This window comes from Esox lucius, chromosome 10, assembly GCF_011004845.1.
Source record: "Esox lucius isolate fEsoLuc1 chromosome 10, fEsoLuc1.pri, whole genome shotgun sequence".
Taxonomy (NCBI): Eukaryota; Metazoa; Chordata; class Actinopteri; order Esociformes; family Esocidae; genus Esox; species Esox lucius.
In genome coordinates, this window is record NC_047578.1 from 16,450,263 (window position 1) to 16,715,300 (window position 265,038).

The 265,038-nt window shown below is 40.8% G+C and overlaps 7 protein-coding genes across 45 annotated transcripts; 2 read left to right on the forward strand and 5 right to left on the reverse strand.

Annotated features, from left to right (window-relative positions):
- Positions 1–3,775: 3,775 nt before the first annotated feature.
- On the reverse strand, positions 3,776–86,878 carry syngap1a (synaptic Ras GTPase activating protein 1a). 16 transcript variants are annotated; one of them, XM_020050397.3, is made up of 26 exons: positions 86,421–86,878; positions 74,628–74,749; positions 68,546–68,664; positions 67,541–67,600; positions 62,917–62,968; positions 54,488–54,618; positions 45,080–45,188; positions 21,659–21,753; positions 20,066–20,187; positions 18,930–19,083; positions 18,230–18,328; positions 17,849–18,088; positions 17,427–17,762; positions 17,169–17,313; positions 16,773–16,917; positions 16,402–16,638; positions 15,414–15,615; positions 13,605–13,795; positions 11,443–11,647; positions 10,682–11,293; positions 9,793–10,284; positions 9,167–9,340; positions 8,670–8,881; positions 8,380–8,452; positions 5,487–5,807; positions 3,776–4,277 (listed from the first exon to the last, which is right to left on the reverse strand). In XM_020050397.3, the coding sequence occupies exons 6-25, from the start codon at positions 54,527–54,529 to the stop codon at positions 5,496–5,498; spliced, it is 4,197 nt and encodes a 1,398-aa protein (XP_019905956.1). In that variant the 5' UTR covers positions 54,530–54,618; positions 62,917–62,968; positions 67,541–67,600; positions 68,546–68,664; positions 74,628–74,749; positions 86,421–86,878; the 3' UTR covers positions 3,776–4,277; positions 5,487–5,495. The 16 variants fall into 16 exon arrangements, with proteins under 16 accessions (XP_019905956.1, XP_019905953.1, XP_019905954.1 ...); XM_020050394.3 differs by having other exon boundaries at positions 68,546–68,716; XM_020050395.3 differs by lacking the exon at positions 86,421–86,878 and adding an exon at positions 86,300–86,326 and having other exon boundaries at positions 68,546–68,716.
- Positions 86,879–93,143: 6,265 nt separating this feature from the next.
- On the reverse strand, positions 93,144–115,336 carry tpm3 (tropomyosin 3). 9 transcript variants are annotated; one of them, XM_010873777.5, is made up of 10 exons: positions 115,109–115,336; positions 113,262–113,387; positions 106,225–106,358; positions 105,502–105,619; positions 104,618–104,688; positions 101,695–101,770; positions 99,634–99,696; positions 99,321–99,390; positions 99,034–99,112; positions 97,641–98,097 (listed from the first exon to the last, which is right to left on the reverse strand). In XM_010873777.5, the coding sequence occupies exons 1-10, from the start codon at positions 115,220–115,222 to the stop codon at positions 98,094–98,096; spliced, it is 855 nt and encodes a 284-aa protein (XP_010872079.2). In that variant the 5' UTR covers positions 115,223–115,336; the 3' UTR covers positions 97,641–98,093. The 9 variants fall into 9 exon arrangements, with proteins under 9 accessions (XP_010872076.1, XP_010872075.1, XP_010872081.1 ...); XM_010873775.5 differs by lacking the exon at positions 101,695–101,770 and adding an exon at positions 103,187–103,262; XM_010873774.5 differs by lacking the exons at positions 97,641–98,097; positions 99,034–99,112 and adding an exon at positions 93,144–95,157 and having other exon boundaries at positions 115,109–115,335.
- Positions 115,337–120,283: 4,947 nt separating this feature from the next.
- Positions 120,284–172,606, reverse strand: arhgef1a (Rho guanine nucleotide exchange factor (GEF) 1a). 10 transcript variants are annotated; one of them, XM_010873763.4, is made up of 29 exons: positions 172,396–172,599; positions 162,134–162,230; positions 161,760–162,025; positions 160,547–160,721; positions 159,894–160,002; positions 158,475–158,514; positions 157,899–158,031; positions 140,574–140,736; positions 137,119–137,186; positions 136,761–136,824; positions 135,874–136,006; positions 135,151–135,260; positions 134,444–134,587; positions 133,941–134,191; positions 133,545–133,670; positions 131,354–131,471; positions 131,031–131,107; positions 130,690–130,861; positions 130,428–130,504; positions 129,974–130,146; positions 129,833–129,900; positions 128,572–128,766; positions 126,581–126,679; positions 126,430–126,479; positions 125,490–125,531; positions 125,209–125,259; positions 124,467–124,802; positions 123,669–123,855; positions 120,284–122,824 (listed from the first exon to the last, which is right to left on the reverse strand). In XM_010873763.4, the coding sequence occupies exons 2-29, from the start codon at positions 162,167–162,169 to the stop codon at positions 122,751–122,753; spliced, it is 3,537 nt and encodes a 1,178-aa protein (XP_010872065.1). In that variant the 5' UTR covers positions 162,170–162,230; positions 172,396–172,599; the 3' UTR covers positions 120,284–122,750. The 10 variants fall into 10 exon arrangements, with proteins under 10 accessions (XP_010872065.1, XP_019905831.1, XP_010872066.1 ...); XM_020050272.3 differs by having other exon boundaries at positions 135,151–135,224; positions 172,379–172,599; XM_010873764.4 differs by having other exon boundaries at positions 172,379–172,599.
- An 839-nt stretch (positions 172,607–173,445) lies between these two features.
- On the reverse strand, positions 173,446–198,297 carry LOC105012728 (death-associated protein kinase 2-like). Of its 5 annotated transcripts, none has more exons than XM_010873761.4 (13): positions 198,188–198,297; positions 197,909–198,018; positions 181,654–181,793; positions 181,273–181,494; positions 180,925–181,063; positions 180,293–180,422; positions 179,414–179,462; positions 178,801–178,827; positions 178,532–178,684; positions 178,082–178,127; positions 177,886–177,975; positions 176,467–176,553; positions 173,446–174,831 (listed from the first exon to the last, which is right to left on the reverse strand). In XM_010873761.4, the coding sequence occupies exons 3-13, from the start codon at positions 181,716–181,718 to the stop codon at positions 174,745–174,747; spliced, it is 1,095 nt and encodes a 364-aa protein (XP_010872063.2). In that variant the 5' UTR covers positions 181,719–181,793; positions 197,909–198,018; positions 198,188–198,297; the 3' UTR covers positions 173,446–174,744. The 5 variants fall into 5 exon arrangements, with proteins under 5 accessions (XP_010872063.2, XP_010872062.2, XP_034150726.1 ...); XM_010873760.3 differs by lacking the exons at positions 197,909–198,018; positions 198,188–198,297 and adding exons at positions 181,894–181,946; positions 194,903–195,278; XM_034294835.1 differs by lacking the exon at positions 198,188–198,297 and having other exon boundaries at positions 197,909–198,121.
- A 5,082-nt stretch (positions 198,298–203,379) lies between these two features.
- Positions 203,380–212,492, forward strand: si:ch73-109i22.2. Of its 3 annotated transcripts, none has more exons than XM_010873755.5 (9): positions 203,380–203,503; positions 205,944–206,113; positions 207,616–207,800; positions 210,335–210,424; positions 210,509–210,683; positions 210,853–211,098; positions 211,186–211,564; positions 211,769–211,923; positions 212,232–212,492. In XM_010873755.5, exons 1-9 carry the CDS (start codon positions 203,470–203,472, stop codon positions 212,409–212,411), a joined length of 1,614 nt encoding a protein of 537 aa, XP_010872057.4. In that variant the 5' UTR covers positions 203,380–203,469; the 3' UTR covers positions 212,412–212,492. The 3 variants fall into 3 exon arrangements, with proteins under 3 accessions (XP_010872057.4, XP_010872060.4, XP_010872058.4); XM_010873758.5 differs by having other exon boundaries at positions 211,186–211,546; XM_010873756.5 differs by having other exon boundaries at positions 203,381–203,503; positions 205,944–206,104.
- A 2,459-nt stretch (positions 212,493–214,951) lies between these two features.
- Positions 214,952–219,682, reverse strand: ssr2 (signal sequence receptor, beta). The gene is given in 6 exon segments (NM_001304224.1): positions 214,952–215,634; positions 216,341–216,418; positions 216,752–216,860; positions 217,564–217,662; positions 218,026–218,183; positions 219,634–219,682. Coding segments are annotated over 5 exon segments (555 nt in total). The 5' UTR covers positions 219,634–219,682; the 3' UTR covers positions 214,952–215,523.
- Positions 219,683–222,217: 2,535 nt separating this feature from the next.
- Positions 222,218–252,822, forward strand: LOC105012757 (immunoglobulin superfamily DCC subclass member 3-like). The gene is made up of 14 exons (XM_010873821.3): positions 222,218–222,517; positions 233,007–233,318; positions 235,259–235,403; positions 236,248–236,378; positions 236,623–236,760; positions 237,014–237,172; positions 243,178–243,343; positions 243,906–244,156; positions 244,614–244,778; positions 245,477–245,665; positions 247,507–247,620; positions 247,711–247,840; positions 248,028–248,163; positions 248,781–252,822. The coding sequence occupies exons 1-14, from the start codon at positions 222,466–222,468 to the stop codon at positions 248,883–248,885; spliced, it is 2,193 nt and encodes a 730-aa protein (XP_010872123.2). The 5' UTR covers positions 222,218–222,465; the 3' UTR covers positions 248,886–252,822.
- The last annotated feature ends 12,216 nt before the right edge of the window (positions 252,823–265,038 follow it).

Consider the following 265,038-nt stretch of genomic DNA (forward strand, 5'->3'; position numbering starts at 1 on the left):
CTCTGTCACCCCCCTGTGTGATGATAAGGGGAAGTGAAACAGTACGACCCAAAGGGTTTGAGTCCAGGCACCTGCACGAGTCCAAGGTGAGGGAGTGGAGTCAATAAAACTGGGACAGGTCAAGCATGCCAATTGTTGGGTTCCTGATCCCCAGCCAAACAGTAGCTCTGTAGCTGAGCACCACTTGAGGAAGTGTCATTCCTCTACCTAGTGCAGATTGACATTATGGCCACAAGAGGGCAGTGTGTCCCAGACTTTGATAAGAGGCAGAGCAGGCAAAAAAAACGCGTCCTTCCATCTCGAAGAGAACCCCATAGGTAGAAAAGCACAACGGTCCAGAGGAATCGTCCACAAGGTAAAGAAACCAAACCGGGGGAATCATTTTGAATGAACAAACACCACAGACGTCCAGGGGACTACTCCATATCAATTTAAAAATGTACATAGGAAAAGTAAAACAACGTCCACGTGTCTCAGCTCCTTCATTTGGAAACGTATCCGGACGACAATAAAATCGAGACCTGTGGTACTCCTGTCGTGAATCACAGGGCTGTGCATATTAGATGTTTTTTCTCTCAGGGAGACAGCAGATCAGAAAAAGGAGGAAACAATTCGGCCAGAGGGATAGGGATGTCCAAGGCAGTACAGATACAGTATATCTAGCCTGAGAACAAGGGCAGTATTGGCATTAAGCTTTCATTTAATTCAACATCTGTAATGGGAGTGGGGCATCAGCTTAACACTAACAACAAGTGATGGTAAGGAGAGCACTTGACAGGATTACAGGCCTGCTACACTGTATACATGACAGGCTCGTGGGCGCTGTTGGAATTTCTGAGAATACTACGCATGAGGCCTGGTTTACCCTTCCAGCAAAAATGTGGATAATCGTGCGAGATTCACTTTCATGTGTGGACCTGTGGTTATACTCTATATAAACACGTTAGTATTTGTATTCATGTTACTGTAGGCTATGTAAAAATACAAAAAGAATAATGGCACCATCATAAATAAGTTAATTATTATTTCTGTTGTGGCAACATTGCAAAACAAATAAACTGAATAGCATATTTTAAATTTTAAGTTACTACACGTTAAATAGCTTAATGGTTATTTTATCTCAAAAAAGCTCATGCTTTCATTTTTTGTTTTAGTCAATTAAAGTAAAAATTCCTATGAACTCAAAACGATCTCATCACTTCTAGTGAAAAAAGACAAACAGTGAATTTTTAGCTTTTAGTTATTCATGATTAATCTCTACAAAAAATATGGAAAAACATTCACACATATATATTTATATATGTGGGCCTTGGTTAGCCTACCCCTGTCCCAAGGCAATGTATAATACGTTTCCAACGCTCGGGTATGGAACGTGGCCGGTCTGGTTTAGGCGTTACGTGTTCAGTTTGGGAATTAGGAATTGTGATTAGGAATAGTTTGGGAATTAGGAATTGGAATTAGGAATATCAGACTCCAGTGTAGCAGAGGTCACAGGAAATGTAGTAAGTTCAGGTAGGGGCAGGAAAAACTGTGAGATCTCCCAAAGTTTCTTTCTCTCTCATTCTCAGTGAGGATGATTACATGCACACATAATACAATTATTGATGATTTTCAGATTTTCGAACATTTACATGCTTTCCAATAATATATATATTTTTCTGTAAATCATTTTCTATCGTTTCCACTTACATATTCAGTTTACCAGTGGGACTTTGGTAAATGCACAAAATCCCCAGTCAACATAAATTTTTTGCTAAAGAAGCAATTCTATTTTTGAGAAGCATACTTGATTCTGAGGTCGGAACATATGTTTTTATGTGACAATTATTTCTAAGACTAACATTTTCAGCATTTGCAAACTTTCAGAATTTCACGCATTATGCTGCGTTCGTTGGGTGTGGGAACTGGTAAATACATCCACTAGAATGACCATCCAAATAGGTCATTACTTGGCTCACGTACTGACTTCTGCCATTGCCTACTAAAGAAATGACACGTATGGCTTGTAAGCACTTGCACTTCCTGGATACAGGTTGAAGATGGTATATCTGGACACTTATAGATGCAGTCTGAGACTTTTGCTTTTAACAAAATATTTTATAAACCTCCCATTTCATAAAATGTTGTTTATTTGTGCATGATCTATAAATGCCATCACACCTCAGTTAGCGATGGAATTCCAAGTTTGAAAGTGAGTGGTTTTGATGACACGGCACACAAATAGGCCCACATACAGTATGACATAATACACCATTTTTGGAGATGATTTTTGGCTCAAAAGAGCCATCTTCACAACCAGAAATCACAGACTGCATCTTTAATTGGAACACATTATATGTACAGTAACATGCTGTACATGACGTCAGAGATCAGGCTGTGGACCTCAGCGTGCTGCAACAGTTTTGACTGACAGTTGTTTGGCCACCAACTGGATACATTTGTCGTTATCTGAATATGGAAAAAGCTGTACATTCTTGGTACTGTATTTTGGAAGACGATTTAATAAATACACTGTTAGTGTCACAAAGCAAAGCCTTTGAATTTAAGTGACCATTTCCATATTATAAAACTCAAGATGTCATACCATGGGTTGTTCTGAACACAGTGAACACATGTTTGTGTCTGCTGTGAAGAAAGCTAACGGAGGAACGTGCATCTGAATGCACTCATGAATTCCTACGCATGAAAATTGCAATAAATGTTTTTCTTTTGAAAACCTTATTTTATAATTTAGCTAGACATGTCTGCCAAAGAACACAATTTAACATGAGTCCCACTTGACCCAGATTATAATTTATATCGGGATGGATTTGGATGACATCAACAATAACAGGAATTTGATGGCGGGGTTGTGTTCTAAACTAATCAACTACAAGTGTACTTGCTCTTACTTCTCTATGGCAAAACTATGAGAATAAACCAAATCACCTTGTAGTCAACTCTCCTTTGACTAATAAAGCCCATTCCAACACCAGTAACTATGTTGCTCCTACCCCATATTCTCCAAGAAAATTATCACGGTTATGGTTTTCTGAATCTCCAGAGTATTTTCTAATTTCCGTAATTAACAAATGCAGTGCACAGTAAATGTAAAATTAACAAAAAACAACAGTGCAATGTTTGGATTCAGCCAAGTGAACTGTGGTGTCCTCACCTTGACTCTATTAATGTTTCCCTGATCTCCAATCTGTACCCTTTCTTGCTGCCATGTCATGTATTTCATATGTCTTATGTAAGAACCAGTTCGATTCATTTTGGCTAATTTAAGTTCAATAAAAAAGTATTTATAAAAAAAGATCCATAATTTGTTAATAGCTGGACCTTCAGCTTGTTAGCTGTTAGTCAGTAGGGTTTTCTCAATTATTTCAGAGATTATGAACGCATCCAACTAGTATTTACAACCTCAAATGACAAAATTCCCAATTCCCACTTTTTAATGAACGCAGCATACAAGCAAACATTACGGTGTTGACACCCATGGAACTCGGAAGAACCTGTTTACATGTTCTAATAATTTGAAAGATTTCTCAAGAAAAGCAGCAGTTGTTACAGCATATACTTACTTTAAGATCTCAGTATTTGAGACAAGGTATTTGTTTTGTTGATTTTACTGTTATTTAACCAGGCATGTACATTTAGAACCAGTTCTTAGGAACTGGAGCAATTTGGGTTAACTGTCCTTCTCAGGGACAGAACAACATAGCTTTCACCTTGATGCTAGATAACCTTCGAACACTAGTCAGATGCCCTAACCACTAGGCCACCTTGCCCCCCCCCCCCCCCCAAAATAAATTAATTAATTAATTAAAATAAACATGAAAAATGCTATACTTGGCCAATGGCCATATTCAGTTTCATATCAAATTATTAGTGTTCATGTAAACACACTCAGGATTGTGCTTTGTCCTACCCATTACAATGGAAACCACAGGTTCAATATTGCCATGTTCCATCACTCGCGTATGAGTCACTGCAACACGCAGACAATGTAAACATCACTGCTCATACTGAGCTGATTGTCACCAGGGTTGAGTCATGGTATTGCAGAGAGAGAGAGAGAGAGAGAGAGAGAAAATGCATGCAATTTTCTTCTATATTTCCAAAAGCTCAGCTTGTTGTGGGGCATTGAACAGATCTAAAGTAGCCATGTACTGCAGAGCTCCTCTATGATCTGCCTTGGTCAACCAGTAGGATTTGGCCTGGACCCATATCCGCTCTGACTACATGTGATCTGCCAGTCAGGTTCCAGGGTGTCCTCCGTAACACGGTTGAATTGGCTGCAGAAAGAGAAACAGAGGGAGAATGGGAAATTAGTTTCTCTACATTGCACTTTGTGGGTTAAAATATACATCCAAATATAGCTGTGAATATCAGCGCTGAAACTCCAGCTTTGGAGCGACATCATTAGGAAGCATATTATACATTGCCTTGGGACAGGGGTAGGCTAACCAAGGCCCACAGGCTAACCAAGGCCCACAGGCTAACCAAAGCCCATAGGCTAACCAAGGCCCACAGGTTAACCAAAGCCCATAAGGCTAACCAAGGCCCACACGCTAACCAAGGCCCACAGGCTAACCAAAGCCCACAGGCTAACCAAGGCCCACAGGTCAACGCTAGGTGCTGGATTTGAGGTCTGTGGTAAATTATTTTATTTTACACTCAAGGTGAGTGCTTAACGTTTGAAAGAATTTTACAGAAATCTATACATATAAACTGTTTTGTACAGCTCCGGAAAAAATTAAGAGACCACTGCACCTTTTTCTTTCTTTTCCAAATAAGTTTAAAAGGAAAGTTTTGAGTGAGGAACAGAAGGGTTCAATTTGCAGTGGTCTCTTAATTTTAACCCGTCTGTTCTTCAGTGAAAACCTTCCTTTTCAACTTTTTGAAAGGAGAGAAAAATGTGCAGTGGTGTCTTAATTGTTTCCGGCACTGTATATATCTTTCCCAAAAAATACATTTTGATGAACAAATGGAATGGGGGAAAACATTTATATATATATCTACATGGACCAAATACTCTCTCTAAGACCTGTGTGAGGATTTCAATGAGAAACAAATAAAGAGTTACAAAAAAACTTTGCCAAGCCAAATATTACCAACTATCAACCTAACAACTGACAGAAGACCATTTTACCATTGGTTTAGAAACAAAATAACCAAAATCATTAGAGCGACCTTCAAATAACCGAGTGTGGTTATTTAAGTCTTAAAAACAAATACTAGACGTGACTTTATTCTACAAGATCAATTAAATGAGAAGGATTTATCAGCGTTTCAAAGCCCATCTGTAATGACTGAAGCTGGCAATGACTGCAAGCTAAAGGACCATGGTGCAATGTATCTGCCATCTGGTAAATGTGTCAATGTTGTCATTAAAACTGTCCCTATCAAATGAATGAATGTCATTTGAAACAACTGCTTGGCCAAAACGAAAAGACATTGCCACGAGAATGTTCTTCTCTTAACTGAATTGTTTCAGTAATCACATTTCGTTATTAGACTGCCCTCCTCCCGGTTAAGCTCGGATCTGACGTTGCTGTTGCCGAGGTCCACGTTGCCGTGCTCCTGGCTGGCGTAACCATGGTGGTAGTTGAGGGGTAGGCTCGGTTGCCACTTGTCAACTCGCCGTTGTGGCTGGCATGGAGACGGGGAGGGGGGAGGGGAGGGAGGGCTCCGTTCCAAGGGGAGCTGGCACAGGTGAGGCCTGAAGTGGAGACCCCAGGCCTGGCAGTGACGGCGGCCGTCCCACCCCCCCCTCCGGGAAGACCCTGAGGGTCCGCAGAACCCAGAGAGGAAGAGTCCTCTTCCTATCGATAGCAGAATAGAGGGAGGGAGGGAGGGTAGGGTAGGGAAGGGTTTCAGGAGAAAACACGAGGGTAGAGAACGTCGCACAAGAAGAGGGAAGGGGTGCGGGCCGCGGTGGGGTAGAGGAGGCGGTCAGGTTGTAGAGAGGGAGAGAAGAAAAGGGGTTAGAAAGTAGAAGGATGACACGTTTGAACAGAGATGAAAGAGAACAAAACAAAAGACCTCACCAGAAAGAACAGGACGGAGACAAAAGGTCAGGGGGGGGGCGGGGTGGGGGTAGGGTTGAGAAACAGGCTCCTGTTCATTCGGCACCAGACGGAAAGAAGACAGACTGGTATACTTGGACTTATCGAATAATAAAAGCTAATTCTTATTTTCAGTCATTTTTTTGTCGCCCTAATGAACACAACACAGATGGAGTCCAAGAATGTATTTCTCTAAGTGCTCTATTTCTCTGTTGATTTAAATAAATGAGATTAAATAAGAAAATAGAATTGTCAATGGTCTTCGTATCAGTAACTCTCTAACAGTTGGCTGCCTTAATGCACTGCAGACACTGGTCTCATTCACATACTGTATCGGACAACTAAAGGAAGACTGGCCTAGTTACAAGAGTCTGGGCCCACAGCCACACTAACCTCTTTTGGGATCACGCTCTTGACTCTCGATCATTCAAAGACACGATTTTAAACTCTATACCATGCATGGCAAATGAGAATTAGTGATGCATACCAATACTCTTAGCCTTACAAAGTGTTTCTTAAAATATTTATCAGTACACTCTTAGAAAGATGCTAATTGCTTGCTGGAACAATGATTTATGTGTTATTCACATGTCCATCCGACAATCACAAAAAAAGAATGAATGAACATAAACACTGAGGCAACACAGTTAGAAATCACAGGTACAGTGGTCTGTGAAAGTAATGAAACATAACCACAGGAACCAACAGCAGGCAATTCAATCCCTTCAATGACGTCAACTTTCTCTAGTCCACAGACAAACCGACCACTCTCCTTTTTGGTCTTGCAATACATCTCTCCATTCCACCACAATGTCTCACAATAGACTTGAATCCCCCCTCAGGATCCATTCTGCTGTCGATCATTGCTACAAAGAGAAACACTGTACACAAAATAACTATTATATTCCTTATCGACTGACTGTGGCTCAAACTGCCAAACAAAAAAGGTGAAATTGTCCCCCGATGATGTGATATAACAACCAATGCTGGACTTGCAGCAACTCGAAGCTAATGGACAATGCCAGCAGAAATGACTGTGTTTCTTCGCGGCAGTTTGCTCAGGCCAGACCATGTATATTTTGTGTAGTGAATATTCAGTATAATAGCATACATGGAAAGGAACAGATGGATGTGCCAACTGTTACCCAATGACAATGTATTGGGACATAAAATATTTTATTCCATATGGGTATCTAAAATATACATTCTACGATTCACACTGGTCCTTTTGGCATATTTTTCACAGTATGGAGGCAATACCATGTGGCTGGACGAAAGCAATCTAGACTGAATTCTAACAGAAATATCTCTCTGTTTCACTTCACTTGTTTAATCAGGCCATGTTTTCATTTATACTTTGTTCATACACGCAATTAGCAAGCAAAACATATTGGTCAGGGATTGAATCTCCTGTAACCAATCAAAGGTTGTCCATGCTCTAGGACTCAAAAGATGCTGCAATGCATTGCAATGCTACATCTCAATAATCCGTTATTAAAAAAGATTGATTTAATGATGGTGAAAAAAATAGGGAAATGTAAAGATGGTGTCCAGTAAGACATTAAACAGCGTACATAGGACGGAAACAATTTTGGTATGTGTACACATATTCTCCAGTTAACACATGCTGTGAAGCTAACATGTCAAGTCTTGAAAGCCGATTGGGTGGTATCTGTGGTATTTGAGGCATTCACCACAAGTATGAAATCAGATATATTTTTACTGCTCTTGTGATGGAAACCAGTTTATAATAACAATAAGTATTGCAGATATGTTGTGTCTATAACCAGCTCTTAGCTCGGCCCGAAATTGGTGGTTTTAAAAGAAATAGCTTGTTATCTGAAAAAGTCCTGGTCTGCATTTTCATGCTGTCAAGTTATCATGTTTTCAAGCTAGCATGTTGTCAAGTTCACACATGTTGACAACATAACTGATGTTGTCAAGTTCACATGTGAAGACAACAAATGTTGCCAAGCTGATTTTAAAACGTTGTCAAATTAAAAACTCATAATCATAAATTTAAAGTGTCTACTGGTTGAACGTTTTTTGGAAAGTTTATTTTGAGTTTGATTGGGTCTATTAGCTGTCAAACCCCTTCAAAGGGGGCTTATATTGGGTTCCTATGCATCAGGTACATAATATTTGGGTAAGCATGTAATATTAGGGAAACATTTTGCAGAGTGAGCGGACGCTTTTCAAATGCATTGCACTAGCTACATCCCACAAAAACTACTGTAAAAATTGTACTTCTGACAGTAACCAGTGAATCCATTTTAAAGCCTGTGACCTGTGACAAGACACTCTCCGTCATCCAGACAAACAGACAGACCTGCTCTCTGAACATTCTGGGCTTGATTTCAGGAATGGCACTCACTCTCAACTCATCCTCCACTGCCATCAGCCTGGAAAAGAAGGAGGCAATGTTTGTTTTAGACAGTCACTGCGCCTCAATTCACTGCCGTTTGGCTATTTGTCCTCCCAGCGCTAGTCTTTCCCTTAACTGAAACGATTTTGATCAATTGACATTCCCACAAAAGTAAAAATGCATTCAAAGTAAACGCTATCTCGGCCAGGGAGCAAGCAGACGTGAACCTTCCTTGCTGTCTTGGTCAAGCTCACCTATTGATAATGCCTTTGATTTGGCTGTCCTTCTCCACCTGCTGCTGCCTCAGTCTGCGTTCGCTGTCATCCAACCGGCTCTGGTACTGAGACAGGATCTTGCTGGTCTGCTGCTCCTGTGAAAGCATCCTGCGTTCATACTCCTCTAGCTTCCGATGGGACATTATCAGGCGCTCCTTAAGTGAATGGATCTCCTCTTCGTATTCCTTTACCTGGCGAATGAATGTCAGGGAGCGGGTAAATGCTACTGAAGTTGGGAAGCATTCGCATGCACATACAGGGCAATATGACGCACACTGGCACATTTCTTTAATAATTTGCAGTTCGTTTAGTTGAAATTATAATAATTGCAAAAAACATTTGGTTTCCAACTTTTGGACACCGCGTTTTTCAATCTTGCTGAAAGAAAGAGTGTGAAGGTCAAATGTTACTGTCCCACCAAATGGAGCACAGATAAAGACTCCCTTGTAAGCTAGGAAGCTTCTAGATGAACTTACCCTATCCATCCGTGACTCATCCATGCTCTTGGAGTACTCCTTCAGCTTGAGGTCCTCAAGGTTTGAAGAGCTACGCAGGATTTCGATGTCAGCTGAGAGGTGTGGCATGTTGGACACCCAGGCCACAGTGCGCTCGTTGGGGGTCGGGGTCAAGGTCGCGGGGGACTGAGAACCCTGGAAGCAAAGATGCCAGATGATACAAGATAAGGCTCAGTTCGCTTATAAGATTACACTAAACAACACTCCTATCCCGGGAACTATTTAGGAAACAGAATCTGTTCAAACCTGTTAACTGATGGCAGATGGCTAAAACAAACAATTTCATAGCTATTAGGTTGGATATCCATTTATATCTCTTCGTACTAACCTTTGAACAACAACTTAAAGCGAACTGCAACGACATTGGGAGGGAACTGGGACAAAACATTGCACTAGCTGAGCTTCTGACTAGCTGTTATCAAGGGGCTGAATGCACATGTAGCCAAAATCTTGCCCCAAGACCTCTAAACCTGTTAGCCTCCAGGGCTATTGCCAACGCTTGAGCTCAGTGGGCCAGCGTGGTCTGAATCTTTTCCTGGCTCGCTCCATTTGGACACCCGGAGGCCCTGGCCGTTCCGACAAGACACCTGTTTATTGACAGTAGGCTTGAGCAGGTGCTGCTGCGGAGGAGGCTGCTGCTGGGACTGCTGCTGGGGCTGCTTTGTGCTCTTCGTCGGTGTGTCCGTGGTCTCTCCATTACCCCCTTGCGGCGCCCCTTGGCTGTCCCTGGCGGAGCTGGACTGGTGCGGGAGCCCGGGGGCCGGGCTGTCCGACTGTTTGACGGACAACTGATGCTGCTGCTGCTGCTGCTGTTGTGGCGAATTCTGGCGTCCGCCAAAGCTGGACTCCGGCGACTGGAGAAGGAGGTTCCTGCTCTGGGGGCGGGCCTTGGGAGGGGTGGAGGTGGCCCCGGGGCTGATGGACAGCTGGGATTTGAGGCGCTGCGGGGGAGGCGGTGCTACGGAGCCGTGACGGACAGGGTGCACGGTGGAGGGGGGAGTGGCCACAGAGGTGGGGGTGCCCGTGCCCGTGGCTGTCTGAGGGGTCAGGCCCATCAGGATCTGCTGCTGGAGGTTCTCCTGAGGAAGAGGTGTGGGAGGGTGAAGGGAGAGAGGGGGACGGAAGCGTGCAGAAGAAGACACTCTATTTCAGATCAAATACATTCGGACGCAGGAGGGAGATGAGGAACGGTGATGAAGTCAAATTTTATTGAACCATCCCTCTTTTATTGATACATGTCGTGCTTGTTTGTACAAAACGATAAGCTGGTGGAAGTCCTTCTTTTCAATTTGTTATTAAATTATGTGAAATATTTATTTAAATTGTCGACGGGGCTCATCAACGCATCCGACAGCAACAACAGCCCTGTTATTGTCCTATTTTTAGGCTCGGAAAAACATCCTCTGAAGTGCTTTAACGCTGATGAATAATTTTTGATTGAAAATGCAATTAGTGTTATTTTCTAGGAACACAGACCTGCACCTGCAGCGACAGCTGGCGACGGGCGTATTCCGCGTTCTGGTTCTGCCGCGTGTAGTCGTCGCTGTAGCTGTGCGAGTGGACGATACTGGGCTGAACCAGGCTGCTCTGCGGCCTCAGGGCCGACAGGTCCTCGCTGCGCGAGAAGCCGCCGTGGCCAAATGCCCGCGCGTAGCCCTGTTGGTGGTGGGCGTTCTCGGGCTCCGGGGCCAGAAGGAGTGGAGGCGGCTGGCCCTGGGAATGACCGTGGGGTTGACCACGAGGGCCGTCTGCAGCCAGATGGAAGAGGGGGTTCTGGAAGGAGAGAGGGAAGTGCATCGCGGCGGCCACCTGCTGCTGTTGCTGCGAGAGAGAGTCGGTGGGACCCCCCATGTGATAAATGGGTCCCCCCATCTGGCTGAGCCTCAAGCCGGAGCCCCCAGAGCTGCCGGCGGACAAGTGGCCTCCCACGCGGGCCGGGCCACCCAGGTTCCCGAAGCTGTGACCCAGGCCGGCGATGGAGGCCTGAGAGGAGTTGAGCATGTCGCCCACTGAATGGAGGTTGGAGATGCTGTTCACGCGCGAATCCTGTAGGTCCATCATGGACACGCTCTTGTTAACGCTGAGGACCTACGTGGACAAACCAGCATTACCGGGTTACTTCACCAGAATCACTCACCAAAACGCACGCCGCTTAGAAAGGCGAGACGCGTCGCATGCTTTTGGTAGCCGATTCATTTCGGGGGCCACTACGGGCGGTTTACGGACGTAGAATTTACCTTTGGATCTGGTTCAGTGATGTCGGAGCTGCTCGTGCAGTATGCAGGGCTGGAACGGGCCAGGGGAGGACGGGTCACGTAGAAAATGTCCTTGGACCCGCGGGGGTCTCGGTCAGGAAAGCTTCCCATGTTGACATGAGATGAATGGACCCCGCCCCCAGACACTCCCGATGTCGGGGAGGGAAGACGGGAGATGTCGATTGAGCTGGGGGAGGACGGTCAGCGTTACCTACAGTTGTTTCATTCTTATGCCACACTACAGTTTGTATAGTTTATATATATATATATACACACAGTATCTCACAAAAGTGAGTACACCACTCACATTTTTGCTAATATTTGAGTATATCATCTTTTCCTGTGACAACACTGAAGAAATTACACTTTTCTACAATGTAAAGTAGTGAGTGTACAGCTCGTATAACAGTGTAAATATGCTGTCCCCTCAAAATAACTTAACACACAGCTTTTAATGTCTTAACCGCTGGCAACAAAAGTAAGTACACCCCTAAGTGAAAATGTCCAAATTGGGCCCATTTAGCCATATTCTGTCCCGGGTGTCATGTGACTCATTAGTGTTACATGGTCTCAGGTGGGAATGGGGAGTGGGTGCGTTAAATTTGGTGTTAACGCTCTCACTCTCCCTCATACTGGTCACTGGAAGTTCAACATGGCACCTCATGGCAAAAAACTCTCTGAGGATCTGAAAAAAAGAATTGTTGCTCTACATAAAGATGGGCTAGGCTATAAGAAGATTGCCAAGACCCTAAAACTGAGCTGCAGCATGGTGGCCAAGACCATACAGCGGTTTAACAGGACACGTTCCACTCAGAACAAGTCTTGCCATGGTCAACCAAAGAACTTGAGTGCACGTGCTCAGCGTCATATTCAGAGGTTGTCTTTGGGAAATAGACTTATGAGTGCTGCCAGCATTGCTGCAGAGGTTGAAGGGGTGGGGGGTCAGCCTGTCAGTGCTCAGACCTTTCCGCCCCACACTGAATCAAATTGGTCTGCATGGCTGTCGTCCCAAAAGGATGCCTCTTTTAAAGATGATGCACTAGAAAGCCCACAAACAGTTTGCTGAAGACGAGCAGACTAAAGACATGGTTTACTGGAACCATGTCCTGTGGTCTGTTGAGAGCAAGATAAACTTATTTGGTTCAGATGGTGTCAATCATGTGTGAGGAGTACAAAGACAAGTGTGTCTTGCCTACAGTCAAGCATGTTGGTGGGAGTGTCATGGTCTGGGGCTGCATGAGTGCTGCTGGCACTGGGGAGCTACAGTTCATTGAGGGAACAATGAATGCCAACATGTACTGTGACATACTGAAGCAGAGCATGATCCCCTCCCTTCTGAGACTGGGCCGCAGGGCAGTATTCCAACATAAAACGACCTAAACCCTATTGAGCTTCTGTAGGGCATCCTCAAACGGAAGGTGGAGGAGCGCAAAGTCTCTAACATCCACCAGCTTTGTGATGTCGTCATGGAGGAGTGGCAGAAGACTCCAGTGGCAACCTGTGAAGCACTGGTGTACTCCATGCCCAAGAGGGTTAAGGCAGTGCTGGAAAATGATGGTGGCCACACAAAATATTGACACTTTGGGCCCAATTTGGACATTTTCTCTTAGGCGTGTACTCACTTTTGATACCAGGGGTTTAGATATTAATGGCTGTGTGTTGTGTTATTTTGAGGGGACAGCAAATTTACACTGATATACAAGCTGTACACTCACTACTTTACATTCTAGCAAAGTCTCATTTCTTGAGTGTTGTCACATGAAAATATATAATCAGATATTTACAAAAATGTGATGTGTATACTAACTTCTGTGAGATACGGTATACATATAAGTCTTCCTTGACAAACTATGATACATTTTAATCAAGAGTTAATTACAGTATATTACAAAATATTACAAAAACATTCTGTACCTGAGCGTAAAATGCAATATATATATATGTCTTTTATTCATCATCTTATCGATGTCCTCAAAGAGAGGTGTGGAGGGCCAGTAAAAAAAACAGATCAATAAAAAAGACAACTAATAGCGTACGGGTGAAACAGTTGCACTAAGGGCATTATCATATTCAGCAGTTTCAGTTAAAACCATCAAGCATCAGGAGATCATGGACAAGTTGTGCTTCAAGCCAGGACCAGATACCTGTTTAGGTCCCGCATCATGAGGCTCTGGAAATCAGATGAAACTAGACGATTGAAGGCGGGCCGTGTGAGGAGCCTATCCTGCTGTCTGTCTGGCTGGTGGCTGGCCTGCCGATGGAGCTGGGGGTTCCGCAAAGCTACGCTTATGTCATTCAACAGGCGAGGTAAGGGGCCAAGCTTCAGGATAGCATCCTGGAAGAGAAGGGAAATAAAAAGACAATACATTTTCTCCCCCTAATTTACACTTTCTTTCAAAAGTGGCACTCACTACCATTCGAAAGATATAAAAGACAGATATAAAAAGGGAGGCGAAACCTCCAGCCCATGCCTTTTATAAATGAGTAATCCATGTTTGTACGTGATGACCTCTGAAGAAAGGACAGTAAATTGATACGGAGGAACCATGGAAAGAATGGCATCTCAATAGTCAAGTGTGGCTTACTTACCTTTTCCTTTCCTTCCTGAATACTTAAGTAAAGGAACTAAGCAAAACAAATGCCAAGCATATTGCTGTGACCTGTTTTGTGTTTTCAGAACAATGCAGGTGAAGGAAGAAGGGAGGAAGCTAGACTAGATTATTGAGATCTGTATTCATTGGGTAATCCTGGTAGAAATCATTGGTAGAAAACGAATTCACCTTTGCTCTTACTTTATTAAACTTGACAGGGTAGGCTGTTCTCTAAGATTAGAAAAACAACAATGAAAAACGCCTAGCACAGCAGCATAAGGAAACACTGTATGTTTTGTCTAAAAATCTACAAAAAATGATCCTGAAAATGCCTCTGCCTTAAAATGTATTTACTTAAATCAGTCACTCAACTTACTGAGTCATTTGGGAAGGTGTCTTCACAATGTCAGGAGGGTTGATACAATATTTCAGTTGATTTCAGAGCTTTGAAATTTGCAGATGTCCAGTTATTATGAATTACCCAATAATCACTCTGCCTATTTTGATGACAGACAAATAAAGGTCAAATCACCCCCTTTTTACTTCACCTTTCAATGTCCCCTAAGCTATATTTACCAGTTCTACAAAACATTTGCATGCTCCCTCTAAAATGGTTTCTGAGAGGAGGAAGCCACTATACAAACGGCACTGAGCCAAATGAACAGCGGGAGAGCAGGGAGTGAAAATTAAAATGGATTTCAGCACAGAAGTGGTGAGAGGAGAGGTGTAAAGAGGTGGGGGAGAGGAGGCAGTATCAGGATGTACAGCGAGCGTCGGCAGAAGAAAAACACTGCATCTGTATTACAGCCGCTTACCATTTCACTTAACGCATCTAACAGTAAATTGAAATAAACGTTGGTTTTTGTTCGTCAATAAAAGGCATGGCTCATTCATCACGCTGATTCATTTACATGCTCCTCCTGGTGCAGCCAGTGTGACGGGCAGCACTGACAACAGCAGGAGTGTAACCAGTCGCAGCTGAAGCCGTGAAAACAGAACGTGGCAGGTGTGGCACGGCCGTTACTGCGCTCAGCCGGAGACGGGAAAATGTCCAGCAACTCTTGCAGGACAATGGATTTTGTCCTTAGCACGACAGTTTTTTGCAAAAACAAATTCACGTTGGATTAAGTGTCCTGACAAAAGCTGTTCGAGGTTGTTTTTGTAGAATAATTAAAACGTTTGAACTGTCTTGGTCCTTCGAGATTTGCTGTCATCTTCCTTCAATTTATTTGAGGGTGTGACAATATTGTTGTCCTGTAAGACATTTGTAACCTTGTCTGAGACTTGGTGACTCGAGTAAGATAAGTGGACTAACATTTATATGGGAATAACCACAATTTAAACGGTACCATTAAATGTTACCTTGCTCAACTGGGCCATGACTTCCCACAGCAGGCTGTGGAGCATTGACAGCTCCCTGCCCAGATCAATGTAGCCCTCAAAGCCGCCAACGTTGCTGCCCGTGTCCATGTTGGAGATCTCGTACAAGAACTGCTGCATGGACCCCCACTCCATCTCCAGAAACTCGTTCATGAAACACATGTGGTCCTCTTTGCCACTAAACCTGAGGAGAGAAACCAGAAAAGTGTGTATGGACATATACATAGAGTGAGTGCTGGAGGATATAGAGAAAGACATTCTCACAGACAATGGGAAAATGAGAGTGAACTTGACAACAAAGTATGGCGTATTAGAGTAACAATGAGAGTAAGTAAATATGTAGGCACAGACAAATAGCCAGAGTGGGAGACAGAATGCAAAGAATGACAGGGCAGGTAGGAAGATGGAAGGATATAATGCATAAAACAGCTAATGGTTGGTGATTGGATTATTCCCACTATAACTTGTGAAATGTGACCATAAGCATTTATGTGCAGACAGTCTTCTCCCTCTGACTATTTGTGACATTGGAATCTGTTACGGTCCCATTTGGCCAAAGTCATTTCGTTTGTGGACAATAATGACTTCTTCATTCACTGTCTCCAAGGGAAAACATTCACACTGACCGCATTATTTAGTCAGGAGCAACAGTGTTGGGAGGTAACACACAGTGTAACTTAACTGGAGAAAAATGATTACCATTACTCCTTCAAGAAACACCTTTACTTTCAGAAAACATTTCCCCCGACCTGTCATGGATTTCCGTGATCAATTTGTTTTTGGGGCATTCTGAGTCAGCGTGGCTGTTTGGATGCCCGGTGTGACGGCTGCCCATGGATTCAGGGTGAACCTCTGATTGGTGGAGGGGAAGGCTAAATGTGATGAATGGAAGGACCGGATGCCTAGCAGACAAAGGAAGTTCACGGCGTGAGATGAGGAAGGCCACATGGGACAGAAGGTAGTGACTGACTTGGAGAAGCTGGCCAGGTTCTGCACCACCTTGGCGATGAGGGTTAGAGTGCGCGATGTTCGCTCGCCAGGGTATTCCTGGGTGAGGTTGAAGAGAGAGGGCGACATGATGGCGGGACACAGAAAGCGGAGAAAGAGGGAGGAGCTAATAAGGCGGTCGGCGATATCCTCCCTTCCCCTCTCGGCACAACGGACCCTCCAAGAGGCAAAGACATCCTTTAGCTCCCGCGGGAACACGCTAGAACGAAAAAAAAAAGAAGGTTAACAGTCAAGAACTGTACATTGTTTTCCATTTTAAATGGACAAATAAGTTTTTTTTCTTCTTCTCCCAAATACACCACCGTACTGGCATAGTCATTTGAAAGTTCTGACCAATGAGAGTTGACAATCTTGCAGAGTGCCAGTTCGCAGCACATGCGGAGATTGGCTTGGTGGTCGGCGAGGACAGACGGTGGAGTGCGCATGGGATCCACTTCACAATTCTCCTCTGACTCGTATAATGCTCGAATGAACTCCCCTGGGAGTGAGACAACCATCTGTTAATTCGTATGCGAACCTTCTTTCTCATCTCCATCATCATCATCACCACCGTCCTAGTTACTCGTTATTTCATATACTCTGCTCGATTACGCTTGCCAATTCAAAAGTCTCAAAATAACAAATGTCAGTCGACGTGTTAAATGACAAAAAGCCTTAGGTTTGAAAATTTATTATATGATACAATTTCACTCTGGCACTGGTACACAGTAACATCATTCAGGGTTTTACCTATGGCATCCTTAAGGTACCGGTGCCCTATCAGTTTGAGGTACTCCTCTATGGCTTTAGTAGCAAGGGTGTTCTCCCGAAAGATCAGATGCTCTCTGTCCATGAACCTATCCACCTCGCACATCGCCATGTCGGACAGGAAGTCCTGAAAAAAGAAACATCAGAACACATTGTGCACTTGACACAAGAGCCAGGAACCCCTTTATTTCCCCTGTTCAGAAAGGGGGTCTAACCCTGGTCCAGTGCCCAACGTCCTACCTTGGCCTTGCCTGTACTCTGGAGAATGTGCACCAGCGCATACGCCACCTCCTCTTTGCTCTTGACACTAAGTAAGGGTTCCAGCACGGCACACAGCGTGCGGTAGTTATTGGTGATGTACTCTGCAAACTCCTTGTACAGCTCCATGGGCAGGATGCTCATGGTCTGGTAGCGGGACTTGAGGCGGATGGAGGCGTTAATGACCTTGCCACTGCCCACGCTACCGCCCTTAGCCAGAGCGCTCGGCTGGATCACGGGGTACCACTGCTCCACGAACTGCCGGCCCGTGATGCTGGAGATGGGGATGGAGACCAGGCCGAGGTATGTGCTCTTCTCCTGGATTAGATCACAGAACGGAGAGTGAAACGCGAGGTAATATCAAAGTACTGTGAGAAGCGCCGAGAAATGAAAACCCCACAGACCTTGCGCCTCTTCTTGTCCGTCTCCTTGTAAAGGTGCAGGCGTAGGCTACGAATGGCAGGCAAGTTGTTGAACTCAAAGTGCTCGCCCCAAAAGACGGTGTCCGTGCGGGGCTTGCTGGTGGTGCGTGCATACAGCATGTCGTCCAGACAAAGCTCACAATAGTACCGCTTCTTAGCCGGAAGGTCCCTGGCCTCAATGATCCACAGCTTCAGCACGTTGTCCACCCTGCGACTGTTGTCCTGAAATCGGGGCATTGGAGAACGTTAGAGACATGAAGACCACTGAAAAGAGAGCAGACCATCTTGTTTTTGTTTAATGACATGAAACGCATTGAGTGTGGACTGCAAAGCAGGTTCCCTTGTTTGTCTATATTTGTTAACCTTGTTGGGTTTGACAGCTCTCTGTAGATTCTCAATCCATTTGTCTCTTTCAGCAGCGGATCGGCAGGCAAAGCATTTTGTCCCTGAAAGGGTGGTCACCTGCAGGCAAATGTACACATACATGTGAATCTCTATTATTTAATTTTGGGAACAATGTTTATCGGCAGAACACGGTAACCGAGAATGCGACCTTGGTTTAATACATAGACTTGCAGATAAAGGAATTTTTTGATAAATTGTGGTTTCATATTTTTATATGCATAGTTGGGAAATTTGTGTATTCTTTAAAGCTGGAAACCATAATTTAAACCTTAACAAAGCAGTCACTACCAGTTTTTTGGTCAATTCTGAGGGATCGGACTAGAGAAACGTAATCAGTAATAAGGGATAGGTTTAGGGTTATAACCTGAACCATGTTTTTATATAGTGTAAATCCATGGGTATGGTATGAATTACTATATCACTTATTGTCTTCCAGAATCAGGTATTTATCTTTTCTAATCCAGTCCAAAATGTATACAGCAACTAGCAATTTCAGCTTGAAATGTCAGGATGCTGTTTTCCAGTTTTAATCTCAAACAAATTTGTTGGCAAGGAGGCTGTGCATTCGATCCAGCGGTTTTGTATTACTTCTAACTCTTTCAGATTTAATATTGGGAAAGGCGTTATCCTCAAATTCATCTGGCGGCAGTGTACTCACCTCAAAGCAATACTCCTGGCCTAATATGCTGGAGTGAACGGGTTTAATGACAGCGTCTTCGTCCAGCGTAAGGTCCAGAGCCTCTGCTGCGCTGCTAGGTGACAGCAGGGACTCATGGGAGTGGGACTCCTTGAAGCTCTGCATTAGGCGTGTCCTGGGGATAGCATAAACCTCAGACATCTCAAACAGGCAGGGGTTCAGTAGAATGACGGTGTATTTTTGTCAACTTCCATATTTGTTTATACCCCACATGGTAATGGTTGAAGCTTAAGCTAATAAGAAAGGTGGTAAATCCACATCATGTTTGCCTTTGAAGTCTGCAGCTTCTATGCTCATTTAAAATGGTTACAGTTCAAAAACTACAAATAGCATCAACAATCTCATGACATGAAATCTTAGTGGAGTCAAAGTTGGTTTGGTGTAACTTAAATTAAGGAGCAGTGGCAAATCAAACTACATACATTCCAATGAATCACGGAGTGTCATTCACTTTAGTATAGTTCAAACAGATGTCTCTAAACCTATTGACCCTTAATAAGGTAGTGCAAAGGTCTGTAAAGAAGAAACATGGCAATTAGCTATATTGTAATTTTACAACATGTAGAATATGTTGTACCTCATTAATGATTCAAGAAAATCAACAGAAATTACACATTTATTGGTATTCAGCTATTTTGTTTATGGCCATGGCCTGATTTATGAAGGTCTACACCATTAACCTCGTTTCATTTGAGAATTATGAGCCTATGTCTATCTCATTCTTTCATCAGTACCAATGTCATTCTGAATGTTAAAATTTTTGTTGGTTTGCTTTTTTGTTTTAAGAGTAGTGGCAAATCCAAAAATACCCTATTAAAGGAGAATAACTTTTTTATCTTGATGTTAGATGGTTCCTCATGCAACATTATGTTTTTGTTTTAAAGCCTAGTATTTATTGCGCAGTAGAGACTCCAGGTGGCCTGGGCATGCTGCTGTACAGTACATTAAGGATGAAGAACTAGAACATTGTAAAATAGTTCTGTTCTCTTTGACATAAGTAGGCCTAACAAAAAGTATTTACTTTGCATACAGAAAACAGGTAAATACTGACTGATATAAGTAAGTCACACGTACATTTTTGGTAAGGTGTTACCTACCTCTCCTGATCAGCACTACGGAAACGGGGTAGAATCATGTGGCGGAAGCTGCTGGTTCGATCCAGTTTTGGCTGGCTCTTTGCCCTTTTGATGGAGCCCTTCAACCTTCGACTGAGGAAGCTCTGTTGAGGACATGATAAGAAACAATTACACAGGTACATTCAATTTAAAATGCAGTCATTTCGCAGATGCTTTTTGTTCATTCTTGGATTACGGTGGCATTAGGACATGGCGTTTTAGACAAGCCTATGTATTATTGAATTGCATTTTGGTAAAACATTTATATCTGATTAAAGTAATATGGTATAATAATTACTTTTCATTGTAACATGCCACCAGTAAGATTAGTAACACGAATGACTAAAAACACCAAAGTGAAGACATTGTTGGTAAAGGAAGATTTTCAAAATGGAGGCTACACATTTTTCTTAAAGATTCACTTAAGTGACATGTTAGCTCATATCCAAATGCTCAAAATGTTATTTCACTTCCGTTAATTTGAAAAACACCATGTGAAGTGACACAATAAATGATCAATAGCATTCCCACATTTAAAGCATTCAAAGTGTTCAATAAGGTAATTATATATTTGTAATACAGCCCCGTCTACTCATAACAGTTGACAACTGGAATGAACAATCAATGTTCATGCATGCTAATGTCCTTGGTCACCTAATTACACTATATAAGATTATAAAAAGTGTCTTTGGAGAAGTTAAGTTAATTGATCTAAGCAATATATGAAATACTTCACTGAAATACTACTGTTCACTGCAAACAAATTCAAAATGTTCAACCGATACCTCAAAATCCCAAGTATATTCTACAATTTATACATCTACAAGCAATACAAAAAGAAAAATACATATTTTTTTTGTTATTCAATAACAGTTTAATTAATTAGTAATTTTTTCGTGGTTCAGTCAAAATGCAGCAGCAATACCATTTATAAAGGACTTTAAAACAAACATCATTTTCAACATCTGCAATGCTCCCAATTCAAATAGGCACCTTTTTTAAAACTGTGTTTTCCTGTTATTGGTGATAACTGTTCCGGTACTGATAATTGTACCGGTATGTAACGCCATGAGAAGAACCCTGTTTCAAAATGATCGTTTTGTGCCTCCTTCAGATGACCACTGGAGGAGGCTATTGGTCTAAAGATGAATGAACATTCTCCATTCAATAATGCCAATTCAGTCTGGAAGATGGATGGTGTCCTCTTTGAAGACTTGACAGGGCCAACATTGTGTGATTGAACTGGTTTAAATGTGAAAGCCAGAAGAGGGCTGGCCATCAACCAGAAGAGGACTGACCATCCCTATGAGTCCTCTTCCTCTTTAGGTGTCTTCTTAATACCATGAGCAATGCTATGCTGGACTTCTAGTTTGAAGAAACCAAATGGGTAGCATTAATTTTAGCCTACAATATATTATTATCTGCTATCTTCTACAGTGAACAGTAAATAACATGAAAGATGAATAACAGTAACGAAGTTACAAAGTAAAGTTGAAGGTGGGTAGCAGTTTATGGGCTGAAGCGAATGGAAACGACACGGTAAAAACAGAAACGTAATATATCATTGTTCAATACTTGTTGTCTGAAGGTTTGTGGGGGGGCAATGGGAGGGGTTTCCATGCTTGGCTGTCTCGCAGTGGCAATGCTCTTCCTGCGAGCGCGAGCGTGCTCTGTGAAAGAGAGAGAGGGAGGAAGGGAGAGAGGGTGAGCGAGGGACGGAAAGAGAGAAGGAACATCTACATTTAAATAAAAAGTAGCAAGAATAGTCTAGGTTTAAATAAAAAGTAGAAATACAACGTTTTATCGGAAGATGTACCAAACAAAAAATCTGTAGCATGATTTTGACCAGCATGTTATTTCCAGATAGGCCAGGGGCATGCTAGTTATTTTTTATTTCTTCATCAGCTGGATACTGGCTTCTTCTGAGCCAGGTTCAGCAGGCAAACGTTATGGAACACTGCAGATAGCATGATATAAAAAAAAGGCTGATGTGTGTATTAAAAGCAAAGCACAAACATTCATACTTTTTATAATTCTCATCCTGTTGTCTCCGGTCGGAAACAAAACCCTAAAAGATACCAAGACCAAAACAACTTTAAAACATGCAGGCTAACTGTCCAAACGTCATTTCAATGGCCACAGACGTGACTGGACTCACCACCTGTTAACTCTAACAACACACAAACAACAATAATGTAATCGGTATAGAAGCTTGAAAAATATTTATTGATACTGCTTACAATGCATTTCAGATATACAGGGCAACTATAGTTCTTCAACCATTTAAAATAGACATGTGTTTCAAACTTTAAAATGTGCAGACCTGACTAGAAAACGTTTTTTAAAATATATAACTTTCTTAAAGCTGCATAAAAGCTTCATATTTGTTGTGTAACTAATTCTCGCACTGTATAGTCACCTCCAAAATATCTGTCCCTGATAACAGAAATACTGAGCAATTCTGTATGATAAAAAATGGGAAGTTTTTTTTATTTTTTATTAACTGCTCAGACTGTTTTCTTGGTAGCTCAGTAAGGTGGATAGCTATCAGACCTATAGACCACAACACTTTAATAATTCTAGATAGCAAGCTAAAGGAACTGCCCAGGTTTTCCAAATTGAAATGATGGGTTTTTGAAGTGTTTTATGCTTTGTCCACAAAATGAATGTAGTTAATTAACCTTTTTGATTCTATATGACAGTTTATGACCGTTTATGACTATTTATGACAGTTTATGATAGTTCATCTTGACTAGGTACTAATTGCTTTCATTTTCTGCACCCTTTAATCGGAGTAAACTGCCTTGCTCAGGGACAGAACAACAGACTTTTCACCTTTGCTGGGATTCAATCTAGCAACCCTACAGGTCCCCAAAATTGACAACTCTCTCCTGCCGAACAGCCCGAACCCATGGGCTTTTCTCGCAGGCTGTATTTCCTCAAGTTGCAGAGTTGCAAACCATATCCAGGATTTCTCTCACCTGGTTATATGTACACTGAACAAATCTGCACCTTCTGCATGGTTCGTTTTTCTCAGGCACTACAATTATCATGGCTGGCTCTCCACCTGTCCCACACAGGCGTTTCCACCTCGCCAGCTTTCTAGCTGTCATCAACCAAACGCACACTTCCAATCACCAGCACCTGTTCCTCATTGCAATCCTGCACATCCGGACTCTCAACAGCTCCTCACCTGCCCCATATATGTCCCCCGCATAGTTCAGTCCCTTGTCAGATCGTATCAACCGTTGTGTAGCGCTGCCACACAATTATTCAGGCTGGAACCCTTTACCCATGTCTAGTCTGTTTCACCCATAGCGTGGTGGTGCGCTGTCAAGTCTGTTCGTCCGTCGTGTTCTGCCCACTGTGTCGTGTCATTAAAACCCACCCGCCCGCATCTGCAGCCGCCTCCCTCGCCTCTGTACGTTACAACAATCGAACACAGTGAAACACAAAGCAGTCCCAAAAATCTGCAGAACATGATGTCCAGACTACAGTATATCTAGAAAACATCAGTCAGAAACAGCATCAACAAAGAGCCACCTTGATTTGCACATGTATGTAGAAATACTGGTCTCTTAAAATATCTGTCAACTCCTGAAGTGTTAAAAATGTTACTTCTCCCTACAGTATTTCTACAGTATTCTTCATAACCCACTGTTGCGTCAGAGAGGTCATGGCCAGAATATCCCATATTTCATAACACAGTATATGTCCCTTTACATTATTGCTACGCAACCTGTAACACAAGGTCATTGGCTTTGCTGCTCAAAGCAATGGTAAATTGAATGTCTAAAACCTCACCACCAACACGGTCTGTAAACATGAGCTGCACTTGTTCGGCTATTTTCTACCAATTCTATTTCTATGTTTACACCCACATACCCTCAATTCTCCCCTTTATTATCTTAGACTCAAGGCTACATTTTCCTCAGTCTTCCAATAGAGCAATGGTAACCTTTTTAATACTTAGGGAACTATAAATACTCCATCTCCCTCTTTCTATCTATCTGTTCTTCCCACGCACTCTTTTACATAATTCCAGTGGTTTACTCCCCTTCCTCTCATCTCTTTCTTTCAGTCATCCTCCGATCTCCTCTGTACCCTCTCTTTTCTCTCCTTTTTTCTTTCCACCCCGCTGTCTAACAAATATACCATTCTAGTATAATCTCTCTAAGAATGGAAACATTGATTCGTCCTTATTGCCCACCCCCAGCTGATTGTCCCTGTTCTTGTCCACCTGGTTATGCAGCTGACATGGATTCTGTTTAAAGACTCTACACACACCCTACATTCACTTATTGACCTGCTTGTCATCTGAACATGCAGAAACTATGACGTGGCCCAAAGGGTCATGTACAGTTATAATCTTCATCTGGCTCAGACTGAAGGGGACTGGCAATCCCTAGGTCTTGTTCCTCTCTAGGTTTGACCTTGCTAGGGAGATTTTCCTAGCCACTGTGCATCAACTCTGTTGTTGTTTGCTCTTACGGTTATTGTTCTGGATATCTGTAAAATAACTTTGTGACAACTGCTTTATAAAATACAATTTGACTGCTTGAATGAAAAGACCAGTGCTTTCAAACTTCTCTAAAAAACGACAACTTTGGTGACATTTCCACAGTCAGAGTTCATAGGAACACTAAACAATATAATAAATGCCCTTTTAGCGTGAAACCAATTTGGGAAAATTATCCTAGAATTGTCACAGCTGAATACTCTGTGATGGATATCAATATCTGTTTATCTAGATAAGGAGATGAGCTCTAAGCGATCCGACTGTACACAGCCAATCAGGGCTGTGTATATAAATATTTCCGAAACAGGTTTTTAATGATGAGCATTTTGAAGGACAAATGCTCAGTGTTATAAATTATAGAACTATATTGAAGTTTTATGACATTTTTATTTATTAAGTGATTTATTAAGAAATATCTGAAGTAGATTCTCACCAAATATAACTGTCCACTTTGTACATTCATTTAGCTGTATCCTGGCCAAGTTTTACTGATCGGGCTCATGCAATGCAATTATTTAATCAACCAATCACATCCAGTTTGCGGCAGTGCTGTGGGCGAAAATGCCTTGTTGATGCTAGAGGTCAGAGGAGAATGGGCCGACTGATTCAAGCTGATAGAAGAGCAACTGTGACTGAAATAACCACTTGTTACAACCGAGGTATGCAGCAAAGCATTTTTGAAGCCACAACACGCACAACCTTGAGGCGGATGGGCTACAAGAGCAGAAGACCCCACCGGGTACCACTCATCTCCACTACAAATAGGAAAAAGAGGCTACAATTTGCACGAGCTCACCAAAATTGGACAGTTGAAGACTGGAAGAATGTTGCCTGGTCTGATGAGTCTCGATTTCTGTTGAGTCATTCAGATGGTAGAGTCAGAATTTGGCGTAAACAGAATGAGAACATGGATCCATCATGCCTTGTTACCACTGTGCAGGCTGGTGGTGGTGGTGGTGTAATGGTGTGGGGGATGTTTTCTTGGCACACTTTAGGCCCCTTAGTGCCAATTAGGCATCGTTTAAATGCCACGGCCTACCTGAGCATTGTTTCTGACCATGTTCATCCCTTTATGACCACCATGTACCCATCCTCTGATGGCTACTTCCAGCAGGATAATGCACCATGTCACAAAGTTAGAATCATTTCAAATAGGTTTCTTGAACATGACAATGAGTTCACTGTACTGAAATGGCCCCCACAGTCACCAGATCTCAACCCAATAGAGCATCTTTGGGATGTGGTGGAACGGGAGCTTCGTGCCCTGGATGTGCATCCCACAAATCTCCATCAACTGCAAGATGCTATCCTATCAATATGGGCCAACATTTCTAAAGAATGCTTTCAGCACCTTGTTGAATCAATGCCACGTAGAATTAAGGCAGTTCTGAAGGCGAAAGGGGGTCAAACACAGTATTAGTATGGTGTTCCTAATAATCCTTTAGGTGAGTGTTTGGCTGTGTGCAAAACTATAAATAAAAAAAGCCATAGGGTTTACTTTAATCTAAGGTTGTGTAACTTAGCAGACTGATGAGAATGCATAAATATACACATGCCCCATTTAGCACTACCTTGAATGTCCCTGCACAGTAAAACACAAGGCAGTTCCAAAAGACCACAGAACATGCTGTCCATATTATATCTGGAAAACATCCGCTAAAATCAGCCTCAATAAAGACACACCTTCTAATATCAGTCAGCTCCTGAAGTGTTGAAAAGGATACTTTTTTCCCCATGGATTTATGTTAACAGATTTCTACAGGAATTTTCTTAACCTAGAGTCAGAGGTGTTCAGGTCTGAATTTCCCGTATTTCATAACACTGTCTATATGTCTGTGTGCGAATGACTCACATAGGTCAAAATATTCCAGGAATCTAGGGACTGAGTCACATACAGTGTATTCACATACACATACATTCACATGCATATTTATAGTGGACAATATTAGTCATTCCATAGAAAATGTTTTTTTTTCAAATATAGTGTCACTTGGCTCTCTTAAGCGCTAGATAACAGCTCAGACTATACTATGACGAAAATAGCATGTACCCAAAATTAGAACAAAAGTGCCATTCAGTTCAAACTGGCAGACAGTTATATAATTATTATGCCTTCTGTTAAAATATCATTATTGTGCTTACTGTTAGCATGAAGATATTAGCAAGTTGATTACAGAAAACCTAGGGGCCTCATTTACAATCATGCATAAGCACAAACGTGTGCATAAAACATGTGTAATATCAATGTGCAGATTTGTAAAAAACTAAACAAAATGAACGTTTGCCTGAGCGTGTGCATCCGGTTACACCCAGCATTGACCATGTAGCCGCACAGACCCAAGTGGGGGAATCCATTGTGAATTCAAGCAGCATCTTTTGAAAGGGTATATAATATCACTAGAACTGTGCATTTGTGGTAAGATAATAACCAAAATAAAGTATAGTAATTTGTTAAAATGTTTATAATTATTATTATAATTTCACATCGTAAATCACATGAAAGACGCCTGATAATAATCCTCAATGAGCCTAGTTATACATGCTTTTGATTACAATCATCTGTAAAAATAGCGGTACCATTTCTATATACCATTGCACAACAGGCTGAAGTCAGGAGGGGACTCTTTGCCATCAATGGGTTCCTAAATATGATTAAAGCATTAAACAGCATCCACATAAAAAAAACAACACCTCCTCAAAATGATTTTAACTGTGTCAACAAATGTGCAGGTGATATGTGAAGCACAAAAGACACTCCTGAATGTGGTAGAAATGTGGCCTGGTGGAAGGCACAACGGGTACATTCTACAGAACAGCACTGTTGGCTTCTACGCCCACAGGAGGAAGCTTTTGACGACGAATGGCTTATTAGTGTGTTGCCCACTGAATTGCAGTATATTGCTAAAACAATTCATATTGTACTAGTGTTTCTTTCCTTGGAGCTTTGTTTTCATTTTACTTGTAAATCTGCATCCAAGTGAGCCAAATTCCACTTTTGGTTGACTCAACCTCTGACCCTACAAACTTATGTTTGTGCATACGGCCAAGTTCATCTCTGGAACCAAGCTTAATGTCATCCAAGACCTCGGTCAGGATCTCTGTCTGTCAAGAGCGTGCAAAGCTATCATCAAAGCAAAGGGTGGCTACTTTGAAGAATTGAAAATATAAATGTTTTTCTTGGGGATACTACATGATTCCATATGTGTTAATTCATAGATTTGACATCACTATTAAAAATACAGTCCCTTCAGAATGTATTCCTGCCCCTTTTGCTTTCTCCACATTTTGTTGTGTTATATTAGATAAATACAGACCTGTTGCCAAGACGATCAAAAAGGAGTTCAGGTGCATCTTGTGTCCTTTGATCTTTGAGATACTTGGAATCCACATGATCTAGAAAGGCACCTGAACTCACAGTGCATGTCAGAGCAAAAAGCAAGTCATTAACTCCAAGGAAATCTCAGTAGACCCCCAAGACAAAATTGTGTCGAGGCGTAGATCTGGGGATGGTTATGAAAAAATTGCAAAAGCACTGAAAGTTCTCAGGAGCACAGTGGGCTTCATCATTGTGAAATGAAAAAAGTTTGGTACCACCAAGGCCCTTCCTTGAGCTGGTCATCCGGCCAAACTTAGTATGACTGGCCATCTGAAGGACTCTGTGAGCACAAGGGAAAATATGATCTGATCAGACCAAAATCTAACTATGTGGCCTGAATGCCAAGCTGCATCTAGTGAAAACAAGGTACATGGCCCGGCGAATACCAATGCTTGTGATGAATGGTGATGGCAGCATCATGCTATTGGGATGTTTCTTAGAGGCAGGGGCTATAAGACTGGTCAAGATTGAGGGAAAAATGACCTACAGAGGTCCTTGAAGAAAACCTAGTCCGGAATACAAAAGACCTCAGACTTGGAGTGAAGATTAATCTTCCTGCATGACAATGTCACGAAGGACACAGCCAACACAACTCTGCGAATGTCCTCGAGTGGCCCAGCCAAAGCCTGGACATGAACCTGATCCCAGTTCATCGGTTAACATTGCGTAACTTTTTCCAGGTAAACACCCAAGAATAGCTACCATGATAGACTACACCAAAACAATGCTCTTGTTTACACAGTAAATGGTTAAAATAATTTAATGTTTGAAAACTTAAAAGCCAAAAGTAGAAAAACACACCCATTTTATTGTCTTGCTTTTACATTTACAGTACAAAAACCAAAAGCACTTGTTTTTGCATTGAAGTCATCCCCTGGATTAGAAAAACTATGAGTTCTCTTTGCTATTCCAGCTTTTGGATTGAATCTGAGAAAATGGCTGTCTTACTTTCACTCAGCGAAACTTTAATCCCAGCTCTCCCCTAATGGATCTCAGCTGCATATTTGAGAATGGAGCTGTGTATCAGGTTACTGGAAGCTAAAATGTAGAAGTGTACCACATTCAATGACAGCCAATTTATTTTGGCAAATTTAAGATAGATATGCCATAGAAGCAACTGACATTTGCACAAAAACAATATAATGGAAAACATGATCATAATGCTACTTATATAGCCTACTTGTCGCATTATTGTTGATGAGGGAACAAAAACCTGTAACTGTACCATTAAAAGACAAAATGTGTACAAGGCGCGAGGCTTACATCAAAGAAAGAGAAAATATAGGTTGAATTCTGTATACTGTACATGGCATTCAATTCAATCTTTTGCAACATCCAACTCTCTCTTGCTAAATTCTATTCTGGATTCCAGCTCATTGTTTTGTATCCATGGTAACAGCTCTAACAGCTTCTACTTACTTAAACTACAAGACATTGGTAGAATTTGTAGTAAGAGATGTGAGGGTTATGAGCATTTAAAAAGACCCCACCAGTATACAGTACTTACGAAGACACACACACACCATCCCCTAACTTAACCCTTATACTAATTCTAACGTCAATTCAACATCAACATTTTACGTCAAGACCTTTTTGCCTAAGCTTAAACTAACACTAACACTGACTTAACTCCTAAAGCTTAAACCTAAAACGAACTCCAATTCTAACACGAAAACTGTAAGATAGGATATCGAAAACTCAATATGAAAATAGGGGTTGTCTTTGTGGGGAATACATTTTCAGGTTTTACTACATTTTAAGGACTTCCAGCCACATGTATAGTAAAACCAGGATCACACACAAATGTGCAAAAGGTACAGCATTTTTAACTATAATGTGTGAGGTACATATCAAATAATTTATATTGGGCCTGCTAGCTGAGGTATGAACACATTAATACAACACAACTGCTATCCTAGTACAAACATGGCTCTCGCTGAGGCGTTATTACATATCACACAACAAAATATTTAAACACTAAAATAATAACTGTATATTGTCTATGACTGATGACACTTGTGAACATCCGTGTGTGTGCGTGTGTGTGTGTGTGTATGTGTGTTTATACTCTGAATGTAAATTTGATGCCAGGCTGGAGTGTGTGTGGGTGGTAACAGCTTCCAGCTAACTGATAGAGAGAGAAAGAGAAAGACAGAGAAAAGAGAGAGAAAGAGAAGGGGAGAACAAGAAAGACTGAGAGTGGGTGTTTGAGAAGTACACAATAGCCCTAAGCATTCCACATGTTTCTCTCTGCGGAAGATACTCTACATTTTTAAGTAATGATAAAATGATGTATTCAAATATTGCAAAATAGTTTGGCTTTTGAGGACAATTGATACAACAGTATTTGGTTCTCATGTCACAAGCATACTTTTCAGTAACAATGATCATTGAAATGGATGAAGATACTCCAAACGTTTTCAATTTGGAAAATGATATACTGACTGAACTGCAAAGCATAATACTGTTACAGATGCGAAGTTTAAGGAGTTCCCATTTTTGTGGGAATTTAATGAATTCAATGTATTGTACTCAAGAAGAGCATAATCTACCACAAACCCAAAGTTAACTGGTGAATATCCTGGATGCCAAAATCAAAACTAGAAAGATAGGATGTATTCAGTTCATTGAAGAAATTCACCTTTTTATAATGAATAATACGTGCCTGCACTGTATACTATATATACCCTCAGCCTTTTTGCATGCAAGAACAAAATACATACTATACATACATAACTACAGGGGGTTAAAATATGGCTGTAACCACCAAAAACATGGTCAGTCTAGCTTACTAGCACTCAACTGCACTGTTTTGACTGTCGCAATTGCTCTGCTACGAGTGTATCAAGACGAGGATAGCAACCCGATTTAAAATAAATTCCTATGCAAAAATCGATTCCTATGCCTGTTCATAAACTATTTTCAATAGTTTGGAAGAACAGATCATATCAATCATATCCCAGAGTTGTTTTTCTTCATTTGATTTAATTGCCTTGCATCAAACTGTTTTAAATGATTACCATTATGAATTGCAAAAAACATCAGTCATTGAATGTAAGTTGTCTTTCTTCCCTTTTTGTAATCCAAGTGTCAAGGTGCCATAAAACCCATTCTGTTTCCCAGGGTGAAAACACATTTCAGATCCCAGGGTGAAAACATGTTTTACTTAGCTTTTCTTAGCGGAAAAGCTAAGTAATGTAGATAAGTACAGCCTGACAACATACTGCATCTATAAATACAGTACAAATGATAACATTCACAGAGGAGGTCCTGATAAAAGTAACTGACTGTCACCCATGAATGACGCACTGCCACCTTTGGAATAATACATCTAAGAAATAAAATTTCATCAGTCAGCCAAGCTTGTGATGTCTGCGATACTGAGTGTGACTAATGTACGAAGGGAACTATGAATGTAAGGAGACATAAATACAGATCCTGGTCCTCAGTTCATTGTGGGAAACAATAGCTGTGATTATTAGAACTTGGCCAACATTTGTATAAACTATATTGACCTATATGGGAAAATTGTTAATCATGATGAGATATAGATATCTATATATGAATACTGAACTCCAAAAATATTTGTCAAAGTCATGATATTCTGTAGATATAAAGTGAACTCCATCAGCATTTGGACAGTGACATATTGTTTGTTCTTTTCTCTCTTCCAGCAGTTTGACTTTGAAATTATACATTGACTTTGAAATTAAAGCACAGACTATCTCTGGATGAATCTTTTAGAAATTACTGCACATTTGTACATAGTTCCCCCATTTTAAAGTAACAAACGTATTTGCACCAATACTTGTTTCTAATTAGGCAGGTATGTTTGTTAGCATCGCTAGCATATAGACAAGAGGGCTGTCAATGTCTAGTCTTAATTCTAGGCTTTGCATTTGGTCTGTTTCTGGTGATCACAAAGCTTCAATGCAAGTCGAGCTGGCCAGCACAAGGCAGATAAATCTGAATAGAAATATGCCAAACACAAGTAGCCAAAACATTAGGTATGCCAAATCAATTGTTTGGTAGATTAAAAATGAGAAAGAACTGGTAAGCTTAGCATTGGTAAACAACCTTGTACTTGTATGACCAAAACATTTTAAATATTACAACAGTCCACCAAACCAGGAACATTTTCCATTGCTAGGCATAGTAAACCAGTAACCTAGTTTAACCAGTAAACTAGCAATTCCCCAAAATTCAACTAAAGAATGGCCTGCTAAATAGTACCCAAAAATGTCAGTTTTACATGCCTCCTTGCACCTTCAATTTGCCTGCACTGCACATTTAGAATTGCCATTGTACTTTTCTTTTTTTCGGATGTTACATGCACGTCTACCTCGGGAACCTCATTGCTGCTATCCCCCCATTTCAGTTGTACAGACTACCTTACACCTCCAACTTGCTCGATTGCACAATCAAAATTGTCATTTGTACTTGTATTTGCCTCATCGCACAACTATTAATTCCCACTTGCATATGCATATACTTAATACTTGTGCATTTGTACGTTTTCTGCCCTCCCCTATTTGCCTTCATTGCTCATTTAGAATTGCTATTTAGCACTGTATTTGCCTTAATTGCACATCTACACATTCCACTTGTAACATACACTTTACGTAATACTTGTACATTTCCTGCTATTTGCACTTCTGGTTAGATGCTAGCTGCATGTTGTTGTACTGCACTCATACAATTCAATGACAATAAAGTTGAATCTAATCTAATCTGATCTTATCTAAAAAACAACATGTAGAGACAGATAAGATATTCACCAGACCTGAATACCATTATGCGTGCCTTTACCATGCTGAAGACATGACTGAAGGTAATATAGACAGAAACAAACAGGAACTAAAGATGGCTGCAGTACAAACCTGGTAGAGCAACGCAAGGGAAGACAATCAGTGTCTGGTAATGTATATTGGTTGATGACCTCAGGCCATTAATGAATGCAAAGAATATGAGATGAAGCACTAACTATTACTAATTGATTGTACATATTGTTAAACTGTCTAAATACTTTGGGTACCCCAAAATGGGGACTAAATACAAAACTTGGTAACATTTCAAAATACAATATGTATGTTCAATACACTCAATTTGTCTGCACTTTGTTCTTATAGACTATAAGTTATAGTCATTGTATAATTTCATATCAAAAGTGGTGAAATATAAAGCCAAAAAACATTTCTGTAAAATTAAAACAGCCTGAAACATTTGGTCAAGATTGTGCAGAAAAGCTCATCCGTGATTTTGTTACATCAAGATTAGACTATTAGACTAATGTTCCTCCCTCCAGCTATCCAGGTAAGAAGGGACCTTTCTGTGGAATAATCTACCATTAGTACCAACTGTCCAACTCCGGTATTCCACAACCCCAAACAGAGCACATTTTGGTTTTAGCCCTAGACAAACAAAGCCAATTCACAAACCAGGGCTTAATGACTAGTTTGAAGGTTTGATCAGCTGTGTAAAGGGTGAACGTTTGGGGGTACTAAAAGCTGGAGTTGGTAAACAATGCTTTAAAACTTCTCTCTCACTCAATAGACACAATAGACCTGAGCCCTAGAATCCACTCTCAGAACCACTCCGTCCAAAGTCCATGAGGTCAGCTTGCTGATCTAGATTCTAGATGATTTCTCCTGTATTTGCCTACACCCCAATTGGTCCCTTTTATTATTTTGTTTTAATTTTATTATCATGAAAAGCCAACTGACATTTACGTTTCTTCTGAGGTTAGGTGTTTTTGACCAGTCAGAAGTGGATTGGCTACCCCCATTCCCAGGCTACTTTCTAGGTTTCTTACTACAGTAGGTTCTTCTCTTTCTATTTAGTTGTCCGTCTGTAGGCTAACACTTTGGTGTTTATGTGGATGCAATCTTCAACTGCAAGCCAGTGGAGTGTGTGGAGTAGTGGGGTGACATGGGGTAACTTGGGAAGGTTGAACCCCTGGGTAAGTAGCAGGGGTCTGATATTACAAGCAGTATTTAATGATCGCTAACTACATTCAAACATTTTTGATTAGCCTTGGCGGAACAATTGAACATGTTTGAAAAACAAGAATGATAGCTACTGCAGGAATTTGACACATATTGTAGGTTTTTATCAGCTTCAATTCTCTTCCCAATGTGCCTCATTTTCTATTGTTACCATGACAACTGTCCATTTTAAGTTTTTCACTGCACACTAACTTCTTTGGTTTCCAATCAATGAGGTACATAGCTAATGGTATATAAGGGAATAAACTGAGTCAGGTGTTTACATTTGGAAGCATGACATCAAGGCATACTTTATTGGCAAAATGCCATTTTTAGAAGAGCAGCATCCAAAAGATGTGGAACTCATGTACTTGCCAGGTATATAATCTTTGTGAGCCTTTGATTTGAACATCAGTAGATCCCCTCATCTAATGACTTTAGAAATTGTATGTGCCTGGGTGTGAATCACTCCTGGTGAATGGCAAACCTGGCTGGAAAACCGTCTGACAGACACATTTTTGCTAAATCAAGAACTAACTTCCCCCAATCCAGGATTATGTGCAACTGTAACACCCCTTAAACGGATTCACAGAAAATAATGAATTAAAAAAAATACTGAATATTGAAAATATATAAAAGCACAATTAGAACATAGCAGTACAGTTACAACTGATTAATCAGTTCCATTTCATGTTTATAATTGCCTAGTGAACCAGACCCATCCCTTCTGGCGTTTGGGCTTGTTTATCCAGATCTCTATCCACTTTTCACAACAGCCCACAGCTCGGCCAGAATCAACTTAATTTAGATCTGAAGGAATTCGAACGGTAAAAAGTCATTACTGTATGTATAGCTCGGCACATGCACAGACGTGAGTATACTTGTGCCCAAACACCTACCCCTTTTTCAAGAACTCTTTTGAGGGGTGGTATAATATTTTGTTGTGTTTCTGAAGCCAGTTTGCCAGCAAGCCATTGGGGGTTCACCCTCACCCCCACCCATCCAGTTGCATAAACACAACATACTGAGATAACAAGCAAAAGCCCTCGACCCAACTCCATCGCTTCTTCTGTCAGGAGACTGATGTTGGATGTGTCAGAGCAACATCAACACACCAGCATACCAATACCAATACCAACATATCCAAACTAGACACAACCCAGTCAACCATATCCATAAAAGAGTATGCATATTATACTACATAATATTAATAATAAAAATTACAATGAATGCAGTAAAGTTACTCCATCAAAGAAAAGCTCCGTCATGGCAGAGTTTGATTCCTGGTTGTGGCATGCCAACAATGCCCAGGACTCTAGCATGTGGCAGTAGAAATTGGCTTAGCACCATCCTGGTTGGTGTGGTTAGGTTTTGACAAGGTTTGTCTAGCCTCATGGCGTGTCTCCCTGTGAACGGTTGGTGAATTCAAGCTCAAAAACGTAGTTATTGGCTAAAGAATCCTTTCTTCTCCAAGATCTGATTTGCTGGTAAGTGCTTTATGGTTAACTGACTAGTGTGCTAAGGACCTGAACAGCTTGGCAAATTGTGCTTGGAGGAACATGTCTTGATCTTCAACTCTCCTGAGCCAACAAGGGTTGCCTAGCCTCATCACGCTCTAGTGTCTTCTTGTGGACAGTCGGCACATGCAAGCTTAAGCGGAGTTAGTGGCTAAAGAATGCTTTCTTCTCTAAGCGCTGAGGTACTGGCAGGTTCTTGCGGGTTAATTGACCAGTGTGCTAAGGACCTGAACGGCTTGGCAAATTGTGCTGTAGTAGTTGCAGTGAAGTAGTTGCAGTGATGACACGAGGCCATGAGCGCAAATTGGAAGGGAAGACAAACAGGGTAAAGTCAAACAGGGTGAATTCAATTGAGTTATAAGCAGATGTATCTAAATAATCTGCTGATAGCTCCCCCTCCCCCTACGACGTCAGACATGTTTTCAAGGGGCACTGTAACTAGCTGTAACTAGATTAGGCTGCCAGTTGATGAATGTGTTGTCACAGAAAAAAAATCAAACAATGCTTTTAAAGAGATATTTATGATAATTATAAGATATTATTTGTTTTATGTTTTTGAGCACCTGCCCTCTAAAAGGCCTGTGTATGGCCCTTTGTGGAGTACAGGAGCTCCATCTAGCATAGCAGAGTGCAAAGGCACCAATTAATGTCTTTAGGAAGGAGCAAGGATTGTTTCTGGACAGGATCTGCCTTGTCGAGCAGGCTGTAGTAATGTGTATTTGTAGTTTAAAGTTATAACTCAGAAAGGGACATTTCTGACATTCAACACAGGAGCGAATTACATCAAGAAATAATCAAAGACTCAGATTGTCACGCCTTACCCAAAATACAGGCTGCGATTCGTTGACTTCCAAGCAGAGCAGCTCAATAACCAAGTTAAGGTGAGTACGGGTCAGCAGAATCAAGGCTGGTTTCCAAGTTACTTAGGAATGGGGGTTCATTTTCCAGGTGGCTTTCAGCTATGGTTGACTATAGCACACCACGGTAGTAGTAGGTTCCACGTTTGGTTGGTCCACAGGTTGAAGGTGTGGGCTGAGATGTGTCCAGCAATAGTATATAGGGTCCTCTTCTTTTAAGATCGCTTGCGCTTAACAACTATCTCTGTGACCACATGAGACACTTAAAAGTTGTTGTTGAGATCCATACTATTCACAACACATTGTACAGGAAGTATGAGTTCCTAATAATATGTGTATTATTGATTTAAGCTAAATTAGTATGCATTTTAAAATGTTTGCTTCTGCTGTAGATGTGCTTTTTGTCTGTGCATTTGTCTTTATTATAATATACTTTAAATATATTCAGAGAGCTCTCTGTGAAGTAAGCACATGTCTTTTGCCAAAAGGTTGTGAATTTAAGTGAACACATGGATTTTTGAGGACTTGGAGTGTTAAGGCTGTGCATGTTTTTGGCAGTTCTTATCACTGTGCAAAATCTGGATATGAAGATTAGCAAGGTACAGTTTTAAGTGAGTTTGAGTTGCTTGTGACATGGATTTAGCTTGTGTCTGGGATAATGACTTTGATAAGTTACAATGGTATACTCAGTGCAACTAAGAATACAAATAGGTTATTACAGAGACTGGAAAATTCCAGTATACAGTTCTAAATAATAAATATTGATAAATACATCATAAATATCCCTATATATTCACTTATTATATTTTTAGGAAATGGTGGATATCAGCAACTCCCTACAAAATGTACAATATAGTAGACTATTTGCTCACTCAAAATATATTGTGATGCGTATGTTTTGTTATAATGATTGTTATGATGTCTCACGCATGTTCGATTCTTTCTTCCACCAACGCCAAGCCACGCTTTCCAGTGCTGGCATCCGCAGCTCCTTGTCAGGCAGTCCCACAGAAGGCTCTTTGACCACGGCCTCTCTTTGGTCTCTTCCGTCGGCTCCTTTTATTCCGACTGTTTTCCAATCCCAAACCTGAAATGCGATCCCTTTTCCGTTTCCTCGGTAACCTACAGAATCACTTCTGAGGGTGATTTTTTTCATCTTTTGGTTGGGTTTATCTTTGCAGCCTATTACTCTTGTAATGCATCAACTTGCGTTCTATACGAATCGATGTACTCTGATAATGATCAATGTAAGATCAATGATCAATTAGGCTAATCTGTTAATGTTTTGACAAATGCATTCAATCGCCGTGAACGAACCAAATTGTTGCAAGCCATCTGAAATATGATAAAAATTCCCAGAACGTCGTATCAATACCAACATATACTAAATATTTTGGTTAAAGCCAGTCATAAATCACCCTATACTTTTATCGATGTGACAAATGTCGGGGATATGGACCAACCTGTCACTACATTTAGGGTGTAGCGTATGCCAACAAATCGACTACGGGCGCATCCTCGTGGTTATGCTTTACACACCACGTCTATCCATCAACACAGAAATTATATAGAGACGTATCTCTTTCCAGCGCTCGCATATGCCCAACATCCATGCCAGAAGAAGCGTATATGGCTATTTTCCGATTCGTAGGATAGGCCTACATTCTGTTTGCTGATAACAGCGGGGAGACTTGAGGACGGGTCCGTAGGCTGTCATCCCTCATCGAAATAAAATAAACCGATATGTAAATGCATCAGATTCCAAAGAGAGTTGTTAATAACCAGAAGTTGCCGCTTTGACACTGCCTCCGTTCTACCGTCAAAATGAATTTCTCTATGGTGTTGCGTCAGACTTTATCGGTTGCTTGGAGAGACGTATTGAACGATGTTGTTGCACAGGTGAGTGATCTTGTATTTTCGTTCATCGCTATGTCGCGCTTCTTCTGCCGCGGTCACTTGCAACAAGATGATTGAGAAGCGAATTGTCAGAAAGAGGCGGAGGAGGTGTTGAAAGGTGATTGGTGAAATCTCTCTCTATCGTTCTCTCTCTGGCGCGCGCGCTCTTACACACTCACGCACACATGCACACTCACACACATATTGTAACAAGCTGATGTGGGAGAGGGGAAAGGGTTTATGAAGACTGAGTGCAATAACGGTAAACTGTCAGTATGCGCACTAAATGGTACAACCTAACGGTCACAAACGTACTAGACAAAAGCCTACCAGCACATTAATAAGGAACAGAAAAATACAATGGTGCTTGAAAGGTGCCCACACCTAAGAGGAAAAGTATCATATAACAATACTACAATTTGTATTGGGTTATAACATAGCATGATTTAATACTAGAAACATTCTTGTTGCCTGGATAGACTGAGTTTTGCAAGCAAGATTGACTGTGGGAGGCTGTCAAGAATCTACATTAATTTACAAGTATTTTATCATAATGTTATCCTCTCCAGTTTACAATTTTGGCATTTCCTCTTTTGCAACTACATGGAACATATGAAGACTGAGATTTTTCCCCCCTTTAAGTGCCTCTTGCTAAGCTATTTAGATTCTAACCAAGCTGCTCCTTCACACAGGAAGTTTTCTCTGGTGCACATCTGGTGCTTAGAGAACGCATTTCCCAGCCAGTAACCATGGCTAGTACTCTGTAATTCCTGTGTCTCTCTCTCTAGATCTCTCTCTTGGAGGACATGACAAATTCTGTCTAGGGGAGGAGAGGGTGTGTGGAGGAGAGGGTGTGTGTGTGTGTGGGGGGGGGGGGGGGGGGTCGGGGGCAATCACATGTGTGTGTGTGAGTGTTAGATGACATACTCTGTAAACATTTTGAATTTTAAGTTTAAGTTTTCTGGAAATGGGCAGTCCATCCGGTTGTATTGCTGATCCAGGACACACACACACACACACAAGGTTCCAGTCTTTCTTGGCAGTTTTTCCTCACCATTGTGCTATTCCATATGTTTTACTAGCTGTTTAAGGTTTTTAGCTGTTGACACTTGTACTTACTCTTCAGCCTTTAATATTTATTTGTTATCCATAGAAAACTGACACCAATAAATTGACATTCAGGCACCAATCAAAAACTTGGATAAAATCATATCTACATTTGTTAAAAAGATCCCCCTTAAACAGCAGACATTAGATACTATCCACAAACTATTCAATCTGTAAACCTGAGATCCATAGAATAATGCAGCTCTTTGTTGCAGATATCTAATAAAAAAAATCCAAAAAATCCAATAATATTCAACTAATCAAAAGATTGATCAGCTTAATTCTTGCTTCAGTACTGATCTAGAATAACCATCTAAAAACCCTCAAGGAATAGGATTGAAGTCTATGTCCACACAAACATGATCTCCCTGAACCTAGTAGCTGTAAGGCAGCAGCAATTCAAAGTACATGCTGCTACACCATAAAAATAAATACAGAGGCTGGTCTACATGGCTCAAGGAAAGACGTCACCTGCACACACACACAGAAACGTATGCACACATGCCCACTCACACAGCGACACACACACAGAAACATCAGCCATACCTGAATGCTCCGGAAATAACATTTTGAGAGATATAATCTTCCTCTGGTTAATGAAGTGAAGGCAAACTGAATACCCTCCATGTCAATGAACAATGGGTAGAATAGGCAAAGTCTAAAGTAACATCACTTCATTCAAACACTGACGCTGGTGGCTGTTTGCTAAACAAAATGTCCTTACTACATTCAATAATTCTTATTCCACGCTTTGAATGAACACATTAAGACTACTACACAATTGTGATCCGGACAAACTGTTCCATGATGTACAGTGGTTCAGTCCAGATAGGACTGTGCTAGCCAATCATGGTGCTTGGATCCAACCAAGTCAGACATGGGGTTGATAAATCAGTATTCCCAGTTTCCATGACAACTGTATGACCATGATTATTTCCCTTTTAACTGCTGGCAGTACCAAAAGAGATTTTTACTTGAAGAGGAGGAACAGATCGAGGGAAATGGAGAGAGTGAGGAGAGAGAGGCCAAAGTAATAGTGGTGTATAAAAAAGGTTACTATTTACCAAACTGCAGGCCTATAATTATTACCATGGTTACCATCAGGAAAGAGATGGGATGTGACCTCCGTAATGTTGCAGTATCATTTTCATTTCTTTGATGAAACTTTACCCCCATTATATAATTCGAATGTATTTTTCTATGTATTGTACCTTGCTTTCTTACTTTCTCTTTTTCTCTCTCTTTCTCTCTCTCTCTCTCTCTCTCTCACACACACACACACACACACACACACACACACACACACACACAAACACAGTAACGCATTTATACATTACAAGAGAGAGCATGTTCAGACAGATCTACCGTTCAGTTTTGATTTGTATGCATTTTGTACAATTTACTTTAATTTAGTTTGCAATGTAGGATCTCATTTGGCACATGTGATGCTCCGTAACAAAGGCGAGATAGGGACTAATGCATTGCATGATACTGTTAAGGGTAAATTCAAACCAACGAGTGTACAGCGGTGATGTGTAACATATGACGGTGTTCCTCGCTCTCACCACGATTACCGATTGTACCACCCACGTTTTGCCGCTCTGCGTGGTGACGCAGGCCCAGACATCAAAACCAATAGTGAATGCTGCTTGTGCGTTCTGTGTAAATAAGTACAAAACGAAAAAGATTGCATGTCTGTGTTCGAGTGGTCCCACATTCACAGACTTTGCTTTTTAGAACAACAAAAAAACGAATATTGTCTAAATGAAGTGGTATGAATCGGAAGAGAGGAACCCTTAAACAAAACGCTAATACAGATACAAGAATGTGACCTGCCTATAAGCCTACAGTACCACGGCTAGATTCCTTATCACATACAAACATTTAGTTTCCATTTTTCTAGAAGAATCAGGGGATCAAATGTTCAAATGCCTGAATGAATATACTGGGATATTTTAAACTTAAGATATGTTGCTAGGAGAGACAACAATGTATTACAATAATAGGAAAAACATCTTCCTCTTTTCCCATGAACGGACATTACCAATAAGGTACCAGTGTAACTTAGACAATAGAGCATGGCGCTTGCAACGCCACAGTTGTGGGTTCAATTCCCCCTGGGGAGCCAGGATGAAGCTACTACTGTAAGAAACTAAGGGTAAGAGTGTCTGCTAAATTACTTAAGTGGAAATATTAGTTGATATTTTTCCCTGAGTATTATGTGTCTGGATAAATATACTTTTTTTTTTTAAAGCTGTGTATTCAACAGAAACATGTGGTAGCTGGTGCCAAAATGTAAATCAACATTATAGATTGTCAAATAAAAATATTGGTGAATACATTTGTGAATGGAGTAGCCAGCATTACTTGTTGATGTGGAAAATAAGTTATTCCCTCCAACAGTAATTATGTGATTACATATTGCGACCCCCTATGAAACCCACTCAAAAATGCAGTTGAATTAGAAAATGTGTTAATGACCATAATTGCACATTACAACCATTAGCCGATTCTATGGGGTACTACAGACACATCTGAAAATCTTTCTATATATAAAAGGGTCTAATTCAGAGTATACAAATGTACCAACTAATGTTCAGGGTGCAGCATATAAAAAAAAAGTGTCAGCCAATCCAACAGATGTATTCTTCAATCACATTTGCAGTATTGAATTCTGTTTTTGAAAATCATAAAAATGTTACCCACGTCTTCATAACTATGTACATTAATCTCAACAACGACCAATGTTTCTCCACCGGCCATCAGGGAACAATGCACCCTTAGATTATTGAGGCCACTAAAATGCTAATCGGTTTTAATTGTTCAATTACTCTATTCTTCCAGCACAGTTGTATACCGTTAAAATAATACTCCGAACCTGCGAAATACCAATACATTTAAAGTGCCAGTATACAGTGGGGTACAATGAGATGCTTAATTGCCTGTTCTCTAAACAATGCCTTCAAAATAAGAAAGAAAAAATATGAATGAATTTGTCACTTCAATGTAATAGAAACAGAGTGGTGAACTGGGTTGTTTTCACCACCCGCTGAAGGGCCTTGTGGTCGAGATTGAAATAGTTCCCATGTCTGGCTGTGCTGAAACTTGTCTGGACATTCTCTGTGGTGTAAAAGTTGCAGAGTGCTCAGGGGGAAATGACAAATGCATTCAGCCGTCTGTGGTTGTAGCAACGTTGATTCGCCTTCTTGACTAAAAGGGTGACTCTGTGGGCACATACCCTTGAGGGGCCCTCGTGTTGAGAGTAATTGTGGAGGAGGTGGTGTTGCCAACCCTAACAGCCTGTGGTCTGCCAGTCAGGAAGTCTAGGACCCAGTTGCAGATGGTGGTGTCCAGAAAATGGGCCCTGAGCTCGGTGACTAGCTTGTGGATTACGTCACAGCATCACTTCGACAACAAAAGACTACAGTACAGGCCTTGAAAAGCAGGCACTCAAGGAGTCACTGTGAAAGTGTGCTATTTAGGGTTGATAATATTCACTGCCGTTCAAAAATTTGGGGTCACTTACAAATGTCCTTGTTTTTGATAGAAAAGCAACATTTTTGTCCATTAAAATAACATAAAATTGATCAGAAATACAGTGTAGACATTATTAATGTTGTAAATGACTATTGTAGCCGGAAGCGGCTGATTTTTTAAGGAATATCCAGAGCCCCATTATGAGCAACCATCAGTCCTGTGTTCCAATGGCTCTTTTTGCCGGACCGCGTAAGTGGAGCGGCCCAAGAAGAGCGAATGTCTCTGACTGACTGACTGACTGACTATCACGTGTTAAATAGCATAGACAAAAAAGTAAGTTATCTTCACCTAAATTTCTCAGTTCTTATGACTATTCCAAGTAGTACGTTAGTAGATACTAGTGTTAGATTCTGCCCACTTTTATCACTAGTAAGCCTATTACTTGCTAATAAGATGCTAAAACGGCCAGTGGCAAAACCATATAGTTCATAGATGCTACTTGTGGTGGAAGTAAACTTAATAAGAAACGTTAGTCAGTTTAATACAATGGTGTCAAAATATTCAAACTTGGCGTGATGCTAATGCGTGACAAAATAATCTAGTCAAGACGATATACTGACACTTGGCAAGACACAGCCTCTCACACAGAAGACCTGGGTTCCAATCCAGTGAGGGAACAATATATATCACTTCTAATTGCGGGCTGGCCGAAATAGGCTTGCTGGGTTCCTTTTCTGGTTATTTGCTAATCCAAGTTTATCATTTTAAGTGGTTAACTGATCATTAGAAAAGCCTTTTGCAATTATATTAGCACAGCTGATGCACAAATGCTGTGCTGATTAAAGAAGAAATAAAACTGGCCTTATTTAGATTAGCTGAGTATCTGGAGCATCAGCAATTTTGGGTTCTATTGCAGGCTCAAAATGATCAGGAACAAAAAAACATTCTTCTGAAAATCATCAATACATTTTTTTTCTGAGAAATGAATGCTATTCCAATGCGACAAATTGCCAAGAAACTGAAGATCTCATACAACAATGTGTAGTACTCCCTTCATAGGACAGCGCAAACTGTCTCTAACCAGAATAGAAAGGAGAGTGGGCAATACATTACTAAGCAATACATCACAGTGTCTAGTTTGAGAAACAGATGCCTCACAGGTCCTCAACTGGCAGCTTTATTAAACAGTAACTGCAAAAAAACAGTCTCAACATCAACAGTGAAGAGGCGACTCAGGGATGCTGGCCTTTAAGGCAGAGTTGTAAAGAAAAAGCCATATCTCAGACTGGCCAATAAAAAGAAAAAATTAAGGTGGGCAAAAGAACAAAGACACGGGACAGAAGAAGACTGGCAAAAAGTGTTATGGACAGACAATTTTAAGTTTGAGGTGTTCGGATCACAAAGAAGAACATTTGTGAGACGCAGACCAAATGAAAAGATGCTGGAGGAGTGCTTGACGTCATCTGTTAAGCATGGTGGAGGCAATGTGATGGTCTTGGGGTGCTTTGGTGATGGTAAAGTAGGAGATTTGTACAGGGTAAAAGGGATCTTGAAGAAGGAAGGCTATTACTCAATTTTGCAACGCCACGCCATACTATGTGGATGGCACTTGATATCCTCAGATTACCTTAATAAATTGGCAACTAGAATGCCAAAGGTCTGCAAGGCTGCAATTGCTGCAAATTGAGGATTATTTGACAAAAGCAAAGTGTGAAGGAAAATTATTTCAATAAAAAATCATTATTTCTAACCTTGTCAGTGACTATATTTCCTATACATTTTTCTATATTTCCTATTCAAACTCATTGGTGGTATATGTGTTATATGACCAACATACACAGAACTGTACTTATACACGGCTTGCTGTTCTCATGCGTAAATTGCTTGAACTAGGATCTTGCTAATTATTTACCAGTTTATTTAAGGACCAAGTCATGGCGGAAAATGGAATGATAAATAATTTACTCAGAAGGCCACTCCTGTTGAACTCTTTGGCCAGTCCCACAAAAACCAATTTAGACTCCAGTGGCCTGGAGATGAGGTTAACTAACTGTATACTGTCATAATCAACTTCAATGGAGTGTGACATGCAAGGATGTAGGCATCAAATTAGAGCCAGCAGATATCCAGAAAATTTTACAACAAAATGTAGAACTTGTGCTGATGTACTGCAATGAACTTACTATAGTGTATTTTGTGATCCAATGTTGTATTCGTCTACAGTGTACACAGTACACTGTTTTGGCATATGGGTTTAACGTACCGATCTCAGGGTGTTGATGTCTCCCCTCAACCGGCACACTGACGGTCCTTCGGAGCAGCTTGGTCCGCTGAGAACCTGAGCGACGCTCCCGCATCAGTAAAGGGTGAACCTAGTAAGAACCAAGGGTAAATTAGTTCTATCAGGCTGAATACCTCTTCTGATTATAACTCCACATTGGGTTAGCCATCTAGCCTTAATCTGGCAAACATTTACTTCATTTCTTGATAGTTTGTTGATAGTATGAATATTTGTAGAGCATCTGATGGTTATCTTGAATATTCAAATAAAATGTTACCAATTATTCGACCAGCCACTCAGATTTTACCAGTCCAAAGCATTGTTTAAACAAAATAGTCAATAAAACCAGCAACACATGAGCATGTTTAATAATGTTACCACTTGTTATGTGAGCACTTGGAAGGAATATGACCAGCAACCCTATTGGTCCAGGAAATTCTCATTATGTTATGTTTTATGTTTTGTTTATGTCTCGATTTATCCTAATGTTATTTATTCTTATGCTTTATGATGGCTATCTTAACTTGCATTGGCACGTTTTTGGTCCTCATATTGTCAGACAACAGCACCAGATTGAAAATGCAAAGCCCGGAATCAGGACTAGACCGCTTTCCTGTGCATAAACCTACAATGCAAAATGACACATCTGCCCTATAAGAAACAGCTGTGAAACCAATTGTTGAATGATTTGTGGGCCATTAAAATTAAATGACTATATACCAAACGTGCTATAATTTCAAAATGGCTCATACTCAGACATGTCAGGTCCTGGCTCGGGTCCTCTAGGCATCTCTATGCGCCTGGGGACCACAGCCTGGGCCTGACCACAGAGGTGCCTCGTGACATCCTTTATTTTACCAGGGGATGTCCCATTGAGATAATCAAATCTCTTATCCGATGTGCCTCGTGACATCTCTGTGCTCCCTTTTTGAGTGTCCTCAATTGGAGGCAGCTGTCTCTTGTCGCCTCTGATTGGGGACCCTATTTCAGTTGCCTGTATTTTGCTCAGTTTGTGGTTTGTTGTTTGTGTTCAGTTTGGCACCTCAGCTCATAGATGTTACTCACACGAAGTTTCCGTTTGTTAATTTATGTTTAAGAAATAGGGAATTAAAGGATGTTTACTAAGCCTCACTCTGCTCCATGTCTCCTATCTACAAGCAGCTGTGACAAGACATGGATAAGTATCTTCAAATGAAAGATAAGTGTGCACCCATAGCCATTGTATCATTTTAAAATGTAGGAATACGGAGCCAAACAAATATATTAATAATGATGATGTTGAATGATTTAGCCAGTCCAGGAAAATGATCCACTCTTAATACTCTGTGGTATGGAAAAGATTGAATCAATAAACTGATACACAAGAAGAATTGACACATCCATCTGTGCATTTGAATTAAAGATATTACATAGAACACCCACCACAAAGAAAGGTGTAAGGATTTGACCATTGAACAGATGGAAATGTGCAGACTGCCATGAAGAGACAGAAACATTAGATCCTCTCTTCAGGAACTGTCTATAAATAGCTCATTTTGGGAGTCAAGTCCAGCTTAAATTTAAAGGGATTTTTTAAATCCAGACTGGCACATAGTTGCACCATTTCAGGGTACCATGGGAATTTTGATTAGCATCATGTCCAATGGAGTAATCTGGTTTAGTACATGTTTGCATATCATTTGCATGCAATGATTGCCTGAAGTCAGCAACCCATAGAAATCACCAGATGCGGGGTACCTTCCCTGGTGAGGCACAACAAGGCCAGTACTGCAGCCATCTTCAGTTGGCTGAAGACTCTTCTGGTAATGTTTCATAGATCAAATTTCTGGTGTTCAGAATATTATGAAAAATCATAATATGAAAATCTATCAAATCATAATGTCAGGATATATGAATGAACCTGCACATTAATATTGGGGGGATGGAGATTCACAGGCATTCAATGAGAAACATCTTTGTGCTCTTATAAGAAGATTTTGGACATGTAGGGAGCTTCAAGATCATGTAGGATAAATATTGCAAAATAAATTATATGATAAAATACAGCTCCGGAAAAAATTTATTAAGAGACCACTACACCTTTTTCTTTCCTTTCGAAAAGTTGAAAAGGAAAGTTTTGGGTGAGGAACAGAAGCATTCAATTTGCAGTGGCCTCTTCTGTTCCACAATCAAAACCTTACTTTTAACTTCAGTGGTCGTGCAGTGGTCTCTTCATTTTTTCCAGGGAGCTGTATTATGAAAGATCGGGTGATCAGTGTTAAGTAAAGAGTTGTACTTGAAATCAATCAATATGCTTAACTACTGACAAAGTACCAGTGAACAATGGATGTCCACTCTTGAAGAACATCGATCCCACTATCATATTTTTGATCGTATTTGATTGGTTATACTTCTTCGCCATCATGGTTCTTTAACCATTAGTCTAGGATTTTTTTCTGCTGTGAGCAAGCTGCGAGGCAGCTCAAGTCAACTCGTCAGAAATACACAAGAAATGTGTCAGAGATACACATATGAAAGACGTCAGAGATAGACATAAGAAACACATTAGATATACACATGAGTTTAATATTAGCCATGTTAATATTTTTTCTGAGAATAATAATTTACTATGTATTAGGGTTGTGTACATTGACCTCCAACAACATTTTTGGTTGTAACATTATTTTCTTGTGACAATTTTTTCCCCAATCCTCAGCTTTCTTGATCTTTGTGTTTATTGCAATTATAAATCAGTTAACACATCATTTACAATAACAACAGTAACAATGATTTTTTTCTTTTGTCATAACTGTGTTATAAAGTCTTATATACAGTACCACGGATTTCAGCCAATCACCATTCTGGGTTTGAACCACCTAGAGTATAATACAGTATCTTTGACATCAAACAATATCAGAGAGGGAAAAGTGGATGGCAGTGCAATATCTCAATCAGTACATTATATTTATTGGGTTCTGTTTTTATGGAGCATAAAGCCCTTGGTTAATAAGGGACAGAGTAAGGACAAGCATTTGTAGTCCAAAATAGCTTTTCCCCCTGGTATTTCCTGTGACGGGTGACAAGAGCCAGCACTGGAAATTGCATCACAGGAACTGCTGAAGTTTAAAGAGAAAGGAATGATATTGCTATTGTGTTACCGTAAGTTGTGCTATCGTAAGTTTTGAAAGACACATTGGGGATGTATTGTAGATGTTTTCAATCGTCTATATTATTATTCACTTTGTACTTATGTCTGGAGATTCTACCTCTTATTCAGATACACACTATACAAATGGTGTATATTAAAGGAGCATTTCAGCCTATGGGACCCTTAGGTGGTTTGTATCATGTTTGAGAGATTTCTAGGTCAGTGAGATTTGTTTCAAATATAATTGGCCAGATGGGACTTGCTTGCTAAACAACACATTCTATTACATCAGAACTTGTATTGAAGAACTAGTGAGATCTGAAATCTACACTTCCATTCAAAAGTTTGGGGTCACTTGTTTTTCATGAAAACATACATGAAATTAGTTTAAATATAAAATACAGCTAAATGAATAGGAAATATAGTAATTGAAAAGTTTAGATTTATTAAAAAAAATTCAAATAGTAATTGTGTCCTTAACTTTTGCTTTTGTCAAATAATCCTCCACTTGCAGCAATTACAGCATTGTAGACCAATGGCATTCTAGTGAGTGGTCAATTTAAGATTATCTGAATAGATTTCACCCAATGCACCTCCCACAAGTTGGATTGGCTTGATGGGCACTTCTTACGGTCAAGCTGCTCCCACAACAGCTCGATATTGTTGAGATATGGTGACTGTGCTGACCCCTCCAATATAGACAGAATACCAGCTGACTGCTTCTTCCCTAAATAGTTCTTGCATAGTTTGGACCTTTGCTTCGGGTCACTGTCCTGTTGTAGGAGGAAATTGGGTCTAAACAAGCGCCGTCCATAGAGTATGGCATGGCATTGCAAAATGGAGTGATAGCCTTCCTTCTTCCTTCCCTTAAACCCTGTACAAATCTCCCAATTTACTACCACCAAAGCACCCCCAGACCATCACATTGCTACATCACACCATGCTTGACATTGTCTGCACTGTACAAACAAAAGATTTCGCCTGTTTTGTAGAGTGCTTCAACCACACCTTACCTTGATACAGGCCTTTTTGATAGTTCTTCGTGGCAAGTAACTTTGTTGATTTATGTCACTGTTGTTGAGCACCCCTCTTATTTTTTGTTTACTGAGGCAAGTAGCCCATCTGAACTCAATGTCTACACCATATTTCTGATAAATTCAATATTATTTTAAAGGACAAAATATAAATATTTGGTTTTCATTCAAAACCAAGGACATTTTCTAACTGACCCCTAACTTTGGAACGGAAGTGTTATTAGTCATGTTTTCTTTGTGCAAAGCCTCCATGTCACAACGATCATGCTACAAGTCCATTTGTGTGTAGTCACATGTTCTTTATTGCTAGAGCCATTGGAGTTCTTTCTGAGATGTTATCAGCAAATATCATAATCGCATTTGATCCACGACAGTTTTATCAGAACCAAGATGACAAATAAGTAACTTCAGCATCATGGGCATGATCAACATTGGTGTGTAAAAAATAACTATTGTTTGAAAAAGTGTATCTTTCATCTTCAAGAAATTATTACTATCTTATTTTCAGGCCGCCATTTTGTTTTGGAGGCGGTATTTGCATTCACCATGAAGACGAACTGGTATTTTAAAAACAAAGAAATACAGAGAGAGTAGATTTTGCAGCATGATTACACTTTGCTTGTTCTAGATTGTGTTGAGAAATTTTTAACACACTTTAACATTAACATTAAGATGCTGAGATATGGTGAAATTCCCCTTTAAGTAAACTGTAATTGCAGCTGGTAACTCCCACCTTTATAACATTGACAGAATCTTGCGACCAATTACCTACCACTGTCCTGTCCACCCTACAACATTCTGTAGCTTTAACTACATGCAACATGCCTTTTTTGACCTCCATTTATTCCTTAATACCAAAAATAACAAGATGTATGCTCTTCAATCAGAGCCTACCTCCACCCAAGCATTATTGTGCTGAATGTGACTGAGTTAGAATAAGTTAACACTGAAATGATGACTTGCTGAAACAAAGAAGTTCTGCTGAGTTGTTCTGCAGGAGTTAGTTGAGGAAGGATAGAGAGAATTTAACCTTACAACACCTGTCTTTGATACATTTCTGTCAACATCTCTTTTTCCTCCTTTGACCTCACCCTCTCCCAGTCCCAAGGTAGGCAATGCATGTGATCTTATCCTCACGAGATGCTGTAACCCAGCAGATCTTACTGCACCACTCCAGGTCTCTGATCACTACTTTGTCTCATTCTCTCTCCCACTGTCTTCTAACCCTGCTAACTCAACTCCTTTCCAGATAGTAACGCGTTGTCACAACCATCGTTCCCTCTCTCCCTCAACTCTCTCCTGTTTTATCTCGAAAATTTAAAATAACTCTATGTTGGGACTGTTCCCTTTCATTCAATACCCATTTCACCCACCTTCAATTTAAAGTTTACATAAAGAATTTGTTTCATGGTTATCCATCAACTATACCCCTGTGACAATTAACATCCTGCAAATCCTTGATTGTGTGTATGTATTCCATAGGCTTACCACTAAAAAGCTCCTCAATAAAAAATATGTAATTTATGACACTGCCATCACCTTTTTCAACATCATTCAACTGTTATCATTGTGACCCTTACACTCTGGTTAACTGACTCTTGCAACAAACTAGTCATTCACTGTCTTTTTCTTTCTATATATAGTGTTTTTAGTTTGTGTATTATTTATTTTGTTTACAATTTGTGAATGTATGTTATGTCATCTTGCAATTGAATGCCTTTGGCCACATTGTCACTGAAAATGGGAATAGGTTCTTAATTGACTTCAATCAATCACATTTATTTATAAAGCCCTTTTTAAAACAGTAGTTGTCACAAAGTGCTTTTACAGAAACACCGGGCCTTAAACCCCAAGGAGCAAACAAAAGTAGTGTTGAATTTCAGTGGAAAAACTCCCTAAGAAGGCTGAATTTTAGGAAGAAACCTAGAGAGGACCCAGGCTCAGAGGGGTGACCAGTCCTCTTCTGGCTGTGCCGGGTGAGATATTAAGAGTCTTGGAATAATTAAAAAATGCATGTGGGCTAAATCCAGAGTCTATTTAAATTTAGACTAGGTCAGAAGTATGACCAGGTTGACAAGGACAGGGACAGCAACGGGCCCCCCTAACCAAGTATTCTGCAGGTGTGGACCAGGACCTCCATGTCCTCCTAAAGTTTAAAACTGGAGGAGACTGGGAAAATTCAGAAAATGCATTCTAACACCTCATAACAACAATTTATAGTGGGGAAGGAGAACTGACCCAATTCCCCAGCACAATAGTATAGCAGCGTTAGACCTTGGAACTGAGACGGGGGGTCCGGCGGCACTGTGGCCCTACCCGGGGGAGGCCCCGGACAGGGCCCAACACCTTGAATGAGGGCTGAGTATTGCCAGCAGATTACAGCCCAATTGCACAAGTGCGCAACAGAGAGACAACAAGCCAGTGATACTTCCCCCAAAAGGCATTGGAGGGAGGGCATCCCAGTGGCGACGAGAGCCCACCTGGCATGACAGCAAGAGTGGACAGTATCGAGCCTTCTGGTCACCTTCACGCCCCCCCGGGCCAGGCTATACCTAATCATAAACCGTGCTGTAGAGATTAGTTTTTAGTAGACACTTGAAAGTTTGCACTGACTTCGTATTTCTTAACTGGCAGATCATTCCACAGTAGTGGAGCTCTATGAGAAAAGGCCCTGCCTCCGACTGTTTGTTTAGAAATTCTAGGTACAATTAAAAGGCCTGAATCTTGTGATCGTTACGTGTAGGTATGTATGGCTGGATCATTTCAGCAAGGTAAGTAGGGGCAAGTCCATGTACTGATTTATAGGTTAACAGTAAAACCTTAAAATCAGCCGTAACCCTAACAGGCAGCCAGTGTAAGGATCCTAGGGTAAAAAACCTAAGGGTAACGCTTAGGTTTTTTACAGTTTTTTGGGATACGACCATGCAGCCGTCGAGGTTCACAGTGAGATTTGCTAACAACGTTCTTTGTTTCTTGGGTCCTAAAACGAGCATTTCTGTTTTTCTTGAGTTTAAGAGCAAGAAGTTCTCTGTCATCCACTTCCTAATATCTGAAACGCATGCTTCCAACGTAGCTAATTTTGGGGCTTCTCCATGCTTCATTGAAATATATAACTGTGTGTCATCAGCATAACAGTGAAAATGTACATTGTGATTTCAGATAACATCAACCAGAGGCAGCAAATATAGTGAGAACAATAATGGGCCCAGAACCAAGCCTTGAGGAACACCAAAGCATACCTTTGACTTGTCAGAGGATATGCCATACACACTAACAAACTGATATCTTTCAGATAAATTAGATTTAAACCAGGCTAGAACATGTCCACGTAGCCCAATATGGGTTTCCAGTCTCTCTAAGAGAAGGGAGTGATCAGTAGTGTCAAAAGCAACACTAAGATCAAGAAGCAACAGGACGGATGCGGCCATTAGAAGGTCATTTGTTACCTTCACGAGTGCAGTCTCAGTACTATGATGAAACCGGACTGGAGCATTTCATAAATGTTATTTGTCTTCAGGAAGGCATTCAGTTGTTGGGATTTTTGAGAGGAACGGAAGGTTCAATATTGGCCTATAATTGTTTAATATATTGGGATCCATTGCAGGGGTGTCAAACCGGTTCCACGGAGGGCCGAGTGTCTGCAGGTCTTTGGGTTTTCCTTTAAATTGGTTCCCAGGTCAGACCTGAACAACCAGGTGGGGGTAGAAATTAACCAATTAGTGAACTAATTAATCAATCAGGTACAAGGTGAGAGCGAAAACCTGCAGACACTCGGCCCTCCATGGAACCGGTTTGACACCTGTGATTTAGAGGCTTCATTTTGGTACACATCCGGAGGAAAGGGAGCAATTTATAATGTTCAACATTGGCTGACCTAGCACAGGAAATAGCTCCTTAAATAATTTTGTTGGAATCGGGTCTAGCTTACAGTTTCTGGGTTTAGAACTCATTACAAATTTAGTGAATGTGTCGAGCGATACAGTAGCAAAAAATTCAAGTGTCCCCATTGATTCCTGGTCAGGGAGGTTCAGGACATTTTTAGGACAACTGAGATTTTGAGGACCATAACTATTTAAGGAGGAGTCAGTTATTTGTTTTCTAATGGTGATGATCTTTTCATCAAAGTAGTTCATGTATTCATTACAACCAAAGTGAAGACCCACTTCACTTGTTGAGCTTTTGGATTGTTTTTGTTCACCTCAATCAGGTTGGAGAAATAAGCTGATCGAGCAGACGTGAGTGATTTTCTGTATTGTAGTGAACTGTCTATCCAGGCTGGTGGAGCTCCACTTTTCTGGAGGCTTGCTTAAATGCTCTAGTATTGTCTGTGCACCAGGGAGCAAGTTTCTTGTTGCGTATTTCTTTTGTTTTTAGTGGTGCAACCGTGACTAATGTATTTCGCCATGTTGAGTTTAGATCCTCGATTTGATCGTTTACAGATTTATTTACTCTGTCGTTAATGAGCGAACTTGTAAGAATATCAAGGAATCTAGACTTATCTGCTTTAATAATGGTTGCAAACAAAACTGTAATACTTGAACAATTTATATGAACCTATTGTTTATAGTTATGATCAGCTTAAATAAAAAACATTTTTAAAGTGTCTCTCCCAAGGACATTTTGGAAGACTCAGTGTTATATGTAATACTGTCAATGCCATACCGTTTCAATTCAGAAGAGGTGAAATTATTTTGGAAATCCTCATAGTATTGTTGAATAATGTCTCCCTCCAGTGACTAGTTCTGGGACATCAGCTTTTACATGGACTGTATTGATTTGAACTGCCCATGTTGAATCAAGCTGCACCTACCCAGAGTGAAAGAGTCTTCATTCCACAAATCTTTCCACACATCCACTTTCCTACGCTGAATTAATAACATCTCAACATGTATTATTTAAAACAACAAATAACTATTCTACAACCATTCTAAAAAACATTCCATCTCCAACTCCGGTCTCTGGGCTGTCCCTGAATCTAATGAAAAACTTAAACGTCTACGAGAACACATTACATTGGTCAGGGAAAATACTCAGGTCCAAACAGATGTGTGTTTGTTAACCTTGTGCAGCACCATAACCCACGGATATTGGTCAGTATGGACACTCGACACGTCAGTTTGTATATAAATGTATATTGACTAATTAAATAAATGTATTGACTAATTAAAACCTAGGGAAAAATAATATCAACCAGACTTGGGTTGACGCTGATGAACAATGTATTCCTACCTCCTCCTGGTCAAACATGTAGCGCTGACTAGAGGTACTCATCGAGCGACGTAAGTTCCATCCTGGGGGGTCATGAAGTCCATTGGAAGGGGTCTGGGGCCGCGAGGACAAGGGGGTGTCACACCTTCCATCTGGGAATGATAAAAAGAAACACAATAACCAAAATGGAAATATAAAAGCAAAGCAATGGGTATTGCTTTAACTCTTAAATGTTTTTGTTTGTTTATTTGCATTAGTGCGTATTCTGGCGTTACAGTGGAATAAGCAAAATAAAATGTCACAGTAACTTTTTTGTCTAAGTTGTTGTGAAAGTGGCCACAACTAGAGTTGTTCCCAAAAGTTAGGGGAAAAAAAATAGTTCATGCGGCATCTTGAACAAACCTGCTATTAGACCGCAAGAATATATTTTCCTTTCAGTCAGTCATGTTGGTACGATACATCATGGGTGTACAATCCCACTGCATGCACACCTGAATCCATTATACGATGACAGCTTTCAACACCAATGAGGAACTGAATACCACTGGAAGCCCTGCCTTCCAGGTCATGTAATCACAGCACAGCACTCTACTGCTCAAGGCACTGAAAGGAAGGTCTCAGACTTTTCTAAAGAACAAAGAATTTACGGTGGAAAATTTTTGCTGCCTGCTTTTAGCATCCGCTTGACTGTCCATTTAGGGTAGGTGTACTTACCCAGCTGGGTCTTGTTGCCAGAAGCTGTTATGGTAAAATGTCTCATCTTGGGTCATGCTCCTAATGCACTTGCCCATCCCAGTTTGTGCATTACAACTGCACTAAATTACACTTACTGTAAGCAGTGGGTTGTGCCCCAGCAAACAGAAAATTCCTTTGTTAAATGTCCCCTCAAACCTTCTGTCAGACTCAGGTATAACATGTGGTAATTGATACCACAACCCGCAACATCCCCTGGCAATGTGGTTGGGACTTTTATGATTCTGGCCACACACTGTGGTGGCTCTGTTAGAACAATTGGAGCCTGTGCTCTTCAACAAAACTACCTTGCCCATGGCTCTAGTTTCAGTTTGGTGCACTGCTGATCTCCATCCATTATCGACACACGTTTGTGAGGTTTCACTGTCTTCATGTAACAGTTCCCAGCCTAACTCAGTGTGCTGTCGGCTGAAGCAGCAGTGGGTGGATAGGTAGCATGTGGTCTACATAGCACTTGGGGACCACCTAGATCTAAACATAATTAGGATACGGCCTCCTAGATCATTCTTTTGCCAGAATGGAATAGGGTGTGACTGCTTGTGCTCATACCAAAATGATCCGCTAAATAGGATATTTAGCTGAATGGGATTATGTCTATATCTACCTAGTTCCCTGAAGAAGGGAATGAGGTAAGACACAACAGTGGCCCTGCAAGGTGTGATGAAGAACATACCTAGAACAGAGGCTAAACTGTGATGGCCTTGAAAAGGAGCGATTGCATAATGAGTTCAGGTTTCCACAAGGTAGGAGCTTGTACTCCCATTACGTTCCATACTGCCTTCCCTTTTTCATCTGTGTTTGAGGACATCAAGTTTTATTATAATATGATTTCATTTGCGGGCCAGGTTTCAGGCAACACGATTTTTGACTAAGTTGTCCTGATGTCCTGATTTCTGACTATGATGTCCAGGGTTATAATGCTTTTGACCTAGTGTAAGTGGGAGTAAAATAGCCCTATACCATAATACCTGCACCGTGTATAAACTGCACCAATAATTGTATAGCTTTGTGTCTATACAAACCTGAGTATTAACCGCACCTATATATAAACCCCACAGAGAATTATGGCTCGTACACTGTACATTAATATTAAACATGTGTCATAGAGCGCTACCAACATTTATTTGTTGAAGAATATTCTTTTTTGAAAACCCTGTGACGCCAATTGTATCATATTTGCTACATGAGTTTCTGAGACCTCTACGTCGTCAAGGAATCATCTGTGAAAACGTCTTCCGCACCCACATATTAACCTGGTGGAAAATGTTTTCAAAATCTGTGTATAAGCCGCGGTTTATAAACGATAAATTACGGTAACAGCAGGTAGACTAAGCAGGCTAAGCAGAAGAGAGACCAGGCTGAGTACCAACAACAGTCGCTTGACTGTTTGTAATCCACATGCATTGACCAAGAAATAATTCGTTTTCTAAACGGTACATATAAACTTTAGTAACAGTCACTGCTGCAGGGCCCTCAAGTGTTTACAGCATTATACCAAGACATTCAGGCAAATAGTCATATCTATAGAGGGAAGAGAGCTCATTTAAACTATTGTGAAAACTAAATTTTTGTGTTGTCCACAAAATGGTGGGAAATTCACAATGGATAACCTTATGGGTCCCTGAGGAAAATGTGTTTCTGATGAGAAGGGCTGTAGTTGCTTGTCATAGTGCAACCATCTCGTCAATCTGTATACTTTCATACAGATCTCCAGGAAAGAGGTATTGTTAATTTAATTATTGACCCCTCTTATGGAACAATGTAATCAATAGTATCTGGTCAGAAAATGACTTAATTAGTTAGAAATATTACATTTTTGGGACATTATTACAACGTTTGGTTAAACTTGTTTCCAGGCTGTTGTGAACAGTGCATATGAGTTTGGCAAAAGAAACCATTCGAAGTTGGCTTTTAGAGAGTAACCATAGTATTCTCTTCGAGTTACATGACTGAGTGAAATATTTGCCATTTCTGATTTTACCACATAAAATACTGTGAGGTGTGCCATCAAATTGACACCATAACACAAAAGAGAAGCAAACCACTAATAGCCTATATATATATTTTTTTATCACAATGAACAAGATTTAATGAAGAATGAACTGCCATGTAATGCACCAAGTCAGTGCAGTATGTATTGAGACAGCTAAGCTGTGCTGTACACTCAGCTGTTCCTCATCAACATTGCAACACAGCATTTGGTGCTTGGCTGCACAAAACACATAGGGGAAGGGGTTTTGATGAGGACAATTAAACCAATCCCTATTGTGGCAGGTATTTCTCACAATGTCGTATTGGCTACTGAAAGCAAAGTTTGACAGAGTGTTCAGACCATTATTTAAGTACATGACAGTAGTAACATACCTGAATGTAAAAATAACTGATACATGTCCATTATTCAGATCTATTACATGGTATTTAAACTATGCAATACCATTGTTATTTTTAGGTAAAATGGCAGAACCATGGTAGCACCCAGTAACACCATGATATGTAAAACCATGATATGTCCATGACTCAGACTATAACATAGTATAAGTGGAAGTATCATAGCATTACCACTGTATAATGTAAATGCCTTTATGAACAAAGATTAAAAAATGACAGTGCTTGAAGTTAGTCATGACATTTTGTTACACTGATATTATTGTGGTTCTAATAGGGCGTGCAACATAGCTACCCAGTAACTAAACAAAAATAATCAGTAAATCTAAAAGCCTGTCCGCATGGTTGCCCCATACATATCATAGAGAAATATGGAAATTAATTTAATAGCTAGTATACACTAGGGTTAATATTAGCTAGTTAATACATACTACCTGCTGTTTGGTTTGATAATGCATCACAACCGGTCTCTTGCTTCACAACATTTGTGTGCTAAGGTATCTGCTGTGTGGTGCATAACATAATATTTGTATATCCAAGTGGATCCAGTCCACGCTCTCCAAAGAAAGTACATTATGGTTTATTAATGTTAAGTTTTACATTTATCAAAAAAAAATCATTTTAGTTATCAGGGAGCAGAATGTCTCTTTCTGAAACAATACGAATACTTCTGACCCATTACTTTTTAAATTGTCTAAAACGATTAATTTTGCCTGTCTGAAAAAGGTATATTAGCCTTGTTTGTATCTGAGTATCCATAGCAACCATCATAGCAACACATATAACAAAGTGAGATTGCTGTGATACCCATTAGCAATTAATTTTGCATCTCTCTAAACTCAGACAAACATAAGTATGTCCAAAATCAAGAATTGGGACTCTTGCCTTGCAAGCCACATTAACAATAACAAAAAGTAAGCTGAGGTTTTAATGCTGCCTCTTGCTTCGCAAGTACAAGTTATAATAAGTATGTCAAATATTTAAATGAGAGCTTTTGCTTTCACAAGCCCTACTAATTAACAATCAAGCACAGCAGGGGTCAATAGCAATCTAGTAGCAGACTGACAGTGGCAGAAAAGTATTCTCTACCATGAAGCAGCAGCAAAGCCTCCATTGTTATTAACTTGTTGTAGAGTTGCTAATCAGGTCTACTGATTGTTCTAAAAAATTAAATAGACCGGGCAGCAGTTCAGAAATGTCCATGTGATAGAAAAAGCAGGGCAGTCTTTTGACAAGATAAGAGACATCTATTCTATATTATGTCTTGCCTCTTGATAGAGAAACAGGCTGCAGACCCTATGGGCTGTTCTGATTAGGACACAGTTAACACATCATTTCATATACATTAAATGCTATACATTTTTTTTACATTATTGGAAGTTATACATTTGCTTATTTACTGACAAGCTGGCAGTTCAAACAGCTAATTCACTTTCATGATCAATCAATCAAATGGTATTTATAAAGCCCTTTTTACATCAGCAGTAGTCACAAAGTGATTTTACAAAACACCCAGCCTGAAACCCCAAAGAGCAAGCGACCTCAATGTTGAAGCACAGTGGCTAGGAAAAAACCCCTATCCATAGAGAGATCATATGATTAGTGGTCTTTCTAAGTAAATGAAAACAAACTATTTACCACCACCTGACATCCTTGCACAATTTTATTATGATACGGTATGATACGATTATGATATGGTAAGAAACTATACACTAAGGAGTATTTCATAATTAAAACAAACAACTTTTTTGCCGGATAGGGCAACATAATTTTTCCCTATAGGCCTGTATAATGTCTGTACATACAGGCAAGAGTGTGATTATTGCAACACATCACATTGGCATATGTCCAAATATGAGATAGACATGGACAAAGTAAACTGCAACACTGGTATGAATAAAACGGGCATTCTATTGTGTATTTTATTTGGCAATTCAGCAAACCTTACAACGTTAAGCGAGAGGGACTGTATGTAAGAGGTATTTTAATTTTGTACTAAATATCCATCGGTGCCACAACACTGTTAAAAAAAAACAAAAAACATCTGTAAATCTAAATGTATTCATTTTGGCAATTAGGGGCATAAGGCAACACAACCATTTGCCTCCATACTTGGGAGGAATAGAGAGTTGAATTCCCAGAAAATGCAATTCTGTATTTTTTACTGTTAAGCACATCCAGAAATAGAGAGAGTGCCCAGGAAGCAAAAATTCAGCTCTGGCGATGTCACTTCCGCAACGCCTACTCACTCTCACTCACACGCCCCCAGCTCATCGCCATGGCAACTGAGAAAAGAATAGCCCGTAAGGGACTGCTGGAGGGACAGATGAGCTGCAAAGGACAGTGCAAGAGATCCCCAGCAGGATGAAGAGAGGAAATGTAAAAGAGGAAGAAGGGGCTAAAGACAGGGACGGACTAGCGGTCCGCAGGAGAACAGAGAAGGTGACAGAACTAGCTAACTAAATGGGTGTTTGTGAACCACCAACAACTCTGTGGAAAAGACGGAGTAGAGAAATCGTATAAGGGGGAGGAAAGGAGGGCACTATTTTTGAAGAGGAGCCCACACTTTGTCTCCATAGCAACCCTGACACGCGTGAACAAGTGACTAGTCTCCTCCCTCTCTTGTGCTCTATAGTCTTTTACACTGCATGTACAATATCACATGCGGTACGTAGGAGGCCCTGCACATCCCAAAAGTAGGAAGTAGATATTCCACCACTGTAGTTTTCTGTTGGCTTTTGATAACCTTGATCACTACACCCAGGAAACATTTGGTCTGCTCCAGGAAATATTTGGTCTGCTCCTTAGTCACGATCATATTCCCTCCTTATGGCTCACCCCTCCCCCTCTCTCTTTACCCATCTGTCCCTCTTTCCTGCCCTTCGCTCCAACTACCTCTTTCCCTTTTTCAAAATGTTCTGTCAGAAATACTTGCATAGCGTGAAGTTACCACATGAATGGAAAGGATGGGGTCTCAATATTATTCAAACCAGAACATAGACAGTTTTAGTTAATTGAGAATATTCTAAATTACTTATACAAAACACTCATATAGGTGTACGTAGTTTCATAAATAAGCTCACATTCTTTCTGACATAACAGATTGATTTTGGTACAGAGAAATGAAGCATGAAATGTGCATTTTGTGGGTTACACTGTATTGGATGCTTTTTGGCCCACACAATTCCCCCCAAAAATCCAGTAACACATAGTATTGAGTTGCTATTGTATGTGTAGTTACTGTGTAAAAGATCTGACAAAAAGTTTGTATTATCATGTTGTTACTTAATATGTAGTAATTATAATAAATAATAGGCACAGTTCCATTTTGTGACAACCATAACTGCTCAACTCCATTACTGGCAAATTAAAAAGCAATTAGTCTATGTTCTACAATGTTTTTACTGTGGTAGTTTCAGCATTGTATATAGTGTAAGCTAATGTAGGCTGTTACAGGAAATTCAGATTCCACTTTACATATTTGAATCCCTATTTCTGTATGCCTTCATGCATTGATCCATTTCAGCACTATGCTGCTGACCTCAAGTTTAACACATTCCCTAAGGTAGGTGTATCAAACAATGTTGTTCTAGGTGTCACTATTGTCAAAGAGTTCTGGGGGGCAGCACTGCAAAGTGGTTATAATTCCTTTATAACCTTTATAAGTTTATAAAAAATAGAAAATAGTGCCCTTGTCATAGTTTTAAGATTGGTCTATGGTCCCTAATGGTCAAAAGGTATGAATCTAGGTACATTATTCTTTTAGAATATATTATAATTTCTATGTGTAACAAAATTTAAATTATGTATATTATTTAGATTTTTTTATGCACAGCCCTACTCTATTCAAAACAAACCTTAGTTCACAATAGTAAAAAAACATTCTCAAATGCTCTCACAGACTCACCTACATCTGACAACAACTTATCTAATCACGACCATGGTCAAATCCATGCTAGCGCTAATGGGGTATTGAGTAGAGCTGCTTCACTGAAATATGCATAAAAGTGCTCCGTACCCTTTTGTTAATTGTGCCAACATTTTGAATCTCAAAATAAATCAACCAACCAAGGCTGGACTTCATTCATGTTTGCCTTTGTTTGCAATATTGACCACTTCACCTCAATAGAAATACACATTTTCTTCTGAACAATGATAACATAGAAGTGAGGTGAGTCTACTTGGGAATAGATGCAGGCTCTGATACAGTACACAAAATGGAAGAAATGATACTGGTGCCAAAATTAATGACATACAGTGAGGTGCAAAAGTATTCAGACACTGATACGTTTTTTTCTGTTGTTTTGGCTCTGTACTCCAGGATTTGGATTTTAAAAGAACCAATGATTATGTTGTTAAAGTGCACAGAATCCAATTTGATTTGAGGCTATTTTAATAAAAAAACAATTACAGTACTTTTTGTACATTGGTTTTAGGGAATGGAAGTATTTGGATAAATTACCTTATGTATACATTTGTTGAAGTTTATTAAGTATTTTGTCCAATATTCCTAGCACAGAATGACTACATCATGGCCATTCAGGCCAGTAGATAAAGCATTCCTCGAACGCGACAGACAACCTCAGTCTGTCTGCCAGTCTCATGACACTGCAACCAGAGCCAGCTGCAGCAATTATCAGGTATGACGGAACATTTTCAGAATATCTATATATATTTTTTTATATAATTCTAGTTAGTGAATGTAAATGTAATTTAACTTAGCGAAGTTTTTTAACAATTGTCTCTTTCCAATCTGTCAAGAGTACACCACAACTGATTCAAATGTAATGAAAGATTCCAACATCGAGGCTAATGAGCCATTATTGAAATCTGATTTGCACAGAGTAGAACAATAAATTGCAGTAATTGTTCATTGCACTGTGGTGTAGGCTGGTCTATAGGTGAGATCATTTCATTGTCCATTCAGTGTCTTATACCCTTCCATCTATGTACAGTATAGTATTACTGGCTATGGACATGTGCTGTCAGGTGGCAGTAGGGGTAGAGGACATCACAGCCTGGAAAATAATATTTCGGGTGTATCAGGCAGAGTTCAATAATTATAGGCAACTCTGGGATGCAGAGGGATTTCAGTCTTCACATACCAATAAGGTACACTGGCCAGTTTGAAGCTTACTCCCAATATGCAAATAGTACATCTGTCTTTTATTCAACCAATACAAACATTAACAGTACTTCACTAATAGTACAATTTTATTCACTAATAAAAAAAACGATACAAAGTAAGAGACATGTCTTGTATCATTTTAATGCTGAGTGCAATGTTTCCCAATTCAGGCATCATTATCAACCTGTCTTTCAGTCAAATGACTCCATGACCATGTCCTCACTCCTGTCCTCCATCTGTAGAAAAATGATGAGTTAGAGTTGAATGAGTGTATTGAAATGGTGGTCCTAGCTAACAATAATAGAGGGAGGAAAATATTTTGCTCCCCCTAAAATTCAGCTGATCGAACATTACACAGAACATGGTTTTATGTTTATACAATACAAGAAATAATACAAGGTAATCTAATAATGTTGTAGAAATTCCTTTATTTAAGAATGTTTAAAACATTCTAGGACATTCAGTCATTATACCCTGGAGGTATTTGTCTAGTTCCCTGAAAACCTACAGAAGTCAAAACCTTTCTTTACACATTCCTTCTTACTACCTCTGATCTATTCATTGTATGTTGGCAAGGTTATGGAAAACTATAAAAAACACTGCGTTTTTATATTATATTATATATGATTATTATTATATTATATATATATATGATTACATTGTGAATTATCATTTACTGCAGTTATTATTGTCCCCATCTGGGATTTGAACTCACAATGTCTTGGCACAGCTCTTGGTCACAGCATTAGGACTGTACTCCAACATATGTGTAACAACTATTGGTTTCCCCTGAATTTATTCACTTTATATCTGAACTAAATCTCAACTCTGTTGTAATTTTTTGGGTTTTGCAATATGTCTAATAATTATTATGTATGTCAAAATAATCTGTTTTTTCTTTCCCTGTGCCTTCTGATTGGCTGATAGTATGATCTAGAGCCCACCCATAATGTTACACTGGTTTTCAACAACCAAAACATAAGACAAGTCATCTCTAAGTCAAAAACTAGGAATTCATGAATGTTGACAATAATGGATACATGGCAGAGGCCATTACTATGTCATTTTGTTGTCACAAATATTTACTACATAAAAATAAAATCACTAAATTAAATGCATCATTACTACAAACAAATATTGGTGTAAAGTGGGCAAGTAGCCTGCAACTGAAGTCACATAGGAAATAGTTGTGTTCTGAATAACTTCCAATGTGTGGCAAAAAATTTAGCACTGAGAAATGTTCAGATTTTTTCCAATTAATTTATTTTTTAACATTGTAAACAAGGAAAATTAAGCCTAGGAGGATGTACAAAATAACTTTAATAACATTTAATAGCCTTCTTTGACCTTTATCTACTCCTTAATACCAAAATAAAAGCTCAACATGTCTGCCTCCCAAACCTGATCACCCTGAATGTCCTTCACAACTCTTTGCCCTATTTTTTCTCTTCCCCCTCCCCCTTTACATCAATTCTTGCTTGGCTCAAGCAAACAAAACCTAGCGAACATTAGTAACCCATTACTGAACCATTGTGCCTTTTCCAATATCTTGGTATTTGTCTTGACTGTTTACTCTCATGCAATATAAAATAAAAAATCTAATCTGAAACATACAGCCAAATTTAAACCAGTGGCTTTCAAAACAAAAAGGTCAGTGTCCTGGAGTGAACCAGTAAAAGCCCAAATAGAACACACAAAGCAAATCTAGAATAAGGTTCTTCAAAAGCACTAATCAGAGGTAGGTTATAAGAACATTTTCAAGGAACTGAATCTCCTCTAAAGCACAGTAAAGTCCATTATTAAGAAATATGGCACAACTCTGAATTTGACTAGAACATGGGATGCCACTAAGTCTTATGGCAACTCTAAAGGTGTTACAGTATTCCACATCTGAGCAGGTAGACACTGTGCATTCTGCAACAACAACCTGAGTGCCTTCATGCGAAAGTGGCAGAAAGAAAGCCATTGTAGAAAAATAAATCAAATGTCAAACATACAGACACTGACACAGTAAAGTGGCTTAAAAACTAAAAGCTCAATATCTTGGAGTGACCCAGTCAAAACCCAGACCTCAATCCAGTTGACCGTATTTGGAATTAGTTGAAAATTGCTCTTCACCGAAAATCCCCATTCCAATTGACAGAGCTTGAGCTATTTTGCAAAGAAGAATTTCTGTGTTCGTATGAAAAAGGCTGATCCAAATACACTTACTGCTGTAATTGCTGCCAAATGTGCATTTGTATTTAATTTAGAACAATTTGAATGAATTATTTTAGCCTTTGGCTTTATGGAATGTTGTGGTTTTTGTTTTGTGTTGACCACTGGCAAAAACTTAATTTTAATTTCATGTTGTAACATAATAGATTTAACATAATAAAAGTGTAATCTGGAAAAGTCGAAAAGGAGGGTGAATATAAAAACAGTGATTCTAATTCTGATCCAGAGGTTGTGAGTTCAAATCCCAGGTACAGTCATAATGCAGTTTGTATTATTATTATAAAAATTGAGACCTCTGCACAATTTTCTTTCCTTTCCAAAAAAGTCGAAAAGGAAGGTTTTGAGTGAGGAAAAGAAGGGTTAAAATTAAACTGAACGCTTCTGTTCCTCACTCAAAACTATCCTTTACATTTTTTGGGGAAAGGAAAGAAAAAGGTGGTCTCATAATTTTTTCCGGAGCTGTATGTAAATATATTATACAGTGGATATAAAAAGTCTACACACCCCTGTTAAAATGCCAGGTTTTTGTGATGTAAAAGAATGAGACAAATATAAATCATGTCATAATTTTTCCACTTTTAATGTGACCTATAATGTGAACAATTCAATTGAAAAACAAACTGAATTCTTCGAGGGGGAAAATGAAAAATAAAAACCTTACAATAACCTGGTTGCGTAGGTGTGTACACCCGCTTATAACTGGAGAAGTGGCCGTGTTCAGAATTAACCAATCACATTCAAACTCATATTAAATAGAAGTCATTACACACCTGCCATCATTTAAAGTGTCTCTGATTAATCACAAATAAAGTTCAGCGGTTCTAGTAGGATTTTCCTGACATTTTCTTAGTTGCATCTCAGAGCAAATATCAATGGTCCGCAGAGAGCTTTCAAAGCATCAGAGGGATCTCATTGTTGAAAGATATCAGTCAGGAGAAGGGTACAAAATAATTACCAAAGCATTAGATATACCATGGAACCCAGTGAAGACAGTCATCATCAAGTGGAGAAAATATGGCACAACAGAGACATTACCAAGAACTGGACTCCCTCCAAAATTTATGAGGGAGGCTTTCAAGAGGTCTACAGCAGCATTAAAGGAACTGCATGAATTTCTGGCAAGTACTGACTATGTGCTACATGTGACAACAATCTCCCATATTCTTCATATGAATGGGCTATGGGGTAGGGTAGCAAGACGGAAGCCTTTTCTTACAACGAAAAACATCCAAGCACGGCTGAAGTTTGCAAAAACAAACATCAAGTCCCCCAAAAGCACGTGGGAAAATGTGTTATGGTCTGATGAAACCAAGGTTGAACTTTTTGCCCTAATTCTAAAAGGTATGTTTGGCACAAAAACAACACTGCACATCACCAAAAGAACACCATACTTTGGGGCTGTTTTTCAGGGGCTTAGTCAGGGTGGAGGGAATTATGAACAGTTCCAAATACCTGGCAATTTTGGCACAAAACTTTCAGGTGTCCGTTAAAAAGCTGAAGATGAAGAGGAAGTTCACTTTTCAGCACAACGACGACCCAAAGCATACATCCAAATCCACAAAAGCATGGCTTCCCCAGAAGATTAACATTTTGGAATGGCCCAGCCAGAGCCAAAACCTGAATCCAATTGAACATCTGTAGGGTGATCTGAAGAGGGATGTGCACAGGAGATGTCCTCACAATCTGACAGATTTGGAGCGCTTTTGCAAAGAAGAGTGGGCAAATATTGCCAAGTCAAGATGTGCCATGCTAATAGACTCCTACCCAAAAATACTGAGTGCTGTAATAAAATCAAAAGTTGCTTCAACAAAGTATTTGTTTAAGGGTGTGCACACTTATGCAACCAGGTTATTGTGAGTTTTTTATTTTTTATTTTTCCCCCTCAAAGATTTCAGTTTGTTTTTCAATTGAATTGTTCATGTTATAGGTCACATTAAAGGTGGAAAAAGTTCTGACATGATTTATCTTTGTCTCACTCTTTTACATCACAAGAACCTGGCATTTAAACAGGGGTGTGTAGACTTTCTATATCCACTGTGTGTATATGTGAATATATATATGTATATGTGTGTGTAGAGAGAGAGAGAGAGAGAGAGAGATATTGTTTATTTTATCAATACAGTAAGTCAGTAATATGTGATCTTGTCAAATGTATAATGTGTCATACTTTAATGTCACTGATTAAAAAAGTACATTATTTTAACTTAACAGTCAAATGAAAACCCAGAGAACATGCTAAAAAGGTCCTGACATAGTTCTCAATGACAACTACAGAAAATGTAAATCAATCATGTGCCATCTATTTAACCATCATAGGGCTTTCCCTAGACAAACTTGCTGAAACCCTATAATGGGAACATGGCTGAATATCTTTATGATGTCACGTTTGTTTATAATGCTTTGGTTTTCCCTCTAACATTTAAAAAAACATATCTGATAGTGCATGTCCCCAATAATATGATGATGTTTACATATATGTCAATAACCAACTATACCATGAAGACATAGTTGCCATTTTTACCATAAAGCCAGAGCATTCATACTCATATTATCCATTATTACATGGGTTAGATAATTCAAAGACAAAATACCTGATGTCCCGCTTGTTCACCCTCATTCATTCAGTGCTGAAGGAGAGGATTCTTTTCATGCTGAAAGAAAAGAAAAATCCAGAAAAACTGATTAGAGTAAAAACAAGAATCTATTCACTTTTATTGTCTGTTGACTGCCAATAGCTATACTACAAACCACTAAATGACTAAACCTACACCAAAGCAGTCAAACCAAGAAAATGTAGCAAACAGCCTTTTTATACTATTAACTCATGTGCTTGAATAAGCATTTAAAGGCACAATATGTAAGATTTTTTTGTGTAATACTAGCATAAATACAAGCCAAAATGATTAATAGAAATCAGGAGTTAATGTTTTAAGCAAATGTTTCAAATAAACTTTTCTACAAAATTGAACATAGTGCATGAGGTATTCCCCATTTAAACTTTCTCACCCATGCGTCTAAAAGTTTGCATTGACTTTTAAACTCTTTATTTTAGCTTCAGACACATACAGTAGGTCTATCCTTCCCACACTAAACCACCCTGAACTAGGTATTACTATTTCCGTCTCGTTCGTTGAGGGAAGAAGAGAAGACAACTCATGTTATTGTTTAGAGGCAGGAATCTACACAGTGCCCCTTTAAATCACAGCTGATATTTGGAAATGAAAAACTGACAATAATAAAAAACTAAATTGACAATAATGAAAATGATCAACTTTGCATCCCAGAAGTCTACCATCAAATGCTTTGAAATTACTAATTTTAAAACATCACACAATATTTTGCAAGGTTGTGGATTGTTATATTGTTTTTCACAATGGTCCCACGTTCTGAAACAGTAATGGATGCATGAGAATGTTGACATCTGATGGATTTCAAGTTGACTAAAAAACGAAACAAAAATCCTAGACAAAACCTCAGCCCTACCAAAACAGTTTTAACTTACCAAAATATGGAAATTACTGGTGAGCTCAGTAAAGGAAAAATCGGCCAGCTAGGCTAAGGAAGACCTCCGCATTTGATGCCAAGATGATGCTTACCATAATGAAGGAGAACAAAAACTGTCAGACAGATCAGGAACACTCTCCAGGGGGTAGGCGTGGATGTGTCAGCCACGACCATCCGTAGAAGACTTCACAGCGGAACTACTGAGGCTACACTGCAAGGTACAAATCGCAAGTTGTCCTCAAAAAACAGGACCCTGCAAAGTTCTGGAAAAAGGTGTTGTGGACAGATGACACAAGGATTAACATGTACCAGAGTAATGGCAAGAGGAAAGTGGAGAGGGAAAAAAAAGGATCGGCCTATGATCCACAGCATAGCACCTCCACTGTGAAATAGGGTGTGTTATGGCTTGGCATGTATGGCTCCCACTGAAACTGGCTCACATGTTGATGTATCTGGTAGCAGCAGAATTAATTCTGAAGTGTACTGAAACATCTTGTATGCTAAACTACAAGCAAATGTCTACAAACTAATTGCACGCCATTTTACAACACAATGACCCTAAACATACTGGCATAGCAACTAAAATAGTTTTTCACAGGCAAAAACATTTACATTTCTTGACTGGCCAACTCAATCAGATTAAACATGCTTTCTATTTGCAGAAGAAGAGTTTAAAAAGGCAGAAATACCGCAAAGCAACTAAAGATGGCTGCTCTACGGGCCTGGCAAAGCATAACCAGAGAAGATGGCGGGGTAATTGTTTTCAGTTATTACATGCAAAGGATATATGTTGTTTTGCCCAGGTAAATTGACGAATAACGACCAGAGTAATTTGCGCCAATTTGTTTTCAATGGGTTGCAGGTTCTAGCCTAGGAGGAAGCAAGTTCCAAAATGATGGCAACCAAAACAAATAAATTTCTACTTGGTGTAAAGGATGCCTATCTGGGTGATAGCGCTAGATTATTTGAATCCACTCACTTTAGAGACAGAAATGTTATGAAGCCTAGGCTGTGGTTTGCTGAGACGTTTGAGCTCGTTTGTAGATCACATTATTGAGACACAAAAGAAAGTAACCAAAAATTGTTATGAAATGGAAATTGAGAACATGTATGGCCTATTCAAGCATTCTAACTAGCTGTTTCCAGTGGGTATGTATGGCTGCAGCATTGGTTTGTGGCCCAAAGCTTTTTCGACAAAGGTTCTATCTTATCCCACTGTTCTTTCAGCAAAACATGCCAATGTTCCCCACTGTCTTTGTCAAAAATAAAGAATACAAAAGCTCCCCAGAAATATATATAAAATAAATGGAAAAGGGAAATTGTTGTACAACATATTATTCATTTGGGCCTCAGGGGTGCTACCAGGGGTGCTAGGATTATTTTAATCAGCCATTCCACCGCTGTTAAACTCATCGCCTGACCGCCTTTTGTTTTCCTACTTTCATTGACATGTCAAGTCCAAGCCAAGTGATCTCCTTGTGGCACCCCAGACGTTACACATTTTAGTTTTAACCCAAAACCAAGACCTGATTCAATTACACAAAGGACTGAGGATTAGTTGGCAAATTAAATGAGTTGTGCCATATTTGTGTTGAAACTGAAAGGTGTAACGTCTCAGGGGCCACCTGGAGAAGGTTGTGAACCATTGATCTAGATAATTTCATTGACACCACTCAAAAACCAGACACATCTAGAAAAAGGACTGTTCTACAAAGCATGTATGAACCTGACGTATTGTCATGATGTATCACACAAAGGCATGGTTAAAGACCAATTTTTAATTGTATAACTACTCAATTCACCACCATACCACGTTATTTTAATGATTTAAAGAAAAATGCATCAATAACATATTTGTCTTTTTTTTTTACAAAGCTCTGCAGCATGTTCATTTCCCAGTGAAAATAATGTATACAAATGCTGAAGAATTAAGTGAGAAGCTCAGTCAGAATACACTTACTCCTAAACCAGTATAGTGCAAGGGGGTGTCAGATTGAGATAGAGAGTTTGAACACGCCCCAAAGCAGCCTTTAAAGGCATAAAACAGTTCTGAGGCTACAACAGATATGAGCAATGCAATCAGAAGAGTCTGGCTTGGTAATGTTACATATCAAGAGATAGATAACATAGATAATTTATCTCCTGGTGTCCAAAGTATTGACTGGTACTGCATGCAATTAAAGAGCTGCCTTTGGAAAACATCACTACTATAACATCACTAACAAAATGAAGGCATTCCCTGCCCACTACCTACGTTTATCAAGCTTGTCTAGGGATCACCGATGTACTGCTTCATTATTGGAGTCATTGCAAGGAAGAGACCAAAATGTTGAAAGGTGACATTGCAAGTGTTATTGGCCGCCTACTTGAATTGTGACCATCTGTGCCCAAAATCTTTGCTGGAAAGACCATTAGTCTTAATGAAATATGGAACAGATAGAAAGCAACCGAATGTCTTTCAGTCGTGCTGTCATAAGAGAGATGTCTGAGAGGTATCATGTAACCTAAGCTGTGTGAAATGGTTAAACCTTTTGTAGCCATGTGTATATACAGTACTGGTTAGTCCTGAGTTTGTTCACCAGCACTGATGGGTTTTTGACAGAAGTACTCTCTCTCTCTTTCTATTGTAAGAGGATACTTACGCATACAAAAGATGTATGTATAAATAGAATCAGCCTACCATAATCACATTGCTGTGTGATGTTGTACGGCAGACCATAATGACATCCCAACCTAAGAGGAATTCCAGACTATTTTTATTTTTTCGACCAAACATTTTCATATGTTCTCATTTCATATAGAAGAAGCGTGAGAAGGAGAGAGGACTACCATAACTGTTTGCATGAATTCGCCAACATGGACCATCGTTAGTGCTCTTGTAAAACAAGACAACAGCTAGCTACCTAATAGATACTTATTAACAAGGATTTAATCTGCATGTGATGGCTAGAATAGAGTAAAATAAAAAAAGATATTGGATTATCCAAATGTAAAAAGGCATAACAGGGAGCATCGGATTTTCGCTTACGTTTACCTAGCTAGCTCATGGACTATATTGTTTGCTATCTTTCATACTATTATCTGTATCTTTCTACAGGATAGTGTAGTGTTAAGAAATTCAATCTATATGTGTGCCTTGGGTGAACGGATTATAAAGGACGCAGTGTGATGGTGTGGGGGAGCTTTGCTGGTGACACTGTGATTTATTTAGAATTCAAGGCCCACTCAACCAGCATGGCTACCACAGTATTCTGCAGTGATACGCCATCCCATCTGGTTTGAGCTTAGTGGGAATATCATTTATTTTTCAACAGACAGAGCTGACCTCAAGCCAAAGAGTGGCTACATTAAATAATGTAAAATATAACAGAATTTTTATTTGCTTAACACTGTTTCGGTTCCTATATGACTCCATGTGTTATATAATATTTAATGTGAAAATAGTTATAATAAAGAAATAACATTAAATAGGTAGGTGGTTCCAAACATTATACTGTTATGTACATATTTACAGGGGGTGGACAAAATAACAAAAACACCACATGAAAAAGGGCTCTAAAAAAAAAAAGTAATTAATTTGCATTTTATTGCATGACATAAGTATCTGATACATCAGAAAAGCAGAACATAATATTTGATACAGAAACCTTTGTTTGCAATTACAGAGATCATATGTTTCCTGTAGTTCTTGACCAGGTTTGCACACACTGCAGCAGGGATTTTGGCCCACTCCTCCATACAGACCTTCTCCAGATCCTTCAGGTTTCGGGGCTGTCACTGAGCAGTACAGACTTTCAGCTCCCTCCAAAGATTTTCTATTGGTTTCAGGTCTGGAGACTGGCTAGGCCACTCCAGAACCTTTTCAATGCTCTTACGGAGGGAAGGAGGTTGTTGGCCAAGATCTCGCAATACATAGCCCCATCCATCCTCCCCTCAATACGGTGCAGTCATCCTGTCCCCTTTACAGAAAAGCATCCCCAAAGAATGATGTTTCCACCTCCATGTTTCACGGTTGGGATGGTGTTCTTGGGGTTGTACTCATCCTTCTTCTTCCTCCAAACATGGCGAGTGGAGTTTAGACCAAAAAGCTCTATTTTTGACTCATCAGACCACATGACCTTCTCCCATTCCTCCTCTGGATCATCCAGATGGTCATTGGCAAACTTCAGATGGGCCTGGACATGCGCTGGCTTGAGCAGTGGGACCTTGCGTGCGCAGCAGGATTTTAATCCATGACGGCGTAGTGTGTTACTAATGGTTTTCTTTGAGACTGTGGTCCCCGCTCTCTTCAGGTCATTGACCAGGTCCTGCCGTGTAGTTCTGGGCTGATCCCTCACCTTCCTCATGATCATTGATGCCCCACGAGGTGAGATCTTGCATGGAGCCCAAGACCGAGGGAGATTGACCGTCATCTTGAACAATATTTTTGTTCAACCCCTTGAGTTAAAGCTGAAAGTCTGCACTGCAAGTGCATATCTATCCATTGTGGTGGCATACAGAGCCAAAATGTAGAAACATTTCAGTGTCCCAATATTTCCGGACATAACTGCTAACATGTATAGAATAACAAGAAACCAGGCAAGCCTAGTTCAGCCGGCCCACAATAGAAACATTGCCACCTCAAGATTCAAACCCGGGTCACACAAGTGAAAGGCTGTGTCGTTAACTACTACACCACAGAGCTGTATTTTTGCTGGGTGTCAGTATAGCCTCTTGTCTCTATCCTGAACAGTTAATAGGCCATTTGTGAATAACACTGATACAGTTAAACTGACTAATGTTTCTTGCTAAGTTTACCTCCACCACAGATAGCGTCTATATGGCGTTTGCCACCGGCTGTTTTAACAGCGTATTAGCCAGTAATAAGCTTTATCGGTATCTACTAACTTACTGGAATAGTCATTAGAATTTTGCAATTGCTAGCAAGTCTTCCAAAGCTATTTTGTTTCGTGGCATAAGAACCTGTTTTTGTCTTTCATGGCAAAACAACATTTTTTCTTTCATTCGTTAATGACATTTATAAAATAGCTATCAATAAAGGCGACGATAACTAATTTTTTCATCAAGTGAAAAGACGAGAGAATCGTGGAATCTACCAGAAATAATTAATAAATGACGTTGCTCTCAATAGCTTTGAACTTAGGTCTTCTACAGGAGAGGAACTGTCTTTTACCACTACGCCACAGCATTACACGTTCCAGCAGTTGCTATTGAGGACTCCATTGAGGATTGTGTTAAACTGTCTAATGTGTCTTTTTAAGTTTACATCCTTCATAGCGTCTTTGAACTGAATTGTTTTGCCACTGGCCGTTTTAACAGCTTAACAGCCAGTAATAGGCTAAGTAGTATCTACTAACTTCCTAGGAACAATCATAAGAATTGAGCAATTTCTAGTGAGACTGAAGATGAACATTTCCATGCCAGAAAAAGTCACAATATAACCGTATACAGTTAAGGTTCAGGCTTACTATAACGTAACTAATGTATGTTGTAGCCAGCAAATGTGTTGGTCTATCCTGACCCAAAACACATGCACGAATGCGTACTTCGAAAACCCACCAGAAAGAGTCACAATATAACCTTAAACTGTTTTGTTTCAGACTTACGATAATGTAGATACTGAAGGTTTTAGCCAGAAAAGTTTTCATCTATACAGAATATTTCATAATGTTTACTTCACTATACCTGCAAGGAGATATGAACTCGGGACCTATAATCCACAAGTCCGCTTCTCTAACCACAGCACTATTTAACAAGGGGTACCTTCGCTAACCACTACGCTATTTAACAAGGTGTACTCAGTCAGTCACTCAGTAAGAGACTCTTCACTCTTCTTGGCCGGCTCCGCTTATGCGGTCCAGCAAAAATGATAAGATTCAGAGTAGAGGCTGGGGTCATACATATTTATTAAATACTCTGGCCAATGGACTCAGTTCTTTGTTGGTCAGTCTAGTCCAAAAGGACCAGACTGGCTTCATACCTAACTTTAACCTAACCGTTACTTTTCATTCTTAGTTGTCTCTTAATTATAATTTACTCTCCAAATTAACCTAGTTATAACACTATATTTGCAACATGGACCTACCTGTTTGCTGTTCTACAGAAATCTAACATGGATAGATTCATGAAATGCATCCAACTTCTAAATAGGAAATCCTGTGTTAGAATACTCACCTGTCTATTTCTGTCATTTAGAACTCATTTCCACAGATGGACGAGACAGTGCCGTTAGCTTTTGGCACTGCTTTTCTGGACAGACTCAAAACAAGCATATTGTTTTGGAGATCTCCTCCCTGCTGGAAAGAACCCAATGCCATTAAAACGGTTTTCCTCCCAAAATAACCATTTTCAAAAAGATCTCTATATTCATACATAAATCTGCTTTTGTTTACAGTTGGAATAAATCCTCAGTTCGTTCACTTAGGAAAGGTAAAAGACATCCCTGCAAATCCAAGATGGAGGGAGGATTAGTACATGGAAATATTATGATATAACTGGACTGCTAACAACTGCGCTGTAATTTTTTGGCTAGAAAATAACCCAGATTCCAGCAGGTTTAAGATGGAACGTTACACTGGCATCCCATTTCTATTAGTGCAGAGATTTTTATAAATCAGAATTATTTCATGTTTGTATGATGCATTTTAATCTGTAAATCCATCCTGAGCAGATCCCATTACAACTTGGTTCCCAGAAGAACTCAGTTGCCAGAGGAATAATTAAGTCCAGACCATAGATATGAAGCATAGATAGGACATACAGTTCTGTCTGATGTCTCAATAGCTCCGCCATCTTACCTGGGACCAGTTTGGGAAAAGTCAAGCCACCTAACATGAGTCATGGTGGTATTTGGTGCAGCAAGAATTTGGTCCAGAAAAAGGATAAACGATAAAAAGTAGGTGAGAAACACTGTTCACGTATCAGTAATGTATGATAACATGCTTAACTTTACAGCCCATGTTTTTAATCAATGAACAAGAAAGCTAATGCAGCCTAACCATAGCAGTTTAACTACATAACTTTACAGTATTATAATTCTGTTTTTTCTTTTAAACTAACGGTCTCAGCTACAGTAAAGTATGAATTAATATTGTATGTTGTAAAAAAAATGCATCAAAAAACATAATTATATAATCAGCGGATGGCGATGTTGGGTACCATTGTCCACAAAAAGGTAGCCTTGTTTCTCCCATTTCTGTCCTCCGACTACTATGCTACTGTTACCCTACCAAATTCATTGAGCTAGCTTGCTCCGTTTAGCGTAGTAAAATTGTGATTTCTACAATAAAATGAAATTATAATATTTATATGTAAATACAAAAACATACATATTATAATTTAAAATCACAGTTAATTATCTTTGGAAATAAATAAATTAATTTGCACTATATTTAAAGCACTATCCTGTATCTTCCTACATCAGACCATAGCCATTTTGTACTCTTAAATTAATAAATTATTGAAAACAATTTCAAATGAATTTGTTTGTAAATAATCTGAAAAGTACAGTCATTTAATGCATTATGCTATGCAAGACAGTGGTTATTTATATATCATTTAGGAAATGTAACTATTTTAAGAACTGAAATGCCACTTCTACCATGTGTTTGTATTGTAGATTGTTTAGAACTGGTCCCATGTAAGATGGCTGTCAAATTGCTCCATTCTGATTTATAAGGGGGTCTATGACATCATCCCATCTACTGTTCTATTATCTATGTTCCAGACATTGCTTACTAAAATTCCAGGATTCCACACTGGTTCCAGAACTCCAGAACCAAATTCTAAAGGAAATTCTGCATCCCGTTCCTTTCTGTAAAGATTTTTAAAATACAGAGTTCACTTCTTCATAACTTTGCCCTGTGCTGTAAACTATACAACTACAAATTGGAAATGTTTTATCCTCTCAAATGTCTTTGAGACAGTGCTTCACCCATATCAGCTATAAAATATATTTGATTTTAATTTCAAAGGCCCCAAACAAATAACCAAGCTCTACCAACAAATTATTTCTTAGTCTCATTTTATTTGGTTGAAGTGGATGGAGCGAGGAGACAAGTCATGTTTTTATTTTGCTTATGTTTTCTGTGCTTCTTTGGTTTTTGCTTTGGCTAAAAACTGTGACAAACAATTTTTTTGTAATGAAACATAATATTAAAAAAAATATTTTGGGGATATACTGCAAGCACAGAACAAGTGAATATATGGCCACAGGTAAAGGTTGGTGTAATTCCCCTTTAAATATCACTTGTCCAATGTGTAAATGTGCTTAGCACTGACACTGTTAATTTAGGAGGGTGGCTCAAGTTAACCACCGTAAATAAATAAAAATATAACATTTCGTACATAAACCCACCTCCCTCATAAGAACTGTCCCTGCCCCCTCAACTCCAACCAATGTCAACAGATCAGCCCATCTTTCCTAGTATTCTGACGTTTTTGTTTCCTTATGCAATACATCCCTCCATTCTTACATGGTGTCTTATGAGGGTCTCGAACCCCGCTCTGTGTATCAAATGCTGAACAAACTCATAAGCTCCCAGAGTTTCCTATTAATTTCCTATTGTTCACCTGTTCTCCCAAAAGTGCAGACTACAGGGACAATCGCACGCTGATCTTGTGATATTACATCCACTGATCAAATGTATCTGCTACTTTGTTGCAGAGTCTGTACATTCCTGACTGTTCAATGTCCCAAATGCAGAGCAATATTTGTATTGACACATCATGGTTAATAATGAGTCATTTCGCACCAAGCATCTTTTTTGTATTTACTGCATCTTCTTGTGTTGCAGTACAGCAGCTTTGAGTTGATTTGACAGTTCTTTGGTGAATATTTTTTAATGCACATTTGTTATTCAATAAAGCTGTAACATGCATACATATAATGCTTGTGTCAATGGGTTTATGGCCATTTTACATCTGGCAAATACCAAGCACTGCATTCCACAGTACTGACCCAATACTATGGGTCAGGCATGGTGGTGGTACTGTGATGTTTTTGGGATTGCTTGCTAAATAAGGACCTGAGAGACATACTGTCAACACTGATTTAATGTAAAAGGATGCTGAACATCTGACAGTGAACAAATACTTTTTCAAGGCACATTTGCTACTTAGATTTTTAGAATAAACAATATTTAATATGTTTTAGAACATTTCTACATGTGCTCCTTTGTTTGAAACAACCTCAAAATATCATATTTCAACAACAAGACGATGCATTTACTTGCATCAAAATAAAGCTGCACTCCATTCACATAAATATCCACTTGAAATACCTTTCCAGTCCCACATTGCAATCAAATCATTTCTTTGAACAGACAATAAGAGTGCCACCTGATTCTAGCCAATTACAAAAGAGTGTCTCGCCAAACCTGCTGCACACCTGAATCTTCTTTGGATAAGGATTGTGATTGGTGTTTGGTGACACCACGTTTTTTTTTTTTAAGTTTTTGGAGGACATTGGCAATTTAATGTGCACCTTAATGGATTTTAAATACACTATAGCTCAAATCTCATTTATACACTCACCTAAAGGATTATTAGGAACACCTGTTCAATTTCTCATTAATGCAATTATCTAATCAACCAATCACATGGCAGTTGCTTCAATGCATTTAGGGGTGTGGTCCTGGTCAAGAAAATCTCCTGAATTCCAAACTGAATGTCAGAATGGGAAAGAAAGGTGATTTAAGCAATTTTGAGTGTGGCATGGTTGTTGGTGCCAGGCGGGCCGGTCTGAGTATTTCACAATCTGCTCAGTTACTGGGATTTTCACGCCCAACCATTTCTAGGGTTCACAAAGAATGGTGTGAAAAGGGAAAAACATCCAGTATGCGGCAGTCCTGTGTTGGCGAAAATGCCTTGTTGATGCCAGAGGTCAGAGGAGAATGGGCTGACTGATTCAAGCTGATAGAAGAGCAACTGTGACTGAAATAACCACTCGTTACAACCGAGGTATGCAGCAAAGCATTTGTGAAGCCACAACACGCACAACCTTGAGGCAGATGGGCTACAACAGCAGAAGACCCCACCGGGTACCACTCATCTCCACTACAAATAGGAAAAAGAGGCTACAATATGCATGAGCTCACCAAAATTGGACAGTTGAAGACTGGAAGAATGTTGCCTGGTCTGATGAGTCTCGATTTCTGTTGAGACATTCAGATGGTAGAGTCAGAATTTGGCATAAACAGAATGAGAACATGGATCCATCATGCCTTGTTACCACTGTGCAGGCTGGTGGTGGTGGTGTAATGGTGTGGGGGATATTTTCTTGGCACACTTTAGGCCCCTTAATGCCAATTGGGCATTGTTTAAATGCCACGGCCTACCTGAGCATTGTTTCTGACCATGTCCATCCCTTTATGACCACCATGTACCCATCCTCTGATGGCTACTTCCAGCAGGATAATGCACCATGTCACAAAGCTCGAATCATTTCAAATTGGTTTCTTGAACATGACAATGAGTTCACTGTACTGAAATGGCCCCCACAGTCACCAGATCTCAACCCAACAGAGCATCTTTGGGATGTGGTGGAACGGGAGCTTCGTGCCCTGGATGTGCATCCCACAAATCTCCATCAACTGCAAGATGCTATCCTATCAATATGGGCCAACATTTCTAAAGAATGCTTTCAGCACCTTGTTGAATCAATGCCACGTAGAATTAAGGCAGTTCTGAAGGTGAAAGGGGGTCAAACACAGTATTAGTATGGTGTTCCTAATAATCCTTTAGGTGAGTGTATATTTGTAGTCATATTAAGTGAACTAAACTACAAGATAAAGTTCAGTATTCATTTTAGTTGCCTACAGTTTGCTAGCACGTCATGTACCAGCCAAACACATATTAAGGAAGTGGTTGCATGCCTTAGATCTGTACAGACAGGATAATATGTAGATGATGAATTTAAGAGTGGATACATTTCTCCGCCTGCAGCCCATAACTGTGGAACAGAAAAAGGGTTGGTTTGTTGTTGTTTGAATTTGTTTGAGTTCCCCTTTAATCCCTTGTCATTCAATCAGTCCAAATTGCCTAAAATGTCTAATAATAATAATCAGATATTGTGTTATAATCTGCGACATGTCTCCAGTAAGATTAATGTGGTGTTTACTGTGTTTAAATGTACTACTGTGCGTGTATATGTGTGTGAGTGTATATATGTTTATAGTTACATATATAATGTATATATCATTTGAAATAGTAAGTACGCTCTCTGGAAAGTTGAAATGTTATTTTACATATTTGGACACATCTAGGCTATTCAGACCACATTCACTGATAAAAGTTAATTCACTTCAACAAATTAAACAAATATTTTGAAACCATTTATGCAGTTAAAATGCAGAAATGCGAAAAGGTTATTACACTCCTACCTTTACCATCACATAAAATGGCTAAAATTAGAATCAGGCACAATAAAACACCAGAAAAATCATTAGTGTAACCTGGGAGGGTCCAGCCTTCCATAAAAACCTTTTCTGTTCTTTTTTGTTCTTAACCATATGGAAGAGAACACACCATGCTAAGATACAAAGACCTACTCTAGGCCCACAGAAGAAAGGATACATGTAATCTATATAACAGTTTGAGGCAACCTGATACCAATTGTACATACCTTTGTTTGTCTCCTTGTCAAGATATTTACTACCTGCAAAAATATGATCTGATCTGTGTCCTATGCAATCTGATCTGAGCCCTATGCAATCTGATCTGTGCCCTATGCAATCTGATCTGTGCCCTATGCAATCTGATCTGTGCCCAATGCAGATAGCCTTCAAAATATTCTGACCTTTTTGGTTGATATTGATTACATTTAAATTTTATGGTTTTAAAATGGTTGAAAACATGTCAAACAACAGTTATTTGCCCAAAAACTAAAATACAATATAATCATAAAACATAAAACAATTTAAATGAGATCAAGAGGAGAAACCTTACCTTCAGTCTGAGATCATTCCTGTTTATGTTAAGTTCCTATGCTTGTCCTTGCAGGAAACCCGAAAAAGTAATAGGGTTTCTCATATTGGATTCTTAAAATACTTTTTATGTACCTTTTAGTATGTATCAGTGCTAAGAACTTGTTTTTTTTCTTCACAAACTGCCTTCCTCAAACTAGATGTAATTTAATACAACGAGAAAGTCATCCTTGAGTATATACTACTAAGTGATGAATAAGTATTATCAGCTGCAGAGTAGTTTTTGGATTATCTCACATAATGGAATAATATATGCATGAAAATGTATAAAGACAGAGGCGGACACATGGAATTGCTTTGAATGGATGTGTGACATCAAGAAATGGTAGGCGGTAAAATGTATAGGCTGTGTGTAAGTTTACCAAGACAAAGGCAGACATTTCGGATGGATGAATGGATGGAAGATGGGTGGAATGACAGAAAACCATGTAAGAAACAATGGTTGTAAACACAGCGTTTTTGATCAGAACAATTATCTTCTGATGTATTAGTCTGTCTACAATGCTATCTGTAGCGCACTGCATTTTCTGCTTGTTTCAGGAAACGAACTGAAAGGGAGATATGAAATACTACCAAGGTCTGATAATGCTTCTGACAACACAGTCCTGTGTTTTTTTTTTTAACTGCTGGAGACAGAGTACTGCAAAGATCTTCAGCTCCAGTCCTGAAAGGTAAAAATATTTCTGTTTCCACATGGTAAAAGTTTGCACTCACTTGAAGCTCCCTTTTTAAATTAATCCCTGACTATGAGCAGACGATAAAGAACAGAAGTGTTTCAGCCCTCCAGGATCGGAGTTGAATAGCCTAGGTGTAGTTAATTGTACTTACAAGTATCTCTTTCAGGTGTGTTGCTTCATGGGGGACCTACTGGCTCCTCTTTGCTCAACAAGTGATCTCAAGTGCAATTTTGATCACCAACCCAAATACATCATATAAAATGTATATGCCATATCTCACAATCAGTTACAATTCCAGAAGCAAAGAGAAGGGGCTCATAACCTAGCGACATTGATCAAGATTTACCTCTCTATCTCTGAGTGACAAAGGGTGCCCACAGTGATAGACAGTTGTACATGGAGATAGAGAAGATTTGATTAGACAAAGTCACGAAATGTCTAGTTATTTCTCGTTAAATTAAAATCACCCTAATTCGCTAAGCACATTTACACACACTCAGCATTTGACTTCAGGTAATGGTGTTGCTAGTGTTAAACAACACATACCGAATACACCACCTTTAGTGTTTTCTGTCAACAGCAGGTATTTTGTTTCCAAACAGTACGCTTTTCCTGGGATTTCACTTTGAAATTGGTGAAAGACAAACATACAGCGAAGAAATATAATCTCTATACGGAAATACCCACTCAAGTAAGCAGGAAAGTGCACAGGTAAGGCTTAACCTGTGCAGAATCCCTTTGCTCTATAGTGTCCTTTCCTAAAAGGTTTATTAGGAACACCTGTTCAATTTCTCATTCATGCAATTATCTAATCAACCAATCACATGGCAGTTGCTTCAATGCATTTAGGGGTGTGGTCCTGGTCAAGACAATCTCCTGAACTCCAAACTGAATGTCAGAATGGGAAAGAAAGGTGATTTAAGCAATTTTGGGTGTGGCATGGTTGTTGGTGCCAGACGGGCCGGTCTGAGTATTTCACAATCTGCTCAGTTACTGGGATTTTCACGCACAACCATTTCTAGGGTTTACAAAGAATGGTGTGAAAAGGGAAAAACATCCAGTATGCGGCAGTCCTGTGGGCAAAAATGCCTTGTTGATGCTAGAGGTCAGAGGAGAATGGGCCGACTGATTCAAGCTGATAGAAGACCAACTGTGACTGAAATAACCACTTGTTACAACCGAGGTATGCAGAAAAGCATTTGTGAAGCCACAACACGCACAACCTTGAGGCAGATGGGCTACAAGAGCAGAAGACCCCACCGGGTACCACTCATCTCCACTACAAATAGGAAAAAGAGGCTACATTTTGCATGAGCTCACCAAAATTGGACAGTTGAAGACTGGAAGAATGTTGCCTGGTCTGATGAGTCTCGATTTCTGTTGAGACATTCAGATGGTAGAGTCAGAATTTGGCATAAACAGAATGAGAACATGGATCCATCATGCCTTGTTACCACTGTGCAGGCTGGTGGTGGTGGTGTAATGGTGTGGGGGATGTTTTCTTGGCACACTTTAGGCCCCTTAATGCAAATTGGGCATCGTTTAAATGCCACGGCCTACCTGAGCATTGTTTCTGACCATGTCCATCCCTTTATGACCACCATGTACCCATCCTCTGATGGCTACTTCCAGCAGGATAATGCACCATGTCACAAAGCTCGAATCATTTCAAATTGGTTTCTTGAACATGACAATGAGTTCACTGTACTGAAATGGCCCCCACAGTCACCAGATCTCAACCCAATAGAGCATCTTTGGGATGTGGTGGAACGGGAGCTTCGTGCCCTGGATGTGCATCCCACAAATCTGTCCATCTCCTGACTTGCATCATGCACAGGGTTGGGTAGGTTACTTTTCAAATGAAATCCGTTACAGCTACAAGTTACCTGTCCACATTTGTAATCAGTAACGTAACTTTTTGATTACTCAAACTCAGTAACGTAATCAGATTACTTTGAATTACTTTTAGATTAACTACATATGAAGAGGCACTGGAAAACAAATAGGAATAGCCTATTACCAACTGAACACCTTTTGCGGGATCCAGCAATTTTAGAGTTTACATAGCTGGCCAAAAACGGAATTTGCATACTGCAGTAGTCTGATGATTTGCTCCACCACCAACATTGTCAAGATGTTGCAGAAACCCCTGGCACGCGAATGGACGTTTGCAATTGTAAACCCGCATAGAAATAAGATTTACCCCGCGCAAACTTAACCTGCGATTATTATGGCCACCAGTGATGAATTTTCAAAACAAAAATGAAAGAAATAAACTGAGATTATAAACCTGCACTCATAGCTTAAAGTAAATGATGCCTGCAGCCCATGATAACCAATGAACACAATTTTCAGACATGCAAAGCAAGCACAATCACATGGTCTACCTGTATGGACAGAGTTGATGTGGCCACGTTAAATGCAAATAATCATCCTTTGGCAGAGTGCTTCCCAACACACCTTTTCTCCTCAAATGTCTGGTAAATTCCATATAATGTTTTATCTTGAAGGCAGCGCCATGTTACAGCTATCTAACAAATAGTTGCCTAATCTATTAAACAATTGCTGTAAAAGTTATTCGGTGCAACTCGTCCTGGCTGTGTTGTTCGATGCATTTGACAAATAAACCTTGAAACTTTATGCGTTGAGTAGATAACTAAATAACATTTTATATGAAGGGGATAATATTATCGAAGATATAATCTGTTTTTACCAGCCATCCTACCAACCAAAATTGGAGAAATGTAAAGTAGCGCTTCCTCTGTCACTAAACTGGTTATGCACGTCCACCTTCGCAATTCATATTTTGGTTTTTATAACATAAAATAATCAACTCAAAAATACGTGTCATAATTATTTCACGCACTTATTCTTTTCCAATTTGAGTAATCCAAGTGTAATCATACATTTTTTCAAAAGTATCTGTAATCCGATTACAATATTTTTGTTGGTAACGTAACGGATTACAGTTACTGTTTTTTTTTAACGGATTACTTGTAATCCGTTACACCCCAACTCTGGTCATGCATACAGACAAGTAAGCATTGTTCGTCTGTACACGCGCCACGCACATGTACATGCAACGCAATTTTTTTTGCACACATCATGCACTCGGACACATCGTCCGTTCTCGTGAGCCGGCCTACTCCGGAAATGTTTTCAGTTTCAGCACATGCCTCTCAAAAGGTCTGTGCACGGTACTGAAAGTAAGAACTAACAGCCATTGACAGTGTAATCATAAGTTTCTTTGCTTGTTTCAGTATCCTAAAGACTTGTGCCTAGTGGATTCAGACCTTTAGGCTCTTTATTAATCTGGCCCTTTTAATCTAATCATAAACCCTTTATGAAGTCTTAAGAAATGGAATCTTGTAAGTGTTGCAACTATATGTATGATCGGGTGATAAACCAGTCTGTCCAATGACGATTTGACAGTCTAATTCCATTTCTTTCAAACTATGTCAGTTGTTTCATGATTTGTTTCTGTCATAATGTTGTTTTTTGTTAGATAACTATGACCTCAAATCGTATTGTTAAAAAGCTTTTGTAGCAGTCTCTCTTACTGTTTGGTCTGAATGTACTACATGGACACACAAAATGCCTTTGCTAGTGTTGTTAGACAAAAGAGGGAAAGTGAAGTATTTTCATTGGAATGCGCAACTCATTTTTGGTAAGTAATGAATACGCTTATGCTATCCTATACTGCACCTTTAATGTCATGGAAACACCAACAAAGTGTCTTAACAGGGTGTTAGGCCAACACACGCTACCAGAACCACTTCAGTGAGCACTTGATGCAGCAAAATGATTTCAGAAGAAATTACGTAATTTGTTTTATTGATAACGAGTGATGGGAATAGATGTATAGTGTATATTACACCACAAGTGTAAAATTGTTTTGGAATCCAGTGACTGAGATGGCCATGGCATATTGTGAAACATCAGCAAGTTGGAAAGTCATCACTGAAGCTCCTACCAAATTGACCTCAACAATTACTCCTCTTTCTAAGTCACTAACATCTCTTCTAGCTGGAAACCAAAATAATGAGCAACTGGGTCTTTCTATCCATTTAATACATTACTCAAAGCAGGATATCTTAGTGGGGAGAAATAAAAAAGCGAATCCACAGCCAATCACAACATTTGTGGCAAAGTTATACCAACGGTAAACCAAGATACTCCATGAGCTGTCATTTCCAAAAGGAGGTTGGGGAGGTCCAGTGAACAAAACAAAGTGAAGGAGAAGAGCAGGGCCGAGCACTAGCTAGCAAGATCCAATCAGGCTCACACTTCACACCTCTTTCAAAAATTCGAGCTTTGAAAGTTAAACCTATTACCTATTCAACATTTGGAAGGAAGATAACCAGAAATGTTGTTGAAATGTATATGGGAAAGAAAAGTGGCTGTTGCTATGCATGAGGCATTGAGGAGTGCCTCAACAGTGCTTAGCCCTGATATATTAGCAAAATATTACAAACCTTTTAGATGCCCTGTTGCTCTTATAAACTGGTTTACAACCCAATTAAAGCAGTAATATCATACCCTTGGTATACATTCTCATATACCATGGCTATCAGCCAATCAGCATTCAAACCACCCAGTTCCTAAATATTTTTTATTTTATTTATGGGGATATGCAAAATATAACTCCCACCTTGATGTCCTGAGCTCATCTGTGCAAAATCTGACTCCCATGACCCTTGCTCCAAATGTTCTCACCTCATTTCCACAACTATTCACCATTGGGCTATATTGAAATCTAAAAATACCCCATGTGCTGTGCAGTGGTTGGCGTAGGCTTTAGTACAAGACCCTGAGGCTACCATCTACCCCCTACAAATGAGAAGTTCACTATAGAAAGGGTCAGATTGTGCAATGAGAGAAAGATTGATTACATTTTGTATCAGTTCACAATGTATTGACTTACACACACTATTAACACGAGCTACTTTTTAGTGCTGTATACTTATGTTGGAGTACCATTTTACAATATTTCAGGACCAATAGACACGCACAGTGTATCCATTAGGCTAACTGGAGTAGCCTCGTAAAAATAAATTGAAAAAGAAAATACATTTACAACTCAAAAATGCCGACACCGACAATATTTCACAAATGTAGACAAAACAGCTAGTGAAAACAGTTCCGTAGACAAAATCAACACGATGATTTAACTTGCTATTCATACCTTACGAAATGATACTGCCCGATAATCTCACAACTGCACTGTGCAATTCCTCACACACTGTGATGAGGTAACGAGAGGGAGGGATATTGTAAAAGAGCTGTTAAATATCTGGGTATCTTACCTTGCGAGGAAACATAGGACATCGTCCAATGACACTAGTCACCGAGAGCAAGCTCTCAGCACTTTCAATCTCGTCAGAATAGAAATTCCATTGATAAGACCGAGCTACATAATGATCGCGCATAGCCTAGGAACCGTTAACTGACATAACAGCGATAAATAAAAATGACTCAGTCCATTTCCGTTGGGGGCCATTTCCAACGATAGTCTAAAGGACATGAACATAAATGCATGGTAATTGTAGTCTACATAGAAATAAAGTATAACACGAGCCGAAGTGAGTAGGAGAGGTAGTCAAGAAGAGGTGGAGCGTTTGAGCGCTTGCGTATGCAATGCATTACCAAGTTCAAGGTATAGGCTTAAGCGTTGCATGGCCGCCCAATTATCATAAGAACAAAGTCTATGACCAATGAATGTACATGCCGAATGAAACTCTTTCCCACGTTAACTGACTACTGGGCACTCGCACACACACTCTTGGCACACACGCATTTTCAAAATAGTGCGCTGGAGGGGGCGGGCTACTGTCATTGCAGGGCAGGCTGTAGGCCAATTATTTTTTTCGCGTCTTTTTTCCCCCTGTGTTTGGCATGTATGTAAATTAGAATACCAGAATACTTTATATGAACTTTCAAAGTCAACCAACCACTAATAGAACAATGCATTATTTGCCAGAGCTTCAGTTGCTGGTACATAACTTCTAAATTACATGACAGTTAAAAAAGTGGTCAATGCTGGCATTGATTCAAATGCAACCCCCTCCGCTACATAAACTATTTTTCATGAATGCATATGGCATTAACAGCATGTTCAATTGGTGCATACTTATATTCAATGTCTAACAAGCACAGGCACAATCCTAGTAATTAGCAACCTATTTGTTTCTTAGATCACACCGAAAATTCTAAATGATAATGGCATCTCTGTCAGTGAAACGGCTTGTATGCGTATATAGGCCCTGTGGTAATACTTTTAAAATTATGTTTTCCTTCCAGTTGCATTTTGGGACATTTAAATGCAACCTACTTCCGTCTGTGCATTATCTATAAAATATATATATATATATTTATTGTTTTAAAATAAATTAGTGAAAATACACTTAGTAGCTTAAACAATTTGTTAGTTATGCCACCGCGTTATATTGGATGGTTCTACAGGGAGTGTTTTAGCTGGTCGCGGCTAGCTATAGGCTATAAACCACGCAGACGTCAAGGCATTCCGTTACTGTGTGAATGATAGAAATGGCCAAACAAGTGAACTAAGTGCACCGTTTGCAGTATCTCAGAAATTGCAGCCCAGTTGGGCTTTTCACGTATGACAGTGTCTATGGTTTACAGATAATGATGCAAAAAAGTAAAAAACACTATTAAGCAACAGTCCAGTGGGTGAAAACAGCTTGTTGATGAAAGAGGTCAAAAGAAAATGGCAAGAATCGTGCAAGCTAAGAGGGGGGCTCCTAGGCGACCATTGGAAAATATTGGTGCACTACAACAGAGGTATAAAAAAACTGCAACATGGAAGCCACACTTAGGGATGCTGACTAGGTCAATGGCACACCTGGGCACACAATTTGCTGTATGCAAATAAGAACTTATAAGACAAGAGCTTCCCAGGATCTGAAATTGCTCACACCATACTGGGTGTGTGAAGTTTGATTCAGATTGTATCAACATAAATAATGTTATTATGTTTTACAGCTGTGTTTGGTCTTGTACAATATCCCAAAAAGTAATGAAACACATACACCGATCAGCCATAACATTATAACCACTTACAGGTGAAGTGAATAACACCGATAATCTTGTTATCATGGCACCTGTCAGTGGGTGTGATATATTAGGTAGCAAGTGAACATTTTGTACTCAAAGTTGATGTATTAGAAGCAGGAAAAGTGGGCAAGCGTAAGGATCTGAGTGAAATTGTGATGGCTAGACGACTGGGTCAGAGCATCTCCAAAACTGCAGCCCTTGTGGGGTGTTCCTGCTCTGCAGTGTTCAGTAACGATCAAAAGTGGTCCAAGGAAGGAAAAGTGGTGAACCAGCGACATGGTCATGGGCGGCCAAGGCTCACTGATGAACGTGAGGATTGGTCCGATCCAACTGACAAGCTACTGTAGCTCAAATTGCTAAAAAAGGTAATGCTGGTACTGTACTGATAGAAAGGTGTCAGAACACACAGTGCATCGCAGTTTGTTGCGTATGGGGCTGCGTAGCCGGAGACCAGTCATGGTGCCCATGCTGACCCCTGTCCACTGACGAAAGCGCCTACAATGGACATGCGAGCATCAGAACTGGAACACGGAGCAATGGAAGGTGGCCTGGTCTAATGAATCACATTTTCTTTTACATCACGTGGATGGCCGGGTGCATTTGCGTCACTTACCTGGAGCACGCATGGCACCAGGATGCACTATGGGAAGGAGGCAAGCCGGCGGAGGCATTGTGATGCTTTGGGCAATGTTCTGCTTGGAAACCTTGGGTCATTGCATTGGTGTGCATTGTTGCAGACCATGTGCATCCATGTGGACCTATGCAATATTTGGCCGGTGGTCATAATGTTATGGCTGATCGGTGTAATTTCATTTTTTCTTTTGGATTGTATGTGTAACAAATTTATGTTACAGGGATATCAAAATATTCACCAAGTGGTTATGAGATTAAATACAATTTACAGTAGTTTATGACAATTGGTTCTGTGCCGTTTAGTCAAAGTGAAGTGATACTCATTGTGTTTTGGGTAGTTTTAGGTATTTTGTAAGAGGGGTTAAAATCTGGGTTCATTCTATTGTATCTTGTTAGGCTCCTTGCGTGTCCTAGTCTTTTAGGCTTAGAATATTTCAATCTTTTTTAATTATATATTGTTGGGAGGTACATTATTGCTTAACTAATAATTTGGATCAATTGAAATGGAGACAAAGTATTTCCTCTAAATTATGATTTATCTTTGAATTACTTTTTTCAATACAATGCAAGCTAAATGCACACCTAAAGCACATGTAAAGTTAGACAATACACCACTGATACATTTTGATAGACAAATGTTGTCATTGATGGTAATGTAGGCTCATGTTCTAATCTTCTTTACAAACCAGGTGGTTTGAATCCTAATTGCTCATTGGCTGATATCTGCTGTATATGTAAGCAATAAGGCACGATGTGGTGTGGTATATGACCAGTATACCACGGTGAAGAGCTGTTCTTAGGCACAATGCATTGCAGAGTTCCTGGTCACAGCACTTAGCCGTGGTATATCGGCAACATATCACAAAGTCCAGGGAGACTTTATTGCTCATATAACCTGGTTACCAATGCAATTAGAGCAGTAGAAAGTGTTCATCCCTGTGGTTTACGGCCTCATATAAACCGGGCAGTTTAAATCCTGAATGTTGTTTGGCTGATAGCCGTTGTATGTAAGACCGTATATTGGTTTGTAATATTGCCAATATACCACAGCTAAGTTTTGGGTCCAGGCAATTTATATATTTGTCATACACATTTTTAACTGACAGGTCTCAAAACGTGAGTTTTGTCAGTGAGGTTTTATCTGAAGCCCTTGTATCTTTCACCTCTTGATCCCAGGAATGTTGGCAGATGATTTCATCACTGTGTCCATGCTCAGGCATGATGAAGCAGACCAGGGTCCCGTGGTTGATGAACTTAGTGACTGGTGTAAACACACCTTCTGGAACATGAGTCTGTTTTAACCTTCTCTTTTACTGGTCCTTGAAAAACAGTAATAGGGTGGAGGGAATTGTTAGATTGTCCAGTAAAATTGCAGGCAAAAATCAAAATGACCTCTCCTAACTGTACAAAGTCAGAGTCACAAAGGCCCAGGCAGTCCTTGCTGACCCTGGTCACCCCCTGTTCAGTGAGTTCAGGTTGCTTCCATCTGGTTGCAGATACAACCTACCAAGATGCAAGACCAGCAGATTTAAGAATTATTTTGTCCCTGCTGCTATTGGCCTTCTGAATAACAAAGTCATTCTATGTTTTTTGTGTGTGAATTGTTGTGTGCTGTTTGGGGGGCTAATTGTGTTGACGTTTTAATGTACTGCTGGCTCTGCAACAAATTGCCCCTCAGGGATAATAAAGATTACCAACTAACAAACCAACATACTGCAGAGTTTAGCGGTGAAGCAGGAGTCATGTTTGAATGCCACAGTGTATCTGGATATTTTTGGAGACTCGGCCGCATCCTTTCATGTCTACAGTTTACCCTTCACCATACCACAAAGCATGTGTTGTCTCAGAATGATACCAGGAAACTGAGTTCAGTTCACTTGAGTCGCCCGCCCAGTCCAACAGAGCATCTTTGGAATGAGACGTAATGGGCTGTTTCCAGCACTAGTGTACCGCCGTTCAATCTGCAGGAACTGTGCGGTGCTAATGCATGAATCAACACCTCTGTGGCATGTTTCTGACACCCCTTGTAGAACCCATATTACAAAATAACTCAGGTAGTTCTGGAGATAAAGGTTGTCCAACCCAGAAGTAGATGGGGGTACTTCATCAACTGGCCAATGATGGTATATATTAGAACCTTCTAAATTGGGAACAGAAAGTAAAAAATCCCCCTGGTGACCAATAATAAGAAAAAATAATCCCTGTTAGCCCCCTGCCCCAGTGCAATTTGAATTGATTATGCTCCTTTCAATGTAAAGTTCCCGCTCTTGATAAGGCTTATTGCTCCTTCTAATCACGTCCTGAGTGTAACTGATAGGCTCTGGTAAGCACATATAGAGCTAGGACAGTGGGGTTGAAAGTGAGAAAACAGAGCCCATTTCAAAAATGTGAGGAAAGGAGAGGAATGCGACCACTCATAAATATAGCTATGGATGCAAATAAACTTTTAATGATATAAAAATGAAATTTTTGACTATGCAATGAAGCTAGTGTATTTTGCAAACTTTGGGAGTAAATCAAGCTTATAGGCCTGTTGTTTGCTCATTATTTTACAGCCTGACATTTCAAATGTTATGTTAGTACCACCTAGTGGAAACAAGACGTATTTCCTAGTTTATTTTCTTTACCACTATTTCGTTTGCCAAGTCCTTGATTTACTTACTTTTGCTAAAGAACAGTTTGGCAATTCAGAGTTGATTACCTCTACCCCATGTAATATTAACAAATAAACAAATTTGTTTTCTTCATACCCAAAACAGTTTATTTTTGGTGGTAAGGTTGTGTCACATTGGAGGCCCCCATTGAAGCACACTTACCAAAACATCTTTAAACATGGCCCCTGAATCAACTGAGTTAATAAAACATTCTAAAAACAAAGTCAGTCAAATAGCAGTGTTAATAATAATAATAATAATACATTAAACTTATATAGCGCTTTTCTGGGACCCAAAGATGCTTTACAACAAGTACAAAACCAACAACAACCAAGTCATGTAGCACTGACACTTCAGGGTGGCACAGTGTGATACTGGATGACATAAATAGTGCACTTTAACCATGGGTTCTAACCCCTTTTCATCAAGCTTTTTTGTTACAGTAAAACGGCTCACTGCTGGTCCTTGTGCATGAGTCAGAATGAATATGGTGAAGTGGATAATTAGAAGTGGATATTTATAAAAATGCCTACATAGGAATGCAAATGATAGTCTGCTTGTCTCATACCCTTTGTAGCCTCGACAAGTATTACATCTGCAATACCGCCATCTGGAGGACTATTTGTGCAATCGTCCTGCACTTTACTGTACTGGTCTTCTGGTGAAATAAATATGCAAACGACTCATACCATGCCTATTGTATAGAAGAACGCTGATTATTAAAATGCTTAGACTGGGAAAAAAGATCATGCAATGTTCTCCATGGGGCAGAGCTTCTGACTAATGTTGTGACATAACATTTAGAGATGAGTTTTGACAGGCCGGTTTCTATTAAGATACAAAAATATGCTGCTATTAAGCCCCATTCCAGACAGCTCCTAAGCAGCACAGGGGTGTTGATGACGCATTTCTGCCCCCACTGCACCATGAATACACCCACCTGGAGAAGCCCAAGACATACGTCAGGGAGGTACTGGTGGATTTCTCTAGTTCCTTTAAAGATACTGCCCAGGAATAATTTAAGTTTTATTCGCATTTGTAGTCTGGATGTGTGATATGTTGTTTGCGTGCACATGATCTATAAGCAGATCAATCGATCATTGAGCAATATGAGAACTACGGCTACCTGGGATCGCCATTGAAAAACTTTTCTTCAAAAGAAAACTGAACTAACAGTTAAAATGTAACCATGTTCGTTCTACGCAAATTTAGTTTGAAGGTACACCAACCAACCAACCAACACATTACTATATTCATAGAATCCATCTTTAAAATGGCGAACAGATTAACGGGAAACAGTGCTAAGGCGATTGGTCAAAGCAACATTTACATATAAACTATTGAGCGAACGGAAAAAAATAGCCCTCAACAAAGACTTGCATTTAGTCTGAACGTTTCTATTCCTTTGAAATTTGTATTTTCAGTATTACTTAAGCCCCGTGTTACATAGCTGCCTTTTTGCATACTTCTTCTCACTCTGTAGTTCAGTATTGAGTAGGTCATTATTGTAATCACTACGGCATGAGTGGTCCATCCTGTTTTCTCTAAATTATATCTCAATGGAACAGCTTCCATCAACAGATCAGGTAGAGAAGACTGGTCAATACAGAAATCAATTGCACTCCAGGCAAGGAATTAAACTTCAAATAAAAAAAAAGACAATTCAAGTTCAAGGCAGTTAAAATGATGGTCTTTATTCTTTTTATTAGTCATTACAATGGAACAAGACGTCAACAAAGTGGTTATACGTGTTTCTTTTGTTAAAATATTGAGTTTGTTTTTGTAAATGTTCTAGATCAAACCCCCTGCTACACTAATATGCTTTGCATCACTGATCAGCCACACCCATTGGCACCTTAAGGCTGAAAAAGTCAGTGCTACTCCATTTTCCTCCCCACCCATTCGCTGTAATTGGCATGGTACATATTACAGTATATTTACATTTTACTCATTTCACAGACACTTACTCATAGCCACATATAGGTAGTGCGAGTATAGATTTTCATACTTTCTCATACCGGTCCTCAGTGTGAACTGTGAACACACAACCCTGGCATCTCAAGTCCCACGCTGTTCCAACTGACCTACACAGGACAATGGTACTGGTGAAGTGATAACATCATAAACCTAGGACTAAAAAGTTGCCAAGGAATTAGTGGATCACACAAGTGCAGCCATTCTTCGATAGTGGACTGTGTGATATTTCAGTAGGAGAAAACACATAAAACAAAATATCATGCAACAATTCTGATAGATGCCCAGGTTATAGGGAAATCAAATTAAAAAAACAATATTGATCAAAAGAAATTGTGGATATTATCAGGACAACCCAATGTATTTTGGTCCCCAAACACAGAACAGGGAGGGATTGAATTATGTAAGGACAGACAGGCAGACTAGGGCCCATCTGACCACATCTAGTAGTTTTTGGTGTTCACTAATCAGAAAATGACTGGATTGGCTTAAGCTATGTGGTGATGGTACAGCATTGCCCTTCTTCCATACTGTGCATCCCTTTGGCAGATCTGTGAACATTTGAGGATTAGGATTTGGATAAACGTGCAAGGAAACTAAAAACAAGGCCCGGTTATACAGGCAAACCGAAGTCAACTGAATATTCCCATTCAGTAGTAAAGAGCTGGTAAGAATCATGAAGCAAGGGGATTAAAGCAAAAAAATCCAATGACTGAAACAGACATCAACCTCAGAAGGATTGCCTGCAGTCCCAAGCTAACCACCCCTATCATGTAAACAGTAATGACCATCAGGTTTGTAGAGAAAGAGGATACTTTAGCACACATTAGTTTCACCAGTTCCAGTTATAGTCAATAAAAATAAAACAATTACATGAAAAAAAAGAATCCCAAGGGTAGAAATCAATGTGTGACCCATTGCCCCAATTTTCTATTATTGAACCTGAATGGATCGAAACTAAATGGGCTTTATTATGGCAAGGAATCCTTAAAAGGCAGTTGCACTAGCCCCATTTACCAATGAAAAGCAATGACAGTTCTCTATTTAAAACCACCCTAGTCAAGAAAGTAGTATACATAAGAATATTATACTGGAACCACCTAAGCTGTACTTTAATACACTAAACAGTATTCATGCATGACTTGAAAGAGGTATATATATTATACGTGTATTAACATACTATTTCCAATAATGAATTAAAAGTGTAGTAAAGCATGAAATAAGTGGGTCCATTTTAACCCACTTAAGTATACACATCACTTACATTGGATTTGAATGCCATTTTAATAATGTCTACTGCACTAAACTACAACTTTAGTGGTTCCAAAACAATACACTGAAGTATTATTTTTTTATTAGGGCATTCCAATAGATAAAGGCAATATCTCGCAAGATATTTAAGAACACCGAAAGTGGGGCAAGAACAATCAAAGCTGTTGAGCTTCATTCCAACTAGAGAATAAAGACGTAGCACAAGGTTAAACCCCCAAATGGGAATATTTCCTTCTCGGACATGCCAAGACTGGAGAGAGGGGAGAAAAGAGACCAAAGATAAATGGACAGGAAACCAGAGGGCTGAGATGGAGGGGGGTTTGAACAGTGGGGGTCCACCTGTGGGGGAGTCCTCAGAAGCTGTTGAGGTCCTGCAGGGTCTGGTCCAGGGTGGCATGGATCTTGACGTTCTCCTCTTTGGCTTTGGCCAGTCTCTCTGGAAAGGGAACAAGACCGTTTCACATTTAGGCTTTTCCATATAGAAGGAAACAAGCCAGGGCCCCAAGAGATTCCCACTTTACTGGAGCCCTGTCATTAGGGCAACAGAACACTCAGACCAATGAATATACTCTGGTACGCAGTGATGTAATCAAATTTCTAATCTGTGAGTCCATGAGTCAAGCGGAGTTCAAAAAGCCTTTTCATGAATTTTTGGTTTTACTGGAGAGGAAAGTGGTGATAGAGGAGAGTTGGTGGTAAAAGAAAAAATACAATAAAAAATAATGTCACTTATGCCAAATGGGTCCCTGCTTATTTGTGTACTCGTTTGTGTATTGTGTACTAATATGAGCCCCATGTCATCAAAAGTTGTCACTATTAAAAGTTGGAACGTCACATGGCTACCTGACATATGGATAATACTACCTGTAGATTATGACCATAAACAAATCACATATCCAGCACAAAATAGGTAGAACATTAAATACACTTTCCTGGGGGTTTAGTTAAAGTTAACGTGCATGCCAAGATCTGCCGGTGCACATCTACAATAAGAACATTTAGCCTGTGGCTAAAGCTAGTGGGCCATCTCTGCCAGAGACAAAACACCATTGGGACATGAAATCAACAATACATGTATTGACCAGTCAGCAGTCGAATTTGACGTCATGACATAATTCTTTACCGTGTTTATGTACTGGGTACACGATCACTTTTAAAGCATGTCCCAGTGATTCATGGGTAAAGGTGCTATGGTGCAGGTACAGTTGTGTTGCACACCTGTCTCTGCTGTAGGAAGGAGAGTACTACAGTATAACTCAGTCGTGGTGACACCACTGTAGCAGTGATGAGAGGAGCGGTGCCAGAAATGTGCACACAAGATGAAGCATTCAAGTTAACGCTTCACATGGCTGCTAACAGGTGTAGAATTCTGGATTTACTGGCAGAGGGATACAGTGAGCATCAGGTTGCTTCCATCCTCAAAAAATTACAAAGACGGCGATTCCTAAGAACAAGGTCAAGCAATAGACTTTGGGGACAACAAAGCTACAGACTGGCAGAGGGCGAAAGACTGTCCACTCACCGAGGTGACCGTCAAATCATTCGAATGTCACTCGACAACCGTAGGATGACATCAAGTAACCAACAAAAATAATGGCAAACAGCAGCTGGGGTGAAGTGTACGGCGAGGACGGTTTGAAACAGGCTCCTAGGGGCAGGGCTGAAGTTGTGCAAAGCTAGAAAAAAGCTCATCAGTGAGAAGCAAAGAAGAACCAGGCTGAAGTTTGCAAAAGACCATAAGGATTGGACCGTATAGGAATGGAGTACGGTCATCTTCTCTGAAGAGTCAAATTTTCAGCTTTGCCCAACACCTGGTCGTCTAATGGTTAGACAGAAAGTGTCTCGCACCCACTGTGAAATTTGGTGGAGGATCGGTGATGATCTGGGGATGCTTCAGCAAGGCTGGAATCGGGCAGATTTGTCTTTGTGAAGGATGCATGAATCAAGCCAAGTACAAGGTTATCCTGGAAGAACACCTGCTTCCTTCTGCTCTGACAATGCTCCCAAACTGACACAGGACCATCAGATCAAGACCCTGTCGTGGCATTAAAATTATATTTAGTTTTTTTTGGACAAAACATTAACACCTAACAATGTATGAATATTAATGATTTAATTTGGATTCAGAAGAGCTCCAATCTTTTTGTGTTTGGCCAAAACCAAAATCCACCCAGATGTAGGAAATATGGTGAAAGATTAGTCATCATATTTTTCCATTGCTCAGAGGTCCAGATTGTGCTCCTTACACAAAGTCATGCATTTTTGTACATTAGCCATAGATAAGAGGTTTATGAATGGCAGCCCTGACAGAAATTCCAGCTTTGTGAAGCTCAGTTTTTGTTGGGTCACAGAGATGCAGATTCAATTCTGTGGTAATACCCAAGGCTGCCGGTCAGCTTCGACTTGCAACCAAGGTTCCGCTTTGCTGATGCAATTTGCCCATGTTCGCTGACCAAATGGAGTAGGCATGTCTACTCAGCCTCAAAGGCTATATATTTTGAAATACAGTTTAAATTATATTGCATGAGAAAGTGGCAACACTATTAGCCGTGGCAACAGGACTGTCTCCAATTTTGGAGATGTGACCACACAAAACGAAGTGTGAAGATATAAGAAATCAGTTCTGACAAGGGCGAAGCAGGGGTAAACAGTTTGTGTGATAGACATTTAAGATTACCATCCAAACCTACACTTAGAATATGGCATTATTAATAAATGTTGACTTTTGGTTTGGGCATATCAAAAAAGGTGGTTAAAAGTATACCAGTTACACTTAAATGGTCAGTTTCTAATGCTAAAGGAGAACATTAAAGCGAAATAAACCATTTACTGTTTTCGATGTCACCTTGAAGCTATTCTCGCAGTCACATGCCAATGATGAATAGGAAAAAGCAGACAGTAGACACAGAAGATCAGACACTTGTTTCCCCTCTCTCTTTGTTCCAAATTTTATAGAGAATCACATGTACACAGTGTAGACAATGCAGAGAACATAGTGAAACAAGACAAAATAGAAAAAAAAAAATACAAAACAGTAACACAGACTACAGGGCTTTAACAGAGTCCATACACTGACCCAAAGAAAGAACCGCTGCCCAGAAGTATAGGAGAGAGAGGTTAAAGTGGGGAATAGACGAGATGGATACAGAGAGGAAGGGAGAAAGTAAAAGAGGCAGGAGAAATAACAAGCACAAGGGAACATTTCAACTACCACGAAAGGAATGACTGAAGACCGACAGGCGAACACAAGAAGAGTCGGAGGGATGAGAAGATAGCAAGAGAGAGGACCGCGCAACCAAGATGAGGACAGCAGGACTGAGGGGAAATTCTTGGAACCACAACAGGGGAGAGGGCAAATTAGTTTCCCGACACCTATCTGAAAACACAGGGGTTGAGAAACCATGACAACAGACTCTTGGAAACCCAACCATTACATTGCAACAATTAGTAGCCATTGGATATCACATTCTTCTTTTGCACATTCAGTATTTCGTTAACAGATAAATCGCAAGCACTCTGTTATTCAGCTGTTAGATTTCCTGAACTACATTAATGTCACAACACACTTGTTAGGTGTTATGTATTTTTCAGGCACAAATAATGTTTTTGGGTATAAATCCCAGGCCTGATAATTTTCACAGAATGACACCTCATTGCAATATGTTTAACACAATTCTATCCTTGGGCAGGGAATTGCGAGGGACCCTGCCACATTCGACTTAACTGAGATTTTAGATTTGAAATCGATATTCAAGAAAAGAGATGTGAAATGTGGTGAATGGAGAAACATCACTCTGCTGCAAAGCAGACAGCTGACCAATCCTATTTAGGTTGTCGAGCAGCATCACACGGTTGCTAAGCAAAAGGAATGCAATGCATTCAACGGCTCATTGACACCGTATGGGTAATGAAACCGTGTGCATTAATACAATTCCAGTGAGGTTAACCATTGCACCAAAAGCATCTGTCTGAAATTAAAAAGACTGAAAACACGCCAACTGCTGATCAGTATATTATTCTGACTACATGGGGAAAACTTGAGAATCCATTTTAATGTTGTAAAAAAATTGAATGTTGCAATACATCACAATCGATTTTTCCTAAGATCTCGGAGTGATTAGGCAAACTAGCACAAAATTTTTTGGCCCAAGCTTTGCTTTTGCATAACATAGTACCACAGCTCTTTCAAAGTTCATGCAAAGAGAAATAACACGTAGCCTTTCAGTGCAGAGTTAGGGAAATATTAGATTGCGTAGGTTAATACACAGCACACACACTGCGCACACACACCCACACCCACAACTGTATTTACATGGACGTCATGTCATTGAGGGCGTGATCCAACTCCTCACTAATGGCTTTGTATTTGAGTTTCTGTGCATAAAGCTCATCTGTTCACCAAGGCCAAAGAGTGATGGGAAAGAGATCGAGAATAGAAGATAGAAAGATAAATGAAAAAAGATTTAGAAAGAAACAGCTATCAAGAGTAAATAGGTACAGTAGTATGTTGAAATAATGAAATTAAGGCAGAACAGGTTGTTTGCTGAAGACTGAGCATTGGGATATGCAAGAGGTTTAAAGAAAAAGACAAGATCCTACCTTCCAGATCATCAATGGTCTTTTCCAGCTTGGCCACAGACCTTTCAGCAAACTCAGCACGAGTCTCAGCCTAGAAAAACACAAATCAATTAATACAGGAACACATGAAAGCCAGTTGACCTATTCTAAATACACGAAGGGCTGTTTGTCACCTGTCGCGTTTGCTAGTATGCAATATTCGCGTATTTTGAAGTGATGACATTCTTTTGGTTAGTCAACCCCTATTCATTTGTATTTAGAAATGACAGACCTTAGCAATCCCTGTGAAATTAGTCAAACAGCAATTATATGATTTATAATTATTAAATTATACCTCTTTGAGCTTGTCAGTCAGGATTTTGATCTCTTCCTCATACTTGTCCTCCTTCTGGGAGTACTGGAGTAGAACAGACAGGGTTGTCAGTCAAGCAGAGAAAGCGCCCACACAAAAAGCATAAAAGAACACCTGAAACACCTCAGTCCAATGTGAATTCAGATGTGGCAATAGAAAGCAGAGATTCCAGCAAACACGATATGAAAAAACAAAATGCCATTAACAGAAAACCATGAGATTAAACAAAATGTTATATGATGGGAGACAATTCATACAACTAAAAAGATTTGAGCATACAACAAAACAATACAGGGAAAGTATGTAGCAAATTTTTCTCAATAATGCCTTCCTCGAATAAGTTCAACCATTCTTTTACACCAGAGCATCAAAGAGCAAAAAGCTCTGTGGATCATCCCATACACGGGGCTCATCCCATACACGGGGCTCATCCCATACACGGGGCTCATCCCATACACGGGATGTCCAACCGATTTACTAAATTGACCTCTATAGGTAGCCATTGCTGTGGTCTGGTAACTCTTTTGTTCGAGACAGTATGCCAGATGTTTGTACGAGATAACAGTATATATACAGAAGGCATTTAGGTATGTGTATTTAAAAACACAGTCAAAGATAAAAATGCAGTCATTCCAGGAATTTTGGCCACTAGTTAAAAAACAAACACTGTTTAGCCAAAACCTGTCTCATGCATGTCATTAAAACCATTATAACTTGAGTGAGAGGTGCCTCAGGTAAAAGAAATTTGTCACTTTTGAGTCATGGTTGAATTCCAGAACACCAGTAAGACAGGTAGATCACCACTGATTCTACCATTATTCCACAAACATTAATCCAGGATGTTTACTGAGGATCTCCTTCGAGCACATCTGGACTTGTGCAGAAATGGAGCGGGGAACAATCATGAACATTGTGGGTTGTGTTCATTAGGACATGCATTCAAAAGAAATGCGCAACAGAAAACAAGTCCCTGTTTAGTCTCCTCCCTTTTCTTTTTACAGCCAAATGAACACAGCCCAGGAAACTTAACTTGTTTTTCACTGATGGCTCATTAGAGGACATTAAGAGAAACATTGCTCTTTCCTGCCACTAGCAAAGGCCATTAAAATGTGTAAAAGATAGAAATTACAGATTTGATCATTAACAGCTGCATAAATTATGCATTTCAATAAAAATAAACCTATCATATTGACTTGAATCATTGCGTATTGATTCAATGGAATCCAGACATTTTGGCGGGACTAAAAGTTTTCAATAGAAAACGAGATATCAAAATGATTCTGCCCTGAAAGGACACATACAAAAGTTAGTCAAAACCAAAGCCATTGACATGTTATCAAAAAGGTTTGAAAACAAATTTCTCTGCACATATTTAATACATTAATTTTATATTACCCCATACAAGCAGTTTTAAGGTACCGCCTCAAAGAATTTAAGTGGCCCATTGCCATGGATAGTTTCCAAAGATATGCAACAAGTGGTTTCTTTTCAGGTGGGCATGGCCTGTGCCAACACATTACAGTGCAAACCTAAACATATTTAAGGGGGCATTGGACCATGCAGGGGTGTTTGGGCCAATTAAATATATGGGCTTAACTCAATGACTTCTGCAGTAGTGACCTTTCTAGAAATTATAAACAAAGGCCACTGATGACAAGAATGGATGTCCGGGAGAGATAAAGGGTACTAAAGATTGAATGGGGTTAAATGCCAAAGGACAATTAACTACAGACCATTGAACTTGAGGGTTGCTGCTTAGATAAAGGATTACACAAAGCCAATGCTGTCCAAAGCAGATTGGATACATAACCTTTAGCAGAGCCTGAATTCAGCAGACCCACTGACACATACACAGCAAACACTACATACCAACAGAACCACGTGCAAAGACATCAATGTAACCTCTTCAACGTCAGCAGACAATACTTACTACATAACATCCTCATGGATGTATAGTTCTAAACAAACCACACACAGTGGGCATGCTGGTTCAATCTGAAGCGCACGCGCACACACACGCACACGCACATACACACACACTACCTTTTCTGCCTGGGCCTCCAAGGACTTAAGGTTATTGGTGACGTTTTTCAGTTCCTCCTCCAGTTCAGCACATTTACTGGATTGGAGCGAGGAGAAGTCGCCATTTTGAGTTTTCATTTCAAGAGAACGAAAAGAGAGACGGCACAGATGGCGACAAGGGCAGAGCAGAGAAAAGGAGGAGGAAAGAGGAACAGTGAACAAAGAGCAGCAATACAGTTTAAGATAACTGATGGTAATGGAGTCAGTAGGGGTTTGGCATAGATAGTTATGGGACACAGAATGAAACAGCCTGATGACACATATAACAAGCAGGAAAGGGACATGTGGTTAAATACAGAGAACAGTGGTTAAGACCCGTTATACTACCATATCTCCATATTGAAGTGAGCCCACATGTCGAAACAGGAAATAAAATGTAAGCAACCTTAAAAGGAAGACGAGCTAGACAAGTTCACAGCAGTTAGCAAGGCACACTGGGTGTCATGCAAAAAAAAAGGTTGAGGAAAGAATAGGTCAGGGAAAGGGAGGCACGTGTCGGCTGAGGACAGATACCAAGTGGAAACTGAAAAGACTGACAGAAGAGGTTGAATTGGCAGGTTGCAGAGTCATTCAAAGGGACCACCCGTTTGACCAGATGCCACAATTTTGATGACCACGTTCTCCTCACACACACACATACTCACACACAACAAATATGCTCCCTGTCTTTAACTATAACGCTGATGCTATCAACAAATATGTAGCTCGACGTCCTACTAAATGTAGATTACACTAAAGCACATCTTGTCTTTAGATTAGGGGAGGGCACATGTTTTGGCACATTAGGATTTTGAAATGAACTGTTATTGTAATTTGTTAATCAAATGATTTGCAGGCAGAGGAAGTAATTTATACATGAGGTCCATTATGATGTCTACATAATTTGAATTAAGATTCAGATGTATAACATTGGGCTGGTGGGTTATGTTTTACCTACTCTAAAACTATTTTTGACCAACCCCGGCCCAGATTTGGCCAGTGGGCTTTAGGTTGCCCAGCTCTGCAAACACTTAAACCTAATCCTTTAAGATTGAAGGATCTTGGCACATTTCCCTCAATTCCCATCTTTTCATGGTTTCTCAGGTATTCTTTTTTTCTTACCACATTCATACACAGTAAAGACCTGGAGAACAGTTGGGGTTTACTGCATTTCTCAGAGACAGAACAGATTGCTTACCTTGCCAGCTCCAGTATATGATCAAGCAACATCTTGGTTACTGGTCAGATGCTCTAACCACTACACTGCTTTCCTCCCCAAAATGTAACACTTGCCGAACAATTTCCGAAAAACCCGGGTGTTTTGGAACGTTACCCTATATACACGCATATTCACGATACCCACATACAGTGCGCACCCTCCTTTTCAGTGTACACACAACAAAATCGTCATTTTCAAAACAAACAGACACACACACACACACTCACTCACTCCCCAGACACACACAAACACTACCTGGTCTTCAGAGGCTTGCAGGGACTTCAGTGATTGGTCAAAACCCCTCAGCTCCTCCTCCAGGGCCCTGACTTTGCTGTTATGCATGCAGAGGAGGGGGGTGGAGTGTATGGAGGGTTCAGGGGTCATGCGTGGAATTTAGGTCGGACCCCAAGAAACATGCAGAGACGGACAGAGGGGGGGGGGGGGGGGTAGTTGTTCATTAGGATACAGAACCATTGTTATGCAAACACTTGTTTATTCTCATGGCCGTGGGAACAGCAGGGATGCTTTGGGGTGACGCCATTGGCTAGCACAGAACTGGGGCACATAAATACAGATGTATGGTGAAATATATTGGCACCCATGAATGATTCACCACTTTCAGAACACGAAGAAATATTTGGTATGTCCACGTGTATGATGGATTTAAACAGGAAAATGAAGTAAACTGAAATTCAGATTTGTTTAAGATTATAATACATCCTCACCCGCAGGTGCCTAGAGAGGAAACACTAATCTGTGAAGTGCACAGGTGGCAATATATTTCACTACATCTGTGTCCAATACTTGAGTTACACTTGATTAGGGTTGGCCCTGTACTGCGGAATGGACAGAAGAGCCAAATCCTATATAAGTATATGCATTTAACAATATATCCGAATCTGGTCTGGCGTTTCATGGACTTAGACAGGGATTTGTTCAAGTGTAATCTAGTACTGTAGTTCAGTCAACAGTATATTTATAGCAGGGCTACAGTGCTGGACATCTAAAATGATGCATATTTGCAATACAGGTGTACACTAGAGGTTGACACAGGAACCGGAGTCCTCCAGGACAAGGAAATGACTGTCTAGTGTCAGGACAGGACCGAAGCAACGCCATTAACAAAAATTTTTCATTACTATTTTACATTAACATTTTATTTCAACTTTTTAAACTTTCTTTTTACAGACGACATGACTTGCAGACACAAATAGCTGAATTGCGCACTTTATATGCATATAGGGGATGGGACAACTGAAGGGCCAGTTTTGTCTATCGGCTTGTTGTTATTTTCCAATCACAACGTCATAGCAGCCCAAAACTAAAGTCACAATACAACCCCGGGGCGGCAATTACTGGGAGATATCCGGCTAATCAATTAAAGACGGAATTAAAGGACCAAACTACAAGCTAAACCTTTTACATTCACACCCTTCGTTTCCTTGCTAAAGGAAAGGAGCACAGGACGGGAGTGTTTTGGTTTTAATCGGGACATGAGAGGAACGTTTGGCGGTAATAGAACTTTGACGGTATCGAGACAGTACGGGGAAAAAATTACATACAGGACAAGAAAGGACGGCAGGAAAAGTGTACTCCTGTGTCAACCTCTATTTAAAAACTAAATAATGACAAAAACTGAATGAGAGCTTTGTCATTGGCCATGTGGCCCATAACGAGGACACTCACGCCTCAGCAAGCTCCGCCCTCTCCTCCGTGCGCTCATGATCTCCCTCGATGATCAGCAGCTTACGAGCCACCTGTAGACACACAACAACTGGAAGTTAGAGGGGACAGATGGAAACAATTGCCCAGAGGTTTGGCACAGATGGTATAGTGGCACATGGGGGAAGATCGAGTGGAGAAGAACACCGTAGACAGAAATGAAGTATATGTAGGTCAGAAATTCACCAGTACTCTTACAGCCTTGTGTGACAGGGAAGGTATTTGAAAATGACCTCATCCAGTTCTCCATGTCGAGGCTGATTATAGTAACCTCATTTTGTCCATCTGCGTTTGCGTATGAGGCAATGCCAAAGCGATGTTTGCAACACACCATGACATTGTTGCACAGTGAGGTCCTAAAGCGTTCGGACAATAATCTGGTTTCCACCAAACTATTTAAAGCAGACAAATTACTTCAGACAACAGAGGTCACAAATAGGCAGCGGATGGAAAAACGATATGTTGGTGAAAGGAAACTTGAAGTCACACGATATGTGGTATAATCCTTCCACCACAACTTGGGACAGCATACAGACACTAAAGCATGTGGAAAAACAACTAAGTAAACTGTAAAAAAAGATAGTGAAGTAGCCATTGAGCCATCAAACTATATATTTTTACAAATGTTAATAATTTACTGTAAATTGGTTCATGCTGGTGTACAGAGCCAACAGAAATTGCTGTCTAACACTAAATGAACCATGCCTCATGCATGCATTCCAATAACTAACAGTAGCATGATTCAGGAATGTTGCTCAAGTATGAGGACGGCTAAGAATGAACTCCCTTTCTAAGGAGAACTCACAGCGCGAGTCTGAGGCCGACACGCGTGCATTTGTTTTCCTCACCTCCTCATACTTGCGGTCGGCCTCCTCGGCAATGTGCTTGGCCTCTTTCAGTTGGATCTCCTGCAGCTCCATCTTCTCCTCATCCTTCAGGGCCCTGTTCTCAATCACCTTCATGCCCCTGGAACAAAAGACACGTGCGTTAAAAGGATGGTGACACTGGCACCGCGACACGCGTGACGTCCGACCCATCGGAGACACCTACCTCATTGGTGCTGACGGACGAAATACTTAAGTCAGACTGTGGCTACCCATCAGACTAAATACTTGATGCTGCGCCATTACAGCTGGGTGTTACATTTAACGCACTAGAGGGACAGCGGTCGACGAAACACACAGCGGACGAAAAAGCACGGGCGCAAGGCCAATTGTAACTCATGCGGCGAGAGATAGCAAATGTGCACACACAAGCTACTCCCATGTGTTCTGTCTTCCAGGCCAATAACAAGGACAACATTTAGGACATTTCAACCATGACTACGGAGTCCAGGCCCACACTTCTCAGTGTTCAGCCTTAGTTCAAAGTCCATATGTAAGTAGTATGGCCAGTTCACGTTTAGAAGTCAAGCTTGCTATCCCTGAATAGTAAAAAATGTTTTTAAATAAATCCCCCAAAAATCATACGACCACAGGAAATATATCAAATGGAGTTAAGGAGGTTTTGTGGAGAATTACAGTGAGGCGACCCCTTTTTGCGCATGTGCACTGTGGGTGTGTCCCACTGACCTCTCGCTTTCGTCCGCAGCCTTCTCAGCCTCTTCCAGCTTCTGCAAAGCTGTGGCCAGTCTCTCCTGGGCCCTGTCCAACTCCTCCTCAACCAGCTGGATACGCCTGTTCAGAGAAGCTACCTCAGCCTCTGCCTGTGTCAGGGACGGGAGCGAGAAAGAGTTAGGCTCTGTCAACATATGCATGCATCCATCCACTCATTCATTCCCAAGTTTGTGTTCTGTGTGGAACAATATTGCAGATATTCATTATCTGTTTGTGCTTCAACAACAAAAACAAAAAATAAAAACTGCATTAATTTCAATATACCACTTATTTGAAAGTATTGTTCTCTGGTTAAGAGGTCTCTAAACTGGTTACAACAACGTGCCGATGTCTCGCCGCGGCTTAAGAGTGTAACACTTGTTCCACTGTCAAGGTGCCACACATGGGGCTGGAAACAGTTACTCGTTGCTTAGCACATGACTTGTGACAGTCCTGCTTAACAAAGTTACAATCGTTTGTGGTTACAAAGAATACCTATTGAATAGTTCCATTGGAAACATTAAGCTAACACATTCTTAAACTGACAAATTGCCAGTGAGCACCCGCATACAGACAGGGTAGAAAGAGCAGATGACAGGAGTGGGATTGCCATAGATGGAGAGACTATAGGGAAGAGACGGAAACACTGACTAATAAGCAAGGAGTGAGGTAGCCTACGGTGGCTGAATCACAGAATGTGGCAGTCAAGTCTTGTCAAGATCAAGGCATCCTTCGGGTTTAACTGTAAGCCGAACAAGGTTTTTAGGTAATATGGATAAATAACAATTCACAATTGCACAGAATAATGTTCTTTACAATTAATTTCAATCAGTTGAATAAACATTTTAGGACAGTTTGGATACTTACTGATTGAACAGCTACGTTCGAAAGTAAATGTAGAGGGAAGCCCTAAATTCAGTAGGCTACTTAACTGGGTGGGCCTAAACTATTGATCTGGTTATCCGACAGCTTTGTTCCAAGGTAAAAACATTATTGTAGGTGCAATATAAAATCTAGAAGGCTTTTGGTAGTCTGTTCATACAGACTCGAATAACAAGAAACTTTCATCAAATTTAATGCAATGTATGACAAAACATTTAAGGGGGGAAAAAACATTCAAATTTCAAGTGCGTGTGGATCGGTTTGGATGCATCATACCAGCTGTGACTCGTATCCGGAACACAGCTTCTTGAATGGGGGTACGTAATTCAATTAGGGGCCGGGGACTTTGCCTACTTTGAAATATCTTAATTTCGTTTGGTTGAAAAGGCTCCACCCATCTTGCGCAACACCTTACTTTATATCTACAATTAATTTGAAACTATCAAATAACCATCGTAATACAAACCGAAACGAAACATTGTATTCAACCCCTGTCGAAATATGTAACAGGAAAGAATTGAAGTATATTAACGATTTTAAAATATCCTTTTTACCTGTTCTCTTGACGTTTTCTCCACCTCGACCTCTCTCTGAAGTATTTCTGCTCTTTCTTCAGCTTCATCTGCCTGTTGCTGTAAAACTTTTATCTTTCGCTTCACCGCATCGATGCTGTTGTTTCCAGACATGTTCTTGTGTTTTGGGCCTTGTGCGTTTGTTTTATATAAACTGTTTGTTAGTAAACTCGAGTTGTCCTGAACATAAATAAAAAGCAGCTACACCCCGCGAAGATAGTCAAACGTAATAGGATAAACTGGAATGTGCGCTCTTGCCAACAGCGGACTCTAAAATGTATTTTCAAAGTAATCCGGCGTTGGATGGTTAAGACAGTTTTCCTGCTGCAATCATTACCCAGGAAACACAGAATTTTTTTCTACAGACGTGGCAAGCAAGCCTTCCTAATTTGTTAGCTTCCGCTGTGAAAAAATTGCGCCTTCTGTCGCACGCAGTTAACATTCAAGGTAATTCTAACAAAAACATAAAAAGTTGCATTGGCAAGAAATTTGCAGTCCTGCCTCTCCCGTCGACTGTCTCAAATCACTTTGCCCGCTTACTGTTGATTCCCCTAGAGTTCCCTTCAAGACATTTCCGGCTTGCTCCACCCAATCTGGTTTGCACAATGAACTGGAATGCCGATCCAGAGTCTGCCCATAGAAAACTATTTGTCCTCAACGGGATTGTGAAACTGATCCTATATCTGCGCTTTGGGCACGATTTTTCACTTGGACAGGAAGGCACTCCTTCATTACACGTGTCCTGGCCAGGTAAAGTGACGTAAAGTGAATAAATCGCATTCCAAGCCAATCCCAAAATATAAGAATGTCCATATAAGGGATTATCTTTGAAACGTCAGCTTCTATTAACGAGAGACAACCATTTTAGGCTACAGAAAGACCGACAGGTATGATTGCCTCTGTTTGTGTCTGCTCATTTGTGAACAATTTGATGTCTCTGTGAATTGTAGGTTTTGGTCTCATTCCCCTGTCTAGACGCATATCGTGTGTGAAACTCACTTCTATGCCCCATAGACGCATTTTGGTTGTTGTTTTTTAACACACACACTGTAAAAGTGGCGCTGTTGAGCCATTGTTCTTGCTGACAGTCTGATGACGTCCTGTAGTGACATTCTCAGTCACCTGGAAATAGTTAATCTTCTGTTTTTCATCACACATCGCAATAATGCACGAGCATCACGGTCATCGAATGTGCGCGTTCGACCACAATTTCCAACCCTATTTACTGATAGCTGTCCCACAGAACTAAATGCAAATCTAACTTTGGTCGAGGTTCCTATTGAAACACTAGCCGGCTGGGCAGTCCTGGTCACTGAAGCTCCTGCCATCCAACCCCTTTCCTCTTGACAACTGGGCCTGCAAAAAGCATTTTTATAGGACTTTAGATGCCTAATTGTATAATGCAGTTCATATTAGCCTCTGCTTTCGTTATGTTCTTCTACTCATTTATACCAGTTTTATACATTTATAAAATTATTTTGTCACTTTTATTAATTTGTCACTGGTCAGTATGTGACGATGTAATTGCCCCATCTAATCAAAACAACTTGTTTTAAAACGTGCAAACTTATAGCTAAATAATGGTGATTCTACTTATAGTTTATGCATGTATAAACAACATAATACACAGACATCCTAAAATGGGAGGTTTCAAAAAATAGTTTATTATAATATATTAAAATAAAATACTTCTAACACCAATTTAAAAAGTAAACATTGGTTGTTGAAAAAATTACCTACAAGTGCCTCTAGTTAAATGTGACTTCATCCCATTCTGTTATCAACAGCTCCATGTGTGTTTGTGGTTCATTTAACTCATATGAATCTTCCTACAAGACATTTATTTGTTGCATTGCAAAAAATTGTGGTTTGCTGTGTTTTATCAAAGTAAAAATTCCGGAAAAAGACAGAACTCACAAACACATTTGTAATTCCTTGACTGTTTGAGCTACTAACAAGCAATTTACATCTTCTGAAAGGAAAATGCCAGGGAATACATCCTTTTGGGCTGTGACTTTTAATGCCAAAGCTATTTAACATTTTGTTTCAAAGTCTTTGAAATTAAATGCTTGGATCCAACGGTTGGGACTGGTTAACTCATAATACACTCAGTATTGTCTCTATTAAAATATATATATATATATTTATGCACAAAGGCATTAACTGCCATTTCAAATATTTTGTCAGTAATATTTTTGGGATACCTAAAAAGTCCTAAAACTCCATATCAAACTACTGAATTATCCACAAGTTAAATTAGTACAAATCCCAAAATTATGGAATAAAGAAAAAATCGTTTTGGATATCTCAAAGTAATCCCTCAATGTTTTCTTCCATTTGGTGACTAATGATCACAGCTCTGTTGCACCTCCATGTAAAGGATTTCTGTACGTGAATAGTGCACTTCCAAATGTGACCACCACATGTCAGCCCAGACCACATGTGTCCTTATAGTTTGGCTCTGTGATCCAACTAGAAATTGAATTTTCTCTCTCTGCACATTGATTCTGCAAAATGTGTTGGGGTAACTGCCCTGTTTTGGAAGAGATTTCTTACTGACTCTCCTCTATTGACAAATTCTAATGCTAATTTCTTGCCACTCTACACATATTATCTGGGTGAAAGTAAATAAGAAAATCAATAGAAGGCTCCTGGAAGTAATTACTGCAATTATTAGATAGCTGGAAAAAATATGTACCAATAAGTCAAATAAATATTATCTGATATAGTCTTATTAAGAGACTTTCAGTGAGTCATAAGAGCCAAATAGCTCGTGGGTTAACAAACTTTAATTTGTGAAATTCCATCTTGTGTATTCTATAATTCTAACCCTCAACATTAACTGTAGCTCCCTACTGTGGAACATTTGGTCGAGGGCCCTCTAGTGGTAAATGCTGCTCATTATTCCAGCTGCAATCTTTTTTTACTTTTATTTGTCAAAAGAACGAACTACTTTTGTTAATTTCATTCAGTAACAGCAGTTAGGAACCAGTGAGTTAAGAACTAACAAAACAATGAGGTGACTAATGGCGAAATGCAATTGCTAGACTGGGGTGAGGGATATTAGCATAGTGCATCATTGTTTATGAGGTGCACCAGCCTCAAACAATTCCTTATCGAGGCATGCTTTATTAGCATTAATAGCATCTTACCTTATTCATTATCAATAAACTTTCCTTGCAATGCTTCTTGCAGCATGATCTAGTTTCTCACTCGCACACCATAGAGAGTTGGTGATCAGAAGAGGAGGATGAGCACAGCATATATTAATACTGATATATTTGGTACCAGCAAATAACTAGAATATGAACAATTAAAATAAACAAGTCCTTATTAACTGTTAGCAAAAGTTATGCTAATGCTCAGCGTGTAGTGGTATACCTAGCCTACATGCTCTGTGTGAGATGGCACTGCGTGCTCAACTATCCCTTCAGGGGGCATTTATGTCACATTTGCTTTAGCTGGCTAAGTAGCGCTGCTGTAGGTGCAGACCTTTGACAGCACCTTAATGTGTGAAGGAGTTGCTCTTTGCCCTCCTGCTGAAAGCTGGATGCTTGTGACTATTAGAAAGGCCTGAGACACACAGGCAGTCATAAAACTGTCCTTTGCAGTGGCTAATTATGAAGCTATCCCCAAGCCTGTGGAAACAGCCAGACAGTGTATATATGTCAAGGAGAGGCTTTGGCAGCTTTGAACTCTGACACTGATAGTGAGCGAAGCCACATACAGAAAAACAAACACACGTCCGCGGACTACTTAAATGTAAAAATGAAGAAGATCACATACACGAGCAGGCACAGGATTTGACGGCATCACCGTACAGTCAGAGTAGAGCAGATCGACGAGACATGGGGAAAAACACTGTAATGACCTTGGCCTTGGCATAAATTTACGAGCTGTTGTAATCATCACTTCAAGGCACCACAGTACCTATTTACTGCTTAACACACACACAGTCCGCTGTGGAATTTGGCCATGGTCGTTCCATGCATTCTCCCTGTTGAGACAAATTACTATGATGACAGCTGTTTTGTTCTATATCTAGAGTCCAGAGAAAAAGCACTCAATCGCAGTCAACTAGGGGAGGGGGAGAGTGCGAGAGAGAGGCAGAGGGAGAGAAAGAGAGCATAGGGAAGGGAATTGTATATACAGAAAAATCCTCCTAAACCACCAGAAGAATAGTAAAGAAACAGAAAGGATGGAGGGTACTGGGATGCCAGTGTAGTCATGGCTACGGTGTAGTGTCAAGGTTAGAGAGGCGGGTCTTTAACTTACGCATTGCCAGTTTTAAATCCAAGTGCTGACTGGAAAAAAGTGAACTGGCACCTGGAGTATTATTGAAATCAATATCTCAGATGCCATCCACAGCTGCTGTGCCCTTGAGAAAAGCCCTTAACTCCCGAGCTACTCCAGGGACGCCACTCTGAGGTGGTCCCAGCTGGTGGTATTTGCATGTGGTGTGTTGACACAGTGGATAATATTTTTATTATTATAATAATCTTCATATGAATATTTTATTATAATAATCATTATTATTATTATAGTATTTAGGGGGAGCTGAGATCCAAAAGAGCATGGAAAAACAATCCTTTGATTCTTAACTTCCTAGCACAAGAAAAAACCAACTATCATGTTGTTTGTGAAAGGTTGAATGGTTATATTATCTATTGCTCATTAAGTCTGATAACTTCGGAAATGGTTAGTGTGGTGCGGTTCTATCTTTAATAATGTAACACCAGTTATTGGGCTAGAACAAAAGGCCACGTGCCCTGTGTCTCAAGGACCATAACCGAATGAACGCTACTGCAGTGAGATCAGTTGTTATTGTCCCTAAAATGGTGCCATTGTTAGTGTGATAGTCATACAGTAGCTTGACTCCATGACATCGTGGCCAGAAGTCGGGGATGAAATGGCAACAGCTGGGGATGGGTGAGTGGAGGGAATGACAAGAAGGAAAGGGAGGGAGGGAAGGCACCAGGCACCACGATTAACCTCCTGTGCACTAAACCTGTCCAACCTCGTAACAACAGATAGTGTGTTCATAACAACTTGGTTTCCTTTGTCATACTGTACGAAATACCAGCGGGCGAGAGGCTTCTGGGGCCTTCGAGCTCGCTTAATGGGTCTGCGGAGAACCTGCATTGCTCTGGGTTCAAAGCTCTTATTTTTAGCCTATTATAACTTTGGGACTTACTAAGGCATCCGCCTAGACTTATTCCACACCGTCCGCTGTGGAAATGGATCACTGGACACTCCGTTCTAGCTCTTTGATCTTCTCATCATTTCTAAAGCATCCCTAGAATCCTGATCGTGGCACCAATGTCCGGCCTGGTATCAAACCACGATCGTCTCTGCTACTCAACACCTAGATAGACTAGGCATCAGTTCAGGAAGATAAAACGAGTCCTTGAGGAAATGCTATCTATCTGTAGCGGAGATGGTAGAAGTTGCGCCAAACCACTGGTCTAGGGTCAGCTGTTTGGTTTGATATTCTAGAATTTTAGGTCAGGCAATCCGATTTGAGACCTGTAAGACCTAGTAAGAACACGACACACTTACATCTGCGGCCTTCTTGTCTGCAACCTCCAGCTTCTCCTGGGCATCCTTCAAGGCTTCTGAGTATTTGTCCAACTCATCCTCAGTCCCTTTCAGCTTCTTCTGCATCTGCAGCAATTCATCCTCGTGCTGAAAGAGAGGGAGAGAGTGGAGTGGAGTGGAGGTAGAGGCAGGGGGTGAGAAAGACGGGGAGTGAGAAGGAGAGGGAGAACTGCTGGGTGAGGTTTGCTTTCTGTTCACACGATGGTGTTGATCTCAATCGTACTCTGCTGACTGATATTTTCTTTTCACCTTGACCTTTCCAGCACGATTCCAGCAACTGGGGCGGCTACACAGCCAGTCCAGCACAGTAAAGCTTGGCCCATTAGTGTGAAAGTACCGTTTGTTAACTGATAGCCTTACAGCCAAGCTCCATTCAGGCATCTTGACTGTAACTCAGGCCTGCGCAATAGTGTGTCTCCTTTCAAATATGCAGAGAATTTTTCTTTTTCTTCTTTTTTTTAGGACTATTCTATTGCTCTATTGCTACATTTTATTAAAAATAAAATGTTAATCCAAGTTTGCGTCCACTTCACCTGTTCCCCTATCACAAGTAGTTTAAAGCCTGATAGACAAGGCTGACGGAATTCCTTTTCAACACCATCCAGATATAAATACTCCTATTGGGTGGTTACATCCCTTAACAATCACTCAGCAAAATGATTCTCTGTCGTATTCCATATTAGTGTCTAGCTGTTTGCAATTTCCCAGTGGAGAGATTGCTAGCTTAACCACTCCAGTCGTGATGGACAGGCGTTTGGCTTTGCTAATGAGAGAAATATGGTGTAACGTTTCCCTCAAGTTGTCTTGGCATGGTTTGGAACTTTCCAGTTGTTGTTTTATTCTGGATAGGGGTCACTTTGGACTTGGATGTTAAGTCTAATGAAATCAATACTATACTTAACCATATCATAACCTCTAGTATTTATAGTAAAGTTGTGAACTTACCTCATTGTTTTTAAGAAAAAGGCAATTAACTGAAGGTAAAGGAAAACCATAATATGTCACACATGAATGGAAGAAAATAAAATTGCTTACAAACACTATTTCGTGGCTCAAAGTATTTGTGGCTGAAACACCATCCAATTCCTGGTGCTGATGTTAGCATCGTAATCTAATTTTCCAAACTTGAACATAATGCCTAGAAAACATTTGCATGGAAGGGATTTGTCAAAAAATCATGGTAAGCTGCCACCATTTGCATTTTATTTATTGCTGTGTGACTGTTAAATTTCAATGTGACTGTTAAATGTATATTTAATATCAGTAGCATTATATTATCTGATAGTTTCAGATGATTTGTACATACCTCTGAACAAAAAATCTTAATAATTGTTACCAGGACTTGGGACTTCTGCTAATTAAATAGAAATGTTGTACAGTACAAAGCAAATACAACTAAAAATGCACACAAAGTGTCTGTCACACCAAGTCAATGCAAAGAGAGTAAGGAAACAAATGTATAATTTTGGAATTTTGGGCCGAACTATTCCTTCAATTAATTACTAGTTGTACAAACCATACAGAGGGGCTCTGGTCACATACTGCAGAGTCCAGCTTCAGGGACGAACATAGCACAAGGAGGCCATTTGTTACACTGTAGATGTAGTTGTTGGTCATCAAACATAAATCTGAAATATGTTCCTTGGATATTAGGTATACAACCTAACCCTGAAGTAAAAATGCAAGGCAATGAAGTCCTTTCAAAACATGTCTCCTAGGTGTAGAAGTACCTTAAAAGATGCCCATTCCCCCACCCAGGATAGAGGACCCTCCCCACACAAAGACACACACTGACGCGGTTGACCCACCTGCTTGCTCCTCTCCTCCGCTGCCTTTCTATCTGTATCAGCCTGTTCTGCTGCGTCCAGAGCGTTCTCCTTGTCCAGCTTCAACATGAGCATCTTCTTCTTGACCGCTTCCATTTTGACAGAGGTTTGTTGGGTTCTTTGACCAAGAAATAGAGAGGAAGGGCTGGAACAATAGAGACAGAAGGAGAGAAGGAAGGAGGACCAGAGGACCAGAGGAGAGACCAAACTCTGGAATAGAAAGAGAACATATATATATCCCAAAGAGTAGATGGCCATACCCACAAACATGCCCCTCCCATTCTAGCCTTTTAGCCCCACCTAACTCAATCCTTTAAAGTTCAGCACTTTTTAAAGAGATCTACTCTTTCTTCCTCTCCTAAATGAGAAGTGGAATAAACTTACCTTGAGACGCAGATCGAACATTAGTGCAACATTGTTCACCCTATATATATTGTTTTATTTTCCATTCTAGTCACTCAGCCAAAAACGTACAGTTGGTTGTGGTCAGGTTTGGGGAATGCCTTATCTTTGCATAACAGGCAACGTCTAGTAATTTAGTAATAAAAAGGGAGCTGGTAGGAGAGAACAGGACAATGAGAGTGGGGGCATTTAGGAATAGGCAGAGGCTGTCATAAAACAAAGAGACTGTCCTATTTTAGTCCTCCATAATCATACACACACTGGGTTTGGATTACAGAGTTGTCTGGGGATGCAGGCAGTGAGCAACAAATCAGGAAACCTCTACAACATGGGTCTGACCACCATCTAAATGTTGGATGTATTAGCCACTGGCTCTAAAAAACAGCAACATTTTTGGATTTATTGTCATATAAAGAATCTAAATACACAGTAACTGGTAATCCATCTTTAGGTTGTATGTATGGTTACACTTATTATTCTTTTTATATAGTGTTTTATTTGTATTTACATGTTTTTTGCAACTGTATGCCATTGGCCAGGTCATTACTGTTAAAATCAGATCACATGCAAGCAAGGAGAGAATATTTAATTTCAACAGCTATTGCTAAAGACTCATGACGACAACAAAATTAGACAGACAAGCCTGTGCACAGTGAATATTATTTCACAACTATTTCATTCAAGTTCAGCAACACCTGTTTATGTGCCTGACACCAATACCACAAACACCAGTGTTCTTAAACTTCAACATCGCAGCCAAAGATTTACGGAGTTCAGGGGTTTACAAAGATGCAGAAGTCAGCAACACTGTCTGGTTGGCTGCTGCTGAGGACAAATCCAAGGTTTCATTTACACTTTTGTTACCCCAGATTTTAAAAAAAAGTATACAAAATAACACATGCCTGAACATTTCAGAATAATGTGCCCCTCTTATTAAAGTACCAATGAAAGAGAGACACATTTAACGTAGCGAGGCAGTTATTGCGAGTTAAAGGGAAAACGAAGAATGGGCCTCCTGTCATGGGTACACAGTGCCATGGCATCCCCAACGTAGTTGGAACATGCCAAAAATGGATGTGTTGCAGGCGGGGCATACAAGGGGGTCTGTGGGGAGACCACTATGTCATCTATGTCCCCCAATGGGGATATTAATACATGATACTTGGCTGACATTGTCCCAAGGATTAGGAGGAGGAGGGACTAATATATAAATAGTCAGAGGTAAAACAAAGGGTGGTGAAAAGAAGATGGAGAGAGTTAGAAATGGGAGTTCTAACATATCATTTGGTCCACATTGTGTCCAGGTTTAGACCGTGGACTAGAGACGGAGAGATGGCCCTGTCAGAAACAGCCCTTTGCCGAAATGTGTGAGCATTGGGTAAGCGGGGAAGGGCGAGTGGTTGTTTGCGAGAAAGACGGGGAGTGAAAGAGGACATAAGGGAAGGAGACCGATGGGAAGGGAAATACGTTGCGGTTAAAGGAATTACAGGACAAGTGAGATGGAGCAGAGCTTGAGAGAGTTAATGAAGTGTGTTGGGATTTGATCGATTTGACCGGATGTTTCATTGGAGCCATCAAGTCATCATGAGGGGTTTAGTGCAAGGCATTTGGGAAAGTGGTGTCAGTCTACATTAGATAGATATAGATTGTGAGACAGTGTGATACTTGAGCTAAGTCCCTCCTAAAAGACAGCTGCGTTCTCTGATGACACCATCCTAGTCTGACATGTTATTTGAAAAGAGTTGACATATCATTAAAATAAAATGTTCAGGGAAAACGTTAAATCAACGTTGCTAATGCAGTGATTTAAATTGTCTGCACCAGTTCATAATAGGGGCTTGATAGAATGTAGATCCGTCCGTGATCTTTGGATTTTGTGCAAGTTGTTGAAGATGCGCCAGTGAGGACCTGAACAGTGAACAGAGGCCGCAAAGAAACTCTTAAATTCTTGAGTAGAGAACTTAGTTCACGATTGCATTCATTCTGTAATTCTGCGACGCCATAACGTTTTTTCTTTTTAAGCGTTTTATCCACGATCTGGATACAGCAAGCACAAAGAGGGAGTGATCGAACAGAGACAAAAGAAAGGTGATATAGAAATAAGGTATGTTCCACCAGTACGGAAATTCAAAACACTTGACCGGCTAAGGAAAAGTAATCAGTTTATAAAATTAAATGACCCTCCCTTGGACTTAAACTGTAAACCCTCCCCAAGACTGAAATGGAAAAAGCCCCTGTTTGGCTCTGTATTCCATGTTCAATTCTGATCTCTCCCTTAGATCAACTCTCTCGTACACATTATTCTCTTATCTCTTGGGGGTTCAAACTTGAAATCTAAAGATCAAGGACGGTTCTACATTCTGCCAGGCCCCTGGGCACAAGTGTCTTTGGAGGCCCTCCCACCCCCAAATTCACGCAATGTTCACACACGCCAAGTCCCCACCCCGTTCATTTAAAACGTCTTCTCCTCTCAGATTTTCAGCTTGATTACGGAAACATTTTGAAACTGCTGGGACTTTTCTTCCGTAATATCAACTCTCTTGCTTCCTTTTATTTTTAATTTCAAATATAATACCATATTTTACCATATACTTCCAGCATAGTTTCTACACAATATTCCGATTAGGAAATGTACTAATTATTTCAAATCATAAAAATCTGAAGCTTTGTTATAGCCTAAATGTTGTGATATGTACATAACGTGCTTTTGCATCAAGTTAATATCAACTAAAATATTAAGAATTACATTTACATGAAATAATTTAGTAAATGCTTAGTTTTATCCAAAGCGTTTGAGAAGATTGATGACCTTCTAAGAAATAACTTTTTCATGAAAAGCAGGGATGTGACATACTGTAAAAAGGAATACCGTAATTAAAACAAAATACCAAGGAAACTATAGGCATTATAAATGGGTAATCCATCCCCAGAAACACAAAGCCCATGTTCTTAATAGTTGAATTTACTTTTTTAGTCCATTACTTAACTTCAAAGTTGTCTGTCAGTGAAATCTTATACTTGTTTAGTAACACATCATAACCAAATATAATTGGGACTGGAGATGGAGGAACACAATTACTTTTTACGACACTTAGTTTTTCTCAATCGAGAACGTCTTAACATTCTCTAAACTGTAAGTCCTATTGTCACAACTGTTTTATGGGACATCACAACACTATTGCTTGTCTGCACAATGTAGTACATCACCCAAAACATTTAATTCATGCTTCAAAACCTATTTATTGTGTCGGTAAAATTGGCCAATGCAACCACATAAAAAAATAAATGTAATCGTGTGAGCCGTACTGGTCAAAATGTTTAGATGTTTTGTCACCATGGCAGTCAACCTGGGATATGTTTGTCATATACACATTTCAGTTTTGTTCTACTTCTCTGGTGACAATGACTGCATACAACACTAGAATGTCAGTTTGGTCCAGCTGAATACTATTTTGTATCACCCTGAGCTTTTTAGATACCGATTTCAATAGTAGGTACAAGTTTACTGGGAAAAGTCAATACTGTACAATACTGTAGTACACAGAAAAGGGATATGCACATTTGTATGTGTACAGTAAATTTATTTTTGTAGCAATGTGTTACATGTAAACAGAAAGTTCACATTTTTACATATTTCTTACATGTAAAATCATAAATAATGAAAGAAATGTGCCCCAAAATGACATCCATGCAAGAAAAAATACAACTACAATGAAAAAATCTGCGGTAGTTCTGCAAAAACCTAATTGTATCTCCTTACAATATGTTACACTACAAGTTCCCATCTTCTTGGTGGACATCCTGTCACTCTTCTAGGTCTGGCCAGAGGTTTTCATCAAGATCACATCTGATGTTTTCCCTTGTGATGCCCCGGGGGGGAAACTCTTCCAATTCCTATTTTCTTACTAAGTCACCCGGCAGGTAATTTGCCAATTCAGCACACATCACAGCTACATATATTTATGGAATATAAATGTATTTCCGAATGATTATTTATAATTGAATGGATCATTTTGCATGTGATGGCTCACACGATGAAAGAATGTTTAGAAGTTGTGAAGAGTATAACAATTTCACTGAGAATCAACTCATCAGGTTTGATCAGCAAGCCCTATGCATGTAGGTATTGTGCAAATTGTAGACAATTGTACTTACTCTTGCGCATGTAAAAAAACACGTGCAGTTTGCTTATATTCAAATCTGGTGTGAACAAAACCAATTGTTCAGACATTTGAATTAGTTTAGAAAAAACTCTCATTTGAGAATTTAGCCAAAGGGATTGAGAAATACTGTAAAACAAACCTGCACTCCTGAACAGAGTCACCCGGAAGGAATGGGCATACAAACAAAACACGTCCATTCATCATGAGAGTATACATATTTCATTTAAATTTCACACTGTGCTTTTAGATTATTATACCTTTTGTTCAGCTAATTACACCTTCATAACAATGCAATTTACATGTATTTTTCCATTGAACCTATTGCAGGTGTAGTGTGCATTGTTCCAGAGGTGGAATCACTCAAAGTAGGATGAGTACCCTTAAGTTCCACCCTTTTTTTTTTAACTATCCCTAAGAACTTGTCAAAATGTGCATGTACTGTTTTTAATAATACAAATGACTCTTTACAGTTATATTAAAACCACAGAAGGAAACCTTTGGATTCGACATTTATATAATTAGTATGGTTTCCTGCAAACAGAAATTGTATACAGCACAATTCCCTTATTCAAATGAAGACAAACACAGTCAGTCATTTTATTCCAGATTTATGTACACTATGCAAGCCAGCAAAATATGCTAAACGTGTAAATTAACAGACAATAATAAAAACAATATTACAACAATTAAATCAGTTTCAAAATAATGTAAAGACAAATAATAGTTGACTGGCTGTCCGTTACTCCAAAACAGAACCCAAAGTCCTTAGGAAAGTGGACCGCTATGTTGGGCACAACATGTTTGATTCCACCAATCTTTCAAGGCATCTCAGAATGGGTGACATGGCACATTCCCAAAGTTCAATCTTCACATTTGTCATTAAAATACAGAACATAAGTGATATTGATTGCCTATGTTTTCTAACTACATGATCTACTTGAAATTGTAAACTACACATCATACAGTATATGTAGAGACACCATAGTGATTGGGTTATTTTGTCCATCGGGATTCAACTTTGCTTCCTTACTACCATGTATTTACTTAACCATGCAGTAACAGTGTTTCTGGCAATCACGTGAAATTAAGAATTAACTGTCCCAAGTAATATCTGCATATACTGCATACAGCGCTTGCATGTGCCACTAAGGAAATGATCCTACAGTTCATGCAGCATGTAAGAAAGTCAATGATACCATGTGGTTTCACAAGTCATTAAGGGACAGTTAAATTTCTATTTTTGTATCCAGTCACTCTTAACTTACCTGCTTAAATACGAAAGGAAGAATAAATAAACACAAACTATTCGCATAAACAGTGTTAAGAATTACATAGTTCTACTTATTAAAACGTAAAGGACCCAAGTGTCTGTGTGTGTCCGGGATGTGTGTTTTGCAGATGTCTCTGTCTCAGGAAAAACCGCTATACTGTATATACATGTCCTATCTGACATCCTAATGAAAGGAGCAGCCACACAGCACCATTAACACAGCGTCCATCACTTGAGTTGATGAAGCCCATCTGGTCGGTTATCCAGTCCCTGCTTTTTTTTTTATTTGCTGTCCATTTCCTGTATTTTATAGGTCCTCATTGGTCCAGCTTCGATTCTAGATTGGAGCAGTTATAATTCAAAAATAATCCCAGGCAAGAAACACAAAAGAATATGAATAACGAATGGTCAGATAAGTCTCATGTATTGCAAAGCAAACGCCACGGAACGAATAACGCATACACCAGTTCTAGGTGGAGCACCTCGTCCATGACATGTCACCGTGGCTTGCTATATACTGCACTCAAACGAGCATTGAGGCATTTGGTACTGTAACTTTGAGCATGGTATGATTGTCGGTGATCGGCACGCTGATTCCCGTATCTGAGGAACGGCCGCCCTCCTGGGTTTCTCGAGTACAACAATATCTAAGAACTGTCCTGGGGGCAGAAACAGAATCATGCAGGCAAACGACAAACAGGTGCAGTACTGACAGTAAAACAGTGTTGCGCAGAACGGCATGTCCAGGAAGCACAACAGTGATTTCCTGGCACACGTTAGGTCCCTTACTACCAGTTGAGCAACACTTGAACGCCACAGCGTATCTGAACATTGTTCCTTACCAGGCCCGACCCTTCACAGGCACGGTTCCCCCATCATGGGGGTCCTTCCAACGGGATAATGGGCCATGTCACAAAACGCACAGTCTAAGAACGGTTCCAGGAAGATGACCGTGAGTTCAGTTTACTTGAATGGCCTACCCAGACCTCAATAGCCTCTTTGGGGTGACACGGAACACTGTTCCACAGCACGAAGGTTCCGACGTCCAATCTGCAGCAAATGTGCGATGCCGTCCCATCAACATTGACCAGCATCACTGGGAACATTTTACAGTGCAAAACCTTGCAGAATACCTGCCAGAGGAATTCAGCCTTTTCTGGTGCAAGTGGGTGATGTACCTAATAAACTGGCTACTGTGGGTGTGTGTGAGTTCAGTACCAGTCAAAAGTTTGGACACAGTTACTCATTCACAGGTATTTCTTTATTTTACTTGGCTCCACAATTTAGAATAACAGTGAAGACATCAAAACTATGAAATAACACATGGAATCATGTGTGGAATTTATATATTTTAGATTCTGCAATGTGAAATGTATCTTGATCTGTTTAACACTTTTTTTTTGATTGCTACATTATTCCAAATGTGTCACTTCATATCTTTGATGTCTTCACTATCAAAACTATGAAACATTATTCTACAATATGGAAAATTGTTGAACTAAATAAATACCCTTGAATAACTAGGTGTGTCCAAACTTTTTACTGGTACTATATGTATGCATGTCACAGCTAAGGGCAATTTATAAGCACAATGAGGTGCATGTAGTTCTTAGACATGATATACCCACCACATACAATAACCCCTCATGCCCTGTGTGTATCTATGTATGTTACCTCCTTTTTAGTGTGAAAATAGGAAGACTATTTCACAAGTTCATGTTATTTTCTTCGGCTTATTCTTAAGACTAGGGGTAGTTGGCTCTAGTTTTTGAGTCTTTTCTGAGGGCCATTAGCAGTGTGACATTTCAGTTTCTCTGGGAGGTTCTCCTGGGGCTTCACCCTCTTCTGGAATGTCCTGAAGATCTAAGCAAAGAGACAAAATTAGCCAATTAAAATTTCTGTCGAAGTGGCAAAAACATCATGCTTGTTTTTGTTTGTAAAGCCATACTTAGTGGTTTATAGCAGAGTTTTGAGGATAGTGGCAAACGGGTTAGTTCGAATCAAACTTGTACTCTTGTGATGTCTGATTGCAACTCTTTGGTGTAGCACTCTCTATTACGGGCACATACACACATCTTTTTTCTGCACGTCATCTTGTATTCTACCATCTGTCTTCATATCAGTTGTGTACTAACTAACTTATGCAGGTCGGCAGTATTGATTAAGCATTTGAATGGTGGAGAGTGGAGACAATAACACTGTAATATTTCATCAGGGAACAGTGTGAGGGAGCTGAGCAGTAGCCCTTGAACAACATCTCCGCCCACACAGCAAACAGAGAGAAACACAGGAAAGTGAGGCGTTTGCATGCACACATACACAGGCACAAACAAACACTTTAGCGTGCGCGCGTGCGCGCGTGCACACAGAACATGAGGTGAGGATGGCAGCAGAAAGAAAACAGCAGCAGAAAGACAATTTGTGGCTAACTCTCAAAATAATATCTATATAAAACTGTATATGGGTTCGCATTAGCATTACAGAGAGGTCAGAGGTGAGACCATCCGCTGAAGCACATCTCTGTAATTATTCTGCAGCAGGAAATCCTCTCCAGGTAACTGGATTTTTATGTTGCTTTATGCGGTTAGAACATTAAGCGATGCTGAATGCCCTGACTTGAACAACGCTAAAGAAGATCTATCTAACAAGATGCCAGTGATGAACCTGCTCATTCTGTACAGTTAGCAGTTGCTTATTAAGAACACACCCCGGGGACTTTCCGAGCGCGGCGATGTTTTAGCTGCCTCGTCATCGTCCTCCTCCTCCTCCTCATCTGACGTCACCTCCACCTCCACGTCACTGCAATCGTGACACCCTTCTGACTGGTCGACTGACTCCTGGCCGGCCAATTGGCTGTCTGCATTGCTATCACTTGCTCTGCGAATGAGTGGAGCCTAGGCGAGATGGTAAGTGGGGCAACACACCAAATCAATTGGGACACCTACTGACACTTTATAGTGTAATCTACGTGTAGTTAAACTGATCATTAAAAACAGTTTTGCAGAAGGTTGGCGGTAACTAAATCCGTTAGGGTTTTCAGTTGCTCACCTCAAAGGAATATTTCTTGGGATTTGTCATCCTTGTAATTTCTGGTTTACATATGATAGGTTTTCACAAAGTACTTAGAATATACTGAAAGAACCACTCGGGTCACATGATCATCCACCTGAAATCTCCATCTTGTGGTTGATAGGCATATGTATGAGTCAGGTCACTTTGAGACCTTTAAGTTGTGATAATTGTTTGCTAAAGCAGGCTAATGTTTAGTTTCAACGTTGCAATCGTCATCATTAAATTCCATCAAGCATAGCTTGTGATGCTAACATTAGCAAGCTAAAATTCGCTGGACTCTCCTAAATATAGCTAGCTAGTTAACGCTATGTACTGGATCTCAAATCTATTTGATAACATCAAAATGATAAAAGGTTTAGCAATTAAATATTAGCCTTTAGAGGTATCGTAGGCCATTTTCAAGCTTTATTAATGCAATCTAATAAAGTGTTACCTGCTCAGAGCCTGCGGTTCCAACGCTGTCCACCAGGGCTGCACTGCGGGTTTTCATGTCTCGGACCTGCCTCTCCAGCTGGATGCGGGACTTCTCGCTGTCTCTCAGGCGGGCATCAGCTCCTCGCAGCCTTACAAGCTCTTCCTGCAGGAGGGTGTGCTGCCTCTGGAGCAAGGCCAGCTCTCCTACTGGCGACCCCGAACTTGCCTCAGCCGCGCCCATGTCACGGGACAGAGAGTGCCAGGCCCGGCCAGTGGGTGTGGTTGGGGCAGCAACAGGCAGAGCCTCAGAGCACAGGTAGAGCTCCAGGATGGAGTCCTGCTTTATCACAGTGCCCTGGGAGAGAAGGCAGAATGCAGATATAGAAAAGAATGGAGAGGGATACAAGAAGTGTCAAGGGTTAGCGTAGTGACATTTATTCTAAATGCATTTATAGATGACACTATGACACAGCAGAAAATACATTGGTCAACTGAGTTTATAGAATGAAAACCAAACTATTCAAGTAGATTATAACAAGCATATGTCTTAATTTTTCTACATTACAACTTAAACATAATGCTACATTTTAAGTGGCATGTCCTGCTGTAACTTCCCCAGTATGTAAAAAGTTTAGTCAGTCAGATACGCAAGCTACTCCCAACACCAAAACAAATGAAACCGTCCCAGAAGTGCAGAGATAGGGAAATCAAGAGCACGTCAAAACAGTTATATGCACGTATAAAGAAACGCATCCACTGACCTGGAGAGCATGAAGATGGGCGCTAAGGTTTACCAGCCTCTGGGACACTTCCTGAAACACACACACACCATCAGTACATATGGGAGATATTATACCTGCGCAATATGCTAACACCTTACTCTATCAAATAGGCCATGAAGATATGTTTGCACTAACGCAGACATGCACGAATGCTAAACGAGCAAAGCCTCTCCCTATATCAACTCAAATATTTCATTGGGTTTTCTGTTAGCTTGTTAGCCATGTAGGGAAAGTGACAGATCACTATGAGGCCACTGTACCTCAGTTCGGGGCCTATCACCTGGCTGATTGCCATTCTGGTCCTGAAAAAATGATATTACACACTTAAACATGTTACAACAATCATATAGTCACATGTCAGGAAGACACTGATAAGCGCACGAAATGAGACGCAGTTAACGCAGAGGTAAATGGAGCAGTGTTTCATGCAAACACAACAATGCTTAAACAAAATATGCTAATTGGAGAAATGGACGTTGCCATGGATACTCCAAGGTACTCTGAATCAGAGCTGTCAAGCGAAAATAACTCAGAGCTGACAACTCATAGATAATGGAAGCCTTCGCATAAAACCTTGGTCATGTTCATTAGGCATCGAACAGAAAACAGTCTAAAACATGGTCTTGTTCTATAAGAATGTTCATTTGAGCTGACCAATATGTTGGCATGGACATTTTCTTAAATGCTACTGTCTTATGTCAGACCAGGATAGGAGCTGTTACCACACAGACATGAATCATATCAGATTTAAAGAAACTGGATGAAGACAACCCATTTGCCTTGTAGGTGGATTGATTTCTCAGAGGCTGACAAACCAAACCCATAAAGTCATAAGCACTGAAATATCTCCACATGCATCCTCTGGAGCAATGATACAAATGCCAATTCCTATTTTGGCCTGCCACAACGATATGAAAGCCTAGTCGATAAAATCTCAAACCTTGAATAACAATCGCTGATTGTTGGGAATCAATTATTATGACTAATTTCTGCTGAATCAATTGGTTGGAGCATGGTGCACTGGGGTCAGTTTGATTCCAATATGCTCAGGCAGTGCAGAGTCTTGACTGGGAACAATAAAAACAAGCTTCCCTGACTTTAGCTTAGCAGTCAAATATGTTCTTGTATCACATAACTGGGGTTGGCCACACTAAATACTAATGTTACTCCACATTAATATAAGATTTGTTAAGACATCACCTTTGCTGCTGGCGACACGTGTGTTCCATTGAAAACCACTTCCTGGCCATCTACAAACAAACACACAACAGTCACTCAACAGGCATTGCCTACAGTGCTATGGAGACTACTGTAACGACATATCAATCAACAGCAGAGAGAAGTCACTCACTGATCGACAGCGCCCCCGTGTGGTTCGGGAGACCGTTGGAACTGCATGGCAGAGGCACTTCTAAGGTGGAGCCAAGTAGCAGCTCACTTAGCCTATCCACTAAGAGAAACAAAGACATAAAGAAGAGTGAGTTAGCCCCACCTCAACAGAAAAAAGGCAAAACAGGTGCGACAGAGAGCCAGTTGGTAATCCCAAAAACATTCCCAGAAAGTCACTAGCTGAAGTGTCCTGGGACAAGAAACGTTTTCAGTTTTTTTAATAGACAATAATTACAACATCCTTGCCTTCAGATGAATGGTGCATTTTTTTCCCCCCACTCATCTGTGTCACAGGTGGCCCTAAACTGAAATCTCCACCCACCCAGGCCACCGGGTTAGCTAAAACAAATGTATGTGTTTAACACCGTCCTCTAAATAGACATAAGACATCCAGTTGTATTCCAAACCAGCAATACACATTAGGGGTTGACAGCCTCTTGAGATGGATCATTGAATATCCCTAAACATGTGCGCTACCAGCACTGATGACACTTGTCTTCACTTCATGGAAGAAGAAAACCGAACAACTGTACATGTCAATCAATGTCTGGGTTACGACGAGTAGATAGTTAGGTGTTTCTGTAAATGTACTAACACGGCTTTGCGAATGAAGTCTAATATATAATTGTGCAGACATTAAAACAATTTAAATAGTTGTTTGACGGTTCCAAGTAATAGAAAACCGTAATTTAAGCTAACCATTGGCCTTTCCTTGGAGGAAACATGGAAGTCAGTCCTCTCAAATGTGTGGTAACTGAGCTGCCAACTGAGGGACATTTTGTGCCAGCATTCTGCCTGCACATTGGCTGAATAGTGAGGAAAGCAATAGTTGATGCTTAGACTAAGTGCATTGCCAAGTACAACTAAGAACATGCCAAGGTATTTCATAGCTGCTCTACCTCAGCTTTTAAGTATTGATGAAGTCATTTAAAAGGAAGCTTAACGACACCATTTTTGCTTCTCCATCTCCCCCATATGTTTAATTTCCTTTCTCCCAAGTCATTCTCTCTCTCTCCTGTTAATCTCCCTGTTCCACCTTATTTCCAATCTAACCCTTTAAAACAACCCAACTCCGTCCGTCCTTCTCTCCACTATGACGCTAAATGGCAGATTCTGAGTTTTAATATAAACATATTTGCGTACGTTACCATTTATCTATTTTAGCATTTGGAGAGATCGATACAAATGTATCAGTGTTTAGTACTTGGTCACGTAGACCTTGCATGCAATAAGTGCCTGAAGTCTGTTGCCCATTGACCCCACCAGACGCTAGGTATCATCCCTGGAGACGCTCTGCCAGGTCTGTAGTGCAGGTTGACATGGCCAGTCTAGAATGTTCCATGTTTTGGTTCTGAAAAAATCTCTAATTGTCATGGCAGAATGCTTTGGTTTGTTAACTTCTTGTATGATGTGTCCAGTAATGTCCCCTTGCAGTCAATCGTGGTGGTTAAACCTGTGTTGAAGTGCCAGTGAGTTTAGATGCATTTACTTGTATCCTTCAGAAAACATTATGCTACTGCCAGGAGTTACACAATCAATAAAGACCAGTGAGCCAGTTCTAGTGGCAGCAATAAAGTCATAATGCTCCCCCCACCACATTTCACACATTTGTTTCTTCATACTTGCCCTCACTCTGGTATGTTCATTTAGTCGGATGCGTCTACAAAAATGTTTTCCAAAACTCAACAGGCTCTTAATGTCTTGCAGTGAAGTTTTTGAAGCTAAACACTGGTTTGTACCTTACAGTATAACATCTGTAGTCCAGGTGTTTAATTTATTCTTTTTCATTTTGATAAGCATTCTCCCTGTAGAGGCCTTTCTGGGCCTACTAGGCCATTTGCAATTGCTGAGCTCACCAGTGCTTTCCTCCATTTTAATGACGCTGTTGTTTTTGTTTATCCTATGTCTCTGACGTGTTTCTGATTGGTTGGACTCCCACATCCAAATCCTCACCCTCTGAGATGGCATCAGTGAGCAGCCTCTCGCCGCGTAGCGCCTGGGGCGTGTTGGCCCGGAACAGGTTTCGGGAGTTGACGCCTCCCGGCAGCGTTACCTCCAGACCCCCCGTGACCTCGGCCAAGTCGGAGAACAGGGTGACGCGCTCCTGAAGAAGCTCCAGCACCTCCCTGTCCTTCTGCTGGATGTCGGCTGGACGAAGACGAAGAGAGGGGAGGTGACGGGAGACAGCGAGCGAGTGATGAAGCGAGAGAGAGAGAGAGAGAGAGAGAGAGAGACGAAGCGGGACGTTTAGTGACTTCACTCTGCTACCCTATCCCAACCCCCCTGGCTGCTCTATAAAGAATGGTCGACTTAAGTGGGGGGAAAAGCACAGTCACACATTATCCCTGTTCATGAGACATTTAGAGGGAGACAAAGGTGCAGGAGAGGGAGCTACTAGCGAGGAATATCGAAGGAGAGAGAGCACAGAGAGAGAAAGTGAAAATGTGTTGGTGATAGAATGAGCTCCTCCACTGGGCCTGAGTAGGAGGCAGGCAACACACTTGTCCTCCTACACACAGACAGCTGAACATTGTACTGCAGGCACAGTGTGGACAGAGCCAGAGAGAAGGGGGAAAATGTAAGTGAGGTGAAGACAGAAAGAAAGGGATGGAGAGGGTCAGAGGGATTGATAGAAACTGACATAGATGGAAAGAAATGTAAAACGAGTAAGATGGACAGGGAAGGGTGGCTAGAGGTGTTTGAGAGTTCCTATGTGCAACTGCTTGCGTGTTTATACCTGCATACTGTCAGTGTGTGTTTATACCTGCATACTGTCAGTGTGTGTTTATACCTGCATACTGTCAGTGTGTGTTTATACCTGCATACTGTCAGTGTGTGTTTATACCTGCTTACTGTCAGTGTGTGTTTATACCTGCATACTGTCAGTGTGTGTTTATACCTGCATACTGTCAGTGTGTGTTTATACCTGCATACTGTCAGTGTGTGTTTATACCTATATAATGTCAGTGTGTGTTTATACCTGCATACTGTCAGTGTGTGTTTATACCTACATACTGTCAGTGTATAGGTGTGTGTTTATTCCTACATACTGTCAGTGTGTGTTCATACCTGCATACTGTCAGTGTGTGGGTGTGTGTTCATACCTGCATACTGTCAGTGTGTGGGTGTGTGTTTATACCTGCATACTGTCAGTGTGTGGGTGTGTGTTTATTCCTACATACTGTCAGTGTGTGTGTGTGTGTTTAGTGCTGACCTTTCAGTCGTCTCAGAAGGGCCTTGTCTTCAGTCTCTATGAGTGGGAACTCTTCCCTGGAAGGACAACTGCAAAGACAGATTAGATAGTGAGTGTGTGAGTCAAGTAGGAGGATGTGTGTGTGTGTGTTCGTGCACCAACCTGCTGACAGTATGTTGTATGAGGCGCATCCAGGTGTTTTTGTCATCTTTCGAGGCAGCATGGACCTCATACATCTCCGGAGGTGAGGAGTCACTGATGAGGAAGAGCCCTCGCTCCTGATTGGCTATCTCCCTCACCATGAGGTTCTGAAGAGAGAGGATGGGAGACTTATCCTGCAAGGAGACCAAGAGGATGGGGAGGAGAGAAAAAGAACATTAGGAAGAATAGGAGGACCCAAGAGGGAGAAAAAATTAGAACGAATAGAAGGATGAGAGCGAGAGAGAGAGAGAGATGGAGAAGAATAGATAAAATTGAAAACAATGAGAGAGCGAAAACAAGAAAGGAGACAAGGAAACTGGCAGCTGCCATATTCATGGACCTCATACACATGCAACATATTCATTGTGAAGGAGCACGCCTTTAAAGGAGTGTGTTTTGTATAGAGCGAACTTACTAAACAGGGGAAAATGTATCTCTGGTCTTTCTCCTGTAGGAACACCAGGATGTCTGACATCAGCAGCACCAGCACATCTAAAAATACACACACTTTAAAACACACATCTGAGCCTGGTCTAATCACCGACAAACATCTTGAACTAAATCGAGGCAGTGGAAATGCCCACACATTTCCACATCGCTGATACTGTCCCATTCACGACGGTCCGGTCACTCCAGACTCCGTGTCCACCCACACACAGACCCACCAACCCACCCACCTTTCAGCCTGGATCCCGGAGTCTTCCACAGGAGCATTCCTTCATGGATGAGTCTTCTGCGGAGCAGCTCTCCTCCCCTGAACAGGCCCCCGTCCCTCACCTTGGCCTCCGCCCGGGGGTCCAGCTTTGCCTGGATCTCCTGGAGCCTGTGGGTCCGCTCCAGCTCCATCACCTGCACGACACGCCCATTTCAGTTAAGCTCCGGACGAAAGCCAACGGAATGACAGGCTCTCGTGGACGGGTTAATGGGCGAAGCGCAGCGAGTCAAAATGGCGTGCTTTATTTCAAATCAAACAGGTGTTTGTGCATGTGAGAACGGACTGACTGGATGACAATATGACCTGTTGGTCCACGGAGATGAGTAGCTCCCTGATCAGCATCAGTGACTGGGCGAGACAGGAGGCCTCCTCTTCGTTGTCTGGGACAGAGAAAGCGATGGGGTGGGTCACATATGAATCGAGCATGAAGAATCGGTGCTTCTCATTGGACAGCCTGGTCTTCTGATATAAAATGGGCGTAGTCTAGTCACATGAGGCATGTATATGATTAATTTGATACCACCCAATTTTTGGAGAAGAACACCGACAAGAAGGATTAAGATCATCCGACGACGGTTTAATCTAGTAGCCGTGACATCGCCCTGGTTTCCGCCCCGAGTTCTCACCCTTGGTGTTGTCAAGGATACGCTGGATCAGGACTGGATACTTGGTGATACGCTGAGTCACCAGCAGGATGCACTCCTGGATGCCGTGGCGTCGCAGCAGATGACCCCGACACACCCGCTGGACAGACAAAGGGGGGGTAGGGAGATGGGAAGAGGGGATTAAAAGCAAGAACCATAAGGCAGGAAAGACAGGATCTGGAAAACAGATGGGGATGGATGGACTGCGGGTAGTGTTGTGCAATGCAATCAAGAGGAAATGACTTGTTAACCAACATTCTGGGGTTACCACTTGATTTACATGACCAGTCACAAGTTTGGACACACCTACTCATTCTAGGGTTTTTGTTTAGTGGTGCCGTTTTCCACATTGTAGAATATTAGTGAAGACATTAAAACCATGAAATGACACATATGGAATCATGTAGCAACCAAATAAGTGTTAAACAGATCACAACACATTTAATTAAGTTAACCGTACATTCATAAAGTAGCCACCCACTGCCTTCATGACAGCTTTGCACAACCTTTGCCTTCTTTCAACCAGCTTCATGAGTTGAAAACCTTCCATTTACCATAGACAGATAGAAGATATTAAAAGTGTATTTACAATATGTAGAATCCAAAATTCACTGACTATGTGGCAGTAACACAATGCAAGGCTATCAGAGTAAATGGGCATTGCTAACAATGCCTACTACTGCTTGAAATGGTTGTCAAAATGTAGGAAGACCAAACAAATAAGTCAGATAAATCTAAGTTGCACAGTAGAAAACGACATTCTTTTAACGTGAAAAACATTCCGTAAAGAACAACATCTGCCACTGCATGGTAAGAGATTGTCACTGGATCCAGGGTGTCATGAAGCAATATTACACAGCAAGTACTAAAACTGTCCGGATTTCCAATGTGTTCATAAGAATAGAAAAGGTGTGATTCATCAAAGTCTTTCAAGCTTCATACACATTTATCAAAATTACTAACATTGAATGACACCAATTGTTCTTTATGTCGCTGCTTGGGCATGACAATGGCTACTAGCATTTCAAAACGCCCCAAATTAACCATATTTGGTCAAAATCATTGCTTTGAAGCCTCTAGGGAATAAACAGTGCTTTATCATGGAAAACAAGAGCAACTTTTTTCCAGACATTGAAATAGTGTTTGAGGTGCTACAGTGTCAGAGTAGAAGTGCATGGCAAAATGATCCATTTGTCTCAGCTCACAGCTTTGCTAACAGGAACGGAAGAATACCACGAGGACAATTTAAGTTACTTTAGCACCGGCAAATATTCAACGATCAACAAGCCACCATCCATTCTCAACAGCTCCTCATATAGCCTAAAGGTGTAAAAGCCTTCCTGGTTTTTCTTCAAACTTCCCCTGCCACTGTGCCACTATATTCAGCAGCATCGCCTATACATCAGTGTTGTCACCTGTACATTAAGTCAGTGAAAGGCTGTTCCGTTAATATATAGTAGTAGAATTCCTCTTGGTAGGGTGCTTATATGGTGGTCTCTGTGCCATCCATTTCTGTAATTGTTTTTAAACCACTGACGCCAAAAAAAAAAGAAACTCAACACTAACCAGTTGTGGTTTATTTAAAGTGGACATAACTGCGGATTATTACACCCCAGACTGCTGCCATTAAATCAGGTGGCTCATCCTGGCAGAGATAAGATAAGGTCCTTCTGAAGAAGTGCCCATGGACAAAGCCCTGAAGGTGGGTAGCACTTGGATGTGCACATGAACTTTGAGTCTTTGTTTGCCTTTCTAAAATAGGTTCAAAAACTCGCAAAACCAGATCAATCTGCAAAAAAAGAGTTGTGTGTTTAAACGAAAACATTCAGGAAAATGTGTCACAGCGTCCAGCAGTGCAACATCAGCCCATTATCTCAGCCTGTTGTAAGGTTTCAACAATGGTTTTACACATGGTGGTAATTTAATGGCTGTACTTCATATGCTTTTTGTCATAACAAACGCACCCACGCAGTCAAATTATATTATCAATGGTAGCCTGTTTAGAAATGTTGCATTCATTCACAATGGGAGAAAGTAATTAAAATAATTCAAAGCTAATTAAAACATGTCTTTTTTCTAACATATAGAAATATACCTTCCCCATTAACTTGGCTATGTTTGACAAGTCACATCACTTAAGATCACGTTTTCAACCTCTATCCCTCTGTCTTACCCGTATGAAGTACTGGAACCTCTTGTCTCTGGCCAGTAGCTCCTTGTACAGTTTCACAGCCTTCAGGTGGCGGCTGCAGAACTCGGCGTAGGTCTTCCTCATCTCGTCAGCATTCTGACCTGAGAACTAAGAGAAACATTCAGATGTATTTAAAGAGCCCCTGCTTAGATCCCAAACACCTCAGTATCGAGCAGAGTGGCTAGGATATACTCACTAGAAAGAAGAAACCTAGAGAAGAACCAGGTTCACAGGGGGATGCTTATAATCCTCTAGCCGTACAATGTAAGATTACATAATGACCATCAGTGTCAGGTCGTTTCTCAAGTCGGGCATCGACTAAATACCCCGCTATGATGCTACTGTATAAACCGACAAAGCTCCGGGTGTTCCGCTCACCTGCTCCAGCAGAACTTCTCCCAGCTGGTGGATGGTGAAGTTGCAAGTGCTGCCGGGCTGCAGGCTGTGGTTGCGGCGGTTGAGCAGCTGGGCCAGGAAACGGGAATGGATGGCAGTGAGACGGTCCAGGCAGGGGAAGATGGCGTGTACCACGCCCGGTTCCAGCTGCACCTCCTCCAACATGCCCTGGCGGAACACCCTCTCCATGATGCGCAGGGTCCGCACGTGGTGAAGCTCCGTCTGGATCAGCTCTGAGGAAACGGTCAGTTACACAGGAAAAAAGGCTTATAGTACAACTCCGCCCAACAGGCGAAGGACACGTCGCCTGGCTCAGTTTTAAACCGGCCAGAAACGCATAGAATCCGCGTCGCCATTTGGGAGAAGCCACAAGTTGTAACTCTTGCCATCAGCCAGCCAGTGACATTAACCTGGCAATGTTTTCTCCACAGATTGAGCGAGAAGAGATTGGAGAGGAGGTGCGTACAGGCGTAGTCTGCCCTTACCGTAGATCACGTCCTGCCTCTTGATGACGTCTTTGCGATGTGTCTGCAGGTAGCTGGAGTCCACCGCCATGCTCCACGAGTCGGCCTCAAAATCCCGGCCCTCCAGCTCCATTTCCTCCAACATGGAGGTGTAGTACACCTCCCCTGAGACATAAGGGACATTCATCCTTTGCAAACAACAATTGGACTGAAGCAGATTCCCAATCCGTCCCAATGGTGCCCTTTCTAGCTTGGTTGTTTAAGCGTGGAGTTACAAACATTCTTAGTTCGATACACCAAAGGGGCCAGGACAAGGCTCAAAATTAGAGTGTCTACTAAATAAATGCAATGGAAATGTTGGTTTCATACTCCTAGAACCTGTCAACTGATCTTTTCTTCTTAAAGCTTCTTAGAGCATGTACTGTACAGTGTGCCTCACACAACCACAACATGTAGGGCTATAGGTCAAATACAAGAAGTTCTTAAACTCAATAGTTTTCAATCTAAAGGGATTAGCGGTAATTTCGACATAGACTGCATTGTTTCTGCTTTTCCAAATTGTTCAAAAAAAATATATACAAAAAAAAATAAAGAAAATAAATACTATATATATATATAGTTTGTAAGAGAACGCCAGTGGTAAAACATGACAGGGCCCAAACGCAGTCCAAGTCCATTTGGCCGTGTCTGACTCGAGGACCCCACATACAATGGCCAAAACGTCTTACCTTCGTCGTTGAGGGACTCCATGGACATGGCTCTGTTCCGGAAGTTCAGGGAGTCGGTGGACTGGGACAGGATCCTGCGCAGCCCCAGGGGAGAGTCGTCATTCAGGTTCCTACATAGATGCATGGACAAGGACACGCACGCACACACGCACGCACGCACGCACATACACAAGCACATGCCGGGCCAAAAACACAAATGTACCCGTATACACATGCATGCAGGCGCGCACAGATGAAACAGAACGAGACAGCCACCCGTGAAAGCATCACGGAAATGCATACAGAAACCATTCACATATGTAGCCACATATGAGTACAGAGAAAACCAGAGATATCGGAACAGACACACGGTGTGAAGACAAGAAGACACATCCACCCATGCATCAGAATACAGAGACACAAGAAGACAAACACACACACACAAACACAATTACAATGGGACCAAATCACAATACACAGTTGATGTATGAGCCACTGTGAATATCTCGATTCATTCTTGTGTCCGGGCACACACACGCGCACACACACACACGTGCACCCTCAAAGATCAGCCATGTGTAGGTAAACATGTTAGATCGGTGATTCAGCGGATCGTACACTGACATTGCTCCTCCCTCAACCGCATTGAGACAACAAGTTCAAAGGTCGTGGATAGGATTTTTTTGTCTCAGACTTGTCTTCCCCCTCCCCTCTGTCCAATGGGCAGGTGGTAGGAGAACTCACCCTGCAATGTTATTTGTGGAGACACTCTTGGAGAGGGAGAGGCTGGAGCGTCCGCGACGTGAGCCCAGCAGAGATTGGCGGAGGTTTTCCGAGTGGTAGATGGCCGAACTGGGTCGTTCCCTCATCAGGGGTTCTGAAGAGGAGTCGGTGTTGAGGGGGTAGAGAAGATGAGAGGAGATGAAAATAATGGACTGTTGTAAAAAAGTGACTTTTATAAATGCCACACTTGAAGCCTCTCTGTTATTCATGCTGACTGCTGATGAACATTGGGTTATAAATCTTCAAGTGTTGCTATCAGTGTAATGATGGGTGAATTGAAGTTGTCCAAAATGCATAGGAAAAACTAAAAGAATTGTATTTGATTCAAAAAGATTCTCTCAGGACTGAAATGGAGTTATGAATAGAGGACGTGGCCAATGATCACATCGAGGAAGCTAAATTCCTAGCCCTCTCATTGGATGGGCAGTTGCCATGGCCAAGTCACATTGACAAACCTGTTGTGAAGATGAGAAGTACTGTATGTCTGTTGTGAAAAGACGTTCCGCATTTTTGTCATTGAATAGGTCAATTGTGCTGGTAATCCAGGCTCTAATCTTGTAGACTGCCACATCGGACCATAGTGCTAAAAGGTAAAGAAGGAACTAGCAAAGCTACAGCATCACCAAAACATGCACTCTTCTCTTTGTAGGTTGAGAGTTGACGATTAACTGCTTCTTTTGTATGTTTTGGAAAATATCACTAATAAAGAGTGTAAATTGTCTACCCGATAAAATAGAAATTCTTGCTCAACAGCAAAGCTGACGTTATTATTAAATATGATTTCCTAGTCAAATGTATTAACGTGTGTGTGTGTGTGTGTGTGTGTGTGTGTGTGTGTCTACACCCACGTTTGGTACGAAGGGTTACGTTCTGCAGAGCTGAGTTGTTCCTCATGAGAGCCATCTTCTGTTGCTGTGGTAACATATATTGCAGTTCAATATCATATACCACATATTACATAATTGTATTTGTTTTAGAAGAAGGTTACAGTATACAGGAAGAATATCAAGCAAATATCCATATATTGGTGTATAAATATTATATCATAAACCTGATTGGTTTTGGGTAATTCCTATCATTTTAAGTACCATGGAAATTCAGTCTTTGGTTGCAGTATATTCTTTATTATGATATGAAAAATATGCACTTCTTCGTATTTTCTTCTAAACATCTCCTGTAATTTTATTCTCATCGGTCATCCCTTACCTTCTGTTTCATTTTGGCACAGTTGGGCAATGTGTCTCGACAGCGGTTGTGAATGGTGACGCTGCAGGCTGTGAAAAACAGAAACACCAGAATGAGTCAACTATCTCTATTCTCCTTTTCACGTTCTTCTCCCTCAAAGTCCCGCTGACCCTCTGCTATGACCTTTCAATCTCTACATGTTTTGCTTGTCACCGTTTCTCCTCTATGGAGACATTTACAGTGGGGAGAACAAGTATTTGATACACTGCAGATTTTGCAGGTTTTCCCACTTACAAAGCATGTAGAAGTCTGTCATTTTTATCATAGGTACTCTTCAACTGTGAGTGACGGAATCTAAAACAAAAATCCTCAAAATCACATTGTATGATTTTTAAGTAATTAATTAGCATTTTATTGCATGACAAGTATTTGATACATCAGAAAAGCACAACTTAATATTTGGTACAGAAACCTTTGTTTGCAATTACAGAAATCATACGTTGCCTGTAGTTCTTGACCAGGTGTGCACACACTGCAGCAGGGATTTTGGCCCACTCCTCCATACAGACCTTCTCCAGATCCTTCAGGTTTCAGGGCTGTCGCTGGGCAATACAGACTTTCTATTTTGATTTTCTATTGAATTCAGATCTGGAGACTGGCTAGGCCACTTGAGATGCTTCTTACGGAGCCACTCCTTAGTTGCCCTGGCTGTGTGTTTCGGGTCGTTGTCATGCTGGAAGACCCAGTCACGACACATCTTCAATGCTCTTACTGAGGGAAGGAGGTTGTTGGCCAAGATCTCATGATACATGGCCCAATCCATACTCCCTCAATACGATGCAGTCGTCCTGTCCCCTTTGCAGAAAAGCATCCCCAAAGAATGATGTTTCCACCTCCATGCTTCACGGTTGGGATGGTGTTCTTGGGGTTGTACTCATCCTTCTTCTTCCTCCAAACAAGGCGAGTGGAGTTTAGACCAAAAAGCTCTATTTTTGTCTCATCAGACTCCATGACCTTCTCCCATTCCTCCTCTGGATCATCCAGATGGTCACTGGCAAACTTCAGACGGACCTGGACATGCGCTTGCTTGAGCAGGGGGACCTTGCGTGCGCTGCAGGATTTTAATCCATGACAGCGTAGTGTGTTACTAATGGTTTTCTTTGAGACTGTGGTCCCAGCTCTCTTCAGGTCATTGACCAGGTCCTGCCGTGTAGTTCTGGGCTGATCCCTCACCTTCCTCATGATCATTGATGCCCCACGAGGTGAGATCTTGCATGGAGCCCCAGACCGAGGGAGATTGACCGTCATCTTGAACTTCTTCCATTTTCTAATAATTGCGCCAACAGTTGTTGCCTTCTCACCAAGCTGCTTGCCTATTGTCCTGTAGCCCATCCCAGCCTTGGGCATGTCTACCAATTTATCCCTGATATCCTTACACAGCTCTCTGGTCTTGGCCATTGTGGAGAGGTTGGAGTCTGTTTGATTGAGTGTGTGGACAGGTGTCTTTTATACAGGTAACAAGTTCAAACAGGTGCAGTTAATACAGGTAATGAGTGGAGAACAGGAGGGCATCTTAAACAAAAACTAACAGGTCTGTGATAGCCAGAATTCTTACTGGTTGGTAGGTGATCAAATACTTATGTCATGCAATAAAATGCAAATGAATTATAAAAAGATCATACAATGTGATTTTCTGGATTTTTGTACCTGTGGTCTACATGCTTTGTAATTAGGAAAACCCGCAAAATCGGCAGCGTATCAAATCGGCCTGCATCAGAACATGGTAGGGTCAGCCATTATAGAATCTCCATCTCACCGACTATACGCCCACCTCTCTCCCCTGTTATGGACATATTCCGCCTGCCTCATTAGTGGCTTCTGTTTCAAATCAGTTTCACTTCTGGTTTGTGAACAGGAAGTTAGGGTGTAGACGCAGCTGGTGGTTGGGTAGGGGTAGTGAGTTATTCTGCCTCTATGCCACACCGCCCTGAAAACCTCTCTTCAAAGACAAACCCAGACCTCGACTTCTTAGGTATATCTTTTGAGCGAACCCTGCATGTTTCGGCTCGTATTTATTTGCCAGTTGGTTTTGCAGCAACTGTATCAAAACAAACACAGTCTAGAGAATTGAAATGTATAACCACACAATATCCAGCACATCCTTCCCAACCAGTTCCAGTGTGTTTTACCAGAGACTCAAATGTTTCAGAATTCCCTTTTAAGAAAACATACACCTGGAGAAAAAATTTACGACCTTTGACCTGCAACTACCCCTCCAAAATAGGAAGATCCTGTGAGGTACTATGTTATCGTGTGGCTTTGTTACAAGTTACCACCTGCCACCCACACAGTTGGGCTATCAACGCACAGCCTGGTGCAGGCTAGTTCAGGGTGTACAGTCTTGAAAACACTATGACTACTATCTGTACTGGAATTGGAGTCCTGGCATAACACAGGGAAAGTTTCTTATCTGTAGTCAGCCCACTCCATCTAGAAAACCAAAGGTTTGGTTAAGAAAAACAATGACGAAATGCTACCCTGATGAAAAATAAAAAGTAAAATAAGTATGGCACAGTTCACAGCATAACAGGAAAGGGTGTGTGCACATGGCTAACATGCACACACACAGGTTTTGCATTCATGTTAACTGTACTAAATCGTAACCCTACTACATGAATATTTCAACGTAAATACTTACCACCCAGTCTTACTCTCTTCAAGCACAATATATTGTGAATTCATTCTAATGTAATGAATTCACATTGGTCTGCAGCTCGTTCAAGGCCAATTTGGCTCGCATGATGCCACTGGAGGTGTTTCTGAGTGGGCGTTAAGCTCACCATCTCCAATAACTATTTCAGATTTCGTAGCATGCTCAATTGCTGCCTGATTTTGTTCAAATGTTGGTTACAAGTTACCTACACATATCTAAGACTTCACAACCTGCCAGTCATTTTTTATGCATGTGGGTGAACTATTTTAGGTGAACTATCCCCACTGGAATGAAATAAGAATAACACATTTTTAAACGCCTCTACTATGCGACGTGATGGTCTGATGTGGTCGGCGACCCATGAGTTCCAGGGAAATGGATTAGGGTTGAAATGTTTTCACAAAATACATCTGCTCGAAATATAGATTATATTGTCTTATCTCACTTTGTGAAGGTCACATAGGACCCAGACAATCTAATGCAACAACCATAGGAGCATGAGGAAGATCTCATTTGCCCACTGCACATATTTGCAGATGAAGAGTTAGTTGCGGGCTGAGATTTGTAACTATCCCTCCTGAGGACTGCAGGTCACGAGTCATAACTACAGTAGACACTGGAACATGGATGAAAGTAAGAACATCAGTGGAGAATGAGTTGCATTGTTAGTAGTATTCTTAGTAGCATTGTTAGTAGTATTATTAGTAGTATTGTTAGTTGTATTGTTAGTAGTATTCTTAGTATTAGCGTTATTAGTACTCACTGGGGCAGCTGAGGGCCTCCTTGGCCGTAATGCTCTTGTTACACGCCGAACAGAGGGTGGTCCCTGACACGGTGAGGGAGGTGAAGAGGTGCCCATTGCTGTAGCGCGCCTCCCTCTCCCGCGCCTCTTTCTCCCTCTCCCTCATGCGCTCCTTCTCCTTATTCTGGAAGTAAATGAAAGATGGGAGAAGAGCGGAATGTATGTGAGTGGTACTGATAACATAAGACGGCACCATAGAGACAGGTCAGAGTTTAAGATCGCGAGTCAGTCACCTCAAGCTCTCCTTTTTGAGAGTCCACTGACCTTCCTAATATCTCCGACAAGGCACTTCACTGCCGGTTTGGCAATAATTCAGAGGAAAAACATTAGCACAGTTGCAAAACAACAACTGAAAAAGCCACTTCTCTTGGTGTGAGAACATCAGTAGCTCAGGCCAACACTTGTGGTGAAATGCAAACAATTCATGAGTATAGCAAAAAAAGTAAGACCAATATTTTAACAGTAACCCTTTAAACTGGGGCAGGGAAATGACAACAGTTTAGGGAAGTCTTGTCTGGATCAGCCACACATGTACTTATATGCTCCATTATTAGTATTGATACTGTGTTCTATTATTTTGTAATATTCATATAATATAGTTAATATTAAGAATGCAGTTGTGGCTGTGGCCTGCCTTGTGTGCATGACTAATAAAAACACCTCGTTGCTATCACTTTAATGTTCCATCATAAATAAGGACTTCCTCGTGCAATTCTGCATCCATACTTAAAAGTTAGACAACTATACCCCTTGCCAAGGCCATAGTCACCCTGGCTGGTACTGTCAACCTTCAGTGTGTTTATGTGAGTACAGCATGAGGAAAATGTTCTGTGACCTCTGGAATCGCAAAGCAGAATTCACTTCCTTGAAAATTCTTCACTTCTTTGGAAACATGATAAATATTAGCAAAAAATACTATTAAATATACAAATATTTACCTATTTGGCAAAAATATGCATTATATTATTATTATTATTATTATTATTATTATTGTTATTATATACCAACAATTGCTCAGATACAAATATTTTATTTTAAGCCATGAAAATATATTCATAGACATGTCAATGTTTCACAATCCTAAAAACTCAAGATCAAACTCAAGATCAAACCAAAAAGTTCTGCATTGCCATTTTACTTTAAAAAAAAATCTCAGATGAAGGAATAGTACTGTAGTCTACCATGGTTTCACATCTCACATTGGTATGAAGATTTGGTAATAAACATTTCAAATCATTGCGTCATTTATCACCATAAAGGTGAATGGCAAGGAACTCAAGTAGTTATTGACCTTCATAAAGCAAGCTAGAGGTACAAAACATAGAAGAGAGAAAATACATACAACAAATGCATGTTGGGATCACTGCCTTCAAAACTACAATGAGAAGCCATTTAACATACGGCTCCTAGATGACTTAAATGTAGGGAATCTTTGGCTGTTCTTCTCCTGTCCAGAGGCCATTGTGAAGGTCAACAGCATTATGAACTATAAAGTACCAGAACACAGCCCTGTGGTTTGAAATGATCCAGATTTTTTCATAATGCACAGGGAAAGGTAGTACAGGGTTAACAATGTCTCATTATTTAATTTTTCCATTATATTTTTGTCTGTTGGCATGTTGACATACTGCACAGGAAGTAGACAAAGAAAACTTCCTCTTTCAGTGCTAAAGTGGGAAGGGTGAGTTGTTGCTAGGGCAACAGCAGCAAGAGGGAGGCCACCACAAAACTGGATTTGTGTAGTCTTTTTATCCAAGGTCAAAAGTCTGGTTTGAAATAGATGTACTGTATTCAATAAGATAGCCGGTTCTCTGTCCAGGATCAGTGTGTGGGTAGTTTTCAAAACTAAATGTCACTGTAAAAGTAAGAGCATTTACAAGACGGGTCAGCATTTTCTGAGTGAACGGCAGCAGAGGATTATAGGAAGACAGAGACAATGAGAGAGACACACAGAGCAAGAGACACAGACACTTTACACAACACAGGCCTTTAATAATGAAGCACAAGAGACGTGGGTCTGTGCATTCACTCTTTCTTCACCTTCTCCCTCACAACCTCCCGCTTTCTCCTTCCTCGCCTTCTGTCTTATTTATCAGTTTCAGCTGATTTTTAACAGAAGGCTGCTATTGAAACAATGACTGCATGCCTTGTGATGGTCATATGAACCCAATAATAAAAAGAGGAACCCTATGAAAACACGATAACTGTAACATTTCTACAAAAATATAAAATACCCCCCAGTCTGGTAATACAATACTAGTTTGCCAAGTCATATTCAAAAAACAAATACTGAGCTGTGGTTAAAGTTTAGACCTTTGTTGTTTTCTGCCATCTAATATTGCAAACGGAACCAGCAAACCTAATAAACTGACTGATTAAAGACTTATGAGTAAATCAGTAGATCTTGGAACAAAACCGTAGGCTGTAAGGACAGGAGCAGGGAAACACAGAATTGAAATCATCCAGAGACAAATGTTTCTTTGATCTCAATTAGTATAGAGATATCTCAATACTAAAAAAAAAGAAAAAGAGGTTTTTAACCCCCAAATGGATTAAGCTAGCCTACATTATTAATACATGGCTTATCAAATTATCTTAGAACTGTTGAATAATTATGATTTACATTTACCTTTCACCCTTCATTCGTCCCCCAAACATTTGTCCGGACCCTCAGTCAAGAACTGAATTTCAAGCACAGATTCAAAGACAAAAGATCAGAATCCTATTTATATGAACACCTCAAATTATGGAGTGATTAGTCGAGGACTAATAATAATATCAACTATTAGTATATAATGGAGCATGGTAACATTATAGTACGGAGTGACTGGTTGAGGGCTCATAATAATAACTATGAGAAGCGGTCCATGGATGTTGTATTAAGAAGAAACCCACACAATGGTCTTCATGAACTGAGCTGCTAGACAGGAAGGAAATGGCTCAGGGTTATCTGGATGACAACACTGGTGTTTTAGAACAGAGACACCTAGTTCTATTTCTGTGATGGGGAAAACACCAAGGATTAACCATTTCACCCATGACAAAGGGGTTTCTAACATGTATTGGAGGGGAGAATTTGTATTTCGAAGATTTGACCAAACATTACAATCATTTCAATTGAAAGGACATTTTTATAACCCAACAAAAACGTTTGAAAGACCAAGGGGGTTTTAATAGTTAATTCACTGTCTGCAAAACAGACCAAAGTCTATCAATTCATAAAAAATGAGTCATTCAGGAATGCGTACGTAATTTGCATGATTCTCTAAATATTCAGCTTCTGAACAATTGGTTTAGGCACTAAAGAAAATAAAAGAGGGTGAGAGAGATACACATATAGATCTAGACTCGACCGACCGACCAGAGTCGTCTGTGCGCAGGTTTGATGTGTGCCACTAACATCGCCGGGCCAGGGTCGCCTGTACACTCAATGTCTGTTCTATACCACCACTTGCTCCCCCATTTTCAGCACCCCCTGATCAAAAAATCTTCCCATGGCCATGCCTACCTATAAATAAATGGCATGAGAGACAGATATGGATCTAGACTTCTATCTCATAAAAAATAGATGGGGAGAGACAGACATTTAATAAATCTGGAATCCCATCCATTAATAGAGAAAGACAGACATAGATCTAGACTCATAATTAAGAAAACAGTGCCGTGAAAAGTATTTGAATTTGCTCTGATCTTTTTGTGGGTTTAAGTAATAGAGGTAGTCAGAGACAAATATTACATTGATGCTGGCTTCATTTGTTCGGTGTGCTTGGTAATCAAACATGCAATCACGTAAAGAAAAAGTTTATTGTCCCCTTAATTAACTCAATCCAATAAAAAGGATAATCAGGGTGTTTGAATACCATGGTAAACAATCTGGTCTGTTTAAATCGGACTACATTTGGCCTTTATCAGTGTGCAGTTGTCAGCACAGAGCTTCCAGTGCCACATCCTGCCAGCATTGAAAGAAATTCCTGAACACAGTTGCTGACGCATATCAGTCTGGAAAGGGTTTCAGCCTCCAAGAGCAAGCCATGAAATCATACAGGACGTCACCAAGAACACTAGAACAACATCTATGTCCTGTAGGTATCTCTCACCTCAGCTAAGGTCGGTGTTCATTATTCCACCATCAGAAAGATACTGGGCTAAGATTGGACTCATGACGGAGTAGCAAGTTGGAGACCACTGCTCACTAAGACGATTGCCAAAATAAAAGAGTACTGAAACAATTTCTCCTATACCTAAAAATATATGAGGTGATAGACAGACAGACACCATCCTAAGCAGGGATGGGCGGTATTTATGGTACATGTATTAAAAATACGTATTTCAAATACAAAATAGAATTTTGTTATTTGCATTTGATAGGGTTGATGAAAATGCCTTTAGTGTTTAATGTTTTGTAGTTTAAAAATACTGTAAAATACTTTGTGAGAAGTCTACATGATGACATCATAAAAATGCTAGCTCTGATTGGTGCCTACTCAGTAAATTGCCTAGACTTGTTGAGATCAGAACAGAAAATGTATCCATACCCGAAGATGAAGGTCAAGGTGAGAAAGGTGTAGGTTGCTAGCTTTCCATCGATTTTTAGCATAAATTGCTACAATTTCTAACAGTTCATGTTAATTACATTTTGCTGTTTGTTTTAGTACAATAGCCTAGGCTAAATGTTTTACCAATTTACATAATATTCTAGCTAACTATTTGACCCGAGTATCAGCCCTCACAGTTAATGTTAGCTAGCTACTTTCAGCCTGTTAGGTTTTCATTGGTTCTGCACGAAAAATTTATATAATAAAGTAGCTGTTTAATACGATCATGATTTCGCATATCATTGCATGAATGACTGCCTGGCACATAATTTATTATTATATACATGATTAACAATAAAATTATTAATTACTTAGAAACTAGTTGCTATGAATAAAGGTGCCATCAGTTGTCTTCTTATGAATTACTTGTTTGTCATTGAGTCAATGTTGCTGATGCAAAGTAGGCCCTTCATAACCAAACACCAAGAAACTCAAATGGGACAATTATGAGTTAATAGCAAACTGTTAGTTTAACATTAAACTGTTGGTTACTTTAAAACTAACCTTCATCTGGGTGATCACAGGGCTATGTGAATATTTCACCAGTTAACTGGAAAGCATATGTCAGATTTATCGCATGACTCGTTAGGCAGAGAAAAGCTGTTGCTATCAAACATTGTCTACTTAATCAACTGAGTCAGTGTACTGGTGAAGGGATGAATCAAACAGGCCGATAGATGGAATCAACTGAGTCAGTGTACTGGTGAACGGATAGATCAAATAGGCCAATAGATGGAAGGTTTGCGAAGTTATTTTATGCTCCCTTGTAAAAGTATTTTTAATCTCTTTAAAATACAAAAAATATAGTAGTTTATTTTGATACATGGTGAGGCTGCTGTATTTTGTAGTTTATTTTGATACACCTAAAATGAAGGTATTTGGTATCTTATTTTAAAATACATGCTGATGTGTCTTGGCCCGTTTCTGATCCAAAGACACCGGCATAAGGACACATTCATTTTTTACTTCATCGCCGGTTTACTTCACTTCGTCCGAGGTAAAGCAATTCAAACCTGTGTGCATACACAGTAGTCACACTGAGTCATGGCTGTTGTTTGGAAAGCTGACAGGATCTCCTGTGTGCTTGTACGCGCACGTCTACACATGTCCGAGAACAACCATGTTTCCAGTGTTTTAGTATTTGCGATGACATTGTGTGTGTGTGTGTGTGTGTGTGTGTGTGTGCACGCTTCAAATTCAGGACAGATTTGTAACAGCAGCGTGTATTGAGGTGGCCCTGTAGCCTGGTTTCTATACTCTCGAGGAACGCTGGGCAGAGCAGAGCCTGAGGTGGCTACAAGTTTAGTATCCCTGACCGACTTACTGTGCAGAGGGACTGGAAGCAAGTGTGAAAGAGTGCGAGTGTCTGGGAACTGTGCTTTTCCCAAACTGACAGTCAACTTTGCGACCAACCTCATTCCCTTTGTTAAGTTCTATCCTCCAACTGTCAAGGTGAAGTCCTGCAACACTCTGGCCTCCGGAGGAGATCCCATAATAACCTTGTTATTTTCTAGTTTGAGCCAAAGGTGGGATTGGGATTTGCAGTCTCTGCATTAAGGAACTATCCTCTACCTGTGGATATGTCGTATCCAACATCTCACTGTATGAGGTAGAAACCACCTTTCTATGTGATTTTCAATCCTCAATCCTTATGTGACAATTTCCGCCATCTCCATTTGTGAAGTCATATCCTCCATCGCTCAAACATTTTCTGTTGCTCTGTCTCTCTCTTACTCACTTTCTCAAGCTCTGTCCCTCGCCCTCTGCCCTTCTCTGGAACACGTTCACACCTACTCACAGTCTCCCACACGGTTTTCCCTGTGTGCTGTAGACTGCAATAGCTCCCTCCCACTTCTCTCCTGTACAGTCCAAAGTATTCCTACTCATACTTGCATTGTACCTACAGACTGCTAGCAATACTGCTAAAATGAATAAAAAAGAACAAGTGATTACTATAGTTTTTACTCTGTTCCCTAGTATGGGGAACACGGTTATACCAACTGCAAGAGGAACTCAGCTATATTTTAAGGGCCACAGAGACAAGGCCACCAAAACCTTCATGTTCCTCTCACAGCAACACGGTCATTCCCTCTGGAGTCAGAAACTATCTGGCCCCTGAAAACCTCCAGAACGTTTACGAGTGCACCATCGAGAGCCTCCTGACTGGTTCTATTACCATCTGGTAAATGTTCTGACCCGGAAAGACCTGGCAGGGAACACTGCAGTCGGCCAAAAGACATGGATTATGGTCTTTACTCCTGTCCGCCAAGCAATACGAACACATCAAGATTCTGACCAACAGGCTTCAGGCCCCGGCCATTAGAAGGGAAAACCACCACTGATCTCCCCACCCACAGACCTTCCACACTGATCATCCAGAATTGTTTTCTTTTTCTGCAACTAGGCCTCATTCAACCACATTGCCAAGTATATCGACCTGGTAAAATCGACCACCCTGCCAATCGTCTAATACTTCAACAGCTTACAGGCTTGCCACTAAAAACCTCTATGAAAAACTGTAGCAATGAAGTTTATCAAAGTGCCATACTCTTCAAAACTCTTACTGTCCTCATTACACCATGTCAGCATACAGAATTAGGTACTGGTCCCACCTTAACCACTCCAGAACCCTGCATGCAGAATTAGGTCCCACCTTAACCACTCCAGAACCCTGCATACAGAATTAGGTACCACCTAAACCACTCCAGAACCCTGCATACGGAATTAGGTACCACCTAAACCACTCCAGAACCCTGCATACGAAATTAGGTACTGGTTCCACCTTAACCTCTCCAGAAACTTGCATGCAGAATTAGATACTTGTCCCACCTTAACCACTCCAGAACCTTCCATACGGAATTAGGTACTGGTTCCACCTTAACCACTCCAGAACCCTGCATGCAGAATTAGGTAATGGTCACATCTTAACCACTCCAGAACCCTGCACATTGAATTACATACTAGCTCCACCTCAACCACACCTGTACCCTCCATACGAAATTTGGTACTGGCCCCACCTCAACCACACCTGTACCCTCCATACGAAATTTGGTACTGGCCCCACCTCAACCACACCTGTACCCTCCATACGAAATTTGGTACTGGCCCCACCTCAACCACACCTGTACCCTCCATACGAAATTGTGTACTGGCCCCACCTCAACCACACCTGTACATATTCAACTTATTTAAAAGAAACTGCAGTGAAAAAGAAAAAAATGTCATACCCACATAATGTTGTTGACTTATATATGGTCATGGAGTATGATGTAATACTTCTGAGGAGGGTGCTTAAAGGAGGAAGTTATACATCAACTTCCTGTGGTTTTTGCACTTTGCAGTTTTATGCTGGGTATCTGTATGTGCACATTGTGATGGCTGCTAATGTAAAGAGGGCTTTATAAAATTTTATTGAGGAGCAAATTATTCATTCTAATATTTGAGCAGCATCAAATTAAGTTTTGGGGAACACAGAATAAGTAATTATAGTTCATATCCCATCTGGAAATCCTCAATAATCACTACCTCATACTTTGTATATAGCTTGATTCATAATCTTTGAGAATCTGGCTCAGAGCTCAAATGACCTTAGACTAGAGCGATGTTTATGTTCATTTCTCCTGTTGAAATGTAATCATGACAAAGCAATGCTGGAATGACTTCCAAACAAGAATGTGAATGTCCTTGAGTGGCCCAGTCAAAGCCTGGACTTGAATTTAATTCTGTGGAAAGACATTTCTGTTGGAAAGACAATTCTGTTCACTGATATCTCCCATTCAACGTGACAGAACTTGAGAAAGTCCAAAATCCAGATGTCCAAAGCAAATTATAAAAAATATCGTCATGGGGTATTGTATGTAGATAATGTTTTTATTTTCTTTTTTAAGATAAGCTCTGCATTGTTGGGTTAGCACACTCAAAAATCTCACAGTACTGTATTTGCTGTATGCTGGGCATGTGGCAAATCAACTTTGAAACAAGAAACTACTATTTCATCAGGGTTAAAATTACAAGGTATGTAAGACTGCCGAGGACACCGCCAACGAATAAAGACACAGAAGGAGTCTAGGACAAATATTGACTTTTATATACTAGGACAGTTTAAGAGACAAACGTAGGGGCACATATTAGGGATTATTGGCTTCTTTCAAACACTTAATTGAACCAACAGAATACTCCCAAAAGTACAAACCCACCCACAGGGCACTCCAGGAAAGCTCAGAGAAACAAGAGGTTGACGTGGCACTGGCGAGCCAAGGCTCAGTTGTCCGCCATCCTCTGTCCCAGAAAAAAAAGAATAATATCACACCAACAGAGTGGCATTTCTATGGCAACCGTTGCTATAGTCAAGTGTACGCACACACAGACACATCACTACATTAGCATTCAAACGAAAGGCACATGCACAGTCCTCACTCCCTAAGACAGACAGAGATACAGACACACCTCAATAAAATGGAATTCACATATGCAAACCCAGACCTGACCAACGTCAATGAAGTCAGAATTAGTCACCCTTACAGACACTTTTGCACATTTCTGAAGAAATAATCAAACGCAATCAGATAAGTTATTGGATTTTTAAAAGTGTAGAAGCAGTGTTATTTTGAAAATACATTTACAAATAATACCGTAATAATACCCACAACAACAACGGCAATCTTTGAGGTTTACCCAGCTGCAGTTTTCATCTCTCACCAATGGTAACCTAAACAAGACACTCAGTTGGTTGTTCTAGAAGCAGCTTTGTGTGCTTGGGGTAGGCGATATGGCTCAAAAATCACAATATATTATATTTATAAGATTAATACAAGAGAATGACAATACACCAAATATAATATACCAAATATATTTGGTATATTTTGGTCAGCAATAAACATTTTCATCATTTCAATTTGTGAATTTCAATTGCAGAAAAGAAATGCCTACAACCACTGTGTTATGAATATGTTGCGTCATTTTGGTTGATGGGAAGTGGATGGGAACTTACAAAGTCAAGGCTCAGAAGTCAAAGGATACTTCCTGACTTATGTATTAAACGGTCATCCACTAAAGAAGAAAAAAAGACATTCCTGACATAATTTAACAAGCTAGATACGAAATGCCTCATCAGATGACATACCTCTTGTTGTCACACTATTTGCTCAACCAGGAAGTGTAGGTCAAAATCCCTATGTGTCAGCAGAAAGCATTCTCTGGCCAACAACCCTGTTTATGGTAACAGATGCGTAAGGCGGCTATATTTGATGACTAATCCCCCAAAACCCAGACGGTGCTGGCCAATTCCACGGTGAGACCTCTGGGAACATTTTAAAGCAGGATTTGAGCTAACTGGTTGCGGTGGTAGTGACTCAACCGCTGCGCCATTCAGGGGGCTCCCAAAGTTTGATTTTAATCGAACAACAAGTGACATGTGTATACTGCCAAGAACCAGGGTTTATTGCCCATCAACCCTTCTGAGTCTCCACTTCATCGGCCTCCCTCCGAATCCTATGGTCTCTAAAAGTCTTGCCAAAAAACAAAAAAGATGAATCACATGGATTAACAATTATTGTTAAGAAGATTAAAAATGATGGTTTCTTTGTGCCAGCACATACCAACCTATCCCAAATTAGACTAAGAACATTGTATACTAGAATTTAATCATGACAAACTAAAAGCTAATTTGACATGTCAAATGGTTGTTTTTTCCAACTTTCCCTGGATGCCACTAGTCCATTTTAATAGAACTGGTAATCCATCTCATCTTCAACTTTTCAAGGTATTTCAACAAAAACAAAAACGACCAGGATGGCAGATTTATAGGCCTATATATGGTACTCAGAAAACAGAAAATATAAAAATGACAACCTTTACATGATGAAACTTAACTTGCCACTATTGCCCAGCCCTAAAACCCTGGAATGCCAAAAACCTAAATTCTAAACACAAACCCTAAACTTAATATAATTATTTCCTTGTGGGGATCCTAATGTATTTCTATTGTGTGGGAACCTGAAATAAAATACATTTTCCCTAAACCTAACCTCAATGACAAACCTAAAACGTACCTTAACATATACCTAACGTTAACCTCACTAACCTAAACGTAATGCTTAAACTAAAACACTCAAATGCATTATGCCAAAACCTAAGCTAATACTAACGCACATTGCAAGTCTTACTCTGAACGTTTAGGTCGAAAAAATACTTTTTCATGGAGACCGCAAAGTCCCCGAAATAATAATATTTTACTAAGGACTCTTGCTCCTTATTCGGTCTGGAAAACATGACCACACACCAGCTGTTACATTTTTACATTTCAGTCATTTAGCAGACGCTCTTATTCAGAGCGACTTTAGTCACTCAGCAGCATCGTTTCCAAGAGCGACACTTCCTATTGTAGATAGTCATGTTGCGTTTGCAAGATACATGGAACTATTGCCTTTGAGCTTTCGCAAAAGAGATCGCAATCAAATTTTACGATAAATGTTTCCAATTCTAAAGGGAAAACCAATTCACCTGTTTCTCTCGAAACACTTGCTTTTTGAAAAGGCACTTTCAGAAGTTTTCCAGGATTAGGCTTACGAACATAATCAGTAAGATTGCAAATACATTCACTCACCCGTAAACTAATTTCTCTCATTCTCTCTTGTCGAATTTTCGATAGATCCGCGACTCTGGACATTGTGAAGATCGGGTCCTTTCCTCTCCAGTAGCTTACGATAAATAAATCCTTTAATAGGCAGTGTTTGGCTTTCAAATAATAACTTCAAATATTTTCTGTTCTTCCCTGAGACGTCAACGCTAAAGTAGTTCAAAGATTATATCACTATGTTAAATCGCTAGGTTACATGGACGTTCTTGAAGACTAACACCACCCCAAAGTAGCGCCTTGAACTTATTTGTAGTCAGTATCTCCTGTCCAACAGTTCTGTTATCTTGCGCAAGAGGCTGCTTTCTCATACAGGAAACTCAGTTATGTTTTTTCCCCTCACTGCACTCCAGATGATCCAGGATAACGCCTATTGTAGGAGGTTTCGTGGTTTAAGAACCAGCCCATCTTTCTGTCTTTCAATTCAGTAACAAACTACATCTCAGGGCTAAGATGACATATTCTAATGTGAATCAAAAAATATGTTGAGTTCTTTATTCTTGTAAATAATGTAGTGGAAGATGGGTCACAGGAGTAATATTACAGATATTTAAAACAAACAAGAGATAAAAATCTATGCTACATAATCAGTGCATTTTCAATAAACATGAACATATGAGTGGTTCATGCAAAATGGGGGACTGAGTCCCAGTGTCTGGGGACGTATCAGTACATACGTTGGGAGACTGGAGTGTCACTGTTTAACACTCACCCACGGACCATGTGTGGGAGTCAAGGTCCTCTTGATGTGGAAGACATGGGTGGTGGCAGAGACCGGCAGATTGACAAACTGACAGCATGACAAAGTGATGTTTGACTGCGCTTTGGTCGGCATGAGACCAGGGCGTTGCTGTGGGTTACCACTCCGTTGCAGAGTGTGTGTGTATGTGTGTGTATGTGAGTGTGTATTTTGAGTCAGTAACGCGTAGGTGTCTCCATGCACAGATATGCTCTGGTGAGATAATGACCAGGTGCTGAGTCTTCGCTGGCAAACCCTGTCATTCACCCGAAGACTGACAGACTTGGAGATTTCTTTTTGTGTACGTGTGTGTGCGTGTGTGTGTCTGTGTGTGTGGGTTGTGTGCGCGCGTGTGTGTGTGAGTGTGTGTGTCAATCAATGTATTGTGAGAAACTTGCAACAGGAGTACACTCAAAATGTGAAGTTGCTTATTTGAAATGGACTTAAATAGTTCTGTTGCAACCCAGAAACGAGAGAACAAAAGCCTTGTGAGCATAGAAGAGGGGGCAGACAGGCAGACTGTAGCAACACAACATCTGCTTGACTCGCCATGACACACCACCACTGGATAATTACACAATAATTTACCAATCTCTCTTGTTCTTGAACGCACAGGCAAACGGACACATGGATAAACAACCCCAAAAGTTGATTTTGTATTATTACATTGGTATCTTGAATTTGGTTTAGGTAGCAGACCTAAACCAGACCCAAATCAGATGGTGGATGTGAGTATGGACATTACAATTGTTGAATTAAGCCAGATCAACATTGCCTGGGATATTTTTTTAAATAACTAAGCTGAAGAGACCAGCATTAAAAAATCCCCAAAAGACGTCAGTGTTGGGGCTATACTTGAACATCAGAACAGGTTTAACACTGAATTATCAGCCAAGTCATTGATGTAACCTGATCAAAATCTATGTCACCCCCTACAGGACGTTCCACTTTCCTCAGCCTGGCAGACAAGCACACTACTTCCTAAAAATCTCATTGCATGGGCTGATTTTATCATTACCCATGTCCCCAAAACATACCTGGAAGCACCTATCAAGACTTGTCCAGATTCCAGGAAGAATGTTCTATGGAAAGTCAAAGGTGGGTCCTTTTTGGGCTGTTATGCCTGGTGAAAACCGAATACTTCATTCCACAATATCGCCCCCATATCAAAAGACTAAGTATGGTGGAGGTGGATGGACAGTTTAAGGATGCTTGGGAGCCTCTTGCCATCATTGACGGAGGCATTATTTCTGCTGTGTATCTGATAATTCTATAAGAGAACGGCACACCTGCGCCATGCAGCAAGACAGCAATCCAAAACACAGCAGCAAGTCTACATCATGGCTGAAAAGCAACACATGTAGGGCCGGTTTCATGGACACCGATAAATCCTTGTCTATGATGAAATATAATCATGCTCAGTGGAGTTTTCCATTGAGCTTGATTTCTTTAGTCCTAGACTAGTACCTAACAGTTTGGATGCAGTCACTGCGGCCAATCAGATAGCGTGTGCAGGGGGCAATCCCTTGCACGGCATTGGGTGCTCCGGATGTTATGTTAGGCACATAAAATGAAATCAAATGAAATCTTGTGAAGATGAGAATCAAACTCCTCATCTTCACAAACATAGGTGGAGCCATGGTCTATGACTAGCATCTTTCTTCCATAATTGCATTACTGCAACTAGCTTCACCCACTGTTTATAGCCTGGACATTTATTTAAACTTGTAGGCTGGCTAACTAGAGCGCACTCACAGGAGTCCGTAGTTTTACAGTGTTTCATCCAAATCTGGTAGGCCGGTTTTAGCCTGGTTCGAAGCTTCTCAATCCCACCCCATTTAAAAATGCCCCCAGGCACGTCCATTTTCTATCACAAGCTTTAAATGATGTAATGTCTCAGGACTCAGCTGATCAGACCCCAGACTCCTGACCTAAATCCTATGTGTCAGAATCTGTTTGCAAGAACCTAAGCATACAGAGGCCGTCTGTTCGACTGGTTTGACTCTGTCATTAGCATGTAATTACAATGTTACACAGAATCCTGGAGGAGAGCGCTCATCGGCTATACCCTGTAACCATGCAGACTAGTACAGCAGACTTCTGATATCCAGTCATGTCAGATAGAAACTAGTATATAAAACAGGCACCTCATTCTATTTTCATGTCCTCACAGGCCATTGGCTAGGCTCCGTATATACATATTTGTCTTAAAGTAAATAAAGGGTACCCAACATTGTTAGCGTTTGATGCACAGGCATATTTATTACCCTGACTCCTATTGGACATGTGAACCATGCCAATGATAAGTTCTCATGGCCTCCAGCCAGCTAGTGGGTTGAAAGTGGGTGTGTGCATGTGTGTGTGTGTGTGTGTGCACGCATGTGCAAGAGAGACAGAACGAGAGACAGAGTGAGAGAGAGAATAAGCGAGAGTGAGATAAATATATTTTTTTACTGTGTGCATTATCTATAAATGTGCAAGGATGTTTTCAGTCCAAATTATTAAGACAGTTAAAAGTAAACATCAGTGTCTTTTTGTATAATATATTGTACCAGCTCTGATGTCTTCCTCCACATTTTCGGGTTGCATCAAGCATAACTAACTCAGAATCATGTCATGACCTTCACAGCTATTGCTGAACCTTTCCGGAGATCAGTTTCCATTTTACATGGAAGTCATTAAGCAGACACTCTCATTCACACAGGTGCATATGAGATGCATAAGTGCATACGAGTTCATAGGTTTTTATACAGGCCCCCTTGTCACAATCCAACCCACAATTGTGGCGTTGCAGGTGTCATGTTCTCACCAACCCGAGCTACACAGGACCACAGGACACTGACAAGACAGCAGAAGCTCTTCTCGGACCATGCTGCCAAATACTAGTTCTTCCGCAGACAGACAGGCCTGTATCGCAGACAGACCGGAGTGTACCGCTGACGGACCGGCGTGCAACGTAGACAGACAGGAGTGTACCGTGGACAGATCGGCGTGCCCTGCAGACAGACTGGAGTGTACCGTAGACAGACCGGAGTGAACAGTAGACAGACCAGCGTGTACCGTAGACAGACCGGAGTGAACAGTAGACAGACTGGAGTGAACATTAGACAGACCGGAGTGAACAGTAGACAGACCAGCGTGTACTGTAGACAGAACGGCGTGTACCGTAGACAGACCAGCATGTACTGTAGACAGAATGGCATGTACCGTAGACAGAACGGCGTGTACCATAGACAGAACGGCGTGTACCGTAGACAGAACGGCGTGTACCGTAGACAGAACGGCGTGTACCGTAGACAGACCAGCGTGTACCGTAGACAGAACGGCGTGTACCGTAGACAGAACGACGTGTACCACATCAGAAGGGTGGACAGTGCTGCTGACTACATGGTCCTAATGAGCTCCAGAGGCAATTAAGTGATTTACTCTGCCCCCTGTTGGACATGCCTGGTTCATACACTCTCCCAGCAGTACACACTCAACAGTTGGTATTTCACAGCTACTATGTGAACATACGTCATTGAAGTATTCAAATTATTTGAGTGCTTTCAATTTAAGGTTTTGCTGCCAGTTATTACTTAATGTTATTGTTAAGTGAATCAGTAAAAATTAAACCTCATTTTCAAGGGGATTGTTCCTGGTGGTGATCTGTCCGAGACAGGGAAAAGTCACTTTCAGACAAGCTGAGATTGGTTTTCAAACTGTGTTTTTGGAGCAGCTTGGCAATTTCAATGGGATGATCATGTGAACAGATTTTACCATTAAAGGAACTAAAAGATAAAGCTCTATGTTCGAAGGTCAGTTCTGAATCACTGTCTCCTAAATAATAACTTTAGTGGGCCAAGGATACAGGCCTCCCAATTAATAAACAGTACAGTCATCATAATGACATTCACATTTACACCTATTTGCAAGAGACCTTGGATGTACAATGTGTTTAGAAAGCAATCACATTCCTTCAACATTTTATAACTGATTAAATAAATATTTTTTACCAATCTACACAAGACTCCATAATGACAAAACAAAAACCTTTTTAGAAATTAGTGCCAATTTATCTAAAGTGAAAAGCTTTTATTTCATGTATGTAAGTATTCAGACCCTTTGCCATGACACTCCAAATTGATCTGTGTGCTTTGGTCATCATTGAGATGTCTCTAGAACATGATTGGAGTCCACCTGTGGCAAATTCAAATGATTCGACAGGATTTAGAAAGGCACACGTCTATATAAGGTGGACTCACTTCACAGTGCATGAAAGACCAAAAACAAAACAGGGAAGTGGTGTGAAGGAACTCTTCACAGACCTGAGATAGAATTGTGTTGCAGCATAGGTCTAGAGAAGGTTATAAAGAAATGCAAAAGCATCCCAGGAACATAGCGGGCTACATCATTGTGAAATGGAGGAAGTTTGCAACCAAGACTCTTCCTAGAATCTGGCAAAAATAAGAAATCAAGCAAGAATGGCCTTGTCATGGAGAGGACCAAGTGCCCAATGGCCACTCCAACTGAGCTTCAGGTTTTCTCTGCAGAAATGTGAGAACCTGAAGAACTCTGAACAAGAGGAAAATTATTCTCTGGTCCGATGAGACAAAAAATCTAATCTGAATACTTAGGTAAAATTTTTTTGATTCAATTTATTTCATTTAATAAATTTGCACACATATTTAGACATGTTTTTTTGATTTGTCAGCATTGTGTTTTGTGTGTAGAAGAATGGCAGTATTTTCTTATAATTGATTAAATTAGGTTAGTCCATAACAAAACAGAATGTGGAGAAAGTGAAGAGATCTGAATACTTTCCGAAGGCATACATTTTAGAAATGGTGTGCTGTGGGTTGGTGTGTCAGTCTGCAACATGTTTTTTTACCTCTTCTACACCTGCTCCTGTATCAGATTCATTAGGCCTCTTCTACACCTGCTCCTGTAACATATTCATTAGGCCTCTTTTACACCTGCCCCTGTATCATAATCATTCGGCCTCTTCTACACCTGCTCCAGTATCAAATTAATTAGGCCTCTTCTAAGCCTGCTCCAGTATCATATTCATTAGGCCTCTTCTACACCTGTTTCTATATCATATTCTTTAGGCCTCTTCTACACCTGCTCCTGTATCAGATTAATTTGGCCTCTTCTACACCTGCTCTAGTATCATATTCATTAGCCCTCTTCTACACCCGCTCCTGTATCTGATTAAATAGACCTCCTCTACACCTGCTCCAGTATCATATGAATTAGGCCTCTTCTAAACCTGCTCCTTTATCAGATTCATTAATATTAATAAAAGGTCTGAATGTTGGAAAGTGTTCTTCCCCTACCTTGCGATTGCCAGCCATTTTGAGTAGAAAACTGAGGGTGCGCTTCAAAGGACTCCCTGTACACTCTTCATGGGCCTTGTCTTGGTCAATCTCTGTCCAGCTTCCCCAGAACTGACCCGGGTCACTATCCACACTGCGGGACGGGAGAGAAATAAAACATGAGATGAGAGAGAGCGAATCACAGAGACACAGAGAGAGACACAGACACACAGAGAGTGACAGAGACACATAAGAGGGCCAAAAGACAGGAACATCTGTGGGAGGCCAGAGAACGACAAGGAACAGGTTAGGGAAAGGGGCAGGACATGAAACGAGAATTAGAAGAAACGTATTGACAGCAACTGAGAAGTGGACAGTGAAGGGCTTCTGTCCAGCAGGATACCACAGCAGACAGCTTTTAGCATAGACCGTTTACAAACATTCATTGACACTGGACATGTTACTATTAAAGGCAGAGTGTCATTTATGACAACAGCAGACAGTCAGAATGGAGAGCAACAGGCGGCAGTCTACTGAAGGAGACAGATCTAAAATGGTGATTGCCTTTCCACAAAAACAGGGAGAAAGGCCACTCACCTCTGGTTGGATCCACAGAGATGACCATAGGGGAGAGTCTCTGGAACACACAGACCAACAGACACTCAGCACTGACCCCCACCCAAAACACTCTTCAAAGTGTACAGCTCTAGCTGAACTCAGCAAGACCTATGTCTAAGACAAAGCACAAATAAAATAAGCTGAAGTATCATACGTTAACAATAAAAAAAAAAACAATAAAAAAAGTAAATCTCACTTTTACCTGATGCTCATTCAAGGGCTGCCGTGCAATTTTTTAACAAAGAACTCACCAAGCACGAAGACAGTGATGAGAGTGAAAGGGGCACAGATAAGCGAATTACTTTGATGACAGTGGTTAGAAGAGCGGGATAGAAAGTTGGTTATAGAAGGAAAGAGAAAGGTAGCTGTTTCATAAGCCGTGTGTTAGAACGGAGGAATATGAGTGGACAAGACGAGCAGAGAGCCACAGAGGAGAGGTGGCAGAGTTCGCAGTAGAAATGGAGGCTGTTTCACTGGGACTGGGGCTAACAACAGGACCCGAGCCCAGGCAGAACAAACACAGGAAGAGCGCTTCCGCATTGCTGCACAAAACCACACCAGCGTGCACACACACACACACACACACACACACACACACATACACATACACACACTTAAGACCTAAGAACTCAAGAAACTGAAATTTCTTTGGGGTTCACTGAGACACACCCACACACAGAGAAAAAGATGCAGTGTGTGTGTGGGTGCACGCGCACACACACTCACACACACACTCACACAAACAAAGACACCCACCAACTGAGAAATGTGCAGTAAACACAGTGAGACAGACATCCGACATAAATGTATGTGTGAAAGCGGACCAAAAACAACAAAAACAAGCATGCACTTAGCGCACATTAAAATAGCCAGTTATCGATAATTGAATACACCCACATCAAATGAACACAATTATCGAAGCACTGTAAACAACATCCAAAAAGCCCAGTGAGATATACTTTCACTAACACGCGGCTCACTGACCAACAGACTTACTGTCCATCAAGAACCAGATTCAGAGAGTACCAAAGTGTCTGTGTGTGTGTGTCTGTCCTGTAAGAGAGTAAAGGTGAGTGTGTCTGTTAGAGTGAGGTAGTTAGTCTACTGATATAATAGAGAGCTGGTTACAAGGATGGATTCTAGTAAATTCCAGTAAACACAGAACGTCAGACTCCTTGGTTTCCGACATAAGCCTGGACCCTTTTGGGCGAGGAAATACAGAAACGCGTGGGACTCATTCAAACCTGGAACCAAGTGAACTTAACAGAAAACGTTGCAATATGTTCCACGGGTAGTGACGATGGCCGTTTCTTATTGGACAGTTCCGGGTGGTCCCAGTTTCAGTTTTCTTTGACCGGTGTATAATGAACTTGACCCAGGCGTGTGGCGTGGGCTCACCGTAACAGTTGGAGCGCGGTCGCGGGTCCCTGCTGTGCGGTAGGCTGCGGTGTACCACACTTAGGGTCGGAGCTGAGGCACTGCAGCCCTGCAGATGGTTGGCCTGCTCCTGTTCAACACACAGATTACACAAACATTAGCCATTTCAGGCATTGCACTGCTCCTGTGATCCGACAACAAGATGGAAGGGGAAAAGCAGGTAAACATCACCTCATTTCATCTAAATAGGGTCTATGTAAAAAAAAACAATAAAGGAAAATGTGCACATGTAGCACGAAACAAGACTTGATTTCATTATCAAATGTGATCTTTATTTAACCAAGCAGGTCAGTTAAGAACAAATTCTTATTTACAGTAACAGCCTGGTGAGAGGCAAATTGTCTCCTGTGTACTGGAGGAATAGATGCAAAAGTACAACAGCAGACAGACGGCAGGTCGCTGCACATACTGAGCTCTATGACAACTTAACGACAAGAGCACCTTTCACCACCAAGCTATAAATAACTCCTCCAGTTTAACATAAGTAGTGAGGTCATCTGAATCAAATCACATTAATCACCCCATCAAAAGTCCTGGTGATTTGTCATCATGTCCATCTCCTTCTGACAGCTGGTCCAATCCCACACCCAGGCCCGGCTAACTGACAGTCTCACCTCCAATACAGAGTAGTGCTGTGCATCGGATCCCGCCTCCTCCTCGGTGAGCGAGGACAGGGAGCCCTCCTGGGTGATGGGGGTCCTCCGAGGGTCCCTCCCCCCTAACCGGACGCCCAGGGCCGCCCCCAGGACTATCCTCATCTCCTCAGGATCCAGGTCCTCCAGACTCACACTGCAAGACATTCAGCTCAACTATGTACAACTACAGGAGCAAACAACAGGCCGTGACCCCTTAGAAATGTCAGAGTCCTACACAAATACCCACAAACACCGCAAGTCCCAATTTCACACATTCCTTGGAACAACATTGTACGATTCGACAAAAGGGATAAGCTCGTAGTTCCCCACTCACAACAACTGGAGACCAGAGGTTGCTCCCATGAAGTCTGATGTATGTCAAGGCGGTGGATGATACATTCCCACACAGCTGTATGTGTTGTGACCGTAACCCAGTCTGACTGGACCCGTTGCTGTGAATATGTGCTTATGTGTGGTTTTGGGGGGGGGGGGGGGGGGGTTGGTTCCAGGAATGGCAGTGCCAGTACAATGGCCAGTCTCAGAGCAGTGGATCTCTGTGTGTACCAGAGAGGGAGAGTGCCCGTACCAGTGTGAGTTTGAATGCATGTGCTCATATGCACGTGTGAATCTGGACACAATGTCAACACAGAACACTCCTCTCATTCTCTTCCCAGGACAGGCCCGCTATTAGATAAACCAGTGTTTCTCTGACACGGATTGTTTTTGTTAGAAGGGGGCGGAGGCTTTCTTTATGCTTTTTGTAGGGATGGAGAGAAAGAGAGAGAGCGGACCCAGAGGCAGCGACCTGGGCAATTAGAACAACCTTGGACAGAAGTTTTACTAGGTGCAAGTTCATGGTGTTTGAACTTGCACCCGGGCACACAACACAATGTGCTATCGTAGGGTAAATGTAATGATTCTAACAAAAGGAGGATGTAGAAATCCATAAGTCCTTCATGTTGATAGATCAGATTTCTGTATGAAAAATTAGAGTGATAGGTGGTTGTGTTACCTAGTTTGTTTGAATGCATTGAATGTAAGTATGTAATTCAAGCCTAAAGTATAGATTAAAGTATATACTCGAACCTAAAATGTAATTGTTTTCTGGTGGGTTCCTGTGACAGATTTTTTTTTTACATTTCTTATGTCTTAGAAATTGAAGGATTAGTCATTCGGTTGTGGCGCCCCCTACCTGCGGTTGTCGCCGGCCTCCGTTTCATTCTGCTGCACAGTAGCCACGGCGCCAGGCTCCCAGCTGTGCCTCCTCCAGGGGTCCAGGTGGGTGAGGTGTCGGGTGGCTGGAGAGCGTAGGGTCACCCCTCGATCCTCCTCCTTCACACTCGGCCCAGGGGAACATGGCGGGGAGGGGTATGGGGAACAGGGGGGCGCGGGTGGCGAGACAGAGGAAAAGGTTGGGCAAAAGGGCAGGCTGGGGGAGGCTGGAGGTGAGGTTGGCATCTGGATGAGGGTCAAAGGATGGCATATGAGGGGCCCAGTGAGAGAGGTTGAAGTGACATGACTTCCATGTTGAGAAATGCGCATGTCTACTGACAGAGGCAGATGTACCCTATAGATCAGGTGCTCAAGTTTCTCAGGGCCCATAATCCAGAAAACAGCTCCCACCAAAGATTAAAGGGACAAGACCACTTCAATCTTCCTTGTCCTAAGACAGCAAAAATGCAAAATAAAAAGTGTGAGGGACTGAAATATTGTCCAGGTAAGTGGTTGGCTGTTAACAAATCAGTAAGCAAACCCAATAGGTCAGGGAGGCCCAATTTTTTCTACAAACTTACAGAGAAAACACAATTTATAATTATTGAGACCGTGAAGCAGTTTCTCTTATTTTTCTTCATACTTTAAGTTATTATACGCTACTATGAAGTCAAACATGGTTTAAGTATAAAGTCACAGGTTTTATTTAAGGGTATTTACATACTCGTTTTACCAACACTGTCATACCCCAATCTCAGGACATCAACTTGGACAATTGTCTTGACAGTTTTTATTGGTCATTCAGTTCTATTCTGTCACATTTGAGAAGGCATAAGAGAGGTGTCAATTTCTTGTCTTGATTCTAGGTTTGTGTTAGCCTCTGGAGTCTACTATTGGTGCATGTTTACATGAGAAACAAAAATGTGTTAATAGCTCTCTATTGTAGTCTACTAGAAAGATGACGTTTACTCTTAATGGTTGCAACCATGGTGATTTGAAAAGAACTTAACAGACCATGAGATGTCTTGTTGCACTCTATGTAATAAGTTCCTTATGGGTATAACTGAACTTTTCATTCCTGATTATTCATTTCTATTCATTACTGTTTACTGACTCTGTGAACTTGAAAATCACAACTCCAGAGGTTCGGTTGATTGAGTTTCTGTTTTTCATCAGAATTCTTGCTGAATTAGGCAACACGCACAAGCTGGGGTTAAGCTTGCCCAACCAACCACAAGGAGTCGCTACAAAGTCTTGTCTGACATCCTTTCCCCCCATGGTGGCACAGAGCCAATCGACATTCTTGGTTCATTTCTGTGCCTAAAAGATCCAGCATTTGTTATATATAAACCATCCAGTCTAAGGCTTTGGTCAGCCAGTCTCCCTGCTTTAGAAAACAGCACGTCTACATGAGGCAATGACTGTAGGATCTATTGTCATGACCGGAAAGATTCTTAATAAACTGGTTAATAAGTTTAGTTTATGCCATAAAATAGTGAGTTAATTATTCTTCTTTGCCAGGATATCAGAATAATATATTGTTTCCTTTTCAAAGGGAAGATGTGGATGATTAACTCAGGAATGCTGGGTACAACATGTTTCCTTGGTAATCATGTTTTGACATTCGGCATCAATGTCGCTGGTCACCTGTTCTTACCCTGAACAAAGTCAGGTTGAATCATTGTGGTGGAGCACCCCTCCTGGTCTTATCAGCCAAGGCCCACCTAATCTCTGATGCACAACTACTGCTTGGGTTATTAGAAAATGACTCATTTAAAAAAAAAGCATTTAACATGGTTATTGTGACAGAACCCTTTCACATGCTACCAACAGCCATGTTCATTAGCAATGATGTAATAACTTATAATAATAATTACAATAGGCTGAGTGGTTACATCTATCTTGTGCAAATGTGCTGACCTTTCTGCAACAGGTTACCTTTTGAATACCCTCAACTGTATAACAACAACTGCTATAACAATGTCATTGTGAAAAGGTTTGTCCTGAGGTGTATTTACAGTATACTGGTGTCTGTGAATTGAGCCAGTGTACTGTATATGAAACCTTTAAAAGGAGTTGTCTCTCTGACCATCCTATATCAGCAGAAACTCTACTTAAGAACAGGGTTACACCATGCAATCACACACACCTATGAGATAAGATGGAGAGATTAGATTTTAATGGCACCACACCCAAACAGCACATGCAACCACACTTAAAAGCTTCTGACAACCCATGAACAACCCATTCACAACACGTGTGGTTAAGAAACCCTAACATAACAGAGGTACAACGCCTGAGGGGTTTCATTTTCCAGCACAATGGATACTACAACTCTAAATATGCATTTGAAAAAACATGCATAAAAAAGGGGCACAAAAACCAAACTTAAACTTTGACTCCATGACAAGTTTGATTTGTCATGGAGTCAAATCAAACTTAGTTGATTTGACTCCATGACACTACAGCGGTATAAACAATTGCTAACAAAAACATAGAGCAAGGTCCCATTTTGTAAATCAACATTTTGCAATGTATTTTGAACTATCGCCGTCATTGACGAAACGTGGGGTCTTCACAAGTTTCTGGCCTTTCAACCCCAGACGCCATTGCCCATGCAAACCAGACGGTTTTGACAAAGCCCCTGGATATATCCCAGAAGCCCTACCATACCCAGGCATTGGTCCTGCTGATCCGCAGCCTCTTAACAGGCTCTCTTATGCCTCTGGGATGGCCGTGACAACCAGTAGGCAATAGGCCCTGTACAGGGATAACCTAGCCGTTTTAACATTTATTCGCTAGACTGGATTTGACTTACAGATATCTGCAACATAATTTCGCCTAGTCAAAACTCCAATTCAAGATAACTATAATGTCATTCTGACTAGTCAAAATGACAGTTGGAGATATCTGTAATTCAGTTTTGAATGGTCAGTTTTAAATTACTATTGCCATTCGTGTCTGTGAGGTTTCTCATATCCGCAATGTCTATTGTTGATATCTTCAACTGGATTATGACTAGTTGTAGTTACAGTTCCAGATATCTATAATTTAATTCTGACTAGTCACGATTCCAGTTCAAGATATCTTTAATCCTCTCCAATATCTATATAGCCCCGGACGCCCAGTGCTAACGACGCCACTGATTACAGGTATCTTGAATTGGGGTTTTAGTTTAGAAAAATTACTTTGCGGATATCTATAGTTACAAGTAGGAGTCAGGAGCGAGAATGAGTGGCTTGCTTGTAATCAAACACGTTACTACTCTTCCACCGAATGGCAAGCATTAACCGCCATGCCAGACCTGCGTGAGGCCGAAACTGCAATTTTTGCCAAAATTTTTAAGGCTGCAGGCAGTGCACGACAGGCGCTTTTAGCAATAAATACAGAATATTTACTTTCTTTCAAAAGTGGATTCTTCGCCACAAAATCCCCGATGATAAGATCGTTCTATTTGATGACATTTTTTAACTATTCTATCCACAACTGAAACCGCCATTGCTGCTAACACCGAAATTTGCTGGCCCAATATGATCTGATGCCTCGCATGAGAAACGTCATGCAAAACAATTCGAAATAGTCATAATGAGGTTTGAGATATCTGCAACTATTATGTTGACTAATCAAAACTAAATTACAGATATCTTCAATTTCCATTAGGGATGTGTAACGAGTCGAGTGTCATTTTCAGCGAGGTCATTGCTGATATCTGTAATTCACTTTTGACTAGTCAGACTGACGTTACTGATATCTTGAATCAAAGTTCTGACTGGTCACAATGTAATTACGACTAGTCAAAATTACAGCGTTGAGTCATGTTAATTTCGGATAGTCAAGTATAGCGAATAAATGTTAAAACGGCTTGCCATCCCACCCCACCCCTGCAGCCCACCACGACAGACATTACGCTTCCGTCAAACCCACAGCGTTAATGCGCACCGGTACAGCGGAAGGTCGTTAATTTCTAGCGGAACACGGAGCTTGCCTTGGAGCAGTGCCTTCTGTGTGGGGCGTTGGATTTAACCGAGAACTTGTATGCGGAAATGTCTTGGCAGAAATAGTAGCAACAGTGCCGTTTTTACTTTTCTTGGACGCATACCCAGATGAAGCATGCTTAAACCACTGCGGATTTACGCTGTCGGTGCCATCGAGGCGTTACGCCTTGCTCACCATCCCGGACTGATAATAGCACTGCTATTATCAAGTTGGCAAACTAAACGTTACAGTATATGCTCAGTGTATATGTGTTTTTTCAAAAACATCCGCAGAACTACTCCAAAGAGCATGATTACTGTTCGCATCCTTTTCTTTTGGCAACTCTGCAACCCATAGACAACAAGATATTTACATGAGATTTACTGTCATCGTTGCCGTTAAGTACAGGGTTTACTTAATCATTGTGTTTCTTACTCGGCTCACTCCAGCTGGTGTTATTACTTCCCTCTCCCACCTCATTCCTTCCCTAACCCCCCCCCTCCCCCATTCCTCCACATCCCCCTTATTCATCCCTGATCTTCTGTTCATACAATGGTATCAGGTTGCGGAATGCTGTTTTGGCTGTTATTTGCAGGCCAGTTAGGATTGCCTTTCGTGTTGCAGTCCTATAACTGCACAATGATTATTATGCAGCATTTGATTCAGCAGGAATAGCATTTAAAAATCTAGGTTAGGCATGAGAAGGTAGTTCTTAAGACAGACTACTTTCAGATCCAACAGACAGAAGAGAAACAATGTATGTGGGTTACTTCATATCGTTTTCAGCCTTTCTTTATATATCGCTTGCTAAAGTAAAAAAAGTTTCTCAAAAAGTTCAGTCCTTTGTACTGAAGTTAACCATAATGGTTCCCTGGGCAGCTCCCCAATTTGGAGGAGTAAATAAATCAAAAATAAAATGTCCAAATTCAACCATGTCCCTTTGTGGACATCCTCGTTCTGGCCCATAGAGAACAACAACAGGGAGTGTGATGGCTCAGCAACAAGGTCACCGTTTAACCCTGAGTCAATGAACAGTGTGTGTGTGTGTGTGTGTGTGTCCATGACAGAGAAAAAGGTCTGCAAGCATACTAAGAGCATGTCAGTGTTTACCTAAAGGTGTATCGGGAAATGAACCTCAAGTAGATGAACGATTTTGAGGGTTTGGATTTCTATTCCATTCAGACTATAGGCGGTTTAAAGTAACAGGACACAATGCTCTAAACAAAAAAAGTGAATACAGTCGGCCACTCGTGTTTAACAGATCTGTTCAATAGTCCTGTAATTCAATTACACTGAGTCGATCTATAGTCCCTGAATCCCCTTGAGTCCAATATGTACCAGGTGTTCTCCTCTAACATAGATGGTAATATGATAATAGTTTCTTCAAGGATTCATTGAAATAACTCAATATATCAACAAATATAGTCTTTGACATGTGTTGTGACATCTGAATAATGAAGGTACCTGAAATGTATACAGTTACTACATTACTTCTTGGTTTAAGTGGTGTCTCATAATACAGATGCTCATATGGCAGTTTAATTAAATAATGGAAAAATCTCAAGTTGTTGCATCCCGACATCACCATGTTGCAGTGGTCAATGGTGATTATACCATCCTGTAGTTTGGGACCCTAAATGATTTGACTGTAGATCAATGCTAAAATAGGTAGAATTATGAAAAGGTGTGCCCGAGGAAAGACAACAGAACCGCTTACCTTCTCTCCCTCTGTCTTTCCAGCCGGTTTTCTCTCTGCACTAGTCTTCCTAACTCATCACTCCATCCCCCCATCTCATGTTACTCATTCATCCCTCCCCAGAAACACCCACTTCCCTCCCCTCTTTCTCTCAATTCATATTCATGGCAGTGAGGTGAATGAAGTCACCAGTGTTTTCCAGGGTTTCCCTGGGGGGCATTTGGTACAGTATTGCGTAGCCTGGGTGCTGATCTGTTTGTGCTGCATAACATAGACGATTACCGCACACGAGTTGGGAAGACACAACAAAGGGATGTACTACTAAAGAAGCATAGTCTACTCCAAGGTTTTCTACAGCTAGATAACCTCAGTTGGTTTCACATTCCCACTCTGGCTTTATCCGTACTGTGGCTGTGAATATAGCTAAATCTCCTGGCGCTAACTCTAGCCAGCTCATAAATGACGTGAAAAATATTCTCACTTTTACATGCCACATTTAAATTTTTGTCTAAAGTAACATCAAAGGCTTTCTTCCAAGTGCGGCAAGCTATGTAGTGAAAGTGGGCATTGGGAATGCAGTCCTATTAACAAATATCGTTAATACCATCTCCACGTTGTCATAGAAAGCCTTCAAGCTAAAAGATGTTCCACTTTGGTGTAATTGGTTGAATTCTGAAATGACCAGTCATCAAAACTGATTTGTAGGACACCACACCTACATATCTTTTGTGCGAGCCAACTATGGACTGGAACAGCAGCAACATTTTAGCCTGTTAGATTCAGTAATGCCACATTGTAGTTCAGCATTGAATGCCGTCAGCATGCGGGCACAAATGTGTGAGTTTGTACAAGTTGCAAACTTGTTGATCTGAAGCAACACGTGTTCATTTTCATTGCACCACAAGCCGCTGTGCATTTAAAACACTGCCTTCGGGGGATGTTTCAGTGTTGTTGGTACTGCCCAAATAAATTTTTTGCCTAAAGTCTGCCCAATTCATTGCCTGTGTTTTTGTAGAAACAGAAAAGATAGCCAATGGTAGGAAAATACACAAACCCCAATACACTAGTCACATTGTCATCTTCTTCCTCGAACATTGTCCTTCTTCTCTCCCTAATCATCAAGATATCCAGCTTCCCCTCCTCTCACAGACCGATCTGAATCAGAAGTCCTAAGTACCTTTAAACACTTATCACTTGCCATCTGGGTCTTTTGCAACAACATAAATGTTTTAACCTCCCATTTTGGGTTGGATACTGTACGTTGTTTATATGTGCAGAATCTAAGTAGAAGGGTTTGAAAGCAAGTTGTTTTGATCATGATGCACATCATTTGCAAATGGATGACAATGTACACAACTTTGGGGGACCTGTTTTGGCTTGAAAGCGCCATTTCACAACCAGTGGCCAAAAATCCTTTAATCTTGTTCATATTTGTTTTCAGTCTCCCACTGCTTTTGCTCTGACAGCTCTGTTTAACAAGCGTGAAAATCTGATAAACTGCATAATGAGGATAGTTAAGCCAGATAGAACATAAACCTCTAGCTGTTTTGCATGGGCCTAAAGAGTTGTGAGTGTTCGTCCTCCTCTCTTTTAGGAGAGTACACATTCTTAGTCGGACGTTGGGCGTGACTATCGACTGATTGTACTCCATTTTGACCCCTGTGGTGGAACAGAGCCAAAGACTCTCGAATTCTCCCCACCTTCCAATGACTCCAAGCATTCATTAGGTAATCTCTTTAGGATGGAAATGGAGACAGTCAGGAACAAGTACAGTGAGGAAATGGACAGTTCTAAAATCACTGCCTGGTTACTGCTTATACAGATGGACAACGTCTCAGTGACCCCCAGCCTCCAATTGTATCAGAGATTAAGAAATTCCAAATCAAGGAAAAAGCAGCCCAGTCATTCATTGTTTATTCTATAATAAAATGATCAAATGCCAGCTTGTTATGTAGCATATCTGTGTATTGGCCCTATAACATTAGGTAGTTCTGAACTTCATATTTGTTCTAGCTACAGTATTTCCACTGGTAGTTGAAGAATGAAGGAAATTAAACTGTTACACATCAACTGCAATGGAATGCAAAGACCTACTTCACTGCAAGGTTGATTTCCCCTGCCCTGGGATTGGTACATCACAGGCCCAGTGCTGTTCATCTGTATTTGATGATAAATATAAGGAAAGCTGTAACTGTCACCAACACTGGAATTATCCTAGCATAGCCGATTGCACAGATTTTAAACATGCTTCAATTAATACCTTTGACTACATCTAATTGGTTTAATTGGAACTGGATCTCATCTGACTAACCTGGATAATAAACATTTATATTTTTTATTGCATACACTAGCAGACACTGTACCTAACATTTGTCTTGATGTATGGCCAATTCAGAAAATTTGCATTAAACTTGTGGATTATAGCAAAACATACTTGATCGGGTTAGGGTTAGTTCTCACATAATAATTGTACATATCAATGTTAATGTGTTCTTACGTTACTCTTGGATGAGCACCTGTGGTAATTAGCCAACTAGCGCGCTCCAACCACCTGTGTGTAAAACAGCTTGGGAGAGTGCAATTCTTGGGGTGGTGGTACAACATAAAGGATCTGTACAAAACAATCCTTATTTTATAGATTATGTATCATTTATATAAAACAGAAGGCCATATATTTAATGAACCCTTGAATAGAAAACTTTTGAATACAGCCACATACTTCTATTTTTTGATCCTCGGCTAAGTTGGGTGACCTGTGCGGTTTGATTGCTGACAACCTTATCTTTAGATTCTAAGATTTGATTGGGACAATGAGTCGAGACTCACCAGAGCAAAAAATTGTTTGCTGTAGGTCTATTAGATGTGTTTTTTTCCATTACAAATTGAAGGATGCCCTGAAGGACTGCATTCATACAGAACAAACATTAGTAACGGTGAGCAATTTTTTAATTTACATTTAAATTAAATTAAAGACCGTTGTGACACTTTTATTGAAAGCGAATTCCTCTAACATTGATAAAACTAGAAGACTTGAGTATCTGTTTACAGCCAGATGTAGCTTGTTCTCTAACAAGGAATCAGTAAGAATGTTGTCCCCCACATTTGCTGTTTTAACCATCGTATAAGCCCTGTGTTTCTCAACCCTGCTCCTGGACGTCACCCTGCCCTGCGTGTTTTAGATCTCTCCCTGCCCTAACATACCCAGAAGCAGGGTTGAGAAACACTTTATTAGCCTGTCCATTAATCTCAATATATTTCATGGTGATTGTACAGAGTTGGGCTGACCACTGGGCTAAAAAGCACCTTGATGTGGCAAGCAAATTTTCCATATACAGGCATGCAAGAATTCATGGATTTATTACATTAATGCTTGTGCCAATAAATGTACATTTGAAATTGTCAGCTCTCAACCGCAAGAATTCTATGACCCAAATGTTGTCACAATGGCTACATTACAGAAAAAAATGTAATACCTTAATAGCATATTCTTAAGTAAACTACAGTATAGTTTTGAGTGAGTGGGTAAATTTAGATAAAACAAAAAGTATAGCCCAATCTCGATAGACCTACTTGGATTCCAGCTCTCAAACTTTGGATTCAAGACAGTTGTGCTCACCACTGCACCTCACAGCAGCTTGGTGTGAAATGCAGATTTCCCAAATACAAACATGCAAGCAACGTGCTGATTCATGTATTTGCTTGTGTCAATCAGCGGAATCTCGAAAATGCCGGCTCTCCACAGTAAGGCGCCTGATTGAAGTTCTTACAATTTGCTACATTGCAGAACCAAATTAAATACCATAGATTCTTAGGGTTATCTTTTCTTGAGGTATATAGAGTTGTTCAGAAGTAAGTAAACTAGTGTTGTTTTGAATGAGTAGGCACATTTTTATGAAAAACAAAAAGTATAGCATAAACCTGTCTATGAACCCAAATTTTTTTACATGCAGAGACAGCTGCTCTGACCACTAAGCTACACAGCAGCTTGGATTGGCCAATAATTACCACCAGACAAAAACCTGAAAAAGTGGCACATATTTGCAGTGAATAGCAAAGAGTGGAACACTGAAGCAAGGAGACTGTAATGGCATTGTTGTTTCATGGTAGTTGGATAATGTATATTAATCCGACGCTTCAATGTGTGTGCTAAGGAAATGTAAACCAAATAAACTTTGTAACGATATAGACATATGTGTTCTAGATAAGTATGACTGTACCATAAACTGTCTGATTTGGTGATCTGGAGTTCAGTTATACTGCTTTAAATGTGTTATAAAATGCGATATGGGTTATCCACATTCCAAAAACAATCGCTATGAAATTTTACTTAACAATATGAGACAGACCACTTCAAAGTTAAGGACATTTTTATTGGTAGTGAACTTCACTGTGAAGTTAGCTGTTCAGTTATTAGCAGTTATATAATATAATAGCATTCGCAGTTATATAATTTCTTTTTTAGCGGAGATCTACCTAGGACTTAGGGTGTGATCTGGGACGGCCGTTAAATAACTACGGTTTTCTGGTTAAACTTTAATGTAACAACTCGGAGATATAACGACACTAAGGCGGCTCTAACAATAAATGTAGCCGGAGGTGTTTTGGGGAAAATCAGAACAATCAAAAGATAAAAGAATCGACTATCCCTCAACGAGAGTAGGAATTTCGAGATCGAGGTATTTCCAGCATATTTCATGCAAATACATTGGCTACAATATATAATTTACATTGACAAATAGCCTAGTTAACAGCGCAGTATCCCACTGAAAACGTTGGCTAGGTCCACACTATTTAAATACAGTAATGCGAATAGCAGTTTTTAATGGAACTTCTTTTCATAAAACCGACTTTTAATTCGTTTCACATAAAATACATTAGTTTTGTATTATGTATGTTCCTAATGAAAATGAGAAGTTAGACCACCTTACCTGTTCCTGGTTTTTACCTTTTTTATCTTGGGTTTACTTGGAACATTTACGAGAAACACAAGAAAAAGTGCCAAAGTTGGAAAGTCCAAGAAGTCCAAAAGGAAGCAGGCATTAAAATAACATTTAAAGTGCTGTTGAGAATTATGCAAAACATTCAATATGCAAAATATCTTGGGACAACCGCAACCAAGGCTAGACAGCTGATCTCTAGCCTAGGAAAACCATCAATATGCGTAAAATGTACTTGCGCAGCTGATTGGTCGTCCCCTAACCGCTCCCAAATGCGTTCTGTTCAAGATTATCTTTCCCTCTTGATGTTGTAATTCTACATCTGTCGTGGAAGTACAGTTGTCTGATTTATTTATTAAAAAGATTTCATGTAAGTCATTTCGAATGCAATATATCAGCCTGTTTTGGATCATAAACACTCCGCACAGGAACAAGGGGTGATACACGTATCTAGGGTATTTCATTTGATTTAATCTTAGTTTAGTCCACATGTGCACCACCCGTTAGTTGCAAAAATGGGTGCGGATCTGACTTTTTAGGACCTTTATATAATAGGATATTTTTACTAAAGATCTAGATGTTCGTATTTTGATTATTTTCTGCAGATACATTTGTTCTCTACCAGGGTTTGGCAACCATAAACCGGGAGAGCAACAGGGTATGCAGTAATTTATTTTAACCGACTGAGAAGGCAAGTGTTTGGTCAATCTCATCAATCATCTCATTCAACACATCTGGTTCTTCCTTCAAAATCTTGCATTACTAATTTTCCGTGGCAGGCTAAATAACGTCTTACTTCCTTGTCTGCTGATGAATCATTTCTCCTTTCAAGTTTCTTCTACGCCTGATCTATATCCATGTTAAATGCAGGATGAGTCGTCAGGTGACATTAATGTGCTAATGCAGAAGTATTTTCTGTGCTTAATGGTTTACTCCTGCAGAGGGCAACAGAGGACTGTAGGAACTCCAATCTGTACTCAGGATGGTGGTTTTATCTTATTTCAATTGTGGTCCTTGAAATATAGTCTACAACAACAAAACAAAAAGTTAGTCACACAAGCATGACAACAATTTTGCTTTAATCAAAATAATCCCACTTTACAGTAAAAGCTAATATAAGATAACCTCACTAGGACATATGAAGAAAAAACATGAAAAATATACAGAAACCAGGACCAGCTCCAGGATGAAATGACTGAGGGGGCATTTTTTATCAATGGGGGGGCATATCTAATCCATATACCATTTGCAGTGTTTAAGGGGAAAGAAAACAGGGGATTCTATCTGGAGGGGGGGAGGGGGGGGGGTGCCCGGCTTTGCCCCCCTGTGGATCCAGGACTGACAGAAACTCTTTAGAAAATGCAAATATTTTCACAAAAACACATTTTACAGACAAACATTATTTGTCATGCGTCACTCTAATTCGGACACTACTTGTTGGCAGTGGTCCTCAAATCTCTCCTGGGGACGCACAGCTTTTCCAGGTATTAGATGGATTCCAGAGCTGGCACACCTGAAACAACAATACAGTTCCAAAGTCTGAGGGTCCCCTGGAGAGGTTTGAGAACCCCTGCAGTAGAGCATGAAGTGGTACTGCAGGCCGTTCAACATTACTTTATTAGTTAAACTAAAGAACTGCATCCTATTTCTGAGCAGAACCTTTCAGTGTTGATGTTCTAATTATGCTAGTTGCTCATCTTAACATTCAGATACTATGCATTTACAATTCAAGAGTGCTTCGTGGTCATGTTTCAGACACTAGGATACATGCTTTTGTCCTACAGTATTATATTTTATCGTATGACTGTGTTATAACATTTCATAATATTAGTTTTTTAGTTTATTTGTCAAAAACACACTTGGAAGACTATGACATTTTGAGGTTTTCTTAATTTTTCTGTCCACCCTCTTATGAGGAAAATACTGCAGGTAAAATAAATGCTTTAGGTTTTATCAAACCTATATAATCCAATCCAATCCTGTACTTTACATCCTCAAATCTCAAACTTTCCCATAAGACTAGTGTTATCACCAGTCTGCTAACAGCTGACCTTTACAACTGAAAAAGCACCATAAAACATGCAATAAACCACAGTAATACCGAGCAGTACGAGCCATTCAGTAAATCATTTGAGTAGTTACAATTGTTCTGTAGATTCCATTTCATCAACAGCTGTCATGTGGGTATATAGAGCCCCACAATTCCTTCTTGTGTGTCCGGCATTCGGTCAGCCTGTGTCTTGGTCTTCCTCGCCCTCATGGTCTGGGAATGGGTGAGGGTAAATACTATAGGCTTGCTTGGGTCACTGTGAAGGGAGGTGTGCTCTGCAGCCTGATGCTTTGTCTCCCCCTGGTGGTCAAGACAACGAACTGCTGCTGAGTCTACGGCGAATGAGAGAGGCTGGCTTGATGTCGTTGTCCTCCTGGTCACTTTCACACTGTCTCTGATGACGAGATATAGCAGGTTAGTTCTCTTTTAGGGCAGACAAAAATCATGGTGTGCTGGTTATTTCCTTGTGCTGCTGTTTTGTGTCACATTATTTACCTTGGAACAGAATTTGCCAACATTCCCTCCAATTATGTGTATGCAGCGAGAATACACAATGTATAGTGACTTTTTTTCTGTAGGAACTTGCATTGGATTCAAATTAACATCTATTTTATGGTACACGCCATTCAGACCGTGGTGGCTTCTGATGTCTATTTAGTGGATGAGTACAACCCCAAGAACACCATCCCAACCATGAAGCATGGAGGTGGAAACATCATTCGTTGGGGATGCTTTTCTGCAAAGGGGACAGGACGACTGCACCCTATTGAGGGGCGGATGGATGGGGCCGTGTATTGCGAGATCTTGGCCAACAACCTCCTTCCCTCAGTAAGAGCATTGAAGATGGGTCGTGGCTGGGTCTTCCAGCATGACAATGACCCGAAACACACAGCCAGGGCAACGAAGGAGTGGTTCCGTAAGAAGCATCTCAAGGTCCTGGTGTGGCCTAGCCAGTCTCCAGACCTGAACCCAATAGAATATCTTTGGAGGGAGCTGAAAGTCCGTATTGCCCAGCGACAGCCCCAACAGCCCCGTCTGTATGGAGGAGTGGGCCAAAATCCCTGCTGCAGTGTGTGCAAACCTGGTCAAGAACTACAGGAAACGTATGATCTCTGTAATTGCAAACAAAGGTTTCTGTACCAAATATTGAGTTCTGCTTTTCTGATGTATCAAATACTTATGTCATGCAATAAAATGCAAATAAATTACTTAAAAATCATACAATGTGATTTTCATGATTTTTGTTTTAGATTCTGTCACTCACAATTGAAGAGTACCTATGATAAAAATGACAGACTTCTACATGCTTTGTAAGTGGGACAACCTGCAAAATCAGCAGTGTATAAAATACTTGTTCTTCCCACTGTATGTTTATATCAACAGTCATACGTACACGTATTGCTCCCTTCAAGCAATCAATTACTGCTCAAATAAATAAAATATATGGCTCGTCACCTATTGGTCTTTTATCAGGCAAGATAATAAAAAAGGGCAAGAATACAGCTCCGGAAAAAATGAAGAGACCACTGCAGCTTTTTCTTTCCTTTCCAAAAAAGTTGAAAGATTTGAGTGAGGAACAGAAGTTTTGAATTTGCAGTGGTCTCTTAATTTTAACCCTTCCTCACTCAAAACCTTCCTTTTCGACTTTTTTGGAAAAGAAAGAAAAAGTACAGTGGTCTCTCAATTTTTTCTGGAGCTGTATAAAAATACCGGCAGTGGCAAGCCAGGGTTTAAATCACAACATGATGACATAGATGTCAACAACGGAATATGGATGGCCAATAACCCTACATACGATACTGTAGTGTACAGAAAAAATAACAATATGGTAGGTATGACAGAAAATACCAGATCGATGGCTAAAACAACAACTAGCCATCTAGGGATTCTGATTCACACAACTGGTTTGGAGAAAGAGATGTCTCCCCTAACCAGAACCAACTATGAACATGTGGTAAAAACCAAGACAGACGCACAACTATGTCCTAAAATGGTTAGATCTCAGATCTGTCGTGGCAGATTTACTCACCAATTCCTCATCTGCCGGAGCACTAGTTTTGCATATGACTTTGAGACGACGCAGACGGTTGCACATCCACACCATGTTATATGACATCTACACAGAGGGGGAGAAAGACAGAGATATCCCGAGGAAACAGGTCTGAAGTTAGACAGGAAAAAAAAAACACGAGAGAACAAAATAGTTTGAGTAAATACTGAAGACAGAGCAAAATAAGAGAAAGCAAGTTAAATTGATTATAATAGAATCTCTGAAGCCGCAAGAGTTAACCTGACCAGCAGGTGGCATATCGAGCACAGTGGTGTGGGCACATGTCATACAAGATACTTCAACATCACAGCTCTCTACTATTAATAAAGCTTGAGAAGTCAGCGATGTAACTCAACCAACTGTAGCTAACCGATGTGATAAGCAAGATACAACCAGTTTCAGCATCAAATAACCAGAATTCACACTGGGGCGCTGTTCATGTGTGTAAACATAAGCCGTCACACTGTCAAAAGATGAAGATTAAGAAAGTGTCAAAATCAGGACTCATTGCCAGAGTACACATCTTGTGCTCCTTTCCAATGCAATATCCCAGGATGGAGAGTTGCTGTTTAAATTGCTGTACTCACTGTTAGAAATGTATATGTGACAGCTAGCCTTGTAGGGCTACAGAAAACCATTTAATAGATCTAACTTGCTTCATATCATTATAGCATTATGTCATCTATTGCTAAAGTATAGCATCATTGCAACTTCATATTGCTGCTGTCAGTCTTAGCTTGGTAAACTAGGCTAAATGAACAATGGCTGACCGGGGAAGCAAAACCTTTCATTTAAAAACATTCAACAGAGTTCATTCAGTTCTGCTTAAGGGAGGAAACAAGTACTGATTCATTCATAGAATAAGGTGCAGTCTAAATCACTTTCATATTGAAAGTGAAAATGCAAAAATATGTTAGGGAAGAGGTGCAACTGCTGTTGCTATAATTAAGGTAACTTTCTCTGGATGGGAGCAAATTAGGTGTTTCTTCTTTAATATAAACCTATAAAGTAAACTAATCTACTCTGTGAGAGACTGAGTGTGCACAGTCTGCTTCTTTTGTCTATTTGTTGTGTCAATGTTTGCTGTCATTTGAGCACTTTTGCCCTGCTTCTCATTATAGGTGTACATTCAAAACCGGTTTTGTGTTTGTCTTATATTCGATTAGCTAAAAAGACTAACATTTCGAAATTGTCCATATAAGATCAGAACATTGAATCCTCACATTAATGTCCTGTTTTGATTCAGTATTCTAGAATTCAGAAAGCATCAGCTTTGTTGCAGTGACTTCAGTCTGATTTAATCATATACATTTGTCATATAACACATTTTCAAGACTTGTGCTTTTTGTGTCAATAATGTGATAGGTCCATCGGATGTTTAAAAGACATTCTACTGACCTTCCATTTTCTCTTGGCATTGAACTTCTTAAAGTTCTTCATGTTGATGGACGCACGGTTCCTGTTGTCCACCTGTTTCCGTGTCAGTGGCTGAAAGGGGAAAAGTAATCAGGCTAAATGACCCAAGCAGAGACAAACAACAAGTTCATCTTAACCATGTAACATTAAATAGGAGCCTTGTGCTGCTGATGCTTACCTTGATCCAGGGATGAAAAAGACCCTCCTCAGCAGTCATTCTCTCACTACAGACACAGACCCATAGAGAGACAGAGGCATCAGAGATGCTAATCAGTGTTAATCTATTGTTTTCATGCGTTCAAGTTCTTATCCTATTAATAGTGGCTGAAATAGAAAGCATAGCTTAAGAGAATGACAGCACAGCTGTCGTTCTCTAAATATACAGACACTGGTAACCAGGACGTCTGACTGATCTACTTAATATAGGAGGCTGAAAATAAAGTACTATCTGCCCATTTACAGCAAAAAGTCCCATGATATTGTGAACATCTTGTGCCTGTTCTGGTAAGCATTTACTGTTACCACAGTTTTAAATGACCTTTTTAACAGTGGCCAATTTTGCATCTGAGGTTATTTGGCAAGTGGCCTGGCATAAAAAAGTAAGTTGAACTACCAAAAGATTATTTACTTTACGTCTTTCACAAAGAGCTTCTGGATGAAGTCTTTGGCCATGGAACTGGTTTTGCTGAAGTGAAGATCGTCAAACTCGTAGTTCAGCGCGATGATGTTGCTCAGTGTCTCATCGTCGGTGCACCCTTGGAACGGGGATGTCCCGCTCAGTCTGTAAAGAAATGAAGAAGAAGGACACTACTTTTTATAGTGAGAATACCTATTGATGTTCTGTTTAGAGTTATGGTACTGTACGCCAAAGACTGATGAGATATTCTTCCAACTTACAGAATGTAGGTGATCACTCCGAGGCTCCTGCGAAGGACGGAAAACAAAGAGGATATTGTGACCTAGGCCTATCTCAGTATCTTAATTTTGCACTGGGAAATGCACGAGTCAAAACAAGCATGTTTGTTTTTCATCCAAATAAACCACTTCTCTTTCTGAGATGGTCACAAAGTTGTTTTGTGTCCAAAGTCTGTCGGGTTATAAACACTGTATTTGCACTGGGCTGGAGATAAACTGTAATTGTACCAAAATCACATCCAACCCTTTCAACTCAGAACAGAGCCTTTCTTTATAAAAACATCTAGACAGAACTCTAGGGAATGAGAATGGTATACAATGGCTGAACTCCTAAGGTATGCCGGATGTATTCAGACGAAAACATGAGTCAGCGTGTCTACACATGCCGGAAAGCGTCCTGAGGGCTCAGCCATCAAGATGGGAAAAAATTCTTTACATACATCAAGGGTTACTGAGAGGAAGACTGTTTGTGCTCATTTGATTATTCAATGCATGTTTTCTCATAACCTCCTATGATATGTCCATTTGTGTGCTATGTTGGGTTTTATTTAGGTGTGTGTGTGTAATATATTTGGAGAGATGGCGGTACACTCACCACATATCAACAGCAGTGCTCAGAGGTTCATAGTTGATCACCTCAGGCGCTGAATTGGAGACAGAGAGACAGAGAGCGACATAAATACATAAGAGAGGGGAGGAAAGAAAGCTTACTTGTCTTCACACGCAGCTGAATTTCACACCTAAGCCCCTCAGGTCTACCACAGCTAACTCTTGCTACTAAGGTAATAACCATACAAAATGTATCAATGGTATATGTATGGCAGTGTCATCGTTGGGCCAAATGGCTGAATTCAAAACAGGACATGCTCTGTAACCATGCCAACTTTACAGACACCAATCCAGACCAACCACAATCCAGACGGTGTTTGTTACAACACCGTCATCCAGAATCATGACAGTACACTTCCTGCCTTGTCTCCACGGAAACCGCTGCACCTGTAAACCAGATCACTTAATTTCCAAATTTCCCCTTGGGGTTTTGACAAATACCTACAGTACCATGTTGTAAAATGATGCGACTTTTCTCAAAAGCATCTGAACATTTCGAATGATATTGGCTCACTATGCTATTGGAGTCGCTTCCCCTTTCCTATGGAGTTACGTTTGTTTCAATGAGAACCAACAAAAGTATTAGTATTGCAAAAAAAATTATTAATATTGAAACCAAACAACAACTAAAAGTATTGAGATCAAAACTATATATATTGGAAATAAAAAAATATATATTTTTGAGGAAATATTTTTTCTTGATAACACGAATGCGTTAAAACGATTGTCTTTGCCTGCAGCTTTTTTCCATCTTTGGTTTAGCTTTTTTGTAGTAAGCTTCAGTAAGGTTCTATTATCCCATTGCCGTTCGGTTCCAACTTGCACCGTAACGGCTTGCAACTTATGTAAGGGCTGCGCTACTCACGAATATACTGGGGGGTGCCACTCATGCACTTGTACTCCTCCCCCGGCTGGAAACGGTGGGCCAGCCCAAAGTCAATGATCTTGATCCTGGGGTTTGGAGCATTCTTGTCTGACAGCATGATGTTTTCTGGCTGATGAGGGAGGGGGAGGAAACAGTAAACATGGCGGAACATGTAATGAGGTCAATCCCACCATATGGCCGACGGCACGCTGATCGCACTGATTGCCAGAACGCCAAACAGCCGGTTGCTCAACACCTCCCAGAGGATGCTAACAACACCATGTGCAGCATTGGAAGGGCGCGATTTGCACGAAGTAGCCATTTCAGCGTTTTTGTCATACAGTTCTTGGGTGGACCGAGTGGATGAGAACCTACACTCTTTATATTCCAACAAGCCAACATACGCATAAAAGCCTAAGGATGAAATAAATAAAAAAAACTGTTCTAATGTGTAATACTATTGGTATGCATCCTAGGGTGTTAGCAGAGAACTCTTCCAGCTCCCAGACTTTAGTTAGATTTTAACCACTACCAAGGGTATTGCAGCATTGGATTCCTAAATGTCCTAAGGCGTGGTAACAGACCAAAGAAGTGAGGTAATATGTGAAGTCAAACAGCCTAGCCTAATTTACCTTCAGGTCAAAATGTCCAATTTGTTTGCCGTGCATGAAGCCAACCCCCAGTAGTATCTGCTTCATGAACTCAATGGCCTCGCTCTCCGTAAGGTTCTCCTTCTCAGCGATGAAGTCAAAGAGCTCTCCTCCACTAATGCTGCAAGACGGGGGAGGAGAAAGGAGTAAAATTCCACTCTAGTACACTATTAAGCCACTTCAACGAAATCCACGTGCCTGCATTTACCTCACGTCAAACCCGGGTTCAAATAGTTTGGATTTTCTTTCAAATACTTTACACCCCCTCTTTACTTTTCTTTGTCCCTACCTTCCTCCCCATGTCTCAACACCTCCACACCCTCCACTCACAGCTCAAGCACGAGCACCACCTCGGCCCGGCTCTCGAACACGTCCTTCAGGGCCATGATGTTGGTGTGTTGCAGGCTTTGCAGGACCTCCACCTCCTTCTCCACACTTTTCCTCTCTATGCCCATTCTGCTGCTGGCGCACTTCCTGATCTTCAGGAACTTCCCCGCCCAGAGAACCCCCGTGGCTCGTTCTCGCACCTCCCGCACCTGCGCAAAGTGGCCGCTGGCAAGGCAACAGAGTGTGACGATTGTATAACGACATTACTGGGAGTCAGTGGGATTTTGAATTCATGTCGACCTATGCAGCAAAACACTGTTCAAAATGAACTGAATTCTCAATACAAACACACGTTGATGGCCTTTTCATAATGACCATCCTTACCTCCCAAGTACTTCTCCGATCTCATAGAGGTCTTCCACGTTCTCAAGTGTGTTAAAGACGGCCATACTTGTCTTCTCCCTCTCTTTCCACCCTCTGTTTTCTCATGGGGATTTCAAGTCCAAGTGTTGAATGGTAGAGACCTAAAGCAAGACCGTAAGAAAACATCACACATCACACCCCTGATGGTGAAAGTGAGAGCATAGAGCATGAATTGAATCCCGACTTAACATTCATACATACTGTATACTTCAGCTGATGCCAGTAGATCATTTCAGCACATTTCAGTTATCAGCCTTTTAAAAAAAAAAAGGATTCCGCTCATGATAAAGAGGGGGCACTTTCACAGCACAAATAACTACAGTGATAGAAAATCAACTCAAAAGTAGCGGCATGAGCCCTTATTAGGAATGAGCATGGATGAGAAGAGAACAGTGACCCAGTGTTTTGAAGTTAAAGTTCACAGAGCATTACTCACCCTTTACCCGGTGTGAAAACAAACATGATTAAAATACGTCTCAAACCCTCAGAAAGCCTGGTGTCAGAGTACATTAGCCCATGCATCAGTGAGTGTCTGCCTGTTGCCTTGGTAACATAATACAGCCATTCAAAAATGTTATAATTTGAATATTAGTAATCAGTTTTGAAAGGGTTATTGATGTTAATTGCATGGTAGAATTCCCTTTGTCTGTGTCCAGTCGCGCATGACGTCATTAACCAAAATCAGCGAGGCTGAAAAAAATTTACTGATAAGAGAAAGGATGTCGTCTCCAAAAAATCATCATTAAGGAGACACACCAACAGAGCAAACTATGGTGTGAGCGAGTAAGAAAGGGAGATCTATCACAAAAGGGGTTGTCTGTAATCCTGTCCAATTACATAGTGGACAGCAGGCGAGGGGGTGGGGGGGGAGACAGCTACATTAACTCTAACATGACAAGACACCAGAAGTAAAATGTATAGGGATGAAGAATTGTAACAGCTAGAAAGACTGTAGAGCATCTAAAGGAAAATCGAGTGGACATGATACCAACAAGTTGAGAGACAGTTAAACACCACAGCAGTCTGTGTGTGTGTGTGTGTGTGTGTGTGTGTGTGTGTGTGTGTGTGTGTGTGTGTGTGTGTGTGTGTGTGTAAGTGCGTATCCCAGATTCATCAACATTCATGTGTAGGAGGAAGCTGGTTTGATGTCGATGGTGATGCATTTTCCAGAGTACCAAATGCATCATATTCAGTGAGAGGTGTTTGTTCTGGAAGTGGGCTGCTCATTTGACCTCTACATAGAGATGGTCATCGTTAATGACATGGTACTGAACCAGCTCGTTGCATTGGGCCCGACTGGCAGCCTTGAGGTGCTGGTGTTTTGGAGCCCATAGACCACCTACACGTGTTGGGTGAGCTTCCTTTTCAGATTACAGGCCTACATACAGTATGATGGTAGCAAAAGAGGCTAGCGAGACACAGCTGAGTGTCAGCTATCACTGGCAAATGTGATGTGCGTAAATGGGGGTATTTTTAACCTAAAGTTGTTTTGGTATTTTATGCTTTATTGTATTAAGGAGTGATCGTGAAAGAGAGCTAAGTGTGCTGAAACAACTGTGGCACCGGTCCAAACACAGTGTGGTTAATGTGTGTGTCTGTTTGTGTGTGTGCTTCTACTCTTTTCTCTGTATACAAGTAAGGAAATGCATGTGAGTGTTTGTGTGTATGTAAACACATGCATTTCTTTCACGCTCTGATTCTCGGTTGGTCTGCCACTCTTTGTGCATGTCTAGACACTTGTCTCTTTGCAAAATATATTTTGCAGCTGACTCACAGTGAAGCCATTCCCAATCTTTCCCAAGACGACATTCCACAGATTCCCTCAGGAACCACCACCGCAGCCTCCCACCCCAACACCAGCAAGACAACAACGGGGAAAACAAATGGGTTGATTCAAGAACCAGTTCCTCCACAACTCCGAAACCACCCCTTCCCCAAATAGCAATACAGCGAAACAATGGCCCTTCTATGAAAGCTGTGCTTTGATGTCATCATGTCAAAATGTTCGATGGATAAACATGAGGCCTCGATCCTCAACGTGGACCATAACACGACAGACAAAACCATGTGACTTCACCTCCTTATCAAGGGCCTTCTGTTGTGAACAGCAAACTGGCATCTATAAGAGTGTTTGTGTATCTTGCTGACAAAAAAATCACAAAAACAAAAATGGCTGTTCGCCTACAAGAGATGAGACCTAGTAGATAGCACAGTTTTGCTAAAAATATGCTAAAGTTTATAGCGACTGAGCGGTTTCTAGGATGGCTATCACTCAACCTGCTCTGCTCCAAGCTGTGCACAAGCTGTAGACCAGTACCATGTAAACAGAGTGCATTCTGTTTGGCTAAGGAGTTGCAACCTTCTGCACACCAAACATATCACCCAGAAGAAACTGTATTAGCCAACTGAATAAGGGATTAGTCAGGCTTTGGCAAAAGGTTGCCTTTCAGACGTACTCAAGCCCACATGCTATTGGGCATGTGTTTCAAATCTACCACATTAACCAGGAGGTTATAGGACTAATGCAGTCAAAAACATTAATAGTTTTATTATATAGTACGCTTCTAAACTGTTATGATTAAATAATACTCAGAAATGTTGAACAGTCTCCAGTTTGGAAATGCTGATTTCTTTTAGCAGTATCGAGTTTTGGCATGCCTGTGACACCATGTGTTTCACAATTTTACAAGTTTGTATCACTTTACCTCACTGTTCCTCACAATGAAAGTATTTTATGGGAGCAGAGAAAGTGTAATGTGTGGCTCCATTTCTGGGCGAAACATCTATGGGAGTAATAGGGAGAATGGCCAAATCACCAAACACCTAACAATGACAGGTAATGTAACCATAAACTCCACTGTTAAAATTTGGATTTCAGGAGATTTTTAAGATTTCAGTCACAGTATTCTAAAAATGTGAAACAAAAAACTATTCAATCAATAATGCCATACTTTTTTCAGGTATGGCAGAAAACCAATTTTTCCGTGATAAAACGAGACAATGGCCATTTTATAGACTGGTCAAACTCAATTACATAACAATCTGATAAGAGCAATTCCCTTCTAATTGTTCTAAACAACATGTGAGTGTGAGTTTCTCGCGTCATTCCGGATCTAACTCCTCCTCGCCACGCTCCTCACCTGCCACGTTACACTTTCACTTCCTGACACGCATGAACGCACCCAGCAATCCAGATCCCAATCACCGGAATACTGAACACCTGTGCCCTGTTTATCCCTCTATTTAGCCCGTGCTCTGCCTCCACTCCAGTGTGAGGTATTGTTCGTAGTGGACCTGCCAAGCCTTTGTACAGATTGCGGAGCGCTTATCATCTAGTACGCATACGTAAAGGGAATGAGTGGAAAACCGCCTTCATCACACAGCGCGGCCACTATGAGTATCGTGTCATGCCTTTCGGCCTTACCAACGCACCTGCCGTCTTCCAGGCGTTCATGAACGACATCTTTAGGGATATGATAGACCGGTTTGTAATCATAAACCTTGACGACATCCTTATATACTCTAGAAACCTAACAGCACGTTGGTCACGTCCAACAGGTTCTACAACGATTGCAGCAACACCACCTGTATGTGAAACTGGAAAAGAGCGTGTTCCACGTTTCCACGGTGTCCTTCCTGGGATCGGTGCTGTCGCCAGGCTGCGTCCAGATGGACGAGAGCAAAGTGTCCGCGGTACATCAGTGGCCTCAGCCAAAAACCGCCAAGGAGTTGCAGCGTTTCCTGGGTTTTGCGAACTATTACAGGCGTTTCATCAGAAACTTCAGCACCATCGCTGCCCCGTTGTCCGCCCTGACCAGTCAGAAAACCAGTACGCTGCGTTGGACCGACGTTGCCATGTCTGCATTTGACAAACTGAAAGGTCTATTCACCAATGCTCCCATACTCCGCCAGCCCGATCCCATGCTACCGTTCGTAGTGGAGGTGGACGCCTCGGAAACGGGAGTAGGGGCGATCCTATCGCAGCGCGTAGGCACGCCCCCCAAATTGCGCCCCTGCGCCTTTTACTCCAAGAGGCTCACTCCTGCCCAAAGGAATTACGACATCGGGAATCGAGAGCTCCTCGCTATAAAACTAGCCCTGGAGGAGTGGAGGCACTGGTTGGAGGGAGCCCTCCACCCCTTCCTGGTCCTTACGGATCACCGCAACCTAGAGTATTTACAGACAGTCAAACGTTTAAATCCCCTTCAAGCTCGATGGTCTCTCTTCTTTAATCGTTTTCGTTTTTCAGTCTCCTATGTGTCTGGAAAAAAGAATGCCAAGGCAGACTCCCTTTCTCGTATGTTCGAGCAACCGACCTACACTCCGACGCAAGAAACGATCCTGCCCTCCACCTGCCGTGTAGGACCTATAAGATGGGACATTTAGGACACCATCGAGGAGGCCCTGTTGACGGATCCTGACCCTCCTACCTGCCCACTGGGGAAGATCTACGTTCCGGCGGCCGTTCGGTCACAATTGTTACAGTGGTGCCACACTTCGTTGGGGTCTGGGCATCCGGGCATCACCCGCACAACAAAGCTTTTAGGTAATCAGTATTGGTGGGCTTCTCTGTCCGATGACGTGCGCGATTACGTGCTGTCTTGCCCCGTCTGCGCTCAATCAAAAAGTCCCCGTCACTTGCCCGAGGGGCTGTTACAGCCTCTGCCTACGCCTCACCGCCCCTGGTCTCACATCGCCATGGACTTTGTAACTGACCTGCCGGACTCCAACGGGTACACCACAATCTTGACCGTCGTTGACCGTTTCTCTAAGATGTGCCGTCTGATACCCCTAGCTAACCTGCCCAATGCCACCGAGCTGGCAGACATTGTCTTCCAACAGGTGTTCCGGCAGTTCGGGATCCCAGAGGACATTGTGTCCGACCGAGGGCCCCAGTTCATCTCCCGCGTATGGCGGGCATTCTGTGACTGACTAGGGGTGTCAGTAAGCCTATCCTCCGGCTACCATTCAGAAACCAACGGTCAGACTGAGAGACTCAATCAGGACATAGGAAAGTACCTACGACAGCAGTGCCAAAAGCAGCCACATGACTGGAGCCGGTATTTACCGTGGGTAGAATACGCACAGAACTCTCTCATTCACTCCTCCCTCAGGCTCACTCCCTTTCAATGTGTCTTTGGTTATCAACCCCCTCTCTTCCCATGGGATACAGAACCCGGTCCGGTTCCTGCAGTGGCCGATTGGTTCCGACGCAGTGCGAGAGTATGGGAGACGGCGCACCGTCATCTCCAGCAGGCCTCCAGTGCGCATAAGACTCACACTGATCACTGATCGTCGCCGGCGCCCGTCTCCCCTCTACCACCCCGGCCAGCGGGTTTGGCTGTCAACCCGGGACATCCGCCTGCGCCTCCCATGCCATAAGCTTGCCCCCAAATACATCGGACCTTTCAAAATCACGCAACGCATAAACCCTGTTACCTACCGTCTTCAATTGCCCCGCCAGTACAGGATCTACCCCACCTTTCACGTGTCCCTCCTCAAGCCGGTTCATTGCAGCCCCCTGCATCCACCGGTTGCCCTGCATCCTGCTCCGCCTCCTTTGGACATCGCTGGGGAGCCGGCATATGCCGTGCGTGACATCCTGGATTCCCGCCGCCGGGGCGTGCGCCTACAGTACTTGGTGGATTGGGAAGGTTATGGCCCGGAAGAGAGAGCATGGGTGCCCGCTCGCGACATTCTGGACGCAGACCTCACGGCACAGTTCCAAGCCGCCCGCCCGGATCGTCCTGCACCCCATCCGCGGAGTCGTCCTCCATGGCGGTCCCGGACGTCGGGGGCCGTCCGTAGGGTGGGGGGTCATGTGAGGTTCTCGCGTCATTCCGGATCTAGCTCCTCCCCGCCATGCTCCTCACCTGCCACCGTTACACTTTCACTTCCCGACACGCATGAACGCACCCAGCAATCCAGATCCCAATCACCGGAATACTGAACACCTGTGCCCTGTTTATCCCTCTATTTAGCCCGTGCTCTGCCTCCACTCCAGTCTGAGGTATTGTTCGTAGTGGACCTGCCAAGCCTTTGTACAGATCGCGGTATTTGCCCTTTTGACTCCCAGCCTGTTGTTTTCTTTCTTCCTTTTCCCGTCCTATCTCCTTATTCCAGAAACCTGCGTCCTGACCTGTCTACCTGCCCCGTGGATTCTCCTCCCGCCTAACCCTGCCTGTGTTGTTGCCCTCGCGGACTGATCACCCGGAATTCCGACCTACCTGCCTGCCCCTGGATTCTCTTACCGTCTCTCCTTGCCTGTACTGTTGCCTCCGCGGACTGATCACCCAGCATCCTGACCTGCCTGCCTGCTTCTGGTTTTCTCCTCTCTGTCTATTCCTGCCTGTGACTTCGCCTTCTAGGACTGATCTCCTGGTTACCGAAACTACCTGCCCGTCTTTACCATTCTTGCTCTTGCCTACTCCCTTGTACAAAGTAAATAAATCTACAGTTGCACTTCTGCAATTGGACCCACACCACTCCGGTCTCAGTGTTCATTACAGTGAGATAATTTCTCATAAGACTTCCGAAAATGTCTCTCTCACTTCTCAGAGACTTCCACCCAAATACTGTGGGTGTTAAACGTATTATGGTGAGAAAGTGAACTGTTCACTAAAATAGACAACTGTCTTGAGGATGCAATATCTTACCCCACCCCTGTGGGAAATACCAACAGTTGCACCACTGAACCAAACCAAGGTTTGTGATGTTAGGATGATGGATTTTGTTCCTGAGACTTCTTACGGTTTGCCTAAGGGATTAGGATTGGTTAAAGTTTGACCTTAATTATCCTGTGTGAGCTGGGGAGAGAACATGACCTCTTTCACACCACTCTAGATGGTGTAAGTGTTCAAATAAATGTTTCTGGAAAAAATTTGTCTATTCTGTGTAGGCAAGAGAGTGCACAATCTTGGGGTTATGGTCAAAACCTACATCCTAACCCGAGAACCTGTATCCCCATATGGGCTGTTGCTGTTTGTGATCATATACTGTAGACACTACATGATGCCATATTCTTTAGGTATAAAAAGTCTACACACCCCTGTGAAAATGCCAGGTTTTAGTGATGTAAAAGAATGAGACAAAGATAAGTCAGAACTTTTTCCACTTTTAATGTGACCTATAATGTGAACAATTCAATTAAAAAACAAATTAAATCTTCGAGGGGGAAAAACGAAAAATAAAAACCTTACAATAACCTGGTTGCATAATTCAGAATGTATTCAGAATTAACCAATCACATTTAAACTCATGTTAAATAGAAGTCATTTCTCAACTGCCATCATTTAAACTCTGATTAATCACAAAAAGTTTAGCTGTTCTAGTAGGATTTTCCTGACATTTTCTTAGTTGCATCTCAGAGTAAAAGCCATGGCCAGTAGAGAGCTTCCAAAGCTTCAGAGGGATCTCATTGCTGAAAGATATCAGTCAGGGGAAGGACACAAAATAATTTCCAAAGCATTAAATATACCATGGAACACAGTCCATGGTAAAACAGTCATCATCATGTGGAGAGAAATATGGCACAACAGAGACATTACCAAGAACTGGACATACCTCCAAAATGTATGAAAAGAGAAGAAAACTGGTCAGGGAGGCTTCAAAGAGGCCTACAGCAACATTAAAGGAACTGCAGGAATTTCTGGCAAGTACTGGCTGTGTGCTACATGTGACAACACTCTCCCTTATTGTTCATAAGAATGGGCTATGGGGTAGGATGGGAAGACGGAAGCCTTTTATTACAAAGAAAAACATCCAAGCCCGGCTGAAGTTTGCAAAAACAAAAGCACATGGGAAAATGTGTTACGGTCTGATGAAACCAAGGTTGAACACTGCACATTGCCCAAAGAACACCATACACACAGTGAAGTATGGTGGTGGCAGCATCATGCTTTAGGGCTGTTTTTCTTCAGCTGGGACCAGGGCCTTAAGTCAGGGTGGAAGGAATTATGAACAGTTCCAAATACCAGGCAATTTTGGCACAAAACCTTCAGGCGTCCGTTAGGAAGCTAAAGATGAAGTTCACCTTTCAGCCCGACAACGACCCAAAGCACACATCCAAATCCACAAAAGCATGGCTTCACCAGAAGAAGATTAACGTTTTGGAATGGCCCAGCCAGAGCCCAGACCTGAATCCAATTGAACATCTGTGGGGTGATCTGAAGAGGGCTGTGCACAGGAGATGTTCTCACAATCTGACAGATTTGGAGTGCTTTTGCAAAAAGAGTGGGCAAATATTGCCTCGTCAAGATGTGCCATGCTAATAGACTCCTACCCAAAAAGACTGAGTGCTTTAATAAAATCTAAAAAGTATTAGTGTTAAGGGTTTGCACACTTATGCAATAAGGTTATTGTGAGTTTTTGCAAACTTCAGCGAAGGTTTTTCTTTTCACAAGAACCTGGCAAGTTAACAGGGGTGTGTAGACACTTTACATCCACTGTAGGTTATGTTGTTTGTAACCCTCTATGTGTGATGCATTTTTTGCTCATGTAAAATGCTACCACCTAAACTATTCTCAGGGACACTGTTTTTGGGTATATATTATGCTCCGAAAAAATGTATAGATCACTGCACCTTTTTCTTTTCATTTCAAAGTTTTGAGTGAGGAACAGAAGCATTCAATTTGAAGTGGTCTCTTAATTTTAATCCTTCTGTTCCTCACTCAAAACCTTCCTTTTCAACTTGTTATAGGAAAATAGGTGCAGTGGTCTCTGATTTTCTTTCTGGAGCTGTAGTTATTTTGTAAATGTCTTTGTCCAGTTGTAGGTAACCTAGGAGGGCGTTTCATCCCACATACTGAGGCCTTGATGAGGAAAAAAGTAGTAAAGTAAGAGTAAACTGAGTGTTACCTTGTAATGATTTCAGTTAGAAACAACTGCAGAATACAGTTGTACAACTCAACTCTCATGTAATACAGCTTCCAAATAATCCAAGACTGTCATGTTCATATTTGTAACATGCACGAGTGTGTGTGCATGTTGAATGCTGGGGACTGGATATTAACAAAAATGCTGTTGTCTATCTGGTCTGTGGTGCAACAGAACACTACACCACCATAAAGTCAGGCTTGTTCAGTAAATTCTTCTGCAATTTCCTCCAACCTAATCTGTCTGTTCTTTGTTTTATGCACCAGGTCTCCAGCATGCTTTTCTCCATCAAAAAGAGGGAGAGATTTTGAAGCTGCAGCAAACTGAACTGTTTGATTTGAACTCTTGCATTTGCTCTGACAATTGTTTGGAATAGTACGTTAACCTGTTCCCTTATATGTCTTTGGCTCCTTCTGGAAAGCAGTATAAAATCTTAGGATAACTTTTTAGCACAACTTTAGTTTCATTTCGATGAGCAACACCTGTTGACATGGCTGTGTCAGAGACTTAAAAAAATAATATTGTAAATGGGGTGGGTGGGGGGGGGGGGGGTTGTCAGTTGTCACACGTCACCTTTTCTGAGATTTAAAAATGTAAAGTAGTGTGGGACACATTTCTGACACATAACCTCTTGACTGCCTGAGGTCTAGAGACAATGTCTTCCTCAATGTGTATTTCAGTGGAATGAGCAGGAAAGTAGGAAGTATAGTTCTGAAGTCCTTCCGGGTCCATGAATAAACAGAGGGAAAAGATCTTGTGATAGCAACTTCAAACATCTTACACTGGCACATCAACGATTATACCATCACCAGCAACAGCACTTTTACAATGGAGAATGCTATGTTTGTTACTAGGTAAACAGTTCCTATGCCTTCCCAGTCAACGCGCTGCACATGCATGCATTGTGCATCATGGTGCAGCGAGAGTTGAAATGAAAGGCTATGACTAGTTGCACCATGTGTGCCTTTGATTTGAGCTCCCTAAAGAGCCCTAAGAATGTAGTCACATCTGAGGCCACCTTCAGAGTAGCAGGTCTAGTATTGTTACAATCCTGACATTTTATACCTCGACACAATTCTGTTGTTGCACTTAAAAACACAATATTAACCTGCAGACCACTTGTGAAATTAAACAGCCAGGTACATAGTTAAGTACTAAATAAATGATGTATCCGACTCTCAAAGAATGCCAAAAACATGACAACAAAGTTAAACACAAATACACATGACAAGAATAGAATAATGAGGAGTTCAGTACAGCCTAGGCCCTGGCTTTCCTGAAACCCACAGGGAGACTGATTGCTAAAAGTAGAAGTAGCTTAACAACTTCCCCTGATAACAGGAACCTCTCGTTTTGGAGTATGCTGCACAGGGTAGGGGACTTGAAGGTTGTTCGACAAACAACTGACATTAAGAGGTTTTCTACAGCACAAATAAGTTCCACACCATTTTAGCTAACATATATCTACAATTTAGCTGCGTATTCGCAGAAACATATCAGGGTTACAGCCAGTACTAGACTCAGCTATGGAAAAGATTCAAGCCACAGGGTAGAGAGAAAAGTGAAGGTGCCTAAACTCAATTAAAAGCACAACAACAAGCGCAGTTCAACCATGTATGAAAAACTATGCACAAAATAAAAAAATTAAATACCACTAACTTGCACCAAAGATGCCCACCCTTGGTCTGATTTGTGCTGGGCTTCTAGACAGAGACTGTACATAATAGGCTTGCTGTATCTACATCCAGCATTTAGCCACTATGAAAGTTATTCTACGTGTTACTTTACCTGAAGTAGATCGTATTAATAATTGGTAGATATTTCTGATGGCAAGGTGCATCGTTTGTATTTTGTACGCAAGAAAGTATACAATGCTATTGTTTGATGGCACCACCCAAACATAATGATATCCTCCACCATGGTAGATAACTACTGCTAAAGCAACAGGTCCTGAGATAACATTGCCTGGCTGCTAAATTCTATAAAATGAAACCTGGATAATCAGGACTGTACGTCTACTGCAACCTGGTCTCATGGAATATGTCAACTATTATACGGAAATTGTGTTATTACAATGCGCTACCAAAACGTATAATACATTACAAATCGGCTAAAACGTAACATACGTTACGAACGCAATTAAAACGTATCATATGTTACGAACGCTAGACAAATGTATCATATGCTATGAACGCTGTGAAAAGATATGTTACGAATGCTACTAAAACATATCATATATTATGAATTTACACAAAACATCCAACCCATATCTTGAACTGGCGTCATTCAGCTATGCAGACAGGCGTCCTACCCACTGCTCCATACTAGGATATCGGATGTAGAGTGACAAGTAATGGCCTTACCAAGGTCGTAACACTACATAATAAATGCATTTTAACCTTACAGTTAATGTTAGGTATCACATTATTGGGGTTAAGGTTAGAGTTAAGGTTTGGGGTAATGTCACAAAGAAAATCACATGTAACATATTGTAGTGACCTTGATAAAACTACTACTCGCCGCCCCTAACAGGATGTTCCTATTGGGAGCAGCGGGTAGGGCACCTGTCTGCGGAGCTGAAGGATGCGGGTTTGAAACACAGTTTGCTAATTGCTAGTTTTTTTCGGGATTATTACTCTAACGTTTCTTCACTTAATGTAATATTTCTTACAAATTTGTTTGTCAAAGATTTTCATTAAATAGTTTAGGTATTACAGTGATTATTACTCCCACGTTACTTCACCTAACATAACATATATTACGAATTTGACTGTCAAACATTTTCGTAAAATAGTTTACGTATTACAGTGAGACTAGGTTGCATACAGTGTGCAATATTGATTGCTAGCATCCCCATATTAATCTGCAGTGTCTAGCGGTTGGAGAACTAAATCCTCTGAAGTTCAAAATTTAAATGCACTGGAAAACAACTTTACATTTGATGTTAAATATGCCCTATCAGCTAGCCCCCAAACATTTTTATAGAGATGTATTGAGGTTAAATACTTTTTCCTGAGATTTAAAAAATTGAAATAGTTTTAGTTAAGTGGAAAAAACTAATTGACTTGCGCAACAGACCAGACATCATGTATTATCAAAGTGATGAGTCTTTTTTACTTCAACAGAAGGCATGAAAGGTAGCTAAAGCTTTCTAGTAAACACTTAAGAGAAGACTATGATCAGTCATTTGTAAAATAAATAAAAAAGAAATATATCGTAATTCAACAAAATAGTAGGGTGGATAATAGTCGATAATAGTTCGTACTATTTTTTTGCCATGTCGCTAACAAACTACCTAACATTATTAATATTTCCTCTAACATTTCAGAAAGGCTAATTAATGCCATGCTAGTTAACATTTGTATGTCTCTAACAATCACTAAACATTGACAACTTGATCAAATGATTACTCGGTACAAGAAGAAATATTTAAAAACCGCTGTTGGTTATGCCGATAACAAGGGGTTCTACTCTCTAGAAAAGGGGGTGAATACACTTGTATAATTCCATATGGGGCTTTTAAATCATATAGATGCTATTTACACAATTTAAAAGGTATACATTATCCCACAGCCCTAGGCCCTAATAGGAAGAGAAATATTGAAAATTGTACTTTTTAGTTATTTTAAATTATTAGGCTCCTAAAAACTGCCAGTGCAGTCGTTTGAAATATATGAAGTGGCCCAGAGTGGTACAGCGGTCTTAGGACCGAAGGTACACATGTGCCATTGCAGCATGTGTTCAAATCTGGGCCCAAATGCAACTTTAACAAAACACACTTTACTCACTTCCTGTCAAATAAATTGTAAATGTCTGAAGAATAAATATATAGGCTATAAATAAATAACGGGTTATAAATAAATAACAACATTTACGGGAAAGGAAACAAACCAAAAACAAATAACTAAACATTGAATTTCCCCCTTCATGTAGCCTATTGCTGTATTTGAAGCGGGAAATGATTGGGAGGTCGTGTAGCCAGGCGATGCGCACTGAGCAACATACTTTGAGCGAAAGAGAGTGGCGCACCTACTATTATGAGGTTATGACAATGTGGTATATAGACCAGTGCATGACTTGGGTTCAGCGTTCCGGTTCCTTTTTTAGGCAAATGAGCAAGCCTTATTAACACATACATTTTGATGAACATAGTCTAATGTGCGATTTGACAGTTGCTGTACGAACTTTAGCCCAAGTCAAGCGCTGATATGGACTAATTGTAATGGTAGGTTATATATAATAGACAATACAGTACGTACCAATAACATGGGCTAAAGAAAACACGCAACCAAAACCGATAGTGGAAAACAACGTCAGGAATATTGTCTATACTCACCCAAATTAATGAGACGAGTTTTCTCCTTATTTTGCAAACTGTCTGAAACAAATGTTGTAACTTCTACCTGTTCTTCCGAATAGAACACGATGCATCACAATTCCGACTACTGGGACTGGTCACTGACGTAGCAAACTTTCCTGTGCCATGTATAAACATGCCTAGCAAGAGCACAACTTTGACCGAACTGATCCGTGGAAAACGAAAACCTAATTTGAACGGATTATTTTTTTGACCGTGGTCAGTGCGCATGTGAAGTAATCTATCAGATCTATCAGTCCGTACGTCAAAGGTTTAACTCCTTAGCACTCTTAACAATAAAAATAATAGAAATTGTACGGATGTGGATGTGACCTAGACGACGTCAATTGTTAAAGAGTTAAAAATCACGGATACAGATAAGCAAGTGGGATTTTGACCACGCCCTAAAGTTGTGGAATGCGGAAAGTCATGTTTTGTAAAAGATCACCTTGTTTCAGGTCTTTCCTTCAGTTTCGTCATAATTGTTGCAAGACGGCTACTGTGAAGTATCGTAATGTCAACGTTCTGTTGGACCAAACTGTTGTTGCATATAACACGTTTTGTTTTGTGGAATGAATACATGATTACACACCAAGAATATGGGCTATGCATATTTTACGATAGGCTAAGCTACTTGCGCCTGTGGTATAGCCTGAATGGATAGTTACATTCTACTGACATCCTAATCATCACAGCCTGATTTAATGGTGACTCTGATGTAATGAACTAGCCAGTCAATTCAAACCATGTGGACGTCAATCATAGCTGCAAAAAAGCATTTTTCCTAATCCCTAAAACTAGTGAAGCAGTTGTGGTGCTTCTTATGTTTTGGAATAAGAAAACTGTCAAAAATTGGGTACCATTGTTTCCCTGTGAGATAAGTCACACCAAGCCAGTAAAATTAAACGTTCTGCCTTTACAAATTTGAAAGCCTCAGACATTTCAACTCCCCACCATGGCATTTCATATCTAGGCTAACACCAATTTTAACAGGTACAACTGCAGCCACAGGATGAATATTAAAGCGTCAAACTTTTGATGCACAAGCACCAGGAAATGTCCCACTTTGTTTTAGCCTTGTGGTCCATATAGATGCTATTTACACAGCATTGACATATTCCTATTCCCTGACACAGTGCCGGCTCTAGCCTTTTGGGGACCATAAGCAAGATCTGATCTGGGGCCCCTTCTCATCTAGTGGTCAATCAATCAAATGTATTTTATAAAGCCCTTTTTACATCAGTAGTTGTAACAAAGTGCTTTTACAGACGCCAAGCATGAAACCCCAAAGAGCAAGCAACAACAGTTCATGCACAGTGGCTAGAAAGAAATCCCATGTAGGGTCCACAATTAGGAAAACACCTAGAGAGGAACCAGACACTGAGGGGTGGCCAGTCTTCTTCTGGCTGCAATGGGGGAAGATTATAAGAGTACATAACCTCATGGGCCAAGTCAGTGTTTTTGCATGATCAGAAAACTAGCAGGTAAATAAATGTAAGTAGGCTGCGAACAGTCTTAAAACAGAAGGCAGATCCACAGCATAATTAGGTGGACAGGACTGGGACAGTTAGGTGGGAAGTGGGCAGTGGCCGCAGGAGTCATCCAGCAGTAACCTGATCTGCAACACAACCAGGGGTACTTAGGACAGCGATAGATGCGATTCATTCACCTGCGGTCAGGTTATGTCAGTGGTAGTTAAAGCTGCACTAGGTAGGATTTTTTCAGTCAAAAAATATTTCCAGCATTTTGCTATTACTCACCGGTCAGAAAGTGGTTCCGCACCAATGTCTGATAGAGAACAGAGTTCTGAATAATAATATGAAATGTAGAATTACCTGTTAAAAAAAGTGCTAACTCAGAGTTTGACGTTATTCTTAGCCTTGCTAATGTTAGCTTAGGGTTCCTGGTTACGAGCTATAGAGAGCTAGTCCGTCCTCGTTCGCTTCTTTGGAGTTTTTGTAGTGTTTGGCTGTTTGTCGTCCTGGTTTCTAGCTGCCATTATAGTTTCTTACAGTAAGCCAACTTCGCTCCCTGTGGTACACTTACGCTATATTTATCATCCAGGTAAAAGGCACTTTCACAAGATAAGGCAAGAAGGAAGGCCTGGCTCACAGAATGTGATTGGCTGGAAGGCTGCCTCGCAGAAGGCGATTGGCTGGAACGGGATTGCTGGAACAGAATTTGCTGTAAAGTAGCAGCACGCTCCAAAAGTTATAAATTGACATTCCACTGGCATTGAACTGCCTGTGTTGATTAACAACTGTTTGAGGGCCTCATTAGTTTACACAGCATGTTTATATGGGACAACTTAAACCCTACCTAGTGCATTTTTTATCTAGTCTGCGTTCTAGACATTGTAGCAGTATTAAACAACGCTGCATAATACTTTAAAGCATAGGTTTTCCTGTCCACCGTCTAGGGGGGCTAAATATGAAAAATTATTTGAAGGTGGTAGGGGTGCAACCTAATCTTGTTTAGGGCCCCCAAAAGACTATAGCCGGCTTTGCTTCTCTCTCAAAACATACACAATTCAACAATACTGTTGTTTGCTCCTTGGGGTTTAAGGCTGTTGTAACTGCTGTTGTAAAAAGGGCTTTATAAATACATTTGTTTGATTGAAAATTTGTCATCCTTATGAGAACGTGTTACAAATAAATATAGCCTAATCTATAACTTCCAAACTTGGGCATTTAAATCTAAAATCGCCTAGACCCGAGTGGATGAAAACATACCTTGATTATATTGGAATCCTCTTATCTGAATGTGGACTAGTAGGCAGCCAGTCTTCTGAACAATTAGGCTAGAAGTTCTGGGTTAAACAACAACTGCCTTCAGGCAACGTTGTTTCATTTGCGACGTACCACAGCAAGGCAACGTCTGACTCGCTGGCTGTCGTTTTACTTTCCTGTATGACTACATAACGCTAACGCCGTTGTATGCAACCAACAGCACAATAAGGGGATATGGCATGGGGTGGGGGTTTACCTGCTTTCGAAACTGTCCGCCTGGTTGCGCACCGTACGTCACGAATCGTGTCAGTCCAGTCTAGATCCGATATCTACGGCAATCGTTCTGCAGTTTCCAGCTAGAGAAGTCTTTCAATAAAGAACCAAAAAACCACGTTAAATGTAAAGCAATTTGTGAAGTCGGCATTTAGGCTCTATAGATATATGTGATTGGTCCTGCAGCACGACGGTCAGTCTGTGTGTGTGTGTGTGTGTGTGTGTGTGCGTGGCGCGCTCGCTGCTCCCGGACGTAACTTACTTCAGTAAAATAAAACAAACGTCGTGAATTGATTAATTAGCGACTCCTGGAATATTTGAAGGGGGTGGACAGGGGGTTCTTAACATCCACCCCTCATACTAATGACTCGGGGTGTTGATCATTCGTGTACCGCTCTTCACAAGTAGTCGGTTGACGGATAGCCATCGGCAAGTGACGCGCGTCCACGCGTCATTATTGGGAGAGCTGGGCTTATGCCCGAGGGTGCTTTAGTCTCGGCCTGGCGTCGCCCATTAATTTATTAAAATGATGACGATGACATTTGCCCCATCTGATCATTCATTATTACTATAGGCCTATGTCGTTTTAAAAAATACTATTATGGCACGGGTGCAGTAGCCTATTATCACTAAAACATATTGGAATGTTTTGTTTCCTGCGCCGCTCTGTGGAATCATAATGGAACTGCTTTTGTAAGTAGCCTGTGCCTACTGTAGGGCAAGTGTTCATTCGGCCAATCCAAATTGATATTTGCAAAACGTTGTGATAAAGCGAAGCAAACAGATTGAAACAATGCAATTTTCCACATAGAAAATATTCCACAAAACCCTGTTGCGTCAGGTTAGTATAGTAATTAGGTTACTTGTTCAACTGAATATTATAATGAGCAGAATGAGTGACCGAAGCGACTATAGATATGATTCTCAGTGACAGGCACAACAATTCCAATATCTGAGAAAAGGTCGCCCATCTATGACTTTTCAAGCTTAACAAGGCTTTACCTAGACTGGTGCAACAAACAAAAACATACAAAATGGTATTTCGCAATGCAAAACTGTCATTCGTTGTCCAGACGGTTGGGTTTGGGTAGGGATAGATCTCGATATTGCCTCCACGCTAGTTTCGTGAGAGCAGGCAACCTGTTCTGGCAGCGTGACTCGCGAAGCAAGAACATACGTATTGCGAATAGCGAACTGTAAGAGACTTGCGATGCTACAGTAGATGGGGCTGCAGCACCCCATCTCAGCACCCTTACTTCCCGTGTCTATGCATGCATCCGACTGTTGGCTTTTCTTTGCCGCAGGGTGAGTCCTGGTTGGTGTCTGAAATGGGCATCAGATGCTGCTGAATTGGTGTTGGATGCCCATTAGGGATGAGTTGTTTTGAAACGAACGGCTCTGTTTGAACATCTATTTTTGTTCAACTTTGGGAACCGAATCGCACTGATGAATGATTACATTCATTTTGGTGCTTAATATCCTTGTTATTTAATCAATAACCTAAATATTGTGGACGCGTCTTTTTGTTCCATATGCATTTTTTCCAGTAGGGTAAGGAAAAATAAACAGCCGGCGATCTAATAATGAGTATAGCCTACATGTAAGAGGTAACATTTGAACATGCATTTCACGCTCAAACATACTCCTATGCTACTTTTTAGCATTTGCATTAGAGATTTGCACTTTTCAATGTCTTGGGGTTATTTTAAGTAGGCTATTTTAAACAAAGAGCCATTCGGCCAAATAATCCGGCTCTTTCAGGTGAACAGAGCAAGAAGACTCGAAAAGACCTTCACTACTTCCCATTAGGTGGCACTCTTCCCCTCTGGTCTTAGTATCAAATCCCAATGAACCAGGCAGTGTAAGGGACATTTCTGTGCTTAGGGTGCCAACTTTGGGATGTTACATGGGTGTGGTCACTAAAAAGTTAAGCTTGTCCTGGTTAAACCACCAACATGGCCCTTATGGCCACCTAATCATCCCTGGGATCCAATTGACTCATTATTCATGTGTAATTAAGAGCAATTGTGAAGTACTGTAGGTACTAAATGTATCAAATTACTTCAACCAAAAAAGTGTTAAACAAATGCAAATACATTCATATTTTAGATTAATCAAAGTAGCCACCCTTTGCCTTGATGACAACTTTGCACATTAAATGATTCCATATATTTTATTGCGTAGTTTTTATGTCCACTATTATTAAAACTGAAAAAAATGTGGACTGGTATAGTATATCTAATACCCCAGTCTTTATCTTTGCAGATTGCCTTTCACATTGGAATAACCACACGTCTATATAAATGCTGCTAACTATCCATGAATGAATGGAATTAACCTGTTGAAACATCTCGTAGACTACAGTATACAATGTTGGGACAAGAAAATGTGGACATAAAATGAAAAAAAACTGCTCTAATTATTTTGTATTAGTAAGTGATACATGTACTCAATAACCGTGACATTCTTAGCTGAAAGGAAGCAGAGAGAAGTGACAGAGTATAGTTATTGAGACAGAGATGTGTGTCTGTCTGCAGGCCTGTGAATCATTGAGGTTTTCGCTTTAAAATTGTAAACATATGTAGCATTTCTAAAAGGACTCAAATAAACGAATAGGAAACTGTCAGGTTCTGGCTGGGGGCCTCTAGGCATCTCTATGTGCCTGGGAGCCACAGTCAGGGCCTGACCGCAGAGGTGCCTCTGTTTTGGTTGGCCCCAATTAGAGGCAGCTGCTCCACGTTGCATTCTGTAGTTTGTCGTTTGTGCCTCAGTTTGCGGGTTGCCTCTCCTTTTGTTGTTACAATTAAAAATATGTTTCCCTGTACTCGCTCTGCGCCTTGTGTCCTGCCTTCCCTGAACCATGACAAAATTTTCTAGCGAAGTAACTTTTCTGAAAAACATAAGAAAACATCTGTTTTAAATGTTTATTTCAGACTTGTTGTTTTCTGTAAAGACTCGTTGAGAAACAACAAATTCCTATGTTGTGCTGACTGTGAAAGTCAAAGCCAAAAACCACAAAGGTTATCATATACCTAGACTTTCAGAATATATAACTTACTTCTAGCACCCCAGTTTGGCAATGTAGGTCTTTCCTTGGTGATCTCACAATGCATTCCGCAAGTACTATTCACTTAAAAACATGAATGATACTAGAGGATTGCAAAGATTCCGATAGACACAGTAAAAAGAGGAAACACACTGAGCTATAACAGCACGTGATGACGGAAAGCTCTCTTTCGGGTAAGACAATCCATCTAAGAAGTCAGTCAACTGTGTGTATTTGTTTGAACAGAGAGAGATTAACATAGATGAAAAGAAGGTAAGGTGTTTAGATATGAGAAGATAACAGCAGTGAAGAAAACAAAAGGCACAACAAGCAGGCAAAGGCATCAACACAGCTGTGAAGCAAGGGAGAAAGATAACATGAATCCATACTGTAAACTTTGAATAATTTAATATATTTATGTGCATTGGTCCGCAATGCACACTACCATTCAAAAGTTTGCGGTCTCTTGTTTTCGAAAGATAAGCAATTTTTTGTCCATTGAAACAACATCAAATTGATCAGAAATACAGTGTACACATTGTTAATATTGTTTATGACTATTGTAGTTGGAAATTGATTTTTAATGGAATATCTACATAGGCGTGCATAGGCCCATTATCAGCACTTATCAGTCCTGTGTTCCAATGGCACATTATGTTTGCTAATCCAGGTTTATTGTTTCGAAAGGCTAATTGATCATTAGAAAACCCCTTATGTTAGCACAGCTGAAAACTGTTGTACTGATTAATGAAGCAATGAAACTGACCTTCTTTAGACAAGTTGGGTATCCGGAGCATCAGCAATTGTGGGTTCGATTATAGGCTCAAAAGGTTGAGAAGCAACAGAATTTCTTCTGGAACTCATCCGTCTATTTTTGTTCTGAGAAATGAAGGCAATTCCCTGCGAGAAATTGCCAAGAAACAGGCACTAACCAGAAAAGAAAGAGGAGTGGGAGGCCCCAGTACACAACTGAGCAAGACGACAAATGCATCAATATGTCTAGTTTGAGAAAGAGACACTCACAGGTCCTCAACTGGCAGCTTTACTAAATAGTACTCGCAAGACAACAGTCTCAAAATAGTGAAGAGACGACTCCGGGATGCTGGCCTTTTAGGCAGAGTAGCAAAGAAAAAGCCACATGTCAGACTGGCCAATAAAAATAAATGATTAAGAATGGTCCAAAGAACACAGACACTGGACAGAGGAAGATTGGAAAGAAGTGTTATGGACAGACAAATCTAAGTTTGAGGTGTTCGGATCACAAAGAAGCGCATTCGTGAGATGCAGACCACATGAAAAGGTGCTGGAGAAGTGCTTGACACCATCTGTCAAACATGGTGGAGGCAATATGATGGTTTGGAGGTGCTTTGGTGGTGGTGAAGTGGGAGATTTGTACAGGTAAAAGGGATCTTGAAGAAGGAAGGCTATCACTCCATTTTGCATACCCTGTGGACGGCACTTGATTGGAGGACAATGACCCAAAGCAAAGCTCCAAGCTATGCAGTGACTATTTAGGGAAGAAGCCGTCCGCTGATATTTGGTTCTGTCTATTAGAGTGGCCAGCACAGTCACCACATCTCAAACCCATCAAGCCAATCCAATTTGTGGGAGGTACTTTAGGAACCATGGGGTGAAATCCCTTCAAATTGCCTCAACAAATTTGAAGGACACAATTATTATTTCAATTAAAAATAAATATTTCTAACCATGTCAATTACTCAAATTCTTTTTTTTTTGTTGCTGTATTTTCTATTCAAACTAATCTCAGGTATGTTTTCATGGAAGCAAGACCATTTCTAAGTAACCCTAAGCTTTTGATGGGTAGTTTATGTCTTGCATTTTCCAGCAAGTCCAGCTGCCTTTTCATTGTTCAGTATTGTTGGTGCCATGTTCTCTTAACATCAATGTATTGAATAAGATCCTCTAGAGCCTATCTGACTCATTTCATCTTAGTCCATTCTGTGCAGTTCCACCATCACTATTGTCATGTGTTCTGTGCGGTCTTGTGCTCTTCCTGTGTGTGGGGGAGAAACACATGTGTCTGACGTTTCACTCTTTGTGCTACTGGTTTCTCAGTTCTCCATCATGACATTTGCAGAATGTGCGCAAAAAAGAGCCTTAACCCAGTTTTAAGCAACATGCTGAACAGTTTCAGTTCATGGAACTTATTGTTGGTTTTCCTAAAAGTGTGATGGGTACAGTGAACTATGAGCATTTGTTAGTTGTTATTAAAAACAAAAATACATGAGAATTTGTACATACTCAGTGGTGTGAGCATGTGATAAATGTATGCACAAATGTATGCAGGATAGGGGAAAAAGTTTTATCTCTCTATTCAATGTTTTTATTCTTTGACTCTCCCTTCCTGCTTATCACATTTACACACACACACACACACACACAAACATACACATACCACAAGCACATACTTGATATAGAGAGTGAAAGAGATGCTTAGACATCCGTTCTTACAGCAGTGTTGAGACATACTTTAAAATATGAACATGGACTTCGACTACCAGCACTTAAAAGGTCAGACTTAAACTTTTTACAGTTGTTGTATTGATTCAGATCTGTGGAAATATTTTAGAAAAAGATAACTCATCACACAGTAGTAGTTGTCTGACTACCTTGGTTGCACTGTCCCCTTTTTTCTTTAAGACACTAAAAAAACGAATATGCATAAACTGACTAAATTATTATACACTTCTGAAAACAGTGTACTATTTAGAGTATAGCCGGGTTGAAGGTATAGCTGTGCAAAACTACATTTTTATCAAAGATACCCAAACTAGAAGCTAAGAGTAAGTATGTTGTTAACTTAACATTGTGTTATGTGTAGTGAACCTGCCTACTAACATTAAAACAGGTATATTGTAGTATAAATCAAAATGGCGCTTTGGCATCAAGTAAAGTCTGACAATGTTCATCAGAAAGCTGGGTATACAGTACCATCAGGAGACAAAATGAGATTGAAACTGGATTGTAACATGAAAACGGCAGTACCACTTCAAATTACTTTTACAATTAACAGAATTATGTTAAAATCTCCCTCAGAGCTTTAAGTTTGAACACTTTCTAAAACGATATATTGGCCCCTAATTATGAGGTGTAGTGGCGAAGTTGTTTATTGAACATTGGGGGGACAACGTTTGGTGTGGGGTCAGGGGGTCCTCCCCCAGATTGCTTTCTAACTACAGAATGCATTTCCATCAATTCCGCGTAATTTCATACTACACATTAATAAATTCATAACAAAATCATCAACTGCATTGAAAATGCAATCTTTTAGCCTGTGCTCCATGCCTAACAGTAGCTAGATAGACATAATAGCATTTTATGTAATTATTTTACATTCTCCTAGTAGTCCTGGTTATCCTAAAAATAATTTGGTAAGGCACATTATTGTGAGACAAATGAAGGAAGTGCATGCATGCTAAGGAATAGGGTTAAGACCAAGTGCAGCCGTTATTCATTTAAATTTTACATTATGTATGGGGAATAATTGAAGAAGCTATATCAAATCTTTTTTATGATTGGAATTTTAAATAGTGTAAGGATGGTGTTTAGCAGCATCAGTTAAATTGACACAAATGTACATTCTGATGGTGCAGCTTCTTTGTCATTGTTAAATAACTCGACCCAAGTTAGTTTCACAACAGGAGTTGTTGCTTGTTGGATAAATTGTTTAATTTGTGCAAAACATTTCTACCAAAATGGTCAAAAAGTAGCATAACAATAGATATTATTTCAATCATTGTTATCAGAAAATACATTTTTAAGTTTGTTACTGTTATAGGTACAGGATTGAGGAAATCAGTGACAAGTGACATTTGGCATTAAGCAGTTTATTAAGTTTATTAAAGCTAATTTAGTGATATACTGTATCAGCAATATCGTATCACAGATTGGATAACACTGTTCAGTTATTATTTAATCATCATAAATACATGAAGTCCCTTTTACTTGTGTGAGCACCTAAAGGAATCTAAGTTGAAAAAAGCTGCTCTTTCTGATATCACACAAACCCCACCAACCTCACTGCCAGTACATAGCTCACTCTCCAGAGTCTCTTGTTGAACAACTCTTGTTGCCTAGTATAGCAGATTGACCATAGATGTACAGTAGTGGGCCAAGGACATCCATAACAGAAAAGTAGCCATTGATATAGATTGCTGCTTGTTGCAGCTAGACAACATGAATACGTAAACTAGCGTGAATGATGGGCTAATCTTTGGCTAACGTAAATAAAAGTAACAATGTAAGATTAGTTAACTCCAGCAAACAAAGATGCAATTATAACCATGAATTGCCTTTGGCTTTATGTTCAATAACTTACCAGTAAATTCACCAGTGCTCTACTCACACTAAGCTAATTTGCTAGGCTAATTAGCTAACATTACTTGAGACACTTGTGTCAAGAAGTTGGTCGACACTAACTGTCGACCAACCGTATCCCATGGTTGTAAGCAATGTGACCCACAATGCACTGCTCTGCCAACTGTTAACTTACGGGTAACAAATCCAATGTGGGATAATAAGATTTCAGTGAGGCTTCCCATTTCCCCAAAGTATCTGAAAGCGATAGAGAGGAAAATGCACTAACTACTTTGGATGTATATCATTCTGTGCAATTTGGAGAACAGTACTTGGTGGAAATGTTGAAGGGGGGGACCATGTTGAATCTTTTCTCTGATGTTTACAAGACCTAGCTTAAACAATGACACAACTTGTCTCCTTTAACCTTACCGAATGACATCAAAATAGTATTAGCTAGTTCAGGGTGGTTTAGGTTGGGAGGATTGCAAGTGTCACAAGTGTGAAGATCTCAGGCCCTCTGAATAATTTTGAATATATCTTTTGAAACATTAACTTAAAACATTAACCCCAAAACATTTATGCTTGTATGTATTATGGTACAGAATACTAGATTGAAATATTATTTTTGTGTCCATCACTTTTTTGATGGCAGATGTTGAAAAACACAAACGAGAGGAGCGAATCAGAGGCCTGCAATCTGCTCAAGACACAGCCGTCCGCCAGATTCCTCCAGTCAGACCCAGGAGAAGCTTAAAGGTCCCCAAAACCCATCAGGAGGAGGTGGCCATACCAGCCAAGCAAACCAATAGTGAGGTAAATGAGGTAACATAATTTAAATTGAACAGATCTCAAATCAGTGGAAATGGCACTATTCAGTCAAACTAGTCAAATAAGAATGCTTTTGAAGTTTGTTCCTTGCTTGGTAGACATGACACAAACAAGCAGTTGTATATTAATTGAGACGTGTATTTCTGCAGTGTATGACTGCTAGTTCTCTGAATTTATAATATCATGATTTGTGCTTCTCTAGAGGATTTCCCATAAGCAACAAGACACATTGTCTTGTCTAAACCACACAGTGCTTTTTAAAACAGGCAACTTCCTGTGGCTTGGTTAATAAAAGCGTCCATTTCATGGTGGTGTAGAAATGTTAAAACAAGAAGAATTTAAAGTTACTTATCCACGGTTAGCATTGTGAGATTTTACAGAACCTACTAAGCAGTCAACCTTTACCACTGTCCTTCTAGTTTTAGGGTTTCTATGCTGAAGAATTCTGAGTTCTGAAGGGCACAGAAAGAACTGGTCCACTAAGATACAATCAAATGCCCCAGAGGTCATTGGACGGCACTTTACCATGCAGCAGGAAATGACCCAAAACGTACTGCTAAAGCAACTAAAGAGTTTACCAGAAAACATGTGGAATTTTCTTGACAGGCCAAATCTAAGCGCCTGACCTGAATCCAGTTGAGCATGTGTTAACTTACTATAGACAAGACTGAAGGCAAAAATGCTTAGAAACAGGAACTAAAGATCGCTGCAGTACAGGCCAGGCAGAGCATCACCAAGGAAAACACCCAGGGTGTGGTTATATCTATGAGTTGTAGACTTCAGGCAGTGATCAAATGCAAACTATTTAAGAACCAAAAAACCTGGACACCTGAGCAATGGGGAAAAAACAGATATGGACTGATGAGCCATCTTCCACCCTATTTCCTACATCCGGTCAGGTTTACGTTTGGAGAAAGCCAACAGATGCCTTCAGCCCACAATGTCTGCTGCCAACTTATTAAACATGGTGGGGAATCTGTCATAGTATGGGCAGCCATCTCGTGGGCGTCATTGGGTCTGATGATTTCTCTGCATGGTTGTATGACATTTAAAGAAAATGAGCACCAGAGACACCCTATGGTCCAAACACTGTTCCCTCATGATGTTCCAATATTCCAGGATGATAACAGCTCCACAGATACAGATGGTTTTATGTACACCAGGGTTTATGTCAAACACCTTCCATGGCCACCCCAATCACTAGATCTGAACATCATTGAATCTTCCATGTGGAAATGGCACAGAATGGCAAGAAGATTTCCACCTCCTTCATCCCCTCAAAGCTGCCTAAGAGTTAAAGCCAATGAGACGGTTTTCCCCCTGCAACTGCTTCATCTGCTCCAGAATATATAGGCCCACGTTCTTTTATGAATACTACAAACATTAAACCCGGGATTATAAAACAATGAATAAGTAAAACACGCATTTATGAATCCAGATTGAAGGAAGGATAGTTTCTCTCATACGTCATGTTTTTGCCTCGCTCTTTCCTCCAGCTTCCACAGATTGTGGTGAAGAAGATGTCTCCTGCACTGACACTGGGTGGGCCCGGGCCCCTGGAGCCCTTGTCGCCTTCTCTTCGAGCACACACGTTATTGTGGTTCGAAAGGACCCAGCTCCCCCGCCTGTGTTGGCCTGGCCACGCACTGCCCCGCTGGCTCCATGGCTTTGCCACACGCAGGTCAGACTGTCTGTTCGGGAGACAGCTAAAACACACCTAGAAACATACAGTACACTGGTATGAATACTGTCTACAATAGACAAAGAAACATTAACTATGCCAAACAGGTGCAGACTATACACATATTCACTCATACGTTAACCCACACACGAGACCACAAGGGACACATCTCATGCATGGGTCTTTCTAGAAACATTGAAGTGATATATTCTTGTAGTTTCACATGTGTTTACAGGAATGAAAGTCTACATTGACAAAATGAGACCACAACTCTACCTAGCAACAGCAAAACATCTACATATGCTTTAATAAATGTCATGTTTCTTTGTAACCTCTTGTAGCCATGTCTGTCTGGACATTAGTCAACTTTTATTTTATAGCTGATGTAATAATATCATACAAAAATATAAAACAATGGTTTCACTCAAATAAATCATTGACAGTAATAATAATGATGAATATTAAGGAAAATCCTCTGTCCAACAAACCAAACAAGTTATTATAATATAAATGGCCTGTCCAGAAACAACCGCTATATCCACTGTCTAATAACTTGTAGAGATCAGAGAGAGATTGATGGGTGATGATATTTAACTCTAACTTGCCCTTTAATGTTGGCAGTATTACTGTATGATGGTCTTTGGGATAGTTGCTTGGGGTTGTTTTTGTTAATTTAAGAATTGGTTGGATGTTACATTCCATTAATGGATTCACCCGCTGCACCTTATGAGGTTGATTAGATGGTGTTTGGAGACCTGCTGATCATATTCGGAACACATATTGAACTCTATGGATGGAAAATGTAAAACTATTGAGGTTTAGAAGAAAACCACAAGAAAGTGTTGAATTAACCATTTTGTGTTGCCCTTTTCACAGTACTTTTCACAGGTTTAGATCGCTTACATCACTGAACAAAAATCAAATATCCAGAAAATCACATTGTATGATTTCTAAATAATTAATTTGCATTTTATTGCATAACATAAGTATTTGATCACCTACCAACCAGTAAGAATTTCGTCTCTCACAGACATGTTTTTCTTTAAGAAGCCCTCCTGTCCTCCACTCATTACCTGTATTAACTGCACCTGTTTGAACACGTTACCTGTATAAAAGACACCTGTCCACACACTCAATCAAACAGACTCCAACCTCTCCACAATGGCCAAGACCAGAGAGCTGTGTAAGGACATCAGGGATAAAATTGTAGACCTGCACAAGGCTGGGCTACAGGACAATAGGCAAGCAGCTTGGTGAGAAGGCAACAACTGTTGGCGCAATTATTAGAAAATGGAAGAAGTTCAAGATGACGGTAAATCTTCCTCGGCCTGGGGCTCCATGCAAGATCTCACCTCGTAGGGTGTCAATGATCATGAGGAAGGTGAGGGATCATCCCAGAACTACATGGCAGGACCTGGTCAATGACCTGAAGAGAGCTGGGACCACAGTCTCAAAGAAAACCATTAGTAACACACTACGCCGTCATGGATTAACATCCTACAGTGCACGCAAGGTCCCTCTGCTCAAGCCAGCGCATGTCCAGGCCCGTCTGAAGTTTGCCAATGACCATCTGGATGATCCAGAGGAGGAATGGGAGAAGGTCATGTGGTCTGATGAGACAAAAATAGAGCATTTTGGTCTAAATTCCACTCGCCATGTTGGGAGGAAGAAGAAGGATGAGTACAACCCCAAGAACACCATCCCAACTGTGAAGCATGGATGTGGAAACATCATTATTTGGGAATGCTTTTCTGCAGAGGGGACAGGACGACTGCACCGTATTGAGGGGAGGATGGATGGGGCCATGTATCATGAGATCTTGGCCAACAACCTCCTTCCCTCAGTAAGAGCATTGAAGATGGGTCATGGCTGGGTCTTCCAGCATGACAACGACCCGAAACACACAGCCAGGGCAACTAAGGAGTGGCTTCGTAAGAAGCATCTCAAGGTCCTGGAGTGGCCTAGCCAGTCTCTAGACCTGAACCCAATAGAAAATCTTTGGAGGGAGCTGAAAGTCCGTATTGCCCAGCGACAGGCCTGAAACCTGAAGGATCTGGAGAAGGTCTGTATGGAGGAGTGGGCCAAAATCCCTGCTGCAGTGTGCAAACCTGGTCAAGAACTACAGGAAACGTATGATCTTTGTAATTGCAAACAAATGTTTCTGTACCAAATATTAAGTTCTGCTTTCCTGATGTATCAAATACTTATGTCATGCAATAAAATGCAAATGAATTACTTAGAAATCATACAATGTGATTTTCTGGATTTTTGTTTTAGATTCCATCACTCACAGTTGATGAGTACCTATGATAAAAATTTGACTTTGCAAGTGGGTAAACCTGCAAATTCGGCAGGTTACCAAATACTTGTTCTCCCCACTGTATGTTTAAGAAAACAGGAAATAATACAGTAAGAATAACATTGCTCCCTACTGTAACCACCTGAGTGACACTGCAGTGAGAAACTCATATCAGTCAAAGCCAAAAGTCATTGATATTAGTTGTTTTCCGTTGTCTTGACTGTTTGCTGGACAGGGAGGCGGAAGAGCTTCTGAAAGACAAGCATCAGGGCTGTTTCCTGCTCCGGCTAAGTGAATCAAAGATTGGATTTGTACTCTCATACAGGTAAATCGATCAAAGTAGAACACACACACACCTACTACATTGAATTAATGTTTTTGACATGTAATCCCACACTCCCCCGCTCAGAGGACAGGACAGGTGCCGCCATTTTATAATTGAGGAAGAGGCCAGCAGCAGAGGGGTCTGTTATCTCATCTCTGGGGAGGAGAGTCGCCATGGCAGTCTACCGGAGCTGGTCAACTACTACACCCAGAATCCTGTTGGGCCCTACAACGAGATGCTCACCACACCCTGTGACAAGGTGCGAAGTCCATATTTAAAACATACACAATGTGAATTCCCTTAACAAAGGGGAACAATTCTACCTAAATATCTAACAAACATACATTATGTTGATGAGTACTCTTATACTGTATGTAAACTCAGTAATCACTGATCAACCTTTCATTGTCCCTTTTACCTTATTTCAGTCCAGACAAGCTTACGTGGACACAGTTGAACATGACCTGCAGGGGGAAGGTGGAAAGATTACCGAAAATGAGGCTTCTGTACTGTCGTCAACGGCCACCTGTACCCCTGACACTGTCCAAATGCCAGAAGTCTCAGCCAGCTCAGCCTCTAACGATGACAGGATGCCCGATTATGCTGCAGTGGTGAAGAAGAAGCTCCAGAAGTCAAATTCTCTTCCAGAAAACCAGTTTGGGAAGCTGAATGAGGCAAGGAATTATCTGTACCTTTTTTTTTTTAACTAAACAAAACGTAAACATTAATTTATTTTATAATTTATTTATTTTTTTTCCCAGGTGAGAGTTCTGGTCCATCCTCCTGAAGATGATGCCACAAAATGCAACGTTAGCTGTGAAGGAGCAGGTGGTAGGGGTGATGACCATCATGAGGCAACATATGCTCGGGTTAACAAGCCACCGAGGGTGCTTTCCCAGGTGGACAGGTCTCCCTACGTCAATGTGAACCCTCCAGGCCAACAGGGGGCAATGCCATCCTCCTCTGTCCCTGCGACACACCATGGCTCAGCAGTGGATCCTGGCTACTGGAAGCTAGAGCCTCTACACACCTATGAGGAAACCTTTCAGCCGGCCCGAAGTGAAGAGGAAGTGATGGAACACATAGACTTTAACGCCATGGGGCAGTGGCGGGATGCAGACAGTAAGGATAACGTGGAAGGTGAAAGACTAGCTCCTTGTCTTTCACAGCTTGTGTTATTAGCATAAACAAAATGCACATCAGGTTATTTTCACATTTAAGCTTTAGAAGCTCATTAGTTTTAGGTTAGATTTTAGTTTTAGGTTTAGAAAATTCCTTAATGTACTGTGAACAACTAACATAAATTACTATTCATGTATTCCAATATGTCCGTCTTGTTTCCAGGCCCCCGGAATCACCTCTACTCAGAGGTGAACATAAGAGGAGCCAAACAGGGCCCCAGTCACACCCCTCTTCCCACTAGGATGGCTCCAAGCCTGCCTTCCAGACCCCCTCCCAGGGCCATTAATTGCCCCGCTCGACCGGAAAGGAGTGTGCAGGTACAAACCAACCCACAGAGGCGTTGCCCAGAAACCAGAAGCAACAGTTTTTCAAGGATCTTACATTATCTTGAGACTGCACTCATGCAATTATTTTACATCTGCTATGTTATTGTTCACCAAAAGTATATTACGGTGACATTTTATCCAGACCATTAAGAGGTTACAAAAACAACTGTAGTAACTGATGTTAATCTGACTTTTTTATTTATTTAGTAAAAATGACATTGGTAGAAAAGGTACTTCAATTGCTTTCAAATAGGTATGTAATACTTCATGGTGTTGCATTTTTTTCTTTATTTTTTTAGCAAAGTGGAGAACCCCTCTTGTCTTTTTCCCCATCCCAACATGGGGTCTTCCAGCTACCTTGTTCAGAACGACATTTGACTGATAAGGAGGGGACCAGAATCTATGAACAGATCCAAGACAAGTCGAGAAGCTCCAGGCCTCCACTTCCACCACTTCCTCCACCAAATGCCAAACACTGATCACGCTTTCCTGCTAAAGCCCCTGCACTGTGAATGGACTAATACGATTTCAGCCACAACTGTCCTCCCAACACAACTGAACTGTACTGACTGCCAGTTTAACCATTGCATACAACAGCCAGTCAAGCTCCCCTTATCCCTGAAAAAACATCAAAATAAAATAATATACTAACTACAGCACACTGACAGAGTATGGTAATAACTGTGGTTTAGGATTTGTTTCCGGTTTTCAGGGAGGGGGTGTATCCATTGTAAAATACAGGGCCCTGGTGGAACAAAACCCTCATCTACTATTTTAATGATTTAGAGGTATAATTTACACACAATGATCAAAGTTAATCGGGTAATAGGTTATGTGTAATAACAACATCATAGATTTCTATGCTAGTGAGTCACACCAAAGATTGGAAGGTATCGCTGGAAAGACAAAACTCTCAGCTTTCACAAGACACCCACATAGGGCCTACCGTTCTGGTATAAGACTGAATTTAATTAAGAGGTACACCAGATCTGGGGTACATTCAGGAGGCCGTATTTCACAACTCCCCTTAAACAAATACTGACAACCTCATCTACAGCATGTCAAACTATAAACACTGACCACTCGCCAACCATCTTTGAGAAAAAATATTGACAATTAATATACAGTGCCTCTCAAAAGTATTGACCCCCCTTGGACTTTCCCACATTTTGTTATGCCAAAATGAAGTAAAAGTTTATTTAATTAGTAGTGTTTGCGACTGATCATCAAAAAAGACAATGTCATAGTGAAAAATCTGCAAATGGTTCTAAATTAATAAGAAATACAAAACTGAAAGCAACTGAAAATAATTCACTCCCTTTAGTCAATATTTGAGCAACTTTTGGCAGAAATAAAAGCTATGAATCTATTTGGATGAGCTTTGCACATCTGGACACAGCCATTGTTTCTCATCCTGCAATGCAAAATTGCTCAAGCTCTGTCAAGTTGGATGGGGACCTTTGGTGAACAGCTATTTTCCACTCTTTCCTCATATTTTCGATTTAATTTAGGTCTGTAACTTTGTCAGGGCCACTCAAGAACACTAGCATTGTCTTGGCTGTATGCTTTAGGCAGTTGTCGTGCTGAGATGAATCTTCAGCTCAGTTTGAGATTTTGTGCTCTGGATCAGGTTTTTCTCAAGAACCTCTCTGTATTTTGCTCCTTTCATCTTTTCCTCAATCCTGACCTGTCTCCCAATCCCTGCCACGAAGAGGCATCCCCGCAGCATGACGCTGCCTCCACCACACTTAACGATAGAGATGAAGTTCCCAGTATGATGTGTGGTGTTCTTTGTCAAACATAGTGCTTAGCATTGAGATCAAAAAGCTCTATTTTGTCTCATCTGACCATAGAATATTTTTTAGCTGAGATTTTTTTTCCATTAAGGCCACTTTTGGGAAGCACCTGGGCTAAGCTGTGGAAGACTTTAACTCCTTTAGAGTTGCTGTAGGCGGCCTCTCTAGTGCCCTTCTAGCCTAGATATTCAGGCCTGTTCTAGACAGATTGACAGATATGCCATATTCTCATTTTCTTTCAATAATGGACCTTACTGTGCTCCAGGGGATATTCAGTCCTTTGGGATGATCTTATACCCTACCCGATTGGTGCTTTTGAATACCCTTATTCTGGATATGCTTTGAATGTTTCTTCTTCATTAGGTTTTGACAATATGTTAGAAACCAAAGCTCCAGAGCATGCAAATTTGCTTGAGCAGCTTATTCAAAACATTGTGCAGAAACCTTTTCCCAGAACATGTCATTAATGTTTAGTCACGCTACCACCTGATTTGGCCCTTGTCAAAGTTGATCCTTACGCGTTCCCATTTTTCCTGCTTCTTACACATCAACTTTGAGGCCAGAATGTTCACTTACTGCCTAATATATCACACCCACTGACAGGTACCATGATAACGAGATTATCAGTGTTATTCACAACACCTGTCAGTGGTCATAATATTATAGCTGATCGGTGTATACTGCATCATAACTATAACTGGATTATGGCTTTTGGGACATCATCGATAATTTGGGGCTTTGAATTATGACCAGCAGGGGCCACTAATGTATACTGTGATCAAAGCCTCAAGTAATTAAACAATTTTCAACCAAGTTGGCTGGAAAGCATCAGTGCTTCAAAGTTTGTTGAAAATAGTTCAAATAATTGCATAACTTCTCAAGACAATTGGATGCACCACAGCTCATCCACCTGTCATGGCAAAGGGGGGGGTGGGGCACTTAAGCAATACATTCTTTTCTGTTTGTTTATTTGTAATAAGAACAATTAGCACCTTTTTATTTGTCACTTTGACATTGTGGACTTTTTAGATCAGTGGAAAAAACTCCCAAGTAAACCTATTTCGATACACTTTAAAGAACTGACCATGTTCTCCATTTCAGTCAAGAGTGGGGTCCTGAATGTCAGCTCCAATATGCCAAAACAGTATGTACAGAAGGTTTGTACATTAGGATACGACCCCTCAAAATAAATACTTTAAAATAAAATACAAGAATCCCTTTATAAAACCCCTGCATGTTTATTTTTAAACAATAGAGTTCTACCCAGAACCACTCCGGAAATAGATGGTTTCAAAAACCAAAGGAAGAAGGCAGCGGATCATGTCAACGTAGCTGTGTAGCAGCAGTCCTGATGCGACAGCCTTCTGTATGTCTGTGTATGCATGCGTATAGAAAAACAACCGTAGCTCGTTCTCTCCGTCTTCTAACAACATAGTCCAAAGCTCATACTCATAATCCTCCAGTCAATCAAAAGAAAGCATATTCACAGATCACTCTAGAATAACGTGTTTGTTTTCATTTACCCCCAATATGGGTAATTTAGGTACTGTCCATCCCATTCCAATGTAAGCTACTAATAGTCCCACCATTTTTCACACTAATGAGCAAAACAGAGCTTTACTGCCTTAGTCTGGTTGCACTTCCATCATGATGGGTGGAACTGTGCCGGAATGGACAAAGTGACAAGGACAAAAATCTGAGCCAGTATGGTTTCTGTTGGCACAATAGTGTGAAAAAGATACATTTTCTTGGACCCTATTCCTAACCCACCCCTTATCTAGTCCCATGGTAGTGTTCAGTTCTTCTTGGCTTTGGGCGAGTCGTACTTCCTCTTGCTGGAGAACCAAAGGAGCAGCGGGATGCCGATGGAGGGAAGGGTCATCACGCCAAAGGCAGCCCAGTCCAACTGGATGGAGAATGGGGTGAGGGAGGGAGATGTGGTCAGGTACACAGCCAAACTTAGCATTTTTGAAATGTAAAACAAACTAAATGGGATTCGATTCATATTTTTATATCATTAAAAATGGGAGAATAAAATAATGAACCACTGTTTGCCATGTAGTTTGTTTTGGCTAAAAAACTAATGACTGGCCTATTAGTCTGATCGTAATCTCCCAACCCATATTTTTCCAAGGATCATTAATTGTGGGGCTTTGTTTAATTTAATATTGAGAAAATTTCCCACTAGGACAGGGCTGGCCAACCCTGCTCCTGGAGAGCCACAGTCCTGTAGGTTCTCTCCCCAACTCTTATTCAGCACACCTAATTCTAATTAGTAGTTGGATGAAAAGCAGACTCAGGTTGGTCACAAATGAGGCTGAAGAGAAAACCTACAGGACTGTGGCTCTCCAGGAACAGGGTTGGCCAGCCCTGCACTAGGACGTTCTGCATTTAACAACAAGGGCTAATTTCCTCAACTCGGATGACACCATTCCAAAAATGCTAAAAGATTATAATAACAGCTTGAGCATGCTTGTGCAGATAGGATTTACAGTGGAATTGGAAAATCACCCAGAAGGCAATTACATTTTTAAAGAAATCCAGATTTTCATAGTTATTTGAAGGAAATCAATACCAACTCCTCTAATGGTGTGAAATGACTTATTGCTTACATAGTGTGGGGAAAAACGTCTGTCAAATTCCCTCTGTGCCAAGATCCCACCCTGTCCGGGGGCACTGGTGTAGCCAACCTGTGGGAAGAAGACCCAGGTGGTTAGGTTTCCTCAGAAGGTGTGCCAGAACATATCAGTAGGCAAGTGAATATTAGGCTACAGTCTGCACATTGAAAAACAGAATGAAAAAGTTCCAAAATAGACTGAGAAGCAGAGAACTGCCTTCATCAGGCCAGATTGAAGTGCTGGATTGAGCTTTGCTGTTAGGACCAATACAAAATCTAAACTGGATGGTTTGAAATATTATTTGGACTCAAGTATCGATGACAGAATTTATGAAGCATGTCTTACTCCTAAATGGTTTTAAGAATATGAACCCTGATCAGCGTAGCTGATTCTGGTGCCCCTTACCACGACTTGTCCTCCCTCCTGGGCCAAGTAGCTGACTGAGGCAGAGGTGAAGTTGAAGTATCCAGCCTTCAGGGGGCGCAGTACCACAGTATGAGAGACATTGCTAGCACTGGAGAGGGCAAAGGTGAAGGTATAAACAGCTAGAGAAAACCAATAGCAACTAGATGTAACAAGCTGGTTTAAACTGACAGCAGTGTTCAGCTGGGAATGTTCAGATATGGACACCTCTACCTTTGTTTTTTTTTTTTAAACAGAAAATGCTAGTTGGACATGGATGATCAACATGGGTTTTACATATTTCACAAGTGCTGGCCCAACTAATAAAGTTCCATAACCATAGCGTTGCAGCTGGAATGAACTATAGCGAGTGGAAGAGAACCACTTGCTCTGAGCTCATAGGACCCTAAGCATGTATTTTTCTTTAGTTTGGCTTGGCTTTTTAAACATTAACTTCCTATCCTATATTAGGGTCTGTATTTATTTTTTGGTTAGCTACTTCTGAGGCAGATTAAGTAGGTACTTCCAGGTGGGTGTTTTTAAGAACGCATTTTCCTGCGTAATAATTCGTTCTGAAAAACACTCATTGTCTCATTTTAAATCTACAAGGTCCAAATGTAGTTTTCACTTTCCATTGTCTGAATCTGTCTTCTGTATTTTGTCATGTTTAATGTTTTGTTTGGGCCCAAGGAAGAGTAGAAGCTGCTTTTGGTGGTAGAAAAGGGACCTAATAAAATCTTAAATCCCTACATCAAAACAAATGGCCTGACTGACTTTGCTGAAACCAGGGTCAGGATTGTGGCATTAAAGGATACGGGGCAATCCTATCCCATTTCACATTCAGCATTCCGGAGACGATGCCAAAATCCTCAGGGGGGAAGGAGTCATCAGATAACTCCACCTCCAGGGCAGCACTGTGGAACAGATCCAGAATGAGTTAAGGCCTTAGAACCCCATGATTCTGCATTCTCTACACATCCCAACCTGCTTCATTTCACTGCCCTGTAAGGAATTTAAAAGCATTGGTGCGATTTTAACCACTCAATCACCAGTTAATACCATATACGAGTATGGAACCGCACACTTCAGGACACTTTATTTCATGCAAATAATGAAACTGTAAATTAACTGTCAGCATACAAGAGGCATGACATCCAATGGTTTACCTAGGCAAAAGGATAATACTCAATGTCCTTTCATAATGAGAGTTCCATCAACAGATTTTTACTGACAAATGATTGGTTTCCTAAGAAGAGACGGCTGGTGGTGTACAATACCTGCTCCCAACATTGTAGATGTTGTACTGCAGTGTGAGGTCACGGCCCTCAACGGCATAACGGTTCAACAGGGACTTGGAGGCCAACAGACGAGCCCCCTCCTCTCCTGTCCCCAGACTCAGCAGAGCCAGCAGAGAAAACACATACAGGGCTCTCATCTGCAAGAAAAAAATAAAACGCATTTTGATGTCAACAATATCCGATAGCAAGACCAACTTTCTATTGGTTTAGAGCATGGGTTATTCTAGGAATTCAAACGTTTTGGAAGTACACAGAACTAAATGCCAAATCAAGCACACTTTTTGCAATGTACACTTCTATCTATCTATCTATCTATCTATATATCTATCTATATCTATATCTATATCTATATATATATACTAAAATCTTATAAGCAGGATGGTCTAACCAGTTAATATTTTCTTGATATAAGGTTTTGAAACGGGAATTATATAAAAATAAGTTGTATTTAACACACCATTAAACGGTATTTCTTCCTATGTACATTTCAGAATGAAAATCACTATTTTTCACCTGCACACACGGTTCTTTTGAACTGTCACGTTTCTTAACCCGGTCTCCAACCATCCTGACCTCTAGAATGTATCAGCACAGCTGAAACTTTACGTTTAATTTTATTTAGCTAGCTACGGGACAGTACGTGTAATTTTTCCTTGCATCGGGTGCTAGTACAGTACTGTATATAAACCTGCGGTGCCATTCCTGACCAGAGCAGCAACCCAATACAAAATGATCAAAAATGGGTGAAAGGCAATTCGGCAAACGTTAACGAAAAGATGCGTTCATCTAAAACTGCTCCATAACAGTAACTACATACAGGTACTGTAACATAAATATTGATATATTGCATTGTGCATTTGGCTAAACAACCTTCTTCAAAATTGAACCAACTAAAGGACTGTAAATCACAGTACTTCAAAGCTACGTGTACATGTCGTTAACGTATTACTGTAACGAATAGGTACTAGCTAGGTTAGCCGGCTAGTGCCTTGATACCTAGGTAGCTACATTAGCTTCGCTCGTCTCATTAATTAGTTATCGGATGATACCTTAATTAGCTGGTCATCAGATATTATGTAAATAGTCGTTAACTAATGAGACAATCCCTAGTTACGAAAGAAGCTACTAGGTCGCTACCTTTACCTGCAGTCCAGACAGTACAGTTGCTAACGAACTACAACAAGACCAACTCTTTGTTGAAAGTAAACTAGCTACAATTACTAATTCATTATAAAAGTAGATGCAAATCACTGTAAAAAAAAACGTTATTCGCAGTATCAGAGAAAACTTTAAGAGGTGTCAATAAGTTAATTAACACTTAGCTAGCTAGCATGCAGAAAATTGTAGCTAGCAAATCAGCACGCAAAGCTTACGCTTACGTGTACTTCAGTTCAAGTAGCTGAATAGAATGACAAGCAAGACTGAACCCAACTAACGTTATATCCTATATTAGTATATACAAAACAATAATCCGTTAAACTTTTACCAGTTATTATAGTGTAATTTCCTGTCAGTCTGTTAGATAATACACGAAAGCAAAATCCCCGCATGCACAATAAAAAAGAATAAATATTGAGGGGTTTTTACCTTCAGCTTCAGTCCTTTCGTCTCACAAACAGGAAGGATCACCTTCAACAAAACACGCATGCTCAGTATATTTTAGCCTCGTCGTCAGCAATAGTCGTGCGTTAGAGGCAGACCCTAAAACAGCAGGTTTTGCTCATATTCGCCTGCGCCACCTAGCGACTCGGCGAGTTGGTTAAACAGTTCATTCGAACTGTACCATTCAATTAAAGGGGCAGTTAACCTAATTTGACAATCTTCATAAAAATCTGTTATTTCAGTGCTTGAATATGTACACTAATCACCAGAAAACTTTTATCCTAAACACTTGTTGCTATAACACCAATAAAAAATTTTTGGTAATTGAATTCTCTCCCAAATGCAAATTATCTGCTTGCGGATCATGATTCAAATTCACTTGACATCTGTGATTACATGAGCTGTCACGTTTTGCCATAGAGCCCATAGAATATATTTTATTTCAGCTTCCAATAATTCCAGGAACCAGGCCAAAATGAATTTAGTTTGTAGAGTGTCAGGCAAGCATGCAAAAAAAAAAATTAAGGAGCCGGGTGTGCAGTAACCATTTTTCTCCAGAGAGTTTTCCAAATTTCCACCAGGTAGGCCTAGCCATTGGAATAGCCAAATGTATCCTCATTGTTTGAATTGTATTATCTCTCAGTTTAATTGTCTTGGGAATAATATCCTGGTTGTTCATGTAAGTAGACGTAGTTTGTGCTAATCTCAAAGCTAGTTTAGTATATTTCCTTTTGTCATAGCTAACTAGTAACATGCATTGAAGTTGCTAAACACTAGATAGTTTGTGCTGTTCCCAGATAGCCTTCAAAAATAGGTAATGTTAGCTAGCATTAGCCACAAATGTAGTTAACTATTCAACAACACACTACAATGTCTGACACCCTACATCCAGACCTTGTTTTTTGTTCTTTTACTTCTGCTGTCTTGGTCATTCCACCCTTTTATGAGGGCAGCTCCTCCTCAGATCAGTCAAAACTCTTCTAACCGGCTTCCTTTTTTAGCTAGGACAGAAGAGCTTCTGAATGTTTAACTGAGTATTTAAAATAATTTCACAGCAATAATTCCTGCAGGGTGAACTGTGGCTGTTTGCAACTGTATTAACGTGAATAAAAGAGAATGCTTCGGCTGAGGGACCATGGGGTAACATTGGGAGAACTTAGCCCCACATCAATACCCATCTTGTTGAGTCTTCCTCCATTCAAGCTTTGCCAGCGAAATGTCACTGTCCTATTTTTGTGCCTGTCTTTATGGTGCCCTTTTGGTCGATGAGCTGCTATTGATCTGGATAAGGTTACAGTTGACCCTGTCACTCTTCTTTATCAATGTGTACACAGTGTGTGTCCAGAGGTGTTGCACAGAAAAGCAGGGATACTCAGATTGTCATTACTCATAGGGCAAATCATCAATGACAAGATCCTGCGGTGCAGATACAAGACTCACAGTATTGCTTTTTTGTGTGAAAACATGGTCACATTCATGGCTTGCCCCATATTCCAAAGGCCCTCCCACTGCTGTCAACAATGTAACAGGCACAAATGGATCGTAGGGACTTTTTCATTGAATTTACAACATTAAACTCAGGCCTCAGGTGGAGGCAGTAGTAGACAGGTGTCATATACAACATTACTTTTTGCTAATTGCTGGGACTTTGAACTTGAATTAAGTATTGTGGTATAGTTGAAACATCTTTAAGAAACAACTGAAATTTCAAAGCAACCAGTGACCAAAATCTTTTCCAACATTCATTTGTGCCATCGCCAAGAGGAGCGACATCTCTTAAATATTTATATCCTTACCCATGTTTCCTATGTCCTTTGATCATCCTTGGGATCTCTAGACCTGTGGCAAATACACTAGATTTAGAGAGGCACACACTATATCAGGTCCCAGACTTCACAATGCAAGTTAAAGCAAACTTGGTCAGGTCAAATGGCATATGTGATAGGCCAAATTAATATGATTCTGTGAAAGTATTCAAGATATATGATTAGTACATTCATGATTAGTGAATTCAAATTAACTCATGAGCTTCATCTTATTACATACAGCAATATTATATTTCACGATGCATTATAATTACAGCGAGGTGCATTTTAACAATGCATTATACCACCAGCAATGTATTTTAGCGGGCCTTAAATAAGTCTCTTCCCATTTCTCTGAAAATATTAGGCCCATCTACAAACCAAGACCTTTCTTGCATTGACTATGTAACGTTCACTCTATATTTTAGGAAAGCAGAGATTATGCAATGTCACTGCTCTGCGTGTTGGTCACAGCTGTCTGTAGTGATTCTGTTATGTGTGTGAGTGACATCAAGCCAGAGCAGCGGACCGGAGAAGTGGCTGAGGCTTCATTCAAATTAATATCAGTCATGCCTCCAAAGCACAGCGCACCTCCTCCTCGGATATCCCGTGGGTTGTGATTGGTTCATTTGAGACCAACCTGCCAGCGCTGGCGAAAGCTGTTGTGTCAATGTCCATTCACTGACCACGGGTGTCAGCGGAGCCAACAATAACCCTGAATACCTAATGTCCGCTGTCCCTTCGGTGGGTCCTGAATAGCTAAAGCACTATACTGAAAGTAGCTTTGGACGTGACCAGTAGACAGTTCCGGCAAATGCGCTGGACAAGAGATTCCTGAGAACATTAGACATGTGTTAATGAAAGTTAATTTTCCAAACATATATGACGTTTCCAAAGAAGACACTTTTAGCACGTTTCAATTCAATCGGAATATAATCTTTTAGGATTGTTTTTTTTCCCAAAAATAAATTGCATTTTAACAAGGTCGAAATACATTTTTAAGAAGTGAAAAATGAACGAACCAAGGATTCTGCTCGCCTGTTTGGTGATTTTCATAAATTTCAGTAAGTAGACTTAAGTTTCTTTATATTTTTTATCATAAATTGCCATATTTATGTTTACATATGTTTGTTGTTTTTGCACTTAAACTTAGTTGTTGATGTGGTGGTGGACTGGAGACCTATTGATAGCCTACAATTGTTGGCTGGCTCATTCTTCTGCCTGTGTATTTAGTAGTAAGCCCATTCATGGGAACTGCATATATTTCCAATTGAATACTTTTGGGTTCTGAATCTTTTGAATGTGTTATTTTTGTAACGTGAACCTTTTAGTTTGTCTCATTGCATATCTGGCAAAGCTAATTTAAATTCATAGTGTACAATATATTATGTCGTTCTTTATTTCCTTTTAGGCAATATTTTCGTTTTAGAATTGTTATGATCAGCTGATGAACGAAGAAATTGTTGATGGTTATAATCAAGATGGCTGTAATCATAAGATTGAGTCTACTTTACCATTATATACCATTATATTACATATGTATATGATGTTGTTGATTACATGTTTATGAATTCTATTAACAACATACAATGAATCATATTGTATAATATATTAACTCTAGCAGTTTTGAAACTTGGAATAATGTTGTGCTGACAAAAAGGCGTCAAGTTCAAGTGGAACAGGATTTAGCGTTTTGCTTTACTACACTGGGGTTTCTATTCAGTTCCAGTGAATTCAGAAAGCAATATATAATGCTCTTAATGGAAAAGCACTGGGGATAATTGTTATTGGAATTTCAATGTAGCCTACAATCTCAATAACTTTTGCTTCATTCCTGAATTAAATGAAATTGACCCCTAACCCTGTTGCATTTAGTGGAAACCTTTGATTGACCAAATACCAATTCAAACGTATTTTTGCTGATCAAAATTGAATGAGACAGAAAGATACAAAGAAATGAGAAATAAACCGGTATGCCTACCTATATGAATTTCATAATAACATTGTAATCCAACAAACCCAGTATAAAAAAACGTGTCCAAGAATAACTTCTAACCACAATAATTACAAGTCATCCTTAAGCGTCTTTGGGTCATTGAAAAGCGCTATATAAATCCCATGTATTATTATTATTATTATTATTATCCTTAGCAGCATGCCTTCCCCTGTGTAAAATATACGAACAGTCGGCCTATTGAATATGAGGATACTCAACAGATATGTTCTCTTTCGTACTACATGGCTAATTACAATTGTACATGTTTATCTCAATGGCTACCCATGGGAAACGACGTTGCTGATTAGGCTTAATTAATTATGCTGCTAGTGCGTGCATAAACATGAGTGGAGCATTGTGTGAGGTCATTATGCACAAGCTGATTTCATGGATGCAGTAACGGGAACTCTAAAGATGGGACCTTGTCAGTTAATAAATTGGATAATTAGAATAAATGAAATAACATTGTTCATAAATTAAAAGTCAGAAGACTTGTCTACCATTATAACCTGTGTGCTTTATTTTGGATTTAGGATAGTATGTTATAACTAGGGAATATTTAAGATATAACCATTTCATTTTAGTTATTGGCCTGAAAAAATATTTCCCCTTTCCATCCATTGCAGCTGTGAAAGTTAATTTTCCAACTTAAACTTGTAGAGAAAGAGGCAACTTTGTATATAGAAAATAAAAAACTCACAATAACCTGGTTGCATAAGTGTGCACACCCTTAAACTAATACTTTGTTGAAGCACCTTTTGATTTTCTTACAGCATTCAGTCTTTTTGGGTAGGAGTCTATTAACATGGAACCTCTTAACGTGGCAATAATTGCCCACTCTTCTTTGCAAAAGCGCTCCAAATCTGTCAGATTGCGAGGACATCTCCTGTGCACAGCCCTCTTCAGATCACCCTAAAGATGTTCAATTTGATTCAGGTCTGGGCTCTGGCTGGGCCATTCCAAAACGTTAATATTCTTCTGGAGAAGCCATGCTTTTGTGGATTTGGATGTGTGCTTTGGGTTGTTGTCGTGCTGAAAGGTGAACTTCCTCTTCATCTACAGCTTTCTAACAGACGTCTGAAGGTTTTGTGCCAAAATTGACTGGTATTTGCAACTGTCCATAATTCCCTCCACCCTGACTAAGCCCCCGGTTCATGCTGAAGAAAAACAGCCCCAAACATGATGCTGCCACCACCATGCTTCACTGTGGGTATGGTGTTCTTTGGGTGATGTGCAGTGTTGTTTTTGCGCCAAACATACCTTTTGGAATTATGGCCAAAAAGGTCAACCTTGGTTTCATCAGACCATAACACATTTTCTTTTGGGAGACTTGTTTTGCAAACTTCAGCCGGGCTTTTATGTTTTTCTTTGTGAGAAAAGCCTTCCGTCTTGCCACCCTACCACATAGCCCATTCATATAAAGAATACGGGAGATTGTTGTCACATGTAGCACACAGCCAGTACTTGCCAGAAATTCCTGCAGTTCCTTTAATGTTGCTGTAGGCCTCTTTGAAGCCTCCCTGACCAGTTTTCTTCTCTTTTCATACATTTTGGTGGGATGTCCAGTTCTTGGTAATGTCTCTGTTGTGCCATATTTTTCTCCACTTGATGATGACTGTTTTACCATGGACTGTGTTCTATGGTATATTTAATGCCTTGGAAATTATTTTGTATCCTTCTCCTGACTGATATATTTCAACAATGAGATCCCTCTGAAGCTTTGGAAAAATGGAAAATGTCAGGAATATCCTACTAGAACAGCTGAACTTTATTTGTGATTAATCAGAGTCACTTGAAATGATGGGAGGTTTTTAATGACTTCTATTTAACATAATTTTGAATGTTATTGGCTAATTCTGAACACAGCCACATCCCTAGTTATAAGAGGGTGTGCACACTTATGCAACCAGGTTATTGTAAGGTTTTTACATTTTTCCCCCTCTGAGATTTCAGTTTTTCAATTGAATTGTTCACATTATAGATCACAGTGGATGATTTATCTTTGTCTCATTCTTTTACATCACAAAGGGGTGTGTAGACTTTATATCCACTGTATATATATATATATATATTTATATATTAATATCAAATGTGTAGACTAGCACAGGAATAGTTCATTATAATGTTATTTAGGTTTGTTGCCTAAAACATACACCACTTTGCATACACATTCCTTAACCTGAAAAGATTGTTTCTTATAGAGAACTATGGAAAATCTTTGTAACAAATCGACATATTATTAGGCAAAACAAAACTTTTTCATAGAACGAAACTAGGAATTGCGCACTTATATAATATTTCATATGACTAGGAAAGTTCCATCCTCATAGGACCTATTGTAATCAAATCTGGCGTCGTAGTATCCTATCCAAACAACAGATCAGCGATTGTGCAGAACAGAAGGAGTAGGAGAGGTGGATTGGTCAAGGGGGTTGAGGGAAATGCTGTTTACAATTTTCTGGACAAGCAGGGCGCTGTTCTGACCTTTGGGATCCCCCTCCTGGTCAGAGGAGCTGGGGGTGGGGGTGGTAGACATGAAATGCCAGGGATCCAAGGCAGAAGAACCTAAAAGTCTGTCCCAGTAGTGACCTGATTCTCTACACTGACCTCTAAAACATTGTGAGCTGCCATCTCTGTGAGTCTGGCCCAGACTGACAACTTAGGCTGTGCCCAAGAGAACAGGGGACTTCCATAGGACGTGTGGGGGACCATGAAGCAACCTCCTGACGTTCCCGGGGACTTCCTAAAGGCTCGTTTCTCTTTTTAAGGATGTATGTGTCATTGTGTGTTTCCATCGACGGTAAGCCTCCCACAGTTGCCCGTGACCATGTCCTCCACACACATACAGCATCCAGAGATAGGACCACGGGACCCCTCTGGAACCAAATAGACACCCCATGGGTTTAATCCACAAGGGGACAATAGCTCTGTGCTGGGCCACTGCTTCATCCCTCTATCCAGCGTGAAAGAAGGAGGGCAACGTCTCTATCCTCACAGAGCTTATGGTAATGCAAGGCAGATCTCCCCTGCTGAAAGTACAATTATGGGGCTAACGTGACAGGCCTGACGCAGCACGGATCCAAGGGCAATAAGACCACCCCAAACCCCTTGCACCCAGGGTGACTGGTGGGAAATCCGACCCAGATACACCAAAGGTGTACCAGTACCTATTACACAGCGTGTGGATTTTCGAGTACTGTGTAGAACCAGTGAACTGATCTCTAAGATGAAGTTTCCACTAAAACTACAACCGCACCGGAATCTTTTAGATATATTTGGAATGTCTGCCACAAGCAAGCGCTGGTGATATAACTTTCAGCTGTTTTAGTCCAGTGGCTACCAGCAGACCCCATGCCATTGACGGCTGCACGACTGTCTATATCACTCCTTCTTGCTGACTCTCACTGGAGGGATGATGGGCACTTAGGAGTCCTATGTAGACCCGAAATAACACTGCTAAGATGTTTGCTGCTATTTCTAACCACACAATCCGTGACCACCCTTGGTATGTGCACTTGAGTTCCCATGCAGTTCAATGCCATTGTCATTGTTACAGAGATGCCAGGCATTGTGGCAGGTAGCCTGGCAATTAGAGATGCCCCAAACTGCCTGAGCAAGGCAGCTAACCCTTATCCCTCCCAGGTTGTTCCTGTAATGTTCTCAGGCAATTTGCCTGGATCAAAACAAGGCAAAACGTTTGTGGAAAAATGAAAAGAGATAAAACTCCAATGTTCTGGTTCGGAATATGTTCCTGGGGACATTGGATATTGTTCTTGGAGGGTATGTGTTTATCAAAAGACTTCCAGGCGAACAGCGTCTGGATCGAACACCTGGTTAGTTAATCCCTTTTTGTGTTTGCTTCCGTTAGTCAAGCCAAGCGCTGTATAGTGCAAACGTCCATTATTTAAATTAAAACAACAAGTCGCACCTCTTTGGTGATTCGAGAGTGTGTGGTGACCTTCCAGAGGAGCTGATGTTTTCAATTAACAGTCAGCCTTCTAGGAGCTAGTTCAGTAAGTTTCAACCGATTGTGTCGGTAAATAAATCACATGCATGTCAGTGGCATTTGTTCTGGGACTACCAGAGCACCTTATCAAATGGACACAAATGTAGTATCAACCCCAAAGTAGAGGACATTATACCAAAATGACCATACATAAGCTCTATACACTATAGCCATTGTCAGTGTCAGTGGTTCTAGACATGAAAAAGAGGATTAGTTTCTCTATCAATGATCAGACAATAGTGTTGCAACTCTGAGCCCAACTTGAATATGAACCTTTCTCATAGGAAATGTTCTGATTCATTTGCAAAAAGTTTTGCTGTGGTGTGTCCTACTGAACACCACCCAGGTACTGTAGATAACAATACACCAGCACATGGATCTATCTAAAGCCCTTCAGCCTATGTGGTTTGGACCTTATAGGTTATGGATATTTCCTGGGAGGAATCATCATGGCCCACAATCCCTTCCTCCATTTAATGAGATTTCTTTAATACTAGGAAGAGGCTGAATCTCCTTCTGCTGGCACACACCCTGCTGATAAAAACTGCGGCCAAGCAATCAAGTCTCCTCCCCATTGCGTTGGATATTATTGCTTATTGATCCAGACTGCTGTCCAGAGGGGGCTGAAATTTGGGCAGGCCCTTTTAGACCGGTGCGTTTGTCCATCTCCCTCCCAAATGACCATTTCTCCTCTTTGTCCTCAAGGGACCTCCTGAGGATCAATAGATAAAATAGAGAGTTCTTATGGATCTTTGGGAGGAGGTAGAGTGGAGATGTTTCAAACTGGGCCTGAATTCTATAGTTAAAAACACACAAATAGCATCCATTAAATCTGTTAAGGTCATCAGGCATGAAGTCAAGCCAACAACTTAGAAGACCCAATTAGAACTTTAGAATTTAAGTTGTTGATTCATTTATGTTCCTCTATGAATAAACTGGTTGAATGGCTAATTTGATTGCCCACGCATGACGATCAACAGCAGTGTAGGAACCTGCATGGGGACTTGGTTAATTACCCCCTACTTACATCTCTGAGGGAGGAGTGAAAACATGGGTGGCACATGCTCACTGTCACCCTCTCCATAGGAAACAACAGTGTTGTCGTGTTTATGCCACTTTGAACTTGGCATATGCAAGCTAATGACGATCAATCCTTAAACAAAAGACCTGGGTGACTTGGGGGCCCCCCTTGCAAGCCGCTAGCCAGCTAGAATAGCATGTTTGCATAACCATTAAAAAGAGCCTGTGAGCTCAGAGCGAGGGAGAGAGTTTAACTCCCATTAGTGAGATAAAGGGGCTAGCCCTGGGGCACTGAGTTTATGCCGCCCAGCAATTCCCATTTCACACACCCCGTTTCTTCGGGATTCCTCCCCCTAGCTCCTCATTCAACCATTGTTTACGGCAGCTCCCCCACTGCTGTAATGGATCTAATGGGGGAGAAGAAGGGAGGGGATTTTTTTTTTGAGGTGCAGAGCATACATTTGTAATCCCGCACAAAGGCCCTGGTTTACTTTTTCGGAAAGGGGGGTGGAGTTTCAATGACTTCTCTCACATTTCTGAAGCCCTTTTGATGCAGAAATTAAAATGACCAGTGCAGCGCAGTTTGAACAAACTGGCAAAAGAAACTGTTCACAGATGTATGACTTGTCATAAATACTTGTGTTACCAGAATATATTGTTGCACTATAAAGCTGAGCACAAATGATATGAAGCTACACATACCATATCTAAAACTGAACCGGTTTCCAAGGGAAATTATACTGCAGGTTCATTGTCAAGTGTATTATTTAATAATAATGTTTCTTTCCTCCACACTTCATTGCTGTACAACAGCCCTGTAAAGTTAGCTAGGCCCTCGGTCCAAGGCCAGTCTATAGAGCCTGTAAAGTTCCTTAGCTAGGCCATCGGTCCAAGACCAGTCTATAGAGCCTGTAAAGTTCCTTAGCTAGGCCCTCGGTCCAAGGCCTGTCTATAGAGCCTGTAAAGCCTAGAGCACTTTTCATGGATGTTCCAGGGCTCAGTATTGTCTGAGGGGGAGGGGGGGGGGTGCTTAACTTAACCAATGAGGGGATTGGTGTATGTTTGCCTTACCCTGGGCGCTCAGGACCCCCTTTCAGTCTCTCCAACTATTCGGGGCGGGTTGCTTGTCGGCTTAAAAGATCCCTGGGCTCGGTCACAATGGCCTGCGAAGTTCAGGGTTGACGGCCTGGGAGACAATGGTTACCGTGGGGGGGGGGGGGCCATTGGCCGGACGCAAGCTGTCCCCTCCATCCCTCCATCCCTCACTACCTCTTCCATCCACTCTCCTCCAACTCTCCCATGACCCCTGAAGGGTTAGGGTCACAGCCTCTAGGGTGGGAGGTGGGCAGGGTGGGAGATCGCCTGCTGCTCGGGACGACCCCACCAAACAATACCTCTGAATTGGAAATGTAATTCATCCCCTAACCTGAGCACTCCGTCACACATCCACAAGAACAGGCCGCATCCAATGATTACCGTAGCTGGATCAACTTGGCTGTGGACTAACTTCAAAGTCCTTAATCTAGCGTTCTGTTGCCTTGTCACTAACTAACGCTATGTAACAGACACAGTGATTGCATTGAGGCCGTGAATACATCGCACCACCCAGATTAGGGCCTTGCGAATGCATTTAACGGGACACAAAAGAAGGGGACCTTTTATCGATCTCTTTGTCGAAGCATCAAGAAGCAATGGCAAATGCAGTAATGCTATTGAGATGCATATGTTTAAGGCAGCTATTCCGCACAGCTGTTTTGCCCTAGCCTGGCAATTTGAACTGGAGAGCCCATTTTTGGAGAGCCCATTGAAGAGCCCAGTTTCTTATGTTGGTCTCTAACACTCCTATATGTTAGCTGTGTGCGGTGTGTTATGTTGGTCCGAGCCAATGAGAACTTAATGCCTGAACATGCCACCTTGGGCTCATAGATGCTTTAGCTTTGTCAAGGTAGCCTTAGAAAAGAGATGTCCTCCTGTGCAAAGTCATGTCTTCATTTACCAGTTTGTGGGATTTGTTCCGCTTCACACACACTTTGAACACTGCCATCTGCTAACAGTACTTCAGTTCCTTTTTTTCCTTTTCCATAATGGAAGACTTCACTAAATACAGATGTCCATCAATAACCCATAGGAGCCCTGGTGAGACTTAGTATAACCTGCTTATCACCAAGTTGTACCACTATGTCTTATTTATCTTTCACCGTTCAAAACCCCATAGTATACCTCTCTTGGTCCCCATCCTCTTTAATGACGTTGTCCTATAAAGGCCTTGCCACACCATGTGTTCCGTGACCGTGGCTGCAGCGTGACGCTCGTCCCCCCTTGGGACCCCTGAATTTCATTAGCACCCCTATAAAAGGGTGGGGGGGGGGGTGGGGGGGGGGGCTGGGAGTCGTGGAGTTGGTGCAGGGCTGTAGCCAGCTGAGCTGAAAAACACCCCACCCCCTGCTACATCTGCTGACTTGAAGTCAGCTCATCATGCTAGTTGCAGACGCAAAGACTCTGTCACAGTGGCGCATAGAGAAGCTGAAACCTTTATCAGGGATCTGAGGAGAAAAGGCCTGCCGTCCTCACAGAGTTTAAGACAGGCTTATGGTTCTGCAATGTATTTCTAAATGATGTTCAGTCATGGTTGTCACTTAGCTGACTGGGCAGTGTTGGAGAAGATTTCATTTGAAGATGCTCTGATTTGATTGGTTCTTCGACAGCCTTGTTGAACCAACATATCGTTAATCAATTGTCTATACAAATTTGATCACAAGGAAAGGTTTGTGCTTTTACAAATCAGAATCAGTAAATGTATCTGTATGGGGAAGAAATTAAGTTACAATCAATCCATAAGGTTAGGAAATGTACTCTGATTGCATTCGTCCTGATTTAATCAGGATGGCGTCAGAATCTATAATGTCAGCTGTCTCAAAGGTGTGTAAATTGACATATTATAAAAGATCATAAGACCATTTTCTTTTTACATATGCCATTGGATAAAGCATTGAGACAAGGTATATATATATATATATATATATATATCTGAAAACATGGTCGATTTCAGAACCATAACTTGGCCTTCTCAATAGATGAGCAAGGAATATTTGTTTTAGGGTTTGTAATGGTGCTTGAAGGTTTCATTGATGTGTATGTGAGAATGAGAGACATCTATAGCATCTATAGCATTTCATGGTTCTTAGATTTGATATGTGAAAATACAATTTGTAAAGGTAAGCTTGGTTTGACAGATAGAAGACACTAATCAAATGTATTGGTCATAAAACATTTAATAAAAACATTTTTGTAAGAAATTCTGAGTACGGTAAAGTCAACGGTAGTAGTCGGTGTGAGACTGCAGCCTTCTCAGGTATTGAATAAAAGGGTTCATAGTGTGATATGATTTTCGTGGTGGTCGGGAGAGAGAAGGATGAGGCTTCTCTCTGTGGTTCACAGCTGGGCAAGATGGGAAGAACAGAGGCTTTGCTGTAGTTCAGATAAACAGATGCAAAAGTTCTCCATGAACTTGATGGTGCATCTCATCAAGTGAGTTCAAGAGCGGGGAGCTTTTCGGGTGTGTCACCCTTTCACTCCCTTTCCTCCCCCACCTCAACAGCTGGGAGAAAGGGAGAGGCCACCTTGAGGGGTCAGGGCGGGGCAGGGGCTTTGGGCGTGTTTGTCCCCCCCAAAAAAATGTAGAAAATCGGGAAGCCTTGCCATGTCGTCAAGGTCAACTTCGAGAGGAGACGGGGTGATCCGGTGGCATGGGAAAGTCACCCCGAAGTCTTGGTGAAAGGGATGCGAGGAGGTGGGGGCATCGGAGGGGCAGATGGCCCCTGCAGAGGGGGGTACGTGGGTTGATGTTGACCAGATTTTCTAGGGGGTTGTGTAGAGGCGGGGTTAGGACGAATGTGTGTGTCGTCACTGCGCCATTGTCGTCGGCCTGCCTACTCCGTTCAATAGGAGCTCTTCTAACCTGACCCCACTAAACCTCGCCAGTCTTCTGCCTCCATCTTGGCCATTGTTCCTGCCCTCTTTGGCTCAATGACTCCCCGGCATTCGGCCCCATATTGTTGTGGTCGGTTTTGGTAAATGTGTATGTGGACGTGGAACTAACACAGCCATCAATCAGTCGGCCGATGTGGAGTTTTTTTGGGGGTAGGAAGGGTTCGCCCCCAGGGTGAACATGGCTGTCCGGATCTATTCTGGTCCACCTCTGGGTTGTTGTCAAGATACAAAGCCTGTGTGGTGAGAAGGGTTGTGTGCAAATGTATGGTGGTAAGGCATCACATGTTCAACGCCAGTATACCCAGTTCTGTGAGGTAATGTTAAAAGAAATCGATGTTTTTCCTGTACATATTGTCCCATTTTAATGGTCCCTTACTTTCTAGGGATTGGTTAGAACGGTGCATCTTGGGTAAACTATTTGGAGCTATGCGAGATTAGATAAAAACACACTTTTCAATAGAATCACCAGGACCACATAGTCAGAATCTCACCCTACTGTACCACAAAATGATCCCCACTGAAGCTGTCAACCTTTTTCTAGACATATGCAGCGCCAAGGAGCTGGCGTTTCTACTGGAGCCCAGCGATGTCATTGCTGTGAGGGATCGGCCGCTGATGTTGGACTGCGAGGTAGAGGGTGAGGGGCCCATTTTGGTCACGTGGCGCCGGAGTGGGATGCCCGTGGTCACTGGGCAGCGGGTCCAGATACTCCCCAATGGGACCCTCTTCATCCAGAGCTTCCAGAAACGGCGAGACGGAGGTGAAAGCGAGACAGACGTCGGAGAGTATGACTGCGCTGCCCAGAACCGCTTTGGCATGCTGGTCAGCCGCAAGGCCCGGGTTCAGTTGGCATGTGAGTTCAACTTTGTTACTTTTAAATCGTTTACTAGTGTCAAGTATGTAATAATAACCTATATATCAGTTCCATATGTAAAGAGCATTTCCCACACCCAGTGCAAAGACTATATACAGAAAACACAACAATCTTTACACAATATAAGACAACACAGAATGCATCTTTGATTTAGAACCTAGTATTTAAATAAAAGTATATAAATAAGAAATCTGAACGACTAAATCAATGCAAACATTAAATGGCTTAAATATGTATTTCATGGTGAGGTAATGATATACTGTAATCAACGTTCCCATTACCCAAATAGTGTCCACTTCTGCTGTTAGTATGAAACTGTTGTCGCAACGTTACCAGAATGTTTGCAGTATTATTTTTTTTTAATGGTGCATAATGTTTTTAGATTACCTAGGAACTCAATGATAACTTCTGTGGAATATAATTTGTGAGCTATTAAAGATGCTGTGCAACAAACATCTTTAAATATTTTTCTATGTATTTTATCCCAATAAAAGGTTAAATAAAAGATTCTGCAAATGTTCATGGTGTGCTGGGATGGGTAATGTGTAGCCTACCCAACAAATGGTTAGTCAATAATATTCTCTACTTAAAGTGATTTACCAAGAACCAACAGAGAACGTTACTGTCTTCCCACTCCCTCCAAGGTAACTTTGCAGTAATTTCCCCAGACATCTTTTATATGTCCCTGCTTTAAAAAACATTGGAGAGTCAAAGATGGGCTTTTGTCCTATCTGTTGGCAATCCTTACATGTAGTCTCCTCTCTGTTAAAGAGGCTATAGATTTTGTTCTAAATAATGCTCCATACTGCAAACACCTTTGTCGCATACCTGGCAACCCAAGATCCCCTCGGTCTAAATAGATGATGTTATAAATTATGCGCCACAATGAGAAAACCTTAGTTTTCATACCTGGCAACCGAGACCCCCTCAGACTAGTTCATCTCTTTCTTTATATAATAATGGATTCTTTTGTGATTCTAAGAGGTTATGTGGATGAGGAATGGTTCACCCCATTAAGTGTACTGCCACTTGGATATATGCATATAACCTGGTCTTCATATGATATTTTAGATACCCGTGGACATGCTGTATGGACATAAACTCTTTTGTGTGTACTGTATAACATAAAACCTCTTAAGGACCCCCATATCATTTGACTTCACTTTCCCTCTGCCTCACATAAACACGCACATTCAAAGAACCAAACGTACCACCTTCTTTTCAGCCATTTCCCCATATCCCCTCCCTTCAGCCCAGTAAAACAGGGCTTTATAGGTAATCCAACAGAATTATGGCCATCACAAGGTAGTGTTGCCTTAAAGCAACGGGTTGCCATGGCAACTGTCTCATTTCCAGACCCCATTGGTCCACACCCTCTTATTGATTACGACAATGACCAGGTTATATCTTCCCCTGTGTTGTGTTGTGTTTTGTGTGTGTGTATGTGTGGTCAAGGATAGTAAAACAAGGATCATTTCACACCATGCTGACATTGCAGCAGTCCTCATGAGGAATATTTTTGAATGTAGGGTAAAAGTTGATGTTAGGGTTTGAATTAGCATTAGGAATCACACCATTTCTTGGCATTAAGAACTGTGCTACCTGTTTGTGTTTCAAAACAACATGAAAATAACATATAGCTCTGCACTTCACACAGTTGTAAACACAACAGTGTTAAGAAGCTTTACTGAGATGAGAAAACTAAATTGTATTTTCAACCAATTTCAGCAGTCCTTATAGTCCCTGGGAGGGTGTTGGACAAAACTTTATTAAGCAGTGTTACAACACAACCGGTATTGTTTCCAGACAGCTCAGGATGGTGTCAATGAGTTTGTATCTCAGTGACGCTTACCAAGGATAATAATATTTATAATGGAGACTTATACATGTAAAAACCTTTGTTGTTCTTTCTTCTTCAGCACTCCCTAAATTCCACACCCACCCTGAATCCATGTCAGTGAATGAAGGTGGTGTGGCTCGATTCCAGTGCCAGGTCAATGGGGTGCCCGAGGCTAACATCACCTGGGAGAGAGACAGAACCCCACTCAGTACAACAGACAACAGGTACCAGAATCTTACCTGTCCTAAGGCTCTTCCCTGTCAAACTGTTGGGTTCCATCAGGACCAAATTTTAATAGAACAGAATATCGGGCTCGCTACTTTTAATTGGCTTATCCTTCTGTTCATTTAGCCTAACCCTTAAAATCTGCCGACACTTCAGAGCTAGTGATTCCAAGTAGGAAATCTGTATTTTACATATAAACATTGCATGCCCTTAGTAAGAATCTATTGGCTCCATAAAAGCAATATGGTCAATGTGATAGAATATTAATGTTTATCACCGATATTCACAGTCTAGCTTTTTAAATTCCGAATCCTCAAAGTCTGATTCCACCTCCAAAGTAAACATTTAAAAAATCATGAATATAGATCAGGTGTAAAACAGTTTGGTTAAGTTTGTGGTAAATTTTGAAAATATATTTTATGATTGTTGACACGGCCAGGTTTATTACTTTGTCACTATGGAAGCTAGTCTATACCATCACTTTCCCTCCGTCTTAAGTTCCAAACAGTCCCAGAGTATTAGCAGGCTGTATCAGTTAGTGTCAAAATAACAGGTGACATTGTCAGGCAAGCACATGCACTCCCAAAGACATAAGTTTCATAAAATGAGTTATTGTTTCTTAAAACAGGTTATTATTTCATAAAATGGGTAAATGTTTCATAAAACATGTAATTGTTTCATAACATAAGTTATTGTTTCATAAAACGGGTTATTGTTTCATAAAATGGGTTTTTGTTGCATTAGTTCACAAACAAGCTATTTTGCTGACCTCAGAATTCTCCGAACTGTGCGTCATACCTACTGTATGTACACTCACACCTCTCCTCCCTCTCCCTTTTCCAGGTACATTCTCCTCCCCATGGGTATCCTCCAGGTGACCGGTGTGAGGAGGGTGGACGCTGGCGTCTACCGCTGCATGGCCTCCAACATCGCTAACAGGCGCTTCAGCCACGAAGCTCTGCTCAATGTCACTGGTGAGTTGGAACGATCTGCCTTTCATGGTCGCTGGTTACAAGTATGTTCTGCATGCCCACCGATGTCCACAGTGGCCCACGGCAACAGGAACACTCATATTAGGTTTAGTCTTGGACTGAGAAGCAGGCCCAGTGGGGATTCTCCATTTATAGTGCATCTTATTCCATGACCGGATCATAATCGTTCCATGAATACTAAACTCACCACGTTTTCTCTATGTGCCTCCTTTCCCTCTCTTTACAGGTGGGGCTTCTAGGATCTACAAGGAGCCAGCTATCCTGTCGGGGCCCCAGAACCTGACCATCACTGTCCACCAGACTGCCATTTTGGAGTGCATTGCCACAGGGAACCCCCGGCCCATTGTGTCCTGGAGCAGGCTGGGTAAAGACTGTTCTCACGCAATCAGAATGGCTTGTAATAGGCTTTAACTTCGGCTAACGGTAGCAGCCGAACAATGACCGGATCTCCATGTCGGTTCTCTCACCTGCTATGCACTGCGTTGCTCTATAAGTTTGATGTTTCCCGCTAGATCTGTTATGCGTGAGCCCGGCACTAGGTCAAGTATGATGTCGTGTTCCTATTCTTCATGTGTGTATTCCTTATTCCGCGTGTTTCCGTGTCTGCCCGCGTACAGACGGACGCTCCATCGGGGTGGAGGGCATCCAGGTTTTGGGTACTGGCAACCTGATGATCTCTGACGTGTCGCTGCAGCACTCGGGCGTGTACGTGTGCGCCGCCAACCGCCCCGGAACGAGGATGAGGCGTACGGCGCTGGGACGCCTGGTGGTGCAGGGTGAGTTTCCCTGCAGTCGGAGCTTAAATAATGCTAACCTCACGTCACGAGGCCTTTGTACATGATTCATTTGGATTAGAAACGCTCACAGTGAACACGATGTAGCTAACTGACCGGCAACTGACCCTGACCCCTTACACACGATTTCCAGAGCCAGATCGGGGAGGTGTGAATTCATGTCCGGAAGGTTGGGTGGTGTCTGTGTGGGCGGAGGTGTAGGTTTAGGGCTTTGGGACTGGATGACCCCACCGTTAACCAGTATTGGTTTTGGACTTGACTTCTGCCAGGGAAGGGAAGGTAAACAGTGGGTTTTGGGGGAGAGGAGTCGATACGCAAGCTTAGTCCTCTCATCTAAGGCCCCTCCCCTTCCTCAGGCCCTCTGCTTTTAATGGAGGGGTGAGTTGGGGGTTGGGGTTGGTCGCTTGTGATGGCTATTGGCGTGAGAGAGCTCCCCTTTGACGCTGCTATCCAGCTGGACTTGAGTGTGTGTGTGTGTGTGTTGGTTTTTCATTGCCACCACTACCTCAGTGACAACGCACATCTATCACCCAGCAACTGTCCATACGTTCACGGTCCTCATATTTCTCACTGTCATTACTTGCCATTTTAATTGGCTATACAAACACTTGCTGGTTATACTGGGATCCCACTGGGGTCCCTACACCTCTCTTTAATGCAAGATACCGGGAATCTCATAGGGGAAAAGGACACTGCTATTACCACTATGGATAGGGTTACATTAGAATGTGATTATGTGTCTGTTCTCCCGGCCCCATTAGGAGTCATTATGTAACTGATATATGTGTTATAGTGTGAAATGATATTAATATATGTAAAATTACATTTGCACTTTTAAAAGTCAATCAGTATCTTACAGTATCCCTAGTTGCAATACTTACCTACCAACCACTCAGCAAAAATTATTCCAAGCCATCAATATTATCTAACACATTGCTTGCTAATTGTTACCAAACTAGAAACATGTTATCTACTGAGCTAGCAAGCTCTAACTAGCTAGATCATTTTTTACCAAGTGAAAGGTTTGTTATATTGTTAGCAAAACATTACCTAATGCATAACAAGCAAAATAACTACATCTTAGTGATAATAGGAAATTTAGATCTGCAAATCCCTTCACCCATTCATTCCATTTAAATCACTTTAGGTCTGCACCCAGCTGTTTAGGCCATCTCTCCATCCATGTTGTGTCAGGCTCTTTGACCGGATCAATCAATAGGTGTCCTATCAGTCTTTTACAAGTGGATTGGCCATGGGGGAAGTGGTCTTCAATGTATTCATTTATTGATTGATTGATATCTCTCTATTTGGTAAAGAAAGAAGCACAAAGAGCTTTTTAGGATAGGAAAATGGGTGAAATCATGGATGTTACAAACCCAGTGACCAAATCCCTTTCAAAATGTGATCCTGGCAGTGGAGGTACGGTAATTAAATTGGAATTCCATCCAATATTTACTATGATACTGTTCTCCAAAAGTCTCTATGATACTGTCCTAAACAGTCCTCTATGAACCTACTCTCTGAAGGGCTGTATGATACTACTCAACCAGACAAATCATATAGCATAGTGTGAGAAATCATGGTGGTCTTATTTCAGACCTATTTCAGACTCCAAGTTCATAGTCATACTACAACACAGTTGGAGACCCTTGGCCGTATCCATCAGAGTAAAGAAGGCAATTGGAGGCAGTAGAGGTCCGCTCTGTCACACACTGTTCTCTCCCCGCCCTCCAACCTCCGATCATGGACATGATACACAGCCATGATAGCCCAGGACAGATGCAAGGCCCGAGATCCTGACAATGGGAGAGAGGAGAGAAGGAACAAGGGGAAAAAGGGAAAGAGGAGGTGAACTCCCTGTGTGTGTGTGTGGTTGGGGGGGGGGGGGACACCTCTCACCTTTCACTTTTGACCCCTGACCCCTGACCCTGTCTTTGAGCGGGGGATGAGCTGATATAGGAAAACAGTCACAGTCTGGGAGGGGGCGTTACAGGAATGGGGTGGGGGGGCCAGGGGCAGTTTTTTCCGTCACAGCTGGTGGTCAGGCAGTGCGGGACAGAGTTCAGGGAGACATTGAGGGAGGCAGGACACAAAGGGTGCCGGGCCTTTGTGTCATGATTGCTTTCTCTGAATTGAGGGCTAGAACATTTTCATATGAAATATGTGAACTAATACGAAATCAGGCTTTAAAATGCAGATCTCACAGCTGTCGGCTTAGAAAGTGGGTCTTTCTCACATTTGATATGAGAAAAACATTTTGCATGAATGTTAGAATGTTGAACATACATATTTTGAAAAATAATCCATATTTCATAAATGTTAGGCAACATAATTATCGGTCGGATTAGAAACCGTATATGTAAATCCTTAAATGTAAGCCCAAAACGTTCAAACACATCACTGCCTTTCTTGGAAACAAGAAAACATTTCATTAACAACTGAATGTGTTTATATGTAAATATATTATATACTTTCTCAAATATGCATCATATTGATACAATGAAAGTGGAAGGGAAGTGATGGGGAATGACCCTGGAGATTAAACTCAAGGTCAGCTTTGAGACCCTGCTAAAAGATGAACTGATGATGTATGGACATTGAAGCTGACAGTTAGACTTCAGATGGAGAGAGACCGTTGATCAGCCGAAGGTGTGGACATGGGTGGACAGCTATTACCGTCTTTCCCCAACAACCCTGGCTCTCCTTTTTTTTTTCTGGTTATATAGCTGTGCCACGTTAGCAAAAGACTGGAGCCCTTAAATAACACTGATAAAGACCTGAAATAGCCCTGAAAATGTTTACTTCCCTGAAATAGGGAAGTAGTCTTGAAATAGGGAAATAGTCCTGAAATAGGGAAATAATCCAGAAATAGGCAAATAGTCCAGAAATAGGCAAATAGTCCTGGGAAGGTTACAGACGTTGAAAGTAGAATGACATTTAGAGTTTGTAGCATATTTTTTAGCAATGCATGATTGCCAAATAAATTGATTGCTTGATTGTGCTTCAACTACTAATTAAACAGCTCTATTAAATGATGTGAATCTAAGTTGACCCAACATTGTTGTCTTATGTTGCTGTAAAAATAATGTGACCCCTCAGTGTGTCCCCTCCTCATGACAAATGTTTATATGGTTGATTAAATAAGGTATTAAATTATTCGGTCATAGATATACTAGTCTAACAACTATTGACCAAACAGAACGGAATTGGTTATACGTAGAGTTTTGAATCTAGTTTTGCTGTGCACAAGATCAGACTGTAAAAGTCCATCACAGATAATGGGGTCATCGGCAAGGTTACAGAATTTTTTTTAAAGACAGTTGCTATTAAGTCATTTGTAAAGCAAGTAAGGCTTAAATGAATTAGATTGATTTTATAAACATGGATTCTGTGGACACAGAAAGGTAAAAATGCTTGGCGAATGCTTTGCAAAAAAGAGATTAATCCTTAAAAAGGTATAGCCACTTAACCTTGACCACGAACATTAGAATTTAGCATTTTTGTTTGGCTCTGCTTAGCATCAACTTCATGGGGTGTAAAGAGTATGAAACAAAACTAGAGTGAATGTGTTTTTGTGAGAACCACCCAAGTTACCTAATGTTCCTGTTGAAGGAAATGTACTGGCTGTAGTTCAAGTGTGAAGTGCACTTGAGTCATGGAGCGGCAAAGCTATTTGAGTGTAGATTGATGATACATACAAAGGCATGCAAATTCACATATGCAAACACACACACACGCATACTTAAAAACACGTTTACGTACCCACCTTAATGGGGACACCAAAGAAATGTGTCCTTAAAACATCCTACTTTGACTAATTCTAACCCTAACCCTTACACTAACCTCAACCTAACCCTAACATTAACCTCAATAACCTAACATGTACGCCTAAACTAATTCTAACACTAATGCTCAAACATAACCCTAAACTTAACTGGTAATGCCTAACCCAAACGTGAATTTTAACTTTTGCCCTAAACTTGATACTTAGCTAAAAAAAAAAAAAAAAAACACGGGAAAGGAAGATTTGCACCATTAGTCAGCTATTTCTCTTTTTGGACATTTTGTCTTTGTTATACACACTCAGTAACACACACCCCAAAACACCCCCTTATGCTTCAGACGTCCATTACAGGCACTCCCCCGCCAGTCAAACAATCAAACAATAAGCCAACATAGTTTGCCCTCACGAGCCAACTTCACGTCCTCTTCTAACCCCAAACACAAATTCAACTTTTTCACCGAATAACAACCAGTTACCTGTACGAATAGAGTGCATGCTGTCTACTCCATCACTTAAAGGCATTATATAAATAAAACATGATCCAACGTCTCTGTATGTCCACTCAGATCTCTCAACATTTGTCTTACAGTTAAAACAAGCAAGCATATATCTAAACACCGATGGCCATTGCTCAACAACAATCCCCTCTTTCCAAGCCTTTTTATGGATCCACTTGATCTATATTGGTGTCCGTATTAAAGAAATTGGGGCTCATCGGAGGGAAAGCAGTTTGGGGAATACAAAATCTATGCCTTCCTTGATGAATGTTCTATTGAAATGGGTGTCTATGACCCTTGACCCCCCCCCCCACAAAGACCCTCCATTCCTCACAACCCCCAACTCTCCAACTCTCCCTCGCCCTGTCTTTTTGCACCAATCCCTTCCTCATCCCTCTCTCTTACCAGGCCTATTCTCTCTCAGTCTCATACAGAACGGGGGGGGGGGCAGGGCCGGGGCCGGTGTTGGGACTGGTAGGAGGGAGGGAGTTAGGGTTGAGGTCAGAGGTGATGTCAGTGTCAATAGATCAACGAGGGGCTGGGGGTCTCTGCATATATGCATGTCCCATTGTGTGCTACTGAGCTTGGTATCAGGCGGAACGGTAAACACTCACCCGTCTCATCGGATAGTGGAGGGCCAGGCAGGACCAGAGTAGGATAGAGAAGTGAGGCCTGGCGGGGTAGGTATAGGTTAGGGATAGGTTGGGGATAGGTTAGGCTAGACTCTCTTCAGGTCCCTGAACTCTGGGATGAGGAGACCAGGGGATAACTATTTGGAAGGTTTGTGCAGGTCTGTTTGGGGTAGATGTAGGGATGCTTGTATGTCTTCATACATCGGCTGATCTTAACACTGAGGTGTACGTAATGTGGTTTGTGCAGAGTAGAGATACAGTACATGGTGAAATCAAATTAATTTCTTACGGATATTACCAGGCATACGTCATAGGCAGATTAGCAAGGTAGCAGATGTTGCTAACTCAGCCCAAAATCAGTCCATGATAAGCAGTTCTTCAAGTGGTGATATGGCATTTTGGCATTGAGGCACTGTATCCTCTTCCATAAACTTAGATTCATTTGTGGATGAGATGTTTATGAATCTGCCTCTATTATAAATGAGGGAAATGAATGGTTGCTTTCAAGTCAAGGCTAACTTGTATAAAAGCTGGAAGACAACTGTTCTTCAAACTGCAAGTAAAGGAATTAAATTGTCTTATGCTAGGGAAGTTGATAAAGGACAACAAAATACTTTTAATATGGAGGGACAATGTCAAAAATGTTGACCGTGTGTCAAATTTAGTCAAGATAAAAAAATAAATTGCTTTTTTAATATGGAATTTATACAGATATTCTTTCATCATTAGGTTGTTAGTTTGTACTGATGTAATTGTGATATACTCTCTAACAACAGATATTTCAAAATCAAATGCCTTCACCAATTCAAACAGTGCAATAGGTAGGAATTTTAATTTGTGACTGTAGGACTGACTTTTATTCCATCCATGTATCATATACTTGCTTACTCAAAATCTATTTTCCTGATCTTCTACGTCGTCTTTTGAGTTTTTGAATGTTGCAGACTTATTTTATTTTTTATTACAATTGAGTATTACAAGCAAATGCAATTATATTTTCCCTACCGTGATACAAGGAGTAATCAATACTCTGTGATACACAATACTTAAAATTCATGCTTCTGTTCTCACCAGCTCCGCCTGAGTTCATGCAGTGGCCGCAGTCTGTCTCAAAGCCAGCAGGGGGCAGTGCTGTGTTCACCTGTGTGGCCCAGGGTGTTCCAGAGCCTCACCTCATTTGGCTGAAAAATGGCAAGATCCTGACCCCTGGTGACAATGTTAAGCTTACCAACAACAACAGGTATTATAGCGTTCAGCTCGTTTAACATTTTAGTACTTTTAGGACACCAAAATCAGTGGCTTAAATCACTGGACAACCCTATTGGACAACCCAATCTGGGGATCCATCCTTTCAAGAGATATAATTCAGTCAGTGGCACAAAACTTATTCACATGAACACCAGCCAATGAAGAGCAATTCATATATCTGACCACAAGATGGCAATCTTCGATAGCAATTGGAGCATTATTTCCATTCAATGAAATTGGGGGGCTCAGTTATGTTTTCATGCATTCTTCACTATCCAATTGGCATCATTTAGTAATTTAAATTAAGAAATTCATAGTTTAGTTTGAAAAAAATACATTATATTAAAAAACTATTTAAAATAGTGGTCTTTTTTTAAAGTTGACTTTATATTATGCTAAATGTGTCAGTGGGACAACAGCCAAGAATGTATCTGCAAAGCACAACTTTTTTGCGCCTGTGGCTACCACTATAAGTGTATTTTGTAATGTTCAAACTGTGGACCTTGTATGTCTGTCTCTATTCAAATGCAACCAATCCAATCTCCAACCTCCAGCACCCTGGCTGTGACCCGTATCACCTCAGAGGACGAGGCTATCTACCAGTGCATCGCTGAGAACACGGCCGGCACCAACCAGGCCAGTGCCCGTCTGGCTGTGTCCCTGGGCAAGGATCTGCCCGACTCCCCCCAGGGCCTCACGGCCGCGGCCCTGTCCCCCAGCACGCTGCAGCTCACCTGGACCCAGCCCCCGGCCGAAATCACGGACGGCATCATTGGCTACGTGCTCCACATCCGCAAGATCGGCGGTGAGTGACGACCTTTGAGCGATGGTCGCTATGTAAATAGGGTAGATATTAAAAGTCTACACATCCACACTGAAAATGTGCCTTTTGTTCATGTGACAGAAAACCAAGCATTGACAGTTTATTATATTTTGTCAGTTTAATTGTCAGTTTGTTTTTCAATTAAATATTGTCAGTAAATATAAGATCTTATTAAAGGTTAGGAAAAGGTCTGACACGATTCACCTTGATTTCTGTATTTTTAAACTCTGTAGGTGCCTGTATGTGCTTGTCCTCTGTGAAAATGTGTTTGATTGACTGGCTTTTATAGTGCCAAAGGTCATAATAATTGGTTGAAATTGTTATTTCAATGTAACTGTTGCTGTTACACAAATCTCTTAGGATAGGCCAGGAGTCAGCCACTGCTGGGAATGGATAACCTGACAAATGAGAAATAAAGCACTTGTTGTTGTTCCCCCAGAGCCAGACAGCAGAGAGCTACAGGAAGCAGTTAGTAAAACCACCTTCCAGCATGACTTCACCAATCTGGAACCAGCCACCACCTATTCCATTTACCTCAAGGCCTACTCTCCTCTGGGTGCCAGCCAGCAGTCCAGCACTGTGGTTGCTACAACACAAGGAGGCGGTATGTCACCAGGAACATGAGCTTGCCTTCCCCATTTCCCTTAGGCAAAAACCTTTATAATTTATTTGAATGAGTACATTGATAGGCATTCATTAATATTTCTAAGCATAAAATATGTTCTAGACAATAAAGTTATTATTACCTGGAAACATTAAAATATGTAACAAAATAATCAGACTATAATGGGAAGAAATACTATACTAAACTACCTGGGATCAGTGTCTACTTCACCCTCCTAGATGTATATTGCATCAAGCCAACAGCGGAGAGAAGCTAGACTGGGGTGTTTACAGTCAGTTTAAGATTGAGGAGGTGTTTTTACAGTGCCGTGACCTGAACGTCTGGCTGGTTATTTAGAACTTGTGATCGATTGAAAGTCTGCATCTCGTGTCATTTCATCATTGTTACAAGTGGCTTTACCTTTACCTCATTGGTTCCCCCATCTATATCTGTGCCCTTTTGTCCACTGTACTAGTATATTTGCCCAACATTGCTTGTAGACACTATCCTTGTTTTGCCCCATGTCTAACCATCTCTTCGAGTTTTGCCACCATTCCATCCTCAATGCCCACTTCCATCCTCGGTGCCCATCTCTTTCAGTCTGGCTCTTTTGACACTTTCCACTATCATTTTCAACCATCAGTTCATATTTCTTTATTGCTTTAACTCAATAGACATCTCTTCCTCTTGTTCTGCAGTCCCCACCTCCCCTACCTTCTTCACCAAGACGCTGAACTCCACTGCAGTCCAGGTACTATGGGAACTCCCCAGCAGGCCTGGCAAAGCAGAGGGCTTCAGGCTCACCTACCGCAGGGTCCCCCACGCCGATTTCCAAGGACCGGTTCAGTTCCCTTGCCACGTGAATGCCCACATCATCTCCCATCTTGGTGAGTGAAGAGACAGACAGAGGCAGACAGAAAGAGAAAAGAGAGAGGAAAGAAAATAACGAGAGAGGAAGAAAGAAAGGGAATACATATTCATTGTGGAGGAACAGAGTCATACCACCTCAAACATCAGTGACTGGGTGTTATTAGTTTGCTTATATTTGTCTGTTAGACAGGGGAAAGAATCAATTACCATAGTAATGTAATCAACTTTTTAATCATTTGTGCACTGTTACCCACCACATAAGCCAATGTAATAATACTTACACAAGGCCGGAATAATAAGTTTGAGTATTTTCTTTTAAATAGGCTTAGACATTTTGACATTTTAGTCGTTTAGCAAATGCTTATCCTGAAATGAAAAACACACCTAGGTATAAATGTTTCTTTTATGTTATTCAAAATGACAGACGCTTGGAATTCCCAGACAGTTAATTGAGGGTTTGAAAATCTTACATAAGCATAACAAGTGATAAAATAATTATACATTAAAATTAAAGATGAAATATCTAATATTTTATGTAATGACAATAATAATATATTATAAAAATGATTACAATTCAAATCAGTTGTATTGATCCATGGGGAATGAAGCTATTTTAATTGCTTTCCCCTCATAGCAATCTTTTTATCCTCCCATCTGCAGTCCTTTCAAGAGTGGATCTTGAATCACTCCTATTTGCTTTGCTACCAGATGATGCTGTTCTATAACCGAATGGCAGAATATTTAAAAGGTTTAATGTAGGAAACTTGACAAGGAATCTGGAGAGGTTAGCTTGAGGCCAGTGCAGCCTTTTAAAAGGTTGTAATGTGCAGTGAATTACAATTACCCTATATTTGAATGATAAAATGACATCCAGTTAATTACAATGCATGAAATGTGAAAACAAGAACTTTGAATGTTCCTTGAGCTGCACAAATATCTGTATTCCATTTGCTTCCACTGTGGGAAGGGGTTCTTTCACAGACACAGCTGTAGAATCCTTTCATCATTAATCTTTATCTTTTTTTATGAGAGTGTGAAAGACACATATCAAACAAAAAAGATGAAGACATCAGGTCGTATGGCAGGCCCTATAGTAACAGACCTTTCTTTAGATTCAGGGACAGACTTGTTTCAGGTAAAAACCTTTTAGTTTCTGACGGTTCTACCTGGAACCAAAATGCTTAAACAGGAACCAAAAACAGTTTTATCTGAGACCACTGAAGAACCTTCATGGAATCCTTCTTGTGTAGATTGTAGAACTCTCAATTGTCTCCTTATGGATCCGAACACGTTCCAGGGCTAACACAACCAATTCAACACCATCAACAGAATAATAACACTGGTGGCATTTAAAATGAGATATTATGAATTTTAAATGAAAAACTTCTGGTACCTGTAAAAAGAGTGGTTATATTTTGAGAAAATGAGTGAAGTTACTGGATAGATACTCTATATGTAGGGAACTGATCTGCATTACTGCATTCAAAGCATGAGCTCTTATGTAGCAATGCCTAAATCCATATGGAGAGATTGAAAAGGGGAGAAATTGGAGGATGTGGGAGGTATCCAGAGACAGATGACAGAAGGAGAAGACAGAGTGGGAGAGTTGAGAGGTGAGACAGTTGTAAGTGGGCTATGGGGGGAGAGGTAGGAAGCAACCAGCACTCTGGGTAAGAAGAATGAAAAATGACATGCTCCCTAAATTCAATCTCATTCAACGCGCCAATCAATAGCTTTGCTTTAACTTAGCAACCGTTCAATACAATGTGGTCAGTATCTAAAGAGAAGAAACCTGTGACTTTCAAAGTTGTCTGTGGAGATATGTGACGTGCTGTCTCCTGGTGACTTGTTCTGGCAGAAACCGGTGCTGTGTATGAAGTCAAGTTGGTGGCCTACAATGGGAATGGTGAGAGTGATTCCTCCAAGAGGTTGGTCTCACTGGCTAAAGAGGGCGCCAGCGCCAAAACCCGGGGTAAGCTGTTTGATCCAGCGTGTCTTCCTGTGTCTTCTGTAACAGCCAATGAGTGTATGGATCTACTCACCATGAGTGTGATTGTTTCAGGTGGGGAGACCCAGTGTAACTGTAGACAGGACGGCGATGACTCCATGGGTGGCATTGTTATTGGCATTCACATCGGCATGGCCTGCATCATTTTCTGTGTCCTCTTCCTGATGTTTGGATACCGTCGCAGGTAAAAAGGGCTGCCCCCTGACGGTACCCGTGAAGTAGTGCGTTGCTTAACGTGCTTTACGTTAAGTTTTGATATGCTGATAACTGGAATGGTGACATTATGAATATCAACTTTCACAGCCTATTCTTTGTTGAGTTTGTATGTGTGTATTATATTGACCTATAATGAAATGATTCAATGTCTCCAGTCTGTTCTGCAGTAAAGGGACACAGGATAGTTGGTCCGTGCCGAGGATGGACAATGTGGGACAGCTGGGACAAAATGGAATCCCCAAACAGGGCATCACACGCCCGGCAGAAGTTGCCTTCGAATTAGTGCCTCAGGTATGCGCACTGTCAGGCTTACTGTCTTACCCCTCATCTGTCACAAGCTCACCCAACTATTCAATCTGAGATCTAGATGTAAACTGTCCGATTTGAAATCCCTTTATAGATTAGAACACTCAGAGCTCTAGTCTATCAGAATTTTTATTTTTTTAGAGACAGCGTATATTTGTCAGTTTGCAAACAAAGTCCAACCAAGGTCTGGCTTCCACATTTAATCCATTTGAATCAGAGAAGGAGTGCAGCCAAGAATAGCACCTGGGGAGCAATTAGTGTTAACTGCTTTGCTCTGAGCCAGAAGCAAAAATATTTTTTAAACTTGCCGGCTCTAGAATTCAATCAAGCAACCTTTTGATCACTGGTGAGATGCTCCAATTGCTAGTTCACCTGCCCAACAGTTATTTTTAGGCTGACGTGGAGATTAATTCTTTTGTTCAGTTTAACTGGATCCCAAGAGCTGTGTTGATTGATATAAATGTTGAGGAGCAAAACAGATGAACAAAATGGTTAGTCAACAGGAATGCAGAATAAATCATCAGTGAACAAGCTGAGGGAAATGATTGGAACTGCTCAATGGTAGGCTGATGCTCTGTCTTTTGTCTCTTCTGATTTTCCAGAGTTGTGACTCCACCTCTCAGGGAGGGGCATCGCTGCCTCTGCCCCAGTGCCAGGTTCTGATTGAGCAGCACTCGTCTGGTTTGCCTGGCACAGGCTCTGGCTAACACTGGCTAATAGCCCCTCCCTAAACTACCCTTTACAAAACCTTACCCACCCTCCATCCCCAAAATTTGCCTCATGATGGTTCCTCCACCTTCCCTGTCCAACCAAAGTTCCCCTCACCCTAGTGTCTTGCAGTGCTAGTGGTTGTCCATAGAAAACCTGCTGCTAATGAAAAAAGTCTCAAAGGTAGCTGAGGGACACAAAGCTTCATGTTTCAACTGCACTCTCTCACCTTCTCTCGCTTCACTTAAACCAAAGTCAAAAGCCTTTATGTTTTATGCACAAGTACGTGCTAATGCAGAAATGCCTCCTCCTCATTCATCCTATTTAAGTCAGGCTTTCCATGCAACAAAAATAGGAAATGTTATGTTACCAAGGGGAGCATCTATAACCAAAATGTTCTCTTTGTATGGCATCCTCCTGGTAACAGTACATGCACCAACTCTGTGTTTACAAGGATCCAGCTTATGCCAAATACAGTATAATGACTTACTGGGGTCTTTTAGAATCTCTATATAAGTAGCCTTAGCTTTGCGATACGAAACAGACGACAATTAGTGGCCTTGCTGATAGCCTTATGGAGGTATGAGTCTGATCGAGTTGATTGTCTTTATCACCGTACTAGCCTCGAGACAGGTCAAGGTCTGGAGGAACCACCTTCCCCTTCCCAACCCCCTCCCCCCCTTCGCCCCAAACCACCCAAACCAAAAGCTGAGAACCTCCAAATATCTTCTATATTTCTCCAATGTAAATGTAAAATATAAAGATAGCTACCTCAGTCTGATGAGAACGTCCAAGCCATAGATGTGGCAAACTTTAGCCTGCCGGATGCTGTTTGAGCAAGTCTACCTCAGAGCCAAAAAGAGAAACCCTATACCCTCGATCCCCCTTCACTCTGTGTGCCAATGCCAGTGTCCCGTGCCAGCCGTCGCCACGGCCCCATGCCAGGGTACCCTCCTGGAGGATTGCCAAGGAGAGCCAAACAGTGACAGTGTCTGAGTGTTACTCTTCCCCATTGCCTCTCAACTCAACACCTTCCTTAGCCAAATAAAATGCTGTCTTCTGTCATGAAGGCTAGCCCTTGTCCTCGACACGGAAATCCCGAGCCAGATCTCAGTCCGGTTCAAGGCCTGAAGAGATCCAACGTATTTGGTATTTTTCCTTTAAGAGGCAGGGATGACCTTTAAGTGTTTGTTGATCATGCTTGCAACAACACCTGTATAAATGTCCATATCCAAAGACATATATGAGACTGGAGGTTATCTCATTTTAAACATGGACCTTAAAGAACATATCAACGATCCTTTTCCGAGGAGGTATGCTCTGGCATTTTTCTAGTAAAAAAAATGTAACAAAAAGCAACCAACCTCAGAGAAGTTGCTTGCTTGTTTTGCACAAGTCAAAGGCATTTCAAAAAGGTTTCTGCCCCAAAGCCACACGTGATTGTTGCCAGTGGTTGGCTCTGCCGCTGTTAAGTCGGTCATTCGAACTTGTGGGTGCTGTGAGTTGATGGCTACAAAGGTTTTGTTGTTTCCTGGGAGCTAATGGAGATACTCACCTGGAACGCATGGACACGGCACTAGTTTCTACTGTAGAATACCTTGTCAGCTTATCCAAAAATGGTTTTGAATGAAAACCAAGCTGAATGATGTCCAAAGATGTAAAATGTGTTATCGTTTTCGTTTATTATCTTCATAACATTTGAAAAGTCACTGTTTTCCGATTTTTGTTGTTCCTGTTTTAAGAGTTAGCCAGTTAAAAAATTGCTTTAACTGAAACTAAGCCAAAAACATTATTTTTGATTTCATTGCTATTATAGGATACAATAATTAGCTTTCTTTAATGAAAGTTAGTCCTTTTATATGGAACTTCTTGGCTTGCCCCTTTTGACATGGAACTGTCATATTTTGTTTATTGTATCTGTTAACTTTTAAAGATTAACCAAATGAAAATGGGATATATTTTCAAGGAGATTTTCTATGTTCATACAAAAAGGAGTACTTGTTCTTTCTCTTTCTAATAGCAGAGTTGAAATTGCCAAATAACTAGCCTTCTTATGAAAAATATATTGTGACCAAATACCTTTTACATTTTAACATTCACAGTCTTTACCTTTGTATGACACTTAGCAATGACCAAAGCACAGAAACATTAGTGTATGTATGACATTACATGTGTACAGTAGATCAGTATATATGTGTGTATTCTGTGAATGGCTGAACATTTTGTAAACCTTGAAGTCAAAATATGCCAACAGGAACCACCTCAAACAGCTTTAAATTCTTAACACAACATGACAGGATAAACCAAAGAACATATCTAACATAACTATTGTATTGATACTCATATTTTTGATATTCTCACTTAGTTGTGTTAAGCTTAAAACTGAGCTGTTATTGGAGTCTTTACCTGGGTATCTTGGTGCCAAAGAAAAACAGACCCACATTGGCTTTCAAATTTCAATGAAAAGACCTAAAGAGGTGAGTTTCCTAATGAAGCACTACAATCCTCAGTTTTCGTGTCAAACTCCTAATGAGTGTTAAAGGTTTACGCAAAAAACATTGCAGTATTACAGTCTAACCAAGACTTCTACTCAAATTCTTGTTTCTTATTTTATAAATGAATGATGTGAAACAAATGTGACACTAAAAGAAAAAAGTGTATTTGGAGATGTTTTTTTTTTAAATACATTTTTCATGTGATGTTGTGTAGCGGTAAAGTTAGATTTGTTATTATTGAAATATGAATATTTGCTGGTTCTTTTTGTAGAACTTAATTTCCCCTCTTTTTCTGACTGAACATTTAGTTCTTCCTGCTGTGGTTGGTAAAAGTTGCAAAAACCGATGTTATGTTAATTTTTTGAATGTTATTATTAATATTAATGTGGTTTTATTTTACCTAAACACTTTACCTAAACAAATGTAAAGATGCTATGGAAATGTTTGTTAGAAATTTAAGAGAAACACAAGGCAAGAAAATGGGATGTTGGTTTGCCCTTAAACAAGCATCTATTCAAGTATTTTCTGGCACTGAAGCCTTAAAAAGTCCCATCATTTATAAGCCCCATCATTTATAAAAAAAAGTTGTAGAGAACTAGAAGCTGTTTGCTAGGACCACTGAGAAATATACACTGATTTAAAGAGATTTTTTTTTGCTTTTGGAAACATTCTTCAAGTGAATATATAATATGAAACTGAAAACCCCAAAGCTTTAAACTGTTTTGAGACTAGGGTTGGAGGGCCAAGAAAGTAAGACTAAGGGCCAAGAAAGTAAGACTGTTAGTGAAGCTGTAGCCATAGAGACTAATCTGTCTGATGTATCATATGCTTGTAATGTTCATTTTTACCAGTTGCATGGTTCAGAGAACAGGTTTGATTTCATTGTCATACAGAATCGTTTCTAGAGCAAAATTATAAATTTCCAGACACAGTTACGTAAATGACCATAAATATGCCATGCTACTGTTTCCATAATCACACAGAAATGTATCCCTCTGACCCATTATCTTTTCATCTTGAAACATAGAACAAGTAGGTCATCTTAGTTACACAATGTTTTCTTCAGATTAATTAGCACAAACATTTCAGATTATATACTTTGGGAAAGATATTGCAGTGATTGCTTTACCCTCCTTTGCATTGTAGAAATCACCATGGTCGATGAAAGACAAAACAAAGTGTTGCTTATTTATTCTGACTGCTGTCTGTTTGCACATAATGTTTTTACCATTAAATGGGCTGTTTTGCCTCATTCTATCCTTGGTAGGTCAGGACTGAATGGAATTCCCCCCTTAACAACCTTTGCAAATAATTCATAATTCAGCTTGGTCTCTATATACGGCATTTCTTTTTTTTTATTTAAAGACTTTTATTATGTCTTTATTTTTACTGTCTGCTCTTCCACGCTCAAATTCCAATGCGACTAAACCAAATAAACTTTGTAAACTAGAACCCAATTTGTCTTCATTGATTTTGTTTGTCTTTTATAAACAAAAGTACATGCAAATCTCAACCTTCTTCAATCTGAACATTGGTGTTTGGTGTTTCTTTTAGAAAATGAAATAAAATGAAATAAAAGAAAACAATAGATTCTTGGTGTCTTATTATTTGAGGTTTTCAAAGCTTTATAAAAGAAAATGGCCCTAATATGTGATAACTCTGACTCATTTAGTTCTTGAGGGGGATGGTATCTGCGTACTGGACCAACATAGGTGAGGAATCATTGCAGTTCTTGTGATTTGAAGTGATCCAGCACCACATTATAACTTGGGTGAAGATTAACTGAATGACCTTATTAGCAGGTCATTTAGCTTGACAGTAATTGGGGCCTATGAATAGTCTTTGGCCGTACGTCAATGCTGTGTTTCAGGGTGGTTGTAATTAAAGTTTATTTGCAATGCAATGAATGTTATTTGGGACGGTTTGAAAATGCAAGGTGATTTAGTGGCACCAGGGAGTGATGATGGCGCGAGGTCTCATGGTCGTTACAACAGGAAGCTTTGTGACACTCGCCTTTCATTTACTGCACATCAGAACACCCCGTGGAACTGTCTTTGGCTTTCCCAAGATCAGCAGTAGAATAAAACAAACACTGACTGAATTTCAGGAAAGGAAATAGTATATATGACTTAACAAAACGCTTTACATGAGACAAGCTTTCTCTTTAAAATATGTGAATGCTGCTATGACTTGCCTACATGTAAAAGAGCACAGTGCATGCACATCCACACACAGACATGCATGTAATGTCATGGACACTGTGTTGCTATGGAAACAGTGGCCTTTGAGGGTTGTTGAGGGAGTAGTTGTCTCCTATGTGACGGGTGGTATTTACTGGATTCTGTGGCAAAAGTCCCACAAACAGTAAGGAGAAAGATAACAAACTGACGGGAGAAAAACAGATAAGCTCCATCTACCAAACTAGCAAGTCCCAACTATTTCTCCTGCTCTTTTCAATCCGCATGCATTTGCTTTGAGTTCCTTTAGTGTCATAAAACCAAAAAGACGCTGACTAGAGTTTCTGAGAGACAATTTGAGAGAATCCCTGCAGTGTGGTTATTGCAGCCAGTTCAGACGTACACACCTCCCGGGTTCAAGGAGAAAGGTTCTAAATATCCAAAGGTTTTCTATCTTTTGACCCCCTTCTGTCCTTTGTTTGCCCACTCAACACTCTTAGAAATAAAAGAACAAACCAAAACGCTGTTTCAGCTGCTCTTGTAGGTAGAACCCTTTCGGGTTTCAGGCAGAGCCTGGGTACTCAAGGGATCTGAAAACATCAACCTAGAACCAAAAATGGTTGTGCCTGTAACCAAAACCAGAATGATTCTGCAGTGGTCAGCAGCGGGCAAACTGTGGTCCAAAAGTGGAGGGTGAGTGATTTATTTGAGCATATTTTTGGGTAAAGAAAATAAAAAAAAATAAAAAAATGTATGATCATGATCATGAAATATGTAAAGACATAACCACAATTTCAGCCAAAAAAAATATTTTAATAAAAGAAATTCAGTTCGGTTCATTAGTATTACCAAAAATAAAACGACAGACATTGTGATTGTTTCAGTGTATCTCAGTCCTTACTCACCCAGCACGAACAGTTGTAAGGGTGTGCGTATGACAAACAATTCCATACTGAATGTAACATCATCATTTGAAAATCTTTTGGGCTCGATCGTGGGCAATTTACTGCGCATACATTATTTTGTATTATTAAACAGTGTCATGACAACGATGTTCTGCCCTTGGCAGACTTTTCAAGGACAGCCAAAGGACCTTTCATTTTATTGCGACCGTCCTTTGCTCTTCAGCGCCCGAGGAGGAGGGGGGAGAGGTGGATCTGGTGCCGCAGTGCTGCAGTGAGAAGCCGACGCAGCAGCACATCCGTTGACACTGTGAGTGTAGCAGCCTGGGTTATCCAAGCTACGCTAGCGCCACATCGCACTCTCTTTGATTTGGATAGTACAGCGTTTTCCTGCCTTACTGTTACTAGAAAAAGCAGTAATCAACACCACCCTCAGAAAGACATAACTTTGGAGGATCGACACACGTTTTAGGTCACACGTGTTAATACAAGTAGAACATTACACTTTAAAATGTAATAAAAAGTAGCAAAGATATTCTCCCTTCTTTTCACAGCAGAAGCCTTCACAATACCCCTTTAGGGTCAATATAGATATGCTTCTGAATAATTTATAAGCAAACATCATGATGTGGCAAAAAAGGTTTTGCTGAAGTTTATGTAAAACTTGGTAAAGCATCAAATGCATTCTCCATTCACATTCACTCTGTGGTCCAAATAAGGAAAATCTGACATCCTAGCATGCTGTTAATCATGTCCTGTATTTAACAAATTAGCAAGTCATGAATTTAAGATAACTAGTTCCATCTAGCCTGTGAATGGAACGCTGCCACATTGTTTTTAAGATTAGCCTGTAAAACTGTTAATGAGATTTGGAGAAAAGATAAGATGCCATAGAATAATGATAACTGGCTTTAATATCTTCCTTCCGGTGACCTTGGCAATCCCCCCCACCAATATTCCTCCCACCTCCCTAGGTCTGTCTGTGTCTCTTTCTCAAAGAGGGTTTCAGGGCACAGATGTTTATGGGTCTCTCAGTGAAAGCACAGCCACTACACTGTAACTAACTGCTTATTCAGCTTCCCACACTGTCAATAATATCCAGTAGCACTGTATCCAGGCTTGATCCTGGACAGGTATTTTCTTTAACACCAGAAACTAATGATGGAGTTGAGAAAAACAGTCAATATTTAAAAGAAGCACAGTACATTGAACAGGACAAAATAATGGACATGAAAGGTTTTTACAATGTGAATAGACAAGGCAGATGCATTTTCAAGATTCAAATAAATGTGAAGGTGGTAGTTTTTCACATTTCCTTGGGGAAACGTTTGGCAAAATGTTTGCACAAGAAGCCAGCCATAAAGAAATCTTTGTGTTGACAACTCAGTTCTCTTCCCCCAGCTCTGACACCATAATCTGTTAATTAACCTTGGCGCCTCTCCAACCTCTTAATTAAACACACGATTTAAACATCTGTTTCTCTTTCATGTGCATGATAAGGCTATGTTAATGAAGGTTGATAGGTTAAAGGGTTCGTACATGTGGACGCAATGGTTAAAACTGCAACCATCACTAATGGTCGTAGGTGTGAGGGGGTACTACAAGGATGCATGACCCTGCTGTTCTAATCTGCAGCTGTTTCATGTTTAGGGACATGCTGAGTTATCCTCAATACTTCATTACAGTATCTTCCATGTGTTCATTTTACAGTGTATTTCAATTAAGATGGATGTAGAAGACAAATATGAGGGTGCAGAACAAAGCAAAGTGGGATGAATGCTATACTGTAGCAAGCCTCTGTGTGATATTGCAATGCCGCTCCAGGCGTATCTTGTCTTGGCTCCTCCACCTCCACCTCCTCTTCCCTGTCATATGATCTTTCCTCCAACTCCCCTTCACTACTATATGATCTCTCCTCCAACTCCCCTTCACTGCTATATGATCTCTCCTCCACCTCCCCTTCACTGCTGTATGATCTCTCCTCCACTGCTATATGATCTCTCCTCCACCTCCCCTTCTCTTCTATATGATCTCTCCTCCACTGCTATATGATCTCTCCTCCAACTCCCCTTCACTGCTATGTGATCTCTCCTCCACCTCCCCTTCACTGCTATATGATCTCTCCACCTCCCCTTCACTGCTGTATGATCTCACCTCCACCTCCCCTTCACTGCTATATGATCTCTCCTCCACCTCCCCTTCACTGCTATATGATCTCCCCTTCACTGCTATATGATCTCTCCTCCACCTCCCCTTCACTGCTATATGATCTCTCCTCCACCTCCCCTTCTCTTCTATATGATCTCCCCTTCACTGCTATATGATCTCTCCTCCACCTCCCCTTCTCTTCTATATGATCTCCCCTTCACTGCTATATGATCTCTCCTCCACCTCCCCTTCACTGCTATATGATCTCTCCTCCACCTCCCCTTCACTGCTATATGATCTCTCCTCCACCTCCCCTTCTCTTCTATATGATCTCTCCTCCACTGCTATATGATCTCTCCTCCACCTCCCCTTCTCTTCTATATGATCTCTCCTCCACTGCTATATGATCTCTCCTCCAACTCCCCTTCACTGCTATATGATCTCTCCTCCACCTCCCCTTCACTGCTATATGATCTCTCCTCCAACTCCCTTTCACTGCTATATGATCTCTCCTCCACCTCCCCTTCACTACTATATGATCTCTCCTCCACCTCCCCTTCACTGCTATATGATCTCTCCTCCACTGCTATATGATCTCTCCTCCAACTCCCCTTCACTGCTATATGATCTCTCCTCCACCTCCCCTTCACTACTATATGATCTCTCCTCCACCTCCCCTTCACTGCTATATGATCTCTCCTCCACCTCCCCTTCACTGCTATATGATCTCTCCTCCACCTCCCCTTCACTGCTATATGATGTCTCCTCCACATCCTGCTGTTCTAATCTGCAGCTGTTTCATGTTTAGGGACATGCTGAGTTATCCTCAATACTTCATTACAGTATCTTCCATGTGTTCATTTTACAGTGTATTTCAATTAAGATGGATGTAGAAGACAAATATGAGGGTGCAGAACAAAGCAAAGTGGGATGAATGCTATACTGTAGCAAGCCTCTGTGTGATATTGCAATGCCGCTCCAGGCGTATCTTGTCTTGGCTCCTCCACCTCCACCTCCTCTTCCCTGTCATATGATCTTTCCTCCAACTCCCCTTCACTACTATATGATCTCTCCTCCAACTCCCTTTCACTGCTATATGATCTCTCCTCCACCTCCCCTTCACTACTATATGATCTCTCCTCCACCTCCCCTTCACTGCTATATGATCTCTCCTCCACTGCTATATGATCTCTCCTCCAACTCCCCTTCACTGCTATATGATCTCTCCTCCACCTCCCCTTCACTACTATATGATCTCTCCTCCACCTCCCCTTCACTGCTATATGATCTCTCCTCCACCTCCCCTTCACTGCTATATGATCTCTCCTCCACCTCCCCTTCACTGCTATATGATGTCTCCTCCACATCCTCACTTTCCTCGTAGATCAGTAGAGCGAGTCCACACTGTGTTCTGTGATGAGGTCCTTCTATTTAATTACCAACGGGTTTACATAGGGATTTGCCCATGTATGGCTATCAAGACTGTCAATACCAGCTTCCTTGACAAGTACGCGTGTCCACTCCAGTCACATTATCATCCATCTGATATCTAATTTCAGCTAAGAAATACCACCTCACTAACCAGTCACTGGTAAAGATGACAAAATAAAAGTGGCAACTATTTCTAGTCTTTTAAAACAGAGAGAGCAGTGCATCTACCTCCCCAAATGACCTGCACACCTGAACCTCACTTCGAGTTGGGATTGTGATTGGTGATTATCCATCTGAGACAAGGTCCAATCACTTTTAGACAAGGTGAGATGACATTTTCAGAGCAGTGTGATTTTGAAGAAGCTTGGTACATTTAATGGGGTGATCATGTGACCGTTGTGCACCTTTATTCTCCCAGCTCAATTTGATACAGTCTTTCCCTTCAATCATCAATTAACTTTGCTCAACCCCTCCGAAGAGTCTGCCATCTTTCTGTTTGTCCCCACTGGCACATTTGTGGCACCCACAGGTTACAAGGTTTGGACAGACAGGCTTCTCCTGGGTCAAAGTAATGAAAACAGAACACCAGACACACATTGTTCCCATTACCGACACTACCACCAATAGCAGCATGTTTTATACAGTAGCCTACTGCTTAAGTTTAAAATATCTTACCAAGCACCAATTAAGGCAGAGCAGTTAGCATCTAGTTTCTAGTTAGCTATAGGTTCAAGTAAAACACAGCAAATTACACGGTACAAAATAAAGTACACAAGCTACAAGTCAAATGCTACAAGTAGTACAATACAAACAAACTCAGAGCATTCCCTTTAAATATATACAACAGGAACAGACAATAGTATACACTAGCCTCCAACTACCACACCAACAGAAAAATACAATATTCTCTACCAATGTTGCCAAAATACTATTCAACCATATAATGAAATCAACCGACCGCTGAGCTTGGAATAGATGACATGATTGACGATGGTGCCCCGAGACTGCATTTCGTTTTCAAAACACTAGATTTTTTTTGATTCAATTGTACTGATGCGATACCAAAAACGGATTGACATTCAAAGTCTTGGAGTGTTGGTTTGACAGAAGTGTTGCTTTCCAACCGTAGACAAATAAGTATTTTTCCACCATCACAAGCTATTTCCTTGGTATCGTAATTTAACAAGTTGTGAAAATCAAACTTCAACAAGATGAATAATTGTTAATTGTTGGAAGACAGTATCTAGCTTGTCACTATGGAGTCACATACTATATACTAGCCTGTTATTGACTGACAGTTGTCTGCTTCATCTTTCTGTCTCAGTGATGTGATCCTCTGAAGGGCAATAGTACTGAAACTGTCAACAGCATGTGTGCATCTTACTGTGTTCAATAACAGAAGAAACATTTGACTTGTGAATACACCTATATAAAGCATTCATGTAATGCATTGCATATAATTGTTTGCTGTGTTGTTTTATCAGAGAATTTACAGAGTTGTCAAACATTGTTTTTAATTACACAACCTTAGAACAAGTTAACACAAAAACTGGGTAACACGCTGGTGTTCAGTTTTTGGCTGTGATCTTTACATACAGAGCTACATATTCAGAATAAGTATTGTCACAATAACAACAATGATCTACTAGCTGGATCTACGAACGTATAAATACACGCTATGCTCAGTTGAGTTACTGTTATAAATACACTCTGTACTCAGTTGAGTTACTGTTATAAATACACTCTATACTCAGTTGAGTTACTGTTGTAAATACACTATGCTCAGTTTAGTTACTGTTATAAATACACTCTATACTCAGTTGAGTTACTGTTTTTGTTCAAATATTTTGTCTATACATTAGTGTCCTCAGACACTATATTGTACCAAATTGCTAAAAGATCCTATCCTATCCTCTAACTTAACGATGTGTTAACGAAGTACAAACAGCAGAAAACATCTTATTAGAGCTCAGATTTCACCTGACTAAATATATATTTTATATACTGTATTTAACCCTCATATCCCTCTACATGCTAGCTCAGATTAGAAGCAATGTTGGGAGTTGCCCATCCGCTACTCTTGTTGGTTTTGTTTCACAGCCTATTTGCGGATGATGTAGAATGACATCAAGACAGACTTATTTGGCTATTTGTGGATCCAATTATCTCCAAATGGTTTAAGTGGCCTGTCTCCAGCAAATACCAGGCATTAATATATCAGCATGGAGGAGGACCAGGCGATAAACTTGATAGCCCTGTTTTAAGCTGTAAGGAATTTAGAGACATGTTATGGCAAAGCAACACATTTGATAAATGTGATTCTACATCTACACAAAATGTATAATTGATTAGGCATTTTTTAATTAGCATGTTTTATTTATTTATTTATTACTTGCTTTCAGCTACTCAGCACCTACTCAGTGTCTACCATACGTGTTGTTAATATTAAGATCGAACGGACAATTAACAACAACAGGATGGAAAGGGCAAGTGAGAGGGAACAGAGAAAAACTCTACTTTTGAAGTAGGTGTAGCCTGGTGCCATCACCACATCGTCCAGAGAATCCCAAACTATGGTAAAACACAGTATTGAAAAAGGATATAGAAAAATTATAATATACTGCAACAGATTGGTTATTAATCTGTGCAAATCTGTGGGTTTAAATTAAGATTAGAGTTTATGGTTAATTGCCTGACACAGCTAGAAATCAAGTACAAAGCTCAAAACATAAAATAGCATGTACTTTATTGGTCAACTACATGAAATGTACTTAAATACTTCAGTGCTCACCCAGAAATCCAGCTGGGTTTAGTCCTTTGCATCATTTAAAAAGTCCTTGAGTGATTTAGTGCCCTAAACAGAAGTGAGATGTCTCTCACAGGGGTGTGACCCTGCCCACAATCAAAAAACCAATCTGAAGGGCTTAGATGTTTTCAAGACAGTTGTCTAGCAGTTGACCACAACGGAGCTTACAGGCATCCTATATGCCACATATAGTTCCAACCTTGTCAGACTTTACTCCCACCAACCCAAACGACCACCAGCCCTATGGGGGGGACTCCCATGGAGACACATCTTGCTTGCAATTGCACAGCAGCATGGCAATAAAGGGCCTTAGGTAACTGCTCCACTCCAAAGTCCCTTAACAAGGAACACATTTACCACAGTCTGACTCCAAGTGGTGCTGATTGCTTCCTCCATGCGGGTTCCACCACGTAACCTGATCTAAATGTCACAAAAAGTGCCCGTCTGGAAAATAAGGCTGCCCTAAAAGTACGATGTTCTGAGAGCCGTTTTCTTGATTACTGGTTTCTCTATGAAATCCTTCAGATGTTCCCAGTAGCTTTATGAATCTTTAATCTTAGTAGCTATCATCTTTGGTAGTTCCCCATTTTTTTCCTTGATCTTCAGAGAGTATGCCTGCCTCTCTGCTATTAGTTCATGTTCCATCCATTTAGTGTTCTAACCTAACTATTCTAAAGATATTATATTTAAGTATATAGCAACAACAACTAACAATCCCCCAGTAAAGATGAGCTTGTTTTCTCCTCTTTCATAAGGCTTTTTGTAACCTTTGGATTTTGTACACACTGGAAGATAATATGAAAACATTGTTCTGCACAACTGATACAGCGCTCTGAGGAACACGGAACCTACGGTGTTAAGAGGGAAGAAATTGAAAGCAAGCACCTCCAGCTGAGAGAAGGATAAGTGGCTTCTGAGGTTTAAGGGGCTGAGTGCCTCAGGGATCCCACAAAGCCCCTGCTGAAAAATGGCTGAATAGAATATAGAGGATGTACATGGTAACATGCGCAACAGAGCTGGACCCTACCCAGCCATGAAGAGAACAGACCAATGTCTCATCAAGAAGAAGACTAATGCTCTATGTTACACATAACAAACAGCTATGATCTTTAAAGCCACTTGAATAAAGATTCATCTTACAATCGAACAATCATAAATTCTCTTTATATAGAGGTACAATAACAGGTCACCTCAATGCCAACAAGCTATTTGGATGTCATGATAGAAGAATGTCTCCACTCTCATCAAGACAAGACATTCTCAGAAACACTGATATTAGAACAAAAACATTTTCCAATGATGTTTAGCGAAGAGAGTAGTCTTCCTTCTGCTATTCTCCAACTGTGGTCCTTGGATCTTTTGTTTCCCTCTCCAACCGTCCCCTTCGCTCTTCCAGGCGGGTAAATCACATCTCCCGTTGATATAAAATGATTGAATTAATCGTGCAGATGGATACTTTCAGAACTGTAGCATTATTACAGCATTTGTCTAATTAATGAAGACCAACAACCCTTTGCGTTTTTTCTCACTGTGCCCATGTTGGGGTGAGCTGACAAGTCCTACATCATGAAACATGCAGACAGACCAGATCCGTTATCTTTGCAAAGGAAAGCTGCACAGAGAAGTTAATGCCTGGGTGGCAATAAATGTGCCACACCTTTTTTTTGTTGTTGAATGAAATCATAGTTCCTTCATTATGATATTTTTTCTTTGAACAATTATACCTCAAAGAAAGTTTAGATTTCTTTTTATATACAACGAAAAGTTTATATTGCCTTTTTTGCTCAACTTTACCAAGGATTCTATAATTCTGGAGGATTATTTTGTATATTGTATACCGAAATATTTCACATGTTTTATTAATACACTGTTCAAAAAATGGGGAACACATAAATCACACATCGGGTCTCAATGAAGGTAATACATTAAAGATCAAAATCTTTACTGTGCATTGTGTAATTCGTTGAGAACAAAATGATGTAACAATAGTCAATGGAAATCAAAATCACCAACCAATTGAGGGCATTGTCAAAATCACACGAAAATTGAAGTAAGCAATTGAAATCACAGGCTGTTCCAATTTGCGTGAATTTCTTCACAGCAACTCATAATGTGACTCAGTAGTGTGTATGGCCCCCACATGCCTGTATGCACTCCCGACAACGTCTGGGCATGCTCCTGATGAGATGGGGGATGGTGTCCTGGTGGATCGCCTCCCAGACCTGGATCAGGGCATCAGTGAGCTCCTGGACAGTCTTTGGCACTACTTGGCGGTGTCGTATGCACTGATACATGATGTCCCAGAGGTTCTCAATTTAATTCAGGTCTGAATTAAATCTGTCCAGTTACGCTTCCTAACTGGACAGATTGATATCCCTGAAGTATAATTGGCTTGGTGTTATACTGTGATTTCCCTTAATTTTTTGAGTGGTTATATCACAATGTTTGAGTGCATGTAGTACAGGCAGTACAAGAAGGAAAGGACAGACAGAAACAAACAACTGTCGGATACTAACTGAGGAAGGGCAATGATGTAAATATAGCAGGTCTTGACTGAATGCTGTGGTTAGGGCTTAGGCCAGAATTCAAACGGCTTGCCCACAATACAGCGTGATGTCATCATGTTGTATAAATAGCTGTGTGTGTGTTTGTGGTAGAGACACTTTCATCTGTGTCCTCTGAAGGCAGAAAGCACTAATGTCTTGCATTGTATAAGGCTTGAGGAATGGTGTTCAGCATAAAAAACAACAAAAACTTCTACAAAAACGGCACCCCTACCATTCAAGCTGCTATCGAATATGTTGCATCATATAAGTATAGAAACCAGGTAACACAGTCATCTCCCTGACTTTCACAGCCGGAGCACCAGAGGAATTTATTCAGGATCTATGAAGCCATTTTAGTATATTTTTTTTACATTTATTTCCATGCACCATAGCGGTAAAGGGCAATATCACTTTAATTTCAAATGTTTTCCATATTTATTTTTCTGTGTACATGCAGAGGCCCTAAAACTCTAAATCATGTTGCTAAATGATCCTCCGTTAAGCAATTCCATATGTTAGCTTAGTCAAAATCGCAATGCAATTACAAGGAAGTGTAAATGTTTTCGAATGCGTGTCGTGTGCAGGAGTCTAATGCTCTTTTAGGAAGAGAAAGTTGGCTATCAAAATACATTTTGCCGTTACATTCTATTAACAGAGATCTTTGATGTTAGTTGATATTGTGTTAAGCAGGAACAAGTCTAGATTATGAGTTCCTGCATGAACCACCACATTGTATTGATCTTTCACTGCAAATCCAGTTTCTCCAGTTGGAACCGTGAATCTCTATTGGATAACGGCGCATGGAGCATATCAGCAGGGGAATAAAAAAAAACAATTAATGCAATTAGTCGTGATGTTTATTCTTCATTAGGCTGATGTCCCCACAGGAGTCGTGTTGAGGCGGTTATGTCGGTGGGCGGGGGGCAGGGAGGGTTGGTGGTTGATAGGTTCTGTCGCCCGATGTCTCACACACTGATAGGTTGCTATGGAGAGGACAAGACCCTTGGAGATAAGGTGACCATCGCTGTCCTAGGTTGATTAAACTGGGTGGCCACGGGAAGACTGGTTTTATGTTGCTGGGACAGGTTTTTCTTAGCTATTGTGGTGACAACCGTCAGGTGACTTCGGTTATTTATGGTACTAAAGCCATCAATCCGACACACACAAACACACACACACACGCATTCATGTATACACAAACACACGCACACATATTGTATGCACTGGCTCAGATAGACACAAAAACACTCGTGCATGTATAGGCAGAGACGCTCACACATACTGTATACACCCGCTCAGACAGACACACAAGTATTCAGTTTTTGGCAAGAAAGATGCAAAATGGCTTTATTTCATCTCCCACCTGGGAAAGCATGTCAGAGCCACTCCACAGTAAATCACCTGTCACCAGGACAGATGCAGAATGATAGTGAGATCAAGAGAGAGTGGTCTGTAATGTTTCACAGCTTCATCTCTACCTTACCTTCTGTCTCCCCCTAGTATAGAACAGATGCAGACATCACACACACATGCGCGCGCACACACACACACACACAAGGGAGCCTAGCGGTCAGAGCATCTGAACACTAACCAAAAGGCTGTTAGATCAAATCCCTGAGCCGACAAGGTGAAAAATGTGCTGTTCTG

Bases quoted from the DNA above. Each gene is read 5' to 3' on its own strand.
- arhgef1a (XM_010873763.4), bottom strand. From the start codon at position 162,169: ATGGGCCCTGAGAAACTTGAGCACCTGATCTATAGG. The intron at 130,147-130,427 runs GTAAGTTCGCTC...GTCTCCTTGCAG, and splicing joins GATACATTTTCCCCTGTTTA to GATAAGTCTCCCATCCTCTC. The intron at 123,856-124,466 runs GTAACACTTTAT...CATCTCGCCTAG, and splicing joins GAACCGCAGGCTCTGAGCAG to GCTCCACTCATTCGCAGAGC.
- LOC105012728 (XM_010873761.4), bottom strand. From the start codon at position 181,718: ATGGCCGTCTTTAACACACTTGAGAACGTGGAAGACCTCTATGAGATC. The intron at 178,685-178,800 runs GTAAGTTGGAAG...ATTTCTTTACAG, and splicing joins GGAGTGATCACCTACATTCT to ACTGAGCGGGACATCCCCGT. The intron at 174,832-176,466 runs GTGAGTAAATCT...TCTCGTCATCAG, and splicing joins CTCCGGCAGATGAGGAATTG to AGACAGTGTGAAAGTGACCA.
- LOC105012757 (XM_010873821.3), top strand. From the start codon at position 222,466: ATGAACGAACCAAGGATTCTGCTCGCCTGTTTGGTGATTTTCATAAAT. The intron at 235,404-236,247 runs GTACCAGAATCT...TCCCTTTTCCAG, and splicing joins CTCAGTACAACAGACAACAG to GTACATTCTCCTCCCCATGG. The intron at 247,621-247,710 runs GTAAGCTGTTTG...TGATTGTTTCAG, and splicing joins CGCCAGCGCCAAAACCCGGG to GTGGGGAGACCCAGTGTAAC.
- syngap1a (XM_010873783.5), bottom strand. From the start codon at position 86,442: ATGTCCTATGTTTCCTCGCAAG. The intron at 16,639-16,772 runs GTCAGAACTTTC...TTTTCGTTCTAG, and splicing joins AAGATTGTCAACTCTCATTG to CGTGTTCCCGCGGGAGCTAA. The intron at 8,882-9,166 runs GTAAGTTCATCT...TTCATTCGCCAG, and splicing joins ATGAGTCACGGATGGATAGG to GTAAAGGAATACGAAGAGGA.
- si:ch73-109i22.2 (XM_010873755.5), top strand. From the start codon at position 203,470: ATGAACATGGACTTCGACTACCAGCACTTAAAAG. The intron at 210,684-210,852 runs GTGCGAAGTCCA...ACCTTATTTCAG, and splicing joins TCACCACACCCTGTGACAAG to TCCAGACAAGCTTACGTGGA. The intron at 211,099-211,185 runs GCAAGGAATTAT...TTTTTTTCCCAG, and splicing joins AGTTTGGGAAGCTGAATGAG to GTGAGAGTTCTGGTCCATCC.
- tpm3 (XM_010873774.5), bottom strand. From the start codon at position 115,222: ATGGAAGCGGTCAAGAAGAAGATGCTCATGTTGAAGCTGGACAAGGAG. The intron at 106,359-113,261 runs GTAAGTGTGTCG...TCCCTGACACAG, and splicing joins CAGACAAGAAGGCCGCAGAT to GCAGAGGCTGAGGTAGCTTC. The intron at 105,620-106,224 runs GTCAGTGGGACA...CTTTTGTTCCAG, and splicing joins GCTGCGGACGAAAGCGAGAG to GGGCATGAAGGTGATTGAGA.